This window comes from Podarcis liolepis (assembly GCF_965112155.1).
Source record: "Podarcis liolepis genome assembly, chromosome: 16".
NCBI lineage: Eukaryota > Metazoa > Chordata > Lepidosauria > Squamata > Lacertidae > Podarcis > Podarcis liolepis.
This window is the reverse complement of record NC_139567.1, coordinates 15462031-15698089: the sequence shown is the minus strand read 5'-3', so window position 1 is coordinate 15698089 and position 236059 is coordinate 15462031. Positions and strand designations below refer to the sequence as shown.

The window sequence follows — 236059 nt, the reverse complement described above, 5'->3', positions numbered from 1 at the left end:
GAGCCATAGCTCAGTGATGGAGCACGTGCTTTGCATGCAGAAGGTCCCAAGCCCTCGCTAGTATCTCTAGGTAAGGTTGGGAATGTCTCCTGACCCCTTCCTGAAACCCTGGAGAGTTACTGCCAATGATATTGAGCTAGATGGACCAACGATCTGACTCAGGATAAGGCAGATTCCTGTTTGTGAGTGATGCCCAACTGGATTGTGACTTCTGTGGGCTTATTGGGACTGAACTTTCAGAGCAGCCAAAGCTGTGTTAGTGTATGTGGTAGCACAAGCAGCAGTGGAGAGTCTTGGAGCACCTTAAAACTGCCTTCCCAAACCTGGTGCCAAACTGCCCAACTTGCAGCAGCAGCAGCAGGCATAGCTGATAGTCAGCAATGATAATGGGAGTTGCCGTTCTAAATACCGTATTTTTCGCCCTATAGGACACACTTTTTCCCCTCCAAAAATGAAGGGGAAATGTGTGTGCGTCCTATGGGGCGAATGCAGGCTTTCGCTGAAGCCTGGAGAGTGAGAGGGGTCGGTGCGCACCGACCCCTCTCGCTCTCCAGGCTTCAGGAGAGCCCCAGCACCAGCCCCACAAGGTCGGGGGACAGAGGGAGGCGGAACGCCGCCATCCCGCTGTCTCCTGAAGTGGTTTGGAGGCTGACGGCGGGGAGACCCTGCCACCAGCCCCGCAAGCTCCGGGGACAGCTGGGAGGTGCAGCGCGTCTTCCTGCTGTCTCCGGACCTGATCTGAAGGTGGGCGGCGGGGAGAAGAGCGCTTTCCCCCGCTGCCTGCCCCACAAGCTCCGGGGACAGCTGGGAGGCGCAGCGCACCTCCCCGCTGTTCCCGGACCTGATCTGAAGGCGGGCTGCGGGAAGAAGAGCGCTTCTCTCCGCTGCTGGCCCCACAAGCACCTGGGGGGAAAAATAACCCCCCCCTTTATTTCCCCCCAAAAAACTTGATGTGTCCTATGGGCCAGTGCGTCCTATGGGGCGAAAAATACGGTACCTAAAGAGCAGGCTGGGAAAGAGTTTTTATTATATAGTAAATCAGATAAAGTGGACTCCAGTCCACAAAATCTTATTCATAATAAATGTGGAATAATCTTTATGCTGAGACGAGATACTGTGTTTGCTTATCAGAGTGAATCTACACCATAAATCTAGGATTCACAGAAGGAGTGAAGAGGAAAATTTGTGGGTGAAATTCCTAAAGCAAAACCCACACTGCACGCATACATACTGCCAGCTCCCAGGTGGTTCTCAGACATTATTATTTTTGCTGGATGCCTATAGAACATATAGGCCTGCTGGCCGGGTCAGGGAATATGCTGCTGCCTCCTCTCGACACAGAGAATGAACAGGGACTGCAAAGAAAACTGCCAGTAGCATAGCAGCTATAGAAGCAACCCAAACTAGGTGTTTAGGGGCACAAGTGAAGCAGCCAGGTGTGCTCCAGAGGAATCCCTTAGCAGGATCCCTTGCAATGTCAGACAGGATGCTCATACTGGAATCCTGTACTCTCTGTGCTGAGGGTGTTTGTGTGTTTCCCTGTAATGGCACCTCTCTCCCCTCTGCCACCCCCCTCCACATTTGAAACTCCAAATGACAAACTACCGGTAGTCTGGCCAGGCCTGGCAAAGACGGACTGGTGCTGCCACCTGGTGTCTGCCACTCTCCCAACAGCTGTGTCCTTATGTTTTCAAGCTAACTGACAAAAGCAGGAGCCTGCTTTGTGACATTCTTTCCAAATGGAGCTTGTGCAGAAATTCCAGTGTGTGTGCTGTCCTCCGCGACCAGTCTTTGGCAACGTGTTGCCAACACTCCCCCCTTCCATAAAGTGTGAAATGTACTGCAGTTGGACGAGAGTGATGTCTCTGGGCCACCTTGAGCAAGCGAGATGGATAGCTCAGGGTTCTAGGTTCAAGCCTCATATTGGGCAAAGGTTCCCTGCATTGCAGGGGTTCCTTCCAACTCTACTATTCTATGACTCTAAGCAACCCCCTCAACTACATCTTGGCACCTGAGCTTCAGATGAGCATGAGGTTTGGAACTGCATATTCAGGCCATTGCCAGACACCCACGAGGCTGTTAATGGCTGGGCGCTAAACGTGTGCATGTTGGGGGCAAGATACAGTACTTGGGGTGGGTAGGATAGATCTGGTCCTTACAAAGAAGCATTTCCCCCCAAAGAGTTGGAAGGAGGAGTGAAGGAGACACAGCTGAGATACTCACTGCAAATGTTCCTGCGGATAGAATTCTAACAGAAAACTCCTTGTGATAAACGGAGCTGTTTGTGATGGAAATGCTGATGGGTCAGTTGCCTGGTCACAGCTGCACTTCTCTGCACATGTGGGCCCCTTGGCTGGTCTCCTGCTGCAACTTTTCTGTTGCAGACTGGGGTGGAAAAGAGGACCGAGGCAGACAGCATAGACTGATGGTGAACTGCAGGAGAGCCGCCTCCTCCTCCTGCACCAGGACATTTTGTAGGCTGGACCAAAGGAGAGGAGTGGCCATTGACTCTCACTTCAACATGAGTAATGGGGTGGCACAACACCCTCCAGTGTACATGGGTGGCAGGAGGCCCTTTTAGGAGGTGCCTGTAGCACACATGGCTCATATTTTCAATGGATGGACCCAGTAGTGGGTCAAGGCCTGATCCAAGTTGGTGCTGCCTGAGGCAAATGTCTCTCTCTGCGTAATGCTTGGGCCGATGTCATCTGCACAGCTATTGAAAAGGCAGAAGACTCTCCCTTTTTACATCAGCCTTCTGCTGAGCCAGACGACCAGTCAATCTAGCTCAGCACTGTCTATGCTGGCTGGCAGCATCTCTCCAGGGTTTCAGATGGGATTTTCTCCCAGTTGGAGATGCCAGGGATTGAACATGGGACCTTCTGAATGCAAAGTATGTACTGTACCACTGAGCTACAGCCCTTTCTGAAGACTTCCGACACTTCTGATTGCAATATACTAACTTGGAAATAGGCACATTTACATGAACAACTGGTGCTTCAGCAGTGTGTGCTTTTGTGTGGGGGGGTGAAAACCCAAGCTAGGCCCACTGCACCTTCCTTCTGGTCCTCCTACCTGCTCTATCAACAGATGTCCTTCCTATCAGCCTTGCTAGCCAGATGAAGACTCCACGTTCAGAGTTAGTCTACCTGTGAATGACAGCTTCCAGGGACAAACAACAAGGGATGTCTCTGGTCCTTATGCCCTGTTTGCAAACTTCTCAAGTGATATTTGCCTGGCTACTGCAGGAAACAGTATACAGACAAGGTGGGATCTGAGTACCACAACATCAAAACATTCCTTAACCAAAAAGAAGGTCCTAGGAAATTCATTTCCTTCCCACCTTCCATGCCAAAGAGAGAAGATGCCTCCTTTGTTCTCATGATGCCAGTATCGTCTCCTCTGGCCTTTAACCCTCATAGCCAATGACCCGGCCAGCCAGCCAGCCACTTCTTCTTCAGTTCCCTTCCAGCCACAAACTCCCAGCTCAACCTTCAGCTTAAAGAGGTGCACAATTTAAAACATGCTTTCTCTGACCTCCAGTGCTGGCGTGAGCCCCAGGCCATCCTGCGATTCACAATGGAATGGGGTGTGTCTGTGTAGCATTCAGCAAGGCTCTCTGGTGGCTGGCAGGGAGGAAACCCTTTTACCACACCTTCCAGAGTGGCGCTGGCTCCAATTTAAGAGTAAAGGTAAAGGACCCCTGACGGTTAAGTCCAGTCGTGAACGACTCTGGGGTTGCAGCGCTCATCTTGCTTTACTGGCCGAGGGAGCCAACGTTTGTCCACAGACAATTTTTCCGGGTCATGTGGCCAACATGACTACGTCGCTTCTGGAGAAACCAGAGAAGCACACGAAAATGCCATTTACCTTCCTGCTGGAGTGGTACCTATTTATCTACTTGCACTGGCGTGCTTTCGAACTGCTAGGTTGGCAGGAGCTGGGACCAAACAATGGGAGCTCACTCCGTCGCAGGGATTCGAACAGCGACCTTCTGATCGGCAAGCCCTAGGCTCAGTGGTTTAGACCACAGCGCCACCTGCGTCCCTCCAGGCTCCAACTTAGAGCTCCTAAAAATCCACCCTAAATTTAAAAGATTGCCCTATGTATACACAAACTGAGTGAGGTAACAAACCATGTGCTATGATTAGGGAGGCTGCAGTGGCCCTATGGTTTCCATTGGCAGACTCTCCCACTAAGTTCATACAGAAGCTTTTAGATGGGTTGGTGTTCAGCTGAGGGCCACTAGAGGTCAGCCTGGGTATACATTTTGCCCAGGAGTCCCTAGCCCCGGTGTCGAGACATTCTTCCCTTGTAAGCCAGCCTCTGCTTCCCTGACTCCAGATCTATCCTTCTCCAGGACATTTTCAACAAAACTTATGATGGAAATGCTGGCCTTCTATACATACGCTGGAATGCCTTAAAACTTTACCTTATTTTTCTGCAAAGTTTTGAGCATTCATATAAACGTGTCCTCTTCTGAGCACTAGCCTTTTGTAACAAGGTGTGGGGCAGTAAAATGCAGATGGTAGGCAAAGTTTAAAATCAGCAAGGGCAATCCCTGCTTGCAGAGGAACAACTGGGAATGTACACTCTGAACACACCCAATTGCAGCCATATATTTACCTGTCCAACCACTGATATCAGGTGTGGGGGAGGTAGGGGAAACGGGGACCCTTGGTAGGCCTAATTTGGCCCCATGCCCAATTGTTCAGGTATTTGGGGTGTGGTGCCATCGGCATGACATCTTCTCTCCTTTCTGTATCATTGCAGGGAGTCTCTTGAAGTCACTGCTTGGCTTCCTTGCTGTGCAAAGGAAGGGAGTTTAAATAACATGGAGAATTCACAAACTATGAATTGCAAATTATAAGCTAGGCACATTATGTTATCCAGAGCTTCTTAAAGTTTGGTTTATATATTCAAACAAGAGCATTAACAAAAGGAGATGAATATTCAAATTTTTGTGTACTTGTCACCATCCTGCTTCTAACCAGGAAGGGGAATAGGTGGTTCCCAGAGCAAGCTGCCTTAATGCAAACCTGGTATTTGCAATAGAGAAAGAAGCAATGCATTTGATGGGGATTATTGGTCTAATGTGTACCCTAAGCAAAGAGGGCAGGATGAAGGTGTGATTTGTTTTCTGACCTTGTCATAGTTAAAGCAGGTTCCATGGGGTGCATTTCTCAAGGGGTGGGCAAAGTTTCAGAGATAGATACATCCATTGAGCAAGCAAACTGCTTGCTAAAATATCTCTGAGGTTTCGCTGCAGGGATGGGAAGTGATGTCACTGATCAGAGGTGCCAACTTGAATAAAATATTGGGGGGGGGAGGCAAGCCCCGCCCTGCATAATAGATCACATGATGCAGTGCACACACACTATTTGAATGGCAACGCTAATGAACTTTTGATGGGCCCAGCCTCCTCTAATATTTTTGAAGGGGTGAAGACCCTTTAGCTCCTAGGAGTTGGCTCATATGTCACTTATGGAGTCATTAGTGAATCATTATAAATACAGTATTTGGCAATGGTAACAAGGGTGAAGAAGACGACTCCATCCCCAAAGTGGAAATTGGCTGACCCCCCCCCCCATGCCTATTCTCTAGGAGAGGCAACCCTCCCCCTGAAGCTAATAACAAACCCAATTCTATATACAAGAAACGGGGGATGACTTATTAAAACTGGATTTCCCCCTTTATCTATCAGTTGATCCAAAATAATGTGTGTGCCTTCTGAGAATTCAATGTGCCCTCAAAACTAAACTGTCCTAAGCAAGAGAATGTCACCGTCTCAAAAATAATAAGGGATCGTTTCCCCAGGTGGCTGCAGCCTCAAAACAAAGATTCCTTTCCACGCTCCAAATGTGGCCAGTTCTCTGCATCCTCTTTTGCTCATCTTCCATCCATGCTTGGGCCCCACATCATCCCTCTAATCCACATAGATGGGGCGGCCCACTTGCTGGGTCCTTTGCTGCTTGAAGTGAACAGATTAAGGGGGCTGAAAAGCCTTGGCTGGATTTCCTAAGCGGGGTGGGGGGGTGGGGAGTGCTGTCTGGGCACCAGATGGCACGCAGCACAGCATTTGCGTTACCCTATCCACCTCAACTTGCTTCCTACCCACAAGCTGCTCTAGTGTCAATAGCAGGTGAAGTGAGCAGCCCAGGGAGGGGTGTGTGTGCCCCATTGCAGACCAGCCAGGTGGGGCTCATGTGAGCCACAAACTCTGTGACGTGATACCTCCTGAGACCATCTGTCCAGGATCAGCAACTAAACTCAAAGATGAGCGATCATTAGGGTTCAACTGGAAGAAGCCAAACTAATCTCCTTGTAGAGGGGGCCCTGGGGACCTGAGAGCTGACGGAGAGGGGCAGAGCGCCAGGGGTCAAGCCACAGACACAGCAATGCCTCCTCCCAAATGCCTATCCATTTAAAGTTTACAAAACCAAGCCTCACCCTAGAAGTCAAAGTAGGACAAGATATTTAAAGTGTATAATTGGAAAGATGGTACCGCTTGAGAAAAACTATAATACACAGCTTTTGGCTGGTGAGCCTATGCTAATTCTCAAGAGCCGATTTCTTCCCTGTGCCCACCCCCCAATTGCTGAGGCTCTTTCAGAACCCCTATAAATTCACTCACAAATTGTGCCAACTGAATTTGGGGGAGGGCCATGGCTCATTGAAAGCGTATCTGCTTTCCATTCAGAAGGTCCTGGTTCAATCCTCAAGGAGAGACCCCTGCCTGAACTCCTGGAGAGCCACTGCCTGTCAGTGTAGATATAATTGAGCTAGAGGGACTTGCAGTCTGACTTTGTATATGGCAGCTCCTGATATTCCTTAGAGTTGCATTCAAATTGTGTAGGAAAAGTGACATGCACTCTGGAAGTAATCCAAAGTAGATGTGGGCTTAGTGGAAACACCATTTCTTTCTCCTCCACACACACACAGCTCAACACTAAGGTGCTGGGCTGTACAATGAAGTGGCTAAGTTTGCTGGAGTTTGCTGAATTTGTCAGGGTGGTTAAAACAAAAAGGGATTGTGAGACTATCCAAAAGAGAACACAATAGAACTCGGGGACGTCCAGTGAAGCAGAGTGTTGGCTATCAGTGACTACTAACCACAATGGCTAAGCTGTACCACAAATGGTACCAAATAGTATGGGAAACAGCCTTACTAGAAAAATTAACCAATAAACTGAAACTGACACAGGGACAAACAGAAGAAGACGCCTTTACCCAGGTATGGCTCCCCTTTATCACATACACAGCCCAACAAGACAATGACAATAACCCACCAACAGCATACAAATCAATATGGCTAACCTGATCCAAAACACCCGCCCACCCCACTCACACATGAAAACAAAGATCACCACAGCCAATCACAAACAAACAACCACACAATAGGCCAACCCCAACCTCTCTCACCACCAAGGAAACACAAATGAACAGCAGAGAACCGGCACGAGCAACGCTGACACGAAACCCTACATACATTAAGCAAAATAGAAACATCGCCACCCGACCCACCCCCACCCATCTCCCCCCCCCTCCACCCCTTTCCCGCCCACTAATGTCTCAACAAATGAAACTGATTTGTAAAAATGTTACATGGAAAAAATACGAGAGACATTATACATACTTCTGTAAAACAAGAAAATCTTTAATAAAAATAAATAAATAAACACTGTTTGCTGGAAACTGCAGGAGGGGAGAGTGCTGTTGTGCTCAGATCCTGCTTTCAGGCTTCCCAAGGGCAGGATCCTGGACTAGATGTTGTTATATTCTTAATATTTCCTCCTCTTCCTCCTCCTCCTGGCTTTGAAAGACTACTCTGAAGCTGCTTTGAACTCAGTGGTGGCACTGACCATGACAACACCCCCTTGCCATGCCCCTTCTAAGACGACACAACAAAAAAATAACTTTTGAACAATGCAGAGATTTATGACTTAATCCCAAGCCAGCCTTTTTCTCAATACCCCACCAGCACCAGGACCCCACCAGCACAACTGCTTTGGCTAACAATCAGTCTGATGAACAGTTCTGGGGAATTCAAAGTTTGCTCACTATTTTGTGGCGTTTTTGTTGGTCCTAATAATGCGACTTCAGATTTTTTAAAAAATAATAGTGGCAGTGTAACCCTTAAGGATGCATGCTAATGCAACCTGCCCTCTTCCTCTGCTCAGCTTCTTTGGTAGGTTTTTCTGGCAGGGAAAAAAAGTTTTTCTTTGGCCTACCAAAGACTGACAAATAGCACCAGGAGACAAGGATATTGATGCCTCTGCTCTGAAATATGTGGTACTGCTTTGCCCCAGCCTGTTTCTGCCCCATGGGTTTGGATGGGATTTTGAAAGGAAATACTGAGCTAAATAGTGATGTATGGAAGTGAGAGCTGGACCATAAAGAAGGCTGATCCCCGAAGAATTGATGCTTTTGAATTATGGTGCTGGAGGAGACTCTTGAGAGTCCCATGGACTGCAAGAAGATTAAGGAAATCAGCCCTGAGTGCTCACTGGAAGGACAGATCCTGAAGGTGAGGCTCCAATACTTTGGCCACCTCATGAGAAGAGAAGACTCCCTGAAAAAGACCCTGATGTTGGGAAAGATTGAGGGCACAAGGAGAAGGGGACGGCGGAGGACGAGATGGTTGGACAGTGTTCTCGAAGCTACCAGCATGAGTTTGACCAAACCGTGGGAGGCGGTGGAAGACAGGAGTGCCTGGTATGCTCTGGTCCATGGGGTCACGAAGAGTCGGACACGACTAAACAACTAAACAACAACACTGAGCTAAAAGGGTTAAAAACAACTTGATAGTGCTTTAAGGAGCTAGCTAGCTTAGCACCCCCTGCTACTTACTTAAGGGGAAGTAACCCAAGGCTGGAGAGCCCCAGTTATGTTTTGCATGACCCGCCTCACTCTCCTCTAGGGAACACACATCCTTTGCTAGGCAGCTACATGACATCGTCAACAAAAGGTTGCTTTCGCTGTGCTCCTTCCGTTTCCCCCCTCCAACTGCAGAAAATCCTGCTTTTTGAAAGCGGTACATTCCACGTGGATCGCCTCGGCGCCGAGCTGGTCTTCCGGCTTTTAAAAGCAGTGAGGTCCTTGGGCGTGGAAGTCTCTTTCCGGGCTAAGCAGTTATAGCCAGGTGGTGGTGTTTTAAATCAATATTTCAACATGTGCTTGTGTTTATTATTGTTTTAAAATATTAAATTATTTGCACAAAATGGCTCAAACGAAAAAGCATTTTAGTGCAAAGTTAACAACTGATTTTTACACACACACCCCATTCTGCCTTTTGGTCCTTCTGATTGGACCCACCACTGTGTTAATTCCCCCCCGCGGAGTCTTCTAATTTCTTCTGCTTTCTAACATCGAACTAGTAGCGCTGGAATTATGAAAAAAAAGCATTTCAGTGCAAATTGCCAAAATAATATATAGAAATGGATGAAAAGTGACTTTATAAAACATGGGATGCGGAGGTGAGCTTCCCTTCCTCGCCCACCCAGCAAGGTGACACGCAGTAGGGAGATGGGGTACACCGGGATGAACACGTAGGGTACACGTCGGGATTTTTGTTAGGGGGGGCAGGACTTTTGTTAGGAGGGGGGCAGAACCGATGTGATTGGTACGTTAGTTAATTATTTCTATTGTTTTACTTCGGGGGGGGCAATTGCCCCCTGCTCCCCCTTGGCTACGCCCATGAGTCTATTTCAAATCTGCACGCAGCTTCCAGCGGAAAAGCAACGACCCTGGGGTGAGCCCCGTCTGGAAACCCCCTTCGAAAGCCAACCGGGGAGCGCATTGTCTGCCTGCCCAGCGCTCAGCGCGCGCGGAGCTTTTGTCTAAGGTGCAAGGGGGCAGGGGCGAGAGCTGCTCCGATGCCCTCAGCTGTGAGGCTTTGGCATGGGCACGATTAATTGGTCAATTTCTATCATATTCTTCCTGCTTCTGTAAATTAAATGCAGCTTTTTGTTTTTCTTGGAAGGAAATAATTAATCCCCCACCCTCCTGAGGAGAGGCCATCTGCCCCAGCCTCCTGCCTCTGCCGAGCGTTTGAGCCTCAGCCCTCTGGGGGAGGGGATTAGATCTGGAGACGGAGGCTGCCTCTCGTGGAGCGCCAACACCTTCCGCCCCAGGTCTCAAAAGTGCTTTGCAAACATTCATTTATTCCGCCATGGAAGACCTAGCAGGGTTCTGTGTCGGGCGCAGATGGGGAGTGCGAGCGAGCGAGGGAGGCGCCATCTCCCCTGCCAGCGATCGTGGCCCAGAGATGCCCAGAGCCCCTTGTCATCATGTGTACCTACTCCATTTCATAGGGGGTTAAAGTTACCACAGCTCCCTATAGGAAAGGAGGTATCACTGGAACTGGACACCAGAGAGAAACCAAAGAAGAGAATGGCTTTGAAAGGAGACCCTCTTCTCCTCAGATGACACCTTCTGCCAAAGCCTAGGGAACCTGAGAGACACCAGAGCAGCACACAAAAAGCAGCGTATTAAAGACCTGCAATATGTCACCCACTGTTTCCAGCTCTACCTCTTAATCCAAGCTGGGAATCAGTAACCAGCAAGGGTGGGTCTTAAAGATGGCATCAAACACTCATCCTGTCTCTTTTCAGAGGTGAGGGAGCTCCAGAGAGTTGGTTCCTCCATAGAAAAGGCATTTCCTTGGATTGCTGCTTACACTTGCTGGGACAGCCACCTCTGATGATCTTAGCAATTGGTCAGGTCTATTAGGGGAGAAGGTGTTCCTTCAGATATCCAGCCTCCAAATTGTACAGAGTTTTGCGTCAGCAAGAACACCTTAAATGTGGCTCAGTAAAAAAAATGGTAGCCAATGCAGCTCCTTCAGAACTGGTAAAATATGGTTGTGGTAGGCTACTCTGTACAGCACTCCAGCCACCATGTTCTGTATAACCTGCAGCTTCCCAACAAGAAAAGGTAAAAGGCACTCCTAGCCATTAAGGACAGTTATGCCTTCATTGATAACAATGGTGCTATTGGAGGAGGAAGATGCTAAAGACGACGGTGGTTATTCAGCTGCAGTTGTTCTTGGAGGGACCAGTGCAGGTTTTGGGCTCTTGAACCTTGCTGTACATTGTTTGGACTCCCTGTGGCATTGAGCTTGGACCATTGCCTAATCTTGTCTCTGGACTATGTTCTGGACTGATTTCCTGTGGCCTTTTCTCTCTCTATCCTGATCATTTCTACCTTCTGACAAACTCAAGCTATATAAAGGTTGAACCTGGTGCATAGAGATCATTGATGTATTACAGTTGTTTGATGTATTACAGTATTTTAATATTTTTTTGGAAGCCACCCAGAGTGGCTGGGGAAGCCCAGCCAGATGGGCGGGGTATTGTTTAAGGGCTGTTGCTGGAGTCAAGATGCTTAATTTTGGAAATGTGTGATTTTTACTTTAATCTGGCTTCTTCTTTAACATCAAACAATCCATTGATAATCCATTGATAAGTCTGTTCATTAATATGTGATTTAACAAGCATATTGTTTATATGACTATTTAAATTTTGTTATACCTTGTAATTGTTAGTGAATTATCTTATGAAAACTTATTGATGTGTGAGCTGCTTTGAGCATGGCTTAACATGGAAAAGCAGGTCATAAATAGACAATGGTGATGATGGCGACAGCGTCATGCTTTTCCTTGATAGGCTGGGAAGGCCTTGGTTGTTGCACACGTCAGCATCAATGTAGGGTGCCGAGTCTACAAAAGGCCTGCTTGAATGGAATGGAACCGACTGCTGGCACTCAATAGCAAAAAAAAAGGTAGCAGATGAGCTTTTAAATTTGACTCCAGGGAAAAGCTTGCAAGATCTGGGGAGCATTCAGTTCAGGAGATATTGAGCAAAAATGTTCATGATCGTCCAAATGAAGGTGGGGTGGAACTAGGCAATGAAAGAGCACTGAAGGAAGACATGATAGCCATTCAACATTCTATAAGATATATTGTTCTATTCTCAGCCGCACTAGACGGGCCATGTTCCCATCTGAGCACAAATCCTGGACTCTGCCAGGCCCCTATCTCTTGGACAACCTCAGAGACAGGAGTGGGGTTTCCTATAGTGCTTTAGGGACTGTGGTGCTCTCCTAAAGTAGTATGCAACACATCCTCTTCTGGGAATGCCCTTTGCAGCCCAGTCAAGGCACAAAGTGAGCACCACCTCTCAGTCTTCAACTTGCTCTGCTGCTATTCTTCTGGGATATCTGGCACTGCCTGTCCTGGACTCAGAGACCTTTGGCATGCAGAAGAAGAATGAGAAAAAAGATACCTGCCTCCGGAGAGTCATTAGCCCAGAATTGACCAGCTTATCTCTGTTCTCCTCCTGTTAACCACAGAACACTTTGTGTCCAATTATAGTAAATCAAAGATGAGTTTATTAAGGATAGTGGAGACAGTTGAATAGGCAAAGGGGGAAATGGAGCAGTAGCACTGCAACGAAAGATAGAGGAAAGCAGCTCCTTCCTGACCCTTGAGAGCTGCCTTGCCGTATCAGGTCGAGGATGGTCCATTTTGCTAAGGTTGCTGTTTCCAGCAGAGGCCAGCCACAAGATCACGGGGAGCCCCCAAGCAGGGCATGAAGGCCACAGGCCTCCTCCCACTGATTGTTCCCCAGATGTGGCATTTAGATGCAGACTTCTTCTGAACATGGAGGCTCCATTAGCCATTGATAAGACATTGATTCTCTCAGGAATTTGTCTTTTCCTTTTCAAAAGCCATATGAGGCACAATTCAGACCCTGCCAGAGTCCCGTGGGAGCTGCTTATCTCTGGTCTAATTCTGCACTTTTCCAGGAAGAGGTACAAATGCATTTCGAATACTTTTTGATTTCAAATGGGCTCTTAAAACTATTTTATCCTGATCAATGTTTTTAGTTACAGCTTTTGTGGCTGATAATGGCTTTTACGTTGCTGTTTTTACTGCAGGTGTGCTATTATTGGGATTGTTTTTAGTTTGTCTGACTTACTCTTTTACTTGTAAGCTGCCTTGGGTTTTGTTTCATCATAAAAGGCAGGGGATACCTGTCAAAATAAACACATAAATAAAAATACAAAAAGTGATAATGTTCCGTCTGTTCTGGTGTTGCCCGCTCCCCTCAGGGCCAGAGATGCTGGTGTGGGAAGGAATGGCTTCCTTCTCTTGACAAAGGTATACAGATGCTCTGGCATGGGGCTACAAAAGCATGTCAAGCAGCAACTCCCATGCAGCTAAAAGCTAGTGGTTATCACTATATCTTGTGACAGTGAACCAACCTTGCAAGTTGTGTGATGAAGTCATACTCCCCTGTGCCCCCCCCATTGCAAACCTGCCGCAAATAAATTTTGGTGGTCATCCCACATTTTTTGAAGGAGAAAAACATCTCTGCCATTCTTTACACCAGTACTAGAGAGCTTACACACTTGTCCAACTGCATCCCCACCTGTCATATTTAATCTAGAAAACATAAAAGAGTTCCACATGCTAGTTCGTTGGCCGCTGAGATGAGGACAAAGGTCCTGGACATTATAGCATGGTAAAAGGGACTGCTCTGTCACCCAGAGGCTGCTCCACAAGGGCCGACTAGCTGCTGTTGCTGAAGATATAGGCCGTGGCTGGGGAACTGAATACAGTGGTACCTCGGGTTACATACACTTCAGGTTACATATGCTTCAGGTTACAGACTCCGCTAACCCAGAAATAGTACCTCGGGTTAAGAACTTTGCTTCAGGATGAGAACAGAAATCGTGCTCTGGTGGCGCGGCAGCAGCAGGAGGCCCCATTAGCTAAAGTGGTGCTTCAGGTTAAGAACAGTTTCAGGTTAAGAACGGACCTCTGGAACGAATTAAGTACTTAACCCAAGGTACCACTGTATGGCCCTTCAAGTCTATTCCTCTGGCCCTCAGGTCACATCCCTCACTGGCCCTGCTTCACACCCCAAGTGTTTTGCATGGCTGGAATGTGTCCTTTAATTCTGCAATGCCTCTTGTGCAGAACTGTGTGCAGAAATGAGCCAACTGTACAAAGGTAACATTTGCATTTGTTGCTCTAGCCACTTTTGCCCCGTCATGCCCGCCACTGGTATATGTGTGGTCACTGGTAGGTTACCAGAAAGGAGTGTGGCCTTCAGGCTGAAAGACATTTTCCACAGGAAGCAAGGCAATGGAAGAATCAGATAGGACACATGGTATGCCTAGACAGTCTCTCCAGGAGGACTTACTTCTGCCAGACAAGGGGTGGCTTCCCAGAGGTGGCGGGAGGAAGAGGAGGAGGAATGCAGCTCCCCAGGAGTAACGGCTTGTTGGAAAATAACCTTTTTTACCTGGACACTGCCCCACCCTAAAATGGGCTGCTCAGACTGTTCCATGAAAGAATGAGGCTTCACTACAACCTGCAGCTCCTTCAGGGTAGAGCAGGCAGATTTTGGAGGCTCTTCAGACTGTTGTCCACAAAAAGTTTTTGCCAATAAATCTGCTAGCTTAAATCCTGCTGCTGCTTTCACCTTGAGATGAAATGCAAGTTCTCAGTCTGTGATTTCTTTCAAGTTGCCATGGGCAACTTTAATATTTCACGGCAAATCTTTTCTGCTCCATAAGGGGATTGGGGACAGGGGTGCCAACTTGAATAAAATATTGGGTGCGTGTGTGTCAGATAAGCCCTGCATAATAAATCACAAGACCCACCCACCCCATTTTAATGGCAATGCCTATCAACTTTGGGGGGGGCGGGCCCCTCAAATATTTTGAGGGAGACCGAAGGGAGCTCGACCCCTAGGAGTTCGCTCCTATGACTGGGGAAGTCAAGCCTCTTGGACATACAGAGTCTCCTCTATTGTACTATCTTTGGTACCAGAATTCAACACATTTGATACGCTGGGATTCATTGTTTTTGGCTGCCCCTGTGTCCCCCACCCCCACAATCCCCAGAAGGCCTGGGCTGGGCAGAGTTTTATTCTGAGGTCATCACAGCTCTCTGCTTATAAACCCCCACTCCCAATGAGTGTCTTATAAATGGTCACTACTAAATCTGTACAATTCAGTATTGGATCAAAAGTTAAATTCAAATTTGGAAAATCGATTAGGGACCCCGTCTCCTTTGGTAGGAAAAGCCCTCTGATGAGTTATCAATGTCTGCACTTATTCATTCACTCTTAGATTCTATGAACCAATCCCTCAAGGTGATTTACAACAAAAATAACAACTACCGTCAACCAGGCAACCAGGCAAGTCCTTAAAAAACAGTTAATGAAAATAGTTTATAAACAATTATTAACATTTCAGGAATAGAAAAAGGATTCACACTCCCTCCTACTTTCCAGCAAAGCCTGAAAGACACCCAGGAATGAATCCAGCCTCTAAACTAAGAAAATGAGGATGCCACAACCAAAAAGGCCATGATGATGAGAACATCAGAAGAGAATTCTTGCATCAGACCAAAGGTTTACCTGGTCCTGCATCCTGTTTCCCACAGTGGCATATGGGAAGATCACAAGCAAGACATGAGCATCACAGCGTTTTCTTGATTCTATTCCCAAAGCAACTGCAATGCAGATACATGCACCCTCTGATACTGGAGGTAGTATATAGCCATCCTGGATAGTAGACTTTGATAGCCCTGTCTTTCATAAATTTGTCTAATTCTTTTTTAAAGTGAAGTTGGTGGCCATTACTATATATTGTGACAGTGAATTCCATAGTTTAACAATGTACTGGAAGAAGAACTACTTGCAGTTCATAGTTCTATCAATTTATCCAGTTTCCATTATGTTCTCCTTTGAAAACCAAGCTCTTCAAGTGCCTCATTTTGGCTCAGAAGCTTCTGGCATTAGTATATAAAACACTGTCTATAGCACCTTTGTTTCCCCCTTTGGCTTCTTTGACTGGCTATCATATCTGTTGGAAGTAGGGATGCAACACAGCTTGCAGTAAAGAGTTTGCATAGGGTTAAGACAGATAAGAGTAAACCACCTCCAGATCCCTCAACTGCCTCTTTCCCTTTGATCTCTATGCTGACCTATCATTTGATCTTAAGACTGATATTCTCAAGTTGCATCCTCTCTAACTTCTGCTTCTCCTTCCTCACTTCTCTCGGACCTCAAGCTGCAAGGTCATCTTGGAATTATCTCTTCAGGGAATAAAGGGGAAAACATGGCCATCTTTGTTTTCTTCATCTTAGGTTAGTTTGGAACTAAAAATGTTATATTATCCAAGTTGCGTACTGCTTATAATAAACAATTTATTTTCCATCAACAGATTTCATGTGTTGATTGCAAAAGGAAATCCTACTTTCTAAGCAGATCCACAACTCTGCGCATCATTTTCAAAAATATCCTACTGCACCTTCACAGTCTAGAACTATCCTGCCCCCATTTTCATCCTCACCCCTTATGGATGGTTTCTTCCAAACTGGATACTCCCCAGCTCATTGGCTTTCCCCTAGGAGACAGTTTAAAAGCCTCCCTGTCACATTTTTGGTATTGAACACCAGCAGTCTGGTTCTATTTCAGTTCAAGTGGAGCTTCTATTCAGTATGTCCCTAAACATTCTCCAGTGCCTAACCAATCAAACTCCTCCTCTTGACACTACCATTCTCATCTGCACATTAAGACCCTTCAGCTCCACCTGTTTAGCTGATCCAGAGTGTGGAAGAGGTAGCTTTTCTGAAAAAAACAGCTTGAACATGATGGATTCAAATTTCCTACCTAGCAACCTAAATTTTGTTTCCAAGGCTGCATAACTGCATTTCCCTATGTTGTTGGCACCAAAACTGCCAAGACTCCTCCCCAGCGCTACCCAGATGAAGTGTGAGATCTGCTTTCCTTGCACTAGGCAGGCAACCTGCCACATACATCTTCCATCCTGGATTAGCAGTCTGATATCTGACAATAAAAATAGTTCCTTCCACCTCAGCTTCTGATAAATTCACTTTGGTTAAATAAACTAAAGGGCAATATCTCAAAAATGCATGACCCAACAAAGGTATTATGCTATTATTGATTTTGGGAAATGCATTTGAGTTAAACCACACAGTTGTGTGCAACTCTAAAGTTTTGACGAAAGCCTATTGGACCACTTTCACTGGATAGTTGCTAAACCTGGTTGAAAATTGGTGAGAATTCTATCCAGCCCTGTAATCTTCTTACAGAGCGGACCTCTGATCTGGACAATATAATTCCCTAACACAACTGTGCTGCATGTAGTGAGATGCTCCTGTTCCTGTAGCAAAAGGGAAAAAAAGAAGGAGGGAGGGAGCTGAGAGGGCTGACAGCCCATACGGGCAGCCTAGGCATATAGTGAGGAAGGGCCAAGAAGGGCGCAGCTTCGCTGGAGGCCAGTTTTACTGCATTTCACCAAGTCCCATTTTGAGAAGTCTGAGATGTTTGTGTGAATATAATCAAGGCAATTTGGTGGCCCAAATTCTGTTTTGCTTTTGTTTATTTTCAGGTTTAGGGAAGCTTTTTGATCAAAAGACTTCAACCAGGTTTTGACTTGATTGTGAGGAGATATTTGGTGTGGACCCTCTTTGCAAGCTAGGTGGGTTCTAATCCATGCCCGTGGACCGCAGTGTCCCTGTATCCACTGAGCTCCCAGGAACAATGCTGATGACTTGCCAAATGCCCTACATGTGTGTCAGGGAACTGCCATCAGAGCGAAAGGCAAAGGAGAGGCTCCCCGATTCTGAAGGAAAGGTACCAGCACTAGGGGGAGACGCAGCTTGGTAGAGGAGGAAGGAAATCGGCGTAACACCAGGGATCAAGGAGGGAAAAGGGAGGAAGCGGAGGGAGAGCTCCGGGATTCTTCCCTGGACGTCAGTGAGGAAAGCACTGGTCCTCCACTACCCACGCCCTCCCTGTGCAGAAGACTCCCGCGCAATGAAAGGCGGAGACGACTGGGAGTCAAACAGCTTTTATGCTGGAAAAGGTTTAAGAAATGCCCACAGACAGATTCTGCTAGCGACTGAGGCAGCCACACTGAGATGGGCTGTGCAGTCAGGACGGTTTAACCAAGGCAATTAAGCCCCCTAACGGGGACAATTTACGCACGAGTAACTCAAACCCATTACAATGTGGTATCTGTGGGCTCCATTACACAAATCATCTAATGACAGTGGAGCTCCCTATGTTTCACTTTCACACAGATCCTGAGGTCTTCTGTTCTGAAGAAACTTCCTGATGAAGTGACCCACTCAGGTTTAGGATTGCTGGGGCAGCCACACTAAAGCTGTTTGGTGAAGAGGGTGTGAAGAAGAAACAAGAAAGCAGAACTTGGGATATATTCTGATGACTTACCAATAGCAGGAGCACTGAATGCTAAATGTATCTGAAGAGACTCGCTTGGCAGGGACAACAAGGCTGAGCTGGAATGGAGCCACGCATGTGATTCTCCCTTCCTTTGTTTTGATCCCTGAAAGGTTTATCCATCAATAGCAAAGTGTTCGCCAAAAAGCTGTACTCCTTGGTAATAAATTTTCCTTTCACCCTCCGTAAAAAATAGTGTTTCAGTCCTCCTTGTACCCCAAAATGTTCTTTTTTTATTGCAAACTGACAAGACCTGAGGTGGATGCTCTTCTTTTGGTTGGCTGAGGGGATCCCTGCAGTTCTTGAGCCACAAAGGAGTTTCACACATTGCCTGATAGATGATGGAACCCCTCCATGTTGCCTCCGTTTATAAAAGTTTGTGATTTATCTACATCAATAATATTGGGGTAGTTCCCCCTTGAGCAGAGGCAATGGAGAAGAGAAATCACAGATACTGAACACAGAGATCAACAGAGGGTAAGAATCTACAGTTTTTTTGAGGGAGCAACCTATAGGGGCAACCCAACTAGATGGGCAGGGTATAAATAATAAAATTATTATTATTATTATTATTATTATTATTATTATTATTATTATTATTTGTTAATAAGGTGTTCTGGGCAGTTATCAGGGGAAAGTTGTGCTGTTCATTACTTTGCAAGTTAAAAAGACTTTCATACTCCTTTTACCATCACTTCCCACATGGCAAAGAATACAACAACTTACATAGCACTGGGGAATTCTGATACCCTAAGAACAGAAGTGCAACCCTGAGGAGAATGCACAGGGTTATGCGCAACACAACAGCAAAACAGGCGATTTGTCCTGAGAGTGTTGTCTTGGCTTTATTTTGGACCAGGCTGGGTGTCCCTGGCATTGCAAGGTGTTCTAGGCTTTTCAGTCAAGGCAAGCAGAACTCAGTAGCCAGCAGGTGCGCGGCTGTACAGCTGAGCCTCAACAACCGCTTCCTGTGCGTAGCTATTTGTCCTGGTTACTCTGAAATGCTTGAAGGGGACCATTGAAAAGTATCAGATACATAAAAACGAACATGGTGTGTGCAAAGCAGGCCCTGCCTGGGGCTGAGAGGGAGCCTGCCAGGCCGAACTCTCCCGCCCTCGGAAGAGAGACTATAGACGGCGCCGCGGTGCTCGGAATGAAGCGCGGTCCTTTTCTTCGATGGGGCTTCCTCGCAAGGTAAACGAGCGAGCCGGCGCCCGATGGAGCCCCTTCGCCATGCCCTCAGGACCCCGCTCCGGAAGCGCCACGAGGGAATGTTGCGGCGGCGGGAAACTGGCGGGACGGAGCCCAGGAAGCCGAAGGCAACTGAGCCGTAGGTCGAGGCTGCCGCTCGCCAAGAGGCCTGGCCTTGAGGGACGCTGAGGCGGCGGATAGACATACTTGGAATCTCCCACACCGGTAGGAGGAGCCCCGCCGGGCTGTGAAAGTGGGCACTGGGCCCCGGTGTGTGGGGCGACTCTTAGCCGGCGAGGCCTTCAGAGCCTAAGCCAAAAGCCAGGACAAAGGGGCCTCATCCGGCCCGCTCAGCGCCCTGTTCTCACAGTGGCCCGTCAGGCGCCTCTGAGAAGCCCGTCACTCGTGGGTGGAGTGTAGGCCTCCCCTTAGTCCCAAACCCCACGGACCCCAGCTAGGGAGGAAGGGCAGCAGGAGTCTCGGACCGGCGGCACTCATTCATTCATCCCCCCCCCCTTTAATCACAGGAGAGCGTGTCGCCGCCGCCGCCCATCGGATGGGCACGTGTGTGCACCAGGTAGCGACGAGAAACGGTGGGCAGGGAATTGCGCTGGGGGACTTCAGGTTTCCGGCTAGCGCCTTTCAGGTAAGGCTTTTAAAAAGGTAAGGCGGAGCTCTAAACTCTGGGGAAGGAGGCGCCTTCCTTTCTTGCCTGGGGCGATCGACAGCAACCCTTGAAACCGCGGTGACTTTCGCGGGCCCCCTTGGCTGAACTGGCTAGGGTCGATGGCGTCGGGCGACATACGGAATATAGGAAACTGCCTTGAACTGAGTCAGAATCATTGGGTCAGCTAGCTCAGACTGGCAGCACCTCTGCGAGGTAATGGGGTGGACCAGGGTAATACGGCGCCCTGAGCAAGAACAAAATTTGGCACCTCCCCCTCCAAGTAGTTGTTATTTTCACAATACTGTAATTCGTTTTGATACAGCTGCTTTTTAATAGATCTTCTCAGACGATACCTATTATTATTATTATTATTATTATTATTATTATTATTATTATTATGTGGCCCCTCAACTTAGCACCCTGTGGGGGGGAACCGCCCTAAATCCGGCGCTTCAGGTAATGTCCCCCAGCCCTACCTGGAGATGCTGCTGGGGCTTCCATGTACAAGCCAGATGCTCCACCACTGAGCTACTTCTCTTCCTAAGGGCCACGAGCTCCCCTGCTCTGCCTTAAAAGGAGAGCAAGCATTGAGCAGCAAGGCAGAGTGAAATTGAGGAGGTAGGCAGGAAGGAGCCTTTTGGACTGCCTGGCTCTGTGTCTTTCTTATGGCATGATCTTTGGCATCACTCTGCCTCAGTTTCCTGCTGGGCAAGAGGAATAGTGATTGCTTGTCCTGGAGAATGTAATAGGCAGAAGAGAAAGCACTAGCCAAGGTCAAAGGATACTTTACAGCCCTCTGACCTCTGGGCCTTATTAAAGATCTTATTAAAGATCTAGATGACTTTTTGCTTTTAGAACAGGCTCTCTGCCTAGGCTGAAGTGAGGGCCACTGATGGGGAAATGCTGAATATAGGCAGACTCTGTTGTGGCTTGAAGATGGGGCTCAGCTCAGAGGCTGCTTTGCACACCAGATGCATAGGTTGCAGGGCTGAACCAGGAATTCTGGTGCTGCTGGGTGTTCTTGTGTCCTTGGAGCAAGTGTCTGCCCAGCCCTAAGAAAGAGCAAGCATTTGCAGAATATGTACTTTTTCTCTGGTCTTAGTCAGCGGACAGGCTTGTAAGGCTTGCTTGGACAGTCCCATCCTAGAACATTGTACTGTGGCTAGAAATGTTTGACCTGAAATACATCTCTAGGGCCAAGTGCCCTTGATTCACTAACTGGTAACACCCAATTAGTGAGTTTGAGGCAGCTCCGTGTGCAGCTTGCCAGGATGCAAGGCATGAAGGCTGGATGTGTCTCAAGGGGTTGGTGGGCAGGGAGACAAGAGACTGCCCATCCAAAGGTTAAGTCGATTTAGAGTGGCAAGACACTATTAGAAAAATTGTGATGATTGGTCAGGAAAGGATGCGTGGCCATCATGGTGCTGTGAAGAGTGTACTTAATGGCAGAGCAATTCTCGATGCACCAACACATCTCCAGTGTAAGATAAGCTATATTCTAGCTGTTCCTGGCCGGAGGGTGGGATGGAGACAGTATAAATCTTTATTTTTTGCCACTCCTATAGGGTGAATTTAAGATACATTTGTGTTTTCAGGTGGTGTACACCAAGACTGTGTACACATTACCAGCTTAAAATGCAACTAGGTATTCCCCCCCGCCCCCCAATTTGGGTCGAAGCTGGTTTTGGGGAAAGCACTTCAAAATGCCGCATGTCATAAAAAACTACAGGAAACATGCAGGATGGACAGGGACCATGTCTAATGTGTGGACACCACTTCCAAAAGCAGTGGTTGGAGCACACCAGATGCAGAGTGAACAGGAATATGTACACAACCCTGGTTCTGTGGGTAAGACAAGTGAATGAAGAGAGTTAGGATGCAGGGCAACTTCCTCTCCCTGCCCTCTACATGTCCATTCCCTCTTGACATATCTCCTTTTTTGCCCTCTACATCAGAACAACAACAACCAGCAGGGGTTTCCCCTCAGTTGAGGTAAGCAGATATGGTGGGTTAAGCCATTTATGCTGGCTCATGCCCAACTCACCAAGAGATGGGAATATATGCTACATCCTGACCTCTCCCAACTGGAATATCTGGGGGTTGGGATTGCACTGTTAGCTCTTGGATGAGAGGTTCTGCTTCTGTGGCTGGTGCCAGGATACGCTTTAAGGACGTTAAGCTGCAGCTATGCATGTACAACAGCGCACACAATGGGGGACACTTCAAACATGGGGACCCATTTCTTTAGTTTTTGTAAAAGCATGCAATAGTGGGGCTATTGTGACCATAGCTGTCAACCTTCCCTTTTTTGCGGGAAATTCCCTTATTCCAGCGCCGTTTCCCACTGCTTCCCGCTGCTATCCTGGATTGTTAGATATCCTGTAGACTGTCCCCGGGACAGATGAGGCTGCTGATCCCTTATTTTCAAATCTGAAAGTTGACAGCTATGGTTGTGACCCACCTTAGATCAGGCAACATCCTAGCAGTGGCTCCTGACCCACCAGTTGAAGAAGTAGTGGCCTCCAAGGGCACTTTCAATTCTGTGATTCCAGAATTCATATATTTAAGAACAGGGGTAAGGCAGACTTCACACTTGATTATATGTGTGTGTGTGTGTGCACTGAAACAAAGAAAGCTTGGGGGAGAACCAGTATACTAGTGCATACATACATATACACACACTCTTACTAGTATACTGGTTCTCCCCCAAGCTTTCTTTGTTTCAGCAATATTATTATTGTGCTTTATAAAGCCTTTTTGTTGTTGCTTTTGTTGGCCAGTTGGTAGTCAGAAACCCCTTGGATCTAGATCTACCTTCAGCCCACCCCTGTGTTAGAATGTACACAGCATTGCAACAGATGTCTCTCACAACCATCCAGGCTCTGATCTAGCTCAGGTTTGGCACAGGGAGGTCTGCCTGATGAATCGGAGGTAGCTCCTCAGCGCTGTAGGCTTGTGAGCACTGCAGGAGCTGCAGAGTTGCTGGGGGAATCCTTGGGTGTAACTGAATTGCCCCTGTGGGGTGGGGAAGTGCCCCTCTCCTGGAGCAAAGAGAAGAGAGCTGAGGTGCACCCAGTAGGCAGCTCTTTGCCAGCGATGCAAACCCCTTTCCCCGTGCATATTCGCTTGGAGCAATTCCAAGCCCTAGGTCAGCCTGTCCACAGGATAAGAGCCTTTGAGCCAGTCCGGACAGAGGCTGGGCGCCGGGATGACCTCTTGCCACTGCCCGCTGGAAGCGGAAACTGCCTAGCGTGGTAGCGCCGACTTGGTGGCTTAGGAGCGTCCAGGTGAGAAGGACTGTTGGGTTCGCCTCGGCTCGGGCTGCCCTTCTCCGGGCATTCCTCGGGGTGGTCTCCGGAAGGGCGCGGGAGAGCGGGCGGGCAAGCAGCGCGCGCCCAGCCCCGGGAAGGCACCTGCCCGCGAGCGCACCTGCCCCTGCCTGGCCGGAGGTTAGCGCTCGAGGAGAGCGAGGGAGGCGTCCCCTTCCCTCTCGCCTCCCCCCGCGGCCTGTGTGGGCGGGGATGTGGGAGCCCGCCCCGCTCCTCCCTTCCTGCGCGCTCGCTCCTCGCTGGCTCGCCGGCTGACAGTAGCAGCAGCTGGGCGCAGCGCTAGGCGGGCAGGCGAGCGAGCAGGAGGGCAGGCGAGCGCGGAGCATCCGACGACGGGGGAAGCTGGCGAGGGCCGGCCAGGGACACGGGCAGCGGCAGAGGCAGGGCGCCCGCCCGCCCGCGGCACCGGCCCCCCTGGATGGCATGTGGCTGGTCACTTCTTGCCTCCTGCTGCTCAACTCCTGGACCAGCCCAGGTAGGCGAGGGCGGCGGCGCCCCGTCGGGTCGGGAACTTTTCTAGCCGAGCCGCTCCGGAATGCCCGGCGGCTCCCCAACGCCACTTGCGCCCGGCTCCAGGGAGCTCTTCCTCCCGGTCAGCCCACCGCACTTTCTGACTCTTTCGCGGTGGAAGCGCCCTTCGGCTTCGGGCAAGAGGGTGCTTCCTGACCTGCCAGCGACGGAGGGGGCACCCTACACTGGCGCCCCCCCCTCCCGTCGCCGGTGCTTGGGCTAGTTCAGACTTGCACTTTGGTCTGCTTTTGACCAGTGTGTAGGTCCTCTTTCCCCAAAGGTGGTTGGTGGGCGTTGTGGAAAACGATCCTAATGTGATCCAGAACTCTAGGTTTTTTTTTTGTTTTTGCACGGGGAGTTCTCAGATTTGTCAGGGCTGCTATGCTGCTAGCTGTGTCCCCCCCATCTTGAGGTGGGGATGGCCTATATTTTGCTTTGCTTTGTGTGTCCCCCCCCCACATTCCCCCAAATATATATATGTGTGTGTAGGGCACCCCTTCTGCCAGTCTCTCCCAGAAGAAGCATCAACCCTGGGGAATGTTGGTGTTGTCTGCTTTTGGGTTTCTGTTCTGGTGAATGTGAATTTTGGGTTAGCAGGGGCTGTGCCCGGGAGCCTGGCACAGGCTGGGCAGGCAGAGAGCAAGTCTGGATCCCTGAGCTGGCAATTATTGCCATTAACTCTTTGTAGCCTCTGAAATTCATTCATCAGGGAAATTAAAAATAACGCACCCCCGCCTCTCCTCAGCCCATCTCTGCAGAAATGTATTTAATTACGTGAATGTTGAATAGATACCAAGGCAGCATCTCCCTGTGTGTTCGAGCAAGAATTCCAAGGCTTAAAGCTGCCAGCGATACTTTTAGAGCTTTGTTCTTCTGTCCCCAGTTGTCAAAGTCAACGTTGAGCCATATTCTAATCCCATAAGATAGTTCAAACCCTGATATGCCTTTAAAATAACAGCCTCCCCTCTAGGAGTGCTTTACTAAATCTAGCCCAGCAGTTGGAAAGGAATCAGATTTGGAAAAGGGGGGATATGAGCCAATTCAGTTGTCAGGGCAATGCAATTCTTTAAGAAGCAAGGTTCTGTTTGGAACTGGAAGCTGGGGTTTGGGGGTCTTCTGTACAGAAATTGGGCCCCCACTAATGAAGCCATTGTAACCAGAAGGCAATTGGATGTTGCATCGGATGAAATTACAACCCGGTTTAGTGTAATCGATCTGTGTTGCATAAAAGGATGGGCAATTTGCAGCTTCTGCCATCTGTTTGGTGCACAATCCACAAGAACAATCATGCAAGCGCTGCAATTTGGGGGGTGCCTGCCTGCCTGCCTTCCCTTTCACAGGTTCCACTGTGAGATTTTATCCTGTCATGCCTTGTGAGCAAAGCAAAGTGTCTCTCCTTCTTTTGGCTCCAATCAGACAGACTGTTAAGAGAGCAACATACAGAAATTGGGTGGTTGCTGTAGAATGAATACCTATTTGTTTGTTTTAGCACATTTTAAATGTTTTGTTTGTTTTGGGCAGAATAGTTATGTGAATGCCAGTTATTAATCATAAAGTAACTTTTTAATTAAAGCTAGGGCTAGTCTGTTTTTGGGGGGAGCATCCCCCCAGATCTCTCTGTGTTGAGGTTCTGCTTGTCTCTGTCATCCATGCCAGCATCTGATTTGCCTGCATTTGCATTTTGACTGTGCAAAAGGAAGAGGGGGGAAAACACACACAATGTGTGCTATATTCCCTTTGATTTTTTCACAGGCAAAATAATAATTGTTTGTACTAGATTGATTGATTAGTTTCATTCCCAGTGGTTTGGGAAAGTGTCTTTGGTGGTAGCAGCTGTTCAGTCTTTGAGAAGACCAAATTGAGTCTTCCTCAACAGAATCTCGCACAGCCTCATCCCCTTTTTGGAAGCCATGATTTTTTTTTTAATGGACCCCTAACTGCTTCTTTGTTAGAAAGTGTTAAAATGGAGCAGTTCCAGAAAGTGAATAACAATACAATAGGTTACATTATATTAGGGTGAGAAATGATATTGCTTAATGCATGAAAAGCCTTTTGGATACTTAATATATTTGGGCATCTAAGCACAACAGTTTAATGGGCTTCTGTTGTAGAAAAGGGCTCTGTTATAACAAAAAAGCAAATAAACATTTGATCCAAGGGAACACTAAAGTTTGAGGAAAAAACCGTCAATGGGTTGGAGCCCATTTCCCAGATTTATATACAGGCGGCTAACAAGTGTATGTGGGTATCTCACTGGGCAGAGAGCTCAGTGTCACTGCTTTTACGACTTGGGAGCAGAGGAGAGGGATGTGAGCAACTCTGCTTGCTTTGCAGACATGTCCAGTGTCATGGCTGGGTATCCATGGCTTGGCGCAGGGTGGTGGTGGTGGTGGTGGGGGATGCTTGCAATTCTGTTTCCACCCCACCTCTGCCTGCTGCATCCTATTTATGTGGAGCTTTTCTCATATTAAAATCAGGCAGCTATTTAGTTCCCATTTGCACCACTTCTGTTTCCTCCCTTGTGCCTCCCCCTCATTGTGCTTTGTTTGTCTTAGAAATTAAACATGGGATCCTCATTAAGCTGTAGAGAAAGGGCTGGTTTGACATGTTCCAGGTTCTGCTAAATAGCAGCGGCATTGGAAGCTAACGGATGGGGGCAGGGGAAGTTGCCCACCCCTGCATGACTGCTAAGCCTTGATGACCCATTGCCTGGGGTCCTCCAAACCCCAAGTTGGCTGCCAAGCAGCATACCTTTAAAATCTAGGGGGTGCTGCCCCCATTATCTATCTCGGCTGGAGCTTTTGGCGCTCTTGAGAGCAAGCTGGGCACAACTTGGCTCCAGGCTTGGTGATGGAATTTAGTGACACGTAGCCATCTCTCCCCCCTCCGGTGTTAACTGCACCGGTGAGAGTGGGCAGAATTTCATATTTGTTTCGTAAGCACCCTCCATACCCTTCTCTTGTCATTATTTTCCCCCTGCTAGGCTGGCATTGGAGGGGCTGCCTGAGCCCCCCTGTCTCATTCCCAGCAGCGGAGGAGCTCTGTGAGAGAGGAAGAGCTGAGGCGTCTCTCACATTCTGTGGCTCAGATCCTCCCAACATGGCGGCCCACACGTTCTGCAATGTGCCAGGAGGTGTGATTTCTTCCCTTCTCCAAACAGCATGGACTAACCACCTGCCACTCTATACCAGAGAAGGAGGCAATTGGGAAGCCAGTTTTCCATATTAGGAAAAGCAGTTTGAAAGGCCTCTTCAATTTCAGTTCCTTGAGAAATCGGAAAGGAGCAAAATTATTTATTGTATCTGAATGGAAGTGGAAAAAAAAATCTGCTGGATTTCAGCTTTTTCTTCCATCTGTGTTTGTTGTTTGTATTTCCTCATCCTCAGTAAGCCTTCAATTTGTGGCAAATCATGCAAAGAGGTTTCCCCTTAAAATGTAGCTAAATATTTTTCCTTAAAAAAAATGATATGGTGGCCTTTGCCAATGTGCTAAATAGCATTGCTTGGCTGTAATGTCCCCACCAGCTCACTTTTAGCTTACCCTTGATGGAGGTGTGTGAGTGTGTGCATTTGAACCCTGTGTGCATTATCCTGAAGTGCCTGGTAGACATGGCGGTTGGGTGAGATGAACAGAACTCTGGAGAGAGGCTTCTGAAAGCTCCTGCCTTCTCTAGACTTGCAGAATAATAGAGCTGGGTCAGAGCTTCTCCCAGCAAGGGAAGTTGTGGTGGCAATTAGTAATTTGTGTATTCAAAATGGTGCAAACAGCTTATTGCCCATTGCCTAAAATGGAATGGAGCTGAGAGAAGCTGAAACAAAACTCACACTGGGTGCCAGAAATTGGTGCACTGCCCTCCTATGGCTGATCAGCCCAATTTCAAGCAGTGCATAGCCTCTCCTTGTATGTTTTATATTTTATTTTTTCAACTTGTATTTTAAAAAATTCCAGAGTCATTAACGTAACAAATCTTTAAAACACAAAAACACCCACTCCACAGATTCACCACATTATCCTTGTAAATTTAATGTGGTGGTTGGTGAGTTTTCCAATATATATATATGTGTGTGTGTGTTTAGCAAGGGGTGTGGGATCTTAGCATGAGACATCTGTGGCAGGGAGGGGAGATCTCATTGGGGCGAGGCATGCATTGGATGCATGACTATGCAGATAGTGTTCTGGGTGTGGCAAAGGAGATGCTTGGGCTTCTGCATACTGTAATTGCTTCAATTGCACCACAGTCTCTTCCCTACTGCCGCTTGATTTCCAGTGTTTAGCTGTCTCTGTCCCAGTCAAGACTTCCAGAAGGATGCCAGCTCCTCATTCCCTCATTCTCAGGGAACTGTTAACCTGGATGCTCTTGATCAGGGGTCAGCAAAGTTTTTGTGGCTTGGGCTGGTTCATGGTCCTGCAGACGCTGTGGTGGGCCGGAGTGCAGGCACATGCACAAATGCGCAAACACTATTTCCGGCACTCCTTCCGGTGCGGAGGAGGCATGCACAGCTTCCCATTGGCTGCAGGAGCTTCCTGCAGCCAACGGGATGCCTGCCAGTGTCACGGAAGGCGTTCCCCGCTTTGCTGCACACTGGTTTAGCGTGGCACACGGGAGATGACTGAGCGGGTGACAGGGGCCCATGGGCCGGTTTTAAACAGCCCCCATGGGCCGCTTGTGGCCCATGGGCCTTAGGTTGCCAACCCCTGCTCTTGATGGATGTAGAGTCTTCAGCACAGAGCGCTTTGACGCATGCTGTCCTCTGGAGCAAGAGGCAAGGAAGTACTCTGTCAAAAAGTGGGCCATGAGGCAATGCCCTCCAATATCTTAACCAAAGGGTTGAGGCAGTGGTTGGCTTGCATGATTTTGGGTGAAATCCTTCCCTTCTCCTCACGGTTCAGATTCTGATAATGAGCCATTGGGAGTGATAGCTAAAAGGGGTAAGGTTGAAGGCTCCCAGAGGGAGGTTGATCCCTTAGAATTGGTTGTTTGCCTTGTCATCTCGGCACTGGTGTCCCTGACACACTCACTTATTCTGACAGCTGCTAAGGTTGTTGTTTTTTTAAATTAAGAAGCAAGTTATTTAAATTCTTCCTAAGCTCTACACTTACAGCAGATAGATTGCATCCAAGGAGAGAATAAGTCTCCTAACATAGTCCAAGGGTGGCTGGTGTAATAGCTGGTTGTGTCTGAAGCCATTTAAGGGGGAAAGAAGGTGGTCTTTGCCTTGCAGTGTTCAGAAGTCCAGTTTACCCCCCTTTTTAAAAAAAAAGAGGGCATAAACAAGCTATGAGGAAGCAAAGGTTGCTGGCAGCTTCTTGCACCTCTTGTCAAAAAGCCGTTTGTGGCTCATTGTTAACTTAGCTTCTAGGTGGGAATGGCAAGGCAGGTTTGGGGGTTCTCCTGCTTCTTCTTGCTCCCCTTTTCCCACTGAACATGTTGTCCAAGTCCATCTTGTGCATTAACTCCACCATTCAGTCCCTTCACCATTCAGTGTGCTTTCAGAGAATGATACTTGGGTGTGGGGGAGCAAGGCGCGATGGAGGAGGAATTGCTGCCTGGAAAAGACAGCTTACCCTAGAGATGCTCTGCACATTTTGCTGTTGACTTGTTACCCCCTACCCATGAACAGTACCTGTGCACAGTAAGAGCCTGTGATCAGTAGGGCGGGCAACAAGGATGGAGCAGCTTTCTAAGCTCATGGTGAGGTTGAAATTTCTGTACCCGCAAACCACTGCATCCTTTGAAGTCTGATGGAGTGGACATCTGCCCCACTTTTGCAGCCACCATTGCTGATTCCTACTCAACTCTTGGTGGCATCTGTATCTTTTACCTCTTGTTTTTGAGGATTGCAGCTCCATTTGGCAGAGACCTGTCAGGAGCCTGTGACTTAGGTGAGGCCCTATTGACTGCGGTATTCCCTGCTGAATTCATCTGACTGGTAAAATATAAAATCTCCACTAAAGGCTGCTAACTGGTGGGCTGTAAAAAAATAAAATAAAATAGCCCACTTCCCCTCACATCTCTTCAGTAGGTTTAAGCCATCGTAAATGTCTTTTGACCCTTGAAAAGAAGAGCAATGTTCTTGTCATGCAAGATCATTTTTCCTTGTGGTCTCACCTGTGGACCAAAGGCTGGGCCAGTGTAGCATCTCAGTCTATGATATTTAGAGGGTGTGGTAACATGTGGAAGGGTGAGAAGATGACTTCTTGGAAGGGGGTCAGAAACATCTCTGTGCTTTGCCCCCAAGACGTGTGCTGGATGCAGACGACTGCTTTGACAGAAAGGGACCTTCATCTTTCTTTGCCAGGTTCCTTCTAGCAGTGCAACACTTGAAGAAGTCCAGTGAGGAAGATGAGTAAATATTATGGTAGAATGATGACAAAATGAATCTCTTTCCCCGGACAAAGCCGAAGTATTAATATTTCAATACCTCTAGGTTGCAATTTCCTACAATTTAAGAAGATTGCTCTGTGAGAACTCGAAATGTGTTTTCTTCAGCGCTGGGAACACAGACTGTGCATCTTCGCTTTGGTGCTGCTGTTCTGTTGCCATCCCATCCTCCCTTCTGTACCAGTGCCGAAGGTTGGGTCTAAATTAATGCCTTTGATATGTAGGTTACAGCCAAGGATTGTGACCAGATGCCAGAAGTGATTTCTGTTTTAAAAATATTGCAAGGCTATTTCTATGTTTTTAATCTCTCCTGGTGATTTGGAGGCAGTTTTATGAAACATGGAATTAGGATGGTGCTCACCGTTAAATGGTAAAGGAGATTAGATGGATTTAACTCTATGCGTCTGTCTCATAACTACTACCAATCCCATAACTTCCATTTTCTATTAAAAATCCATTCCGCCCCTTTTGACCTGCAAAAGCTTTACTAGTAATTTGAATTCCTCTCCTTATTTATGAGGATTTCCTCCCCTCTTTTTCCCCACCCCCATATCTGTGCAACTAACCTTAACATGGTGAGTAGGGTGGTGGACTCACTGCAGAGAAAATGGTTATCTCCCAAGGGGTTGCTGCTCATGGGAGCACTGAATGCAGTGGTGAGAGAATGGGGGCCCTCCTACTGGACCTGAGTGGGCTTTGCTAGCAGCTGCATGAACATGGCTGCCTCCTCTAAGGGCCCCATTTTGACCCTTAAAGCCATTCTTGCAGTGAGCCCAGATTTCTGTAAGCCAGGACCAGGGCTGTGTCTGTTCTTCCCAGTTCTGTGACCCGAATACATTATGCAAATATTTGCTTGGCTGGCATAATTCTGTTTCTGGCAGGAGGTACGCAGAGCTTGTGTATTTATTTATTTGTTATGAAGATTTATATCCTGCCTTTCTATAATATATCCATAGTGGCTTATTAACAGGGCTGAAATACAAACACAATAGTAAAACAACAAGATGAAATGCTGTATCAAGTAACAAAGCTTCAGAGCTTTGATTGCTGAAAGTCCAGCTCTTCCCGCCTCCTCTGTTCAAGCTTATCTGCTAGAAATGCCTCTCTACTCTCTTACCAAAAATCTGCAATTCTTCGGATGCTGAATTTTATGTCTTGCACCAAATCCCACTTTTGCACAACTGGGATTCTTTTTAACAAAAGAGAAATGCTGGACTAGGTGGATCGAGAAGAAGGTGCTTATTTTGGTCTTAGGAAAGAGGGCAAACATTGTTAGCCATTGAAAGGATAATGAGTATTCACTCTACCTGTGTAAAACTCACACATGTTGGCGGGCCAAGGAAATTCTTGTAAGGGAAAAAACAAGAGAAAAGGGAAAAAGAAAGCAAACCAGGGATGGAGTTCCCTCACCTCAGGGTTGAAGCAGAGCCGTGGACACCCTGGAGTGGAGAGGGACTGCCAGACAATGTTCACACAATAATGGACTAGATGGTTGTTTTCTGACACTCTTCTAGTTAAATTTGCTGTTATGTAGTTGTGATGACCCTGAGTTGATGGTGAGGAGAGACGCAGGAACTCAATGGGTAGCATGTCTTAGGTATCGTGGTAGCAGTAACTGGAAGCTGGCTTGTGCCTCTTCCCTACTGGCAAGGGCCTATGATGAGTGTGTGTCGTCTGCCTGGAGTTTCAGAGAAGGGGATCCTTGTGTTTGGGTTTTGTCCTGGGGAGGCTTGGGATGAATCTAGCAGAAGCATTGTTTGGTCCATAACAAAGTGCCTCCTGGCAAATAGCAGGAAATGGTGTGGCGCATCTTGTCCCCCCAAAAATCTTCTCTTGCAGCAGAGTGCCTCCCCACCCCAGCAATTTTGTCAGGCAGATGTTTGTATCCAGAGCAAGGAGCTTATTCTGAGAGAGGGGCGGGTGTGTGAAGAGCCTTTCCATCGCCTCCTGTGGCTCCATTCAGACAGTTTTTGCTGTCTTGCAGCTCTGTTAACTGCTTCCTTGTTTCTAAGAGATGCACATTACTGTGCCTGTACTATGAAGTAATTAAAACATTCTAGATATTATTTTCTAATGCCAGCCCAAGAAAGCTGCGTGGTATTTGGACCCATGGTATTAGAAGAGGAGACGGCTTCTGAATATTCACCATCATGATGAAAACAAAAATATTTTTTCCCATCTTGCTTAGCGTTTACGGTCTCATCCCTGCTTTGTGTTGAGATGTGAATTGCTGTGCCCAATAAGGCTTTAATAGCCTTTCCTCAAATGAGCAGTTGGGATGGAGGCATCCTCCCTGGAGGGGCTGGTGGTGGTAAAGTGGTCTGCTAAGAATATTAATAGATGAGCCATTTTTTTGCCATTCGCTGCCATTTGTCTCCCTCCTGCACCCCCCCAAGCAAAAAAAAAAAAAAAAAACTGGGGAAAAATTGAGGTTGTGGAAGGTCCCCTGTGACTTTGTCCAAAGCGATAGTGCTTTTTCCTTCTTTGCATGGTTGTAGGCGCAGCTGGGAAGGTGGCTGGGCTCTGAGCCCGAGGAGGAGCTGCTAATTCCCTGGCACAGATTGCTCCGTCCTCGATCTTTGTCCTTCCACCTACTTAAAAGTAGCACAGCTAAAAAAAGGAGTCAAATCTGAATGGCTTTGGGGACCTCCAGCTGATTCTCAGGAAATATCTGGCCCCATCCAAGCACATTGCAGCCTCCAGCATGTATATAGGTGTTGGTGTGGGTGGGTGTGCTTGTGCCCCTTGCAGAGAAGACAAAAGTGCTTCTTTCCCCCAAGTAGGGTGCTCTTGCCCATATCTGAGATTTAGGCACACTGCCCCGTACCCCGTGAATGGCACAGTAAATGGCAGAAGTGACACCAGAGCAACTGACTAAGCCTTCCTTGTTGGGGTGGTGGTGGTTTCAAGAGGCTTCCTGCTGGACACTGGAGGGCAGCACAGAGGCCTGGCAGATCTTGAAAAAGACACTGGAGGGAGATGTGGGTGTAATTGGCTGAACTGGCTTAACCCAGATCCTTATTCCTGTGCATGATATTCCTGTGCAAGAGTGGGGTGGGGAGGTCCTTGTCCCTCAACTCCTTCCATTATCTCTTCCCAAGCTACCCTCCACCTGAGCAGCTGTAGATGTTTCCCTCCTTTGATAGCTATTGTACCCTTGAGCAGTGATTCTTCTGAAAATCTTCATCAGTCTTCTCTCTCCCCTCCCCCTGGTATATGTGCTAAGTTACACATGTTCTCAACAACATGACAAATTGGATAAATGGGAAGCTCAGTTCTACCACTCATGGTTATGTGAGATTCATTAAATTGTTTGCTGAAATGTTTAGGGGTTTTTGGGGTTTTTTTTAATGGGTTTATTCATTCTGTAAGAGGGTTGATGGAAAACATATAAGCTCACAGGGATCTGGAGTATGTACTTCATGAAGTCCTGGCTGCCCAGTCAGCTCTTGAGTTTTGAACATTTGGCAGATACTTCCTCTGAAGGCATTTCAGAAGCTGCTGTCCTTGTGGTTTGAGGGATGCCTGCTGAAGCTTCTGATTCTGTGGTTCTTGTCAATAATTGGGGCTGTAAATCCTTCCCCCAGAGGGCAGACCTCCTGGCATAGCCAAACAGCCTCATTCTGATGTGGCCTTGAGGGTCTGTTTGGCACTTGTAAGCCAGGACCTTGTGAATTTGCACTGGGCTCTGAAACGGAAGTTTAGCAGGCCTCTGCTGGCCTTGCCTTTGGAGAAGGTGTCTCAGCAAATATTCCTAGAAAAGAGCCACTGTCTCATTTCCTTGGTGCTGTGGGTGAGCTAAGGTAGTGGAAGTATCCAGTGGCAATGACTGGAATGGCTTTTGGGATTTGCATGAGGGCGCTCCTGGCACCACTCCTCATAACGCTTGATCTCCCATTTTCTTTCTTCTCCTCTGCAGCGCAAACAGAAGATGTTGGAACCAGCCTCTACTTTGTGAACGACTCCATTCAGCAGGTGACCTTCTCCAGCACTGTGGGGGTGGTAATCCCCTGTCCAGCAGCAGGGTCCCCCAGTGCCACCCTTCGCTGGTACCTCGCCACTGGGGATGACATCTATGATGTCCCACACATCCGTCACGTCCACGCCAATGGGACGCTGCAGCTCTACCCTTTCTCGCCATCTGCCTTCAATAGCTTTATCCACGACAACGACTATTTCTGTACTGCAGAGAATTCTGCGGGGAAAATCAGGAGCCCAAATATCCGGGTTAAAGCAGGTATTGGCTGACTGGCTGCTCTGGGTCTTGTCTTCAGTATGGTTGACTTCACTTGTAGCGGAGGGAGGATGGTGGCAGTCTTTGGGCCTGTGCCCAGTTACTTTTTTAGCAGAGCATAGACAGCTGTGGCTGTGTTTGGTCCCAGACAATCAGGAATATTTTCTAGGAGAGGTAAATGAGTGTCTGTTGGATGAGTGTCTGAATGCTGACTTTTGAATTTCAGAGAACTCTTTGTTATGCTGGCTTCTTTAGACACTTTGAATGAAACCTTTTGGTGAGGTCTGAGCTGGGCCAAACTCCTGTCACCTGTATAGGAAATGTTCCTTTGCAGCCATCCTACTTGCTTTGTGAGCTGCAGCCTAAACAGGCTGATGGCTAATTAAGCAGAGGAAAATGATGAGCAAAGTAGCAGAGCTCTTCTGGTCAATGATTGTCAGAGACTGGGTGGGCTGAGTACCCCCAGTGGTTCCATTAGGTAACCTATTAAGCATTGGACTAGCAAAGTGCATACTACCCCAGGGACCAAAGGAGCTTTCTTCCTTCATTGCCTTGCAGCAGTGTAGACTGACATTAAATATCCAGAAGTGAATTATTTACCCGAATTACAGCATTGGTTATAATATTGGGGAGGTGCAGGGCGAGAAGAATGTAAGGACAGAACTTAAGGGCACGGGTTGCACTTGGCCAGAGGAGCATTCAGAATTCTCTTTATGCATTGGTTACCTCCCTGCTTGTGGCTCACACCTGTGAGTGCTGAAAGAGCAATGTGGGAGGGAGGATACAAGTTGGACCTTTTTATGGCAGGTGCTTACTTCTTCCCTAAACCAGTAAGGACTCTTTTCTGGTTGACGTTTTACCTTTGTGACTCTGAAGAAATAGGACTGGTAGTTTTTCCTTCCAAATCCACAGCTGGAAATAGGCCCTCCCAGGTGTGGAGGTGGGTGGGCAGGCTGTGGTTTCTGCTATGGGTACTTTCCCCCCAGTGTGCCCTTGTGGGCTGTTGCCGGGCCTGGGCAACACCACCTCTTTCTCCTGCAGTTGTCTGTGGTGCCCTTGGTTTAAACTGCATGTTTAGGACGACAAGCGTTGATCAGCAGTTTTTTTTTGGTGGCTTCAGCATTGTAATGTATGACTTTCTAAAAGACTGATTTGGATTCTGAATATCTTAAAGGGCCTTGTTGGGGAAATCCTCCTGTTTCTGAATGCCAAATATCAATTTGCATTCCGACACATATTTCCCAATGGGAAGGGAAGGGTTGAATCCTTGAACCCTTAACTCCTCTAACATTTGTTACCAGTTACATCTTCTGGCTAACTTGAGGGTCAAATATCCCTCTTTCCCTGTGGCATATTATACAATTACGTGAGGTATGAAGAGAAAAGCTTTTCTCTCTTTCTCATATAGTACTGGAACCTGAGGGGATCCATTGAAGCTGAACAGAGGACAGGCACAAGAGGAACCACTTCTTCACACAATGCGTCGTTAAAACTATGGTTTTTGCTGCCACAAGCTGTAGAGATGGCCACCAACTTTGGAACACATAAGTCTTCAAAAGGAGATTAGATATATTTGTACAGCATAAATCTCTCAAGTAACGGTATCTATATGCTACCTGCAGTATTGGAAGCCGTGTGCCTCTGAATGCCAGTTTCTGGGGCACAGCATCAGCAGGAGGCTGTGACGTTTATGGCCTCCTTGTAGCCTTTATTTCACCTGGGTCAAAGACCCAGTTTGGCACCCCCCCATGCACATTTGTGCAAACACATACACACAGGCCGGGAGCCTCAATGGTGACCCTATGGAGGCTTCACCTGGGGCAAAACCCCCATCTAGCCCCCTCCTCCCAGGTACATCTCTGCTTTGGAGCATTTTCTGGCTGTAGTGAGAAGCAGGATGCTGGACTAGATAGGCCCCCTTTGGTCTGATCCAGCTTCTGCCGGACACTTCTTATGTTTTTCATACATTGTATGTAGGCTGCCTTTGAAGGTTGTCTAGAAACTTCAGAATACAGCTGCAAGATTGCCCACGAGCTGTAGTAGGAACAGGTCTCACACTAGTACTTCACTGGCTCTCAGCCTGTTTCTGGACCCTATTCAGAGTGTTGTTTTCCACCTTTTAAACCTCTTGATAACTTGGGACCAGGATCCCTGAAAGATCAACTGTTTCCCCATGTACCAGTCTGCACACCAAGGACTTTGCAGGAGGCCTTTTTCTGGTCCTCCTGCTGAGTGAGCTGCAGCAGGTGGTTCCTGAGGAAAGGAGACAGCAGCACAGAGAGTCTTGCCTTCACCTTACTTTGTTATCGTTTTGGCTCCTGGTCTTATTTCCCCAGGCCTTTTAATCTCTTCTAGATTCAAATTGTTTTTTTTTATCCCCCCCGTTGTCTTATGCTGATTTAATATGTTTTGTGGCTGATAGTTATTATTTTATGTGTTTTGAATTTTTACTCCTGTTGCAACTTGGCTGTAGGGCATTATATACTTAAAATAAATTTTAACTGCTGGTGTTCGTTCTTCGACCAGCTTTCAGCATATGACAGGATAATTTATTTTCTGCACTGTGATACTTTGTGCCTTTGTTTTACTGAGGTTCTTGTTTGTTTTACTGGGTTTATTGTGTGTTAGGCTAGGTGGAGGTTTGTTGGCTCTGGAAAAACAGCTGGTAATACATCCTGCCCCAATGCACAATGCAGGCCAAAGTCTCTGGGCGCTTCTTGGAGGAGTGCTCCCAATTGAAAGCCACGTGCGAACCTGGTGTCATGTGCGCTGTAGGATGGATGACTGTGCAGGGTTGTGAACAAAGGGGATGAAATTCTGCTTGAAGTGCAGCAATGGCTTCTGGTTTCCACTCTGTCCCAATCACCACCTCCCTGTTTCTTTCTCCCCAGTTTTCAGGGAACCTTACACAGTCCGGGTGGAGGATCAAAGGTCAATGCGTGGAAACGTGGCTGTTTTCAAGTGCCTCATCCCTTCTTCGGTGCAAGAATATGTCAGTGTTGTGTCCTGGGAGAAAGACACGGTTTCTATCATCCCAGGTAAGACAGGAGGCATTGCTGCCCCTCACCCCCTGGTCCTGCTGCTTCCTTTCTTCTATCACATGATATCTGTTGTCATTCTATCTCTAGTGATCCCTGGCCAAGGGGCACAATGGATGCTGGCTGAGGATTGTCAGCCCTTTTGCCAAGTCCCAATGCCAATGGGGCCACAAGAGTGGTCCCCCCATGTTTTTTAGGAACAGGGCCCCAGGGTGGATTCCCTCCTTCCCAGAGCTGGGCTGCCTCTGCATTTAGTCAGCTCTGTAAGGCCCCTTAGAGCTTGGATCTGGGGGCTATGGTGGTGGACTAGCTGGTGCCACGCTCATTCAGAGAGATGAGGGGAATGTGAGGAGGTGATAGTCTTGCTCAGACCACCAAGAAGAGACTGGCTGCTTATCCAGGCCAGCATCCTGTTCTCAGAGTAAACAACCAGATGCCTCTGGGAGGAGGCCTGCAGGCAGGACCCAAATGCAGCAGCTTGAGCTCCTCTCCCTGCCTGAGCTTCCCAGCAACTGGTCTTATTATACTGAGACATGCATTGGCTGATGCCTTCCTCCCTTCAAGATAGTGCCCTTGAGACAAACAGGAGCCACACAGAACCAAAGATTGTGTTTAGCCTGGAAGTGCCTTAGAATGAAATCCATCAAATGGTTGGGGATGTTACTTTGAATTGTTCTTGGAAGTAAACACTCAAATCAAAGAATCTGACTTGTGTCTTGCAAGACTTTAATTGGTCTTTAAAGGCTATCTGGAGAGAACATTTGACCAGCCTGCCTCAAAGCCCTACTTCTGCAGAGACTGCCAGGGTTTGGGCAGACCCAGAAGAAGGGGGGGGGGTGCACCAAGGATTGTGAAGGGAGATCCTCCTCCCCCTCTTTGACCTTTTCAGTGCACACTCTGTATTATTAGAAGGAAAAGAAAACTGATTTTATAAATTGCTCATTGATTTGAGAGCAGTACTTGCCTGAGGCAGCGTCTGCTTTGGTCTGTTGGATAATTCTCCTGCGCAGCTTCTGTGTTGGCTCCCGAAAGCTGGGATGAGCTTTCTGGGGAGCACACACCATGTGGTGATATGCTGTTATTTTGGTTGCATTTCTGGAGTTGAGGTTCCATATTAGAAGACTAACCCAATCAGAGAACAGGCATAGAAACTGTGCCCTGATTTCCAGAGGGCAGAACATGTAATGACTACAAAAACTAACTGGGAGAGAGAGAAACTATTGATTTGTTCTCATGGAAGAACCACCTAGCCATAGTTCAAAGCCTTAGAAATGCAGTGAGATTCACCAGCAAGTTCTCATCTTATACCTTGTGTTGCATCTTCCCTTTGAGAAGGCTGCCATTTGAGTAGAGGGACTTAAGGACAGTGGGTAGGAGAGGGCAGCTGAAATGCCCTTCTCTGATGCTGTGTTTCATGACTGCTTTGTGTCCATTTGTTCCCTTATTATATAAGGACTGTTCTTTCTGGATGATGTAGCTACAGACATTGAGGTGCTATCTGATGCTGCCTCTAAGTTTCTTTAGTGTGAAACCATCTTGTGAAGCTGCTTTCTCGACTCTCCTGCTAGATCTTCCTGAGCTGAAGTGGTTAAGGCTGCTGTTGTGAGCCTTGAGTACTGGTGACTCAGAGGAGCCTGAAGGACCTGGGGGAATGGGCTGCTGCACCCTAGCAGACCTGAGACTATAATAGGGCCATACAGGCTATCCAGAGAGCCCTGCCTTTGTAAGCCAGTAGTGTTTGGCCAACCCTGCAAAGACTTGGCAAGGGCTTTGCCCCAAGGCCTGTTCATTGCTGCTGGATGTTTGTCCTTGCAAGGGTCAAGAAATGCCTCTGGTCTCAAAGCTGTCTTGCAGAAGCCTACGGTGGAAGCTGAGAGTATTGGATGTGATGCCCGAGACCTCAACACTTCTTTGTTGTTGGAGACCTAAACTGTGGGTGTTTCCATGGGCAGGCAGTGTACTCAGGTTTTTCCTGTTCTTGGGGAGTGAACAGGCCTCCTTGCAGAGAGAGAAGCCTGTTTTCTTTCCTCTGCTCAGTAAACTTGAGCAGTTGCTAGCAATCTCCTTATCCCTGGGTGGGCTGTGCTTCTCACAGTTGTTGGGGTCCTCAATGTTCCAAGCAGCAGTGGGATTGCAAGAGGGGCTTGTGGTAGAAGGGGTGACATCATACTGTAGTGTCTGCTATTGGGTTGCTCTGAAACCTCTTTGGAAGCAGAAACATACAGTGGCTGCTCCCCTATGTATGTTTGCATTTTTCTGCATGAGAAACACCTAATTCAGGTTTATTTGAATGCTGTCTTTCCAATCCCTTACTCCTTAAGACTTTTACAAGATGCAGGAGTAGTGGACTTCACCACCACCACCACACACACACACACACACACACACACACACACACTCATCCCCATCCTTGTGTTTACCATCTAACTCGATGTAGAATTATGGAGAATTTGAAAGTTTGCACACAATTTTGTGACATTTTGTTTGGCCAAATAAAGGTATTGCCCTAATGTGTCTATTTGAAGATAAAACCACACATATCCAGTAAGACCTGTAAACAGTTGGAGCAGTTAGTATGAAGTTTCCAGAACATGGAGTGTGAATGTACTCATTCCATGATAATATGCATTCATTGCTAGGTGCAGACACATTTGGGGGAAGCTGTACCCAAGACATTGTCTCCATGCCATCCTTGTTCCACACTATTAGCTGTCTTAAGCGCATTCTGCAGGATTGGTTTTAATCCATTTTGTGTTGAGAGCATTTGATGCACACTACCATGTAAACTCGGCCACACAATACAAATAGTAATTCCTGTTTTTAGCAACATTATTACGTGAATGTATGCACAATTGCAAAGCCCTATGTATAAGACGGCTCTGTGAAAAAAAGAGCCTCGTGCATTCCTACATGTGTACATAGGCATGATCTAGTTTGGTTGTTTGGGATTCGTTTCTGTTCTTGTGGCCAAAAGAAGTAGACTCGGTTGTTGCAGGAGGTTCAAATAAGTGTGCATTTGGTTCTTGCCTAATTACTTGTAGCTGGAGAAGACTATGTGAGTCCAGGAGGTGATTAATGCCTCCTTGTAAATAGCAGTCACTTCAGCCTTGAAGGAGGAAGTTGTTTGGTCTCTCCTTTAAAACCCCTCTCTGGACCCGGAAGACTGCAATGTTTATCACCTGCTCACAAATATCCACTTTTGGGCAAAGTGCTTGAGTGGGTAGTAGAAGGCTTTGTTGTATGCTGCTTGGATCACTTTTCGCTCCTAGGGGTTTACCAAACTTCTAAATGTATACAATGGATTACCTACACATCCATTTCAGTTTCATTTCAGGATTGACGTCAGTGCCAAAACCCGATGGATGATCTTTGTAAGGAGAGAAACAGGGAAAGTGTGACCTTGTGAATTCTCCATGGTGTCTCAGCACCTTTTGATACCATGTGGAAGGCATGGTGATACAGTGTTTCTGCTCCTACCTGCACTGTAGGTTCCATAAATTAGTGATGGAGGATTCCTGCTTGAAACCATGACCCTTGTATCATGAGGGTTCTGCAGGGATCCACCTTATCCTACATACTCCTCAACATCTGTGTGAAGCCTCTGTGCTTCAAGTATTTGGAATGCAGTGCTTTCAGTATGTTGATGGCCTTCAACTCTGTTCCTTCTTGTTGGGTGAAGGCTATGAATATACCAAACCAGTGCCTAGGTACAGTAGTGAGCTGGATGAGGGGTAAGAAACTGAAGCCGGGATCTTTTGATAAAGGGCAGTATATAAATCAATTAAATAATCATCATAAGCTGGATGCTGATATGATAGAGGTACTGTGAATAGTTGGTTCTCAGGCTGGGGAGATCCATGGTAGCCTTCTTTTGAACAAAGTTACTTTGGCCATGAAAAAACAAGTGCACAGTTTGAGGGTACTCATAGAATCAATGTTGTCATCACTAGAGACCTAGGTGGCCTTGGTGACATGGAGTGCTTTGGTTGGTTCACTAACTGTGAACACATCTGATCTATGCTCTGGAAACCTTCTGGAAGGATCACTGCAATTTGTTATATGGGGCTGCCATTGAAGATGACACAGCAGCTTCAACTGTTGCAGAATGTGGCTGAATGCAGAAGGTGGTACTATCTGACTTATATACATTACATTAATTTGAAAGAAGCTCCCTGGCTTCCTTTTAGCTTCCGGGCCTAATTCAAGGTGGTGTGCTTACTATTAAGGTCCTAAATGGCTTTCAATGCAAAGACGCGAAGCAGTGGTTCTTCCCCTATCAGCCTGTCTGTGGTCTTGGGAACTTCCACCAAAGCTCTCTTTTAGGGACCTCCTTGCTCTGAGATCTGGAACTCAGCAACAAAAGAAAAGGCCTTTCATGCAGTGGGTTCCCAGCTGCAAAACATCCTCTCTAGAGAGGCTCACCTGGCACCAACATTGCTACCTTTTCAGTGCCAGTCAAAAATGTTTATTTCTTCCTGGGCATTTTAATCGGCTGTGAATTAATTTTATGGATTGTATTTATTGCTTTACGGTTGTATTGTTATGTTTATTGATTGCACATTGCCCTTGTACATTCAATCAAAAAGAATGAAGGGCAGTATAAATACGTTTAAAACAAATAAATGCTTGGCTCTGTTCCCAGGAACTTGTGTGATGAAACAGTGTTTAGGGCAACCTGGGACTGACAATGAGGGCCTCCAGAGGTTGTTGGACTCCAACTCCCTGGCCAACAGGGCCAATGGTCAGGGGTGGTGGGAGTTGTAGTCCAGCAACATCTGGAGGATCCCCACACCTACTATAGAGACTCCTGGTGGCCCAGACTGTCCCTGGCCACTATGAAGACTGGTTCTTGCCTCTGGGTTTCTTGGTTGCACCTGCTCAAGTTTCCTTGGGTCACCTTTGGGCCTCTGTAAGGTTTTTGTAAGGAACCTATCACGGCATGAATGGAAACCAGAACAAACCTGCCAAATAGTGAATCATGCACCAGGTGTGATGTTCAGGTGTGGGTGGGAAGCATGCTGTCTGTCAGAAGAGGAGCCCTTTGTCTTTCAAGGCAGTACATGGTCTGTTTTAATGAAGTTCAGTGGCCAAGTTCAGCTTTCCATTCCAAGTTCAGCTTTGGAATGTGATTTGCTGTGAGACAATGTGCTTCCCCAGTTGCCTCTGCAGGGAGTGTGGGTGGCTGTTCTTCTTTAGCTCCCCAGAAGTATGTCTATTGTGGAGAACCCACTGAGGACCTGTCTTGAATAGCCCATCATTGCACAGTGGCAGCTGCCTGCTTTGCATTGGTTCCAGGCTGCTGCAGCTGCAACGGTCTCTCCCCCACCGCAGCATTTGTTAAATTGCTGGCTGCATTATTTAGTTAACTTGGTAACATTGAAATTTACCCTGAAATCAAATATAAATTCTCTTATAGAAGGTTATCCTATACATAAATCACCATTAGCCTGCCTCGTTTTTGTTTAATGCCTGCCTAACTGTGCTGCTGTCTAAAAATGTGTGTTTAGTCAAGTCAAGGGTTGCAGAGAAATTATAGGTTTTTCAAAAAGCCATTTGCTTTGTAGGTCCTCACATCAAAATCAATCTTGCCGTTAGTTCTCCCTCCCCCTACAAATATAAGGTCCCACTCCCTCAGTTCTGGCATTTAATGAAGGGTCATGTTAATTCTGAATTAAGCCAGTGGCACTTACAGAATGGTGGGCCTTTGGTGAGGCTGTCCTGCGCTTTAAGGTTATGGTATTGAACTTTGTGGCTGGCTATGGATCTTGATCTGTTGTGGTTTAAAAATCCGTTATTTATATTAGGGTCAGCTCTCCACCTTGAGTGGGATGTATTCAACTGAATTTTTTTTTCCTGTTTCAGAAGCCCCAAGGGAATGAGGTTCCGTTTCTGTGAAATATGCCATCTTCAGCTTGCAAAAAAGGGTGATCTTTTGAGCTGAGGCTCTGTCCCTTTGCCAGGCAGTGCTTTGGCTAAGTGTGGTTGAGTCAGGAGGTTCCTGATCCCCAGTTTTGAAAGGGAAGGCTGTGGATCTTTCATTGTTGTGGGCCTCAATATGCCCAGATGTCAGTGGACAGCTTGAAAAATACACTCTTTGTTCCAACCCCCTGTGAGAATGTCAGAATTGGGCTTGCTTTGGTACTGAAGGTCAGGAGCGTGAAGTTTAGCCGCATGCTGGATTGTGCTCTCTGCCACCATTGATCACCAATTTGAGGACATTGCAGGGCAATGAGTTTGCAAAGGAGAAGAGCCTGCACACTGTTTCCCTCCATCGCTGCCATGAGAATGGTTAGGTAGAAAGCTTAGAATAATGAAATAAGTAAATGGCCCGTCACTGACTTGTTATGAACAGAGAGCAGGTTGTTTGGGCCTGGAACAACAATGCGCTTTGGAGTCAGATATGGATAAAAGGTCAATTGTGTGAATCTGAAAACTTCTTCATGTGAGGAAAGCAGAATAAAAGCCTCAGTGAAAGTGAGGAGCTTTTATTGGAAATTGGTTGAGGTGGGCTTTTCCAGAATCCTTGCTCAGACATGGTTGGAGCATTTGACCTGTCAGAGCTTTTTTCTCCTTCTTGTACCCCAGTGTGGAGTTCCCCCCTCCCTTCCTCTGCTCTTTTAATTATAAACCTCACTATAATAAATAGTATAGGAGTGCCTGTCTGCTCTCCTCCTATGAGGTGAAAGATTGATCCAGTTAATTTGGCTCATCTTCGTGTGTTTGGTGGAGGGGTAAGGTTAACCCATAATTTCACAAAGAAAAATCCTTTTTCTGCATGAGCTCTTCTTGCACTCTCTTTTCTGTCTCTGCCATGTGCTAACATTTAGTCTTTAATAATCTGGAAGCAAATGAAATTGTATATTTTAAAAAATCATTTTATTTTCTCTGCAAATATAATGAGTGCCTGGAGACTCAGCGTGAGGCTACCCAAAATTAAAGCTACCAGGAATATTTATGGTTGTTGCGCTCCCATTCATATTCAGCTGCCTGTGCTGAGCCTTTGCATCGCGGCTTGGCTGCCAGCCCCAGCCAGGTGGTGTCAACAGGCCCCCAAACAATGCCTACGCACAGCCTAGCGGGCAGAGCTGAAAGCTGATCCAAGGCACGGCCTCGCCTGGGCACAGATAATTCCGCTTTGTCCTTCCTCAATGAGCATTCTCTTTAGAGGGCAGTGATCTCCTGCTACCACAAAAGGCTGGGGTGCTGACACCACAATGGGGGTTGAAAGATGATTCTTGTTTGCATGTCTTCAGGGAGGGGGCAGGCAGCAATCTGTGGCAGAACATTTCCAGCTGCTGGCTTTATAACTCTTTGCCTGCCTGCCTGCCTGCCGAACAGGACTAGTTGGGCTTAATGAAATCATTTTCTGTGGTGAGCTGCTGCCTGAGGTTTGCAATGTCAGGATGAGGAGCAGCAAATTTGCATGCCTTCCCAGGTTGCTCCCAAGAGTGCCTGTGATGTTTTGCATTTGCAAGAGAGGAGAGCAAGTGAGAACGGGCACCAGCCTTTTCATGCAGGAGAAGGCCATCAAGGGCTTCTAGCCATGATAATTCTGTTTTACCTCCACTGCCATTGCAGGGAATTGCAAGTATGGAGAATGCCATTTGTGTACTCAGGTCCCCATAGGAATCTCATTGCCCACCCTGAAAACAGGATACTGGACTACATAGGCCTTTAGTCTGATCCAGCTGCATAGCTTGTCCTAAGTTCTTAAGTTCAGTGTGATGCAGGCGTGGAGGTGGGCCGGGGTGAAGGAGGAGGAAACACCAACGAAGGTGTTTCCTCCTCTAGCTGTTGGGGATCCTGAGGTTTCAACTGCAGATTTTTGCTGCCCAGAGAGCTTTAGTTATGGTGTGGACAGAAATGCCATAAATATGTAAATTAACATTCTTAGGCCGTTTACAAAGGCTGTGTTGAAGGCAACTGCAGCTTCCTCTTGGGAGCTGCTAGCTGAAAGCAGGTGCATTGGAAAATGTAAACAGCTGAGAAAGTGAAAAGGGCTTCCAGCCTCACTTGCCAGCAGCAGGTAAACTGCCCACCCATCTCTGGGTGTCTTGCACAAGCAAGGAACCTATATTCATTGCTTGCGAGGTGGGGGAAAGTTTGCACATAAAGGCTTCCTTCTAGAATGTTCTCTTTGGTGACATTGGCACTAGTGGTGTCCCATTTCCACCTGGACAAACAGTGGTTGCCAATTGCAGCTGTCCTAGTGAGCATTTGCTACAGGTTTGCCTGGCTTTTCTCCTCTGCCTCTTCACAAAGCGACTGTTGTGCTCTGGTGTAAAAGGGAGAGACCTCTGCAGGGAACAATACCTGTGACTCTTTCCCAAAAACTTACAATATAACCATATTGCTTTTGAGAAGACATCAGATAGACTCCCTCTTGTGACTCAAGTATCACCATCAAGATCATCACATTATCCTTGACCATTGGCCATTTACATCTGAAGAGCCACAGGTTTCCCAGGCCTGGTCTAGGCCAAAGCTCATTCGCTTGGAGAAGAGGAAGGATCCTACCCAATAATGATTGGAAGCAGTTTTGGGGTGCCAGGACTTAAAGCTTCATGGAGAGCATGTCTATGGAATCAGAGACCTGTAGGATGCAGGACACAGCATGTCCTGCAAGGTGACCCAGACTAGTCTCCCTTCCTAGTTTTTGCTAGGATCTTCTGTGAGCTGGCCCAGGTTACTCTGCAGAAGGGACTTGTTTCAAATGTTTGCCACGAGCATGCAAGCTGCACTTTTTGAATGAGGTCAGTCTTTTGGAAGACAGGAGGCAACCTGCAGCTTTTGATTTAGCTTCCCTTCCCGCCAAACCTTGCAAGTCTTGACATGAATGTTAAAAAAAGCTCTTCTGGTCCTTGGTGTAAGAGCGTGGTGAATGTGATGTGCAATGTGAATGATCTGCTCCCTTTGTTTGAATATATTCAGCACATCTCTTTGGGAATTCCTGCTTGTGTTTGATGCATTAAAGGAATCTCTTTGGGGGTCTTGCATGGGAGCTGTTTCCGTACCAGGTAAATATTCCCTGGTATTGCGCTGATTGGTTGATTCGTCACTCCACCTGCTTCCTACAAAACCCACCCCTCCTGAGGCATCTTGCCTCCTGCCAAGTTCCCTCCCAGCCCCCTGAGAAATTGTGCTCAGGCCAGTTACGGCAGCGGGAAGGAGCTGAAGGTGTTGTCGTCGTTCTCACCAAATGGGGTGAGATTCTGTCTGAAATAATCCCATCCTTCCCCGGAGTCTTGGTGTGAATTTTATCTAATCACCATGGCAACAGATAAAAAAAGGTGTGAGCACCACATCTCCCTCTCTCTCTGCTGTGATAATTCAGATTTAGATATTCAGATCAGATGGAAGATGGAGATTTCAAATGGAAGAGGAACAACAGAATGTTGACTGCTGTTCTGGGCCCTGGTGTGTGATGATCCTGCCCTTTTGGAGGATGGGATGCACACATACTTCCTGCTGGTGTGTTTGAAATATAATTAATTTGTCAAATGTGCCCTGATAATCCAGTTTCATTTTTGATGCAAACATGAAATGTAACCTAAAATAAAATGCATGTTAGCATTCTCGGGGAGGGATTGCTTACTACTTCTAGATGCTAGACAGCAGCCAACCTTTCTTGAAAGGTCTGGAAGGGTTTAAGAGAACCTGTTTGGAGCAGGTGTTATGAAGTAAGAGGTGGTTGTTGCTGGCCAGTATATTCTGCTCCTTCCTGCCGGCTAATCCATCTTGCTGCTTTTCCTTGGTCACCCATTCTTGTCCTTTGTAGAGAGAGCCGTCCCCCATTAGTACTTCCTGCTCCCAGAGTTTTAATTGGCAATTAACTCCTGTTAGCTTTCCTATGGCAGGGCCAGGCAATACAAGTCCACTCCACGTGTAAAGGGCTCCTTTTGCTTCTGGGATTTCTGTATTTATTAGTTTTAATGTTGATTCTCACTCTGGGCTCAACATGGTTCCCTGCAGATGCTACTATGTTGGCTATCACTGGTTTGGTGGTTAGAATGTTGGGCGTTAACCATGGAGGCCTGGCTCCAATCTTTGCTTGTCTACAAACCTTACTGAGATACTCTGCTCTCTGCAAGGTTGTTGTGAGGAGAAAAGGGGAAGCGTGTTTGCTGCCATAAGCTGCTTGGTGGAAGTATGAAATAAGGAATAAAATGAATGTCTGGTAACAGTACATTGTTAGAACAGTGGCTTATTTTCCTGCATTTAAATAAAAGAAGAAGTAATGCAGTACATATTTATATTCACAAAAGAATCATACATATTCATGATTGCAATGAAACAAAAGAAGTATAGGGTTGAATAGTATCCTGATGCTTGTTAACCCAAAACATCACAACTGAAACCCGTCTTTTACAAAGACATTTGAAAGCTGTTTGTTACTCATTCTTCTGTAGTATATTAATTTAGATAGTATTGCTGTATTTCAAGTTATTTTAATACCAGTACAAAACCCGAGGGTCAGTATTATTCTTATAATTTGGGGCTATAAGAAGGTTAGCTATAAGAAGGTTAACTACCAATTCCAAGTCCACATCAATAATTTATTTCTTTAGATAGCCTAATAACAATATATTTGGATCTAATGGTAAAAAGATATCCAGTCATTACTCTGATTAGATTCTGAATTATACTCCAGAAAGTCCAGATCATATTCTCAAAATATATGTTGAAAAATATGTCCGTACTATTGTGTAAATGTGGTTCAGTCTGTATGGTGTTAAATGCCATTGAGGGCTCGTCTATACTTCTGTTTGTGCCACGATTTCTAGGCACAGGTCATTGATTTGTAGCATGGATCCAAGCAGGGTTTTTTTTTGTCCCATCACCTTCCTTGGGAAAACCTGCTGTTTACTGCTGAACTGGAAGAAATGTTAATCGAGTTTTCTGCGGATTGACATGTTTGTTCTGATTCAGTGGTAAGCAAGCGGGTTTTCCTGGGGAACACAGCAGGACAAAACAACAACAACAACAACAACACAACCACTCAGACCCATGGCTACAAATCATGGACCTCTGCCTAGATATTGCCGCACAAACGAAAGTGTGGATGAGCCTTGATACTGAATTTTAAAGACTTTTTTTGAGAAAAGTCTGCTGTTACTAAATTCAATAGAATTTTAGTTCAATTCCATTGCCTTGGTCTGATTCCTGCCTAAATGTTTTGTCATTTCCCCTGTATACCCAACATACAGTACTGTATATATTGTTTCCCTATCAGAGTTTGGCTATCTTTAGACCTAAACAATTCGCTCACATTTATTTCTTCCCTCAGCCCTTCCATAGTTCTTAAACAGTGTCAATATTGTCCCTCTGTCCTGGAAGTATTGGAATAACAGGGGTCTTACCCCTCCCCTAGCTTCTGTTGTTGCTTCCTCAGATGATGCTATATTTTGTCCATTCATTCTGTTAGCATTGGAGCTGTGGTTTCAAACTGCGTCTTGTGTAATCCCTGAAAGGCTACTCAATTTCTGCTGTTTGTTGTATTTATTTGCTAGGAGACTCCAGGCGACCTTCAGTATGATTTAAAACACATAGTTTAAAAGTTCAACAAAACATTATTCAAGAACAATAATGCTTGAAAAGCCAAGAAGCCTATATTTGCCTAAAATGTGAGTGGTTCCACCATAGAAAAGACAATCTGGGGCTCCTGCCATCTCTCTCTCCTGGCATTTTAACCTGAATATCATCTGTTCTTTTGTGCCCAATGCTGCTGAGAGGCCCTGTCAGGTCAATTGGACATATTTCCTGTGGTGAGCTGCAGATGAAGAAGATGATGACAGTCCTCCAGAGGGACCACAGGAGGCCTCCTTCTCCAAGCCAGAAACCAGGCCAGAGTATGTAGAGAGGAGAGGAGATGGACTATCCTGGAATGATGGGAGTTGCCTTGTAGTCCATGTCCAAAAGAGTCCATGCTTACAAGGGTGAGGTGAGGCACTTGCTGGTAACTAGTGTGCAGCTTGGAATAAATGGTGCATGGATTCTCTTTTCATTCACCATTTGCTAGGAGTTTGTCCTCCTGTGGCAGTTACAGGGATCAGTGATTTTCTTGAGAGGCTGAGGTTTTCAGCCAACGGATTATTGGCTGCTGAGAGAGTAGCTCCAAACTGGATCATCTGCTTTACATGCAGAAGGTCCCAGGTTCAATCCCTGGTAAGGCTAGGACTGGCCCCTGTCTAACATCCTGCAGAGCTGTAGACAATATGAGCTAGATGGACCTGAAGGTCTGACATGGGTATAAGGCAGCTTCCTGTGACTGAATGCCTTTGAGCAAACTCCATGCTATATGTCAGCCAGAGAGAGGGGCTGGGTGTGTGCATGTGTGAAGCGTTGCCATTTGCGAGGGACAGCAGCCAACCAGATAAGCTTAGTGCTCTCTCCTGCCCTCACCAATCCGAGCACTTAAAGGCCAATTGCTGGGCTCCCTTAATTCCTGTGTGTGTAAATCTTTCAGGGGCTGGAGAGTGATGGCGAGGGGAGTGACATGCTGAGCCAGGAACAGGTGGCCATAGATTAGTGGAACTGTAGGGAGCTGAAGCAAAAGCCAAGCAGCCGGTAAATCTCCTGTCTGCCACCTTCTGCCTGTCTTGCAGGGGAGACGAAATGTTTCAAGCCCCCTTCAGGAGTAGTTCCTAAATCTGCCTAGCAGGCTTCAGCTGATGGCATCAACTCTCAGCGAAAGCCTGCCAGGTTCCATATGGGGTGGGGGGAAGGTCTGTGCCTTTAAAGGCTGTGCGGAAAGGCGGATTTGAGCATATGTATCCTCTTGGGATGACAGGAGAAACTGCAGCGGCCCAAATGCGCTATGTCTGTGCACTGTGTATAGACACAGAGGAACGTTGCGCTCAGTGGCATTTGGCCACTCTCAGGTAGGAACTTTGGGGGACAACCAATGAGTGAGGTCCCCATTTGTTGGCCCTTCCTTCCTTCCTTCCTTCCTTCCTTTCTTTCTTGCAGGGTAGTATGCAGCATATGTGGGCATGGGAGGTAAACAGGGGCCTTTGCTCTGGAACCTCATGCCAGGCTCTTGCTGGAGGAGCTTTTCTACCTCCAACAGTAGCTGTATGGCTTCTGCTCTCTTCCTAAGTCTGCAATGCTAATTGCAACCATTCCTGACAGCAACCAAATAAACAGCAGCACATGCAGCAGCACATGCATTATACAGGGCGTTTCTGTGTCCAGGGATGCTTTCCCCCTGTGTTAGATGGGCAAAGAAGACTTGGGCTTGTGATGGGACAAGGCAGGTGTTTCGGGACTTTGAGGCAGTTGCTGGATGGATGCTCATTCCTCCCCACCCTGGTTGTTAGTGAGCATGACATGGGTGGCAGCAGAAGCACAGTGATGCCAGCCTCCTTCCCTCCCCCCAGAACAGGCAGTGCTTTATTCCCAAGCCTCTGCTTTCAAATTCTCTTTCATTTTGCATGAGAGACAGATGTGAAAGGCTGCAGGCCTTTTAGTCCCCAAAGAGAGAGGCTGGTTGTTCACATCCTCATCTCTGCACATTTGGGGACAATGGTCGCCCTTTCTCTGTCTGTCTCATGAAATGCACCCTCTTCCTCGAGTAAGAAGGGACTCTCTCCTGGGCAGGAAGCTGACCCAGGATGCCTGTGTAGGTTTCTGTCCTGGTGTGAGGGTGCAGGAATCAGATGATGGGACTAAGGGATGCTTCCCACGGTAAGAGTTCAATGAGCCCTTGTTGCAGACCCATGCTAGGTACCTGCTAAAGCTGCAACATTCAAGGGCAGATGTCCTTTTGGGAATGCTACAGAAACATATTCCTTGCCACCTTGACACATTTGTACAGGGCTTCTGAGGTGGGGTATGCGTGTGGCAGATGTATGCGAAAGCCCCTTCAGTATCATCACACAGTCAGCTGGCCCCAGGTTCCTACTTAAAAATCCAGTTTGTGGCTTTGACACCATAGCCAAAAGAACCTATTGTGCTCGAAGCCTTGATAGTTTAGTTTTCAAGTTTGCCCATCTTGAGAGACTCTCCACTTAATTTTCTTTCCCAGAGGGGATGGCTTCATTCTTGCTTTTCAATTGTAAGCTGAAATCATAGACTCAAAAGACTTGGAGAGAGAGGTGTAGTAAGCCACCTAGTCCAGGCACGTCCAACAGGTAGATCGTGATCTACCGGTAGATCACTGGACGTCTGTGGTAGATCACTGGTAGATCACAGGCTCCCCCCCCCCCAAGAAGCTCAACAACTTTGGCTCCCCTAAAAGAAGCTCAACATTTTTGCCCTGCACCCCTCAAAAACGGGGCTTTCCTCCTCCCTAAAAAAGCTGAACAACTTTTACCTGTACTCCAAAAACGGGGGTAGATCACTGCCAGTTTTTAAACTCTGTGAGTAGATTGCAGTCTCTTGGGAGTTGGCCACCCCTGATAGTCCAATATCCTGTCTCATGCAGGAAATGTAGGACTTCTTCAATTTCCACAGGTAGCTGTGCAGTAGCTTCTGCTTGAAGAACTCTAGGGAAGGAGCGCCTTCCCATCAGGGTGACTTGCTTCATTTCTGAACAACTTTTGACAACAGTGCATTAAGTGTTTGACTGAGAAGGACCCTCTTGTAATTTAAGCCCCTCAAATTTGGTCCTGCTCTCTGGAGCAGCAGAGAGCAGCTGTTTGATCTGGCTTGTAGTGAACTCATTGGAATTCTCAGCCCGTTGATGTTCTGGGGTGCCTGGTAATGTGTGGTGCTTCCACACTAGGCCTTGAGTGTGGAATTGCCATTCTTCGTCCACTCTTTATGGGGCACCCTCATGATACTGTCATTTTGAACTTTCCCATTGTTTTCTTCCATCTTTTCCCAGACTTCAGAAAGTCTGACATTTTTCTGAGAAAAGGACAAGTTGCACAAATCTCTACAGGTGTAGATGCCCTTAGTACTATTCTGCCAATATTTTAAACAGGTCGGGCTTTGATCTGGTCAGAGATGTATCAGGTGATAAACCTATCACAGCTCTGCCCGCTTCGCCAGTAACCTTTACAATGGGTTTTATTTTATCACCCCATTCAATTATTTTTTTTAGTCAATAAGCTGATTAGTGCTCAAATGCTTTTGCAGCTATAATGTGTTTCTGACCCAGTTTAAAGTGCTGGTATTAACCTTTATTGCACTAAATGACTTGGGACCAGGCTACTAGATATATTGCCTTCTCCTGACACTTAAGATTTTACTCTTCCTCACAAGCCCTGTCCTGAGTGCCAAATGAAATGAGGCTGAAGTGGTTCCTAGAAGGCCTTTGGGCTGGTGGCACCCCAGTTTTATTGATTTGTGTATATCTGCCAGAACTAAGTTTTATACTGCTTTTATGGTTTTGTATTGCATTTTTCACCTTTTCATTTTTGTGAACTGTCCAGACTATGTTCTCGGGCGGCCATACAACTATAGAAAATGAGTAAAGCTGAAGTTCTAAACCCACTTACTTGGGAGTGAGGCCCATTGAACTCAGTAGGACTTAATTAAATAACTTTTATTGGGTTTTATAAACTAGGAACTTAGGAATAATAAATGCTATGAAAAAATAGACCAAGCCTTCTCATGTCTTTTGTACATCACAATAATAGCATAAGAAATAGGCAGTGATATCTACAGCATATTGCTAATTGTTAATGGTCAGTGTACAAGTTCTTGGTTCATGGCATGGTTTAAATAAAAACAGTAACAATAACGAAGGGGAAACAGGATAGAAAAGAGTTAGCAGATAACATTCAACATTGCATAGTTAAACGCCTAATCAGCAGCCCTTGTGGTTGTGTTTAGATTGAGTATGAATAATAGTCATTTTCCCTCTTATGTTACCCATGATGAATGTGGGAGGGGGGTTCATAGTGAATATAATAATTTATGTTTAAATTTAAATTTAGATCAACCAGATTGAGCCAAATGATGGGGTTGTGGTTGTGCATTTTCAGGAATCTTGGCAATGTTATAAAATTAAACCACACCAGGGTAAAGCCATATTTCTTGATCTGTCTGCATGTCAACCATATAGTTTATTTGTTAATCTCTCAAGGAGAGCTGTTTCTGAAACTGTTTTGCACCAGTTGTCTATCTTTGTGCCAGAAAGGTATTTCCAGTATCTTAGGTTATGTTGCGTTTCGCTGCTTGTAATAAATGGCTTATTAATTCTTTATTATGTATTTCCAGATTGTTGCCTTGAAATATATTTAATAAAGCTAATTCTGGTTTGACTTCCAATTGTTATTATATTCATTTCTTGAAGTATCAAATTCCGGAAAGGCTGGATTTTTCTACATTCCGACCACATCGAATCGTAGAATTGGAAGGGACTCCATGTGGAAATTTCAACTGAGTATGAGGGGGTTCCTCCAGCAATGTGGTGCCAGGATGGATCATTGTCAACTTTCTGGGGGTTAAGTACCACCTGTATAGTAGAGCTTACTGCTGAGCTGATACGGTTATGTCTGTAAGTCAGTAACTCCCCCCCTGAAAAGTAATTAAAACAGCAGAATTCCACTTAAGTGAAAGAGTGTTAATAGTGCCATAAAACCAGGCCAATCAATTAAAAAAAAAAATCTTTCCAGTCACTGCCATTAGCCACCTTGCTAAAATTATAGGGACCAGAAAGTTGTTTCCCCCAAGATTGTCATTTTAAAATTTATTTATTTATAGCATTTGTTCTCAGCTTTAGGCAACCAGTGTACAATAAATTAAAACAAGACAATTCCTGTCTGCAGGGTTACAATCTAAAAAACGTGGCACGCAAAGGGAAAGGGACAGGAAGGGAAAGAAGGTAGGAGAATCAAACTCTGACATTGATTCTTAAGCAGTTGTTGTCATAATGACCAGTCTGCAGTTTAGTGGCAGGCCTGATGGAGCAGTCACACTGTTTCCTTTAAGTTCCATTTTGCTTTTTTAGTATCAAAGAAATACAGAATTGTTGAGTTAATAAATATATTTTAAAATACAATCAGAAAATGTTTTTCTGCTTTATAAAAAGATTGTTATTTTATTATTTTATTTATTAAATTTATATTCTGCCCCAAAAAAGAATAAACAGGGTGATAAAATGGTGCCCACTGCAAAGGCTATAGCAGGCATAGGCAAACTTGGCCCTCCAGATGTTTTGGGACTATAACTCTCATCATCCCTGACCACTGGTCCTGTTAGCTAGGGATGATGGGAGTTGTAGTCCCAAAACATCTGGAGGGCTGACTTTGCCTATGCCTGGGCTATAGTGGATGTGTGCTTAGGTGGTTGCTCAGGTGAATTGGACAGCAGCTAGAGTGCACGGAGCATATTGAGGCACACCCCTAGGAAGAACTCAGTACTCTCAGTAGTGTGGACAGTCAATCGCAATACAGTAAGCTCTCAGCTTGTGTGTGGGTTGTGTTCTGTGGATTTTACCTATAGCCAAAACGACGTATAGCCAAAACACGTTGGGTTCCATGGCAGGTGGGATTGCCAAAGTCCTTTTCCCCAGACACATGTAAATCTGAATGTGCACAAATTAAATGTGCGTATGTTGCGGGCTTACTGGACTGCTTTGTAGCTTCTAGCTGAAGAGCACTGCTTGGGTAGCAGCCATGGAGAGCATCACTCTTCCTTTGGCAGACATTTTTCTTGAGGAGGGGTGTGAGGAAGGAAACTGAGGTCACAGGCAGGAAGTGCCTACTGTTCCCTGCTGGTCTTCAACTCTTGAGACAACTAGCATTGGGGGCCAATGGTTGGCAAGCTTTTGGAGGCCAATGCTGAATGTTTTCTTTCTCAGCTAGATTGAGGCTGAGAAGGGCTTTGTTTTGGGAGCAGTTCTCTAGAAGTATGTTCTTTGTGCAGTAGACTTTGGTCAATAAAGGCCATGAAATTAAAATAACTGAGCTGTCCTGTGACTTCAGTTCCAAAACACTTGCCTGCTGATCTTGGATTGGGGCCTCTGCCTGTCCTTTGATATCCTTTTGGGGAGCCTCTTCTGCCTGGGAAGCAACTGCTTGTTTGTGGAGCTCTCTCAAAACCTCCTCATTGCCCCTTACATTTCACTTCTGCTTTTGATACTCCCACTTCCAAACATAAAAATTCTCATCTTTTAATTGCAGCCTAAATAATTGCTTGTTTTGTGTGTGTTTTTTGAGCTCCGGCTCTATGAGGCCTGAAGAACAAGGCATCACCAGGCTGCAGGTTTTCTAACTTATAATTATTGCTTCTTTTGTCATTCTGATGAATCTGGGAGAAGGCCCTCCTTTTAGTGTAGGATTTCTTCTCTGCTGCTTTGTTTTGTAGACAACTGAGGACATAGGATGGACTGTTCAGATGCTGTGCTTGTGTGCATTTATGGAGGAGTGCTGTATGAAAGCAAAATCCAGAAAATCTTCCCAAGACCTTTTTACTTTTGGGAGCTGCGTCATTATGTGTTATGGAGGAGTGCTTGTGAAAGGTGTGAATCGCTGCCCATGGCGGTGCTCTACTTCTGCAAGCAGTACCATGCTGGCAAAGCTGAGTCGCAGAAGGCGCAGCAGCTTCCATGCACAGGGCTGACTTGTCCCTATGCTGCATCTTCTGTGAGTATGCCTTGCCGACATGGCACTGCTGGGACAAGTAGGGCACTGCTGTGAGCAGTGATTCTCAGGCTTCAAAGCTGCTTGTTACGTATGAATCAGCTGTGGGATGCAGCAGTTCCACGTAACAAGCTCCCAGTTTGAATGAAAGTCCAGCTCTGCTTTTGAAGAAGTAAATTATGCCCCATTATTAACCTTTCTATTCTTCAATCAAAAGTTTCAGGCAAGAACAAAGTTAGAGATTTGCACTGATATTTATTTTTGGGTAAAGACGTTAAAATCACCATTATTTGCACAAGTGCTGAATTGTCCATAATAGCTCATCTGTGCTCTTCTCCAAAGTGGAAAGGAAATACCTTCCTGTGTAAAGCTCACATTGTAAATCCACAGCAAAAATCAAACATATATGCCCATATATGAAATCTGAAATGTGGGTGTCTTTTGTCTACCTTTAATACTTTTTTCACAACTGCTCCCATCCCTACAACTGTGCTGCACAAGAGGGGCTTTGTGGCTTACAGAGGATTAAATCCTGGATTTGCCCATGGCCTGGCTGCCCGAGGCCCCAGAGTAGAACCTCCAGGGTGTTGGAGGGTGCCTCTCCAAGACCCTATGTAGCACCCAGGTGGCAAGGCTGGGAGGGGAGACGACTGTTCCCTTCTTGTTTTGAAATGGCAGTGGCTCCCTTAAGAGGGAGCTCTTCATTTGAATCTCATCTGCATTTCATTTGAAGCAGCTCCATGCTGGGCTCCAGCCTTGTTATGTTTCCTCTTGAGCAATCCCTTCTCTCTGCAGCTGCCCTTCAGTACTCCGCTCTGGAAATGCAGTAGCTTCCTCGCCACTGAATCGTCTCTCTGTGTGGCAGAGAAACAAACAGCTGCATCCATCATAAACAGTGGAGCAGAACTTTCCTGGCTAAATCACTGTGCTCTTTAGCACTTGGGTTGTGGGCAAATTCAGGCGTCTCCCAGTCAACCTTGCCTCCATTGCCCAGCCCTCAAATGGTCGTTTGGCCTTGCAGATTAAATCTGGCCCCAACTGCTGTCCTTAAGTGAACACAGCTTCAGGCACCATGCCCTTGACACCATTGCCAACAAGGTGCACAGTTCTGCTCATTCTGCCATGGCTGCACTAGCTAAATTTTCAGAACCAGGTATGAGCACCCACTGTGGGGTGAGCAATGCTGTTTGAAAAGCTGATCTGAAGGGGCTGTGCAGCTGCTGCTGCCCCTTGTCATCTCTCGACAAGTATCTCATTGGTTGGCCTTTGGGGCGAAAGAGTTAATCCTGCTACTGCTGCTACTACAGCAGGGCTGTGGACTTCAGAGTTGTTAACACTTGTGCCTCTTATTCCCCTGTCCCTTCCATGAAAATGATCCTGACAACACTTTGAGTGTGTAGGAGGTGCAGCAGCAGTAGTAGCAGCAGCAGCTGGGCTAATCCAAAGTGCTTGTGGCACAGTTCTTTTCTATGGGAGGGGGGAAGTGGATGACTTCGGGAAGTGCCAGCCAGGTCTGGTGGAATTTCCATCCATTCACGTAAGCTCCTGCCATTCTCATGTGTAGGAAGGTGAAATAAATTCAGGGGAAAGTTTGTTCATGGGGCAGCAGCACATTAAAAGGTGCTTAGCCAGCTGCTTGGTGCTTGACTCCTGGTGATCCTTGGTAGCTCTGCTTGTTTCATAATTTTCCTTCTCTCTGTGGGCTTGGCTGGCAGTAGGGCTGGTAGTGCCACCTGCTATTAGATGCTGCTGCTGAAGAAGGAAAGGAGAGAACATGTGGACTGGCCTCATGGCTGAGGCATGGCAGCATCGCACCTAGGCTTCTGGGGTGCTTACGGTTCTGCTGAGAGTCCGTTTGCTGGGAGGCCTTGGCCAAACCTCCCCTTTATGAAATGGACTCTAGTCCCTGCAAGCTTTTATCTTAATTTGTTAACATTTTTAAGGTGCCACAAGACCCTTCGAACACAGTTTAGCCTCCAAACGAAAGTCTTGTTCGCCTGGACCATGAAAACCCTGCTGCCCCCTGAGCATAGGATTTTCACCAGGTGAAAGCCATAGATGGCAGCGCTTTTGTTTTGAGCTTTGGTAATACGCTGCAGAAATTGTGCTCTTGCTTCCTTGTGGAGAACTGCATTTTGTGTGCAAGGCATGAAACCTTTTGCAACACTTCCAAATGGATCGGCACCTTGAAATTCTGGGGTATTTGCTGTATGGCTTTATATAGCTTGTTTCCCTCCCTAGCTCTTTAAAGCTTTTCATGCAAAATCTGGTTGTTGTGAAGGTGTTTATCCTGAAAGCACAATACAGTTTAGGGTTTGGGTTTTGTTGGCTGATAGCCTGCAGGGACGGGGTAACGTGGCGGGGTGACTGTTCTCTTTTTCTCTTACTGGCACCTAACACTTTGTGCTGGTGCTTGCGTTACATCCCAGCAGAGTGACCCTCTTTTCAGACTGGTGCTTATGCAGGGTGGGGGTGGGGAGAGCTTCTCTCTGAAATGTAGATTTCAGTTGCAGTTAGGAGGCATGTTCTGCTGCAGGCTTTGAAAATTGGTGACACCAGCAGAATCGCTGGCTGCGTGTTGTCATTGAATGTCCATTGGATGAGTGTGTTCTGCACTGTGTGTTTAGCCAGGGGTGTGTGCCGGAGCCCAGAGGCATGTGTGACATCTGCCCCTTTCCCTTTTTGGCTCCTTCCGCCAATTGTTCTCTCTCTGCCTTTGTATTGCCAACCTAGTTTCAGCATCACTCCCTTAGCAGCTGTCCATTTTCTCCATGTATGAGAAAACTTTGGCAGCAAAGCCTCACCAAAGCTGATCTCATATTCTCCTGGTTCTTGGTGTGGGCTGGATCATGTGTGTGCATGTGTTTGTGATTTGAATGTGCTTCTAGGTGAAAACCTTAAAAGCGAGAAAGGGTATCTCCTTCTGAATTGGTGGTTCCAATTCAATTCTTATGTCTGAAGAAGAACCGAATGGGGGAATGAGACAGCTGCTCATATAAAATGGAGGGAGGAGCGTGTGATTGTGCTTCTGTGCTGCATCTAGGAGCTATCACTGTAAGTGAAGCAAGTCTTTAGTTCTCGGTGCTTCAGAGTAATATTTCATAAACATCAACTTCTGCCCCTTCCTTCTCTGGATGCAAATCTTCCATTTATCTCCTCTCGCTGCTAACCTAACTCCATGTGCTTTTTGAAGGAGGGGTTGAGTGGTTTGCTCAATCTCCAGATCTGTCCTAGCTCTTTCAGATTCACTGAAAGCTAACAGAACTTGTAGACTTTGGTGCAAGTTGGACCCCACCTTCCTTGGAATATTGATCATTGCCCTCTCCTCCTCCTGATGCTTCCCCTCTCTAGCTCCACACAGGTGGAGCAGCAAGTGCTTTCTAACATCATCTGGGAGAGAATGCAGTACCAACATTCACTGCAGGCTTGTTTGCCTCTCTGTATGCCTAAGGAGGAGCTGTACAAATAAGCAAGGGGGGGGGGTAATGGTGGTATCAGCAACATCCGCACCATATGGGTGGTGCCCTTGGCCCGGCAGATCTGCGTGTCAGAGGCAGGAACCAGGATGTAGGGAGTGGAGATGGAAATACAGCTGCCATAGCTGGGTGTGTGTTAGTTTCTGTGCAGGAGCAGTTGGGTGTGGTTCCTTCCAGGGCACAAAGCTTGCTTTGGATAACTGGGGCTTGTTCTTGTAGTCCTGTTGCTCCTTTGCTATGTTTCAGCCTCCTCAAACCCCATTTTCCCCTATGAGCCATCTTGTGCCTGTTCTTTAATGCAGTTTTTGTTGTCAGGTACCTCCTGCCTGGGTGAAGGGATGGCTCTTCTTCGTTAATTAATATTTTATTATAATAAATGGGTGGGGGAATAGTTCTAATGGGAACCAGCTGGTTTTCTACTGGGATTGCATGGGGAAGTACCCTGATATTTGGCCTGTCTTCAGATTTAGATCATGGTAGATTCTACAGGCCCAGTCCATGCTGGTGGTGGCTGTTGCAGCTAAGGCAGAGAGAGGAAGCTGCATTTCGCAGGGGTTACAGATGCATCCCCTTGGGCCTCCAAGCTTGAGTTGGAAGAAGGGGCTCAGTTCTCCAAGCCACATCCTGTTCACTTAGGAAGCTGGTAGTTCAGTTCCTACTGTGCAGCTCATCTATTCTCTTACAATTTAATGTGGATTACTGTCTTTAGGATAGGGGTGTGTGGAGAAAAGAAGCTGGCTGTTCAGAAGGTTCCCCATCTGACATATTGCAGCCCTTTGCTAAGGAGGAGAGCGTTGATGAGGCAGCTTGAGTGCACTTTGCATATGACAGTCTGGAGTGCGTTTGACCTTTGTTTACCTTGTAAGACAGTTAGCCTCCCTTGGCAGAAATTAACTTCCTTCCTCTGGCCGAGTCTTGCAGTTTTGACTTTGTTCCAGCCTCCTCACAAGGCCTTGCGTGATAATGCGCTGCAACCACAGGTGATGCCAGAGAGAGAGAATGCTCACTGCCCTTGCTTCAGTGCACATTGAGGCCTCTGTGTCCCCCTCCCCTGCCCTGTAATGAGAGCAGTTCTAGTAATGAGCCTCAGAACAATCTCTGGGATCATTTTCTGCAAGGTGCTGGGCCTCTGCCTCTATCCCTTTGTTTGCTGACACTGGTGCCATTCCATAAGAGCAAGGTTTATTGCTGACTTCTCAGGTAGAGCCACCCCCCCCTCTCTAAGGTGCTCAGCTGTTGTCCTCCTAGGTCAAACCAGATGCTTCTTGCATGTTGTGCACCAGCATACCTGGAACTTTCTTGAAAGAATTCCCTGGCTCAGACCCATGATGGCTGCAACATGGCCCACTCAGGAGTCTGGAGTGGCATTGACTGGTCTCCTGTGAAAATGTACAACCAACTCACTTGTGTTGGGCTAGTGGTGGATTTCCTTAAGGCTGCTTTCAGGTGGGGGAGGGAACTCAAGAGGTCTGTTCCAGAGTCTTTGGGCCTTGCACAGAGGCCCTCTCTTCCAGTCCAGGTGACAATGGATCACTTCTGAACCAATGTAAACAAGACACATTGGTTTCCCCATTAGATTCCAGTCTTCACACATTTGAGCTTGTTTTCTGATGCTTGGATCCAAACCGTCAAGCCCATTTTCTCTAGGAAAAGCCCTTTTTTCCTTGGTGTTGATAGAGTCCCACAGAATTTCATCGCAGCACATGAATCTAGCCTAAATCTAGCAAAAACAACAAGCAGTCTTGCAGCAGCTTAAAGACTAGAAAAATTATTATGGCATAAGCTTTCATGAACTAGATTCTGTTTCACCAGATACATTTGATAGAGCAGCCCACAAAAGCTTCAGCTGAAATAAAACCACCAGACTTTAAAGTGCCACAAGACTCCTCCTTGCTTTTGCTGCAAGAGAGTGGGTGAGATGGCTGCCACCCCTTCAGAAATTGTTGTTGATCCTGCAGAGAAGGAAGCATGACACTAATGCACTGATCTGCCCCACTGTGATGCAGGCAGCGAAATCCTCTGGCTGGGCCTTCATTATCCTATAATTAGCCAGCAGCTTCTCCTGAGTGAGGCCCTTGTGAACAGTGTCTGTGAGCAGTTGGGTGGGTGGGGGACTTGACTTGCTCTGGGGTCCTTACTCACAGAGGGTGTAGCGGGAAGCCCATCCATAGCGCTTCTAGTTGGTATATCCCCCCAAACTTGGGGAGCTGCATCATTTGGATGCTACATGGCTGATTTCAGTGATTTGCAGCACTGGCTGGGTTTTTGGGTAGCAGTTGAAACCAAGAACCTGTGAAACCTAGTTTAAAACTTTTAAAAACAGTTTTATTTCTGATTTGCAACAAAATAAAAAATAAAACAAAAGAATCAGGAACTCAAGCAAGTACATCAAGCAGAGTCACTAAGGATAAATTATGACACATTACTGAATATGTTTTTCCTTTGTTGATGGCCACATATTTTAAAATCTAAGACTGTCTTTCTATAACTGACCATGGGTAAATGGTGAGTGACTCATTGCAAGGGATAACAACAGGCCTCTATTGACTGCTTGATTCTCTTAAGAACTGATATGAAAGACTGCTACTAGCAAGACAAGGCATACACCAGAAGAGGAGAGAATTCATAGGAAACCACTCATTTGGAATTGCCGCCATCATGTATGGTGAACTTATCTCTTGCACATGGTTCTGTCCAGGAGTCAATCTCTTCCTCTGCATATGATCCCAGTCTATCCTGACAGGGATCAGGGTTATGGCTTGGCTGTTTCAGCCACCATGCCAGGAGACTTGGGTGGAGCTTGGCCCAATGACAGAAGACACAAACTTTTATTTGTGCTTTGTTAACTGATGTATGAATCCTAGTGAGCTATTGACATCTTTAGTTCCTGCTGTTCTGTTCATAAGGGAAAGGGGCCTTCCTTCTTCCTGTAGGGAAGAGCCCCAGGGCCTATGTAGCTGAACAAATGACAGAGCATTCGTAATACTGAAGTCCAGAAAACTTGGGCTTAAAATGCTGTTGATTTTAATGGAATGCCTTGTTTCTGAACACTCTCACTTGGAAGTATATTCCACAAAAGGAATCCCACTTTCCTAGTACATGTTTTTTATTTTCTCACATTTTACAAGTTTATATGGTGATTTGTTAAACCCTGAGAAACATGAGGATAGTGTGAATTTACGAAGATGCTTCCTTCTCACCAGGATGGTCTCCAACCTGGCACCTCTCTTCAGGATCCCTCCAGTTGCCTAAGATGTCAGAGGTTGACCTGGGGATATTAGGCATGTAAAACAGGTGCCCTCCCACTGAACTCCAGGTGTTGCTGGTGCTCGCCTCTGTGGTGCACCCTGTTACTTCTATACTTTTAGTTTGTGGGCAGGTATAGAAGAAGAGCTGAATATGATGGTGAAGTTGTCATTACCCAGGACCTTTTCATATTTTGAGTGTTCAACTTACACTTGTCACCCGGTGTGAGGAATGACAACAGGTAATGAAACGATCTTTGCAACCTGCTTCTGGTGGCCTGTGACTGGGCTTTCACTCAGGAAAGCAGGTTCCTAAATGCATACTGTAATGCCTGAAGCTCCATGCACCTTGATAACTCTTCTCTTCTTGGCTTAAAGGTAAAGATATTAACAAATATAAGGGAGTAATGAGCGGAGATGCAAAACACAGCTTTTGTTTCAGTTTTCTATGATGCAAATGGATAAAGGAATAAAGGAGGAGAGGAGAAAATAATCGGATTCCCATTAACCTTCATAGCCAACCAGCTGTGAGCTGGCTCAGAAAATAGGGGATAGATTGCAATGTGTTTCCCAGCTCTGCTTGCCTTGTTGTGCTTATGACAAGGCCATAAGGGGATAAGGTGAGCATCCTGAAATGAATGCTTTGCTTCCTGCATGCATGCTAGCAATGGGATAGGGACGTGTCTCTTGTACAAAAAGGGACCTTGTCAGAACCTTCAGTGTAAGGGAAGGTGACTCTTTCTTAAACTGAGACTGAGAAATGCCCAGGCTTCACTCCACATTTGCATGAAGGCAGGGAAAAGGAGTAGAATTGGACAGTCTGGGAGATGTCCCTGATGGACCCCTGCCTAGGAGGAGGGGTTGTTAGTGCCAGCATCTGATTCCACTGAAGTTATTGACTCATTCATTGGGGGAAAGAAGGCAGGTTTGGGAGACCCACCATCCCTACCATCACCCCTTTGAATTGAAGCTCTTCCCTCTCCACCCCTAGATCTAGAGCAGTGATGGCCAAACTTGGCCCTCCAGCTGTCTTGGGACTACAACTCCCATCACCCCTAGCTAACAGGACCAGTGGTCAGGGATGATGGAAATTGTAGTCCCAAAACAGCTGGAGGGCCAAGTGTGGCCATCACTGATCTAGCGGATAAGAGGACAAGAGGCACATGCCAATTAGGTGAGCTCCACAGCTGTGTGCATTGTGCTTTCTCAGAACTTGGTCTGAAATCTCCTTGATTGAGCATTGTCACTGGAGTCTCAAGTGCCTTCAGTGTCCAGGGGTGGTGTTTACTAGCTTTGGAGGGTCCACCAGCCACAGTTGTTCTTGACAGGGATAGTTTGGCGACTGTGGCCCATTGCATAGGTAACCTGTAGACTTGGTTACTGTAATGTGCTTTATGAGGGGCTGTCCTTGAATATGCTCTGTAAGCTGCAGCTAATGCAAAATGCTGCTGCATGGTTACTCTCTGGGGCAACCTACTGACAACATGTGACTCCTTTTTTGAAAGTGTTGTGCTGGGTGTCAATTTGCTACCCAATTAGTTTCAAGGTTTTACTACTACTTGTGTATAAAGTCCTGTACGGTTCTGGACCAGGGTATCTGAGAAGCTGCCTCTCCACCTATATCCACTTATATTTGTTAGTGAAGATCTGTTGATAGTGCAATAAAGTACTTTATGACTCAAGCACATATTTTTAGTTTTCCGGCACCAGTTTTGTGTACTTCAGAGTTTGAGACTCTTGTTGGAATACCTGCAAAACATGTTGCGATTCTGTGACCTCGGGCACGCAATCTTTTTTTCAGTAGGGCTCTCCCTTCTTTGCACCAGCCCAGAGCGTGGAGGGAGGCTTGGCAGGGGCTGAATGTGCTGTCTTGAAGGACATGTTAAGCCATAGTGCACAAATGTTTGTGGCCTTCCTTTCATCCTTTCTTTTGGAAGGTGCGGATATGAGCTAACGCAGCTACCTTTGGAAATTTATAGCTTTTAATTAATTCAAAATTGCAACATAGCTTTTTATGATAAGTGGAGGCATTTCAGCAAGTCAGGGAATGAGCCTTCACAGTGATCCAAGCCAAATCTTGCAGGACTTAAGTATCAGTGCAATAAACAAATAAAGCTGAAAGGTATAAGAAGGAAGCAGCCCAAGACACCTAAGTATTGTCTAGAACTGAGGCAGAACTGATTTTTCCAGGACCCATTTCCCACTTCCAAAATCTGTAACTGTAAGACCCATTACTTCTGCACAAGCCCCACACATAAGCTTCCATGGCTTTTTAGAAAATTAATTTCTGCTGTGCATATTGACAATAATTTCTTTTCTCTGCTTTAACTACCACAAGCACTAGTAAATTTCAGTGCTAGACTGTCTTGCTTCATTAAGGTCTTTCATTGCACTTCTGGCGTCCTCATACTTGTAAGCCTGGTGCTCTAAACTTGGCTTTTGATGACTTCTGAGCCCTGCTTGTTTTTGAACCATTCAAAGGGCTCAGATGCTCATAGTGTGTGCCACTCCACAAGCTAAATACAATGAGATCTCTTGGGCCAAAATCTTGCTCAGTGTAGTGCAACCAGATCCTCACTGACCAGGGGCAGCCCATCCTATTTTGCTGCCTGAGGAGAAATGGGAAAGTGTTACCCCATGCCTTCCTGCCCCACCTTGCTGCCCCTGCAGAGGCCTCGCTTACTGGGGGCATGGCTGTGGCTTTCAGGTTCCAGAGATATGTTGCGAGAGCCCCACTATATCTTGTGGTGCTCCCTCACCATCTTGTGAAATGGTTCGAGGAAGAGAGGCTGCACATTGACAAATGAGAAAGGAGCTGCCATGGAATGTGCTGTTGGTTTCCAGCTGCCACTCAACTCTCCCTGGCTGGCTATGAGATGTACTGAACGTGTGGCAGAGGTGAACTTTGTGGCTCGCTTCCGGATCTGTAATACATGTTTATCTGTGTTCCGCCACAAGGGTATTTCCTGGGTGATTTTAACCCACTGACCTGCTGCTCCCCCAAGGGGACAGCATAAACTAAGAGAAAGCAAGTGGATTATTTGATGTCTGCCATAAAGCAGCTGTAAATTGCTGTCAAGGGAGGGGAAATGAATATGGGGATTTATCGCTGATGGTTTTGAGGAGCAAAGAGCAAGTGCACCTTGTGGATTCCTTGCAGTCCTTAGAGTGCAGGCCTCTAGCCTCTATCCCTATAGATGTTGCTGAACTACAACTTTAATCAGTCCCAGCTAGCATGGCCAATGGTCAGGGATGGGTAGTTGTAGTACTGCAACATGAGAAAGTGTAATGTGAGCCTTCCCACTTCTCTATGGCTCCCTCTGTGTGAGTCTTGTAGGGTGAGCTTAGGGCCACGCCAAATTTTCTGTTAAATGCATTTTCACATGTTCGTGTTTTAGTAGTACTGTAGCTGTGAAACCCTGATCTGGATTACACCATGGAGGAGGGGTAAAGACGTTTCCGTGCACTGAAATTCTGACAAGGGCAACTTTCTTCAACCTGCAGTTTTCTGCAGCAGACATTTTCAGGGAATTCTTGGGATTGTAGTGCAAGAGGAAAACATCCCCTCTACTTATGCAGTGATTTGGATCAGTGGCTAACCCTCCAGGGGCTGCATGCTGATTGGCTGGATGTTGCTGTTTTCGGAGGCATGTGCCATTTGTACTTTGTGTGTCCTTCATGAACAGCTTTGCATGTCCTCCTTCTGTTTCCTTCTGTTTGGAGAGACGGAACTCTTGGAACCCCTGAGTGTTAAAGGGCGGCCATACCTGCCCATCCAGCATGTTCCTTCTGATAGGCTTCCTTTATTCCTAAATAGTTTTCTGCTGGTGGTGGGTGAAACATGCTTTTGAAGATTCTTCTGCCATTGGAGGGAGGTGCCGGAGTCAGTGGGTGTTTCCTCTGGCCTATTAGCAGTGCTCTAGCGGTTGCTGTCTTTGTCTAGGGGCCCCCAGTTAGCCTTGGGTGAGCAGCACTGGAGAGCAGGGGAAAGGCACTGGAGGTGCTGGGCACACTGGCTGCTTAAGTTACCTGAATGTAAAAATGGGTCAGTGGGGGAATGCTAGACTGTGTGTGTACCCAGGATGAAAATATTGGAATCAGCCTGCCAGTGCTGTAAAGTGAAGTTTCTTAGCTTGCAACACGCTGTGCATTGGGTCTCTCCGGCTTGGACTGATTAAGCTTGCTTGAGCTTTTAAGTGATTTGGGGAGGAGGGGGCAAAGGGGGCCGTTTCTTGTGCGTAATGGCTCCGTCCTGGCAAGAGCTTTGGACCCACATAGCTCCTCTGGAAAGGGGCTCCTTATGGCGTGAAAAGCCCATCTGAAGAGAAGCCGAGTGTGGGGTCGGTCTTGGAATGTGCTTTTAGCATCAATATTTAGAAACTGAATATGTAAATAATGGATCACCTGCGTTTGTTGGAGCTGCCACCCAGTCACCAGTGGTGACACAGAGACCTTCTTTGGTTGGGATTTTGCCATCCTACTACTGTAAGGAGGGAACGTGATGCTCTCCTGCTGCTCAAAGTCCTAGGTTTGCTGCCTTGCTTTCGAAATGGGGTAGGGATGCGGGAGATGTTTTGTGCAGCCCAGCATGAGCAGATGGAAAAAGGCTGAAGTCTCTTCAGCACAGACTTCAGCTGTGGTGCCAGTGGAGTGGAGGTCTATCTGCAAAGGCATAGCCAGGCTGGAATTGGCTAGCTGTTTATTCTCATAAACAAGTTCCTGCATTAACACTGAATATCCTTGTAGTGGCTGGGAGCACTGTGGTTTGTGGGAACTGACCTTTTCCCTTTCTTGGCCAGAAACAAATAATGCCCCCAGCCGATGTAAGGACTTGGTTTGGCCATGGAGTCCCTCTGGACCTTTTCCTAACATCCATGTGCAGGGAAAGACAAGATGGGGAAACCAACAAACCTTTCTGCAGAGCTGTACCTTTTATTATTAATTATTATTTTACGTGTCCTTCACCCTAAGGTCCCAGGGCAGGTCACAACAATTTAAAAAGAATGTTTAAAACAGTTTAAAACAAATTAAAGTAACAAGAACGGGGGTGGGGGGTCCTAAATATTCATCTTAGGTGTAAAAGGTCAGGGAAAAGAGCCATGTTCTGCATTTTAGCCAAAATATAAAATGTATAGGATAGGGGATGCCTGGCTTAGCGGTAGGACGTGTGGAGAAGACTTTGGATTTGTAGTTGATCACAAACAAAATATTAGTCAGCAGGGATGTGGCTGCAAGATGCAATTTTAGGCTGCGTTAATAGAACCATAATTTCCAAGTCATGGGAATAGTTCTGCTTTATTATGCATTAGTCGGACCTCACCTGGAGTCCTGTGTCCAGTTCTGGGTATTGTACTTTAAGAAGAATGTATTGCAGACAAATTAGAAATGAGTTCAGAGGAGAGCAATGAAGATGATAGGGAAAAGGAGTCCTGCAAAAGGAACTTGCTTTATTCATTTATTTATAGCCCCGCCCTTTACCAGATGGTTCCAGGGCAGGTTACTAAAACCTAAAAAATACATTAAGTACAATGTACATTTAAAATCATAAAAAATAAAAACCACAAAAACAGCCAATGCCAGAATGAGGAAGGTTGAAGGAACTGAGCATATTTAGCCTGGAGGAAAAAGACGGGGTGGGAAATGAGAAAATCCTTCATATCTCTGAAGGACAAAGACTAGATCAGAGGACTTAAATCTTAGGAGAATAGATTTCAGTTAAGAATGAAGCAGGAAATCTCTCTGGTAAGAGCAATTGGACAAAAGGACCAAATTAATGGTGATATTTATGATTGTCCCTCACTGGAGGCCTTCAGCCATCTATTGAGGATGCTCTTGCTATGGAGTTGGATGAGGTGGCTTATTGTATGATTCAGTGAATTTTGCTCTGCTTAACATCTTAGAATGGAAGTGACCCCCCCAAGGGTCATCTAGTCCAACCCCCTGCAATTCAGGAATCTCAACTAAAGCATCCATGGCATGTAGCCAGCCAACTTCTGCTTAAAAACCTTCAATGAAGGAGAGTCCATAATCTCCCGAGGGAGCCTGTTCCACTGTTGAACAGCTCTTAATCTTGACCTCTTCTGGTTTCAAAGGGATGGTGGTTTGTGGGATGGAGTGGATGGGAGGTAAAATGTCATGTAACCAGTGGGGTTTCTATGCCTATTTTGGAACATGGTAGGAAACGTTGCATGCCCACCACACTTTTGTGTGTGTGTGTGTGTGTGTGTGTGTGTGAGAGAGAGAGAGAGAGAGAGAAGATGTGCCTAGCTTCTGTTTGCACTGTTTACAATCCCTGCTGTGCCTGGCAATCTCTTCTTGTTGCTGCTCCTGCTCCTGCATTTTCTTGGGCTATCTGGGATAGCAGGCAGGTTATTCAGAGGGATGATGGGTCTGCTGCAGGGTTTGCTTATCAGCACCATCTTTTTTGCATCTCTCCCCGCCATCCCCTAGAATTGAGCAATTGTGTGATCATGCATGGTAAGCAGCATCTGCTTTCCAGTGAGCGTTGTCTGCATTTTCTGTGGTTCACACGACAGAGGCTCCAGTCCATTGAATTTGCAGGCTTGTGTGACTGTAAACAAGACATGCTATCCCCAAAACCCACATGCTCAACCCCACATAATAGCAAATGGCAGAAGAGGCTCTACCCCAGTTGCAAGCAGAAGTTCAGGAAACTGCACCCTTTTAAATGGCACATTCTTTACCCTGCTGGCATTGGGCAAGTCAGGGTAGAGGATGGAAACTGAGTGGGCTGAAGCTTGTGTGGGCTTTAAATTGTCACAGGTTTAAAGTAAAACTTTGCCTGTCTTATGGGTTCTCACAGCTGTTTGTGTGTGTCCCTTTAACCACACAGGACTAATTCTAATCCTGTGGTGGCAATGTAGCCTTCAAAACATTAGCTGCAAGCTTTTGGGTAACACTGACCTCTTCTGCAGGCTCTGGACTTCAGAGTAACAAGGATCATGAAATACCAAAGATGTTTCAGCTTCAGGCTGTGAGACCAACAGCTTCAGGCTGTGAGACCAATAGTGACCAGCGGTCCTGACAACTCTTTGTTGTGCAGCGCAAAGAGGAAAGGTTCTTGAGTTGCCAGTTATTTGGTCTTAGAATGCCTGACAGTAGGGCATTGCGGGGCTTCATCTTCATCATCTTCTAATGACCTGAAATCAGGCTGGAGGGTTGGATGAGTGCCATTGGCTTGGATCCCTGCTGCTGGCCAGTTGGCTGGATATCCTCTTGCTGGATCTTTTGCACTCATTTCACTTCTAAAATTTCTCTCTAGGCTTGGCTGGCTGTCACAGGCAGGGATGAAGTCTAAGCCAGTCTCTGATCTGCAAGGCTCTCCCAGCCCTCTCTTGGTTCTCTGTGGCTCAGCTGCCCCTTTGCCAGCTCAGTCTGGCCTCCGCTTTCCCCCCTAAGCGAGAGGTTTCCTCTGCAGCTGCATCTTCAAAGCTTTGCACTTGTACTACATAAAGAACTTTCATGCTTTTTGCTGAGAAAAAAAGACGGAGAGACTGAGTGTGCATGTGTGGTGGGGAGCGCAAGCTGAAATCCTGAACGGAAAGGAGGGGGACACGAGCAGCTCCCGCAGTTTCATCTGAGTGGCTGTATAAAGCAGCCTCCCAGCTTGGCAAGTAAGATACAGTCAGAAGGTTTAAAGCGGTGACCTTAGCAAATGTATTAGACGGGAGGAGAGAGCCTTTTTGTTCCTCTCTGTTAGGGTGTCAGGGCAGTCGTGGCTTTTAAACCGCATTACATGGGCTTGTCAGCCAAGATGAAATGTTATTAAGATTAAATGCTACATGGAGAACAGTTGGGGACTTCCCGCTGTTGTATTTCAGCCTGGCGGAGGATTGCAGTCTGCTGCATGCTCCTGGGCAGAGCCTGTCAGTGCTGGAAAGATGGATGTCCATCACCTGGAGCAGCAGCAGCAGTACCACCACCACCAGAGGCTTCCAGCTCCTCTGTGCATACATGGGCTGCGTCGGGGGCTGGCTTGTTCCCCATAGCCTGATGATGTGCTGCTTCTTGACCCTTTTCTGGCTCTGAAAATTCACAGTTTCTTTTGTTCTTTCTGAAATGCCCTTTGTACATGTACCTGTTAGGGAATGAATCTGCTCCTCACAAGCTGCAGCAAATACGTCTGTTGGTTTATGGGTTCTTTATCTGAATTTGAATTCTTGGGTCTTTACTGACTGACTTGTGGCCCCCAACATTCTTGGAGGGTTTCATCAGCTCAGACTCTGGAGTTCAAGTGTCAAGGGACTAACGGTCTGCCCCTGGATGGCACAGGTGAGAAAGCAGAATTTTGCAGGTATTTGGCAGCAAGGAGTTCTTTGTCACTGTCAGCCGCCTGTCAGGCTTTCTGTGAGTTGTCATCCTCCCCCATGCGGTATGTTCTGAGGGGGTCTTTTCCTCTGTTGTTGTTGCTTCATCAAAACACTTTTGTGCAAGTGTATGTGTGCGCGCATGCACATTCACATTGTAACCTGATGGGGCCTCTGGCCCACCTGTAGAAGATTCACTGTTGGTATGGAAATAGCACACGGGCAACCCAGGGGCCCTGTGTCCCTCATCATGGTCACAATTAGCCGTCACATTCTTAACTTTGTGAGTCTTGCTTGTGCTGCAGGTGTTACTTCTATCCACCCCACCCATCTCCTCCTCCCTTTGACTTGTCCCAGATTTTGGTTACCTATTCCTCCCTGTCTTGTCTTTGGACCAGAATGTTTTCAACAGAGCTGGACTAGCCAATAATGCCTCGGTCACTTGTTGTTGTTTTGCCCAGTATTGTGTTGGATTTCTCTGCAGGGAATCCAGTTCTTGGCTCTTTTACCTATTGTCACAAGCTCCCTGTGTGTTTGAGAAGGGTGGGGGACCAAGACTAAGCTTCCCTTCGCCCCACCTGTAGTGATGGGGGAGCTCTTCTTTTCCACAGATCATCTTGAGCATCAGTCCTTGGCTGTGAGACGGCACAGGAAGCATGTTACAGGAAGGCCCACAGACATGCTGGGAAGGGTAATTGAAAATGAGTAAATTGGCTGCACAGAACATTGAAGGAGCCTGCCGAGCGCCTGGCCCCCTGTTATTAGCAAGACGAAGCCCACATTTAGGGCCGCCAGCCACTCCTTAGCTTAACAGGCAGCACATCAATAAATATTAATAGGCTCCAGGCTGTGCCAAAGGCCCCCTTTCTAAATGGGGCTGGGGCTTCATTTGTTTTAGGTGTGTTTGGTTTCTCTGCTTTTCTGCCCAACTGTAGGGTTAGCTAACTGGGATCCTGCTGGCTGCATAGTGGCCAAAAGAGCCCTGAGCAGCTTGCATTCATGGAAGGAACATCAGCAAATGAATATCACTCCTGACAGTGACCTAGTTGCTCCACGGGATGCAAAGATGATCCACAAAAGGGACACCATCACATGCTAGAACCCTCTCCTGCAATGCAGAGCTTATTCAGCCCCTTAGTTTCTAGTGGAACTCTTGACAATGAAGCAGGTAGGGAGGCTGTTAGAACACAGGTGTTGGAAAACTCAGTGTGAATCTGAACAGGTACACATACAAGCTCATTACCAAGCCTACAGGGTGGAGGAGACAGCTACAAAAAAGGAAGAAATTTTATCTGCTACCATTGCTTGCATGGAGTGCTGTCTAGTAGACCCCAAGTAGTTCAGGGCCTGATAGCAGCTTGGCTAACAGTATAATGTGGAGGTACCTGTGGAGGCAGCCTTGGAATCGCACAATGACATATTTGCTAAGCACTTCAAGGCTAGAGCTGTTTGTATCCACCTCGACTTGGACATTATGCTTTTTGCAGATCATTAACGTGTCCAGAGCAACATCTAGTCACATTTTCTGGGAAGATTTTCAGTTGCTGTGGTCTGAGTACATGGGCAAGGTGCTTAGGGGAGTGTGGCTTACAGTGTGGCTGCTCAAAGTTTGCCCATACCAGGTAGTCCACAAAATGTAGGGATGGCCATCAACTTGAATGACTTTTAAATTGAGTTAGACAAATTAATGGAGGAAAATGCTATCAAAGGTTACTAGCTATGATAGTGGTTTATTGCCTTCACAGTTGGAGGCAGTAAGGCTCTGAATACAATTTGTTGGGAATCACAAGCAGAGAGATCACTGTTGTGCTCTCAGATCCTGGTTTCCTGGGAACATCTTGGTGGCCACTGTGAGAACAGGATGCTGGAGTAGATGGGCCTTTGGTCTGATTCAGCATCCAGGTTCTTCTTATGTTCTTAGCCATGGCCTACATAACATGTAGCAAGATTGGGTTGACTGATTATCTCCAGAGGTAGTACCTCATTACGAGAGATAGAAGAGGCCCTAGCCACTTTGGAGGAAGTGGTTGTGAAGCTACTCCCAAAGAAGACTTTCCTGTGCCTCAAGGATTTCAATAACTATTTGGCAGGAGGACAAGGTGCTTGACTGGGTGGTTGCTGCGCAGCGCCAGGCTCTCTGCTGAACCTGGTTATCTGGTTCTGACATAAAAATGGCTTTGACCACCCTTATGGAGAGGAGCTGGAGAAGTGGATAATTAATGAGCCCGTGACTGGCTAGATGGGTTTTGCAATAGATGGAAGTTTGTTATTTTTAACGATTTGCTGTGTTTTAGCTGCTCTTCTAATTGTCTTGGAATATTGTTGTGTTTGCTTTAATTGTATTGTGGGATTGCCTCACCCGATATATGCCCACCCAACTGCTTCGATCTGTGGAACTGTCATTGTTACAGAAGTCCATAATACTTATTCTGCACTTGTAAAAAACGATAATTTAGTTTGGCAGTACCTGCACTTTGAAACTCCTTGCCTATTGACATCAGGCATGTACCTTCACTGTACACTTTCTGGTGCCTGCTTAAAACATTTTTGTTTAGGCCAGAGCAATCCAATATACTGCCTGGGCATGCAGCCCTCCAGGCCTTTTCTGGCACCCCTTGGCAACATTTGACACCTCCACACTTGCACAGCTCTTTTCAAAGCCTGGCACCTCACTTATCTGGATTTGGGAAGACAGAGCAAAGGGCATCAAATTTTGGCCTTGTGTTCTCCTCCCATTCAGGCGACAAGATGGTATGAAGCCCAAAAGTTCTGTGTCGAAGTACCACCAGCCATGCTATCCTTCTGGGATGGACTGCTTGGTGGTTGGGGCACAGAGTTTCAGTAGTTTCTGGTCCTCCTTGAGATACTACTTGGAGGTTTAGGAGAGGGGTGGTGTCATCAATATCCAGGGCCAGGGAAATTATAGCAATAGGCCCTCCATATAGGCTTGGGTAAGTGAATGAAGTGATAATGAGGCTTTTATATTTACTATTGTTTGTAATAAATAGCTCAATTTCAAAAAAGTACAGAGAGCAAGTCACTCTCTTAGGAGAGTACCTGTTTGCTTATCTTATCTAATCAGCTGAATCATGCCGGAATTCCAGCTTTATAATAAGGCTGGGCAAAATGGAGGGTGGAACTTGATCCTCTCTTTTGATCTGTAACCTTTTTTCAGTTACTGAGGGTTCATCCTCACTCAGCTTTGCTCCACATTTCTAGGCACACGTCCCAGCCTTCCAGGTCAGTGTGAGTGTCGTTCCCGGTCCTCCCCCCCTTTCCCAGTGAAAATCCACTCTTTACTGCTGTCTGGACAATCTGTAGAAAACTTGGGTTGCCATTTGTTCCGATTCAGCAGATCAGGTTTTCCTGGGGAAAGTGGCGGTGGTGGGGAAAAAGCACTCAGATACGGCATGGGAGAGTGAGGACCTGTGCCTACAAAGCATGGGGCAAAAAGTAAGTGTGGGTAAGCTCTCGGTTTTAATATTTCAAACTGCTGCCTTGAATTGCAAGGGACTAAATATCCAAAATCAATGCACACAGAGAGAGTGAGGAAAATAACCAAGTGCAAGCTGGATACACTTCTCTTTTCCTTTGGTGGATTTTCTTACTTCAGACTAGAAGTTTAAATCAGCATAGGCAAACTCGGCCCTCCAGATGTTTTTTGCCTACAACTCCCATGATCCCTAGCTAGCAGGACCAGTAGTCAGGGATGATGGGAATTGTAGTCCCAAAACATCTGGAGGGCCGAGTTTGCCTGTGCCTGGTTTAAATGCATCTCAGGGATCGAGCTACCTGAAGGAAGAATCTTCTTCCATATCAACCTGCTGCAGATGCCCTTCTGATCCTCTTCCAAGGGTCTCCTTTGGATGCTGCTCCCTGTCTAAATGGAGGTCTGTGGTGATGGGAGAGACAAAGGGTAGTCTTTTCTGTTTTGGCCTGTCTTTCATTCTTTCCCCAAAGAGGTCTACCTGACAGGTTATTTAATTTTGCAGCCAAAAGAAGAGCTTTCTATTTCCCCAGACTTTTACTATCTGAGTAGTTTTACTATCAGATCTCTTTTTACAGCTGACTTTAGTTCACTGTGCTTTGTTGGTTTGTGGTTTTGTAAACTACATTGACAATTCTAAATTGAAGAGCATTGTGCACAGTTGATTGATTGATAAATAGACAGAAACTGGCCCCTTCCTGCTCTATTCCTGTGGCATTATGGCCAGCAGAAGGGATTCCAAGGAGCCCCCTGCCAATCCAGTGGCCACAGAGCAAAGCAATTGCTATACCATTGCATACATGGCCCATTTCTTCTTTTTGGAGAGTTGACTCTGCTAATGGCCCTTGAGGTGTGCCTGGTAAGACCATTTGAAGCTCCCGGCCAGGTGATCTGCACCTTCTGCTTAAATGCAGAATTGCTGAGGTTGGCAAATTCTTGCTTTTGAATTCTTTGCAAAGGACCAGTGATGTGTGTGTGCGAAAGAGAGAGGGGAGGGGGCTGGATGCTGATGTGAGCCCTGAGAAGTCATGTTACTTTGATCTCCATGGCAAAACGCAAGAGAAAAGAGGGGGCAGAGCCAGGCTGACCTTGCACCAAGCAAGTGCCGTTCCCTGTAGTTACAAGGCCTGCTAATCCCCCCTGTTGAACTGGTGAGCTTGTAGCTGTAGCTTCAGCTTGTAAGGATGAATATAAAGGCATGGCTGTTAGCTGCCTTATTAAAGGCATGGCGGGCCTGAGTCAATAGGCATGCTTCCCCGGGGCTTAGTGCTGGGATTGTGAAAGCTTCTTCCGACACACTTCCTGCCTGGATTGAATGTAAATCCTCCTGCCCCTTCCTCTCCCCCCCCCCATGAAAAAAAGCCAGAGAATAGTACACTCTGCTTTGATGTGGAGACCCACCTAGTCTGGAGTTCTGGAAGGTTTGCCCCACCATAAAGGAGCCTATAGAATGGCTTTGCAAGGGGGGACATGAGCAGAGGCTACATGATGTGCCCCATTTTGTCCTGGTCCTCCGCATCACACAAAGAACTCAAACTTACAGATCCAGTATCGCCAAAGTTTTTAATGTGTAGATGATAGGGAAGGTTACAGGTTACAGAGCTGAGCATGTATATATGAGAGGTAAAATGCATGGCTAAGCACGAGCTAAGACCTGGATCCAACAAGTAATGCCCCCCTCCCCCACTTTTGAAGTGATGGTTGGGCACTGAAATCCCAGGACTGGACAAGTACCTGTAAATGAAGAAGAAGAAGAGTTTGGATTTGATATCCCGCCTTTCACTCCCTTTTTAAAGGAGTCTCAAAGCGGCTAACATTCTCCTTTCCCTTCCTCCCCCACAACAAACACTCTGTGAGGTGAGTGGGGCTGAGAGACTTCAAAGAAGTGTGACTGGCCCAAGGTCACCCAGCAGCTGCATGTGGAGGAGCGGAGATGCGAACCCGGTTACCCAGATTACGTGACTACCGCTCTTAACCACTACACCACACTGGGCACTCTTCCTAGTGGGTTGGCTAGATAAAGTTTGTTTGCACCTGCCCTGGCATCTCTGTGTCTGTGGTGTCAGAGGATGAATCCACGCCAGATCAGCATCAAATTTACACTCAGCAGGGGGAAGCCTCTTGCATGACAAGATAAGGCAGCGGATGCAGCTCTCCTTGGAATGCAGTGAACTGGGTGTCTTGGAGGGGAGAAGGATGACGTGCTCTCTGGCTAGCCCACTTGAGCTTTCTCTGCAATCTAACTCCTCCCTGGGATAAGGCACCTCCTGTGACTCAGAGGACCCTTAACCCTCTGGTGGCCTCCCCAGGATCTTCAAGCACCAGCTCCCCAAGATCTCCCAACACCTCCAGATCCAACCATGCCCTCCATGACATCTTCATGGGACTCATGACACACTCTGGTCTACTTTATAGTAGCCAGGACTTCCGTGGGTGCCCTGGTCTTGTAGATGCCACTCTGTTTGTGGGACTTGGCATGTCATTGTGGTCTCTAGTGTCCAGACTGGCTATAAACCAAACAACACAGTTCTGGAAGCCTGCCTTTTTTGACGAATTAGGGCCCAAATAAGAGTATAAATGCTGTCCTTGGAAGGAATCTGGGCTTTCTTTTTGGCCTTCAGGACCTTTCTTGGGACTTTTTGCTTTTACTGGGAAGTCCACAGTGACTTTTACTTTAGGAGAACTTCTCTTCCCAATCCTCAAATGATAGTGAGTCATCCATGGCAGGCTTATCTCCAGATTGGTCACGTGATGGCCAAAAGATAATAATTTGTCATGTGATTGCTTGCAGTGACCCTGGAAGTTGCAGATGCTTTTCTGCCTCCCCCAAACATTGACAAGAACTTAATTCATCTCCAAGCCAAAGAGGGGGATTGGCTTACAGTAGTCGTTGTCAGGCAGATCCAGGTGAGGTTTGACAGCTTGTCCCTGTGCCTGTTCCCTTCCCCACTCTACCCCAACAAGGTCAAAGCTTGTCATGATGTGGGGTGGGGAGGCAGAAAGGCAGTGCCTGACTAGCTGCATGAATGAATGAATGAATGAATGGCAGATGCCACCATTTTAGCACATGTTCACTACATTGCTTGTAACCAAACTGACATCTGGAATTATGTTTGTGCTTCCTTGAAATTAAATTACTGGCAGCAAGTGATTGATCAGTGTATTGATTGATTGGAATGGATTAGCTCGACGTGATGTGAAGATGGCTAGGAAGAATCTTGAGCATAATCTCTCTGTAATCACTTTGCGTTGCCACAAGAGCCGTCTCCACCAAGCGGTTTCCCTCCATCTGTGGAACTAGGAAGAGGAGACCTCATTGATTTTGTCCCTGCCAAAGACCTTGCAGGTTTTATGCACTTCCCTTCTCTTCTCCCTGCATGCCCCATGCCACTTGGAAATTGAAACAGAGGTGTCTCTGTTTCATTGCTCACTTCCCATGTCAGAATCCGTTGGCTAGGATCTGTGTTTCTTTAAACCTCTCTTTGCTTCCTACAAGCATAGATGCTATTGCCGCTTGGCACTAGAGATAAGGTTCACTCATTAGGCATGGAGGAGTAGGGTAAGACCACAGCTATAGCAGCAACAGCAGCTGTTGGGGAGACCATGTTCCTGGACCCTGTTTTTACTTGATTCGAGTGACCTTCAACAAAGGGAAATGAATTCCCAGAGGCACCTTTGCAGGCTTCTGTACATTGGTTCATTCAGCCAGCACTGTTGTCACAGCTGTTCTAATTGGCTGTATATGCATGTGTGTGCATGCTCCAACACAATGGTTGCGGGGCTGGGTGCTTCTGAACAGAGTCATCATGGAGGGCTGTGTGTGCTTCACACATGTTCTGCACTTGCCTCCATGGCTCTCTGGGCAAAAGGAACACCACAGTAGCCCTTTCCTAATGCTTGCAGCTTTGCAGACTTTGTGAAATAGAGAAGTAGGTAGCTGAGATGCAGGCAACCTATTATTTGCTAAATTGGCTTTGTATGAGCTAACCCAGGGGTCAGCAAATTCACCGTTCCTCGGGCCGGTATCTCCAGCGCCGATCACATGGCGGGCCGGAGGGCGGGGAGCACGTTCCCATATGGGTACGCATATGCTATTTCTGGTGCACTTCTGGGTCGGAGGAGCACCGGAAATAGCTTGTGCACATGTGCACGGGCCTCCTCTGACTTGGATGTGCACTGGAAATAATGCGTGCGCATGTGCACAAGCTATTTCCGGTGCTCCTCCAGCCTGGAAGTGTGCAGCTGCGCAGTGCAGCACTGGTAAGAGCGGGAGGTGGTGGTCGCCGTGGGCCAGATAAACGAGTTCCTTGGGCCTTATCCGGCCCGCGGGCCTTAGTTTGGCGGCCCCTGGGCTAATCCTTCGTCAAGGCTACACTTGCTGTCATTTCATAAAGAGGTTTGTTTTTAGAGTGGTGATTCTAGAGAAGGTGTGCATGTGTGTTGTAGGGGAGTAGGGAAGAACCTAAGAATAGTTCTGCTGGATCAGGCCAGTGGCTCATCTAGTCCAGCTTCCTGTTCTCATGGTGGCCAACCAGATCCCCTTAAGAAACCTGCAAGCAGGAACTGAGTGCAACAGTGTTCTCCACTCCTGTGGTGTCCAGCAACTGGTGTTCAGAAGCATACTGCCTCCAACACTGGAGGAAGAATGTAGCCATCATGGTTTGTAGCTGTTGATAGTCTTATCCTCCATAAATTTGTCTTTTTTCAAACCATTCATTGGGGGCCACTGCTATCTGTTGTGTGAAGAAGGTCTTCTTTTATCTGCCCTGAATCTTCCAACATTTGCCTTCATTAGATACCCCCAGGTTCTAGTGTTGTGATAGAGGGAGGAAAACTGCAGCGTCAGACTAAAGGCCTACTAGTCCAGCAACCTCACTGGGCAACCATACATTTATGGGAAGTCCACAAGCAGGACCTAGTGCAGCAGCAGACTTCCCACTTGTGATTCCCAGCGATGCATAGTTAAACTTTGCGATTGGTATTCAGTAGGGTTTTCCTTTATAGTAGGCCCACTGACTCGAGAATAAAATTGCCTGTGCTGGTGCTGAGGGCACCGGAGGAGAAATGCCTCCCCACCCAACTCCAGAGTAGGAAAGATCACTGCTGTGTGTGCAGGGAAATGCTGCTTCCCCCACCGCAGCATAAGTCACCCTTGTAAAAAGGACAAAATGGCACCTAGACGTTCTGTTTTTGGGCCCATAACCTAGGTTCCAGGAGCTATGCGACAAATAGCTTTTAAGTCCTAATTTCTAACACTGCTTGAATGCCACCCTGTATTTCCCTCCCACAATACATAGTGGTGGCTACTAATTTGGATGGCTTTAAAAGAGGATTTGGCAAATTCATGATGGACCCTGCAGTAGTGAATTCCTCAGTTCAGCTATGCACTGTATGAAGTAGCTCTTTCTTTTGCCTAAGCTGCGGGTGTCTTCCTGAAGCCTGGAGAGCGAGAGGGGTCGGTGCGCACCGACCCCTCTCGCTCTCCAAGCTTCAGCGAAAGCCTGCATTCGCCCCATAGGACGCACCCAGATTTCCCCTTCATTTTTGGAGGGGAAAAAGTGCGTCCTATAGGGCGAAAAATACGGTATATCTTTAAAAATGGGTTTCAGCAGTTTTCCTTAACAAACATTAAGCTAACCAGTCTGTAAATTCCTGGATCTCCCCTGGATAACTTTTTTAAAAAATTGGTGTCACATTGGCAACTTTCTAGTCCTCAGGTATGGAAAGCTGATCCTTGGGGACTTGCTGCAATACAAATCTTCCTATGGGAGAGCTGAAAAATAAGTTTCTACAGGCTTATCACCTCTAAGAGTTTAGCTCCCGCCACACAATGCCTTTGCTATGCCCTTGTCACAGTTTAAGTGGATGCCTTAATTAATTAAATTCCCACAGATGGGAGGAGACCTAGGAAGTGAGTGACCTGTCAGCTGCTTTCCTGTCAGCCTGTAAAATTTCTTCATAACAGTGGTCAGCATTTTATTTAATAAGAAGATTTCTCTGCCACTTTTCAGCCCTAAAAAGGTGTATTACAGAATAATTTCTACACAATAAAAACCCTCTGGAGCAGAATAATATAAGAACAAGATAAGCAAGAGACACATGCACAATTAAAAAACAAATAAGCCCCAAACAAAAAGCTAGATAAAGTTAAAAGGTCAGAACAGCTCACTGAAAGCTGGAAGGGCAAAGGCCAGCCAAACCTTCCTGGGGTGGAAGTACCACAACATGGGTGCCTCAGTAGAAAAGGCCATGTTTTATGCCTCACCTGAATGAGACTGTGGGGCACACAGCAAGGTCTTGGGTGCTGAGCACAGTGGGTGGGCAGGATCATATGGGAGGAAGCAGTCCTTCAGATATCATAGCCCCAGATGGCTTACGGCTTTATAGGTAAGAACAAGCACTCGTACCTTGAAATGAACTGGTGGAGATGAAACAGAGCTGGAGTAATTGCTGAAAAGTCAGCTGAATTTTGCTCCAGCTGAAGGTTCAAAGCACCCAGTGAAGCATGTTGCAGTAAAAAGCAAAACAAAACACCTTAAAATGCCCTCCCAAGTTTTCACTAAAAGGTGGCTTCACCAGTGTTGTATGCTGAGGCGCTGGAAAGGCTGACTTGTTTGGATTCTGTTAACATTTCAGACATTTATCCACTCTTCTTGAGTGCTTTTCACATTCATTCTTCTGCCCATACCATGTAGTCCACAAGATGTAAGGATGGCCACCAACTTCATTCTTCTGCCTGTCCATAGTCCCTGGTTCCTGTATGATGATTTTTTGAGTTCCCAATAACCCTCAAAGCAGCAACCCTACAAAGTTGCCTCCAAGGCTCTGGAAATGTTATTTCTGTACTTTTATTCCATTATTCAGTTAGCAAACAACAATAGATCTCTGAACTATGTACAAAAATGTTAGCTTGAGGAGGGTGAGTTCTTCCTGGCGGTTCTTCTGCTTAGGCCTTCCTGCAAAGGTCTGTGGGAGGCTTGTACTTGGCATCAAGTCCGCATAGCGATTCCCTTGCATGGAATTAGTCTTATAATGTTTAGTACCTGTAGCTCAGCCTTGTCTGCATCAGCAGGTATGACCTTCCAGATTTTGTTGGGACTGAAACTTCCATCATCCCTGACCACTGGCCATGCTGGTGGGAGCTGAAATCAAGCAACATTTGGAGGGCCACAGATGTGAAAAATGAAGGCAGGCCATTAGGCTTTGTACCCACCCTGTTGTGCTGTGGCAGTTGTGTGTGCCACCAGATTGCCCCTCTCCTTGCAGCTCCCCACAACCTCCCAGTGCTTCCACCATCATTTGTGTGGTGTTTTGGGTTAGGACATCTACTATTTTAGCAGCTCTCCAGAGTACTTGTTCTGCCTCAACAGGAAAGCCGGGTGCTCAGTAGTTGCAGCAGAGAAATAAATGTTTCAGTTGTGCTATAAATAATGGAGTGGGTAAAGATGTTGTATAAGTGGTGCTCTGGGTTTTGCCAGAAGGTATGTTTTCTTGTGTTTTACCTTTTTCTCCCACCCGCCAGTCCAATACACTGGGGACTGATGGGAAAGCAACACCTCGGTTGGGAGGCAGCAAGCTACTGCAGCAGTGCTGAAGTCAGTGGCCTGGCCTCTAAGGTCAGGGCTATCCATTTTAGAGGCCATGGAAGCAGCTTTTCGTCCCTTCCTCTGCCCCTCCCTGCCTGATAGGAAAGAGGACAATTCTCAGGGTTGCTGTTGCTTTCTTAGCTGAGCAAGTAAGGGCATGGTGGGGACAGGCGAGGCTATAAGTCCAGCCATTCCCTTGAGGCCAGGAGGCCTGTTTGTTGGTAAAAGCAGTGCCTGCCTGTGGAGATCTTGAGGACCAGAGTTGTGTGACTCATGGACTGTTTTTCCTCAGCGGGTTCATATTATAGGAATCTGCAGTTTGCTGAGTATCTTCACATTTCCAAAAGTAGTAATAATAATGAAAGAATGGACTAGCCCCTTAAAGGTTACAATTTCCAGTGATCTGTGACATGGAGCTAACAGTTGAAGCAGATCTATATGATCCACAACAGTCATGAAGAACTCCCCTGGCACCAGAGGTTATATCCATTTTGTGCATCAATCTGACAGAAAAGTGTCAAAGGTGTACAAGAGACCCAGTGTGGCTCTGTAGCTCCAGGGCTGGCTGAGAGCAAGGAGTTTTGACTTCTGCCTGGTGTGGTCCCCTCTCTTCTGGGGGGTAGCGACTGTTGTACTTAGAGGATCCCCAAATTTAGTTTGTGGCTGGGAGTTTCATCAAGAGCTGGGATGGGGAAATGTCCTTCTCTCCAGCCCTTCTGCCCTGTGAAAGCTCCTCACCTATCGGCTGTCCTGAGTCACTTGCGTCAGCTTGTGAGTGAGAGGGATTACCCAGCCTCATTGCATCCTATGCATAGATTTTCTCCAGCTTTCTTGTGCTTGTACATAATGGTTGCCATTTTCCCCAGCATTCTCTCCTGACCAGCATCCTCAGGTACATATTCAGACAGCAGGTGAGCCCAAGCCCAACACAGAAGGGTGGGGGGGGGAGGAGGAGGTTCTTCTGGAGAGGTGGTCTCACAAAGAGCTTTTAATAGGACCTGTCTGTCAAAAAGACCTGGTTGCAGCTGCTGTGTGGTAGGGAAGAGAGCAGAACATCTGCCTAGTTTGGCAGCCGAGCAGATGCTGGGAAAGACCTGTAATTTGGTGTTAGAAGATATGGTTTCCAGAGAAGAAGTCCGAGGTTCAGTCTCTGGCATCTGCAGGTAGGTTAAGAAAGGCCTGAAACCATAGAGAGCCACTGCCAGTCAGGGCAATAGTAATTCCCATAATCTCTGACTCTGCAGTGCTGGCTGCTCTGGCTGATGGGAGAATAAGGCTGTTTTCTATGCTCTCTTTTATGCTGCCACCAATATAGCCTTTCAGTTCCAGAGGAGGAGGACCCTGACGATCTGAAGGCATAGGGGTGTTTAAAGGCTGGCCTTCTACCAGCACCCAAAAAGTAGGCTGGTGCAGTCTTTGAAATGGGGACACTGATCCTGTTTAGCCAAGCTCACAGGAAGCGAGACAGAAGCCTTTCATCAGGTAGTGTCTTGGTGAAACAAAGGGTCTCATCCTAGACAGGCAAAGTCACATCCAGAGAGATGACAGTGAATCGAGTTGTACCTGTTCAGGGAACCATAGCACAGAACTCCAGGCGGGTCTCAGTGAACTTAGGCTGGCTGGAAAATAATGGGTCTCTGCTGCATTAGGCCCGGCTCTTGGAAGGAGCTAGCTGGGTGCCTTAAAGTGCCCTGTGCTAGTTTTGGATCCTTTGGCTTCTATAAGGGGAGGAGGGGAGCTGCTGCCGGGGATGGCTGGGAGGGCAGGGGATAGAGTACAAAAGGTTCTCTAGGGAAAGTTGCCTGAATCTTGTCCTTATCTAAATATTCCTCTGCCCGGTGTAGGACCCTGGGTTCAAGGGGCTGTGTTGGTGCTGCGCCAAGCATCTCTGCAGATTCATAGCGGATGGGGGAATGACACCCACTTTCTGCCATCTCCTGGTACAAAAATGCCAATTTGTGTGCCCCTTATCTGATTGCCTCCAAAGTGCCATATTGGAAGGGTTTGTCACTCATTTGTTTATTTTCTTTTGCTTGCACAAAGACTGGATGTTAGTTTGTTTTGTTTTGTTTTGTGGTGGTGAGGGGTGTGTGTGTGTAATTCATACTATTCTAAAAAAGAGGAAAGGATCCAAATGATCCTTTTGCTGGATATGAAACAGCTCAGAGGGTGTGGGTTAAGCTAGTTGGTGCTTCCTCCTTCCCACTGTGCAGACTGCCACTGAATCCTGGGGTGACCTCGCTATCTGGGCAATGGGCTTTATGCTTCAAAAGGAGCTTGCTAGAATATGGTGCCCCCAAAGTGTGATACCCAGGCCCTTGCTGTGACAGGACGCCAAGCGTCTGCGGACTCTTGAGCAGGCTGGGACTGGGTTCCTTCCCCACAGCTGCTGCCTCCCTCTTGCTGCTGAGATGGGACGGGGGATGAGTGTGTAGCCCTGCTTGTTCTACCTCTTGTTGGCTGATGGGCTGAAGTGTACCCTTGTCCCAGAGGACCTGCCTCCCTCCCACCGTTTTACACTTCGTTCCTTTACTAATCACCAGAATCCATTTCTGCCCACTGTCCTGACCTGAAACTGCAAAGCCACTGCCTAACCTTGGAGCCCTGAATGTGCAAGGAGGTGCCACAGACAACCAGGCAGCCCTCATTCAGCGGCCTTGCCTGAGGACTTGGCTTCATACTGAGACAGCAGGGAGGGGGTTGTGTGTGTTCTTTCTATTGCACCCATTGTTCTTTTTCTTTCTTTCTTGGGGTCTGCTCAGAGTCAGGATCAAACCTGCTCTGTTTGCTTCTCCTGGAAGCTCCTTTTGCTGGTTTGGTTTGAGGAGTGAATGTTCAGAGCAGGACTAGAAGTGAGAGGCTGTGATGGAACCTTTTAATGTGAAAGGCAGAGCACATTAATATTTAACCTCTGCCTCTGGGCTGTGGTGCAGATGGACGTGGCTGCAATTTTGCTTGACAGGTGCCACCCTTTCAGAGTCCTCCCCCCACCGCCTCATTTCCTAAGCCCAGATCTTTCTCAAGTTGTGTGGGTGTGTGCACGTGCGCACCCACACATGCATATGCATAAGGGTGGGGTAGCTCAGCCTTTCCCATTCGGGCATAGCTTCCTCTGTGGGAGAACTGTACAAGGCTACCTATATCAGAATGCAGAACAGCAGTGGGAAGATTTTATAGGGAGACAGCCTTGGGAAAGGTCCACAGCTGAGTCGGAGGAAGCCGTCTGCAAGATCTCTGGACACAGAGTAGTATCTTTTGGCCTTGTGCTGCTGAGATGTACAAAGAGCAGGTGTCTGCATTCAGTCCGAATGGTTTTCACTGGTTGGTTTTCCTCTCTCCTTCCTCCTGGCACGAGGTGGCTTACCCCTGGCTTGAACCTCCCTCCACTGGCCTGCTAGTGACCCAGTGAGAGCCCTCCTGCCTTTGAGACTGGGGCCCTTCCCACCTACTCAGCTGGTCTCCGGTGGTTGGAGGCTGCTGGGACTGGTGAGGCAATGCTTTAAAGGGAAGTGTCATCTTTTAGAGGTGTATTGAGGATGGGGCGCAAACCCCATGTGCCTGTTAGACACCTCTGTGCTCTGGCAAAGGCTTCTAGACCCTTTTGGGCTGGATTAGTTAGGCCTGCAAGTGGAGGATTATGCTTATTCCAGTGGGATCGGCTAAGCTTGTCTGTTAAATGCATGTGACCTGAATGGGGTCGTTAGATTGACTGGCCCATAATTATCTTTCTGCCTTTGGTACTGCCCTGGCCTGGTATCATTGCTGTATGCTTGACAATTTTCTCTCTTCCTAGCCTTGCTGTAGAGGGTTCTGTGGGGACATATTACTGATATTTGTAAGCTGCTCTGGGAGTCTTCTCCAGCTTGAAATAAATATAATAAATAAGAGATATAATAAATAAGTTGTCTGGTAGAAATCCATAGTAGTTGGTCCCTTTTGAGGGGAAGGGTTGGGGTTAAAAGAAACTGAGATTTCCCTTTGCTAGACTCTGTGCTCCTGGAGAGCTTGGTCAGCTTTCCATGGATAGATCTTCTGCTCCTATTTAATGCCAGCTCAGTTAAAATGCGGCCATTGTTTATAGACTCTGGTGTGTATCACAGAGGTGTAATAGTGCTGACCTGGTGTGTATTACAGGCTTGGAACCTGCAATAGTGGGCAGGAGTGGGTTGGGGGGGGGTTGGATAACATTTTCTAGGAGGGGAGATGGAGTTCCAGGTGTTTGATTCAAGATACAAGCTCTTTTGACTGCAGCTGTTCTGTGATAAGAGGGAAGGACAGTTCCTGTAGCCTGACGGGTTCCTTGACTAAGCTGACTGAGGTGGCGTTCAAGACTCCTCCTCCAGCCCCATTACTATCAGCATGCCCATGGAGTCCTCCCTTTAATTTTTTATGGATTTATTTGTTATTAAAAATGTGAAAACACGATGGAATAACTAACATGTTAGAAGCAGCAAGTCTATAAAAGCAGCATCAAAATAAAACAGATCGACAAATCTAAACCACTAAAGTGGTCAAGAAGCCTGGGAAATAAAAATGGGGGTACTTGTCTGGAGCTGGAAAGGCATTGGAGTAGGTGTCAAGGTGGCAAATCTCTCTTGAGAGAGCATCCCAAAACTGTGATGCCACCACAGGAAAGCCTCTCCCTTCCCTTTCACCCCAAAAGCTGCCTCCCGCACCACAAAATATGGGGGAACTTAGCAAAGGACTCCTAACAGGTACGGCTCAGGTTTTTATATGGCTGTCATGGCAATTTTAGACTTGTCCCAGTGTTTGCTGCAGCTCATGAACTTGTTCTGGCTTCCTGCATTGGACAAAGTGGGAGTGGTCCATGGGTGAGTCTTTTCTTACTCCTTTTATCTCGAAGGGATTTCCAGCTGGTGAAGGTGGTGGTGCTGTGGGGTGTCAGTTCATTTTAAGCTCCATGTGGATGGCGGATGAGTTAGCATGGCCTGCTCTTGAAGTGCTGGGCTGACGCTGCCAGCTAGGACTCACTTAAGAAGTTGACAGAAAAGCTTCTCTTAGTCAAGCATCTCCCTGGCTCACTGAAGAGTTGTGGTTAATAAGTCTGCCGGAATAGCATCTTGAGTACAAATAGAGCCCATTTTGAAGGGCTGCTCTGTCTGTGGTGGCAACAAGGATCTTTCCCCCTCTGCCACCCTGGAGCTCCATGCAGTCTCATCTAGTCCATGCTTTTCTGTGGTGAAAGCAGCTGTTTCAGCCCAACTCATAGAGACACTTTAGCAGAGATCTGTGTAGATAATGTTGCTCCAAAGGGCAGAGACACCTCTTATGGTTTTATGTGGCGATGTTTAATTCTGAATGCATGAGGATGTTTTTTATTTTGATTGTAGGGGGGGGGAACATCAAAGTGGTTTACAAAAGGAATAAAACAATGAAATTATTGGTAAAAACAGGTGTTTGAAACTTTTTTTTAAAAAATCCCAAAGATTAGGTAAAAGTGGGAAAGTCAGAGGTGATCACTACTCTTGCCAACTCTGAGCTCAGCAGGAGGGTGGGCTGGAACTTGTCCAAGGTGCTCTGAGCACCACCTAGGTGCTCCCTAGCTCTCTTCCATGCTCTGAGCTGGGGAGGGGTACTGTGGTTGCTGTCACGCAAAGTACAGCACTGCTGCAAGGAAGATTCTCCCCTCCTCTCCCCCTTCCCCAGCTCAGAGCTGGGGAGGAGGGCTGGGGCTTGGCATGCATACTAGAGGGGGAGGGATGCTCAGTGTGGCAAGCTAATGTGTGGACCTCTGCCCTAAAGGGAGAGGCAGCTGTTGCTCTCCACGGAGCTGAATATGGCAGCCCTTCTTCACTCCTCAAAGCTGATGAGTGATGTTCTTCTCCCAGGTGTTGAGATGGACTTCTGTTTGCTTTCTGGGACTCCATATGAACCCTTTTTGGGTAGTAAAGGAAGAATTCCATCCCTTGATGGAGCCAACTGCAACACATTTACCTGACTTATTTTAAGACTAGAGCTGAGGGCCATCTAGCAAAACTGAAGATTTAAGGCAGACAAAGTTGTGTGGAGGCACATTGGAATTTCTCTCTCACAAAATGTAGAGATGGCCAACTTGGATGGCTTAAAAAGAGGATTAGAACATTAGTGGAGGATAAGGGAATTGATGACTACTAACCAGGACTGCTGGGATGTGGGTGGCGTTGTGGGTTAAACCACAGAGCCTAGGACTTGCCGATCAGAAGGTTGGCGATTCGAATCCCTGTGACGGGGTGAGCTCCCGTTGCTCATTCCCTGCTCCTGCCAACCTAGCAATTCGAAAGCACGTCAAAGTGCAAGTAGATAAATAGGTACCGCTCCGGCGGGAAGATAAACGGTGTTTCCGTTCGCTGCTCTGGTTCGCCAGAAGCGGGTTAGTCATGCTGGCCACATGACCCGGAAGCTGTACACCGGCTCCCTCGGCCAGTAAAGCAAGATGAGCACCGCAACCCTAGAGTCGGCCATGACTGGACCTAATGGTCAGTGGTCCCTTTACCTTTACCAACCAGGATTGCTATGCCCTGTTGTCAATGCTGGAGGAAGTATGCTTCTGAATACCAGGTTCTGGCAATCACAAGTGGGGAGAATGCTGTTGGACTCAGGTCCTACTTGTGTACCTTCCAGAAGAGGCATCTGGTTGGCCACTGTTAGAGTAGGACACTGGGCTTGATGGGCCCCCTTTGGTCTGATCCAGCAGCCAGGCTCCTCTTATGGCTTGGCATGCCTTGTCTTAGGCTTTGCAGCTTGGTGTTTGCCTACACCCAGTGGGTGTGTCTCAGCATCTGCTGATTTGCCAATTTGGGCTCAGTGAACAGAATCCCGAGAGCTCGTTTCTGACTGTCAGGTCGGATCCTTGTTGAGGCAGCTGGCGGACAAAGGAAACAAGGCTGAGGGGTTCGTCAGCTAGAGACGGCAGTGGAGGAGGCATCGGTCTGTTGGCCATCACTTCGTGTAGCCGATCACTTCACTTAGCCAGATCCAAGCGTACAGACAGGCCGCCTTCGGGCTGCCCTCCGCTCTCCCTGGGAAGACAGAGTCTCTGACGCAAATAGCTTTTCACGCTCCCTTAATTGAAACTGTCAGATGGGCTTTACCTATTCCTCCCCCCCACTCCTTGGAGATGCCAACATATTAATCCCAGCACAGATATCCCAGCCGCTGTGCAGGATCGATACAGCCAGGTTATAGCTGTGACATTTATATTATTGCAACGGCACCAGCAAAGTGTGGCTGAAGACGGCTGCAATGTGGCACAACTATTTCTTCTCTGGACTGTGTCTTTTGCGGACAATAAAGGTAGATGTGCTGCCACCACTTCTTGTATTTAGTGATGAGATTTATTGGGCATTTCCCCAAGGATCAAGGCGGCATACAACAATCTTAAGAAAACATAGCTGCAATTAACCTACCACTTTTAAAATCAAAATTTCCAGCACCATGTCAGTATTGTGCAGTGCGCTGCTTATTTGGCTATGCGGCATCACTTCTTGTATCGGATCAGGACTATTGGTGTGTAGCACTAACTATGAAATTGCAATTATCTTTAAATTAGCATTCAAGTATCAGAAAGTTTCAGGAACTAGCAAGGAGGTTGTGTGTCTGTGTCTATGCAAACCTCAGATTTGCTGGATCAGCTTGTGTGGATCCTGTGAGATGCCTATATAAAAAGCACAGGCACAGCTGGAAAAAGAGAATGTCATCTTCCAGAACTCCCAATGTAATAGTAAATAAATAATAATAATAATAATAATAATAATAATAATAATAATAATAATAATTTATACCCCGCCCTCCCCAGCCTGAGATGAGCTGAGGGCGGCTAACACCAGTAAAAATTACAGTAAAAACATAATTGGGGGCGGGGGACGGGGACAAAAAACCCAATTTAAAATACAGATTAAAATGCAATTTAAAATGCAGCCTCATTTTAAAAGTAGCCCATAGATCACATAAAGGGAGGGAAACATAAGGCTCAGGCTGAGTCCAAACCAAAGGTCAGGCGAAACAGCTTTGTCTTGCAGGCCCTGCAGAAAGAAATCAGAAATCAGAGTGTTCCACCAGGCTGGAGCCAGTATTGAAGAGGCCCTGGCCCTGGTTGAGGCTAATCTGACTTCCTTAGGGCCCGAGACCTCTAGAGTGTTGCTATTGATGGACCTTAAGGTCCTCCATGTGGCATACCAGGAGAGATGGTTCTGTAGGTACGTGGGTCCTAGGCTGCATAGGGCTTTAAAGGTCAAAACCAATGTTGTCTTAAAGATGGTGGTGGAGGGAAAATGGAGCCAGGTAGTTTCTCCAGGATGAAGTTACTTTAGAGATTGGCTTACCCCTTGTAGACCTGCCTATTCACTTCAGTTAGCTATGCTGCCACTTCCAGGGGGTTCACTGTGGCTCAGGCTGTGTCCACTGCTAATCTGATAAGCTTCCTCTCCATGACCTCATCCATGTCCTTTCCGAAGAAGTTGAACATGGCATCTTATTGGCTTCCTGTTTTTGTTGACTCCTTTATGGGGGTCTTCACTGAGTGATGACAAACTGAATTACAGGAGCAAGGCTTGGGACAAGGATTGATGTTGGCGTGACAGACTTGCGTGCTGCAAAGTGCTCTACTGCAACTAATTCATGCTTATTCGTTAGCAGTAGAGGGAGTGATTCAGGGTGGATTTTCACATTTCTTTCTCTGCTCTGTGCATCTGAATAATATTTGTGATGGTGTTGCTGCTTCAAACTAGCCAGATGTACTCAGCTTGGTGGCTTCCAGAGAGTTTGCTGGGGCATCATCAAGCCAGTCAATTCACTATTATCTGTTTTTTTGCACCTGTTTCTCTGCATGCGTCTTTAGAATGCCTGTAAGGAATTGGGTTTTTGGAAAAGTGGGAGGCCTTCAGAACAGTAAATCTCCCTCCACCCTGCCTCAGAGATGATAGTGTTGAAGTGCAAAAGTAGCTGGTTGAGGGACACATAATGAGATTTCCTTGCCAAGTGTTATGGGGACTGGACTACTTCTCTGCTGCAAGGAGGTGATGAGAGCAGAGCCCCTCTAAGGGCTCCAGTTCTCCCTCTCTCCATAGGTGCCAACTCCCTGGGGCCCTGGGTGCCTGAGCACTCACAAAATTCCCTATGAAGGGGCTGGGAACCCACAAATTTCAGTGCCAGGGGCATGCACACTGCATGGCACCCATGGCCCCAGGCACCCACAGTCATAGGGCCAGGCTGGCACTTTCGCCTCTCTCTCTTAAGGGACTTCACTCTCTTTAGCTCTTTTCCATAGGTTTGCCCTACCCTTCTTTCTTGCTTTGCTGCCCTGGCATATGTGCAAAACCTGGATTTGACACTGTCTAGCTGAGCCTTAGGGCTCATATACACTATTTTTCCTCCTTGCTTTCTAGGCACAGGTCTGCACTTTTCCCATTCATGTTCAAGTGTTTTTTTTACCTTCCTGGGGAAAGTGGCAGGGCAAGAAAGAAGTGCTTGGACACGGTCTGGGAAAGCCTGTGCCTAGAAAGCATGGGGCAAAAGGTAAGTGTGGATGAGGCCAAAGAGGCATTTCCCATCCCGTTATCTCAAGAATAACATCCCAAATAGTGCTGTAGTGACCTTGGAAAGTGGTGAAGAGTTGGTTTTACTTTTCCCTGTCTGCTTGGTCTCTCCAGCTGCTTTGGACCCCCACCTGCTGCAAAGCCCTTGGCCCAGAGTCTGTCCTTAGTCTGCCTCTGCTGATTGTGATGGATCCGGGTTACAGCTGGGTTCCATAGCTGTTGCATGAACATATGTTGGCAAGGTGCATGTGTGTGTACTTGGAAACTGAGTGACTGCGTGCCCAGCCTTGCTTACTCTCTGAGATAAGCACAGGGGCATTACTCAAGTGTCCCACTCTGGGCATGGTGTGTGTCTGAGCAGAATTGGGGTCAGGGGCTGTTTGGAGCTTGGCTTTGCCAGCGTTGATGGTGAGTCTCTGCTCCGCTGACTCCTTTCTTTTCACTCTAGGGCTGTGGAGTGGTGCTTTGATTGTTTTTAAATATCGCTTTCTGTAAAATTTGATTTGAGGAAATGTTTCTCTCTCTCATGCTGTAGGATTGAGGCCGCGTAATCCCTCTTAAATCACATGGAAAAGGTTTGTAGTGCAGTGCGGGTATCAGACCTCACACAAGGGGATTAGCCACGGAAAGTCTCTGGGAAAACCTGCCACACTCAAGGGCTTTTAGCGCAAAGCAGATAAGAGGTAGGACAGAGCCATTTTAACCCAGTTTCTAAGGCTGACAACTGAGCCGAGGGGCCGACTTTAACCCCATGAAGGCTGCCTTCTGCTTGCTGCCCTTCTGCATCTCCATTGCTTTGGCACCAAACTGTTTGCTGCTTCATTGTTGGGGCTCACCCAACCAAGGCTCTTAGCTGGCGAGAGTCACTGTCTTTTGGGGGTGATGACAAAAGTAAGGAATATACTAATTTATATGAATAGATAAAAATTCAAGGCAACTTTAAGAGGGGGGAAAGCTCTGGCTCTTGCTGTCAGGATTTACTGTAAAGTATGGGGTGACAACTGGATTGTCTAGGCCCAGTATCCTGTGGATTGGACCCTCTGCATTTCCCTATGGTAATCTATTGTCGAGAACTGCTGCTTAAGTACATATTTAACCAAAAAATGTGTACATACTTGCACGCATAAAATCTTCTTCCCCATCCAGCTATTGCGTGTATTTAAGAATGGCAGTGTGCCTCTGGGCAAATTAAGATGGTGGCTGGCTGATGGGGTGTCTCAGGTGTTGCAGTCAGCAATTCTATGAGCACAATAAAAACGAATTAGAATGAAAAAGAATGGGAAATGGCTGTAGGTCTGAGTCCTGAGACTCAGTCGCCCTGGCCTATTGCTGTCCATGGGAGGAGGGTGCCCACCAATGCATCGTGCTTTTGTCCTGAACACTGGTCTCACCTGGGCCCTGTGAAAGGGCTGTGGTCTCTTTGAGGTGCCGCGAGTGCCTGCTGATCTGGGAACAGGCTGCAAGCTTGTTTTGTTCCTTGTGTGTCTGGGCTTGGAACTGCTCCATAGTAGAGCAGAGATCTAGCACAAGTGGTGCTGTAGTGGTGGAAATTATCCTGTAAAACCTCCCACACTCTGTGGGCTTGGTACTTGAATGAAGGCTGACTCTCTACTTGGAGCCTTCTCAGTGAGCGTTTGAGACAAGACAGGTCAAGGATGCCAGCATCTGCTTTCTCTCGGCCTGGCTGTTCTGTCTACTGGGAAAGAGTCTCTCTAATATTCTTCCATTATCTGCCCCTCCCCCCATTGCTTGCCTCCTGTGGTGGGGGCAATAGAGTGGGGGCAGGAGTGTATCTAAGCTGTAGCATTAACTATTTGCTGACGCATGTCACTATGACGCCAGAACTTCCAGGGATGCATTAAGGACCCCTTTTCCATCTGCTGTTCCTTAAAAGATCACCCATCCTTGTATGCTGTTAAGATCAATTACTGCTAAAACCTGTCTGATACTGAGATTTGCCAGATTGCTCCATTGTCAGCCAGCCTCCTCTCTCTTTATCAGTGGGGTGGGTACCAGCTTGCACAGGGATCAACCTTCATATCCCATGAGTTTGATGTTGCTGCTGGAGGTGTTGAAGGGTTCAGAGGTGAAGCAAGCAGTACGGTGTAGGTAGCAGGTGGGCTTGAACCAGGACTTGGCATGGAGATTTTCTTGCCTTCTCTCATTTTGTTAGCTGGTTTCAACTTTCCTGAAAGAAAGAAAAGGGGGTATATAAATACATAAATAAAAATAGAACGTGAATATAAAATAAAGGAAGACTTGTGAGATGGGTGTCTTTTTGGAGAAGATAAATACAACAGCAAAATACAAAGCACAGTTATCCAGGTATCCTGGATTGTAAGTCTCTCCTTTGGTCTTGTTACTTGCCAGGGATGCCCTCTGGGTGGTGTGGGTTGTCCTTTCCTAACCAGGATGGGCATGCAGGGCAGCCGGAAGCAGCCGGTGCTGGATTTGGGATGGAAACACTCTTCTGCCTGTTCTTCCTTCCTTCTGCTTTGACAGAAACAAAGCCTGGCTGCCTGGCTTATTTGTTTGTGTCAAGAATATTTTGTCCTGCCTTTCTCAAGGCGACTTACAACAAATAGATCACAATTTCACAGTGAGACTCCAATAACAAGATAAAATAAAGTCAAATACAATAAAACAGAGCCAGGCAGCACTGGTTTGTGTTATTTAAAAAAATATATGCCAATAAAACATCAACTACTCAGCAAGGCAAAAAACCTGCTGAAATAAAAATGCACTCACTAATCATTGGAAGAGAACAAGCGAAGGGGCAAGCCAGGGTTGCTAAGGCAAGGTGATTTACAGTGTTGGTGTGGCAACCTAGGGGGCTTTCACTCTCCTGCCAGTCAAAGGAGCCTCTTCCCTAGATGGTACACAGGGAAGGACATCTCTCCCAGATCCTAGACAGCAGGCATGTATGGGAAAAGGTGGTCCCTGAGATATGCTGGACCCAAGCCCTGTAGGGCTTCAAAACTGACAATCAATCCATTGAATTGAACCAGGAAACAAACTGTTAACTACTGTGTCTGTTGCACGATCCCAGGAGTGAGCACCCACTAGCCACTTTGTTGGTGAACTCTGGAACCATTGATCTTTCCAAAGGCTCTTTAAAGGTAGAGCCTGCGTGTAGAGTGTGTTACATTAATCCATGGGCTCATCCAGACTTCCTTTTGCACCATGCTTTCCAGGCACAGATCCGCCCTGTAAAGCTCTGCTGAGCATGGTGGGCTGGTGGGGATCCAGCTACGGCTGCTTGGCCAGACTGCATAAAGCATGAAGTCAGTGGGAGATGCTAACAGCGGTAAGTTCCACTGATGATATACAGAAGAATCAAGGGGAGAGAAAAGATGCTGGCGCGGAAGATGTGGAGGAAGATGGACCTTGAAATTGAAGGCACCTTTTAAAGATCACACTAGGACGTAGATTGTGGGATACATTGCCCTGTGACTTTCTGCATAAAGCAATTAATAAGGAAATTAATAGTGATTAATAATAATAATACAGGGGAGAGGGAGAAGATAAGTCTTTTTAGTGTATGATGCTTGGGAAGGCCCCCTTGGGAGTTAGGTCAAGAATGCGCAAGGATGTTCCAGAATGAGTTATAAATGTCTTAGGCTTTTAGTCATGCTGGGAAGTTTTTCTCCTGCCCCTGTGCAGGGTATCCTGACCCCACTGTAGCACAACAACTCCTTAGGTACTAAGTGGCAAGGCAAAGTGCTCAAAAACAAATTTGTTCTGTGAGAGGGGATGCCCAGCATTGCAAATAAGTACTGGGGCTAAGCCCCGGAGGCATACCTGAGAGCTCTCCAGAGCAGTTGAATCAGAAAGGTGGGTCTGGAATATGGGAAAGCAGGTGAAAGTTGCCCAGAAACATAATGAATTGTGTACTCCAAATGATATGTAGTGGGCTAACAAGAATTAGGAAATCAATTATCTCCTGTAATTAGTGTAATGACCTATGCTATTAGAGGTTATTTACACTGGGAATAAAACTCTTGACTATAAATGTCGGCGTGCCCTATCAGGCAGGAAAGGCTGGTGGCTGGCAGGCTTGGGCAAGATTTGGGGGATGGGCTTTGAGCCCCCATAATGCACCAGACACAAAACTCTGGGGACTAATTTGTGGCTCTAGTGTCTGTCTGGTCACTTCCTGGAGGAGGGGGAAGGGGGAGTAGCAACCCCTTTTCAGATTCCTTTTTTGACTGGAAAAGCCGGAAACTTTGTCTCATGGTGGACTGAGTAGTTTTAGAAGTGGTGAAGACATATGTGTGTGTTGCCAGGCTTGTGGTGGCAGTGCTTGCAGCATTTGGTATTTTCTTTTTTTTTAATGATATTTATTAAGTTTTCAAAGGAAAAAAGTTACATAAGTAAAAAAATTAGACGAAAAGACAACAATAAAAAAAATAAAAAAGGGGGAAAAAGAAAAATACAAAATACAGAAAAAAGATAAAAAACATTTAAAAAAGAAAAAAACACACATCAATCTTTCCATATCATATGTTCATATCCTTGCTTCCCTGACCTCCTCGCACCTCCCTTTTTTGTATTCCAGTTCAGTTAGTTAATTCAGCAGGTTCTTTCCCTCTTTATTTTTATCTTAATCCTTTAACTTAGTATAATATAGCTTTGAGTTCTCACCTGTTATTAATCCATTTTTCATACACCTTTAAAACATTGCTGCTTAAACCACTTAACTTCATTCTGACATCATTCTAACATTCATTAATTTTGCAATATTTCTGTAAATAGTCTTTAAATTTCTTCCAATCTTCTTCCACTGACTCTTCTCCCTCGGTCTCGGATTCTGCCAGTCATTTCCGCCAGTTCCATGTAGTCCATCACCTTCATCTGCCATTCTTCCAGGGTGGGTAGATCTTGCGTCTTCCAATACTTTGCAATAAGTATTCTTGCTGCTGTTGTGGCATACATAAAAAAAGTTCTGTCCTTCTTTGGCACCATTTGGCTGACCATGCCCAGGAGAAAGGCCTCTGGTTTCTTCAGAAAGGTATATTTAAATACCCTTTTCAGTTCATTATAAATCATCTCCCAGAAAGCCTTAATCCTTGGGCACGTCCACCAAAGGTGAAAGAATGTACCTTCAGTTTCCTTACATTTCCAACATTTATTATCGGGCAAATGGTAGATTTTTGCAAGCTTGACTGGTGTCATGTACCACCTGTATATCATTTTCATAATATTCTCTCTTAAGGCATTGCATGCCGTAAACTTCATACCTGTGGTCCATAACTGTTCCCAGTCGGCCATCATTATGTTATGTCCAACATCTTGTGCCCATTTAATCATAGCAGATTTCACCGTTTCATCCAGCATTTGGTATTTTCAGAACAGGATCTGGAGCTGGCCTTGTACAGTTTGGCATAGATCACACCCTTGCAATTAGATATTGAAGCAGCCAGGAGTGGAAGGTCTGCCATTGCCCAGAGGGCAGTTCTATCACCACGGCGCAAACATCACTTTGCATGGCACCTTGCAGGGTTATGTAGACAAAATGGATGGATCCCTTTCTGCTCCTAAGGCAGTTACTATGGAAGCAATGGAGGGAGGTACAGAAGGACAAAATGCCCTGCTCCAGGCAAACTTTGCCCTCAGAGCCTTCATACTCTGGTTCTTTCTGAAGATAGGCAAGGGAGGGACGACAGAAAGGTATGAGCCTCCACCTGTCAACCAAAAGGGCCCCCAGGAGCCATTGAAGGCATACATAGTGCAGCTGGAGTGGTTTCATCTGATGGGAGAAGAAGTAGGAGGCTGTTCCAAAATATGTCAACAAACATTGCCTGATCCTGTTCTGGTTCATGTGAATCAGGGATGTCTGCTTGAGCATCCACCACCATCACTATTTCCCTTTGCGCAAAGGCCTCTGGATAATAAAGTCCTAGGTAGGGCTGCGTGACGTAAGGTATCGGTACATCGTCCAAAATCATTTTGAAGTCCCCATCGTGATAAAAGTTTCATAATATTTGACATGGCGATATAACAGAGGCTTGACAACCATATGTCAGGAGTGCTCTGATGGTGTTTCCTGCTTGGCAGGGGGTTGGACTCGATGGCCCTTGTGGTCTCTTCCAACTCTGATTCTCTGATTCTCTGATTCTCTGTGAATATGGGGAAAACCGTGAAGCGAGTAATCACTTCTCTCATGATCACTGCTGTCCCTGTGCTCTGAACTATAAAATAACAGTTGTAACAATATGTTAAAGGTAAGTAAAAATGTATCAGTTTTTAGACCCCCTAAGTAGTAGCAGTTGCTAGGACAATACCCTGTTCGCCCCTACGTAGTTACATCCTTATTTCAGACATTGTGATATATCAGTATATTGCGATGTTTAGCTGGTGATACATCACGTCGTTGAAAGCCAGACATCACTCAGTCCTTTTGGGGACTGAACCTGGGACATTGTTCATGCAAAATATGTGCTGTTCCACTCAGCTCTGGCCCCTCTCTGGAACATAGGAAACTGCCCTTTTAGTCCAATATTACCTGCACTGACTGGCAAAATCTGCCCATGGTCTTGAACAGACAAGGGTTTTCCTAATGCTGTTAACTTGAGATGCCTGGGATTGAACCCAGCACCATGTAAAGCATGTACTCTGCCATTGAATCATGACTCTTTCCCCAGTGTTACAAGCCACTTAAGGACAGCCTAAGAACGATTTTCAGTGCAGCGGTACTGCTGCCTGAGTCTGGTGGATACTTTCCAGCTGGAAGTGCATGCTGTGACCTCCAGTGGGGTTACAAGGAGGAATGTTTGGCTGAGGCACTGGGATGTGTAGCCAGGCTTCAGCCATATTGGGAGACCGCCTCCCAGTCTTGGTTAGAGTAGGATAGGCTTTAGAATTCGCCAGACTTTCAAGGACACTTGAGAAATAGCATTTATTTCCTCTTCACACGGTCTACTCATTTATTTTTATAGCGGCAACAAAGAATGGGGATGTGGGCATGAAAGAGTTAGCAGGTGTCTTAAGTAATGACACTCTTATATGACATTTCATGGCAACCATTCGGCAGGAAGATTCTTTAGCTCCCATGGATCATTGTTCTCTTGTGATCACAGTGAGCCACAAAAACATTTTCCATTTCAAGCTGTTCCTCCAGTCGCCTCTCGTCTGCTTCTAGGGGTATGACAATAGGATTCATAACATAAACACCCTTTATTTGGGAAAGATCTGGATATTTGGTCCCATCTTTGTATAAAGCCAGAATATGTCCTGGCACCATCCGTTGCCTGAAGAAGCCTGCCTAATTTTTGTTCCTAAATCCATCCCACTAGAAGCTGATTGGTATAAGTCAGATGAGCAAAAGGGCCTTGGCAGTTTGATTGGTGCAGCTGCTAGATGCTGAGAAGGTGGGAACCATGTAGGTCTACTTTAAATAGGAAAGAGTTGTACAGAGGACTCTCATTTTCTGAAGGGTCCCACCATGAGTGTGTTCCAGGTGTAAAAATTGCCTTCTGGGCGAGAGAATATAATTTTTATCAGCCGACAATTCTGTCCTTTTAGATGTGTTGTTCTTGACTCCAGAGGTTATATGTTTCTCTTTAAGTTGGTTAGTATGTTTTTTCTTTTAATGACACATTCTGGTTGGTAAGGCTGAACAAATCCCTTTTCTAGTTCTGTTGAGGGAAGATGAAAGCCTCCCCCAACAACCTCCAGACATATTGTCAGGTGATAGTCCATGACTTCTGACCAGGAGGTGGCGCCATTCGAGATGCTTGGGCACCTAGCATCATTAAATAGCAAGACCCTGTTTTGCTTTCCATGCCCGCCCCATCCATACCACTGGCCATCTTCACAATGCTATATTTGATGTGGCCTGCGAGAGTTATGAGCTTCTGTATGCTTTTGCTAGCTTGTAAAAAAAAGAAATTTGTTTTTTTGCTGATTTTCAACATATTATAAGCACGACAAATTCCTCTTTTACTCCCCCCCGCTTCCTTCCTCTCGGAACAGACGGTCAATTTATCAAATCCTGTCACATCCTTGTTTGTAAGCTCAGTGGATGCCAATCATTAGAATGTTCATTACAGAATCTTAGAAAAGGACACCACATTTCAATGTGCTTTTGGTATTTGAAGTGCCAATCCATTCTAAAGTCCTGCTTAGAAATCTTTGTGGGAGTTATGAGAAAGTTGATGTTTTTGCTTATGTCCCTCTTTCCCTTGTGAAATAATGGAGTAGCCTTGCACTACAATGGGCAAATATTTTTTTAGAAGTGATATAAGAAAAAATTGGGGTTGGCTTTTGCAGCCCAGCTCCCTATCGAGGGACCCAGTATCCCCATTTTTCTTATATCAGAAGGAATAGTGTATTTCAGAAAAGTAAATAGTGATGAGGTTCTCCCATTAATTGATCTATTCAAAGTAACTGTATAATGAGACTTGGATCTCATAGCCAACTGTCCCCATTCTCCTGGATTGGTGAAAATAAATGAGCTTAGTATTTGGCTGTTCTTGCGAGCTAAACTTAACAGGTGCTAAAAATGTACAAGGCAGCAGCTGCCTAAACTTGCAGAGTCGTCGCTGACACAGCTAACATTTGTGTGAATGACTTTTTTTAAAAAGCCAATAGCAGACTTGGAAACCCTGAGCTTGACCGGGACCCTAGGGTGAGTGGGCAGGGTGGCTTTGACACTTGCTGCAGTCCTGATTTGGATCAGGTCCTCAGATGCACTATTTGCATTGTAAGAATCCTTCCCTTGGCACGAATGTGAGCTTTTCCTACAAGCAAACAACAGACTTGGAGCTCCCAATCAAGATTGGAGCACAAGGGCTGAAAAAGTCGTTGACGCAATTGCTAACTGTGAGAACAGCATCTTGTCTAGTCTGGCCTCATGTGTTTGGGGATGGCAGTGGGGGAGGCGGAGGTGATAAATTGTGCACTGGTTGCATTGAAGTTTTTGGAACAATCCACCAAGGGACGGCTTGAGGGTATTCCTTCCTGGCAGAGCAGAAGAGCAGCTGCATTCTTGAGCAGCGTCAGCGTCCACTTCTGCTAACTAAGCACACTTGGATGGGTTGTAGGCATTGATGCTTACACAAAAAGAAGCAGGTTCCCTCCTCCAGTGTCTGCAAGCTGAAGGTTTACAGCAGCCTGAGTTTCATGGAGCATCCCAGGGCTGACAGTGGACAGCTCTGAACTTCTCTCTGCTGGTACATAAGCTGTGTTTATGTCTGTATGAATGAACCTCTGCAAATTAAGCACCCCTCTTTCTTTCCTTTGGTTTTGGATGTTACATATTTTTCTTGTAAGACCAGCATTTTCACAACTGAATTCTTTAAGATGCCACCTGAACCTACAGATTTGTTCATTGTTAATCTGTCAGTAAGGCCTAGAACTCCATCTCTTGTCACTATTATTTTCCTCAGTTCTAAATACTCCCTTCCTAAGAAAGTTAGTTCAGGCACAGGGATCTGCCATATATTTTCTGCTGTAAGACAGATGCAGATAATTCCTTCAGCTTCTCTGCAATCTTCTTATCTTCATTTAGCATACCTTTGACTCTCTTGCCATCCAAAGGTCCACCTCCCCAGGCGGTCTTTTGCTGCTAATGCATTTTTGTTGTCGTTGGCCTTTATGTTTTTAGCAATTCACTCATATTCTTTTTTTGTGTCCCTGATTGTCTGCATGCATTCCTTTTACTAAAGTAGACGCTCCTTTTTCTTCTCATTTGGACAAGATTTGTGTTTTCTGAAGGAAGCTACATTGTCTCTAACAGCTTCTTTGACTATGCTCATTAAGCATATTGGCATCTTCTTGGCCCTGGTGGTACTTTTCCTGATCTTCAATACTTTGCCTTACCTCATCCTCTTTTGGATGCCTCCTTGACCATATGGGCTTCTTCCACTTGTCCCATGCATAGAAAGCTCCAATGTGCCTTTCCCTGTGCCCTGTAGAGCTCCTGCCCATGACCGAGGCTGCCTGGGTTGCACTGCATTTTTAGCTGGGGGCCTTCTTCCAGATATTTTGGACTACAGCTGATGTCAGCCTCAGTCTGCATGGCCAATGATCTTCTTCTTCTTCGAATCATGTGTGTTGCTCCAGGTTGGGGAAGACTGAGCAAGGGCAACAAAGGTGGGAGTGGAAGTGGCTGGGTTTGGTGGTAAATGAAGATTGCTATGAGTTTGAGCACAAGGTAGCAAAACCTTCTGATCTTGGAGTTGGCACCCGTGCCTCAAACTGGTGTCTGGGTGGCCTTTGGGCATGGCAGCCCAAGGATTTGTTATCCTTGGCATTTTGGCTGAAGGGATGAACTGGAGCACCCATTGCAGAATCTCAGCTTGGCACAGGGCTGGCTCTAGCAGTGGGGAGTTGCTCCATTTTAGAGTTCTGAATTTTTTCCATAGCCATCCTGGTGTGAGGCTACAAACTCTGTGTCAGTTTTCACCTTTGAAAGAGGGAGAGAACTGAGTTTGTAGCTGATAGTTCTGTCTACTTGAGTTCATCCTGTATATGTTTCATGCGATGTGTTTGTAAGCAAGTTTGCTTTGATTAGAAAATCACCATTTGTTTCAGCTGAACAGACCATGGGCTAGAAGACTGGCTGGCAAGTGGGGGGAATGTATCATGTGCATTTGGAGTCTGCATTGTGAAGTTTGCATCCAAGTCTGTCCCTAAGTTGCAGCTGACCTACCAGGACTTGACATGATTGTGCCCCTCTGAGCATATGCATAGTGCCATTCTTTACCTCTGAACATCCACAGCTGTCCCCAAGCAAATATTCCAGGTAGATTTGACTCTGTTTGGAAGATTATTGTTTCCTGCAAGGCAGAGAGGAAAGCCACTCATGTTTTATTTAATCAATTTATAGACTGCTTAATATATACTGTATAAAAAATATCCCAGTGGTTTGCGAAGCAAAAATAATAAAACCACAAGGCTAGAATACAAATACAATAAAAAATACACACTGTCCATAAATATACAGAATCAAAATACTAAATCAAAATACTGATCAGTGCAATCTAAATATTAACAGTCAGGAATGCTTGAGCAAATAACGTTTTTAATAGGTGTGTAAATTATGTCCTGGGGTTGCAAGGCGGGGTGGGGGTGTTCCACTGCGGAAAGGAGTTCTGATGCTACGTTGCCATTCAGCAGCAATCCACTAGCTGTGGTATGAGCAGCAGGGTACCTCCTCCAATTAACATAATGGTCAGCTGGGTCTGTACAGGGAAAGCTGGTCTGCCGCCCGGTATCCTGTTCTTAAGTTGTTCAGAACTGTGCACCTCAAGGTGTCCTCATCATTGGAGATGGAATGGGGCTAGTTACTGAAAGACTTGTACCCTTGGGAGGGGACATCCCTTTGCAAGCAGAAACCCTCTGGCAGCCTCCGAAACCCCGCATTCCCTGTTCCCCATAGAGCAGGGCTTGGCCTCTTCAGATTGGCATTTCTCAAAGATTTTAAGGACTTCTGCTTTACTGCAGAAATTCTGCATTTAGGTAGGAAGAATCAGATGCAGATTCTGATACACAAATACAGGATGGAGGGTACCTGGCTTGACAGTTGCACATGTGAGAAGGACCTAGGGGTTTAAGTAAAGCACAAGCAAGATTTGAGCCACCATACTTAGGGACTGTGATGTGAAGAAGACTGTCATGTCCCAAACAGTAGCTTCAACTTGGGGACAAGCTTCTGGCTTAAGTCTAATGCAGTTTTGCATCTCATCTGCTGAAGTATAATGTCCTGATTTTACAAAGTAATGGTGTCACTCTGTTCTGCTCTGGTCTCTCTTCACTTGGAGTCCTTGTCCAATTTTGGGCAGCTAAAGAAGAATACTGAGGGTGGCAAAGGGGTGATATGGCTGCAGACCGATTTCTATGAGGTAAGGCAGAAGCAGATCAATATATTTAGCCTGGAGAAAAGATGGTTCATACGATGGCCATCTTCAAATATTTGAAGAGCTGACGATGAAGCAGATTGAACCAGTGGGTTCAAATTACAAGATAAAGAATTGATAAAACATTAGGACGAACCCCCTAATGTAAATATGAACTGTTTGGCATTGGGATGTTCAGACAGCTGTGGGGAGGTGGGGGTAGACTCTCCTTTGGACAAAGCTAGGGTGGATTTCATGCATCAGCAGAGGGTTGGACTTGACTTTTGAGGTCTGTTGCAACTGTGACTCTATGACATTTTCCAGCCTACGCAGCAGAAAGGATTCTGCTAGGTAATTGAGCAATTGTCTGCATTTTGGTCAGCTGATTGCAATGCTTCAAGGATGCAGAAGCTGCATGCCCATGCTCAGGGAAGAAAGATGTACTTTTGACCCCGAGGCCCAGAGCTCTTCCTGCCACGTTCCACTTCCAAATGGCATCAGATTTGGGTATCAGGTGGACCAGATGTCTATCAATCCGCAGCCTTTTTCTGTGTGTCTGTGATAAAGGAAGATGAGAATTATGCTCTGGGAACCACAGTATTGTGTGCCATTTCCGCCATTACACTAGATTTGATTTTTTTTCTTCCTCCAGGAGACAATAGAAGGCAGCTGAAAAGGCAGGGCCTAGCCACTAATCAGCTAATTTCCCTGTGCCCAGGTTTGATACTTGCCTGCTTGACGAACACCCCCACCCCCCGCTATGCTTCCTCTTCAGCCCCTGACAAGCCAAAGCTTTGGATCATGGAGTCCATTGCTACAGCATCCTGCTCATTAGGCAACCTTGAGTCGGCCTCAGATGTGGTAGTTTGTTGTCATTTTAGCAGAGATGAAAGCAAATAGGGTGGTGGCAGCATGGTGTGCGCCTGCGCCAACTGTTCTCACCTCCTGGTGCGCCGCCGCTGATGCCAAATGATAATGACAGGTTCAAGCTTCTCAGCATCACAGATGAATAACATGCAAATGACTCATCTCGGTTGGCAAATAATTGTCACCATTCAGCCCCCTGTCATCGTAGAGGTCTGGAAGAGCCCTGAAATGGTTAATGGGAAGCACAGCCCCTGGACAGCAGGGAGCTGCCTTTCCGCTCTGCTAGAGAGAGAGCCTGGCCGGTTAGTGCAGCGCTGGGTGAAGAATGTCAGGGATTTGTTCCAAGCACTATCGAGATGTGGCTTTACATCTGTAAATCCTTTTACGCATCAGAGCCCAGCCGCGAGGCTCGGCCCACGTGACAGGCAGATCGTGGGGCTCGGGCTGCCTGGCCAGCTGCGGCCGTTGCCCAGCCTGGGTGCCGTGGGGGCAGGAGGGGGAAGGAGCAGGCAGCGCTAATGAGTCGTATTCACTTCTCAGGGTGCGTCTGCCTTGTTTGAGAGGAGAGTGAGTCGTGGGGAAAAGCTGACACTCAGCTCCGGTATAGGGCTTCTGCCACCACTGGCTGTCATTGCTTTGCCCATCTTCTGCCCTCCTATGACAAAGAGGCTGGGCTGTGATCCACAGAAGCCACAACATGTTCTCATCGGAGGTGGGGGAGGCGGGTTTAGGTGAAGAGATGGGCTGGGCTGAGCTTTCGCTGTAGGAACTGATTGCCCCCTGAGAGCCAGTGTGGTGTAGTGGTTAAGAGCAGTGGACTCATAATCTGGGGAACTGGGTTCGTGTCTCCGCTCCTCCACATGCAGCTGCTGGGTGACCTTGGGCTAGTCACACTTCTCTGAAGTCTCTCAGCCCCACTCACCTCACAGAGTGTTTGTTGTGGGGGAGGAAGGGAAAGGAGATTGTGAGCCGCTTTGAGACTCCTTAGGGTAGTGATAAAGCGGGATATCAAATCCACAATGGCAGGTGATAGATTTATTTCTCAAACTTGAAGAAAGACTTTCTGCACTTTTATCAAGGCCAGCCTGCCTTTGATCCTAGAGCTAGAATGAGGTACAGTGGTACCCCTGGTTACGAACTTAATTCGTTCAAGAGGTCTGTTCTTAACCTGAAACCATTCTTAATCTGAGGTACCACTTTAGCTAATGGGGCCTCCCGCTGCCACCGCACGATTTCTGTTCTCATCCTGGGGCAAAGTTCTTAACCTGAGGTACTACTTCTGGGTTAGCGGAGTCTGTAACCCAAAGTGTTTATAATCTGAGGTGTTTGTAACCTGAGGTACCACTGTACACTGCCTAGCGGCAGTGATGTGGCAGTAATACATTTGGGTGGTGGTGTTGGCTGGAGGGTTTTGCTCCACTGTAGGAGCTGGTTTGTGTTGCTACTTCAGGTTCACTGGCACCATCAGAGAGCCAATAACTTCCCTTCTGAAGGCCAGTAAGCTTCTAGATGTTGGATTGTCATGAAGGCCTTGTCAAGAGTGGATGGGTTTCATTCACAAATGGATTCCAGTTTTAAAAACTAAATTGGGGGAAATGTGAAAACAGTGGGAGCGAGTGCCCAAAATTATGTGCTGTATGAAGAAGTACTTTCATTTATCTGTCCTGAATCGTCCAACGTTCAGCTTCATGGTTGTCCATGGGTTCTAGTGTCCTCAGAATCTTCAGTTGGCATAAGACATGGTAGCCACAGGAAACCTCTCAGCTCGATTGGCTCCTGCTCTGGTTCCACACTCTCCACACCTAGTTCCAGGTGTAGCAGATTTGTTGAGTTTCCCAGGGAGTCCAAAGGATGGGGAAATTCCTTCCCCCCTCTAGTCCCATCTCTTTCTTCACCCTCTGTCTCCTCCTCCTCCAACATCTTAGTGCCACTCTTGTGCTAAAATTTGCAGGATTATTGCTTTGATGTGTATTGCCACACATTCACACATGTGAACATCTCTTCACACTAGTCAGTGGCCCTTAGCCACCATGTGAGACATCTGCATCTGCTTGGGACCAGTGAAGGTGGCTCAAGTCAGCATCTCTGTTAGTGATCCTAGCAGATGACAGAATGAACATATAAAAATGTATTATACTTAAATGTATTATACATTGGCTCATCTAGCCATAGTGCATCTGCTGTGATTGGCAGCAAAGAAAAGCCTTTCCTGAGCTTTTGATATTCAGTGCCTTTACTTAGCCATTGAACTTGGGTCCCTCTTGAACTGTAGCAGCAGCAGCAGCAGCAGCAGCAGCAGCAGCAGCAGCAGAGATTTCCATGCTACCCCTGCAGAGGAAGGAGGGAGGGACAGATGGCTGCAGGGATAATGCCTGCACCCCACCGTTGGCTTGTGTGCTCTGACCTGGCTTTAACTGTGCCCAAGCCCTGGCAGGTAGACAGTGACAATTAAGGGGCGAGAATATGGCTTGAGTGTGAAGCCGCTGTTTTGTGTTAGGGTGCTCCCCCTTTCCATCAAATCCTTGTTCTCCCTTCAAAATGGCCTTCTGTCCCTTGCCAAGGGGTTAGGCCATGTGCCCCCCCCCCCATTTTAGGGCTTATCCAGACTTGCCCTTGTTATGCTGTTTTTCCCTGAGGAAACCTGATCTCTACCACTGAATCAGGGCAAATCTCAATTGGTTTTTTTCTGGATTGACGTTTGCTCTGATTTATCACTAAAGACAGTGTTTTGTGGGGCAAAACCACTCAGACCATTTTTTTCTAGGTATGGGATAAGTGCAAGTCTGGATGAGCCCTTAGTGCTGTCCATCGTCCTCAGTAGCATCTGGTTGCTGCCCATATGATTAAATTCATTCTTTAGCTATACTTTCCAGACTGCCATTTGTGCAGAGACTAATTTCCATATAATAACATTTTGTTATTTGCAATAAATCATCCCTACAGTAAGGTGACTGGGTTATGTCATTATTTGCAAACCTACCGAATGTAATTACCCTCCGCCTGAAAAACCTCCATGCAGAACTGTTGGCAATGCCAACTAGTATTGATGATGATGATGATGAAAATCTATATTGAGCTTGATGTAGTGGCCCCTCCCAGGTGCAATTAAACAGCAAGAAGTGGGTGAGTGTGGGCAGGGAAAGATCAAAATGTGTCTTTCCTCATCCCCGCTCCCCCCAAGAAACCATCCCTAAGAACATATGCCTGCACACACCCACCCTTTCAAGTCTTGACAGGGGTCGTTATTTGTTCTCACTGGGCCCCTTTCCAGCCTTGACCAGCTTCCCCAAGTTGCAGTGCTACTTCTTAGAAGGAAGCAAGAGGCCTCCTCTGTCTATAGGCAGCATCTTGGGAAGCCAGAGTTGCAGAGAGAACTATCAGTGCACTGTGCTTTTCCCTTACCTGTCCCCCAACCCCGAATGAAGGATGGAGCGTTGAATAGCTCTTGGGTCTACTGATCTGTGAGAAGAGCTTCTCTTGGGAGTTTGCCAGTAGTAGCCTGAGTGGGCTGTTGCTGCTGTTCTTCCAGCTCCGTACAACTCGCCTGAGTGCCATAACTGCCAATTTATCAAGTTCAGGGCAGTAGCAGGCCCTCTCAGGTGATTTTCTTTAATGTGTTAAAAATGACATTGAACCAGTCTGTCCCTTTTCTGTTGCAAGATAGGCCCAAATGGGCGCATCTTTTCAAAAGGTGCTTGCTACTGCTGCTGAGTACACGTGTATATCACAAATCGTATGGCGTAGGAAGCTATTCATTAATAAGTCATAGGAACATAGGAAGGTGCTTTCTTTCGAATCAGACCTTTGGTCCATCTAGCTCAGTATTGTTTATATGGACTGGCAGTGATTCTCCAGGTTTCCAGGCTGGAGATGCCAGGGAACGAACCTGGAAACTTTTGCATGTAAAGCTTATGCCCTTTCGCTGAGCAGATTTCTTTAGTTGCCTAAAATGTGGCCGTTTCTTCCTAGCCTATATTTGTGCTGTGTGGTTTTGGAATTTTTAGGTTGGCTTGGCTGTGTACAGGCTAAAAATAACCCATAAAGAACACCTGTTGAACAGGTGCAGCTTCAGCATTCAGCACAGATGTCTGCTGTTGGGAAAATGCATCTGAAGGGCATCTCAGTTGCCCCATGTAGGTGAGCAGCCCCAGAGGCAAATGGTATCTGTTTCTCATTGCACTCGCATTGGAAGTGGGGTAGCTGCAGGCAAAGATTCTGGTGCATCAGACTCATTTTTCCTCTCCCTCTTTGGATGGCCTCTTTGTGGGGCCTGTATTTCGCCATTGGCTTGGATGGCTTCACAAATGCAACAGTTTTGAGAGTTTGCTTTGTCCTGTCCTAATCTGTTACCAGTTCTGGGATCCTTGCAGGGAAGCCTCTCACACATGGTCATCATCATCATCATCATCATCATCATCATCATCAATTCATTGTTCATTTCAAAGTAGTAGTACTATTCCCCTGCCCAATGCTTTTCACTCCCTCCCCCCCCCCCCAAGATGGAAGCCAGAAAAAACAAACAAAGGCTTTTGACCCAAATGAAATCATAGCAATGGTTTCATGCTGGCTGACATTTTCTGGCATTTCAATTAAAAAAACACCCAGTCAACCCAGTGGTGATGAGACCAGACTTGATTCAGAGGATTGCACTTTCTCCATAAACTCTCAGACCCAAGAGGTGTGGATGGTTGCATGCTACAGGTTTTTGCTTTGTTTTTAAAGAAAGGACTGGGAAAAAGGTAACTTGATCCTCTACTCACTGCCACCATGAGGAGACCTGGAGTTGCAAGCTGGACCATGTCACTGGTAAGAGAATTCCCTGCTTGTCTTTAGGGAAAGGGTCATGGCTCAGCAGTTGATCAGCTGCTTTATTTGCGAAAGGTCCTGGGTTCAAACCCTGTTAGCATCTTCCAGCAGGGCTAGAGACATCCCTTGGCCCCAGTTCTTGAGCCTTAAGCCTCCTTTCTTTACAACCACTCCCACCACCATCTTTTTCTTTGTTTGATGCTTTTAGCGCTGCATTCTGCTGCCATTCAGATTTGCCATGGTGCCCCAGAGCAATGCTAGGTCACAGTATGCTGCTGCCACCACAGTCGCCCACTAGAGGGAAGGGAAGAATGCACTAGACTAGAGGCATGGCGCTCAGGGCCCCATCAAACCTGGAAGCCAGTCCAACCTCTGGGTAGGTCTGGCAAAAACTCCTGCCTGAGTCCTGGGGAGCTGCTGCCAGTCAGTGAAGATGAACCTTGCACCCTTCAGATGCTTTGGACTACAACTCTAATCAGATCCAGCCTCCATGCTAGTGCAGATACAGTACTAGGTTTGATGAACCAATGCCCAGCTTGGGTGTAAAGTACCTACCTATCTTTTGCTTCTTGTGCATTGAGCTCATCCACTGTTTTTCAGCTACTCCCTGCAGTGTACAGTGGTACCTCAGGTTAAGAACTTAATTCGCTCTGGAGGTCCATTCTTAACCTGAGGTACCACTTTAGCTAATGGGGCCTCCCGCTGCACTGCCACCGCATGATTTCTGTTCTCATCCTGAAGCAAAGTTCTTAACCCGAGGTACTATTTCTGGGTTAGTGGAGTCTGTAGCCTGAAGTGTTTGTAACCCGAGGTACCACTGTATTTTAAAGCATTATCTCACCAGAGGGTGTGTTGTGGTGCTATCACTGGCTTTTGTTGATTTCCAAGTAGATTTAGGCGGCCTAAAGGAAGCATCTGTCTGGAGCAGCAGATATTCACCTCCTCTCTTGTGTTTATCATTTTAAAGCTGGACGGGAGGGGGGTGTCTTTCATGCCCACCCAGCACTGCCTCATCTCTGCTGAAAGAGTCATTTGCTCTGCATGGAAACCATTCCCAGAATTAATTTACCAACTGCAAACAATTTATATTAATGAAAATGCATTTTTCATGGGCGGTGTTCTCGCGAAGGGAGGTGGCTGCTGTTGCTGTTCATCATACAAAGGAGATGGTTGCAAATTAATAAACAAGCGCCTCCCCCTCTAATGCTGCTTGGCCAATCTGCAGTCTCTGCAGCAGTGAGCCCCGTCCATCCACATCGTTTTTAATATGCAAGCTTGTCTCTCTCTTTTAATATCACCCCTTCCTCGGGCTCAGTTGCGTTTTTCTGCTTGAAATTAACTGAAGCTGAGATGGATTCCACTCCTGCACCCCTTCCCCCACATTAGCATATATATCCCAGAATAATTGATACTGAATTCATTTTGCAACCTCCTGGCTTTTTTAAAAAGTTTTTTTTTTTATATTAAGGATCTTGTCATCTGTCCAGATAGCAGCTGGGGCTCTTGACTGCATCACTGTCACCAAAGCTCTCTTAGGCTGTCTGCTTTCTGGCAGGGAAGAGAGGTTGGTGCCACTGTGGGCTGCAGAGCTAGAACCAGCCTCAGCTTTTAGCAGCAGCTCCTCCATAGCGCTGCCCTAGCTTTGAAGAAACCGGGTTCCTATCTTGCGGGGCTCTCTTTGTGGGCTCTACCAACTGAGCACCATCCCAAGCCCCACAGTGACACAATGGCATCTTGTGAACCAACTGCCATATATGAAATGAGGAGGAATCACCCCCAAGGCCTGTGGATGCTAAGTAATAAATAATAATAACAAGTCACCCTCTACTTTACCTCCATTCAGCAGCTCTTTAAACCTACAATGCACAGTGGTGTAGGAAGGGGGGTGCAGTGGCCCTGGGTGTCATCACTGAGGGGGGTGACAAAATGGCAAAAATATGTTTTTGAAAAAATAACTCCCGCACCCACCACACGCCCCTTTCTACGCCACTACAGGAGCACTCTCCTCTCGAGTGATTTTCAGAAGCCTGAAGCATCGCTTCCTCCAACTTTGCAGACAGAGCACAGCCTTTATGGCTAGTAGCCTTCGACAGCCCTCTCCTCCATGAATCTGCCTGATCCAGAGGTGTAGCTAGGTGAGGCGGAGGGCACTGGGTGTCACACCGCGGGGTCTGCAGTGTGTCTGAGCCACGCCTCTCTTTTGAGCAGCACAGGGCTTGCTTCTGCCCACCGCCTCAGCCGTCCTACAGCTGAGGGGGAGGCGGAAGAGAGGCTCCACATGGCGTGCCCTGCCTTGGCTCGCCCCACCCCCATGAGCAGCTTGCCCCGCCCCCATGGGCGACTTGCTCCGCCCTCTGCTGCAGGGTGCGCACGCTGCCCCGGGCACCCAAACAGGTAGGTACGCCACTGACAACACAGGCACTGTATTCTAGGAAGCAGGATAGTTTGTTAGGGGATGGTACAATGGTTTGGCTCTTAGGATAAACAGAGGCAAGCAAGAAATGCCATTACACAACGCAAGAACCTAGGCGTGACACCTCCTAGCTCCAGATTCAGATCTATCTAGTGGCTGCCTGCTTGCTGGATCTCCAAATTCTGATATCTTTGCTCTTTCCCTTCTTTTATTTAGTCACCCCTGGCAACATCCCATCTCTCAGCTCTTTTAGTCCACTTGCCCTCATCTTATAACTAGGGTTGTTGTTGTTGTTGTTGTTGTTGTTGTTGTTGTTGTTGTTTTGCTTTCTGTTTTTACTTCTCTGAATTTGACTAATTTCGGATGACTATGCCTATTTCCAAAAACTCCACAAAGGTGCTTGAACATGTGAGGAAACTTGCAGCTTAATTTAAAGGACCCTAGGTTTTGTGAATTTATTTAAACAAACACACCCTTGGGCCTTAATTATGTATCTGTTCATGTTAGATCCTTTAATATCTGTGAGGTACAGCCCTATCCTAATTTCGGATTATTCCTAATAAATCACTAGTCATTTTTAGAAGGAAAGCCCCCCCCTGATTACTCAACCAAGTTAAATTGGTTATAGGTTTTAGCCTTACATGAAATCAAGGCATTTTCTGGGGCGCAGAAACAAGGGTTTCCCCCCCTCTTAGAAAGGGTCTGAATACTGTAGCTTGCATTGTGTTTCTGTGCAAATTTGGGACAGGTAGCAGTGTGTGTATAGAGGGGCACTTCACCTTGTATCCTTGAGTGAGGGGTAGAGAAGACTTTTTATTACCAGCTACTGTTGTGCTTGCCTGCTAAAAGCTGGGGAGTTGTATTGAAAGAGTTGCCTTTAATAAAAGGAAACTTTTCTAGTTGAGGTTATTGGGCTGTACTGGTGGCTGCTCTGCGTCCAGAGCCTTTGAGCGCTTCCAGCAGCCGCCTTTTTCTCTAAGAAACAGGTCAAAATGACAAGAGCCTCTTTCTGGTCTCTCAATGCTCTTTGTGGCTTTGTGGGAAGCCCTTTGTGGCTTGTTGCCAGCCGGAGCTTTACTATACTGTTCGGATTAGCTCTTGAGAATGATTGAAAATGTGGAATTACTCGCACACGCTCATACATCCCCTCCCCGGTCTTAGCTTTGTGCTCTTTTTCCCCGGAGGGAAGTGCAGGCGCCTTCATGATTCCTACCTTTTAGACATGCTGGGAAAATTCAGCCTTACTTTCTGTGGAAGCATGTGCTGGTCTGATGTAAAATTCATTCACTCTGAGTAGGAAAATGCCTGTTGCATCTACCCTTGCTGTTTACGTCCCCACGCCTCTGGGCAGGTGTAACAGAGCAGGAGAGAGAGAGAGAGAGAAAGTTGTTGTAGGTGGGTGGGTGTTTTTGCAAAAACCTGCGTGAATACATTTTTGCAGCAAAATTTTTCAGAGACTGCCTCATGCAGCTTTTTTGCTTAGGTGGAGTGTTGCTGAAGAAATTCTTTTGTGTTCTGGGGCAACTGCCCTGGGAGCTGGGAGCCCATAGGGACATCCTGCACTCTGCTGCTCCACTTTGCCAGCCAGCCGGCCAACTTGCCTAGGCATCACCACCCATCTCCCACTCCCAACCTCTGTCCCCTCTACTCTACACTCCCCTGCAAGCTTATAGTGGTGTCACGAAGGGGTTCCTCTTTCCTTTTCTGGTCGTTTTGGAAAACAGCTGCATGACAGCAGGCATGCTGCTGAGCCAAGCAATAGGTGTGCATGGCTGGTGGAGCTGGCTTGACAGGTGCTTTGCTGAGCAGGATGCCTGCTGCTGCTGCGGCACTCTTCTTAAAAAAGGAAAACAGAACAAGGAACCCTTTCCTGGTGTGGTGGGGATAGATGCTGGGGTTGTTCTTCTCTCCCACCCGATTGAAAAGGGCTTCCTTTCCCTTCTAAGTTCTTCAGCATCAGACACGCTGCTCAGTGAAGCACCTGTGAGCCAGTCCCAGCCACGTGTGGCCACCTTCATCTTCATTTCTGTAGAGAGCCTTTGGGCTCCACATGGAGCTCCAAGGTCCGCTTGGAAACAAAGCCAGAGATCAGGTGTGGTGGTGGCAGCTGGTTCTGCAGGAACTTTGCTGAGCAGCTCACCTGTTGCACATGGGTCACAGTGTGAGCACCAATAACAGCTGATTGCACTTGTTTAATAATAATAATAATAATAATAATAATAATAATAATAATGCTTTGGTCATGAAAATGTCTCACAGTAACTTACAACCACAATAGAAATACTAAAGCCAGCTACAATAAGCACAATAAAAACCAACCCCCCCACAAATAAAGCACAGGTATAGCAGCTCCTGTCCCACCAAAAGAAGCCACAAAAACTACCACCCCCCTCCCAAAAACCCCATCAGCCCATCAAATTAAGGGCCAAATACCCAGGTAAAAAGAAAAGTCTTTGCCTGGTGCCTAAAACTAGACAAAGATGGCACCAGGTGAGCCTCCCTATAGAGAGCATTCCACATGCTGGGAGCTACCACTGAAAAGGCCTATTTTTGTGTTGCCACCTTTTGGACCTCCCATGGAGGGAGCACATGGAGAAGAGCCTGTGATTATGATTGTGGGATCTGGGTCAGTTCATGGGGCACCTTCAGATATTGGGGTGCTGATCTGTATAACACTTTATATGTCAAAACCAGAACTTTGACTTGAGCCTGGACACGTAATTGGCAGCCAGTGCAATTGGGCCAGGATTGGTGTTTTGTGTTCAGTCTTGCCCCAGTGAGCAACCTGGCTGCAGAAACCTGAACTTCCTTCAGTTTCTGGACCATCTTCAAAGGCAGGCCTACATATAGTTCATTGCAGTAATCTAACCCAGAGGTTACCAGAGCCTAGGCAACAGAAGTGAAGACCTTGAGCTTCTTCAGATCCTGGAGCAAAATGCCAGGAACAATGTTTGTCAGACATCTCTTACCTCTAAAGAGAATTTGTGTTCCATGAAAGGAAGGAAGCATTTGATTTGCACAGAACTCTTGATCACAATGAGAAGGTAGATTTTGTTCAGTTGGCTCCCAAGAAGGTGCATCATGCAGACCCATCAAGCTCTACATGAAGACTTCTTGGCATGGACGATAGCTGAATCTGTCCAAAGATCTGTTGCAAAGGAAGTGTTTGCTGGCGTGTGTCTGTGTTATTTCTATCAAGTAAAGCATTCTTGGTGTCTCTGCAAAAATGGATAAGTATATCCAACTAGTCCTTTCCTCTTGAGGTGGGGAGGGTCATTCCCCCCCACATTTGAGAGCCTGGCCAGGGAGATGAACTGCTTCAGTGCTTGGAAGCATGTGTTGGTCTCTACACAATGATCCAGAGTTTACTGCTGTAGCAGCAGCAACAGAGAAATGACACTTCTCCTGCAGACAAGGTTGGACCAGGAAATTTTGGCATGGTCTCAGGGGCTGTTGCTTTGGGGAGCTGACTAACCTGGAAGGATAGGTGATTGCTGAATGGCGCCAGCCCAGCTATGTATCAGGGTGAAACTGACCTGCTTTGGGCAGCAACAATAAATTGGGGTGAGGGAGACTGGAGGAAAGAATGTATTCTGGAATTGGTGTCTGAATACTGTAGAAAGACTGGGGCAGAGCAAGACTGCTATTTGGGTTCCACTTCAGGCAGCAAAATGTCTTGTGGGCCTACAAGGTAGCAAGGTTGAAGTAGAAAAAACACCCCAGGGAGGGGCAAGGGAAAAATTGTGCTTTCTTAATCTTCACCTAGGGACGCGGGTGGCGCTGTGGGTTAAACCACATAGCCTAGGACTTGCCGATCAGAAGGTCGGCGGTTTGAATCCCCGCGACAGGGTGAGCTCCCGTTGTTTGGTCCCTGCTCCTGCCAACCTAGCAGTTCCAAAGCACATCAAAGTGCAAGTAGATAAATAGGTACTGCTCCAGCGGGAAGGTAAACGGCGTTTCCATGTGCTGCTCTGGTTCGCCAGAAGCGGCTTAGTCATGCTGGCCACATGACCCGGAAGCTGTACGCCGGCTCGCTTGGCCAATAAAGCGAGATGAGCGCCGCAACCCCAGAGTCGGTCATGACTGGACCTAATGGTCAGGGGTCCCTTTACCTTTAATCTTCACCTATGGCCTATTTCATACTGTGGGTGCCCTCCATCGGCCAAGTACCGGCAAGCCTTTGAGAACCCTCCTGAGAGAGGGAAGTTAGGCTCCTGCCCATCTATTTAGTTTCTCTGTAGGACCTCCCATTCTTTGGTTGGACTTCTTCTGGGCTTTGGATGACGACCTGACTGCTCCAGAGTTTTCATTTCCCTGTGATTTCCTGACCATAAAGGGATAATTTAATGAGTATCTGGCTTTCCAGCTAGCTAATTCAAAAGAACTCCCCCCTCCCCAATATCCCAGTTAAGCCATGGCTTCTGATGCCAGGGTCTAGGGGAGGTAGGGGTCTTGCTACTGTTGGCAAAGCTCTTGGCTAAATTTAGAACTAAGCGAGAAGGCGCGTTTGTGACTGGGCACCCTTTCTGCCTTGTTAGATGGATTTCCTGGCGTGAAATAATGAGCAGACGTGCACCCCAGTGCTTGCACAAAACCCCCGGGTAGGAAGTTAACCCTGGCATGGAGTGGAGATTTACATAGCAAGCAGCAAAAATCATTAGCCATGCTGCTAGTGTCCTGCTTAATTAAGACATACATCCCTTCATGTGCAAGGGGGGTGGGAGGGAGGGTGGGGAACACAACCTATATTTATTGTAGGTAGGAAGGCATCTGTCACTGAGAGGGAGGAGGAAAGGGGCTTGTTAGCGCCAGAGCAGCTTTGTCCTGGATTTCAGCAAGCTCATATTGCAGTCCATTTCCCCCAAGCATGCAGAGTGGATTTAAAGAAGACAATTTTTTATTTTAAAGCTATTTTAGACTCTTGATATCTTCATTCTTGAGGACGGAACAATCCTGGAATGCTTCTAATAATTCCCTTTCCTGTGCCCCAACATTTCACAGCAACAAGGAATCCTGCTTATTTTCTGTAGGAGAATATGTTCCAGGGCTGTTGTGAAGTAGATTATTTTTAAATCTGCAGATGGTTTTCACATATTCTGTCCTCAGCTCTTGCTGCAGCTTTCCACCTCAGTAAACTGCTTTATAATTTAGCCAGGGGCTCTGGAGCAACTGTGCTGTCATATTGGGTTGTTCTTTCTAATTTCCTTTGCGTGTTCTTCTTTTCCTTTTCCTTTTCCTTTTCCTTTTCCTTTTCCTTTCCTTTCTTTCACTCTTTCTCTTTCTCTAATAATGAGCTGCCATAGTTAAAATCTGTTCCAAGCTGCCACTTAGGTTGCTCACTTTGTAATTCTCCTGCTTGCTGGACTTAAGAGCCTAAAATCAGCCTCGCACGACACACGTTGACAATCTCTGATGGAGCTGCAGCTTTTGGCTCCTCCCAGGCTTCCTGAAAATATTATGATGAGGACAATGGCAACACTACAGACTGTTGGGGACATTAACTGTCAGCTCTGGGGTGCACGCTCTCTCTCTCTCTGTGTAGAGGACTCATCATGTGTCCTTTGTCTTTTCACAAACTTGGCCAGTCTGAGTTGAGTTTATTGATTTGTCTTACTAACAATACTTAAATGCCACCGAAAAACAAAATCTCTCTTTTTTTTTTTTCAAATTCTTTTTATTTTTATTCCACAAAGACAACATACACACAAATAATCAACAAAGCACAAACATACAAAGAAAAATACAAAAATTCTCAGTCACAACAAACAAAAAGAGCACTCAAAATTCTTGTTTCCATAGTTTTTTCATAACTTATTTCTTTGTTTTGGGACTTCCTTCAGCCTGACCGCGAATCATACGAAGTCAGTAAATAAGGTCGCACGTTTCATCCTTTATATTGTCATTATGTCGATTGTTGATCTCTATTTTCCTTATACAATAACCTTGGTCTATCACAGTACTTCTCTAAACCCCCTCAGCGTTATTTGCCCATCACTGATGTTTTCCAGATAATTTACATATTTTCCCCAGTCTCTGATAAACACTTGATCTTTTATATATCTGATCTTTCCCGTTAACTTATCTAGCTCTGCATATTCTATTAATTTGCTTCTCCACTCCTCTATTGTTGGGGTTTCTTCCTGTTTCCATCTTTGAGCTATTAAGATCCTTGCTGCCGTAGTCGCGTAGTATATCATTTTACAATCCTCCTTCCTTATTTCTTGTTGTAATATTCCTAATAGGAAAGTTTCTGGTTTTTTCTTAAACGTGTACTTTAATATTTTTTTCAGTTCTGTATATATCTTTTCCCAGAACTGTTTTATCTTCCCGCACTCCCACCACATGTGGTAGAACGTGCCATCTGCGTCTTTACATCTCCAACACTTTTTGCTAACCTTGTACATTTTTGAAAGTTTTACAGGTGTCAAATGCCACCTATAAAACATTTTCATAACGTTTTCTTTTATCGCCGTACACGCTGTGAAATTCAAACCGTCTTTCCATAGTCTTTCCCAGTCCTCGTATTGTATACTGTGGCCTACGTCCTTTGCCCAACAAATCATCACTGATTTCACCTCCTCGTTTCCCAAATTCCAGTCTAACAGCATCCTATATGCTTTAGATATATTTTTCACCTTACTGTTTATTATTTCCGTCTGGAATTTTGAGTCTTTGTCTACATACCCTCTTTCTTTGATGTCTCTACTAAACATCTGATTAATCTGTTGGTGACTAAACCAATCGTATACATATTCTCTAATCGTCTCGTAGGGTTTAATTCTCCATTTCCCATCCACTTTAGTTACTAGTTGGTTATATGTTACCCGGTTACCTCCCATATTGATGGTTTTCCTATTTATTATTTCGAGTGGTGCTAACCAATGGGGTGTTTTCGGTTCTAGTATGTTTTTATATCTCTCCCACACTTCTATTATCGGTCCTCTAAAAATATGATTTCTGAATCCCCTGTGTTTTTTCGTTTCACTTTTCCACATGTAGGCATGCCAGCCAAGGTGGTTATCGAAACCCTCCAGATCAAGTAGTTCCGTATTCTCTAAATTGACCCAGTCTTTTAGCCAACTTAAACATGTCGCCTCATAGTATAGCATAAGATCTGGCAGCGCAAACCCCCCCCTTTCTTTTACATCTGTAAGCAATTTGAATTGGATTCTGGGCTTTTTGCCCTGCCATATGAACCTCGAAACTACTCTCTGCCATTCTTTTATAGTCTTACTTCCTTTTATTATAGGTATGGACTGAAACAGAAACATCAGTCTTGGTAAAACATTCATCTTTATCATATTTATTCTTCCCCATAAAGATAATTTTAGACGTCCCCATTTCTCTAAGTCTTTCCTTATTTCCCTCCATACCGGCTCGTAGTTATTTTTATAAAGATCCATATTTTTAGAAAAACAAAATCTCTAGGTGGCTCACCAGTTTTGCAACAGCAGGAACAGCAGTTGTTCCTGGGTTTCTTGTCTGAACCCCACAACACCGAAGGCTGCATTCCAATGCCCTGCCCGCACATACATCCCCCTCCAAGTCCTGCATGCTTCCTTCCTTGAGCGCTGCTTGCGCCCTCAATACCTGGCTGTGAAGGGGGGGGGGTGTCTCCTGCCAGCCACACCTTACCTCAGTGGTAGGGACTGGAGCTGCCAACTTTTTGGCAGGCAACAGCACCGTGTGTTTCTGCGCGCACTTGGCTTTTCTGGAAAGGAGTTCCTTAACCGTTTTTCATTCATTTTTAATTCTCTTCCTTTCCAGTGACTGACTTTCACTTTTTTGACGGGGAGAGAGGGGGAAGATTTGCTTTTGGTGGTGCGTTTGCAAGAAGGGCTGCTGCCTAAGCGGGAAGTCAGGCAGGGCTAGTTTGAACATTTTTCCGGCCTTGCTTAAGTGAGCGATCGAAGAGCCCGAAGCGACCGCCGAGGGAGACCCCCCTGCCCAGCAGTTCCTCGAGCAGAGACCGCTTCGGGGAGGGAATAGCCTGGAGGTTCGGCCTGTGGCTTGACTGCCTCTTGGTGGAGGTCCCGGGGACCCTCCTTGGAGCAGATTCCGCTGCAAATCGGCTCTCTTAATGGCCGAAGGGGATGGGTCGCCCAGTGCAACTGGGTCCTCGAAACGGGTCGGCCTGCCGTCTCTAGGATCAGCCTGCGCCCAGTGTGAACAGAGTAGGGCCTTCAGCCTGACGCCCTGGCTCCATAGTGCGAAGGGTGGGGAGGCCGCCGCGTCTTGCTGCGTCGCTCTGCCCCCTTCCTGTCCCAGCGAGTGCCGGAGAGGCCAGCCGTGCATCGCGGTCCCGGCAGCCCGTGGCTGGACTGGGATCGCCATGCCCCCATGCCCCCTGCTGCCCCGGGCGTCCGTGGCGCACCGAGGAGCCCGAAGCCCAGGCGCGTCGAAGTAGGAGAAGGAGCGCGGTCGGAGGAGCGCTGGCCCGTTCTCCTCCCCCGTCGCGGCCGCTGCTGACCGAGCTGACCGGCGTCCCGGAGACCCCGAGAGCTGCTCGCCGGCTCAGCAGCAGCAGCAGCAGCCGCCGCCGGCGCGGGAGGTGCCTTCTTCCTTCGGTAGCTGGCGCCCTGTTTTCTGCTTTGAGATGCAAATTTCTGCACAAGCCCGATCAGATTTTCGCTTCATTAGCATGAAATCTGACTCGTTCCACATTTCAGCTTAAAAAGGGGTGAGTGGGGAGGAGCGCCGCGGGGGGAGCGTTTGCTGAAAACAGCAGGCTCAGCCGTGGTGAGGGGAGAAGGGGGGTTACCCCAGTGCCTCCGTGTACTACACCCCCCTATGTATAGCTGAACAACGAGCTGAGGGGTGGGGGCGGTCTCTTAACCAAGGACTTTTGAGGATGGGAGGCAGACAGGCATTTAGTTGCGCTGCTATCCTGGTGGACGGACGGTTCACCCCCTTTCCTCCTTAGTGAAAAACACACCCCATATATAAAGTGGGCAAGCTTCCCCCCCCGCGCCCGACGGCTTCCTTTAGGGCTTTCCTCTGTGTTTCTGCGTGGACTTTTGGCAGCGGCCAGCCGCGGAGGGGCTGCTCTAGTGAGGAAAACCCCAGCCTGAAATTTGTATCCTCCCAGGCAATTGAAATAGGTGGCTTTAGGAAAGAAAGAAAGAAAGAAAGAAAGAAAGAAAGAAAGAAAGAAAGAAAGACAAATTTGCAGGTGACTTGAGGTATTTTCACTTGTGCAAGAATAGTGGAGGACAATGGATTCAGATTTTGAGCCACCTCTCTGATCTTTGCACTGACTTATCCCTCTTACATAGCAGGGAGGCATCTCAACACCCCCTTCCTCATCAAGGCAGTGCCCCCCCCCCCCCCATAAGACACTGACTGTCCTTTTCTTCTGCGTGGCTCCTTTGGCTTCTCTTGGAAACATAAGAAGACCCTTGAAGCTGCTTCTGATCCTGAAGGTCAGACGTGGCTATCAGGATGAATAGACATTTGTGCAAAGATGCAAACCATTAGAATTTTGGACTTCCATTGAAAAGAATCTGTTGGGTTTTGTAGGAGAAACGCTTAAGTCTCTCCCCCAACCCCCAGCGTCTCCTCTGCTCCCAAGGTGCTCAGGACCTGGGCTCCATAAGCAGAATGCATATTTATGCACCCATAAGTAGGTGCATAATTATGGCAAGCAGCTGACAGGAAACTCTTGTCACCACTGGCCTAAGCTGCTTAGCAATCCAGGAGGGCAAAGGGCATCTCCTTTCATAAGGGCATCTGGGTGAAGCTGTGATACAACAGTGTCAACGGGGAGGATGTGCATGACCAAGAGCAGCTCAAATTTGTGGAACCCGCCCTTGACGTTGACTCCCCATTGGTTTTCCTCTAGCCTCCCTTAGCAAACAGGCATTCCAGAGTCTTTTCATGTCCATCAATTGTATTTAGGATTTGGGGACTCCATAGGGCTTTAGTTAGTTCATCTCAGTTCAGACCTGACCATGGTCATCCATTCCTTAGCTACAGCCACACTTGATTATCATAGTAGGTGGGTCTGAAAACTTCAGCTGGGATATTAACTGGAGTGCTCTCCATTTGGAGCATAGCACTCCAGTTTCTATTGTTGTCTGTCTGTTTCTGGACCCAACATCTGAGGCCCTACTCTGCCCCCTACCCTCCAGCAGCACAAAGGGCGTGCTATGCCTTACTGGCTCCCTCACGTTTTATAATTTGGTGAGTAGTGCAGTCTTTCTTGCTCCAGTAGGTGTTTGGCTCTGCATAAGCTGGAATTATGTCTTCTTGTTCTGCATTTTAATTGTTATTTTAAACTCTCATTTTTTGGGGTCTGTTTTAGTTTTGTTGTAAACCACCTTGAATGATTCTTCACCAAAAAGCAATGGGGTTCAAAGAGCTTATAAAAGAGAAATAATACTTGAATGCATAAATAACTCACCATCAGTGTATACTTTCCAGACAGGTCTCTGTCCCCAAGGGTCTTACAATCTGGATGTTGCAGCTGAAAACAAATGAGAAGACAGAGAGAGAGTAGAAAGATTCTGGGGCTCTTTGACACAACCTCATTCAATCCATGGCCACACTATGGATCCCCCCCCCCCCCGTAGCAGGGAACCTCCATCCATGCTCAAGGCACAATTACCCCACTTTACAAAGACATTGGCAATCCCCCCCATCCGCCTGCCTCACCCCCTCTCATCATCCCCTCTCACTCTCTGACACATAATGAGTTTGATAAGAAATTGTCTCGCTAACAAGATTAGCCATGGGAATCTCGAGTCCCCTCCTCTTCATTTCGTAACATTCCTCATCCTGTTCTGTAATTTTCTGCTGGTATTTGGCGCCTCTGGACCACCTCTGGGAGCTTAAGTTCTCCTTGTGTTTTGACAGTGTGCAGGCTAGGACTTGGCTGCAGGTGCTGAATGAGAGCGGGGAGCCAGTGTGCATCGCTGTTCTGCATGCCCACCTGGGTCCTTGCTGCTGTGAGCCTCATCCCCTCTGAGGAGCAGGACTACCTGCGTATGTGCCTGCTTCCCTGGAGTTCCTGGGAGTTGGCAGCCATTAGCTGCTCCCTCTCTCCCTCCCTCTCTCTGGCTTTTCAAAGCAAGAGGCAGCCTTTATTCTGACACAGGTGTCACCTCAGGCAGGCAAAGCAGCAGAAACATTCAACAATCTGCTTGCTAAATAACATTAACTCAAAGAGGGAGGGAGGGTCTGGTGGAAACCTGCAGAATTTCCTTTGTTTCTCATCTCCCTTGCCTGGGAACTCTGTCTGCTGTGGACTCCTGCCTGTATTTGGGGTTTCTTCCTGTATAAGGTAAAGGGACCCCTGACCATTAGGTCCAGTCGTGGCCGATTCTGGGGTTGCGGCGCTCATCTCGCTTTATTGGCCGAGCGAGCTGGTGTACAGCTTCCGGGTCATGTGGCCAGCATGACTAAGCCGCTTCTGGCGAAACCAGAGTAGCGCACGGAAACACCGTTTACCTTCCCGCCGGAGCAGTACCTATTTATCTACTTGCACTGGTGTGCTTTCGAACTGCTAGGTTGGCAGGAGCTGGGACCGAGCAACGGGAGCTTACCCCGTCGCGGGGATTCGAACCGCCGACCTTCTGATCGGCAAGTCCTAGGCTCTGTGGTTTAACCCACAGTGCCACCCGCGTTCCTTCTTCCTGTATAGGGCCTGCCTTATTGGTTTCCACAGCCAGTTCTGCGGCATTTTGGAAGATCTCTAGGCTCAGCTTGGCCCGGGTGGTGGGCTTCGGACACTCACATGCCTCTTCCTCTTGGCGAGATTTTGTTTTATTTGTTCGAGTTATTTCCTTGGTTGAATGAAAAGTCCTAGGTGTTTTGAGACTCCAGATGTGTTGGAGGTGTCCACTCTTGCATCCTGTTGGCTTCTCAGTCATTTTTTGGATGGGCTCAGTGGCAGGGATGGCACTGAGGGCACCCGGAGGCCTGTCAGGATTGTGAAGGGGGAAGGTGCAGGAGAGGAGCAGGGAGCAGCAGCAAAGCACTTCAGAGCCCCAGAGTGTGTGCTTGAGGACCCTGTAGCACCCTTGAGACTAACCCGTGTCATTCTAATGGAAGATTTTGTGGGCAAGAGTCCATTTCATCATCAAATGCACGGCGTGTCATCCTAAGTTGGCAGGAGGTGTCTGTACACACACACATATGATTGCAGAGGAAAACAGGAAGTAAACAATGCAGTTGGGGGCCGTGGATGCAGAAAGCACAGCCTGTGACGATTCAGTCTAAATTTAAATGCATGCAAAATAAACAGTGTCCATTTGCAACAGCAGTATTTGGAAATAATACAGCCATCTTCATGTTCTAGGGAACATCAGCCCCCCACCCCCTTCCCTTCACCATCAGGGGCTGACTGCCAGTTTTGTCTGCGGAGCGCCTCCCCCTCTCCCCTCCCCCCTCCTCCCCAGGGATCCCAAGCAGCACCCAAGAGGCAGCAGCGCCTTCATGGTTTGCTGTCCCTGCACATGCTTGGTTGTGGGGTGGGGGTGGGAGGGACCAGGCTTTATTTCAATTCCCTCTGATTATTACATCCTGTGTTCAGCCCTTTCCTCCTCCTCCTTTCCCCTTTTTTCTTCATGCCCGTTTTCATCTCCCTCTCTCAGAAAATCCATTTAAATGCAATTCCATTCTTCAAACCTCTCCTTCATGCATGTCTAATGAATGTCAGGGAAATGCTATTACAATGCAGCCGAGTAGGATCCAATCTTGCAGAGTGTCTACAAGTCATTTGGAGAAAACCCTGGGAGCGCTCCCAGTTTTATTACGGCGTAATTAGAAATAAAATCTCATTGCAATAGTTGAATGAGAGATGGGTGTTAATCCTTTAACGGGGGAAGATAGAGCTGTACTTAGAGAAGAGATTAAGGGCAGGAGGAAAGAGAGCCGGCCAGGCGAGGAGGCACCACCACGGAGAAGGGAAAGCCCAGGGGTGGGGGTGGCGCAGTGGAGGAGGGGAATACATCTTTTCCTTCTGAATTGTGGCTCCGTGTTTCACCTCACCTCGCTGGGGGTGGGGAGCTGATGCTGCGCTTCGGCTGGATGGAGGAAGCGACGCTTGCTTTGCCCCTCCACACAGCCATCTTACGGGGCAGACCCTTTCTCCTCAGGTGGATCGCTCCTTTGCGGTTTCATTTTATGTGCATTTTAAAATAATCGCCTCTTGGAGACAAAACTGAGGATGTGAAGCGCAGAACCAAAATGATGCGTGCTATTTACTTTCATGTGTTTATTTATTATTTTAAAAAACATAATCATGCTTACTGCTGTTCCTATTTTTCTTGGGGGTGGGGTTATTGCTTTATTGCTTCACTTGATGGCTTTTTTAAAAAAAAATGTACGTAAGTGGACGGGAGACATTCTGTTTTATGGAGCAAATAAATCAAATAAATAAATACTAGGTTTTAAAAAGATTCCTGCAGCTGGATCAGACCAAAGGTTCGCTTAATCCCGCATCCTGTTTCCTTGCACAGGGCAACCAGTGAAGGCAATAGGCCTTTCCTGCTTAGTGACTTTTGGAGCCTGGAGGCAAAATAGAGCAGAGGTTCTTAACCTTTTTTGGGTCTCAGACCCCTTTGAGAATATGACGAAAGACCCCTTCCCCAACACAAGGCACATAAACACACACAAGGTTTTGCATACAATTTTGCATGGGGGGGGGGAAGAATTGTGCCTAGATTATGGACCCTGCCCTGAAGCCCATCCATGACCCACAGGTTAAGAACCCTGGTATAGAGCCACCATGAGTAGTTGCCATCAAGAGCCCTACCACAGATTTGTCAAATCCTCTTCTAAAGCCGTCTGAGTTGGGTGGTTAGCATTGGGGGCCCTTGTAACCTTCTGCTCTCCCTTCGTTCTCTCTTCCTCCCTCCACCCCCCAATCAGTTTATCTCAACAAGACCTGGAGGCTCTATAAACAGTGCCGTGTTTATCCTCGGTGACGGGATATGCAGAAGCTCCTCTGGCGGCTAATTCATAAACGGCGGCGGCTTTGTATCGATCCCCCCCACCCCGCAAGCCATTGAAGCCGTGCTGCGTGTAAGGAAACCTGGCCCTGGAGGATGAGGGGGAACTTACCTCATTAGTCTTACGAACTATAAAACATGCTTCCTCTGGCTGCCACGGAGGCTGCGACTCGGATGCCATTGTTTTTATAAATCTATATCGGAGAGCGCAGTAACTGGCAACCCTCATCGATCCTCGTTTCCCCTCCTCTGTATTAGAAGTGGTTGTTGTATCCAGGAAGGGCTCAGCCCTTTCGGGGTTTGCAATTCCTCCTCTTTGAAGGGGTGGCTGTGTGCTGCGCCTCTCTGGCTCCAGCACATGTCCACACTGGATCTGGGGTCACAACCTAGGGTGGTTGCCCAGCGTGGGAGGCTGAAGGCCGGTCAGTGGTGGAGCACGTTTTATTTTAGTTACTTGTTTGAGAAATCGCGCTCCTGCTCTTCTCCTGTAAGAGCATGCTAGCTGGATCACAGATATAATTAAAAACAAAACCACAGGTCTCCAACCGCAATCAGATTATAGAATACATAAGGCAAAGATGCTGAGAGTAATGATGATAAACGCTACTGGTTTTCTAAAAGCAGCTGCTTTATGCTGAGTCAGACTATTGCCCCATCTAGCTCAGTATTGTCTGCACTGACTGGCAGTGGCTCTCCAGGCAGGGGACATTCCCAGCAGTACCTTGAGATGTCACTGGGGCTTGAACCTGGAACTTACTGCATGCCAAACTGATGCTCAGAGAGAGAGAGATCTCCACCATACTACCTGCCTACATGGGTGTAGCCAGGATTTATTTTTTTGGGGGGCAGGGGGCTTTATGTTGGCGGCGGCGGGGGGGGGGGACCGAGTTATCTGCAACCAGTTGGTCAGTTACTTAAGTATTTTTATTGGGGGGGAGCAGCTGCACCCCACTGCACCCCACCAGCTACATCCATGCCTGCCTAAGCTCTGAAGGAAGGCATCCAGAAAATGACAGGCAGGTTTCTATGAGGGAAAGTGGTCCTTTCCATTACATCTGAGGCCCTGCAGGTCATGAGGTAGAAGCACCAGAGGGGCAGGGAGAGCCACACAGCAGGGAAACTGATTCCTACACCCATTTTACAAATGGGGAAACTGAGGCACAGTGTACATCCGTTGGAAAGGAATAACAGCAGGTGAACTAGATCCTTGTCAGATTTATTTATTATTTATGATTTTATTCAACAAAATGCATGTATTTCTTACTAGAACAAAATAATATGATTGCATTTTATCTCTTGAGGGTAGCTCAGAGTCAGTCAGCCAGCCAGCCAGCCTTTAATGCAGTCTTCTAGGGGCGGTAGGCTAAGGTGGGGTTATGAGACAACCTTGTTTCCCCAGATTCAAGGGTGACTGATTAGCAAAAGCTTTTCATTTTCCCTCTCTCCTCCCCCCCATCCCTTTTGGTAGAGGGAGTTTGGGCTGATGTTCCTTTTGTAGCAGTGATACTCGGCTGCCAATCCTTTCAGTTCCTTCTCCCATCACTCTAGAGTAGGTCTCTGCTTGATTCCTGTTGAGCGTGGAGCATTGAGCTAGCTGGTGCTGCCAAAGATCTCTCTTGGGTCTTCTCCCTTGAGCTGCTTTTGCTTGCAAAACCCTTCGTGCCTAGAAGAGAGACCTGATGCTGCTGAAAAAGCACCATCAATTAAATGTGCACAAAAATGGGAAAGGGGGGGGGGGAGAAGCAGCAATTTGCAAAGCAGCAGTTGCTCATTGCCATAGCAACTACATCCCTCACCTCCACCCTTTCCTTAAAATTCCAGGGCAGCCAAGCTCCCGTGCCCATTGGTTGATAAGAGGTTCTGGGCCGGCTTGTCTCCTGTGTGTGCTGCTGGATGTCCCTCCCAACCACAATATTTGCCTTCCCTTTGCAATAAAAAGACAGAACGAGGCATGCAGACCCACTCTGCCCCTCTCCTCTTTTGGTTTCCTGCTACTCCCTCCTGGCATGATTTGCACCTCTGGCTTAAACTCTTGAGGCTGCCTAAGTATTTGGGGAGTTCCAAATGTGTTGCTTGCAGGCTAGACCAAGATGCAGCAGGGCATGTGTGAGTGAGAGGAGATCTCCCTTCCTGGTCTCATTTCTCTCCGCACTCTTCTCTACAGGCTGTTTCCAGCACTTCCTTTCCTCCTTGTATGCCAGAGCTGGGTCCTGTACCAGTTTTGTGTTTGCGACCAGTCTCAATCTCTGAGTGACAGATGGGCTCAAAGCAGATGAGGACCACTGGGGTGGCTGCATCTCTTGCCTGCACATGATTACGCGAGAGCCCTGCCTTCTGGCGGTGCTGGGGACTAGATAGTATCTGGCCGGGTCAGCCATGGAGCTGCTGCTGCCGCCTGCAAGCCACAGATGATCCTGCCTTTGTTTGCCTCCTTTAGGCTCCCTCAGGGTCTATTTGTTTTCACAGGCTCCTCAGTAATTTGAGCAAATTATTAACGCAGCAGGATGGATTTCCTTTTAATTGTAATGTGGTTGTTTCAGCGGAGGGCTGGGGTAGTGTGCAGGAGATGTCAGCAAACTTTAGGTTGCTGCTTCCTCTGTTCAGGCTCGTTCTTTGTGCATGATCTGTGGCTCCTAGACCAGAAGTGGCTCTTCTGAATGGTCTCCGGTTGCCATTCATAGAAGGAGGGTGGAAACCAAAATGACTCTGAGGCTGCTGTCATAAGAGGAGAGGGTGGGTGGATGGATGGTGAAGCAAGCCCTACAGCTGGTATCTCACCAATGGCAAAACAGTCCATTGGATGGGAGAGAAGGAGTGAGGGGTGTATATGTGAATTTATGTGTGTGCGCGCACACAGTAGTTCTTGCTGTCCTCTTTGTGTATATATCAAGGGAGGATCCTGCCACCATAAATTTGTTAATCATTTATTAGTATAGAAGTGGTTGGTAAAAAATTCCAGCCTGGCAAGGATGTGCTGTTGCAATATAAGCAGACATCTAGCCAGCAAGAAAGGAAAATGTGGGTGCCTCCTCCTGGCAGCTGCCTGCCCTCCAAGCAAGAGCTCTGCTTTCTTGCCTTCAGACCACTCTGTGGAAGTTCCAGACCTGCCTAGCTTAGCAGTACTGTGCCGTCTCCCTGTTTTTCTTCCCTACCCATAGCCAGGCAGAGGGGGGTTTGGTTTCTCAGCACATGAGCAAGAACACTAATGTATTTTCATTCATTTTCTGTATTTATCTCTTTCAGAAAATAGGTTTTTCATTACTTTCTATGGTGGGTTGTACATATCAGACGTCCAGAAGGAAGATGCCTTGTCCACCTATAGGTGTATCACCAAGCACAAGTACAGTGGCGAGACGCGGCAGAGCAATGGAGCCCGACTGTCCGTCTCAGGTATGTTTTGCTGGGCTGTTTCCCAGGTCACTTAAGCTGGATCTGAACCTTTGTGTCCCTCCCAAGAGAAGAGGGGCATGTGTGATTGTGGCATGTTGGATGGCTTAGGAGTGCTCTTGGGATTCGATGGACCTTATCTTGTTTGTTGAAACAGCTGGTTGTCTGTGGTTGGGCTTTCCACAAGGATGCACTGTAAGGCTCACAGCTTCTCCTGTGAAGGCTGCTCCGCTTCTTAATTCCCTTACTCAGGTAAAGATGAGAGTCCATGATGTAATAAAGAGGAGGCATTGGATTTGTGGAATGTGTAGCACAGCACCGGCTTCCCCAGTGTCTACTCTGGACTACCAATGCCCTCATGGCTCTCAGAACCACTCTGGGCTGAACATGAGCAGCAGTAAGCAAGTCTGATTGTAGGACAGCCCCTGACCAAACTCTGGTGCTTCCTGACCATTCCACTGTGTTTGGCATTGAACTCCTTCCCCCTGCCCAACTAGGCAAGAATTGCTTCTGGAAGCCTTAATCTAATCTTGAGTTTCCTTAGTCTAAAATAAAATCCAGGGATGTAAATTCAGGCACCTAAAAGAAAATGCCACAACCATGGGCATAGACAGGATTTTTTTGGGGGGGAGGCTTTTGTTAGGGGGGCAGAACCTCGTATTTGTATTGATTTAGGGGGAGCAGCTGCCCCTCTGCCCCGCCCCCCCCCGCTACACCCATGACCATAACAACATGCCTGGGTAAAATTCCCTTAGTATTCCTTAGATTCTGAAAAAAACCCTAAAGGGCTCTCCTTCAGCTGAGCAGACAGACAGCCTTTGCCCAAATGAAGGCTAGAGGAAGCCTGGGAGAAAAGAAGCCTTGAGTGTTTTTTGTGTATATGTGGTTGCATTTTCCTAGGGTTGTGGAAGAGCTTGGCATTTGGCAGTGGGCATCCAGGCCTTTGGATGGGTCTCCTACCTTGCCCCAGGCAAGGAGCAGTGCCCTCCCCAGAGTTTGACCTCTTCCTAAGCAGCTCCTCCCCTGTGTGTGGCCCTTAGTTACCTTCTTCTCCTCCCTTCTCCATACCTGGAGCAACTTGAGAGGTTTCTTACTGCCCACTCCAAACCCCACCAAGCTGTATTTCATGTGTGAGTTTTGATCATTCATCTTCCGCTCTCGATGGTAGCCTGATTAGTAGCTTGTGGATTACAGAATGTATTGAGAAAGTTGTGAATGTCACACCAGTTGGGATGCTCTTGAGGGACTCTTAATAAGTTGTGTGTCCATTTGTCACCAGCTCCTACTGAAGGTGGCCTTTTAGGTAAGAGAGGGTGCAGACATCCTGTCCCTCTTATTTGGAACAATTTCCCAGTATTGGGCTTCCTTCCCCTTTGTTCTCCCAGTGAGAAAACTCAAAAGATCATGTTTGGAGTTCTGTCTGGAGCACCACAGTTCAGAAAGGATACGAACTTGCAAATGGATGCAAATCCATTGAGGAGAGAGGAAAAGACGATTAAGGGGAGGGGAGACTAAGTACTTAAAAGGATTTGAGATTTCCAAGCTTGTATAATGTGCTCCATTCACAGAATTTCAGGGCTTGAGTGCTTGATGGTGAAAGTTCTCCCCCCACATTTTCCCTTTTTTCCCTTTTTTGCTCTCAGACCCTGCAGAATCCATCCCAACCATCCTAGATGGCTTCCAGTCCCGGGAAGCAAAGGCAGGTCAGCTGGTGGAACTTCCATGCATAGCCTCTGGCTACCCTAACCCAGCCATCCGATGGATCAAGGGTGGTCGGCCACTGCCTGCTGACAGTCGATGGACCAAACGTGTCACTGGGCTGACGATCAGTGACCTGCGAGTAGAGGACAGCGGGACGTACATCTGTGAAGTCACAAATACCTTTGGGTCTGCTGAGGTCACTGGGACCCTCACAGTGATAGGTAGGTGGAGGAAGAGCCGGATCTGCAGGCTTCCCATTGAGGCATCAGGTTGTTGGCCCCTGTGAGAACAGAGCACTGGATGAGATGTGCCCTCCTCTGGTCTGATCTACCTTAAAAGATATTCTTATGTACTCCTGTCTGAACAATGACACACCTTATATTTCATAAGATGGGAAGCATGTGGGAGCTGTGTTCATGTAGTTCAGTTTCACTCTACTCCAGGGTACAAGGCCAGTGGTGTGGTGCCTCCTTCTCTTGCAGGCATTGCCAAGCTGGCAGGAGGCAGCCCTGGCCTAGGAAAGAAGGTTGCAGGCATCATCCATGGGATCTCAGTGCATGGAAGGTCCTTGCATGGATAAGAGTGACACAGCCCAGCACTGGGTTCTGGAGCCCAGTGCCTCGTTCCTTCCTACTCAAAGCCTGGGTGGTGGGAAGTTGTTCCCAGCAATCATTTGCTGCCACCCTCAGATTTCCCACTTTACTTATCTTGGGGGTGAGGGAAGGACTGGTCCTGCTTTGTGCTGGGCTGCTTTTCTTTGTGCTTCCCCTTTCTTCCTCCTGCAATACGCTTCTCTGAGCTGGGGCAGCCAGCGTTTTGCCCAGAAGAAGGGTTCTTTTCACTCTCTCTTTTTTTGCAAGAGAGGTTGCCATGTTCTTGAGCCCTCAACAGTTGCAAATGGAGCGGAGACAGGCAATCCTCTGAAGACCCACTCCCTCCCCTAGATTGGCTCCATGCCTGAGGAGATGAAGGGTCAGAGTTGAGGTGCAGCATGGTGATGTGCCGTGCAAGGAAGTGGTGTTTGCTCCAAGCAGGTCTGTCACACCTTGTATGTCAGCCCTGGTGTGACAGCTCCTTCGTTCTCTAAGTTGACAACTCCTTCATAGCCTGGGAGGGAAACTGATACACCGAGAAGAAACTGCTGGCAGGAGGCGGAGCAGGGGGAGCACTGTGTGCACCTGCCTTATTACTCAGTGACATTTCTCTGCAGATGGGTGTGTGTGAGAGAGAGGAGCCTCTGTTTCTCAAGGGCACCCTCAACTTGCCATCTCCTTACCTGCACTCCCCAATGGAAGGCCTTGGTTGCTCGGGGGCGAAAAATGAAGGCCACTCTGCCTTTCCATTGCTCAGGCAAATGGATGACAGGAAGAAGAGACTGTGGCTGGATGTGGGTCAGAGACAGGCATTGGGATTTCAAGGGGGCATTGCAATGAATCTCTCTCTTTCTTATGGGCTCTGAGCAGCATCTGCTCCTCTCCCCCTGGCCCTGCACCAAGGCAGCCCAGCGCCTTGCACCGCGCCCAGTGATCCCTAGCACCAAGCAATAAACGGCTGGTACTTGCCTTGATGACTGCTGTCTTTTCAATCCTACCCTGTGTTGGTGTCTCTGTGAGCCTTTCACTGTGGTAAATGTTGGAGGGGTGGTGCTGTGGGCCCTTAGTGGGATGGCCGCTTACTCTGCATGGTGTCGGCTAGCTGCTCTGAGCATGGACCCTGCTTTTCCCGCAGACCCTCTGCACGTCACCCTCACACCAAAGAAGCTGAAGACCGGCATCGGGAGCACCGTCATCCTCTCGTGCACGCTCTTGGGCTCACCAGAATATACTCTCCGCTGGTATCGCAACACAGAGCTGGTGGCACCAGATGACTTCATCTCCATCCGGGGAATCAACAATGAAACGCTGCTCATCACAGCTGCCCAGAAGAGCCATTCAGGAGCCTATCAATGCTTTGCCAGCAGGAAGGCTCAAACTGCTCAGGACTTTGCCATCATTGTGCTGGAGGGTGAGTTTGGCTCCTTGGTGGTTTCAGTATCCTTGACATACTGGGGTGTGGGTGTGTGTGTGTGAGAGAGAATGAAAGCGGGCAAGCGGGCAAGGAGATTCTCTCCTGGCAGGTTGGCTGCCTGATTCCATGTTTTGCTGTGGATGAACATAGCAAAGTAGCTCCTAGGTAGGAAATAAGAAGTGTTCTCGAAGCTACCAGCATGAGTTTGACCAAACTGCGGGAGGCAGTGGAAGACAGGAGTGCCTGGCGTGCTCTGATCCATGGGGTCATGAAGAGTCGGACACGACTAAACGACTAAACAACAACAAGGAAGTTAAACTCCAACATATTCAAGTTAGCTTTCTTAGAAGTATTTAAGTCTCTTTCCTCTTCAGATTTCTATTTAGATATATTGATTTAACCATCCTGATTTTATGTCTCTTACTGAAATTCTCTAAGGGTTTATAAGTATTTGGGGGGCATCATAGGGGTGCGCAACAAATACAGAAGGTGTGTAGAGAGTGGGCAGAGAGGAAGTTTTCTGCAGCTGCCACAACTAGGTCCAGCCAGTGAAGTGGAATGTCCAGAGATTTTGGGAAGAATCAAAAGGGAGGACTTATTCGCACAGCAGGAGCATATAGCTAAACTTTGGCATTCATTGTCATGAGATGTGTTGGGGGCCACAGGTTTAGATGGTTATAAAGGGGCTGTTAGGCATAGAAGAAACTTGGAGGTCTGTCACTTGCTACTACAGTCATACCTCGGGATGAATACGCTTCAGGTTAAGCGCTTTCAGGTTGCGCTCCGCAGCGACCTGGAAGTAATGGAGCACGTTACTTCCGGGTTTTGCCGCTCGCGCATGCACAGTCAAAATGACATCACGCGCATGCGCGGAAGCGGTGAAATGCGACCTGGGCACGTGCAGACACGCTGTCACGTCTTACGTTCTGTTCGGGATGCGAACGGGGCTGTGGAACGGATCCCGTTCACATCCCAGGGTACCACTGTAGTCCTCAAGTTGATAGGCACCCTCTTTCAGAGGTTGTGTTTGATGGTGGTCGACCTGGAGCAACAGTTAGAGAGGTCTATTGCATTCAAACTTTGCTTGCAAGCTTCCTGATGGCCACTGGACTAGGTGGTCCCCCTTAGGTCCAATCCATCAGTACAGCTGCTTGTATGTTCTTATAGCTATGGAGTGCTAGAAGAAGGCAGCCATTCGGCAAGCAGGGCCTGTGCATTTCTGCAGCTGGCCGGTGATGTATAGGACATCGCTCCAGGAACTCCATAGCACGCTTAGGAACATAGGAAGATGTCCCATCTAACTCAGTATTGTCTACACTGCACTGACTTGTCAGTGTTTCTCCAGGGTTCCAGGCATGGGTCCTCCCCAGCCCTACCTCGAGATGCTGCCAGGGCTTAAATGTGGCCGCTTCCACATGCAAAGCAGTAGCTCTAGCACTGAACTGCAATGCTTCCCCACTTCTCCTACTTGAGGCTCAAATTTAGGGAGAGGAAGAGAGGAAGAATACCCTGAGAAGGTATATCCACTGCAAAATGTGGTGGCTGGAGCTCCCCCACAGGCCTTGGACAAGGTTGCAGGAGTTGACCTACTCAACTTGGCTAGAAGGTTCAGAATTCTCCAGCTTTTCTGTCGCTGAAGATATGTGGGTGGGAGGGGAAATGGGTGCTCAGACTTGCCCTCACCCCTTCATCTAAACTCCCTCCCCCTGTTGTGGGCCTCTCTTAGATGGGACCCCCCGGATCATCTCATCCTTCAGTGAAAAGGTGGTGAACCCAGGCGAACAGTTCTCCTTGATGTGCGCTGCCAAGGGGGCCCCTCCGCCCACGGTCACTTGGGCACTGGATGACGAGCCCATTCAGAGGGACAGCAGCCACCGCACCAACCAGTACACCATGTCAGATGGCACCACCGTCAGCCACATGAACGTGACAAGCCCGCAGATCAAGGATGGAGGGGTGTACCGTTGTGCCGCGCGGAACTCGGTGGGCAGCGCCGAATACCAAGCGCGAATAAACGTAAGAGGTGCCTGTCTACTTTTAAATATCAGAATAGGTTCTTCTTGCATTGGGTTTTGGTTCTGGTTTGGTAGAATGTCCCCTTTGTTCTTTGTGGCTCCCCACCCCCACCCCCACCCCCTTTTATTTTCTCTGCAGTGTTGTTTGGCAACAAGACAATCCAGCAGTTTACAGAGGAAAGTGTTGCTAGAGGATGGTGGAACTCCTGGCCACCAGGACAGTTTTGCAGGGATCCCAGCATATATATTGGTGATTTTATATTTTGACATGTTACAAGTTATGAAAGCTCCAGGAAGGCAAAGTGATTTAGAGAGATGGCAGGGAAAGCCCTAGATAGCTTAGGACAGGCTTCCTCAACCTTGGCCTCCAGATGTTTTGAGACTACAGTTTCCATCATCCCTGACCACTGGTCCTGCTAGCTAGGGATCATGGGAGTTGTAGGCCAAAAACATCTGGAGTACTGAGGTTGAGGAAGCCTGGCTTAGGACCAGACTACACAAAATGTTTCTGCCTCTGGCAAACACTTACCCAAACCTTAACAGCCTCTTTGGAGGCCCTGATCCTGACCAGATGAAATGGAGCAGGTGACCAAGGTAAAGGCCTTTTTCACTTCTGATATGGATTAGCCTCCCCAGAGAGGCTTGCCTGGCACCTTCTCCATGGTCTTTTCAGTGTCAAGTGAAGACCTTTTTATTCATCAAGTATGTTTTAAATCCAAGCTTTAAGTTGCTTTCTGCTACCTCTGCTGTAAGGAAGCTTTTTTGCTGACTTTTATTATTGATTTTAACTATTATTCAAAGTTTATTTAATATTACTTTGAAGGCAGCTAGAGAATATTTATTGATTGGCAGCTATATAAATTAAACAAAGTATCCTAAAAACATATTTAAAGGGCTCTGTAAGCACAGTGGCAGATTTCTTGGTCATTAAAGAACTCAACAGACACTGGTAATAAAAAAAAGAACTAATCAAAACCCCACTTTTCCTAACCAAGGCATTGCCTTGAGGGCATATCCTGGCATCCTCCACTGTGAGTTTTCCATATTCTACATAGAACTCAAGGTCACTTTGGGCAGATACGGTGGGTGGTAAGGGCAGATTATCCCCTTTCCAGCAACAAGTAAGTTTCTATATGCTGGGAAAATAGGAGATCACTGTAAGAGAACATGTCCATATCATGCTGTGCATCCTGTTCTGTGGGCACTTGAGTCTCACACGGGAAGCTGGCAGCAACTGATGAAGTCAAGTAATAATATGCCAGGAGGAACCAAGTCAATAAAGTCTAGTCACGATAGGGAGTCCAGGCATGGGATACAAGGGCAGATCAAGGCAGGAAAAGTCCACTTAGAAGCTTTCCTGTGCAGAGGGCAGAGGAAAACAAGACCTCTATTAGCTTCAGTTGAACCCTGCTGGTTGAAGGTCTCTCCTACTGAAATAGCAGTAGGAAGATATCCCACCAGGGAACCAAACCCTTGTGCTTGCTGAGAAGACGTGTAGTGTGGGTAGCTCCACCTCCCGAAAGTTGTTCCCCTATGAAGAAAGGTTGCAGCTTTCAGGACTTATTAGTTTAGAGAAAAGGTGAGTGAGAAGTAACATGATAGAAACTTATGCAATTATGCATGCCATGGACAAAGTGGATAAAGTTTGTACCCCTCTCTCTTAATGCTAGCACTCGTGATTCATCAAGAGAATCTGAATGTTGGAAGATTCAGTTCCTAGTTAAACTATAGAACTTGCTTCCTCAACAGGCTGTGATGGCCACCAATTTGGATGGCTTTGAAAGAGGATTAGACAAATTCATGGAAGAAAGCTCTATCTCCACGATCTGCCTCCACAGTCAAATACAATATGCTTCTAAATACCAGTTGCCAGACACTGCAGGAAGCGAGAGTTCTCTTGGGCTCAGGTTCTGCTTGCAGGTTTCCTACAGGCATCTGGCTGACCACTTTGAGGACAGGATGCTGGTCCAGATGGGCCCTTGGCCTGATCCAGCGGCAGGCTCTTCTTATGCCCTTATGCAGTCTTGACTTCTGTAAGCCTGGAGGTATTGCTGTGGACTCATCCTCTGAGTCTGAGGATGGTGAAAGGGCCGAGTCCTTTGGCTGAAGGGGCCCTCAAGACGGAACTGAACGTTGCAAGGTATTAGGGTTGGGACTGTGGCACTGTGTGGGTCTTTTTGCCCCATGGATAGCAGGGCCCTCAGAAGATGTGTACAGGTTTAATGGAAAGCCATTTTGTGATGGTCTCCACTCAGCCACCCAGGCTCCACCTTCTGCCAATTACTGAGCAACCTTGCCTCCAGTTCTGTCTTCTACGTGCAAAAGCCTTTTGCCTTTGGAATTCACCTAGCTTGCTCCTTTCCTCTCCCTCCTCCCTCTCTTTAGGCCCCCCCAGCATCCGCGCAATGAAGAACATTACAGCCGTGGCAGGAAGGGACACTTTCATCAACTGCAGGGTGATTGGCTACCCATATTATTCCATCAAATGGTACAAGGACTCACTGCTCCTGCCTGACAACCACCGGCAAGTGGTCTTTGAAAATGGCACTCTCAAGCTAATGGATGTCCAGAAGGGGATGGATGAAGGGGAGTACCTATGCAGTGTCCTCATTCAGCCACAGCTTTCAATCAGCCAGAGTGTCCATGTCACTGTGAAAGGTGAGTGGCTGGAGGCAGGAGCCACAGCAGGGCTGGTGGATCTCCAGTCCCCTCCCAGTGCTGTCCACATCCCTCTAGTCCAAGCAATGGCTCAGCCAGCTCCTGGAGAGTTGGACATGCTGCGGCTATGGTTGTGCCTTCTCTGATGGTAGGCAGTCACAGCTGAAAGGATGGGATTCAAAACTAGGATCAGGTGTTGCTGTGCAGTTGCCTGGTCTAAGGGGAGCCTGAAGACAGCAGGACCTTGGCCAAGCCAAGTAGGATCTCAGGCTCAGATGTTGGCTGTGGGATGTTGGTCTTTTGAACCAGCTACCAAACCCTTCTCTGGCACTGGCGGGCTTTGATAGGGAAATGCCTCCTCTCAGATGTAAGCAAGTGAAGACAGAGGCTTCTTCCAGGCTTTGCTGTTGGGTGTGTTCCAGGAGCTCAGCTGAATGGGAAACCGCAAACTATACAGCCCTGTTGAAAGGGCCTCACTCTTTAAGAGGGTTGGACTAGCACCTGGGAGAGCCAGATTCGGTTCCCCCGCAGCTGTGAAGCTTCCTGGGTGACTGTGATGGACCAGCCCATGTGTCTCAGGCCAGCGTAGTGATGGAAGAGATCCATGTTTGCCCACTGAGCTCCTTGGAAGGAGGGGTCAAAATCTGATAATAGATAAATAACAATGCCCAGGGCAATTTGACTGGGCAACCTGGGCACACTTGGCTACACTGTTGATTCTGTTGCCCTCCTTTGCAACCCAGCCTGCTGAAGAGTCATCCCATCAGTCTCTACTCCAGTAGTCTTTGTGTTTGGCATGCCAGAGGCGTCTGTGTTGACCCATCCTCCCTGTGTGCAGTGTGACCTTGTGGTTCACTTCCTGCCACCAATATCTCCTCTGAGCTGCCCCAGGTTGGTGGAATGGGGATGGGAATGCAAGGAGCATCTTTGTCTCCCAGGGAAGAGGGACCCCCCCTCTCTGATAAAGGCAAGTGAGCTGGGCAGAGAGGACCATGTGGGGTTTGTGTTCCTGCCCTGCCCACACATTAGTTCGGTTACTGGCCTAGGTGTGCCTCCCCCCCAGGCTGTCGCCAGCCCTGGAGTATCCATTTCCCCTGACAAGCAGCGGAGCAGAATGTACAGTGTAAACATACCAGATTAAAACATCTAACCTTTGCTCAGAGCACCTTTGTTGGTGGTTTTCAGTGTGTAGCTCTTAAAAAAATAATCCTCTCTGTCTTCCAAGCACGCAGAACATCTTAAAAGCTTCTCCAGCCCATCAATTATTCAGCCCCATTCAGGGAGCCATCAGCCCTAATGAATTGCAGTAGTGGAGAATCCCGTCCTTTCCATCCCAGTGACTTGCTGAGATTGAGCTCCATCTCAGGCGCTGCCCTCTTTAAAGGTTCGCAAACAGGGTAGCTTGAGCGAGGTGGTCTGCTCTGTGTGGATGTTGCCTCCCTTTCCCACGGTGCTGCTGCCCTGCTCAGTTTATGAAGGGTGCAAAGTATCCTGGAGACAGGCAGGAGGCTGCATGGGCTGGGGGGGTCACTGGTTGTTGTGAGAACTTGCTGCTGCTGCAGCAGCATGGTTTATCTCTTACAAGCCCTCTCTTGCTTAGGATGGTGCTTCCGCTGGACTCAGAGATGGCTCTGACAGCTCCTTCAGCTTGTCTGGATGTGTGTGTGTGTCTTGATGCCAGCAGACCTCGATGCCTGTGCTTACACACTGGAAAACCAGCCAAGATGTTCTTGGGGTTTTTTTATTAAAAAAATAAATAAAATCCCCCCAGCGCTCCCCCTCTAGTTTTCCTCCAAGGAGCTTAGATTAGCTTACAAATGATTCTTCAGAGCCCGCCTCCCTTCACTACAGCAACTGAAGCCTCTTTTTTTCAGGGCGAGCTTTGTTGTCAGCAGGGTGGCACTCGGCAGTTTTGTTCTCAGAATCTTTGGGGTTTCTTCCCTGGTTGCAGAAGGCAGTTGAGGCGTTGTCTTCTCTCTCTTTTTTTTAAAAAAATAATATTTATTAATTTTAAAGAGTTACAAAAAGAAAAAAAACCAGCATATTAAAAAGATACAAAACATCACATCGCAATAATAAAAAAGAAAAAAGAGAAAGAAGAAAAAACAAATAAATAAATACAAAGAATCTTCCCATAACTTATCTTTCATTTGCTTAATTCCTTGACCTCCTCACACCTCCCTTTTTTATATTCTAGTTCAGTTAACTATTTCAGCAAGTCCTTTCCCTCTTTTCCAATTTTTGTCCTCTATTTTATCTTAATATAATGTAAATTTACTTTCCCTCCTTCACCATTTAGCAATCTATTTTTTCTTAATCCTTTATAGCATTTCTGCTAAAACCACATTATTTCATTCCAACATCCTTCTAACATTCCTTAATTTTACAATGTTTCTGTAAATAAGCTTTAAATTTCTTCCAATCTTCTTCCACCAACTCTTCTCGCTGGTCTCGGATTCTGCCAGTCATTTCCGCCAGTTCCATGTAGTCCATCACCTTCATCTGCCATTCTTCCCGGGTGGGTAGATCTTGTGTCTTCCGAGGCGTTGTCTTTTCTCGGACACTTGCTCCTGCCCTTCTTTCCCCATTGTAGGAACCTTTTCGGGCTGATCTTTACATAAGTGAGGATGGTGCTGAGCAGAGGCTTTGCTTGGAAGCCCAGGAGCCCCTTGCTCTGTGCGAACTGCTGCAAGGGTGCAAGGCTGTTCTGCAGGGAAGAGGGTTTTGTGGGAGGGGCAAAAGGACAAAGCACCCGGCTGCCTTCCTCTCTCCCAGATGGGAGAGCAGTGGAGGAAGTCCCTGCCTTTGGAACTAGCAGAGGCAAGGGAGCGACCAGTATTCATTACTGGAGTAGCATAGGGATAAAAGAACCTCAGTTGGCAGGGGAGGCAGGACTGGTGAGAACGCCCACGCCCAAAGCTGGGAGGCTAACACAGCAGACATCTCTGTTTGTTTGGGCCCCTTAAAGATCAAGGGTGATTTACTGGCTGGCAGGGCTGAGTTGTAAATGTGGCATCTGCTGCCGACGCTGCACTCAGGTCAGTAGCTGATCCTCAGCTCCTTCAATTCGCTTGCTTTGCTGCTTGTTCAGGATGTCCCCGCCCCCCTGCACTTAAGAGCAGCGAGAACTGTCCTTTGCTACTTTAGGAGATGGCTCACTTCACACCCCCTTTTGCCGCCCCAGTCAGTGGCATGGGGATTCTGCCTATTTTTCTGAGGTAGGGCTTCAAATCTTTCTTGGTCCAATGGCCATGAGGGCAGTGTCCCCAGCTTACTTTGAAGCTTTGGGCAGAACCACCAGTGGTCTCTGCTTGTCAGGAGTTGCCTTCCTACTTTGCTTGAGTGCCTGCCATTAATGTTTCTTTGAGGGAATCTAGTGCATCTAGTATTCCTAGGGGGCTCCTGGGGCTCCCAACTGAGAGCCATTCTGGTCACTGGAGGAACCAGTTCCAAGTCCTTTTGCAATGGCATTAGTGGGAGTATTAAGGCTGCTGCAGAAGAGAATGAATTCTTTTCCTGATGGGGTGTGAGGAAAGCCGACTGTTGCTTCACAGATCTGATCTCTTTGCATGCCTGCTGCTCACCTGGCAAGAGTGTTCAAAGTGCTCCACATTCTTTTATCTTGTTGAACCCCTTTCAAGTGGGTGAGTACTGTAGGCTGAAAGAGAAAAAAGAGTTTGAGAGGAGTGATGAAGTTAGTGGAGTGCAAGAAACTAAGAGGACACTCTGTGAACCAGGAGACACCTTCACCCAGCCGTCCAAATATCTGTCCTGAGCTCACTGGGATGGTGGCCAAAAAGAGGCACTACTCACCACTACAGCCTTGTCACACTCCTCACACCCCCCACCTTTTTTAAAAAAACACACACAGAAAGGAAATACGGCCAGTTGACTTATAAATTCATCCTTTCTTCACATGGGGAGCTGAGGGTAAGGAATTCCTCAGGGCTTTGCAGAGTCTCCTGGGCCTAAGTTCTGTTCTCCTCGGAGGCTGAGCTGGATGAAATCTCCTTTTTCTTGGCTTCCCAGTCGTTTGGTAACAGGTGTGATCAATGCACTCCTCTCATTGGCAGTCCCGCCTCTCATCCAGCCCTTCGAATTCCCTCCGGCCTCCATCGGCCAGCTCCTGTACATCCCATGCGTGGTCTCCTCGGGTGACATGCCCATCCGCATCACGTGGAGGAAAGACGGGCAGGTGATCCTTTCCGGCTCCGGCGTCACCATCGAGAGCAAGGAGTTCATGAGCTCCCTGCAGATCTCCAGCGTCTCCCTCAAGCACAACGGCAACTACACTTGCATTGCCACCAACGATGCTGCCACCGTCAGCCGTGAGCGGCAGCTCATTGTTCGAGGTGAGTAGCCGGCCCCTGGGCTTTGATGTGCTGAGGTTCAGGAGCCACTGGCAGAATTGCCCAGTGCGGGATGATCGTCACTCTTTGGCTGTGCTCCCCATCTGATCTCAAAAGTGAGTGGAGAAAATGTCCTGTGGAAAGCTGTGAGGGCCATACAAAGTGCCGGTTGGGGTGGGAAAACTGGCTTCGTGAACTGAGTGGAAGGTGGTGGTTTAAGTCCCCTAGTGAAGGAAAGAAAAGTCCAGTTCTGTGGTGCAGGAGAGGAGCAAAGGTGCGTCATGAGGCTTCTCTGCCCACAAAGGCAGATAGAACTATCAGGCAGCTGGAGCACCTGCCCTGTATGGAAGAGCTTCAGCATTTGGGGCTTTGAAGTTTAGGAAAAGGTGACCCAATGGAGCTTTATGGAAAGTGGGAGAAGTTTCCCTTTCTTCAGTCTGGCCCATCCAGTGAAATCAATTGGAGTAGAGGGGGCAGGAGTGGGGGATGAGCCCTTGCCTTATTCCAGGCCAGGCTCTTTGTCCATGTAGCTCAGCTTGTTCCGCTCTGGCTGGCAGCAGTGGCTCTCCAGGATGGTCTCAGGCAGTGAGAGCAGTCTTCCTCAGAACCTGCTGCTAATGTGACCCTTTTAATTGGGAATAAGTACTTCCTCACAATTGATCTATGCAGCTCGCTGCCCCAGAGGTGATGGCCACTAGCCACTCGTTTAGACAGTTTTAAAAGGGGATTAGACAACTCATGGAGGAGAAGGAAGGAAGGCGGGCGGGTGGGTCTGTCAGCAGCTGTTAGTCATGATGGCTGCATGGAACCTGCTGGGCCAGAGGCAGCAGGCCCCTGAATGCCACTTGCTGGGGGCTGAACTGTGCTTGTGTGCGCACATGTGAGCCTCTGCTTCCTCCAAGTCCTGCTTGAGGGTTTTCTGTCAGTGTCTGGTTGGCCACTGTGGGGAACAGGATATGCTCTCTTTACATTCTTCTGAGGGCAAACGACTCCCAAAGGGCACAGAAGCACAACCCTTGGTGCCCCAGACATGCACTGCCTTCATAAGCCAGGCCATTCCCTGCCACTGCCTGAAGAGCTGGGAGTGTCGATTTCTCAAGGGGGAACCATCATAGTCATATTTTGGTAGCTCCTTAGTGAATAACAGATGTCCGAAGCAGAAAGAGAGGGGGCATTTAACGGGGGGGGGGAGCTAGGAGAGCCATCTTGCACCCTTGCTTGCACAACTGCTGCACAAGAGCCCTGCAGTGTTGACCAGTGGCATCTTAAATACCTGGTAATTGCTGCCATCACTCCCTGTCAAGTTTACAGCACCCAAACGGGAAGGAAACCTGCTCAAGGGTGTGTGGGATCCTGAGACAACAGACTCGATGTTTCCCAGCCAGATCCTGTCAGTTTATTCAGGGAGCAAAGCTAGCAGTCAGAGCATGTTCTCTGTCTGTCTGTCTCTCTCTCCACCTTCACCTCCCCACCCTGCAAGAGACCAGAGCAGCCTGTTGTTCTTTAAAAACTCCAACGTTACACTCCCGTAGCATTAATCAAATGACACAGGCACATGAGGGATAACCAGAATCCTAGAGGCTGGGAAAACACACTTCAGACCCCAACAGCCCACCTATATGAGATTTACTGAGAACAGAAGGAAAGGAAGAAAACAAGTGGACAAAGCAGAATGAAAATAAAATGTGCTCTTTTAGTTTGAATCTAGTTACTTGCAAAAAGGCTTCTTGTCTCCTCATGCATCACACAGCATAGTTGGTCAGTTTCAGGTTTTCTGATGGTCAGTGATGGAGGATGGAACGTGAGGGACAAAAAGCTACATAACACAGCTCGTTTTTAAGGTTTGAGTGGCACCTGACTCTTTTCAATCAATCAGAGTGCATATCATATTCATCAGATAAAGGGGATTAACACATTTGGGGATAGGGGACATGGCTGACACCCCCACAACTAGCAAGTATGGCTATTGCTGGTGTAAATCATCATCAGGATTTCTCAAACTTTCTGCCAGATGAACTTTTTCTGGGCTTGTAAATTCAGGATCTGGGTTGGGATGCCTGCTTGCTTTGCTCAGCATTAATGGAGGGCAGGAGAACAGATCCTTTTCTCCACAGGGGGCATTTCAAATGGAAGCCTGGTGACCCAGAGAGAAGCATTCCCCCATTACTGTGCAGGGTCAAATGTCAACCAAGTTCAGGGAAAGGGGTAAAATATCCATTCAGAGTGCAGGTGATGCACTCCCAACTAGCAAGCAAGGTGATTGGTGTATGTGTACTCTGAATGGGGGAATTTATGCCAGACCCAAGATAGAACCCCAAATCTCCAGTAGTATTAAGCTCACATTTAACCAGTTTGCTAGCCAGAATATTGTAAGAATATTGTTTGGCTGAAATCAAGATAAATTATGTCCACGACGTTCCTACCATCCACTAAGCTAGTAACCCAGTCAAAAACAGGTTAGAGTAGCTTGGCAAACCATGCTGGCTTTTCTGTACTTCATTTTTAAAGGCAAGCCACCTACAGCTTGCTAGAGAAATAAATATGCCAAATTATCAGAACTCTGGTATGTTAGAAGGCAACAACAGCAGTAGCCCCAATTCATCCAGCAATATTGTTATTCTCTAGTAACCTTCTGAGTCAAGAAGAAGCTTCAGGTTGGCCACTGTGAGAGCAGAGCATTGGACTAGACTGGCTCCTCTTGGACCAGTCGAGCTACAGCCAGGCTCTTCTGATGTTCTTACCTATCGTGCTTCAGAAACTCTGGTTCTACCCTCCCATATCCAAGCACATGACAACAGTTTTGTGGCGACTCTGTGGCTTATTCCTCCACACTTCTGTAGAGGTGCCTCTTGCTGTACATGCACACATATATGTGCCAACTAAAGAGGAGAGTGGAGTATTGCGTGATGTCTTCTTCACAATAACTTTCTAACCTCTTAGATGCTTTTGGATTCTTCTGGTGTTTTTCAAAAATGAAAGCTTTAGGTCACCCAGGTGTTGAGTTCTGCAAAAGCAGAAAAGGCATTGCCCAAGAGGTGGTTACATCTTGTCTTTCAGACCAGTTAGGAGCTTTGAGGGCATGGGACTAGGGTGTGTGCGCATGTGGAAAGGAAAAGAAAAGAAAGACATGTCAGCAGTGGGTGGTGAGCTTGCTGTTCCTGGTGGTACTTATCTTTGGTACTCCTTCTCCACAGTCCCTCCTCGCTTTGTTGTCCAACCCAACAATCAGGATGGAATCTATGGCAAAGCAGGGGTGTTGAACTGCTCTGTGGATGGATACCCCCCTCCCAAAGTCATGTGGAAACATGCTAAAGGTACGTTGCTGGATATTTTCTTTTGATATTGCCCCCATGCATTCTCCCTTCAGGTTTGCTAATGGGAAGCCTGTACTGGTGGGGATTGAAACCATCTAACACATCTTCTCTAGGGGGCATGCTCAGGTATAGCAGCTGCTATGTGCAAGGGACAGACAGGTGTTCAACTCTGCCCAGTGTTGGACGTGTTTAAGGGCCAGTGAGAGAGATTGTGCAGGCTCTGCTAGGCACAGCACAGAGGATCTCCAGAGGACCCCATGGCATCTCTGGGTCAACCAAAAGCACTTACAGCATCTCTCACCCTTCTCTTTCCTCCCAGGCAGTGGGAACCCCCAGCAATACCACCCAGTCCCCCTCACTGGCCGCATCCAGATCCTGCCCAACAGCTCACTGCTCATTCGGCATGTTTTAGAAGAGGACATCGGCTATTACCTGTGCCAGGCCAGCAATGGAGTCGGTACAGACATCAGCAAGTCCATGTTCCTTACGGTGAAAAGTGAGTATGCCGGCTGGGCCTGTTCACCTGTCAGGGGTCTCAGTCCAATTAGATGCAGGTCTTCCGCAGGCCTTCTGCCTGGCCTTGGGCAGGACAGCCTGAGATCGCCTTCTCCCTCCATTGAAAATGGGTGCCAGTACTCTACCTTGGTGCCCATCAAGGGGCGAGGGCTGCTCCTGCCCCTGAGGTGCTGCGGAGGCATCTGATTAACGTAGGGCTCTGAAACTCCATCCCTGGTCTCCTGAGGGTCAGGCTGGCATTGGGCACTTCCTGCACTGTCTGGCAGTCCTGACTTCTCGAACCCAGGAAGCTCCTGGTACCCAGCCCTGTCCCTCCCACTGGCTCTTTGCTAAGTTTACCTGCTTCCCTCCACGTGAACCCTGCACTGCTGCCTCTGCCAATGTGCTCCGTCTGCTGGCAGCTGCCTCTGCCTCTCTGGCTGCGAGCCAAGGGCTTGTCGCGGTGGGCCCCGCGTGTCTTGGCAGATTGGCGGCCTCTATATCCTCTGATTGCCGCCTGTGTTTGCACTGTGAGCTCCTTTATCATCACTTGCGGAGCTTGAGCTCTCCTCTGTGGGCTCCCGGCAGTCGATGTGCAAGGAATGGAGTGCTGGATTGATTCCTGTTCCCTTGGGGACCTGATTCCCTCACACGATCAAAAAACACTTTGTCCTTAATAAAAGCAGGCAATCAATCTACATCGTGGTGGCGCAGAGAGGAGGCAGGGCAGCCGCCTTGCTAATTCCCCACACGGTGGCCTGGAAGTGTTGTTAAGCAACCTCGTTCGTGATCGGATTCTGCCTGGGCCACCCTCGGCAGAGTCAGCAGTTTCCAGCTTCTCTCAGAGCTGCTGTAGTGAAGATAGGAGGACCCAAAGGCTGGGGGAGGCCTCTTAGGTGCAGAAAGGGGTGTTGGGTTCAGGAATTGGCCCTTCAGCAGCAGTGGGGGAAATGCCATCCTGTGACAACAAGCTTCAGCTGCTTAATGGGGCTCTCTGGATAGCGGGCAGAGGGAGGTGAAGGCTGGTGTGCATGAAAAGCAGGGGCCACAGCTCAGACAGGTCCCTCTTTTACCTTTACTTGGTAAAAGATCCAGGTAGGAAGTCAAGGAAGGGGAAGGAGTGGCCCTTGGCTTCTTAACCCCTTTCAGGGTCACTTACCAGGCAGAGGGGAAACATGGATGGGATTGCTGTAAATGAGAGGGCCAGGCCTTTGAGTGACCCTGTTGCTGGATTTCATTTGTTACATGTTCTCTGTCCTTTTTGCTGTTGCTTTTATCATTTAGGCACTGTGTGGTTTTATTGTACTGTTTTATTTTTTTCTCTGGACACTGCCTTGGGAGGGCTTTCCCTGAGAGCCATTGGATCTGCAGGCATCCAGGGCCATTTTGACTGGCCTTCCAGGTCTCTGGTCCGTAGGGCTGCTGCCGCCCAGTTCACACTTCCCTTGTGAGCAGTGCCCTGCAGACTCTTCTCTCTTGGGCAAAGGCCCAGGCCCACCACTCCCTTGCTCAGGAGCTCCCCCTAGTCAGCAGGTGCACAAGGCAGGGTGTGCCTGGAGAGGTGCCCTCACTACTCTGTAAGCATAACTGATTGCTTCCATGCAATTTGAATTAATCTCATGCTTCAGGTGAAATGCAGCTAATCAGTGTAGACAAGAAGCTGAAATGGGTGCAATCAAATTAACATCACAGAGCTGGCACTTCAGAAAGCCCACCCTCTTCCCCTCCTTCCCCTTCCTCTGTTGCTGTTTCCATTTTCTTGCCGTTCCAGCCTGGGCTCAGGATGGAAGAACACCCAGAGCTGTGACAATTCCCTTTGTAGCCGCCTTATCTCAGCCCACCAAATGGGATCAGCCTCTTGTCTGCATCATGTTAACAAGGCACAGAAAGGAAGAGCTTGAAAGGAGAACAACGTTTTGCTTGGCGGGTGTGAAGGGAAGTGCTCTGGCGAGTGCCCTTTGCGGAGAGAGCTTTTACGGTGGGAATGGCCTGGTCCATTTCAGCCCGTGTTGCCTCATAATTGTTGGCATGGTTTCAAAATGGAAACCTCGCTGAGTGTGCTGCAAAACCCAACTCTCCTGGAAAGCAGACAAGTGAAGGGCTCCTTTCTGGGTGTTCATCCCTCTGTCCATTAACATGCGCAGCTCCCTACTGTAATAGTTGACCATAGTCTAGGGAATAATAATAATAATAATAATAATAATAATAATAATAATAATAATAATTTATTTATACCCCACCCATCTGACTGGGTTTCCTCAGCCACTCTGGGCCGCTTCCAACAGAATATTAAAATACAATAGTCTATTAAACATTAAAAGCTTCCCTAAACAGGGCTGCCTTCAGATGTCTTCTAAAAGTCTGATACAGTGGTACCTCGGGTTACATACGCTTCAGGTTACATACGCTTCAGATTACAGACTCCACTAACCCAGAAATAGTACCTCGGGTTAAGAACTTTGCTTCAGAATGAGAACAGAAATTGTGCTCCGGCAGCGCAGTGGCAGCAGGAGGCCCCATTAGCTAAAGTGGTACCTCAGGTTAAGAACAGTTTCAGGTTAAGAACGGACCTCCAGAACGAATTAAGTACTTAACCCGAGGTACCACTGTAGTTGTTTTTTCCTTTGACATCTGGTGGGAGGGTGTTCCACAGGGCAGGTGCCACTACTGAGAAGGCACCCTGCCTGGTTCCCTGTAACTTCGCTTCTTGCAGTGAGGGAACCACCAGAAGGTCCTTAGTGCTGGACCTCAGTGTCCGGTCAGAACCGTTTAGGGCTTTAAAGGTCAGCACCAACACTTTGAATTGTGCTCGGAAACGTACTGGGAGCCAATGTAGGTCTTTCAAGACCGGTGTTACGTGGGATGTTCAGCAGCACCAAGGCCAGCCTTCTCAATTTCCTTGGTGCCCAAAGGCATTCCTGCTTTGTTGTCTGGGCAGTGCCTTGCTTGCCCTCCTCGTGCAAGTCACTAACTCAGAGACAGCTGTCTGTCACACAGTCTCTCTCTCTCTCTCTGGCGGCAGCTGCTGCTGCTGGTAGAACTACTGGAGATCTTACAAATTCAAAGTGTAACGTGAGTGGTAGACCTTAAGGCGTCCTATAGGGAAGGAAAGGAGCTATAGCTGTGCCATTTGGAACTTGATGTTTGGGCAGCATGTCTGGCAAGGGAAGAAGAGACGGCTGTGGTGGATGTACTCTATACAGTGGTGCCCCGCAAGACGAATGCCTCGCAAGACGGAAAACCCGCTAGACGAAAGGGTTTTCTGTTTTGGAGGTGCTTCGCAAAACAAATTTCTTATGGGCTTGCTTCGCAAGACGAAAATGTCTTGCGAGTTCCTGCTTGTTTTTTCCTCCCCCCCCCCTTTTCTAAGCCGCTAAGCCGCTTATCAGCTGATCCGATCAGCAGATAAGCCACTAATAGCGCTAATCCGCTAATCCGTCAATGGGCTTGCTTCGTAGGACGAAAAAACCGCTAGACGAAGAGAATCACAGAACGGATTCTTTTCGTCTTGCGAGGCACCACTGTAGTGAGCTCCTCTGCACCAGTCAGGCTGAAAGCAGTTATGTGTGTGGATTGCAGATGAGTCAGTTATTTGGGAGCATCGTAAGCACCCCACCCAAAGTAGTGGCTGATATGTGGTCCCCTTTGCTGCTCCACTGTTAAAAGACCGGAGCCAACCCATCATGCTACCGTCTGCTTACCAAGCCAATTGGGTTTGGGAGGTGGGACATCCACCGAAGAGACAAGGTCAGGCGTCTTTCCCAAGGGAGGCTGCTGCTTTGGACCACTTGAAGTGTTGAACTGTTGTGAGGCCTAGCTCCAAGGGGGAGTGGCTGTGGCCCTCAGGCAGATCCAGGCGGGGAGAGAGGTTTCTGCAAAAGGCTGGCCTGCCCCCTCCAGGTATGTCTGCCCACACAGGAGGGCAGCTGGCTGGCTGCTTGCCATGCTCCTCTCTCCTCCTCTGGCAGTGCTGAGGTGGCACTGTGGGCATTGACCTGGAGCCTCAGAGCTTCTCAAGACCAGGAGGGATGAAGGGTGGCTTTGTCCTCTTAATGCCTCCATCCATCCAAATCAAGATGTGGGGGGGGGGGGCAAGTAGAATTGGTTTCCAGCCCCAACTTCCTGGACCCTGCCCAATCCATGCCAGATCTCGCCTGCGCCTTAAATCATATCTCATTCTTCTCAGCGGGCAGTGCCTCTCTTGCCGTTACAAGCCTGGCGGGGGGCAGGAATGCCAGAGCTGTTCATGCCCCTGGTGGTTCCATGTGCTGTGGATTAAGTTGCTTCTGTTGACCTTTTCCCTTTCTGCCTTTTTTCTTAACAAAATTTAGAATATTTACATCTTGCCATTTTCTAAAGCTCTACCTGGATGCTACCCAGAGAAAGGGCAAAATGCAGACATTGTACAATGGGCAGCTAGCTTCTTTCAGGCTGAGGGCAACATTGATCCATGATCAACCTTTCTGGGGCCACTTGCCCAGAATGGCAAGGCCAAAGTATAAAAGTTAGTGTGGCTACTTATTTATAAAAGGGGTAAAAACACATTTTGATATAACAGAATCAGAGCAGAGGGCCAGCAGGAATGGCGACTTTTAAAAGGGAGAGGCAGGTTTGGGAGGGTTCTGGGGGACAAGAAAAAAGTAGTATTGCGGTATTTCAGTGAAAGTGCCTCTTGCACTAGTGAGTAATATATATTTAAATAAATAAAATGTGATTTGGAGGTGCTGGTGTGGGTGGGCACAAAATCCTGTTGGCATCACAATATTGCAGTGGAGACCTATGAGATCAGTCAGAGATGATAGATAGATAGATAGATAGATAGATAGATAGATAGATAGATGATAGATAGATAGATAGATAGATAGATAGATAGATAGATAGATAGATAGATATTTTTGATAAATAAAAAACCAAAATGGCAGACACTAAACTCGTTTTGTCTTCATGGCCACAAAACTCATTTTGTCTTCATGGCATCACTGCAGGCAACCCATAGAAGCAGTCAAGATTTAAAGAACCACAAAGAACCTGCTAGGGGACCACACGCACCCTGCAGTTAGCTACTCCAGCTGTGGAAGCCAGCTAACCAAAAATTGTTTGTTAACATTTTGATTTTAAAATCCCCAGCAAACATCATCAAAGCAGGAGCAAAGGAGTAATTACTCATCAGTAAAAGAACCAGGAGTCAGAGTAAAAGTGAAATGAATCATCCTATTAAAAGTGTGGGAAAACTGAAACCATTTGGTGCCTCCAAGTCACCCAGGTCTGTGGTCCAGGGTGGCGGTGGCCCCAAAGCAATAGCTGTATGGAGGCTGCCCACCGTCCAGAGGACATTCTCCAGGCACCTGCCAGGAGCATTCTCCTCTGCCCATCAGTCCCAAAGGAATCCCTCCATTTCCCACCTTGTGACTTTCGCAGAGCCATTTTTATTTCCCCTTGTGTTCCTTGTGACCCCCAGAGGCTGCTGCTTGTTTCTGTTCTCATAAACCAGTTGGTGGCTTTTCCCCCATTGCGAGAGGCTTCCTCCCCACCCCACCCTTTCTGGCTCCTCTGCACAGTCTGCGGCTGCATGCAGCATCTCCCTCTGCAGGCCCAGTTTTGTGTGGGGGAGTTTCTGAGGCTGGGAGTCCATGCAGCTCCCCGATACGCCCTCCGCGGTGTCCACACGTCACAAACGGGAGTCGCCTGCAAGCCAAGCTTTCCCCGGCTGCTAATTGAATTCCATTGCTAGGGAAAGCAGAGGAGCCGTAGCTCATTAAACCCTCTTGTGCCCCATTAGAACAGTGTGTGTTGCCTTTGCGGATTGTCATTACCATATATTATGGCACTGTTTGTGTATGCCGTGCATTTTTAAATCTCTGCTCCCTGAGCCTGCTTGGCTGTGTGCTCGGCTCCCCACCCCAGTGCTCTTCGGCAAAGCAAGAGCCAGGAGCAAAAGCCACAATGGGGGCATTCGTGCGTGGCTGTGGTGCCTAGTGGGTAACTGCAAGTACATGGAGGAGCATCAGGGCAGCTCCAGCTGTGATGCTCCAGGCACTGGAAGGGCTGAAGCGGCCTTGTGGCAGAGGAAGCCCCCCTGATGCTGATGTTGCACAAGCCGAGGGGGTGGGCAGCAGGGAGCCGATGGATGCAGCCCTCCCCAAAGCAGGCAGGAAAGAAGTGGGGCTGTGGGCCAGGAGGAGGAGGAGGTGCTGCCTCACCCCCCACACCCCTCACAGCAGCAGACTTTGGCCTGGCTTTCCATCCTCCTTGGATCTCCACTTTGCCTCTTTGCAGGTCAGGCCACTGAGAAGGAGGGCAGGAGGCTAGCCTGGGACGTATTCATTGCTTTCGTGATCACTTGCCGCCTTTTGGGGGGCATAGCCCACCCAGCTCACAACATTAGCTATACAGTGGTACCTCGGGTTAAGTACCTAATTTGTTCCGGAGGTCTGTTCTTAACCTGAAACTGTTCTTAACCTGAAGCACCACTTTAACTAATGGGGCCTCCTGCTGCTGCCGCGTCGCCGGAGCACAGTTTCTGTTCTCATCCTGAAGCAAAGTTCTTAACCTGAAGCACTATTTCTGGGTTAGTGGAGTCTGTAACCTGAAGTGTATGTAATCTGAAGCGTATGTAACCCGGGGTACCACTGTGCAGTCATACCTCGGGTTGAAGTAGCTTCAGGGTGAGCATTTTCGGGTTGCGCTCCACGGCGACCCGGAAGTAACGGAGTGCGTTACTTCCGGGTTTCGCCGCTCGCGCATGCGCAGATGGTCAAAATGACGTCATGCGCGGAAGTGGCAAATCACGACCCACGGACACGGGTTGTGTTCGCTTCAGGATGCGAATGGGGCTCCAGAATGGATCCTGTTCGTATCCAGAGGTACCACTGTACTAACACCCATGGAAATTAAATGTCAAGAGCAGCAATACTTGGTTTATTTGTCAGTTTATACCCCACCTTTCTTCAGAGCAGCTCAAGGCGGAGTACACTGTTCTCCATCTATTCATTTCACTATCACAATCCCTTTGAGGAAGGATTTCTTAGGGGACAAATTCGCCCCCAAGTCTAGCACTCTGAACTACTACACTGCGCTGTCTATCTGACACCATGCCGTTACAGCAATCCATTGCAACTCTTTTAAAATGAAGCAAATGAAAAGCTGCACTTGCGGAGGCTCTCTCTGCTCTTGGGCTGCAGCCACCTCTCTTTGAACTCTCCTTTCCTCTTGGGCAGAAAGTTTCTGTAGCTGGCAGGCAGCATCCAGGTGGGTGCGCCTGGGAACCCCGGCATCGATTGGGTTGCCCGCCAGAGTGTGGCGTCCAGCCGAGCTCCGTCTTGATTAACTGGAGCAGGAGGGTCATTAAAGGCTCGTTACTCCAGGAGGCCTGCCAGGAACGCTGCTCCTCAGCAGAACCTTTCCAAGAGCGGGTGTGCTTGTTGACGTGCCGGCTGCAAGGAGCAGCTCCTTGGCAGCAGGGAAAGGATTCTGGAGGGAGGAAGGGAGGCAAGCTGGGCTAGAGAGGACCACCTCTCCTTTTTTCTCCTGCACAGGTGGTGGTGACCCCTGTGGAAGAAGAAGAGCATAAGGTGCTTCCTTCTGCTGAGTCAGACCATAGTGCCACCTAGCTCAGAAATGTCTGCACCAGGGGTGGGGAGCCACCTGTGGCCAGTCTTGGTCTGGGTAACGTCAGCTGGTGGGCAAAAGAGGGCGGGGGGATTTGGTCCTGCTGGGTCCATCTCCTACAGCAGCGGTTTTCAACCTGCGGGTCCCCAGATGTTGTTGGACTACAACTCCCATCATCCCTGAGCTCTGGCCTTAAACACTCCTTTAAGTGGCTTTGCAATGTTTCCATGGTGGGGCACGGGCGAGTGGAGCCTGCTGCCCCAGGCTAGTCCTCACCACTAAAGCAATATCAGCCCCGGGCGGTGTCATGCTTGTGGCTGGTGGTGCTTGGGTAGCCAGGGCTAGCCTGGTGCAGTGGGCTCTGTTCGCCTCTGCACTCCACCCCCAGTGAGGGTACGCACCCCAGGCACTGGTGGGACCTGCTCTGTCCTGTAGCCCTGCTTGATCAGAATGACAGAGGAGGGGGCCCAGCAGATGCCAGAGTTAGCATTGCCAAGGTTGCAGGTTCGACCCCTGTAAGGGACAGCTGCCTATTCCTGCACTGGACTAGATGATCCTCAGGCTCCCTTCCAACTCTTCAGTTCTATGATTCTTTAGGGGCTGCTTGGTTCCTGCTCCTTTCCTCCCCTCCCCAACACCCCAGCATCTTCGTCATCCTCCTCCTTGCTTATCAGGTGTTGGAGGGGGTGGAACAGATTTGGAAGCGTCCCTCCTTTGGCTTTTATTTAAATCATGGCCCTGCACATTAAATCTCCAGCATCTGCAATGCAAAGTCAGGCTGGCTTGTTGCTGTGAAAATCTCCCTCTGTATTCTGGCCAGGTTCCTCTGAGTGAATTATGCAAATCTCTGATGGAAAAATATTCCAGGGCACTTCCTTGAGAGTGTAAAACCTTAGTCAATAATTCATACTCGCCTGTCTCTGGCTGCGGCTTTTTCTTCATTATAACTTGCGCCTGGTTATTTGTCTTTCACATTTTATTGTATATCTGGGTGTAATACTATGCATTATAAAATTTATCTGCTTCATTATTTTATGATCCCTAGTTGTATAATGCCAGGCAACGTCTCCACTTCTGGCTGCAGTGTTCAGCACTGAAAGTCTCTGGTTGTTGGGGAGGCGCTTGGCCGCCTTGACAAAGCTGGTGATATTGTATCATGGAGACCGAGGAGGAGCAGGAACCCCCTACGTGTAGCCCCCCCCCAAACTGGGAATTAGAATGAAGTCTTAGTTGTTTACTAGTGCATATCCAAAGGCATCTGCAGAGACTCCCAGGTCCCTGTGCTCAGCCAAATGGATGCAGTTCATGCTTTTTCTTTTTAAATATTTTTATTAGGAATTTAAACAAAACATATTAGCTTACAACATATCATCCTTGATTTCCCCCCCATTTCCCCCCTCCCCCCAACCCACCCTCCCTTCCTCTCCCCCGACTTCCCTCAGTTCCAATCTCTGGTTTCTCTATAGATGCTATTCTCTGCATGTTACAAAATTGTATAAATCCTTAATTTATCTGACTGGTTATTATCAGTAAAAAGTTTGTGGATGTTTATTCAAAGCCTGCCAAGGAGTCCAGTTCGCTCTATTTCTTCTTTAAATACTTTGTAAAAGGTTCCCATTCGTCTTTAAAGTCAGAGTTATCCTTGTCCCGTAGTTTATGTGTCAATTTTGCCAGTTCTGCATAGTCCATCAGTTTCTCTTGCCATAGTTCTTTAGGTCTTTTCCTACAATCCCTAACAGAAATGCTTCAGGTTTCTTAACAAATGTTATATGGAACATTTTCTTCAATTCATTGTATATCATTTCCCAAATTTTTAAAATTTCATTGCAATCCCACCACATATGGTAAAATCTCCCCTCCTTCCAACACATAGGATGCAGTCAATGCTTGTGCTGGGAGTGGGGGTGGAGGGAGAGTCCACAGCTGGACTCCGGCCCCTCCCCATTTGTTTGCTGGGCTCTTGCCCCAGGACTCCACCCCCCAACACACCTTGGGCCATGCTAGGGCCTGAGTGTCTCGCCAGTCTTGCCTTGGCTAGCCTGTGGAAGCAGAATGGTGACATAGCAGAGGCTAAAGCTTGGATGTGGGTAGCGCTGTGGTCTAAGCCACTGAGCCTCTTGGGCAGGGGTCAGCAACCTAAGGCCCATGGGCCACAAGCAGCCCATGGGGGTCATTTAACCGGTCCATGGACCCCTGCCACCCGCTCGGTCGGCTCCTGTGCGCCGTGGTAACCCGGCACGGATCAGAGCGGGGACTGCTTTCCGCGACACTGGCCAGCTTCCCATTGGCTGCAGGAAATGGCGTTTGCGCATGTATGCGCACACACACACTGGGGCCCACCACGGCTTCTGCGGGACCATGAACCGGCCCAAGCCACAAAAACTTTGCCAACCCCTGCTCTTGGGCTTGCCGATCAGAAGGTTGGTGGTTCGAATCCATGCGATGGGGTGAGCTCCCATTGCTCTGTCCCAGCTCCTGCCAACCTAGCAGATCGAAAACACACCAGTGTAAGTAGATAAATAGGTCCCGCTGTGGTGGGAAGGTAATTGGTGTTTCTGTGCATTCTGGTTTCCGTCACGGTGTTCTGCTGCACCAGAAGCGGTTTAGTCATGCTAGCCACATAACCCGGGAAGCTGTCTGTGGATAAACACCGGCTCCCTCGGCCTGAAAGCAAGATGAGCGCCGCAACCCCATAGTCACCTTTGACTGGACTTAACCTTTTCTTTTTTAAAAAAGCTTGGAGCATGCTGGGAGTGTGGTGGTGATGCTAGAGGTTGAGCCAGACTATGGGTTGTGGGTGTGGAGCAGCTGAGTATAGTCAATGGGTTTCTGGTCTGCCTAAAACCCTGGAGAGCAGTTCTGGACAAAGCTAGTCTTGCTGGTTAGCAGGCCAATCTGGGATCAATCCTTCTTTCCTGGTTTGTTGGAACTGGATTTTGCCTTCCTCCCCTGGCTTCCCCCTCCCCCCACCTTGACAGAGCACCCCTTTGCTCCACCTTCCTCAAGCCCCTCTCTAGTTGTACAACACACACCAGTGCCCTGCTCTTCTGTTTCTTCCTCTTCTCACAGTCCCTGCCATGATCACCTCTCACCCCAACACCACCATCGCCATCAAGGGGCAGGCCAAAGAGCTGAACTGCACGGCCCGCGGAGAGCGGCCCATCATCATCCGCTGGGAGAAAGGGGACACCGTCATCGACCCAGATCGCAACGTCCGATATGCCATCGCCACCAAGGACAATGGCGACGAGGTCATCTCCACACTTAAAGTGAGCAATGGGTTGTGGGGTGGGTCGTGTTGGGTATCTTGTCATTGCCTGTAGGGCCTGATGATCCTGGCTGATTCCCATGGCAAACTGGGAGTGGCTGCTGTGAGCATCCCGCCACCTCCGATCCTATGCAAGGTGCTGCCATTGCCTGGCCAATGTGAAAGAGTTCCTTTCTGATCCAGTTGGAAGGATAAGGGAGGACAAGTGTACCTATGAGTTGGGGCATGGGAAGGAGATTGCAGCCTTTTCAGGCCTGCCCTGGACAGACAGGGGCTCGTTCTGAGAGAGGGTGTCTTGTCCGCAGCTCAAACCAGCTGACCGCGGGGACTCCGTTTTCTTCTCCTGCCATGCAATCAACTCGTATGGTGAAGACAGAGGTCTCATTCAGCTCACCGTCCAAGGTATTGTGTTTCCAGTGGAGCTACTCTAGTGGGTATTTGTGTGAGAGGGAGGAGGGAGGGATGAATCTGTCGCCTCCAGTTTTGCATGTTTCCAGTCCTGACTTGACTTTCTGCATCTCTTTATGATTCATTTTTTAATGTCCTCATGAAAATTCATCAGCATTTTGATGCAAGTCATTTACCCTAATACACTGCATTTTTGTACGTTATTTTCACTAATTATGCATGTTTATGCATGCTGTCCATTAATATACAATATTTTTTTTGGTTTGAGAACTGTTCTGCAAAACATATATTGTTTTGGGAAGTGTGAATTTATTCTATGTATGTCTGCGTTCGCGTGAGAGGGAGAGAGAGAGAGTACATAAAAAAATAAGACTTTCAGAAGAGTGCCAGTGAGAAAATGGCACGTTCTTCTTTGCGCAGGCCATCAAGATTGCAACCACCCATTGCAGTCCTTTACTGATAGTAGTTTTGTAGCGCTACTGTTGCCTATTCAACAGAATGAGAAACATCAAGGAATACCAATTTCTAATTTCCTGCTCACGTTCTTTTTCCTCTGTGACCTGTGGAAAGAAGAACTTGAGCACAGCTTCTGTGTGTATGTGTTTGTTTGCCCAGCCTTTTACGTAGACCCAGAGCCAGCCCAAAGCAAGATGTGAATGAGTAGTTTACAAGTCAAGGGGCGGAGAGAACCTCTTAATTAACGTGGTGGACGTGGTGCTATTCTATGGAGGCTAATATTGCTTGATCAGCCCCTGCTTCTTTTCAGGAGGCGGATGGGCAGGCAAGCCTAGCAAGCAGGCAGAACTGTTCTGGGATTGGGTGACCAAATGGGTTGTATTTCTCTTTCTGACCCCATGTTTCCCCCCTCGCAGAGCCACCAGACCCTCCCGAGTTGGAGATCCGGGAGGTGAAGGCTCGGAGCATGAATTTGCGCTGGACGCAGAGGTTTGACGGCAACAGTATAATCACCGGCTTTGATATTGAGTACAAGAACAAGTCTGGTAAGCTGCTCTGCTTCTTGGAGAGCCATGAATGTGCTTGGGTGCAAAGCGCTGAATGATGAGCTTTGTTTTTGCTTTGAAGAAGTAGTCTAGCACACAACTTGTGTGCGCGTCAGGAAAAGCTTCGCAAACCTCATCTCAGTCCTATTTGCAAGAAATGCTGTTGTTACATTTATTAGCAGCAGCGGCTTGGTAATGTGCTGCGGAGGGAGGGGTGAAGTTCGGAGAGAGAGGCTTGCCTTGAGACCAAAGTTCAATTCGAACTGGGGCCTTCTTGCCTTGCATTGGTGTTGTAGGATTCTGCGTTAAGATGAGGACAACTAAATAATGTTGACAATAAAAAAGTGTTGTTGGAAAACTGCATAGCAAGTTCCACCACCCTCTCATCCCATAGAACAGTGGTTCTCAACCTGTGGGTCCCCAGATGTTGTTGGACTACAACTCCCATCATCCCTGAGCTCTGGCCTTGCTAGCTAGGGGTGATGGGAGTTGTAGTTCAACAACATCCACAGGTTGAGAAAGTCTGCCATAGGACATAAATTGGATCAAATCAAATGGTGCCATTTGGTCCAGCATCCTGTTCTTACCTCTTCTGGGAAACCCCCTAGCAGGACCTGAATGCAATAGCAGCGCTCTCCTCCCTTGCGATCCCCAGCAAAGTGTACTGACAAAACTGTTGTGACATGTTGGGAAAAGTAGCTTCTGTTTTCCAAATAATACCTTCAGCTGAGGCAGCCACTTGGCCTTGCAACCCAAGCCCTTGCTGCCCAGGAACCATCAGAAACAGGCTCCTGTGTCTTAAAAGCAGCACCTCTGTTTTACCAAAGCTGCTGGTTCCTGTATAAGCAGCGGTGAAAATCTGCTCTGGCACCACACCCTCCTTAACAACAATAACCAGCGTCTACCTCCCCCATTCCCCAATGCCATTGCCAACAGCTGCATTGGGGCAGGTGGAGAAATCGGGGGCAAATAATGAGTGGGTGGCAAGGCCACGGAGGGTGTTGAAAGTAAGGATGAGTAGCTGTGTTGGATCTAGGACAATCAGGGTTTAAAATCACATGGCTGTGAGTGGATCAGACACCCCACTTCACACCTTTGCCCTCAAATAAGCAGAATTAATAACATCAGCAACAAAAAGAATGTGTACAGTACTTTCAAATGTTCAAAGAAACCCCTACAACGTCCTTGTTCTAACCTTTGCAACAAACCTGTAAGGCATTTGTCCATCACCATATCATAGTTTTGGATCTCCTCGTATGCAAACACAAGGAGAAGGAGGGGCCACTGCCAAGTCTCACCCTCTCCCCCCCCCCCAAGTGCATCACCTCAAACTGCCAGTTCTGGTCATAGGAGAAGGCAAGGAGCTCAGCACATACAACTCTGCTATACATCTGGGTGTGAATGGTGGGCTGCACGTCCCTCACTAGCTCCCTCTTCCTTCCAGATTCTTGGGATTTTAAGCAATCGACTCGCAACATTTCCCCAACTATTAACCAAGCCAACATTGTGGACCTCCACCCGGCTTCCGTTTACAGCATCCGCATGTACTCCTTCAACAAGATTGGCCGCAGCGAACCCAGCAAGGAGCTGACCATTAGCACCGAGGAAGCAGGTACTTTTCCTCATGCCTCCTTGGCAGGCCTCAACCTGCTTCTCTTCAGCTTGCAGCTCTCTAGCCCCCCACCCCACCCTGCACAGCTTGATGTAAACTCAAACAGGTAATAAATACGGTGACCCTGGTGATGGGGGAAAGGTGGGAAAGAGGGAGGATGAACCCAAGATTAACAACAACAACAACAACAACAACAACAACAACAACAACAATTTATTATTTATACCCCGCCCATTTGGCTGGGTTTCCCTAGCCATGCTGGGCGGCTCCCAACAGAATATTAAAAACACAATACAACATCAAACGTTAAAAACTTCCCTAAACAGGGCTGACTTCAGATGTCTTCTAAAAGTCAGATAGTTGTTTATTTCCTTGACATCTGATGGGAGGGCGTTCCACAGGGCAGGCGGCACTACCGAGAAGGCCCTCTGCCTGGTTCCCTGTAACCTCACTTCTCACAGTGAGGGAGCCGCCAGAAGACCCTCAGAGCTGGACCTCAGCAGGATTCTTGCTTTAGCCAGAGAACTCTTCTTCCTGCTCTGTAGAAGGATCAGCATTTGGAGAGCACATTTCCTGTCCCTGTGGGACGCTGACCGTGGTCCTGGCTATGCTGAAAGGAGGCATTCTCCTTTTGAACAGAGTTAGCCCCATTGCTTTTCTGATTAAGAATCCTGGGACACGATGTCACCCTGAGAAGTCTTAGCTGCATCACAAGACTACAGCAGTAGGGTTCTATGTAGGAATGTTCAATCTACTTTTTGGGTTTTTTGGGTGTGTACACACCACCCGCCACTTTCTGGTGCTCATTGGTCATGCTTGCAAATTATGAGGCAAAAACACCAATGCCTAAATGTCCAGTGGCAGTTGTTGCCTGTGCAAATAATATTTAGGAGGACATTCTGCTTCTCAGCCATACAGAGTAAAGCCTGCAGAAAAACAATAACAGAGACTCTTGTGGCGCCTTGTTATGGCAGAGGCTTTTGTGGATGAAGCAGATTCTAGTTCACTGAAGTTCATTGTGCCTCAATAAAAGTACTTCTCAGCTGCTTAGTGTTTTTTCTTCTTCCAAATTTCTCAGTGGTGTACCAACAATACAAAGCACCATAAAAAGTAAAGCCATGTTGATGTTAAAAACAAGGCTTCTTTGTGACCCCACCTCTACTTTCACAGCTCCAGATGGTCCCCCCATGGATGTCACCTTGCAGCCCATGACATCCCAGAGCATCCAGGTCACTTGGAAGGTATGTGCATGTTCAGATGCTAGTTACTTATTCGAATCATTTACCATGTGGATGTCAGGGCTGGTTCAGCTGCATGTCAGCACGGAAACTCAGAGACGAGCAGTAAAGTTGACTCTTTATTCAAGGAAACAGAGAAACCTAAAGTGAGACTGGCCCCCGGAAAAGAAGTTGCCAGAGCTGGGGATCTGGGCCTCCCACTTTGCCCTCCCCATCCGGCTGTTCCCCTGCAGTCTTAAACTCCTTTGGGGAGGCCCCCCCCCCCGCACCCTCTGTGTTCATTCTTCTGCTACATGCAAAAGTCTCCGAGACCTTGGAGTCAAGGGGAGAGGCGAGCAGAATACAGTAGGACCGGCAGGCTCCGGTCAATCTGTTACAGCCTCAACCCCCACCTCCTCCTCAGCTGTCTGTCCTGTACCTGCTGTGCTTTCTGCCTCTTCTTCCTCTCTCTCACTCAAGCCTGTTGCTTGTTCAGTATCCAACCATTTCTCATGGTATAGCCACTCCCTGACAAAGTCTGGCTGCTATAGTGGTGGTGGTGGAGTTGTTTGTGTGTTTGTGTGAATTGTATGTGCTCATATGAGAATGATCATGATTTCTATGAAATGTTAATGATATAATGCATTTATGTTTGTGTTTTTAAATGTAAGGGAGACCTTGGTAACAAGCAACTAGCAAATATGTAGGATGCTCCCTTTATTTGAACTCCCATTGCCTGTTGCAGAGCAGAAAGGGAGGCTCTCTGCTGTGCCATCTTCCTAGGCTTATGCTGACGAAAAGGAAGCCAGGCTAGGGGTTTATGTGAAGGTTTCATAAAGAGCCTCCAGCCCCATTTCTGTCTGCATTGTGGCCAGGACTGGGGCAAACGTCCCCCCCCCCCCAAGCACTAAGGCTTACGCGAGGGTGACCCGCTGAGCTCATGGCTGAGTGGAGATTTGGACTCAGGGCCTCTTTGGACCATAGCCCTGCACTCTGCCTTCATGGCAGGCTTGGCCTGGATAACCTCGCTGTGGAGGTAAGCCACCAGGCAGGTATCTCACCTTTGCCAGATACTCATTCTTCCACAGATTTTATTCCCCCCCCCCATGTGGAATCAGGGCAAGGTTGGAGCAGAAGGCGAGGACAGAAATGTTAAGCTTTGAGTTGCCTGCCTACAACATGCTCAGGCAAAGGTCGATAAAATTTAGGCTCTGATTTATTTTCCAGAAGCTTTATAATGAAAAATAAAATTGATTAGCGAGTTAGGAATCAAAATGAAGCGGCCAGTCGGTAAATTTAGGGTCCCAGCATCTCTTGCTTGCTTCCGCCTCTCCAGTGATGAAAAACAGATTAATGAAAAATAAGATTCACTTGAAGCATAAGTCACTCTGCTTTAAGGTTGTTTCAACAAGATGGATCACTCCAGCTTTGTAACATAAATTTGCAATCAGCCCTATTGATTTGTTAATGCTTCAAAGAAATATTGTTAAGATCGATTTAGACCTGGTCTTCTGCATTTTTAAGGCCGGCAGACTTGGTTGTGTTTGGGATTTTGTGTGGGGTTTTCCCACCTCCAATCCAAATCATCCAGTTTTGGAACAACTTCTGACGAAATGGAGCCTTTAGTTTCATCAGCCTGGTCTTATAAAATATTCTGCCAATAGGGATTCTGTTTCAATTTTTAAACACCTTCTGAAAACTCATCTATTTCTTCAACTTTCCATGATAGTTAGCCAATGATACCTGACTTTAATTTTTTAAGTGTTTTTATTTTATCTCGATACTATTGTAAAAGGGACGCAGGTGGCGCTGTAGTCTAAACCACAGAGCCTAGGGCTTGCAGATCGGAAGGTTGGCAGTTGGAATCCCAGCGCACGGGGTGAGCTCCTGTTGCTCAGTCCCAGCTCCTGCCCACCTTGCAGTTCAAAAGCATGTCAAGTGCAAGTAGATAGGTACCACTCTGGCAGGAAGGTAAATGGTGTTTCTGTGTGCTGCTCTGGTTCGCCAGAAGCAGCTTAGTCATGCTGGCCACATGACCGGGAAGCTGTCTGCGGACAAACGCTGGCTCCCTCAGCCTATAAAGAGAGATGAGCGTGCAACCTCAGAGTTGTCGCGACTGGACCTTACGGTCAGAGGTACCTTTACCTTAATATTGTAAACCACTTAGGATATAGAAGTATATAAATATTTTAATAAATAACATAAATGAAATTTCCTATGAAGTGCACCCTCTTTACAAGCTAATTAAAGACAGTTTTCATCCTGTATGTCTTTAACATTAGTATTATTAAGACTGTTTATGATTACTGTGTGAGTGTAGCTCACTGAGAATCTAAAGCATAAACAGTTGTTGTTTTTCTAAAATACGAAGCTGACTAAGGGTAACCCTAGCAAACGATTCAGGAAAAGCCAGATGCTGGAGAGTTGTGGCTCAACTAAAGACTCTGGCCATTATTCAGAGTGGGCCACTTCAGAGGGCTGAATGCCCCACAAAGGCAGCCTGGCACTTAGGGCCTTTCTGCCTCAGTCACCAATGGGACCGTATTTGCAGGATGTAGCCACTGCTAATGAAAAACAATTCTAAATTCGCAGAATACATTTATTATGGGTGCTTCATACCAGTGGCTGGGTTATTTTCCAACTTTTTAAGTCCAGACTGGGTTCTGGAAAGAGAAGCTCCTACCCACCCAAAACCTGCAGGCTTGCAGGTTGTCCTGGAACACTCTTCTGCCCTCTGCCCTCCCACCCCACCCACTACTGCCCCACAGTATCTCTATGCCAGGGGTCAGCAAACTTTTTCAACAGGGGGCCAGTTCACTGTCCCTCAGACCTTGTGGGGGGCCGGACTATATTTTGGAGAAAAAGAAGAAGAACGAATTCCTATGCCCCACAAATAACCCAGAGATGCATTTTAAATAAAAGGACACATTCTACTCATGTAAAAACACACTGATTCCTGGACCATCCGTGGGCCGGATTTAGAAGGTGATTGGGCCGGATCCGGCCCACAGGCCTTAGGTTGCCTACCCATGCTCTATGCCCTCTCTGCCTCTGCAGGCCCCTAAGAAGGAACTCCAGAACGGGGTGATCCGTGGCTACCAAATTGGCTACCGGGAGAACAGCCCTGGAAGCAACGGGCAGTACAGCATTGTTGAGATGAAGGCCACAGGGGACAGCGAGGTCTACACCCTTGACAACCTGAAGAAGTTTGCCCAGTATGGTGTGGTGGTGCAGGCCTTCAACCGTGCAGGCACTGGCCCCTCGTCCAGTGAGATCAACGCCACGACGCTGGAGGATGGTGAGTGCCCAGAAGTCCCCGGGCTGTTCTGAGGACCTTTTTCTCCTTGTCTTGGGAAAGGCCAAGGTTTGTATGAGGTGCCACAGCACTTTCCCACTTGCACCAGAGGTTGCAGTATCCCCAAAGGTTTCCGCAGTCTGTTGCGCACTTTCATCCAAGCCGCGTGATACATCAAAGCGCTGACTCTCGGATTTCAGTTCAACTCCAGTCTCCCAGCTCCAGCATGTGCAAGCCTCCTCATTGTTCCATTTTTTGAAGAAGGTGGGACTTGGGGGAGCACTGCACCTGGTCTTCTCAACCCACTCTTGATTGGCAGGGGGCTTCCAGATGCTTGCAAATGTATGGCACCCCTTCTACCTTGTGGGGGTGAAAAATGAACCAGGAGGGCAAGCCAAGCCACACAGTTGGTCTCACTAGCTGCAAAAGCCATCTAGTCATGCGGCTCTTTGCTCTGCCAATGCTGATCTAAATCCACGGGCAGTGAGGTTAATAATAATAATAATAATAATAATAATTTATTATTTATACCCCGCCCATCTGGCTGGGCTTCCAACAAAATATTAAAATACCGTAATACATCAAACATTAAAAGCTTCCCTTTTGCTGGGGATGGCTGAGGGTGCAGGGAGGCACTTAATAGCAGGTAGTAGCTCTCCTGCCTGTTTCCATCACATTATAAACTATCCTGTGTCTTCACTGTGGTCAGATAACTCCTTTCTCATATCGTTGTCAGTTTTGAGCATAGAAGGGATGGTGTGCGCAGAGGCAGGTGTGTTCCAGCACTGTGGCTGGTTTTCTGTGGCCCCTGGTCCCCAGAAGGCAGCTCTGGCTGTCATGTGTGTGTACTTCTTTCTGATTGGCTGGCGGCTGGGCTTCCTGAGCCAAATGGCTCCTCCTTTCTCTTGGGCATGCTGATCAGTGGCGCAGCCTTTGGGAAAGGCGGCTCTTGCAGCTGGTCGACGTCATGGCAGCTGCTGCCTCTGCTGCTGCTCCTCCTCCTCTTCTTCTTCCCAGGATTCTTCCATGAAGCACCTCCTCCGGGGTTTCACCAGGGAGAGATCGGCACTGGCCTTGGAGTCATTTTAAAAGCAACATAAAAGTTTCTTCCTCCATTTGCTCAGCAGTTTTTCATACTTAATTAAGGCCCTCATTAGCCTGTCAGAGCACGATCATTTCCTGGCTAGATTAGCACTCCTCCTGGGGTATTCAAGGGTCCCTGTTTTAGCAATAGTGTCTTTCCATAATTATATTACCTTCATTTTGTTCAAACGGACTCTCTATTAGTTTATAGCACCCGGCCCCTAATTACACGGTGCTTACAGTTTTACACCTAAGTAATATGAAACAATAATCATTTTCAAAGCAGATCATTAGGATGATGTATCATCATTTAAATGCTCATAAAAATTAGAGTTCTGTCTTTGGGGGCAGTGGGATCTCATTACCTTCATCCCGCTTGCTTGCCTTCCTTGCTCCGTCTTTCGTTCTTTTCTTCCTTCTCAAGGTTTCTCTCAAAATTTGGGGTGGGGTGGGGTTTGTAAATATATATATGCCAGTGGATGAGCTGTGACATTGGCACAAGCACCCAGCGGACTTCTGGAACTCTTGGGGGGCTGTTGTTGCAAATGAATGAGTTGCTGAGGAGTGAGAAGGAGGAGCCCCGCAGGCGCAACCCTCTCCTCTGTATGGCGGGTGCCAAGGAGGAGGAGCTGCCTGAGCAGTGTTGGCAGCAGCAATGGGGACCTAGGGTTGCACTCCCTTTCCTGACCCACCTTTCTCTTCTCAGTGCCCAGCCAACCGCCTGAAAACGTGAGGGCCTTGTCCATCACCTCCGACGTGGCTGTGATCTCCTGGTCGGAGCCGCCAAGGAGCACCCTCAACGGTGTCCTAAAGGGATACCGTGTCATCTTCTGGTCTCTCTACATGGATGGAGGTGAGTTGGCAATGCCACCCTCTCAGAGCTTTTCAGAGGTCTCTGTCTGCAGAACAATAGTGATGGTGCACGACTCTCACCTCTAGTATGATTCTTACAGACAAAGGCCCTCATTCCTTCTAGGCTCTGCAGTCTTTGTGCCGGTAGAACTGGCTGCAAGGGGAGGTGGGGAGGGAATAGGGGACCTACCTGCCTTCTTCTTCCTCTGTACCTCCAGCACCTGAACCTCATGCGCACACCTCCAGGCACAGCAAGCGCAGGGTAGCTTGGAACTCACTGCACAAAAGGCTCAGAGGCTGTGCTTGAGTTGGAGCTTTTCAGGTGGCAACATGGCATGGCCTGGCATTGTGGGTTAAACCACAGAGCCTTGGGCTTGCCGATCAGAAGGTTGGCGGTTCGAATCCCTGTGATGGGGTGAGCTCCCGTTGCTCTGTCCCTGCTCCTTCCAACCTAGCCGTTCGAAAGCACGTCAAAGTGCAAGTGGATAAATAGGTACTGCTCCGGCAGGAAGGTAAACGGCATTTCCATGCGCTGCTCTGGTTTGCCAGAAGTGGCTTAGTCATGCTGGCCACATGACCCGGAAGCTGTACGCTGGCTCCCTCCGCCAGTAAAGCGAGATGAGCACCGCAACCTCAGAGTCGTCTGCGACTGGACCTAATGGTCAGGGGTCCCTTTACCTTTACCTTTAGGAGTGCTCTCATTTCCCTTGAAAGTGTGGCTGTCTGTTGGCTACCTGCCCCCTGCAAGGCCTGCCAGCCTTGAACTTAATCTACACACCTATAAACTTCCCAGTCAAAGTGATCAGAGGCACCTTTCACAGAAGATAAAAGAAAGAACAATCCAAAAGATGCTCACTGTTTTCATTATTATATATCCAATTGGAAGAAGGGGTGCGCTTCATTCTGTGCCTGCTGTGGCAAGGCTGTGCAGGAGTTCATGTTGGCATGCTCTGCCAGAGGATCACTGTTCTTCTCTGCGGTGCCCATCCGCCCGGCTGTGTGGTGCTGGACTTCAAGCTGGACACTCGTGTGCTCCCAGCCCCTGAAACGTCTGTATGCCTGACTTCTTTCTACTTCCCATACAGAGTGGGGGGAGATGCAGAATATCACCACCGTCCGGGAGCGAGCAGAGCTGCGCGGCATGGAGAAGTTCACCAACTACAGCGTGCAGGTCCTGGCTTACACCCAGGCTGGTGACGGTGTCCGCAGCAACGTGCTCCACATCCAGACCAAGGAAGACAGTGAGTGCTGGACTCTGAGCATGTGTGTGAGAGAGAGTGAGTGAGTGAGAGCGAGAGATTGAGAGATTGGAGAGATTCCTGGATGTGGCCATAGCTTCTCTTCATTGGCCTCCATAGAAAAGTTGTGGCAGCCTGCTGCCCTCTGCTGGCTGCTGCCTGTCCATGCAGCTTCTTGTTTATCAGAAGGGGCAATGGTGCCTTGCTCTGTATGTGTCTTGTGTCATACCCTCCAACATTCCTCCAGTGAAAATAGGGACATCCCATTCCATAATGATAATTTCACTATTTACACCCCACACATCTTACTGAGTTGCCCCAGCCTCTCTGGGCGGCTTGCAACATATATAAAAACAATGTCCCAATAAAAATAGGGACATTCTATTCAATACCCTCCAACATTTCTCTGCTGAAAATATGAATGTCCTAAGGAACAGCAGGACATTTCGGGATCAAATCAAAAACTGGGACGGCTTCTTTAAATCAGGAACATCCCTAGAAAATAGGGACTCTTAGAGGGCATGGTGTGTGTGAAATTGACTTGTTGCTCAGTTCTGCCTCCCTCCTGCCCCAACATGTCCTGTGCTGAAGAGATGCTGCTTCTTATTATTGCTACTACTACGATTATTATTAATTTTCTGCAGGCCAGGAAAGAATGGGAAATTTCAGGTAGCTTTCAGAGTCCACTTCTTTGAGAAAACCTCAAAACAGGTGGACAAAGCTTTTTGCCATCCTTGGCTAGTATGTGCTCTCCACCCCCCCACTTCCCTCCTCCCCAGCAACTTTATGCTAATAGTGTGTGTTAATTAGAAGTAAGAGGGTTGAGCCTGGAGTGTGAATGGAAGTGCCAGAAGCCTGGTGCAGGTTGAATCCAGGAAAGGAGGAAAGTGTGGTTGCCATTTCCCTCACCTTTGCTGCCAGGCATGGAGGAGGGATCTCCTTCTGGCGAGAGAGAGCAAGGGGCCTCACTGGGACTCTCCAAGCACTGCCAGGTCAGTTGCCTCTGCTGGCTGCAGGTGACACCCTGCGGGGAAGCAGAGGGCACACACCTTTGCTTTCTTCAGGACAGCTGAGACTCTGGCCTGCAGGGCAGCATGAAGAAGGCCTTGAGGGGAGGGTGGGATAACCAAGGGAAAAAAGTGGTCAGAATTCATCGTTGGCAAGATGGATGGGGATGGGGCACCATGGTTTTCATGATTTCGGATTTTGCAAGATCAACCCATTGTGTGTCGCAGAGGGATTGGCTGTATCTGAGAAGGGCTAAAGCAGAGTTTTTCTTCACCCTGGCATGGCTCAGGGTTTTTGCTCTTTTCCTGTTCAAGTGGGGATGATCCACCTTGTGGACAAGTCACAGGGACCTTCCTTGGGGCTTCAGCCAAAGGGCAGGAGCCTGGGAGCCCTTGCCTGGGAGCAGCAGCCTGAAATGAGCCGGGTTCCTGGTCTGAGCCACTATAGTGGAGAAGATGCTAAACGGAGGAGGGCTTTTTTCTGCTTCTGCCAGGTGCTTCCTTTTGTCCTGCTTGGCGTCTCTTGTCAAGTGGGCTTCAACGAGTGCCCTGCCCTGAAGTCTTGGCTTCCTTCTGCTGCTCTCTGGCCCCTTGCTCCACCCAAATGGCAGGCAAGACTGGAGTTGTAGGTTTTGTCTTGGGCCTGCGCCAGCCTCACTCCCTTCCACCGTCACCCCCTCCCCGCCGCCCGCATCTCCATATCATGGAGTGGTTGAGTGGCTTAAGTACCACCCCTTCCTCCCCAGCTGGATCATCCCAGTCAGCTCGGGTCTCAGTGCCCTCATTTAAAATTAAAATCTGTCTCATTCAGCCTCAGCCATGAGACTGAAGCGCCTGCTTCTGCCAGAACAAATTGTGTCACTGTTTTCTCTCTGCACCCCCTCTTCTGCCCTTGGTCCTCCTGGGCTTCTGCTTCTGCCTGAGCTTAGGTGCGTGAGCTGAGCTGGAAGTCGGACTTGGTGGCGGGGCTACATGAACCAGATGCTTTGCATCTTCACAGTCTCTTCCCCCATCCAAAGAGGGACCGTGAGGCAGCAGTGGGGAGAGAACAGCAGCAGAGGAGGGCAGGGGATGCACCATTGAGAGCAATTCCTAGTCCATGGGTAGGCAAACTAAGGCCCAGGGGCTGTATGCGGCCCAATCACCTTCTAAATCCGGCCCACGGACGTTCTGGGAATCAGCGTGTTTTTACATGAGTAGAATATGTCCTTTTATTTAAAATCCATCTCTGGGTTATTTGTGGGGCATAGGAATTCGTTCTCCCCCCAAAAAATATATATAGGATGGCCCCCCACAAGGTCTGAGGGACAGTGGACCAGCCCCCTGCTGAAGAAGTTTGTTGACCCCTGTCAACAAATAGGGATGCTAGGACTGTCTGGGTTCACAGGAACACATTACCCAAATTAGACAATACAGGCATGTCTGCTATATGTACCTCTGGGGTTGCCTGCAATGTCTCCCCCCCCCCCAAAAAAGAAAACAAAGTTCATGGGTAGTAGAGCTCTTGCATGTTGCAGGGACCATTGCAGGTATATCTGCAGGAGCAACCAGGTGTGGCCCTCCTTTACCTGCCAGGCATCCCTTTGTAGTCCTCCTGCCGGAGCTCAGACAGAGGGTTTTGTCCTTGCTGCAATCTTCTCTTGGTCCTTTCTTTAGTGGAGCTGCTGGGGAGTCAAAGCAGGCCCCGTCCCGGGCATGTGGTGCTTCCCAGGCCTTCCCCCGGTTGGCTGCTTTAAACACCTGGCATCCTCCTTAACAACCAAGAACCTCAGCAGGAAAAACTAGCAGGATCCACCATTTGAGGTCCAAGCAAATGGTCAGGGGTTTGTTGTAGACCAAAGGAGATAACCACCAACTTCAGCTAAGGACATCTCTAAAGAGGGGTGGGATGTTGGCACCAGGGCCAAATTCCTAGAACACATTAAGGGTGTGCCTTGCAAGAAGCCTGGGCATGTGGCATGTGGCATGGGGTGGGAGCCAGGAATAAAATCTTTATGGAACGGCCTGGGAATGAGTCCTGCAGCCCTTGTGGATGACTCTGGGGGTGCAGCCACTATTATCTTGTGCCCTTGAGGTGAGGATGAATTCCTGTCCTGTCATTTGTTTCGGCTGGATGCTGCCAAGGGTCCTTCTGCTAGAGAAGCAGCTAGGAAGGGCATTTGTTGACCATTCTGTCCTCCCACTTGGAAAGGCACTGCTGTTTTCCCATTCCCAGTCCCCCGTTTGCTTAGCCAGTCCCAACAGAGACTCAGGAATGTCCCGCCAGAGTTCCAGCCTTCCTGCATCCTTTGCCAGAGCAACCACATCTGTACCGTTTCCCCACAAATGGGTCTCTGCTGGGCTGCTGGGGCAAAGGCTGTTTGGACAAGCAGATGGTCTGTGGCTGATTGGCACGAAGAGATCCAAGAGGACGGCTGTTCACTCGCTTGACCATTCCCTGCCTCCTCTCCTTGCCCAGGTCAGCTGGTGCCCAGATGCATTTTTTGAAGTGGGGAGCTCTGGTGTGCTCGTACTCTGCACATCCGTGACGCATCATGTGGGAGCGGATTGTGCAGTCAGAATTCAGCATCCTGAGCATCTTGTGGCACTGCTGAAAAAAAGGCATCTGCTTGGTGGAGCTCCACATTCCGGCACTTGAATCTGTCCTTTTAAATGTGTTCGTAGGAGGGAGTGGTGGTTTTGAGTTCGTTTTGCTTTTGTTCTTGCTTTTATTATGCATTTTTGGGTTTTTTGTGTGCTGAGATCCGCCCTGAGATCTTTGGATGAAGGGTGGTATAATAATTAAATAATATAAATACTTCCCCTCCATGCCTCCCCATTTTTAATAATTATGCAGCATAAAATAGTTAGATATAAGCTGAAAATTCTGAATATCCAGTACATAAATCACTTCCCCAACCTGCTTATTGACCTATTGTTCATTTATTACATCTTTAAAGCTGCACCATTTCCCCCATCTGCCCTGCTCCATGCATTTTTCCTGGGGCTGTGGGCTTAGGAGCCCTTCCTTCACCCTGCCTGGCCATGCCAGGCTTCCTCAGCTGCCTCTGCCACCATCAGCGAGGAGCAGCACAAGAAGCCCTTGTTGGAGCCCCTCGTTGCTTAAATATTTACACCGCCTGCCTGGCCTACTTTGGAGTCCATTAAGCTGCTCCCAGGTGCCCCTCAGCCTGCCTAGTCCTGTGGCAGGGAACAGCCTTGTGGCTTTGAAGTCCCAGACCTGCCATCCTCATGGAGGCACCAGGTGCAAGGAAGAGCCTTCCGGCTGCCTGCAAGGGTGGTGTGGGGGGTGTGGGGAGCAAGGATCCAAGGCACAGGGATTAAAAGCTCACAATGCTAGGGTGTGTGTCTGTGTGTGTTAGTCCTTGGCTTCCAGTGCAGAACTACCTGTGGAGTGTGAAAACCCAAACAGGCGCACCTCCTAGAGCAGCCTTGTTCATTGGGGTGCCCCCTAGATGTTACAGCTCTGATCAGCCTCAGCTATCAAGACTGCACGATGATGGGACTGATGGGAGTTGTAGCACCAGGTTGGCAATGGCTGTCCTAGAGGAACCGGTAAGCTCTCCTGCCCTCTACCTGCCCAGGTACTGCAGGTGTGCTACCCCCCACAGGGCCACCTTTCCAGGATTTTTCCGAAGATGCAGACTTCTCTGGGAGTGACCTGTTCAGAACCTCCCTTTTCCACCTGTCGGCTCTTGCGCCGCTTGGTTGGGAAGGAAGGACCTGCTGTGCTCCATCTCTGCTCCTCAAGAGTCACTCTCCCCTCTCTCGTTCTTTCTCACCCAGTTCCCGGTCCTCCTGCTGGGATCAAAGCGGTCCCTTCTTCCTCCAGCAGTGTGGTGGTCTCTTGGCTTCCCCCCACCAAACCCAATGGAATCATCCGGAAATACACCATCTTCTGCTCCAGCCCAGGCTCTGGGCAGCCGGTGAGTTGGGCACAATGAGCTTTTGGGAGGGAGGTGTGACTAGGACCATGCGATGCCATGTTCCTCTGAGTGAGAGATGGAAAGATAGCACACCTACTGAAGAGGATGTTCTCAGTCAGTCCTGGGATGAGGAAGAGGCACAATGTTGTGATGTACGACATCCCTCCTCCCTAGGCTTGCTTGGCGGGAGGGGAAAACCACTGCTGACCCTTGCAGGTTGCACCCTCCCCAGCTCTGACAAACAGTGGCAGCATCTTCAGGGCCACCTCCCATCAGGCCGAGGGCTGCAATGGGCTGGGGTTGCCTTGGGTAACCAGGCCCATACATGCCACAGTTATGTGGTGGTGCAATCCTGGCAGCGAGCAAAGCCCTGGGCTCCTTTGCTAGAACCTTGCACAGATTTAGAGGCAGCAGCTGCAACAGGAACTGCTTGGGGGGGGCATGAGGGCACTGGCTAACCTGTTTCGGATGGGAATGAGAGGGAGAGGCCAGTTGCCCGTCCTGGCCTCTGACCTGGCACCATTTCTGCCTTGCGGGGTGTCACTGCACTGCTGCCCCCATGCAGTGGGGAAGAATGGCAGGGGGCAGCAAGGAGAAATGCTGCGCCCACACACCAGGGGGATAAATCTTAATTCCCCCCCCCCCGGCTTGCAGGGGGCAGGGGCATCCATGTGTGGCGCTCGCAGCCTCCTTTGCTGTCCCCACCCATTGTGCTCCGGAGTCCCCCAAGGGAAGTCCTGCAAGGGAGGCAGGCTGGGCAGAAGGGTCTGCTTATCAAAACCTCCAACTCAGGTTCATTTCAATATCTGAACTGCTGGTTTCCAGGGCAACATAATCTTTTCATCAAAGCAACTGGTAAAACCGCTGGGACCCAATATTGTTTCCTTGGCATCTTGTCAAGACTGTCATTTGGCTTAAAAATTATGTATGCAATGTAATATTTATGTTTGCATATTTAAATATTGGTTAGGTTTTAAATATACTCACAATGTACATGCGTGTGTGTGAAGTGCAAGTCTCCTGATGAGCGCATGAATAAAATGCATGCACGCCAGTCAGGGATGATGTCTGGAGTAACTGCAGAGAGTCAGCTCTGTCTTCTGAAGCCCAGAAAACAAGCTGCTCCTCGCAGCCTTGCAGTGTCTGGTTGGAAGGCCAGCAGCAGCCTTAGACTAAGCCCGCCTGACTGGCCTCTCCCTTCACCTGCTTTGCTGAAGGTGCTGGCATTGAAGCTGGGTCTGCCTGCTTCTTACCTGCAGTGGGCTTCATAAAGCAGGGTGGGGTTTTTGCTCATAATCTCCCTTCTTACTGATGCATGGCCTGGCTGCAGATGAAGCACACAAACACACATACGTAGAACCTTTATCCAAAACACTCAGTAAAGCAGGTTAGATATGAACTGGGTTGCATTAATTGATGTGCACTTGGGCTCGAAATGCCACATGTAAAAGCTCAGAAGAGCGTTTTTCAAATTATATCCACCTGCGATTCCTCGCACATGAAGAACCGTTTCCCTTAAAATGCAATGCAAGGTTGCTGCCTGGCTGGGCAGGACACCAATGAGAGGTTGCTCTTTGGTCTTCTTTCCCAGGCTCCCAGCGAGTACGAAACCAGCCCCGAGCAGTTGTTCTATCGCATCGCGCACCTGAACCGTGGGCAGCAGTACATGCTTTGGGTGGCAGCCGTAACCTCGGCGGGACGTGGCAACATGAGCGAAAAGGTCACCATTGAGCCTGCTGGAAAAGGTTTGGCCCAGGAGGTGGGGGACACCCCGGGGTGGGGCTGGGGGAAGTCCGTTTCAAGGGGAACGGCACCTTCCTCACCTCCCGCTCCTCCCGCTTGCAGCCCCAGCCAAGATAATTTCGTTTGGTGGCACTGTCACCACCCCGTGGATGAAGGATGTGCGCCTGCCCTGCCATTCAGTCGGGGAGCCTGCCCCAGCAGTGAAATGGACCAAGGACAGGTAAGGGGAAGAGGGAGTCCCTGGCCCCTGGCAGCTGATCCCTCTCTGTGCTGGAACTGTTTCCCACACGACTCTCCTCCTTTGCAGTGACGACTCTGCTATTCCGGTGGCCGTGGATGGGCACCGCCAGATCCAGACCAACGGCACGCTGATTCTGCGCTCTGTGAAAGCAGAGGACTCTGGATACTACACCTGCACAGCTACCAACACATGGGGGTTTGACACCATCATTGTCAACTTGCTGGTGCAAGGTGAGCCAGAGGGAGGAAGGGTGATGTCGCTAGATCAGCAAGGGGCTACTGGCCCATCCAGCAGAGATCATGCAAAGAATGGGCCCTCCTCCTTCTCAGAGACCCTGGGCTGCCTCTACACGTCTGTGTGCATGTGTTTGGGCCAGAGTGGCAAGCCTGTTTTCAGCCCTGTCACCATCTCCTGCAGGGGAAGTCTCTCCTTGAAACAACCCCATTAGGGCTTTCCACAGAGGTGCCATCTGCCCACACCACCATTTCCCACGCTGTCCTGCCAGTTTTTTGTGGGTCCACCTTCACAGCCCTCCTCGCAAGCTCCACAGAGCACGTGCTGAACAGAGTACTAGAACTGGATTTGGCCAACATGCTGCTTGTCTTTTTTTCCAGTCCCCCCTGACCAGCCCCGGCTGACGGTATCAAAGACCTCGGCCTCCTCCATCACCTTGGCCTGGATCCCTGGTGATAATGGTGGCAGCTCCATCCGAGGTAAGCACAGGGGCTGTGTAGGGTGCCTCTGTCGGTCTGTGAGGCAGTTCTTTCCCCCCAAGCATCAGGAGGGTTTGAGTGGTGAAGGAAATAACTTGGGCTCCTCAGCTGCAGGAGAAGCTGTTCTGTCAGGCTTGCCAGACCCTCTCAAAAAGCTTTTAGGGGTGTGGGAGAGAATATTTTTATACCTAAACTCCTAACTGAGAGTCCCATAGAGCATTCACTTGGAGAAGAGTTGTGTGAGCAGGAGAGAGATGGGTAAATAGAAGTTTTGAATTATATTTGATTTTTGGAGGGCAAGAGGGGCTTAGCAAGGGGCCCAAGGACCTCAGAAGAGCTCCGTTCCCACCACTGTCCTTGTTTGTGCAGATGTGCTGGAGCAGAAGGGCTTCCGTGTTGAGTCTGGTTTGTTTTATTTTATTGATACAAGTATTTACCGTATTTTTCGCTCTATAACACGCACCCGACCATAACACGCACGTAGTTTTTAGAGGAGGAAAATCCGTAGGCATGCCACCCGTAGGCATTTCCTCCATAACACGCACAGACATTTCCCCTTACTTTCTAGGAGGAAAAAAGTGAGTGTTATGGTGCAAAAAATACGGTATATACTGCCCTCTCATAAATACCAGGGTGGTTTACAGCCGCGTAAAGCAGAAAACCATTAAAAGCAGCGCAGAACACTCAGTGACTACTCAGGAAAATGTTAAAACAACTGCATAGCTTGTCAGGCTAAAAAAGAGGCGGCAGAAAGGAAAAAGTGAGGCTGCCTCTGCTGGAATAGTGTTCCACTGCAGGAGACCAGCGACACTAAATACCAAGCTTCTGACTGAGGTCAGATGGGCCTCCATAATACAGGGGGTGACTAACATTTTCCTCTGGTTGATCTGAGTGATCAGGCTCAGATATAAGGTCACAGGCTGTCCTGAAGGCATCCTGGACCCAAGTTGTTCAGGGCTTTTCTGTATCAGGACAAGACCCTGGAAGCTGGCCAGGAGCATATGGTGGGCAGCCAGACCCGATATCTTAGCAGGAGATGTCACATGCTGTCGGCCATCTGACCCCATTAGCAGTCTAGTTGGTGCATTCTGCACTGCAAGGCAGCCCCACCAAGAGTGCATTGAAGTAGTCCAGTCTCAAGGTTCCGAATGCGTGGACTACAGCAGCCATGTTTCCCCCGATCTAGATATAGCCGTAGCCAAGACCGATCCAGGGCAACTAAGCCTGATTCAGTCCTGACACCAGGCCTGAAGCCAGACCAAAGTGGGTACAAAATAATTAATGCCACCCAGGAACTTGAAGTTGCTCTGCAACCACCCTCTCTGCCGCCTTCCCCCAAACTGGGTATTGGTGACTGACCGTTGTCTGTGTTTATGATGATTACTAATTTGCTTCCAATCCTCCTTCCACCCGCCTCCAACCCATTTTAGGCTCCCAGGCTGAGAGAGCCTGGCCCAACGAGCCTTTTGGCTAGGTGGGGATTTGAAGCTGGGCCTCCCTGCTCTGTGCCCAATGCCCTGCTTAGGAGATCAACCTTCCTCTTAACCATTTCCAGCAGACTCCTTCATGGAGGAGGATACTTCATGCCTTCATGCAAAACAGCAGCCTCTGTTCTTTTCTAAGCTGGTGCCAGTCTGTGTCCCCTGCCCCCTCCCTCAGCTCTGGAGTGCTCCCAGGGCAACAGCTGCAACCCCAGAAAGGGGGTGGGGAGGGTAGAGGATGGAGCCTTCCTGCTGCAATTAATTAAAAGCATGGAAGTAATTACAAGCCCGCCTCCCTAGCCAGCAGTTCTCACTCCAGTGGCTTGATACATTTCCTTTAATTGGATTGGAACTACTGAAAACAGCCAGGTTGTGCAACGGAAACCAGCAATGCACTAGGAAAGAGGCTGGTTGTGGTCGCAGGCAGGCTGTGTGGGGCAGGCGAAGGGAGGAGCCTTTCAGGGCCAAGCAGGAGATGACCAAGTGATGCCACCTGCTGGAGTGGCGAGAGGCTTGCTCATTGCTTTTTTGCCCACTTTTGCTTCTGGCCTTGCCCACCAACAGCATGTGTCCCTCAGAAGGGAGTGTGGCCCTCGGGCAGGAAGCGGTTCCCTGCATGAGAAAACTAGCAGCAGATCCAGCTCTGCTGTGTCTCTTGGCATATTTTTTACTGATCCTGGACCTTCTACCCATCTGCTGCCTCCTCCCGTGTCACATGATATAAAGTGGGGGCGGGGGCTTTTTCAGGTGGCCCCCTTCTCTCTCCTGCTGCTCTTAGTTGGGACTCTTGGGTTGGGGTTGTCCTGAGACAGCCCTGACACATTCTGGCTTGCTTGGGTGGCTGAGCCCGGCCTTTTCACAAGGCAGCAATGGCAGAGTATTTGAGGGGCCTTTACCCTGAAATGAAGAAATACCTGCAAGCACCAACCTTTTCCCTTCCTGGACAAGTTGGTGGGATCATCAGGGGTAGCCTGAAACTCAGTGCCTTGGAGGTGTGGAGCAGAGGGAATGGCAGTTTAGGGCCTGCTCTGGGTTTCATGATGGAAGAAAAAGCACAATATAAACGTTAAGATAATAAATAATAAACCTAGTGTTCTGGGGGTTTCCATTTAGTAGGGTTTTCTGGCTAGTGCTACCTCCAACTCTTCCTTTGAACACGGCCCCCGCCATGCCCATTAACCCTTCTCTGCCGTCCCTGCAGGGTTTGTGCTGCAGTACTCTGTTGACAACAGCGAGGAGTGGAAAGACGTCTTCATCACTTCCACGGAGCGTTCCTTCAAGCTGGAGAGCCTGAAATGCGGGACTTGGTACAAGGTGAAGCTGGCGGCCAAGAACAGCGTTGGTGCTGGGCGCATCAGTGAGATCATCGAGGCCAAGACCCATGGCAGAGGTGATGAGGGAGGTGACAGGGAGGTTGGGGGGTGGGCATCTAGCGCACCAGAAGCCAGGCTAGGCAGGGAGGTCAGCCCTGAAGTCGAGATGAAGCAAAGCTTCCATGAAAGCCCTGGAAGTGCCCAATAAGACACTTGGATGTGAAGATTTTAAGAAATTGGGTTTATTTATTTTTAAGGAAGGTTGGAGGGTTTGAGCCTAGGTGGGGATTGTTGGTTTGGGCCAGCGGGTGGATGGGAGGAGAGAAAGAAATGTTTGCTCCTGGATGTGGCTCCCTCCTTCATTCCTTAATGTGGCTGCAGTCAAGGCTGGGGTGTTTGTACTGAAAAAGAGAAACAGCTAAGAGAATGTGCCTGATGAGCCCTTCCCATCTGGCTAGCGTTGGTGGAAGCCCACTCCCCTAAATGAGCAAGTGCCCACAACCCTCCTCCAAGACTTGGTGCTGCCCCACCCACACCTGCATCAGCAACGTGTTGAATTATTTTAGACATCTTCAGAGGCAGATAACAGTATTCAAAAAACAGGAAAAAACCCTCAATGCAATGCCCTACCTGTAGTAACCTAACAGTGCACATCGACAAATTCCAGCAGCACAAAAATGACACACAGCTGAGCCAGCAATTAACCAAAGGTGTGTTTTTAAAAGTGGTATAGTGACAGGGGCCAACAGACATTGCTCAGCACAGAATAAGTGCTGCTGCTGCTGCTGCTACTGCAGCAGCAGCAGCAGCAGCAACAACAACGTGAAAACGACACCAGCCGCCTCTCCCAAGGGTAACAGATTTGGGACCGGGCCTCAGATGATGATCTAAGTGTGCAGGGAGGAACATGTGGGGGAAAGGTGGTTCCTAAAGTACCCATAGGGACGCGGGTGGCGCTGTGGGTAAAACCTCAGCGCCTAGGACTTGCCGATCGCATGGTCGGCGGTTCGAATCCCCGCGGCGGGGTGCGCTCCCATCTTTCTGTCCCAGCGCCTGCCAACCTAGCAGTTCGAAAGCACCTCCGGGTGCAAGTAGATAAATAGGGACCGCTTACCAGCGGGAAGGTAAACGCCGTTCCGTGTGCTGCGCTGGTTTGCCAGATGCAGCTTGTCACGCTGGCCACGTGACCCGGAAGTGTCTGCGGACAGCGCTGGCTCCCGGCCTCTAGAGTGAGATGAGCGCACAACCCTAGAGTCTGGCAAGACTGGCCCGTACGGGCAGGGGTACCTTTACCTTTACCTTAAAGTACCCATATCCCAATCTGTTAAGGGCTATAAAGGTTGTGGCCAGCGCTTTGATCAATGTGAGTGAATGAAAAGAGATGACTGAAAACTGTGATTGCAAAGCTGCCAGAGGTTCAAGAGCAAGAAAAGTAAAGGGGAGTCCCATTATGGGTTGTGTGTTTCACTTCTAATTGGTTCCAAGTCAGCTGCATAGTTTTCAGGGCCATTTTAAGAATACCGTAAAACGAATGCTGGGTGTGAAGTGTGAATGAAAATGTGACCTGTGTTAAGTTTCGTTGCAACTGATGCTTGCTCGGCTTGGCTCTTGGATTCTGTCTCCTTTGACTCTGAAAACCCTCATCATTTCCCTTCCAGAGCCCTCCTTTAACAAGGACCAGCACCTGTTCACCCACATTAACTCCACACATGCCAGGCTGAACCTGCAAGGCTGGAACAGTGGCGGCTGCCCCATCCTGGCCGTCGTCCTAGAATACCGGCCCAAGGGCACCTGGGTCTGGCAGAGCCTGCGGGCCAATTACTCCAACGAGGTCTTTCTGACGGAGCTGCGCGAAGCCACGTGGTACGAGCTGCGCATGAAGGCATGCAACAGCGCCGGCTGCGGCAATGAGACCATGCAGTTTGCCACCTTGGACTACGATGGCAGTGAGTGGGGGCAGGGCGGGGGGAATTGGGAGGGGCTGGGGGCAGGGCGGGGGAGGCTTCCCTCTGAGCCAGGGCTTGAATGCCTGTCCTGCCCTAACAGGTACCATCCCACCCATCAAGTCTGCCCAGGGGGAGGGTGACGACGTGAAGAAGCTTTTCACCATTGCGTGCCCCGTCATCTTGGCCACGCTCGGCGTGGCGTTGCTCTTTGTCGTCCGCAAGAAGCGGAAGGAGAAGCGCCTGAAACGCTTGCGAGGTGAGGCCTGGCCTCTCGTGGGGTCCCCACAGAGACACTCCAGAGAGAGGGACTGAGTAGCAGCAGCAGAGAGACCCTGGGAGGGAGATGGGTGCACACACGGTATCCAGAAGTGTCTGCGGCTTGTCTGCTTAGTTGCTGCAGGTGGCGGCACATGGAATGGAGCCCAAGCCCCTGGGGAGGTTCTGTGGACTGTTAGCAGCCCTGGGCAGGAAGCTACAGGGGTTTGCGCTGGGCTTTCCATCAGACAACTCCATGCAAGGCTAAGCCAAACGAGGCTGAGCAGGGCTGGAACTTGGCTGCCCAGCTGGGGGAAGTGTGATACCACTTGCCCCCACAGGACTGGAAAGCACTAAGGGATCTCAGCTCTCCTCCCACAAATGAATGTAAAGTGTTTTTAGGATATTTTAGGCAGAATATGGCCACTATTGCCTTTGGAATCCTTGGGGGGGGGCTTAGTTTTGCCAAGTTGCAAAGGATTCAAGCCCTAGAGGAGCAGCTGGGGTTTGGGGTGGAGTGGGTTTGGGGTGGGAGAAGAGACATGACTCTGCCTTTTTACCAGTGTCTCGACTCATAAACTCTTTCCCCCTTCTTGCAGATGCCAAAAGTTTGGCTGAAATGCTTATCAGGTAGGTATTGCCAGGAATCTGTTTAGCACAACACTCTTGTAAGACACATATATTGATAGCATCTGGACTTGATACTCTCTCAAACTTTTCTGCATGGGGCGAGGGTGCAGTCCCACTTCACTTAGGTCCTCTTGCCTGCATGGGCCCAAGTTTTCCCCACCGTTGAATCAGGCCTTCTTCCTGGTCTGAAGAACACCATATGAGCAGCATATCAGGGACTGTTGCAGCCTCTTGCCTCAGTCAGGAAGCTGGCCACCTCCTGTTCACATGAGATGTTTCAAGGCAAGGCTGCAGGAAAGGTTCACCCAGCCCCACCTCATGGTTGCTCTTTGCCTTTCTTCTTTGCAGTAAGAATAACCGGAGTTTTGACACGCCAGTGAAGGGGCCCCCGCAGGGCCCTCGGCTGCACATTGACATTCCCCGTGTTCAACTCCTCATTGAGGACAAGGAAGGAATCAAGCAGATAGGTGAGCTCCCAGACCTCAGCAGCCATTTGTGGCAGGTTTTCCCTGGTGAGGTCTTGAAAGGTTACATGCTGGACTGTGAGCCCCTTTTTTGCATCTTGCTCTGGTCAGTGTCTGTCCCTGGTCCAGAGTGTGGCTTCCTCTGGCCAAGCCCCTGTCTGAGGCTGATTGCCTTTGACCCGTGTGCAGGCTCCGCCCCAACAAAGCAAGGGCTGTTTGAAACTAGCACTGTAGTTTCTTCTCCAGCCAAACCTATAGGATGGGACTAGATTCAGGTAGGTAGCCATGTTGGTCTGATGCAGTAGAAATTTATTAAAAAAATTTAAAAACTTGTCCAGTAGCACCTCAGAGACCAACTAAGTTTGTTCTTGGTATGAGCTTTTGTGTGCATAAAGCTCATACCAAGAACAAACTTGTTGTTGTTTAGTCGTTTAGTTGTGTCCGACTCTTCGTGACCCCATGGACCAGAGCACGCCAGGCCCTCCTGTCTTCCACTGCCTCCCGCAGTTTGGTCAAACTCATGTTTGCAGCTTCGAGAACACTGTCCAACCATCTCGTCCTCTGTCGTCCCCTTCTCCTTGTGCCCTCAATCTTTCCCAACATCAGGGTCTTTTCCAGCGAGTCTTCTCTTCTCATGAGGTGGCCAAAGTATTGGAGCCTCAGCTTCACGATCTGTCCTTCCAGTGAGCACTCAGGGCTGATTTCCTTAAAGTTTTTTTATATATTTCTATAGGATGGGAGTGGGCAAAGCCTCACACTGCACCCTGGGCAATGGGAAGAGACAAGGCTCAGCAATTTGCAGTGGATCTTTGCATGTGGCTGAGGCATACACAGGATAAGGCCAACTAAGTCTCAAAAAGTGGGCTTTCTAACACTGATTTTAAGATGCAAGCTCAGTTTCCGAACTCCTTTTCCATAGGAGATGACAAGGCAACCATCCCAGTGACGGACACAGAATTCAACCAGGCTGTGAACCCACAGAGCTTCTGCACTGGCGTTTCCCTGCACCATCCAGCACTCATCCAGAACACGGGGCCTCTGATAGACATGTCTGATATTCGCCCTGGCACCAGTAAGTACTGGAGGACAGCTTCAAAGGCCAACTACTTCTGCCGCTGCTGGCCCAAACATGAGAAAGGCTCACGATGACCTATCAAGTAGCAAATGTGTGCCACAGTTCAGATCAAGTGTTTCCAAGATCAGGCACCACTAAGGCCTTGTTGGGACTTGTGGCAATGTCAGCAGCAGGGAAGCAAGTGCCTCTGACCTATGTTAAGTCTGTATATTGCACCTTGGGTTTCTAACATGGTTCCTCTAGGGTGGAATCACTGGAGTGGCACTTCACTAATGCTGCTGCAGGAAGGCAGCCAGGTAGGTGGAAGTTTCAGGTAGCAAACAGGCTAAGGAACGTTGCCAATCCCTAACACAACTTCTGCACAAATGGCTTTTTACAAGACGGGAGCAGGCATGTCAGATGTCAATGACAAACTAGTCCAAAAAACATATTAACCAGAACTCTAGGCTGAAGGGGCTATCCAGAAGGTAGGCATGCATGCATTAGCCACACTCCTCGTGATCCACCCTGGGACTTTGCATTTGATTTCTTACCACAGTCAACTTGGTGCAAAAAAAGCTTTTAAGCTGTCTGCCTTACCAGGCTCTGGAAGGCTTTTGTGAGATCTCAGATGGCTCCAGTTCTTTGCCTTGCATAGGGCGCAAGGCAGGGACGGTTGCACAGCGGCAGCTCCAGGTTTGCTCTATCCATGATTGTGGCTTTGCACACAACCTCCTGGAACGTAAACCACCCCCCAAGTTGTAAGTCTGCTGTACATGAAACCTTAAGAGTACAGGAAAAATGGGATGGCTGTGGTATTGCTGTAGTTAAGTCTTTTGAAAATGATGCCAAGATCAGGATTGGGGGATCTGTGGGGAGCCTCCAGCTCTTGCTAGGCTACAACTCCCACCATCCCTAACCATTGGCCATGCTGGCTGCCAGGGCTGATGGGAGTATGTGGCATCTGGAGGGCTGCAGGCTTCCCACCCCAGTGTAGGAAATACCTTTAAAATATATTGTTTAGTCGTTTAGTCGTGTCTGACTCTTTGTGACCCCATGGACCAGAGCACGCCAGGCACTCCTGTCTTCCACTGCCTCCCGCAGTTTGGTCAAACTCATGCTGGTAGCTTCGAGAACACTGTCCAACCATCTCATCCTCTGTCATCCCCTTCTCCTTGTGCCCTCGATCTTTCCCAACATCAGGGTCTTTTCCAGGGAGTCTTCTCTTCTCATGAGGTGGCCAAAGTAGTGGAGCCTCAGCTTCACGATCTGTCCTTCCAGTGAGCACTCAGGGCTGATTTCCTTAAAGATAGTGCAGCACAAATTATTGGGCCTGATGAAAAGCTAGTTAAATTGAACATCACCTACCGCAGACTTGCATAAATACGATCTCACTGCAGTGGCAGACTATGGAAGCAAAGCAGCGCGGTGGCAGAATCAAGTTAGACATTGGGAGTACCTGTCTGTGTTTGCAGAGCCTAAGTGGTGCTCATTCTCTCCTCTTCCAGATCCGGTTTCCAGGAAAAGTGTGAAGTCCGCACATAGTACCAGGAACAGATACTCCAGTCAATGGACCCTCACCAAGTGTCAGGCCTCCACCCCAGCACGGACCCTCACCTCTGACTGGAGGACAGTTGGCTCCCAGCATGGTATCACGGTGACAGAAAGCGACAGTTACAGTGCCAGCTTATCCCAGGATACAGGTGAGTCAAGACAAGCACATGGACTACACGGCATGCTTCTTCTGGGGAATAAATACAGGCCCTCCTCTCTTGCTCTGGAGCCAAGCCCCACTATCTCAGCACCTTCACAGGGAGTGGGGCTGAGTGATAAGTGGTTTTCAACATTGTGATATATCATCATATCTGAAATAAGGATGGAGCTAGGTAGAGGCATTGGCTGGCTTCACGGTTTTTCCCTCATTGTGATTTTTGCACAGACAAAATCATGTTTTGCAGTATATTGTCAGGTGAATATATTGGTTTTGGATATAATAATAATAATAAATTTTATTTATATCCCGCCCTCCCCAGCCGAAGCCGGGCTCAGGGCGGCTAACAACAATAAAACAGTATAAAAGTATAACATAAACAACACTCTAAAATCATTCATTGTAAAATTAATATACCACCCAGCCCTGAAGAAACACAGGCTTTTTTGCCCCAACTTCTGAGGGATGCATTCCTCAGTTTCCAAATAATCTTACCACACCCAGGAAGAGGTGACTAGAGTGCCACGGAACTTCTCCCATGGGTGCACCGAAAGGGCCTCCCCATTTTCACACTGGTTCTTTAACTCCCAGTTTCTCCTTGCTTCCTTAGACAAAGGGCGGAACAGCATGGTGTCCACAGAGAGCGCCTCGTCCACTTACGAGGAGCTGGCACGCGCCTACGAACATGCCAAGCTGGAGGAGCAGCTGCAGCACGCCAAGTTTGAGATCACCGAGTGCTTCATCTCCGACAGCTCCTCTGACCAGATGACCACGGGCACCAACGAGAACGCCGACAGCATGACCTCCATGAGCACCCCATCGGAGCCCGGCATCTGCCGCTTCACGGCCTCCCCGCCCAAGCCGCAGGACAGCGACCGCGGCAAGGGGGTAGCTGTGCCCATCCCTCACCGAGCAAATAAAAGTAAGTACTAGGCAATAGCAGTCTTGGGTGCTGCCCGTCCTGAAATGGAGAGCATTATAGAGACGGCTGCACTGAATGAGAGAAAGCTGTGGGCAGCTGCGCAACCCTGCCTGCGCCCCTCCAGATGTTTTGGCCTACAACTCCCATGATCCCTAGCTAACAGGACCAGTGGTCAGGGATGATGGGAACTGCAGTCCAAAACATCTGGAGGGCCAGAGGTTGGGGATGCCTGGTGTAGCCCATAATCCTCAGAGCTGTAGGCAGAGAATGCCTTTCTCACATAGACTGTTTTCTGGCCTAACATTTCTTTTGGGTAGCATTTCCTGTTTCAGCAACATCCCTGCCCCCAGTTGCTACCATGGCCCTTGCACTAAAGCGAGGGGCTTCCTTCACTCACAGCCGGTCTTGACGGACTGGGCTGCTTGTCACCCTTCTCCCCTGAATGTGGTCTGGCTTTGCAGGCTTCCAAGCGCTTGACAGAGCACGTTCCGGCTGAAAGCTGCCTTTCCTTTCACCCTCTTCTTTCTGCAGGCGACTACTGCAACCTGCCTTTGTACATGAAATCCGAAACTTTCTTCCGCAAGCCAGACCTTCATGACCCATGCCCAGTAGTGCCGCCCCGCGAGGCCTCCATCCGGAACCTGGCCCGGGCCTACCACACGCAGGCCAGGCACCTAACGTTAGACCCCAGCAGCAAAGCCTTGGCTGTGCCCCACGTGAGTGCAACCACGACTACCTTACCTCAGCGGACTCTGGCCATGCCTGGCTCAGCAAGTGCTGCTCCTCCTCCTCCTGCCGCCGCTGCTGCTGCCGCCACCACCACGGCTAGTGCGCCCGTAGCTGCCCCTGCCTCAAGCACTGAACCTGCTGCTGCTCCCAGTGCTGAGCCACGTTTGCCTCCCCACACCAAAATGGGGGGGTCTAGAGACTCGCTACTAGAAATGAGCACCTCTGGTATAGGGAGGTCCCAGAAACAGGGAGCTGGCGCCTACTCAAAATCCTATACACTGGTGTAGCAATGGACACAAGACAACACAGACTTTTACTCTTTTCCTGAGTTATTTATATTGAAATAAAAGAAGCTCTTGTACAGAATGGACTTTTTTTTGTATAAATGAAACTATTTTCTTCTTCTCCAAACCTGAGGGGGGAAATCAGCCAAGGGTGCAAAGCATTTGGTAATCTTTTTCACTGAAGGTTTTGCTGTTTCACATTGTCTTTGAAGAGAGCACAGAAGTAGACTGTGTGGCTCTCTTCTCTCCCCCTATCAAGCAACCCTGTTGGTTTTGAAGAGACTCCTTTGAGACACTGCATGTTGTTTTACTGTTTGGAAAACCATAGGATTTGCTTCAAGTTGCATCTGCCTCTGTGTTAATACATTTTTATATAAAAACAAAAAGCCAGCAGTGTGCAATAAAAGTTATGTTTCTATAACATCAGAGCCCTTTGTTTGCGGTGGGGCCAGATCCATAATGGCATGTAATGAAGGGCAGTCAAGAACTCTCCTGAATGTGGGAAAAGATCACACAAAGTGGGGTATCCACAGAGTTACACGGAAAAAATAACGTCCCTTTTATGACAGCAGTAACGTCTGCAGAAGAGAAGGAAACTGTCAGAAGGGACACTATAGCATAAGAGCTCTTGCTGTTCTAGAGTTTACTTGACCCAGAGGTACGCCCTGTAGTTCTTTACCTGCACAGTTATTAAAAGGCAGTGCATGTCACTGCGTGAAGCTAGCATGTGAACTCGCACACATGAAGCGGTTCGTAGTTTTATACAAACACCTCTTAAACATTACCAGCTATTCAAAAGCTCAGATTAAATTCCACCTGCCTTAGAAATGCCGTTTCCCTTTCAAAGCAAGTAAAACACAGCTTGTCTAAAGGGGCTAGCTATACAGCACAAAGAGGCAACATGCCGCCACTTGCTTCCTGGAAATAGAGCCAGCTCTTCTGACGGGCAGGTGCCAATAAAGGGCAAATGACCATCAGTCTTGGTTTTTTGTTTCTACAGGTGGGGGAAATAGCTGGGCATTTATACATCAGGCACCTAAACTGTATTCCGCTAGCCCTGCTTACTAGCAACCAAGTTTCATAGGGCATGAAGGTTTGCACACAAGAAGATGGCAGTGGTGCAAGACAGTGTCAAATTGAACAGGGCTATGTTCCAAAAACCAATTTTAGAAGTGTTTCCCTTAGTTCCATAGCAGAGAGCCAACCTCCTGCCCCAGATATGGCACTCTGCCACCCTCCACTCAAGGAGGGTAAACATTTAGCCTCTTCTATCACTGTGCTGTAGCTCATCCTTAACCAAAGCTCTGCACCTAAGCACCAATTTGCAATAAAACCTCACCTAGAAAGCCATCAGCAAATGTGGCACAAGGCCATCCCCATCCAGCAGTTGTCTTACTCACAAAGTGGTCAGGGCCCCTCATGTGTGATTTAGAGACTGCAACGCATTTTTAGAGGATGGCAGAAAACTTCAAGACACTCGGCTATACAGAAAAGCTGTCCAAAAGTTGAGTAAAGACAGGCTTTACTAGCACACAAGGGTCTTTCCCCCTTTCGTCCCACCCACCCCTTTCTCCAAAACCCATGCTTCTCTTGCTCCCAAATATGGCGGAAGCTGGCTTCTACTTTCCATGCTTGTGTTGGTGATATTTACGATAGTGAGTCTGGATGGTCACAGCTGCCCTCTCGGTTGGATCACTCACTTCCTCGCTCCTGCTGCTGCTGGATACAGGGCTGGAGTCACCTAGGGATACAAGGGAAGGACAGCTCACTAGGAGAAAGGGCATTGCCGGCAAAATCAGAGCAGCCAAACCACCTGGGCCAGGATGGAGAAGGCAGAAAACAAGCCAGAACTGAAGAGGTGAAGTGCAGCTGGGAGTAGAGATGCAGTGTGGGTCCCTTGCCGTATTTGGATGTTCATGGTGATGATTACTTGAGCTTCCCACCCACAGGATCCATGCGCTTGGGAGCATGTCTGCAGTGAGAGCTTGCCAAGGAACATGGACCGCCCTTGCTCCTGCGAGACAACACCTGGAGCATTTAGGCTGTCCTTGTAAACTGAAATGCTGAGGGCATGCAGTGGGTTGCCCCTGCTGCTGAGATGTCCCTCAAAGTCCAAGGCACTACTCTTGCCTCACACAATGACCAGTGTGCATCATCTCCCAGCCAGCTGCCCTACAGGAAAGCTGCTCTCTGCCTAAAACTGTCTGGCTCGGGAGATGTTGGCTGAACACCCTCACCCTGCAAGCGACACAATGGAGGTAGCAAAGCAACGAGATGGCAGACAGAGCAGAGCATTTTAGTGTAACGCTTACGTCGGTCGCTGTCCTTGCAAAGAATGGGTGCTTATCCAAGTCCCCCTTCAACGTCATGGTTGAAGGTGTTTTTCTAGGCTATAGCTAGGCCCCAGAGACAGCTCTAGAAAAGGTGGTGTGCTCATGTGTGATCTGTGGGGCTGGGAGGCCTCCAACTTTAGCACCTGAGGTGAGGAGGGCTCTAATACCAGCAGGCGACTGGGGACAACCCCCGCCAGACTGCAGATCTGCAGCATGAACTGCACAGCCACGCGTATTAGGAGCAGATGGTGCTGCCGAGAAAAGCAAAAACACAAAGCAGGTGCTCTTTGTGCTTTCCCCCCAAAAGGGGGGAGGGGAAGCCTGGAATGCAATACCTTAAGCGTCTTCCCACCTCCAGCTGTACAGAATATATTACTGTTGTTGTTATTATTATTATTATTAAGCATCTGTTTGTCGCTTTTCACAAAAGAATCTCAAAGCAACTTAATAACCAGACAAAATACAAACAGGTCAAATCAATTAAAAGACAACACTCTGCAAAAAATTAGTAAACTCCCGGTGTCTGAAGGTAGGGCTTGTTTTGGGAAGGAGACATTCTGGCAAAGCCCTTCAGTAGTATAGCTGCTTCCACCTAGTGCAGAGACTACGCTGCAATTGGCCAAGCAAAGAAGCTCCTCTCGCCTTTTCCTATTCCGAGCTCAAGTCTACTATGGTGCAGGCAGCCTAGTTCATGGCATAGGGCTGCCTCCTTGGCTTTTTGTACAAGGTAGCTGTGCGATGCGGGATGCCAAAGTAGAATAGACTCCTCTATAGACCACACTACAATTTGGAGTGATCACTCAAAGCCAGGTCTGTATCATTCTTCTGGGGACAAAGGTTGTTTCCTGCAAAGTGTTTGACTCCAGGCCCTGCCTTGTTGCACCCATGTTGCACTCAGTCTCCCTGCGCCCATGCAGTTATCAGTGTAGCAAGGCCAAGCTCTCCCCTTCCCTTAAAAAAATATGCAACTTCACAAAAAGCCCATCATGCCAAAGCATGGCAGGAAGTAATCACCCACTATCAAGGGGTAAGGGGGAGTAAAAATATGGAATTTAGTGACATCAACTCAAGAGACCTGACTAGCTTGTTCACCAGCGTTTGTTAAAACAACAACAACAACCCTACTCTTTAATTTTCTCTGTGGACATTACAAATTTAATCTCATTTGGTCACTTGCAGAAAAAGAGTGCATTCTCTGCACCCGCCATTCCAGCTCACCACCTCTAATCCGATTATCATGCAAGAGGCACTGAGAATAGCAACATGAAAAGCCTATTTGCTCAGGACATGACTTTGAACCATGGCTGCAAATTGTCCAGCTATACCAAAGTGGGTGTGAGGTGTGGCCACGGGCATTGGAGGGCAGGCAGGGAGATGTCTCATGGAGGAGGGAAGCATCTGAATGCACAAAGTGTGTGTGTGTGTTTGGGGGCGGGGGAAGAATCCAGCACGGTCTGAATAGATCCACTGATTGAGATAAATGCTGGAGGAAAGCAGTTTGTGTGTGTGTGTGTGTGTGTGTGTGTGTGTGTGCTGCCTGCTTTTTTATTTTTTATTTAAAGAGAGGCTCCTTCATACACCAAAAACAGTGGCAGGCTAGTTAGAAATCCCTGTCCTCCCCCACTCAGTGCCTGTTGACCTTGAGTTTGCGGTACTCTCACCTCTTCGTCCTGCGACCCCGTAGATATTGTTCTGCCGAGAACACCCACCTTTCTGGAAAGAAGAAGCAAAGTCTAAACAGACAGACAAGGGGGACTGTGGTGCTCAGCCAAAGGGGCCAGCATGATCACTGCTGGCCAGTCATGCTCCAGAGAAGTTCACAAGCAGAGCAAGATGAAAAGAGCCACCCCATTGTATGACCCCACAGCATTTAGAAACCGGAAAGCTGCATGTCACCAAGCTGGGTAGTAGCTACTGATAACAGATGTTCCTGAGCATGAATTAGTTTGACCCCGTTACAAAGGGACCCCGGGGAGAGGCCTCTGGTGGCACTTCCCTTTATTAAGTCTGGTTATTGAAGCAATTCCAGCATCAACTGCTGAGTACAAGTTTCAAGCAAGCTGGAAACAAGACCCAAGTGGGTTTGGTCTGGTTTTCGCTCAGGGTTAAAAATCACTGTTGCTGCAGCAACATGGGCCAAGAGAGTCTTCATGCATATTCATGCATGAACAGTTCCATATTCTGCCTTAAGAACTGCCTTAAGGGGGGAGGGAGCCACAATAACTACTGTGCTGCAGCTAGCAGCATCCTCTTCTGTACTTCTTCCTCTTCTGTAGCCCCCTCCCCCTCAAGAGGGCCTATTCCTCCTCCTCCTCTTGGCTTACATTTGCAGCATTTCCCTCCAAATATCCCGACACCTTTCCAGGAACTGAGCCTTTGTCTCCCTTGCCCTTCTCTTTGCATCCATCTTCATCAGACAGAGGAGCCAACCCAAGTTTGAAAGGGAACAGCCATGCTCATTTCCAAAGCCTCCAGTGGCCGTTACTATTAGGAAAAGAGACATACCCCACTGTCTCTGCTGGCACGGCGACCCGGAGTCACACACTGGACCTGCCATGGCAAGGGCTGGTGGACAAGGTAGGGCAGCGGCTCCTCCTGGAACAGGCTGTTGCCAAGCTGGGCAGAAAGCAGAAGAGTACAGGTTCATATTAAGCAAAACCAGGGCTCCACCTTGTCCCTTCCCCTCCAACATACCCCCTACTTTTACCCATTTACAGGTGTCACTATCATGAGGGACCCCCATGTTTCAGAAGACAAAGCAACCACAATGCCCACTCCAGAATCTCTTGGTGCAGCAGAAAATAGAAGCAGCCCTATCATCTATGGGACTGCAATTTCAGCATCGATTCCTGACAACAAAGGGTCCCTGAGTGGCTTGCCCAGCACCTCGAGGCCTCTCTGGCAGAGCCTCCTCTTGGGCCACAGAGGCAAGCCCACCTGCACGGGATTTAGGAAGAGCCAGACAAGAGCCAAGGCAGCGCCAGGACCCTCAAGCGAGTCATCCAGATGGGAAACAGCAAACTCTGCTTCCTGCAACTTGGAAGGTGCTGCTTGGGCCAGCCAGAGGCTTGCAGTTTGTGCAAAAGCTCCAGTATGGAGGTGGCGTGGCCCTGCAGCTGCTGGAACCCCCCACCTCAGCAGCCCAAATCAAGCTGCCCCACTTGCTCCTCTACTGGTATCACACATGATACTGCTTGCAATAGGTAAAATTCCTAGAATGAAGCCTCAAGCTCCAGCTTTCGAGAATGCCATGTTGGGTGGAACCGGCACCCTCCTTTCTAGTAACACCACAGCAAAACTACACCCCCCTCCCATGCCCAAATAAACCACAGGGAAGGGAGCCATCTTCTGCTTTGCTTTCTGTCATTACTTCCTAAGGCTCTAGAATGAAAGAAGTACTGACCTGACCCAATGCTTTCACCATGAAATAGAGTGCCGTCATCAGTGTCCCCAGCATGGTGAGAGAAGTCAAGAAGCCCCCCACAGAAGGCCAGCGTGCCTCAGGTCAGTCCGTGACGAGCCACACTCCTGGTGCGTCAACAGGGCCAGCCGCTGCCAAATGTCCTAATGAGCTTAGAGAGAAGGCCTGTCCTATTTGAAAAACCTGCTGCCCTTGGGAGCCTCTAATCTCCAAACACTTAGGCCCAAAGAGCATCACGTTTCCATTCACTCTCTGTCTCACACACACATGGAGAGCACTGGGCAGGAGTAGATGCGCAGATCAGGGATTAGGAGTCAAGAGGGAGGCTTGTGGTTTTATTTGCTTTCCCGGGGATTGCACTCCGAGCAAGGGGCTGCATTGCCACTGAAAACAGAGGAAGCGTACAAAAAATCTGCCAATAAAGGGATTCTCTATTTATGGCTTATCAGAAGGCAGAATTCCGCAGCCAGCAAAAGGGCAGTGTGGTTTGTCTATTGAGTGCATTTCACATTTTTCAGACGTTTGTGGATGTAGCTATCGGTAACAGCAACTTTCTCCTCCATCACTATCCTCCTCCATGAGGGCTTCTGCATTGACTGCAGAACAGAAATCTGGCAGCTGGAAAAGTGGAAGGCTCAAGAAACAGTGAGTGGATGGGGGATACCAGGTGAAAGGGCAGAAGGGGGAGCAAGTACCCACTAGATCTAATGCAGTGGAGAAAAAAAGGGGCAAAACCAACACAGATGTACAAGCGTCCATTTAATTGGAATACAAAATACAGCCAGTAGCTGACGGCCTACACCAGTTCTCTTGCCATAACACACACTTTGACACAAGACAAGGATGTAAGACCTTACTATTGCCTGGGTACACTCCAGAAGGGGACCCTCATAAAGCTATAAGGTGCTGTGAAGGAACCATAGGAGAGCAGCAGGACAACTCGCAGCAGAGATCTGCATGGAGAAATGTCAGGAACGGAGGGAAGAGAATGGAGAGAAGCCCCTGGGCATGCTGAGTGTGGGTGTTGCTGAAGCACCCGCTCTAGGGGCATGCTGCCCTCTTTGTGCCTTAAAAGCCAGAGCCAGCTGGAACCTCAAAAGTAAGACAGCAGCCAGACATCTGGCCTAAAAAAAATGAGGGACACACACAAGATTAAATTTTCCGGAGGAAGCTTCGGCAAAGAGCTTCCACTACTTTCAGTAGGTACACTGGTGGCCGCTGCCCACCTGATTTTGTGGCTCCAGCACAAGCACATGTGGTTCTGGCACCAGCTGGGAATACAGGAAAGCCCCTGCTGTAGCCCTCAGGAGCATTTGCCCAGCTAGCTCTGCTGCTTGGAAAGCTAGATAACCTGAGCAGGGAAGGGAGCCTGCGAGACCCAATGAAAACTGGAAGATTCGGCAAACTAGGAAATTCAAGTGCAACCAGCTCTTCTTGCCTGCTTCAGCATCCGCTGCTCTCCACCCTCATAAGAGTTGCAAACTGCTCACCCAAGCCCGAAGTAGGATATCTGGGCTGGCTGGCTGGCTGTGTGTGTGTGTGTGTGTGTTGCAGCTTTGGAAGACAAGACTTGCTTCAGATAAAAATCTTTTGGAATAGAAGCCAATAGCCAGAAGACACTGTTGCATTCAGGACTGGGAGAGGCGGCAGCAGCAGCAGCACAGGCAAAGCAGCTCAAGGCTTCAAGGTTTTGCCATTTTGCTGTTCATGCTCTCAGGCACTGTCCTCTGAGAAATTATCACCTCCTTCCCTCAAGGAAAGTGATTTCACCTCCCGGCCACTTCCTTGGGTTAACAGAAGACCAACCAGAAAGCTACTGGTTAATAATGCTTTGATTGTTTCCCCCACTGAATTCATGGCCTGCCTTGTGCATTTGGACCAGGCAAATCTCCTGCAGCTGCCCTTCTCTTCAAAGAGCCAGGCTCGATGGCCCGGACACGGCTCAAGAAAGCAGGCAAGGAGGCTGCCAGGTACAGGGGAAATGCCATGTATTGTCAAGCAGGGAGAACTCCCAAGTCTTTGCTGCTGGGAACTGCCTTTCAGTTGGACTTCGCCCAGTGGTTCAGAAGTTGTAGACCTCGAGTCGGTTGCTCTTGTCCAGTCTGAGCTGAAGCAAACCAGTGCTGCTGGTCAAGGGCTTTGCGGGACTCGGCAGGAGAGGGCTGACGGTCTGGGTGAAGGAAAAGCCCAAGAACATAGCAGAGGGGATCAGAGGCTGAGGATGCCTTCCACTCATGACAAAGGTGATGTAGCTCAACAATCCTTACAGCAGTGGTCGACTGCACAGGAGCCAGAAACTGCTGCAGGAAGCCACTATGAGAGAAGCCAGAAACTGCTGCAGGAAGCCACCACGAGAGGCAGCTCAGACTGCGCCCTCTGCTGTCAAGCAATTAAATCCCTGCTTACCCCCCCCCCCACTATACTGCTTTAGAAGGCACAAGGTGATGTGCACAATGCAATAAAAATGCTTTTTAAAACAGTACCAAGTAGGCACCCAGCTGGGAAAGACAATAATGTCTACATTTGCTTTTCAGAAAGTGCAGATCATTCCACAGAACAGGGCCACACTAAAAGACCTCCTGAAAGTTACTGTGGAGCAGGCTGCTGATCTCTTGGGAACCTTTAAGAAAAACTCTCCTGCAGTGACAGCAGTGACCTACTGGGTATTGTAAGAGATAAGGCAGCTTCTCAGGTAGCCTAGTCCTGAGTTGTATAGGGCCTTACATGCTAGCACCAACACGTTGAATTTGGCCCAGTAGCAGGCTGGGAGCCAATGCAAGTCCCGCAAGCAAGGCGCTATATGCTGGAGGTAGCTTGTTCTGCAGCAATTGCAGCTTCCAAACCAAGCTCAAGGGTAGCCTCACAGAGTTCACTGTAGTAATCCAACCTTGAGGTTACCAACACAGGGAAAACTGTGGTCAAGTACAGACTGAACGTATTGCTGGGTTGTTAAACACCCACCCATATAGACGGGTTCAAACATCATTTCTGCAGGCTATCTGTTTCTTTGGGGAGGTTGCTAAAGTTTGAGCAGGCAACTAAGTGCTTTGAGGTTCTGGTCCTAAGAGAGAGGCCAGGCAAGAACAAAAGGATACACTCTGGAATCCTGCTTGAAGCTTTCTAGCCATTTCTTGTTGGCTTCAATCATGCTCTGGATGTTCGGCTTCTCTGCCCCACGGCGCTGGAGCAGGCGGACTTGCTCGCTGTCAAGAAGCAGAAGGGTAGAGGGGATGAATAATGCACAGAAGAATGGCCCTTCTGGATCAGGCCAGTGGCCCACCTAGTCTAACATCCTGTTCTCAAAGTAGCCAACAAGAATCAATCAAGTGCCCTAAAAGTGTAGGTATCAAGGAGCACGCTAATAATGAGGTTGTGCAGCAGTCAAGCAAGGTGGTGTTGGAGGTGTTTAGGGAGAATGAGACATCCTAGTGGACTATTCAGGCCACTGCCCTCTCCAAAAAATGTGCTGCTGGCCCTTTCAGATACAAGGTGTTCCCACTTCCCCTAATGTGAAGGCAAGGGGGAAGAAGGGTATTTCACAAGACAAAATGATTCTTCTAGAACAGGGTGTAGTGCCTTAGAACAATCAACTGGTAGAACCCCGCGAGGTTTTGGTAGATCACGGTCGATCTCTGGCTCCCTTTCCTTAGCGCCGCTAAAACTGACTCCTGCCACGCCCCCTCGGCCCGCCCTCCATTGTTGTATGATTTCTGGAAGGGAAGACGGAGCTTCCTCTGTGCTGTTTTGATCCATAGCGATCTTTTTGTGAGTGACTTTACTCCTTTTGTCCCTTGCCTTTAACCTCCCAAAAACAGAAATCCCCCCAAAAAAATCTTTTTTAAAAACCTCTAAAAAGGGGAGGTTTTCTCCTCCCTAAAAAAAGCTCAACAACCTCAAGCTGAACCCCCCCCCCCAAAAAAAACGGGGATAGATCACTGCTAGTTTTAATTCTGAAAGTAGATCCTAGTCTCTTGAGAGTTGGCCACCCCTGCTTAGAATATCCAACTATTTAGCCTGACTGGCCAGTTGTCAGCAGTATAAAGATGCCTTACCCAGGTGACACGTAGCCCAGCGTACCATCCAGAGGTCCAGGACTTCCAGAGGACAGAGGGAACCTGCCTGGAACAGAAGAGAGTATCAGTTTTTAGCCCAGCATGGGACTGCCAGGCTACCACTGCCCTGCCACTTGCCGTGCATGCGCATGGGTCAGAGGCAACTCCTGCTTTCCCTCTTAAGGAGAGATGAAGCAGGGCATTCAAGGACCTCCAAAGGTCCCTGCAGGGTGCAGGGCTGGCTTGTCCAGTGACTCTTCTGTTTGGGAGGGGCTCTCAAACTCCCAGGCTGAACAGAAAAGAGCAAAAACTTCTCTTGTAAACAAGTTGGTCACCCAATGAAACAAAAACCATAAAAAATGGCGAATGCAGTTCAGTGTAAGCTAATGTAAAGTGATGGATACCGGGTCAAAAATTCCTAATTTCACATATATGTTTCTGGAATCTGAACTGGCAGTAACTAACCAGGAACGGGGGCGCGGGTGGCGCTGTGGGTTAAACCACAGGGCCTAGGACTTGCCGATCAGAAGGTCAGTGGTTCGAATCCCCGCGACGGGGTGAGCTCCCGTTGCTCGGTCCCTGCTCCTGCCAACCTAGCAGTTCAAAAGCACCTCAAAGTGCAAATAGATAAATAGGTACCACTCCGTCGGGAAGGTAAACGGCGTTTCCGTGCGCTGCTCTGGTTCGCCAGAAGTGGCTTAGTCATGCTGGCCACATGACCCGGAAGCTGTACGCCGGCTCCCTCGGTCAATAAAGCGAGATGAGTGCCGCAACCCCAGAGTCGGCCACGACTGGACCTAATGGTCAGGGGTCCCTTTACCTTTAACCAGGAATGAGACCTTGGGGCCATAGAGGATAGCTCAATGAAGATGTCAATCTGGTGTGCAGGAGCCGTGTAAAAGGCAAATTCTATGTTAGGCCCCATTAGCAAAGGGACTGAAAAATGAAACAGCCAGTATCACACTTCCCCTTTGGAAACTAAGATCTCAGGCCGTTAGGTGTTGTTGCTGCATTCAAAAACCAAAGAAAGAGACCTCTCTCTCCCTGCACCTCTGCCCTAAGCCCTCTCCACTCCATGTATATTTGCAATTTCCCATTGGCTCATAACTGCCATTAGGACCCTCTGAATACTCCAAAAGAACAAAACGCTGACACATTCTCACCTGGGAAATACTTGCGCCACTTTTCCATCAACATGGCGTCCACTGACTGGCCTGCCGGAGCAGAGGGGCTGGGACCTGAGCCAGCCCAGACCCACTGGGGGATAGTGTTGGGTACAGGCGGCGTGGCAGAATGGGAATCTGCCAGAGGGTTACAGGTAGCTATGGGAACTCTATCTCTAGGCAATGTGGAGGTGGGAGCCTGGGTGGAAGTGAAGAGGGGAAGCGGCTGGTTGCAGAAGGAACTCAGGTGCTGGAGGACAACCATCAGGTCACTGGTGAGGCGCTGCAGCGAGTTGGCCAGGTACTGGATCTCATCAAAGGGAAGGAACTGGTGGTCCGGTTTCATGTCAGCGACTATGGGGAGAGAGGAAGAGAGAGAGAGACGTAGCCAGAGACTATGCAGTAGAGAACATTTTCACCTGCAAGTCTGAAACCAACCCACAGCTCACACACGACAGGCAGAGTCCAAGTAGTTCACCCCATCCCTGGACAAAAGAGGCAAGGTTAGACTTTATCGTGGCTTCCTAGGATAGGAAGTGTGCAAAGCTCAGCAGCCAAGGGAGAATGTGCTTAGTGATGTTAAATTCTCAAGAATATTCTCGAGAATATTCTTGATTAAAGAGAATATTACAGAATTTTCATTTAAAATAGAATACAATGCCCAGCAATGTAACTGGATCAAAAAAATCATTACTCATTGCTTACACTGGCAATATCACAACTTGACTTATTATTTACTAGATTTTTAAAATGTGGGTTGTAAAACTGGTTCTTACGTTAGAATTTACAGTTTGTGGAGAATATTCTCCGGAGAATTTTCTAGCAGAGAATATTCTTATTCTCGATTCTCTGGAGAATATTCTCACCTCACATCACGAAATGTGCTGACCCCAAAATGCCACACAGCATTTCTGGTCACCCCAGGAGGGCAGAAGGGAGGGAGTGCTGACAAAATGGAAGGCAACATCTCCCAGTTGAGAGGCCAAGAACTGGGGCAGGGCAAGAGAAAGGGAAAGCGCCAGACCCATTTCACCGCCAAAGGAACTTCTAACATAAAAGGTAAAGGTACCCCTGCCCGTACGGGCCAGTCGTGTCCGACTCTAGGGTTGTGCGCCCATCTCACTTAAGAGGCCGGGGCCCAGCGCTGTCTGGAGACACTTCCGGGTCATGTGGCCAGCGTGACGAAGCTGCTCTGGCGAGGCAGCACACGGAAACGCCGTTTACCTTCCCGCTAGAAAGCGGTCCCTATTTATCTACTTGCACTTTGACGTGCTTTCGAACTGCTAGGTGGGCAGGAGCTGGGACCGAAAGACGGGATTCGAACCGCCGACCATGCGATCGGCAAGCCCTAGGCACTGAGGTTTTACCCACAGCACCCCTAACTTCTAACATGTTTCCCTCTAAAACACAGCTAGCTAGGGGGCACCTTACAGATGGCAGGTTGGTGTAAAATGGGCAAAAAGGCACTGAATGCTGGTACTGTGATGCCGCTCAGAGCATTTAAAAAAAGCGAACTCTTACCTTTGCGGAGAGGTTCATCCGTGTTCATCACACCGCTGGTGTCTTCTGAGTCAGTGACATCAAAGGTCACCACCTTCTTGCAGGCCATTCCCTTCAGTGTATCTTCATCAGAGAGCTGGGAGAAGGAAAGAGGACTTCCTTACTACTCTAGTGAGCACTTCCTGCCAGCTAGAAGGCAAAGCAGAGGCTCCAGGGCCAACTTTTCCAGGCAGTCAGGAAAAAGGATGCCAACCCAGGTTCTCACAACTAACGTGTCTCTTCCCCTGCTCCTTATTATTTACATATTCGCTTTATATTTCCATTTTATTTTGCTCCATTGAAATGTTTTCCATAAAAACCGTTGTAAAATAACCAGCTTAACTTGTCCCTTACTCACAAAGTCTACTTTTCCTTATGAGAAGTTATGGGGTCCCCGTTCCAGGTGACTGGCAGAAGTAGGGATGGAAGCTCCCTCCCTACCCCCAGAGGATAGATCCTAAAAGCTGCTCCCCATTTTGGCCTTTTCCAGGACACACTCACAAAGCAGGAGTGCTCTGGAGCTCCTGTCCTGCTTCTGGGTTTCCCAGAGGCATCTGGTCATACACTGTTAGAACAGGATGTTGGACTAGATGGGCCACTGGCCTCTTCCAGTTCCTGTACAAGCTGAACTCCATGCTATTCCAGGCAGGTTGGAAGACAAAGATGGCCACTCCGGTTGGTCCAAAGATAGCAGGCACCCCTATTAGGTAAAGGTAAAGGACCCCTGACAATGAAGTCCAGTCGCGAATGACTCTGGGGTTGCAGCGCTCATCTCGCTTTACTGGCCGAGGGAGCCGACGTTTGTTTGTCCGCAGAAAGTTTTTCTGGGCCATGTGGCCAGCATGACTAAGTTTCTTCTGGCAAAACCAGAGCAGCGCACGGAAACGCCGTTTACCTTCCTGCCGGAGCGGTACCTGCTACTTGCACTGACGTGCTTTCGAACTGCTAGGTTGGCATGAGCTGGGACCGAACAACGGGAGCTCACCCAGGATCCGAACCGCCAACCTTCCGATCGGCAAGCCATAGGCTCAGTGGTTTAGACCACAGGGCCACCCACGTTGGAAGGTACAAATGGAAGCAGAGTGGCTCAAGCACCCCCAGGGGATTTACACCCTGGAAAGCAGCTAAGGCAGTATACAGTTCCTTCCCAAGACAATCCTGGCAAGATCTTGGACCAGTTGCTTCAGTGGGCTCTACTCCTGACGCCTCTTCTCCACTCTGGCTTGCAAAAACAGGCATGGCTCAAGCAATGTGGAGATACCTCTTCCAGCGAGGACATCAGCTGGCTCAGCACTTCCTCAGTCTGCTTCACCAGCCCTTTCCCCTTCTGCATGGTGGTGTTCATCTCATCCAGCGTCTTCTCTTCCTGGGGAGGAGGAAGCATCTCGTTATTTTTCAGCATCATTCTGACTACTGCTGACAATGGCAGTGAAAGAACCAACAAATGCTGTTTGATTTTCCCCAGGACTTTAAAAGTGTGTTTTGAGCTAGTTTTAACTCTGTTGCGATTTTAATTTTTTGCTGCTTTTTTATTTCACTTAGTATTGTTTGCACTGTGCCTTGGGAGTGGACAAACAAACAAGAATGGTGAAATACTAAGGCCAAAATGAAACACAGTGTTTTCTCAGGATGGGGATAAAATGGAGAGAGAAGCCAGGTTTCTGCAACACACAGTGAGGATTTGTGAATGTTATACAACAGTATTTTAATTGTCAGATTTTTCTGGGTGATTTTATTGTACTGAACCTTTCAGATTTTTGACTATATGCCAATAAATGAAACACACAAGGTTTATGGGAACCCTATGGGTGCAAAGACCCACACAGCCCCTGCTCTACAGATTGCTTCCACCTGCTGCTGTTGTTCCATTCCTCCCTGACTTGCAGCAGAATGGCCATTGCCAAAGAGCTGCTTTAATTCCTCCAAGAGGCAAATGCCAAAATGGGCACAGGTGTGCACATCCACCATACTGTAAGACAGTCTTCCCTTCCAACCAATTCTCATTGGAGAATAGCACAAAACCAGCTTGTCTACCATGCTGGAGGTCCAGGAGGGAGGGTCAGTCTGTGTCTCCCCACCCACCCTGTAAGGTAGACCACCACTACCCAGCAGGCTTAATCAGAATCAGGCCAATTTTTTTCAGGGCTGCAACTCACTGTTTCCAGGCTCTTGCGTACGCCATCCAGCCGCTGGAAGTGTCCAAAGTCTTGAGCGGTCCCTGGTGCCTTCTGCGGGTCGAAAGGCAAATGTTGCTTTGCTGCCCTCAAGGCAGTTTGCCTTCTGTGCATGGAGCGAGTATTGCGCACCAAGAACTCCTTGGCTGTCTTCAAGGTAGCTCCTTCGGCAAAAACGGTGCGCTGCACCCTGCAGGGAGGGAAGATTTGAGCAAGGCTTCTTGATGGGTCCCAAAAAACACCAAGCCACGTTCCTTCAACTCTGAAGTAGCCCATGCTATGTGGGGCTCTCAGAGAACAGCACCATCAGCCTCCCATGGGGAGGCCAACTAGCCAAACCCCACTGCTTTGCCCTCAACAACTGTCCATGCAGCACATTCGGCTCCACATGGAGCATCACAGGTTTCCTTCACTTACTGTTCCAGAAGGACACTCTTTTCTTCATTGCCCTTTGAAGTCGACATCTCTCCAGGGGAGGGCTGGAGGGTTTAATGATTATTAAAGTCTGTTAATTAACAGGCAAATAAATGCTGAACCCCATTCTGCCCACAGAAAATGATGGCACCTGGGACTAAAATTATGCAATCATCAACAACAAGGTGGACCTAGATTTCAAATTGGGCCAACAATTATTTGAGAACACAGCCCATTCCCAAAGTTCATCCTCTTCTATCCATCATTGCAGTTGTAAATCACCTTTGAGCCCCAACTCTCTGGAGCCTGCGAAGCATTGGATGAAATTGCCTCCATTCAGGGATGGAGAAAAGACCCTCTCTTCCTTAGTGTTACTTTACACATTTACATGGAATCTTCCTTGGGGACTTCTAAAATCCATGCAATAACGATGGCACATAAATAATGATCTCACTACTAAAACCCTTGGATAGGACATTCTGCCACTATAAATTTCATTTTCATAGAGTTCACAAGTCTGCTGTCACTGATAAGTGAAACCGACACATTTTAAGAATACTGGCATTAGTGGGCAATTATTGCTATTTATTTATTAAAATCTGCATTTGTTTAGATCTCTTTACAACAACTATGTAACATTATGCCACTCGCTCAGTGTATTAGCTACAACCATTTCATCAGTTCTATACTGATACCAAATCAAAATAGTATCGAGTTCTGCTGAAAACTCTGAACTGGCCTCCCATAACTGCTCATTCTAATGAATAAAATAACTATTTAAAATATCTCAAATCTTCCTCCGCTAATGATGAACTGTTGAAACAGTACCACTTCCCTAAAGCCTGGCAATTGTGATCCGCATATGTGATACCAAAACAACCAACTTTTCTTATCCAGTACTTTATGTTTTTAAAGTCCGATCCTGTTATTTATCTGATGGTACCATTACTTTCCTCCCAAAATTCCTTTATCAAACTGCTGTCCCACCCAAATGTGGGCAGAACTACGTTTATTGATTCAGACATTTGAGGAAACATTACTGAGAATCTTACTGGCATATAATATACCACCTATGTATGGTTTTATAAAAAGCTAACTTTAATGTTGCACTTATCGAATGCTCTGGCCCATATTCACACATCCAATTCCACTTTCCCTCTGGTATGGTATGATTAAACAATCCCCCCCCCCCCATTTGTGTGTGATTGAAGATGCAACAATATTGTCTATTATATAACCTGACAATGATATCTCAATCCCAGATTGCTCTGCTATCCAAGAGCAAATGTCCCTAAGTACCTGAAACCTCTGTGTTAATGCAATTAATATTACTGCCTAATAACAGTTCAATATTAGAAACCAAAATTCAACTTCTCCTACTACCTAAATACATTAAATTGAAATTTGAGTCTTGGCACCATAAAATCCCAAAACTATTTATTTCAGATTAGATATTGGGATTGGGTCCCTAACCAACTATGTTAAAAAATGAAACATTAGATATATATATTTGGGATAGTTATTTCATCTTCACAACTCCCATCCTCCCAACCCAATAACTGGTGATTATTTATACACTGGTTTGCATCATATGGACAAAAATTATGTCACTTTCTGAAGAGGATGGATCTGCACATCATTCATTCCCACTACAAATCCAAGTCCAAGTTTTGGACCTGAAAATTGGGTCAATGGTAAGGACTGGCTCCACTTCCCCACCCAACACACCAGCAATACTCCACTGACCGCTTGGGTACTCTCTTTCAGGTCCTCAACCCGGAGGGCTTCCTCCTTTTTCTCTGGAGATGTCTTGTTGCTTTCCACCTCCACCTTATTCAGCAGCTCTTGCCTGCTCTCGATGGCTGTCTCCAGCTCACTATAAACAGCACAGGGAGAGAGATAAAGCACAAGCACACAGCAGCTAGAACTGCCTGCGGTTCCACCTGGCATCGAGCTCTGGTAGATCCTCATTCAAAACCTGTGGGCTAAAGGTTGGGGACATGACACTAACACAAAGGAGATGCCTTGGAGTAGCTCTATCCAGGAAGGCAGGAAGGGGAATGAATACCTTTTGGATAGCGCCTTCTATGAGTGTGCATGATGCAACTGCATTATGGACACTCTTAGCACTTTTGCAAGGAATAATAATAATAATAATAATTTTATTGTTTATACCCCATCCATCTGGCTGGGTTTCCTCAGCCACTCTGGGCGGCTTCCAACAAAATATTAAAAATACAATAAAACATCACTTTTACCTTTCTCCAGAGACATTTCTCCCTCTGATCTGCCTGCCACAGATCTTGCAGAGGAAGGAGTTAGAAAGGCACACTGTGAATATTAAGACCATCTTCTCCCTCAGCTGATTCCCTCCTGTCTCAACAGCAGATGGGCATGAGAGGATTCAGAGGGTCAGATGAAATCCAGCTATAGGCTGCAGCTGGCCTATGGGTTCCCCAATCAGTCAATATTACTGCATTTATTTATCACCAATAAACTGTCTAATCTACTTCAGTTAGTCTTGAGTCTTGTCATTGTAACTAGCCAGGTTTATCAATGGCTGGTTGCCAAAGTGTAAACTCAAACTCCAGATTAAGTTTCTCCAAGAAAGTTTTTTCCACTTACTTTATCTGTACCTTTGTAGTTTTTTTTTTAAAAAAAATATTTATTTACACTAGCTTTCTAGATCTTATTGTACTATTAAAAACTTTAATAAAAATCTTACTTTTTTTTTTTACAAAAAGAAAGGTCTTTTGGGGGGGAAGAGGAGCTCATCACCACTCCCAGATATTTCCCAAGACCTGGTAGTAACTGTGGCTCATAAGGTAGTCTCTCAAAACCAGTTTGGTCTCACCAAGAACAAACTCATTTGGTGCCAGCACACACACCTGACCCTCTTCTGCAGCTGCTGACTCTGTAGCTGTAGCATCTCCACCTGGGATTCCAGCTCCGATTTCTGGTCCTGAAGCTCCGCCAGATCCCTACGCAGCTGCCGTGTTGTCTCCGCAAGATCCTCCTGCTCTTTTTGGGATTCCTCGAGGCGGCGCTGAGCTGCCAAAGCTGCTTCCTGAGAAAGTTCCAAGCATTTGTTGTTTTTCCTCTCACGTGTATGAAGGCTATTATAAACCTGAAGTGCCACTATATAATCCTCAAAGGTGGTGAAATGCAGCTCTTACTGCACATGTCACAGCAAAGGAAAGACCACTGGGGAGGTGAAAACCCAGCAGAGGCCATTCTCTGCTTCTACAATGGCCACGACTGTTTTATCAAGGAAGGAAACAAACCCAACCCTCCCTCCCTCTACCTCTAAATCAATGATGAGAGGAAGGGTAGACGAGGAAGAGTGGCCTTGGTGGTTTGGCCAACACAGCAGCTAACTCCAAGTGTCTGGCTAGCCCAGGTTTCTAGCTCAGGGCTCGCTTGCCCCTGCCAGGAACTGAAGTCTTGGTCTTATCTATGGAAGAGGCGATCCACCATGTTGATGAACAAGGGAAACTCTGTGTATACACAGCTCGGCTAGAAGGATCCATGGCCTTACTTAAAACAGGCAGCATCTCACCACTGTACACGCCAGGCCAGTCAGGGAACCTTGCCTACCTCTGCCCTATGTGAAGTGGCTTAGAACAGGAAACCAAACTCCAGCTTCAGTCTTGGATTGACAGAAGCAGGCATTCGGAACCTTGGTCTCCTCCCTGATGTCTCTCTTACTCTGACTAATGGTGAGAAAACGACAAGCACACCCCTGGCACAGGAGAAAAGGGGCTCTCAGTCCTTGTCAGAGCTGGCAACACCTACATTTCTTTCTTGCTCCAGCTCCTTTTCTTGCTCCAGCACCTGCTGCCTTTTCTTCCTCAGGATCTCCTCCTGCATGGGAACAAAGAACAAGAAAATGAAGAAGGCAAATTGGTCACTTGAGGAAGGCCCAGCAGCTGGCACAATTGACAAGTCCTTTCTGGAGTCGAACACACATACTTGCAAAATTGGTGGCAGCCTGCCACAATGACAATGGAGCAGACAGACCCACCCAGGAATTCTCTGGGCTCCTGGTGGTGTGCACATTGTGTGTTCCATGTGTTTGTGTGGTGCCCCCCAAACTCAACTACTTAGGGACAACACTGAACTCCTAGTGGGTCTGTCTGTTCCGGTCCAAGCTAACCAGAGCACGGTAAATTCAGTTTCCCATTCTCAGTTAGCAGGGAGTGGAGTGGACAGAAGAGAGACGTCCAAATGCAGTAACTCCAGATGTTGGCAGATGTAAGTCCTTACAGCACCTTTGGCAGAAGCCTCCTTCCAAACAAGGCATTGTCTGTAGCTGCCCAAGTTACCCCCTGGCTGTATGCCTCCAAAATGAACCCCTTCTCCTTCTTAAAACAATTCAGAAATTTGAGGCCCCAAATTTTCCTCCAGGCCCTTTTTGTGGAACACGGAGATGGAGAAGACCCAGAGAATCTTTCCAAGCATGACACCTATGTTCAGAAGGTATTAAACAGCTGTGATAAATCTTTGGTGTTGGATTCTTGGGAGATTTGAGAAGCAACGAATCTGTCCAGAGGAATGGAACTCAAACACATACTCATGCAGTTTAATCTACAGCAGTGGTTTTCAACCAGTGTGCCGTGGCACCCTGGGGTGCCTTGAATGATGGTCATGGGTGCCATGGGCAACACTGGCTTCTGTCCCTCTTTCCTTCCCTCCATCCTCTGATGCCCTCTCGCGTCTCTGCCTCCCAAAGGCTTGCACAGCTGTTTGTTGCAGCAGCCCTGGCTACAAGCTCCCCAGGTGAATGGTGCCCCTGGGGCTGGCCAGGGGGTGCTTCTCAGCCCCCTCTGGGGCAGTGTGAACAGACACCTCTCTTTGGGTTGGGGGGGCAGCTCAGAGACCAGGGATGGCAGCTGCAGCTCCCCAGTGACTCCCAAGGAGAGGGGAGAGGAGAGGAGGCTAAGGGAATACTCCAAAAGGGAGGGTGTTTGAAAAAGGGTAAGAGGCTGCCAGCTCTGCAGGCAAGGGGTGACATAACTGGGCTTCTGAGCCCCACATGGGTGCCGCCAAAAGAAATGTAGTTTGTCAAGGGAACTGTGGACTAAAAAAGGTTGAAAACCTCTGGTCTACAGGATCCACCTGCCTGAAGACAGATGCTGAAGCTTCCCTCCATGGGAGAAAGCCTTGGGTCATGTTGAGGATGACTTGACCTTTTTTGTTGGCTTCCTCAACTGGAGTGCTAGATAGTCAGCTGGTTCTGAAAACTGTTGGGTGAAGACCAGATTGAGGAGGGCCAAGTACTTCAAAAAGGTCTAGAATGTATAGAAATGTTGGCTGAAACCTCTTCTGGCACGAGAGGGTTGGTGGTCTTTCATCTAGTTCTGGAGAAGCCCAGGAGCAAACAATTAGATCTCCTGTAGAAGGATGTGTCAAGAATGGGATGTGGCTCCTCTACCAGGAATGTGTTACAGACTTTCCTGTATTCTCTCATCCTCTGCTGAGAACAAAAGGACAAATGTACATAGATGCAGGAGCTGGCAAGGCTAGAATCCAGAGTAGGGAGCTTTCCCACAAAATCCATGACCTTTCCTGTTCCAATCTTCAAGGACGTCAGTCTCACAACTATCAATGCTGCAATTAGCAGCACATCTGTGCTCACCTGGGCATGGAGCTGAGAGAGTCTTGCCTCCATATCCTTGGCTTGGAGCTCCAGTTCTGATTTCATGCTCTGGAACTTTTGCTCCTGGTAAAAAGAGAGTGATCAGACATGCAGGAAGGTACTGAAGTCTTACACAATATTAAGCAACAGTCAGTCAATAATGTCACACAGAACATGGCAATCACATGTCAAATGGGATGGAATGAAGAGGAAGACTTCTAGCAGTATGACAAAACAACACACAATATCTAAGAGGGGGAAGCAGTACCCACAACCCTTCCTGCACCATTATGGGCTAGCAGATTGAGGTTGAATCCTGACAAGACAGAAGCACTGTTTTTGGGGGACAGGAGGCGGGCAGGTGTGGAAGACTCCCTGGTCCTGAATGGGGTAACAGTGCCCCTGAAGGACCAGGTGCGCAGCCTGAGAGTCATTCTGGACTCACAGCTGTCCATGGAGGCACAGGTCAATTCTGCGTCCAGGGCAGCTGTTTATCAGCTCCATCTGGTACGCAGGCTGAGACCCTACCTGCCCGCAGACTGTCTCGCCAGAGTGGTGCATGCTCTAGTTATCTCTCGCTTGGACTACTGCAATGCGCTCTATGTGGGGCTACCTTTGAAGGTGACCTGGAAACTACAACTAATCCAGAATGTGGCAGCTAGACTGGTGACTGGGAGCGGCCGCCGAGACCACATAATGTTTTAAAGCTTTTAATTTTTAATAGACTATTGTCTTTTAATATTCTGTTGGAAGCCGCCCAGAGTGACTGGGGAAACCCAGCCAGATGGGCAGGGTATAAATAAATTTATTATTATTATTATTATTATTATTATTATTATTATTATTATTATTATTATTATTATGTTTCCACTTCAGAGATACAACTTGGGAACTGCTCTCTAATGAGCAGCTTCCACACAGTTGGTGCAATTTTTAAAGACCTAATTCCAGGAGTGCTTTCCATGGAGTTAGTAGTCTTGTGTCCCAGCAGGGTGCAGATTCTGTGGCTGGGGCCTGTGGGCATGCAAGTCATTTAAACTACTGGCGGGGAAGCGCCTCCAATGGGTCTAGTTATGTTTCTGCCACAACACTACAGTGGGGGAATAAGATCCACGTGCCCCTCTGAAGGGACTCTCATGCTGTCCATTCTCCCCCGCCCATTTCCACCAGCACCTCCCTTCCCTACCTGGTCCGAATGACTCTTCTGCAAGTCCTTCAACTGTTCAGCCTGCTTTTTCTGCAAGGCATCGAGCTCTGCTTTATGGTGCAGCTCCAAACGCTCCTGCTCACTTTGCAGGATTGCCAGCAGCTCAGTCCTCTGCTTCCTCTCCTGCCACACATCAAGCACAAGAGTTAGCTCTAGCCATACAGTGGTACCTTGGGTTACAGAGGAAGGGAGGCCACACTCACAAGCGGAGCTCTTTCCCCAATCCTCAAATGCCTTCACCCACACATCTAGGTTACCGGTGTGCAAAAAGGACATAGCCACACGCAGCGCTCACTTTCCCCACCAAATGGTTTTGCTGCAGGCTTACCTCATCCTCGTTTTGTGCCTGGATCTCGGCTATGGTTTCCCTGTGTGCCTCTTGCATCTTTTCCAGCTGCCTCGCATGGTTGCGCTCAACTTCCTGGCGCTTCTCCTTCAGGAGGTCACTAAGCTGTAGGGATGTCAAAGGAACCCTGGCTAAGCCAACATTCCCAGTGGTTAAGCTGCCATTCCAGCAGTGGTTCACTTTTCAGCGGACATGGGCTGCTGGGAGTCCCTTGCCTGTGGTGCTTCTGAGCTTGAGTGGGTAAGCCAGAGTGCTGCTTCTAGACACAATCTAAGATCCTACTTGCTACCTATAAAGTTCTGAATGGCTGGCTCTGTGCATGTGGACAAGCCACCACCATCCAACTGCCTCAACTGGATATTGTGAAGCACAGAGATCTCCAAGTTGCCTTGCCTCATCCATGAGGATCTGGGGGTACCATCACAGAGACTGATTCCTGCCTTTCTGGTCTTTGTTGAGGTCAGTAAAGGGCAAGGCCCAGTAGCTGGAGAAAGGAAGCTTGTGGGTCTAAAACCTCAATTGCCTCTCCTGATTCAAATGGAACAGAGCTGGGATGGCATCTGCATACTTCACTGAAAATCTGCTAATGACAGCTCCCAGAGGCTTCATATAGCATGGGGAGTACAGTACAATTCTCATGGCACCAAACAGTAGCCTCCTATAACTTTCTGTAAATGGGCCTCAAGGTAGGTGTGGAAGCACAGTGCCCCCTACCACCAGAGATGCTCTAGAAGGACACAATGTTCAACAGTATTCAAAAGTGGCTGAGAGATTGAGGAGAATGGGCAGAGTCACACTCCCCACCATTGCCTCTCTTATAAACCAGGATAGCCAAGGCAGTTTCAATGCCCAGCGTTCCTGGCTGCTTTTCTTCACTGGATGAGAAGCACAAGGGAAACCCTCCTGAAGGTACTCTCTGCACCCCAAGGTAAAAGTGAGGATAGGCAAAGAACTATTCCTAGTGCTTGGCAACTTCTAGGCTAGGAATGCCCAGCTTTTCCTCTTGGATGCCTAATTGAGCATTCATGGCAGGACTCTGTGCTGCTGCTCTTAATCATGAACTGGATTTTGGTTTTTTGGGAGTTACTTCATGCAATGGCTCCTCCACACCATTCAGCATGCCCCACCCTTGCAAACAGATAGCACAGACTGGCTCAGAGTAATTTGGACTCTGCATACATGTGGGATGCTCAGCAAATCCAAGCTCTGTTTCTCCCTCATTACCTCTCGCTCATACTCGGCCACCTGATTCCTCTTCTGCTGAACATTTTGCTCTGCACTCTCCAATTGCTTCTGTAATTCTGCCTCCTCCCTTTTATGGGCTTCTGCTATCTGCACCTGGAGAGCTGAGACAACCTGCCAGAAAAGGATGGAAATCTTTATTGAACTGTCACCAAATGTGTAAAGCAGGCAGCTTGCTGTTTCCTACCAACGTGCTCTAAGCCGGTAAAGCTAGAAGTTTCCGTCAAGTGAGAGACCGGAATGTTGGTTGCTGACTATGTTGGCTGTTGTAATTCTTACAACAATTAATCTTCTTTTACTGGAAAATGACTGAGTGCCAGTTTGTTCTGCAATCAAGTTGTCTGAAATGCTGCTTTGAAATCCAGATGTGGTGAAAAACAGGATATAATTTTTAAAAATAAAATAAAACTGAAATAATAAATATAATAAATATTTGGCCCACATCATCTGAATGAGTGCAGGCCCCGTCATGGTAGAAAGGGGAGCAAAGTGGGATAGAAAAACAGAAAAGTGTCAGGGTTTTATAAAATAGAGAGCTAAAAGGAAGAAAGAGGTTTCTTGTCTGGGTTACTAGACTGACTTGAACTCAGCAGCGGTTGTGCGGCTTGTCGGTCATGAAAATGTTGCAGGTACAGAAAAAGGCATGCAGGCAGCACCTTCCATCCCGATAATTTACCTTTTCGTGTTCTTCTTTTGCTGCAGATTTCTGCAGTTGAATCTCTTCTGCAAACTGTTCCTTTAGTTCCTGCATAGCCTGGAAAAGCATAAGGTAGTCAGTCAGTGTCTATGGGCAGTATCCAAGGCACGCATTCAGTCAGTGTCTATGGGGAGTATTTCACCTTGCACATTCAACCCCCACCCCTAACCTGGAACCCTCTCCTAATCTGCTCCAGAGGGTTGGGAGCAAAACCCAGAACATCTTTAGGGGATGTGTGTGTTGGCTATTTGCAGTATAGTAACGCTGCAGAGAGCTTGCTGGGGAGACCATGCATTAAAAAGGGACTCAAAAAGTACTTAAAGAAGGTTTTAATAAGAAAAACAAAAACTCCATTTACACTAAATACATCAATAAACCAGACCCAACCACCAACCCATCCCCCAGGATAATGGGAGAGCTAGGTGCTGCTCCTTATATACTACACCCAATTGCTGACACAGCTTAATCAATACAACTCAGCAGCACCTGCTATGTTTCACAGCTGTAAAGCTGGGTCTCGCTACTTTGCTCTGGCCCTTGCTCTGGCCCCTTAAAGACATACACATCGAGTGGAACAATGATGAACCTTTACATTTAAAGAAACCATTCAACAGTGTGGGGAGAAGAGAGGTAGGAAAGTTCCACTGCGCAGCCAGTGTGGTTCTGGTCCCCATTTTATCTTCTCAAAAACCGTGAAACAGGTCAGACTGAAAAACCATGACTGGCCCACAGCCCTGACTGGCTTCAGGGCTGAGTGGGAATCTGGATCCGTATCTCCCCATCTTTGTCAAACTTTAGCCACTATGACACACTGCTTTTTTGCCACTGCCCGAGGGGGCTTGAACCTCATTAATTTCAGTACTCTCAGCTAATCATTTACCCCTTACTTTGGTCCCATTCACAATAAACTACAGCTTGTTTCAGACTATGGCTTGACAATGTGTAAACCAGGCGTTTGTGGGTGTGACAGCTACTCCCAAGCAGGTCAACAACATCTGCACCAGATACAGTCAATGCTGACTACCCAAGATCTCATGCTGACCAACACTTACCCTGCAAGCCACCCTTTTGAGAGAGAGAGAACAGACAACCCCTGATACCCGTCTCCATATACTGTAGACACGGGCTGACAACAGCACAAAGCCGGAATTAAAAGCTAATACAAGCGCTTGCAGCTACAGGATCCTACTGCCACCCTCGCCCTCCTCTCCTTAGTTTGCCAACCTGGGTTCTTCCAGAGGCAAATGCCGTGGCTTCTCCACAGCCTCAACGCAGAAGCTCACCATTTCATTTTCTTTGACCAGCCTCTTCTTCAGCTCGTTGAAGGTTCTTTTGATCTCCTGCTCCAGTTCCATTTGTTCTGCCTGCTCAACAGCTTCTGCTTCCTTCTTCACCCTTTCCAGAGAAAGCTGCTTCTGCGCCTTCAGTTCATCCTCTTCAGACTGCTGAAAGGATTCCAGCTCCTCTCTGAGCTTCTGCAGAGCAGCCTCCTGGGCCAGCCTGAAAAGCAGCCAGTGAGACTAAGAGAGAAGCAGACCCTTTCTCCCTTCCCCTCTTGCCAAACCATGAACCAAACCAACGAGAGGTGGCAAACCTCAGGCCCTTGAGTTTGCCAATTTCCTGACTGGGGAAACGCAGCCGGGATGCCAGATGGAATGTGGCACCCCCTCATAATTTACGTGACCCAACAACAGGGTCAAATTCTTCCACCTGCTGCTAAAGAAAAATCTACGGAGCTGGATATGATCCCCAAGCATTACTGCTCAATTGCTTGAAAACTATAGACTAAAACAAACAGACCACAGAAGTTTTCCATCATAAAAGCACTCATGGAACCTACTGTGGCCTCTAATTGCAGTGGCAGCCAAATAACCCCTAATGCTTGCAAATACATAGATAGGATCGGGGCCAGCTGGACTCATGAGGAAGGCAATTCCACAAATGGGACACCACCACAGAGAAGGCCTTATCCAATGTCGCCACTGAAAGTACACCCCTTTCTGCACATTATTGTATTTTAAGAGCATAAACATAGCACCAAGGTGGAAGGGTGCTAAAGGATGCCCACCCCCCCCACAACAGCTGGAGAGATGGCAAAGGCCTGCACCCGGGCCCTGGATTTCTCAGTTTTAAAAACCTCCCAGGCATTGACTGCTAGAAGGTTATGGTGTCACATGGGATAGGAAGCCCACAACTATAATGGCAGGGAGACACTGGAGTGCTCAGCAGCACACGGTATCACTGTCCTTCATTCAACCACTACCATTTTCACTCGAGACTTTTCTGGAGTCTCGGGAAATGTTGAAGCTGCAGAATCAGCACTATCTTGGCATAACACCAAAGTCACTGGTCTGGAATGAAGGCTACCTTGGTAGTGACTTTTCCTCCAGTGATTTTTACAATGAATTGTAAACAGTGTACATTCTCAATGGTCTCCTAGGCTGGAAAGGGTGCACTCATTGCACAAAGCTGGTTTAAATACAAGGCTAATCACTGCACTGTCAAGGCCACCAGCTTCTACCTTCACAGCAAAGGATGATATTTGCAGAAAACCCTGCCTATTCAAACCAGCACCTGATCTTCGCCTTCTCTGCCTCTGCTTCAGAATGGATCTGGGTTTGGAGTTTCAGAAGTTCGTCTTGCAGCTCCTTCCTCAAGCGCTCCTCCTCTTTCTGCCTAGCAGCCTCCAACTCAGCTTTTAATGATCTAAGAAACAAGCAGAAAGTGATTTTTTTGGAGGGCGGGGGTACATCTCCTTACAGCAATGGGAGCACTGCTTAAGTCCAGTAGACAACCTCAGTAGTGTGCAGCAAAAGCGAAGACAACTTGCTCGCAATTTCTCAAGCAATCCAAGTGTGAGATTGTTTCAAGCAACTGGGATTTGTAGAAGATTCTACAAAAGAAACCTTCCAGAAGTTTAGGATTCAGACTTCTCCACATTCTCACTTCCAACTCTGGCCCTGCCCTTCAGATGTCAGCCAGGTGCTCAAGCTTCACCTGTAACAATATGCTGCTTTAAGACTGCTACAAATGAAGATGTTGCTCCATGCAGGCTTGGGACAGATGAGGAGAATGCAGGAAGCCCTTTCACTAGAACCTAAGCCATGAAAACTGAACCACCAGCTGTATTCAGGCCTCACTCAGTGGCTCAGATTAGGATTAGGATCTCCCTCTACACCTTTGCCACAGAGGATCCTGTTCAAAATTACACACACACACACACACACACCACCATTTTCTGTATTTTTGTCTTACTACTCCCAGCTTTTTTCTCTTCCTGACTAAAGTCATTGTTTAAGTGGACTGCCCTTGATTATTCAAGAATGTTTTATCCAGTAGCCTTCTGCTGTATGTGGCAGAAAATGTTTTTATGCCTAGCTTAACTGCTGACCCTGACCCCAAAGGCCAAGCAATGCAAGAGGGGCCATTATAGGTGTGTCACAGTCCTATACAGAGCACAAGTGAGTAGAGAATCAAATGAGATTATCCTGTCGTGACTCGCTCCAAAGTAGCAGCTGTTGATGAACAGGCATAGCAAGACTAGCTGCATAGAATAGCACCAAGAAAGCAATATGCAACTTTCTCTAGTGAGGAGCAAATGAACTTCCTAATGAACTCCAAATAGGAAGCTTCTGTTGAACTTTTTTGTTGGGAATCTGGAGTCCAACACTGAATGTGGCAGAGACTTCTTTCTACCCTTGCAAGGTGGGGGTGGGGGTGCCTAAAAAGAACTGAATGCTTGCAAGCTGTAAGACACACCACTCCCATGGACTAGCATCTCTTCAAAAGGCCTTCCACCCTCTATTAGCTGCAGGGGATTCACTGCAGGGAGGAAAAGAAGCAAAACTTCTGTATGTGGATGGAACTCACTGGAGGGCATCCTTTTTCTGCTGATGGAGCATCTGGATCTCCTGCTCCTCTTCTTGCTGTAGTTCTTCCTGCAGCTGCTGCATTCGCGCCTCTTTTTCTTGCAGCAAATGTATTTTTGCTTGTTCCAGCAAAGTGTGATGCGCTTTGGTTATTTCCTCAAGGGAATCCCCAGCATGCTTTTCCCAGGACATTTGCTTACCCTCAGCCTCAAAATTCCTGCCATTAAGAGAAAATTTCCACATTAAACACTCAGATTAGCAGGGAACAATATAGCAACAAGAACACTTCACAAAGCTGTCTTCTTCTTCCACAAGAGAAGTCAGCCTTCCCAATACACTACTATCTCCACCTACTGTCCCAGCTTCATGTGTGGCATGAAGAACTTACAGCTGTACCATATGCTGCCTGCCTGCCACAGGTAGAATAAATCTCATCTACCATGCACAGCAAGGCACAGATTTCAAGATCATATTTTCTCAGAATCTCAGGAGGCTACTAGGCACCACAGCCACAGAAGAGCATTCAAGAGAATCTAGAATTCCAAATTCATGGCAGCTGCTTACAGTTCAGAACTTACTCTGAAAACGTAATGGTGCCATACAGCTACATTTCCTAGTCCAGAGCTTTGATAATTCTGCTGCCTTAAGGTATATCCATGAAAGCTGCTTTGATGGTACTGGACTGTCAGGCACTAGATGGAGCAGGTACCAGGCTCAGAAAGGGCAGGCAACTGTCCACATGGTACACAGCCTGGATCCCTGCCATGTTCCCAGGCTTTTAGAGGACTGCTACATTTTCAAAACAAAACTCAAGGCCATGACTAGTTACGTTTATTTTACTAGTGACACTGCATTCACTTGGCTTTCTGAGCTAGGAACCAAGAGGAGAGACTATGTTGCACAAGGCCACTGTGTGCAGCTGTAAAACTTTCCTCTCTTCCTAAAATCCATGGAAAGCCAAAAAGAGATGCTTTTAGACAAAACACACTTAACTTGCTTTACATCAAATGCATGTTGTTTTATGAAACAAAACCTGTGATAACCGTCATAAATTGCTTTGGTGGGACCTTGAAGAGGAGAGCAAAGAAGGGGCTCTGCTGAGCCATCCGGGTTGAAGAGCACACTGCCCAGTTATCCCAGTGAACCATTTCATAGTGAAGAAATACAGGTTGGCCTGAGCTCTAGAAACATAACACAGCACACCTCCATCTTGCCACCATTAAGTATCAATTAGGAAATGGATTAGGACACAAGTTTGTAAAATACACATTCTCTTCTAGAAACCCTGCCCCCCCCTCCCTGTATTTATAAGTAGCTATTTTTGGAGAAGGGCCACAGGGCAGTGACTGAGCATCTGCTTTGCCATGTTCAATCCCCGGCATCATTATGAGCAGCTTCCTATGAATCCAGTACAGACACTTTACTGGGAGGATGACAGAACCCAAAGGAGGTGTGCACCTCAATGTCCCTCCCTCCTCTTGCAGAAAAGGGCCCCCTAGACAGAAGCATATGCCATTGCATCCCCTTACTCTTTGCAGGATGGGTCTCGCTCATTCAGGTTCACCAGCCGGTGCTCAATTCTCATCTTCATTTCCAAGGTGCCAGAACCTACCGAGACTGCCTTCTTTTCAGACCCTTCAGAACCACTCGGGCAGCTTTTGCTCCTCTCCCTTGGTGGCAATAAAAATGCAAAAGAACAAAGATTTACAGCTTGCCTAATTACGGAGGGCAGAGCCTCTAGAAACAGGGTGCAGGTCCTACTGGGTGCCTGGAAACCACGGGGAGGGAGCCCCAAGAGGGAAGCCATTGCCATGCAGCACTAATTATGCATATCACCATTTTTTTTAACTTAGTTGGAGACAACCCAATGTATGTTATCCAGATGCTGGGATTTAATGTATTTCTTTTGAGTATCTGGGTATCATGTGGAATTTATCATCTTTTAATAATTTAGAATAGTTTGTTTTCCTCCAATAATTGTTGTAGCTGGCAATTTATAATGTACTGTAAATGTATATTCTTCAAAAGAAAATTCTGAACATTTACTCAGTTCCTTCTAAGAAGTTTACAGCTTGCAGGCAGGCAATTAAGAATTGTACCTCAACTCTGCATCAATACTTTAAATCTGTAATGCCTTTTGTATTTTGCTACGTTCCTTTTTTGGAATATTTTATTAGTTGAACATAAGAACAACGTATAACCATATACAAGTAATCAAATTTGCTATGTTCTTATGCTACTGACAAACCTCATTTATCCTCTTCTGTAATGTTCAACTAATTTTATTAAGTAAAGGAATCATGGGGTTGCACTCAAGAGTAGAACCACTGAAATTAAAGGCCATTACTAACAGATCCAACTAAATTTATGCATGGGGCTGATCCCTGGATCCTAAATGTTTGTGTGCAGATATGGAGGGGAGGTTATTTCTCTGCCTCCTTAATGTGGCATCTGTAACAGAGGGAAGGAGGGTGCTGCTTAACTGACAAACCTAGGGCCTTGCTATATAAAAAGAACATCCCACCCTGAACAGAGCAAAACCTGCTGTCAAGACACAAAAGGGATTCTGAAGAGGGAGAGGATGAATGAGGAAATAAAGCAAGAATGTGCCCCTGAGAACCAGGGATTTTGACAGCTGGCTGCTTTGTGACAATACTGTGTGGAATGGATGAAAAGCGTTGCAAAAGAACTGTACCTCTTAACTGATCCTTGGCTTTTCTCCTCTGCTAGGCTGCCTTTGCTTTGGTCCTTCTCCTGTCCTGACCAGTCATTAGTCTACCAGAAAGATAAAAACAGAAAGAAGGGTTTGCCACAATACTGCCATTTCAATGGAAGGTGGAGACAGCCAGAGTCATGAATAGAATTGATCCTTCTGAGCTATGCCTACAATAAGTGCTGCTGAAAGACAGTTCCAGAGTACAGACAAGATGGTGAAGCCTACAGCTCTGTCTTCCATGGGACAGGATTACTTCACTGGATCAGGCTATCTGTGTCTAGAGAGAATGACTGACTGTGTGTGAGAAAGAATAAATAAATGAACTACCCCACAAGAGACCTAACACACCACTTGGCTGGCTGATTCAATAGTGGGTGCTTTCACACACACAAACAATTGCTGTGATGCAACAGATTCCATTAAATGTGCAATAAGACCATGCAGAGACTGCAGGAGCAAGGATGAGAAGCCAGAAACACAAGGCTAAGGGTCTGCAGATGCACCCCCAGCTTATGTATGGATATCCCATGCAATCTCTTTTCCCAGCCATAACACACTGCCTGCACTTCAAATAGCCCCCAACCTACATGGTCCTCTCTACTCCAAATCACCAGGGAAAAGGATACAGCAACATTAAGATGCAGAAAGGAAGGATACTAGTTTTTATTTTTCGGATACAGCGATGGGGAACCTCCAGCCCACTGGTAAAAATCAAGCTTAATGGGGTTCTAATCTGGCCTACAAGGCCATTTCCCCCAAAGTCACACCCACCTGCTGCCATATATGGGGAGCTAAAAATGTGGCTGCAAAGACAACAGCAGAAGTACTCTTCTGGTGACTCTTGGCAAGCAAGGTTTGCGGCAAGCCACCGCTAGTATTGGTTGTGCATGATCAGCAACTCCACGGCACAGCCAATCCCTGTGGGGCATGCTCTAAATGCTGAGCAGCTGAGTGGCATGTATAGGACACCTCAATCCTTCACTCCTGTTCTATCCTAGAACCATGAGCTTCTGCAATCCAAGTTTCAACCACCAGCTTATGGGAATAGGCACATCTTATGTCTGTGTGGCCTCCTCACCAGCAGTTCTCTGCATACCTGGAAATGACCTGCTGGATGAGCAGAGGTATATAGCAGGACTTCTGAGACAGGCTCACAACTTTGGGGTGGCTGGGAGCACTGCCAGTTAAAAGTGGACATTTGTTCCAGCTTAAACCTCTATGAGACCTGCCCCTTTGCTTCATACATTACTTTGCACTCTCCTAGCAAGTCAGCTGTAGGAGCAAACTCCAAGACAACATGTTCGAAGAGGAGCCCATGCAGCTCCACAATGCCACTTACCTGTTCCTTCCAAGTGCTTTCAACCATGGCTCTGCTCACTGCAAACTTCGGAGTTCCCAGGACTGGAGGCAACACATCCATGATGTTTTCAAAGCTTGGGCTCTGGGAACCAAAGCCCCCAAGAAACAAAGGGGTAAGGAGAGATTAGCATTCCAAGAGGATTCTTTGGTTCAGCTCTCAAAGGTACTTTTGAATATGGTGCTGAGGACCCTCAGGCTGATAGCCTTGGGGGTCCCGAGCACTCAGGCTGAGGCTACCTTCTCTGGGGCAGCTCACGACCAAGGCCTCTGTGACAACCATGACACCTTGTCTCAAATGAACACTGGACCAATACACAGCGCAGGACTTGAGACCTGATCCTCTGAATTGAACAGGGTGGTGCGCAAGGGGGCTGATCTGTGACTGGGGGAGCAGATAGTGACTCATCTTAATCTACTTAAATATGTCAGAACAGAGCTGGGCATAGGGACCTTGGAGGTTACCAATGTCTCCTTGAGGAATGGGGTGGTTCTGACTGCTCTGAAGATGGCAGCAGTGAGGCTTCTGTTGAAGAAATCTGGTTTAGATATCTTAGCCTGAGATGCGCTATCAGACAGTCTTGAATGTGCCATTCTTGGGGGGAAATGGCGTGAAGCAGTGCTGTTGATATTCACTGTCTGGATCAGACCTAGTTTGGGGGTGGAGATGGTAGAAGTCATTTACCCAGACAACCAAGGCTAACGAACTTGGGGTGTGGGTGGGGTGGGAGAGTGTGCGGCCCCATTAGTTATTCTAGACCCTCTTCTAGGCCAAGAGACCGGGGCTTTGGACCTGAAGCCAGCAATGATACTGATACTGGGTACAAAGCAAGGTGCAATGGTACTTGGAACTTCATCCACACAAAAACAGACCAGGAGAGTTGGTAAGAAAGTCCTTAAAAGGGCCAGCCCAAGAGTTATGCGCTCACCAAGAACTCCTTATTTTTTCAAAGAAGTTTCTATTTCTTCTTCCTACTCTCTTACTACCCATGTTACTGGCAGATTAGATTAGATTAGATTTATTGCGGCCATTGGCCCATATCGAAACAATACATCAGAATTTATCCATAAACAATACAGTTTAAACAGTTCCAAGTTAAAACACCCATATAGAACCAATTTTACTTCAGTTAAGTAAACACTATACACAATAAGCTCCCTCTATGTAAACCGCCATTCAGATCCATCAGATTTTGGGGGGTATGCGTCTTAGTTCTGGCACTTATTGATGGTTCTTAAGTTTAGCTAAGCTGTCAGAGACATACAGTGATCCATTTCTCCTCTTTTGAAATAAAACATTAATCAGGTATCTAGCGACTGCAAGGGATCTACTTGTATCTTCGTCGTTTAATAAGTATATTATTTGGGCTTCCTGAGGACCATCAGCAATTCTCGATAAATATGGGGCCAGAAACTTGGACCGTGCAGCCGAATGTAATGGACAACAGAAGATTATATGATATAATGATTCTATAGATCCACTTTTACAGTCACAGAGGAGTGAGATCTGACCGTTGGAGAGTCTGTTACCCAACACGTTTGATGGGAAAACATTGAATCTAGCCTTTATAAAGGCATACCTGTGCGTCACCACAGAAAAGGTAGTTAAGTAAGATGGAAGTTTCGTTGGTGGTGTTAACCCAAGGTTTATCGGCGAACAGGTGCCACCACCTGTCGCAATATTAAATTGTAAATCCATCTCCTCTAATTTGTGAGTTATAATTCTTTTGGCAGAAATTAAATCCAATTTTAATAGTACAGATGGAGATAGTCCTAGGGACACAAGTTTCCCATGTATTATTTTTGCCCAGGGGCTAGGGAAGTCATCTCTCCAGAGACACTGTATCAAGTGGAGATTTGGAAGTTTATGCCATAATGCCAACCAGTAACAGAGGATGCATTTCCATAATGTGGTTTCTAGAGATGTAACATTTAGTTCCAGTCGTATAGCAGTATTGCTTACACACCTGGGTAATTTTAGCAACCTTCTTAAAAGCTGGTTTTGGATTACCTCCAAATGGGTTAGGTTAACAAAGGACCCCCATAATGGGATTGCATATGCTATTGTTGCAATCACCTTTGCCTTGAAAACTTTTAACACTGATGGAATATGGAAAGCCCCATCTGAAAAGAAAAAACGCAATAACGCATAGGAAAGGGCTTTAGCTCTGTTTAATACATATGCGATATGGACCTTCCAGCCCATGTTGTGTTGGAGAAAGACTCCCAAGTACTGAAATTTAAAGACTTGGTCAATAGCTTTTCCGTCTATTCTCCAATTATAGGTTTTTCGACTCTTGGTGAAAATTAGAACTTTGGACTTAACATGGTTAATTGTAAGAAAATTTGATTTGCAGTAAACATCGAAGATTTTTAATGCCCTCCTGAGGCCGACTCTTGAGAAGGATAGGATCACTGCGTCGTCGGCGTAGAGTAGAAGGGGGCAACGATATTGGGCAAGACGGGGGGCGTGGATCGTTTCTTGAGACTCTATCAGAGACGCCCTCATATCACTTATAAATAGATTAAAAAGGGTCGGAGCAAGGATACATCCTTGACGAACACCTCTATTGATAGTTACTGGATTTGAGAGGTCTCCAGCCGGAGTGATTCTCACCCTAGCGGCCGATCCGTCATGCAATTTAGTTATTAGCCACAAAAGTCTTTTGTTTATTCCCCATCGGGCTAATTTTCCCCAAAGTCATCCTCTGGGGATGCTGTCAAAAGCGGCCTTTAAATCAATAAAGGCCGCACAAAGTTGGCCTCTATTTGGGGAGGAATATTTCCGGGCAAGGTGGTATAAAACTAAGACCTGATCAACCGCTGACTGATTCGGTCTAAAACCAGCCTGTTCAGGCCCAAACAGGTTGTTCTCTTCGACCCACTTAGTAAGCTTAGTTAACAAGAACCGTGCATATATTTTCCCAATTAATGACAATAAACTAATATTCCTGTAATTTCCCGGATCATCTGTCGAGCCTTTTTTATGAATTGGAACAATAATTGCATCCTTCCATATTCTTGGTACCTTCCCACTGTTATTTACGGCATCACAAGTAGCAGTCAGGATTTTCGCCCACCAGTCTGCATGAAGTTTTATAGCTTCCGCCGGGACAAGGTCGGGACCGGGGGCTTTTCCAATTTTAAGATTAGAAATGAGTCTGTGGATTTCTTCCGGGTCAGTGGGTGGCCAAAGAGGGAGCTGCTCATAGACTCCATCGATTGTATTAATATTAAGGTCTGGTAAGGCAAAATAGCTCCTTAGAAAGGATTCCCAAATTGGGGCAGGAATAACTGTTAAGGGGTATCTTTTAGATTTTCTGTTAACCAACAGCCAGAATTTTCGGGAATTACGGGTGCTTGAGGCAGCTATAAGTGCTTGCCAGCGGTTCAGTTGCCATTCCTGTTTGGCCTTTTTTTGCACATATTTATAAGTTGATTTTGCCTGATAGTACTCCTTGGGAAGCATACTCGCCCCTGAGGATTTGTAATCATTTTAAATAGCACTATGTTACTGGCAGACTCACAACGCTATGCGGCTCAGGGTCCAAGTGGTCAGAAACCTGCCATTCCTTCATTGGATTGCTGCCTTCAGAAACCTTCAAAAGCAAAGGGGGACACACCCATCATCAGCTTTGCACACTCTGACTGACTGGAAAGCAAACTAAAAAAAGTGAAGAGTGACTGACCCACAGCATTCTAAGGTGAATGCCTTGAATATTTTAACCCACAAAAATACACAAACCACCAATGCAGCAGCGAAAGTATCTGAGATATCAAATTGCTCCTCAAACCCTGCCAGATTTCTCCTAGGGGAATTTCTCTCTTGGTCACCCAACATCACATCCATGGCATTTGGGGCTGATGTGTTTACTATACCCCAAATGCTGCTCCTCTTTTAAAGATGATCTGAGGATTGGCTTTTATTGGGAAGCAGGCACTTTAAGCTCCCAATACCAGGAAACTATCCAAAAAGCAGGGTGGATAAAAATCAATGATTTTTAAAGAATAAATAAATAAATAATTGGATTTTAAAAATTTAAATCAGATTTATAAAATAAAATGCTTTTGGAGGAAAAATCTTTCTACAGATAGTTTTCCATTTAAGTTACATTATAGTCCAAAGGCTATTCATCAAGAAATAAGGATTTGTTTTAAGTTTTTCATGTGTGCTAAAACTCAGTCTAAGGTTTTTTTTTTTTTAAAAAAAATCATTTAATCACATCAGTTAACAAACATGGATGAGTATGCTATAATGTTATTGATTTAGTTAAATAAATTGTTTAAATTGTTATTAAGGAAATGCTTATTTTTCTCCTTTCAATAAAGTACAGCAGAAAAGTTGTCCAAATATAAACAGTTAACTTATTAAACCTCACAATAATTTCATAATTATCTGTCAAAGCATTTCTAATAGTATAACCAAATCAGTAAGTTTTGATATAACTGTAAAAACTACTCTGAAAATTTATTATTCCAACATGAAATCTTCAGCTGGTTGTAAATATTAATATTATACCAGCAAAAATGAGTCTTTCTGTACAAAAAATGATTTAAATCAAGTCTTAATGACTAGTGATTTAAATCAAATTGATTTAAATCAAATTGATCCACCCTGCCAAACAGTAAGTACATACCTCATTGTCAAAGCTGGCACCAAGGGCACTAACATCCATGTGCAGGTTCTTGAGAAGCCCACCTGTCCCACGAGGACTCTGGACATGCAACAAGGAGCAGAGAAATGTTCAGCTGTGCATCCCAAGCCATACTTGAAGAACTGACACTGGGGACAAAGAAGGCAACAAGAGAGGGTCCCAATCTGCTCCCTCACCCTAACCACAAGCAATGTAGTGTAGGGATCTTTGGGGGAACCAGGGCTAGAGGAACTAGAGTGTGGATTTGGATTTATATGAGCAAATTGGCCCCTTCTCAAGGCTGGTGAGCCTAAAGGTACATGGGCATAATGAAGCCAGAGTCTGATTACTGCATCAAGAATTGGGCTCTTCTGGGAAGGAAAGAATTTAAAACTGCAAGAATCGCCACTTATACAAAGATCTGTCTGTCCTGCTGCATGTTCCACTTAGAAGCATGCAGTAAAATAGGCATTGCACCAACTCTTGTTTCTTTCTGTGCAGGAAAGCCAAGAGACTTGAAATGGACAAGCATCATAGTTGAGTGGCAGATAATCTTCTTTGCATGAGGACTCGGGTTCAATCCCCAATGGCATTTCCAGTGGGGTACAGAACAATCCCCATTTGAAACCCTGGAGAGCTGCAAGTGATCAGTGCAGGCAGTACTGAGATAGATGATCTGACTTGGTATAAAGGCAGCTTTCTATGTTCAAGTGTGTCCACCATTTATCAGATCAGAAAGGAATACGCACAGCCCTCCATCCCCATCTCATACAGCAACTCTATTTATCAAGCACTACTACCTCATTGCTGCAATCTTCCTTTTCTGCCCCATTAGGAGTCAGCTGGTTTAAGGATGCTTCCTCTTCTTCATCCACAGATTGAAACAGACTTTTCTTGCAACTGCCAAGCTTTAAGAGACGAAAACATGCATACATCAGAAGGACATTAAGTAGATAATGCAAAGCAAAAGAGGCAAAAAAGCCACACAAACAACTTTGCATGTTCATAAGCACACCAACACAAGCCAGATTTTAGTTGTTTACCATTGTGATAGTATGTGCTGGTGCCTTCGGTTCCACGGCACTTCTCCCATTTGTATTGTGTAAGTTGCAGGGTGCACTGACTGGAGCATCCACAAACCCACGTAATGGAGCAAGGCTCCCCAGGGGAGACTGGACAGGAGCTAGTATAGGTCCTGGAGACTGGAAGATTTCAGGGAGGGGGAAGACACAGTGACAAGGTAAGCAGAAGCTGTCTATGACTATGCTAGAAGTTCAACAGCAGTCTGACATGGCTTCTTACATGCTCTTTCTCTACCTCACACCTCAATAACAGAACTGCTTTCCTGGATCACAACAGACTGAAGTTTGAAGTGTCAGCGTGAGCTGATCTCATTTTGGAGAGGGGACAACAACGCAAGCACACAAGTGTGTGGCTTGCATTAGCAGTGTTTCTCAAACCTGGGTCTCCAGCTGTTGTTGGACTACAATTCCCATCATCCCTGGCTAGCAGGACCAGTGACCATGGATGATGGGAGCTGCAGTCCGACAACAACTGGAGACCTAGGTTCTGTGTTAAGGTTTAAAAAACAAAACAAAAACCCACACCTGTCTGAAAAAACTGCAGTAAAGTTGTCCCTTGAAATAAGCTGATAGTGAAACCTAACGGTCAAATCAGGTTGATTCACTCCAATGTCAAAAGCTCTTTCAGGAACTAATAAGCAATGCAACAGGGAGGCATCTATCTTCATTTCCACATTAAAATGACTTATGCCCACGCAACACAGCCAGACTGTGCAGCATCTATTTATTTGCAGCATGTAAAGGGTTTGTCTACAAGCTTAGAGGAACCAGCAGTTGGCAAATGCTACAGATACCTTAAAAGGCTACATCTACCACCAGAGCCACTGGTTACGCCACCTGCAGAAGATGGCACCCTTGGCCACCACAAGATATTCAGTTCACTTCTGAAAGAACTGAAACAAAACGGCTAACCCTTCCACTTATTTATTCTGTAAGTTTATACCAGGCAGACAACTAAAAACACAGGAACATTTTTTTATTGAGATTTATAATTCATCCTGTATTATGGTCAATCCCAGAGTAGAGTGCAACGTTAAAATACACGACACAAAACAAAGCAGAACAATCTGAAAAAATCAAACCACAACAACAGTAAATCAAATTTACATCACAGCACTGTGAGAGTGACAAAAAACCAAACAAACTTCTGAGCAAGATGCATAAAGTCCACCAATAAACTGTGAGGGGAGAAAGCTGCAGACCAGCCTGGGCTGCCTACCAATGCCATGCATGTGATGGGAAACTATAGGCACATGACTTCTTTCTGCCTATATGGCCAATGGGACTTGACTGGAGGAAGTCCCACTACAAAAAGGGCCTGTCTTTATCAGTACAGGTTGGCTCCCCCAGAGGTGTTCAAATAAACACACTAGATAACACACTGGCCTTGTGGTGCATGAATGCAACTGGGTAGCCACAAGATTATTTTCAGGTGCTCCTCAGACACAATGACTAGGAATTATGTGGGAAACCCAAGGATGGGAAAAGGTGCAACCTTAAGACACCAGAGGAGATCTGGGTAAGCAGATTCCTTGCAATTCTACTCAACAACTGTCACACAAAAGCCATTAACCATTCCTTTCCCCATCCTAAACTTCCCATCAGATTTTATGAGGGACTATTATTGAGGATTGTACTCAATGAAGTAGCACTAATGAGAATGTTCTGGCAGCAAAATGATTTCTCCTTGAGCAACAAAACCTTTGCAGGCTCTCTCCCTTCTGCTGTTCCCCAAAGCTGTTTTGGGGGTTCCCCACAACACTTCACAGCAGATTTGGGGATGGTGCAGAGGGAGGAGAGGAATGACCCCCCTCCCTGACAATTAAGTGAATTTATGTTGTTGAAAACTGCCCTAAATAAACTGGGCTCCTTTGAGAGGAACAGCAGGATAATATAAATGAATATTAATTTACTCAACTATTTCAGTTATTCTTCTTTTATAAATGGGATAGGTTTATCTCTTTATCCACAGTCTCCCACCGACTGGCAAGATGAGCAACAATTGAGTGTCAGTATTGGATCAATACCAGGGAATGATGTCTGATAATCTTTCCTTTCACCTTGCAGCGGCCTTAGAGAGACCAGGATCCAGATCTCCACACAGCCACAAAACCTAATGGATTACTTCCTATCACTCTGTCTCAGCCTAACAACCTTGCAGCGTTGATGGAAAGACTAAAGGGAGTGGGGGCTCCATATGCAGCATCCTCATCTCCGCAGAAGAGCAGAGATACTATAAAATAAACATGTATAATCTAAACTGCCTACCTCTTCACCTCCATTTCCTCCTGGTGAAAGCTCAGGCCAGCTGTCTTTCTTTGCCAGTGTTCTGCTCTGCACTTGCTCTCCTTCTGCCTGCCTATTTTGAATGAAGAACACCTGACCCTCGACTGGACTCTGGAGTACCCCTGCCTTAAAGACTGCAGCTCCTGGCCTAGGCCTCGTCTCTGCTTCCGCAGCTCCTTCCTGAGGGATGTAAAGCTCCATGTTCAGGCCAGTGACAAACTCTTCAGAGCCACTTTGCTGTTGCTTGAGCGGTTCAGGTACAGCCAGCTCTGCTCCTCTGGACCTCTTCACCATATGGACCATATGCCGATAAAACTTCTGATCCTCTGTGTAGCACTCGCTTTCCGAATGGTCATTAGGGATGCTCTGTGGTTGGGTATGGGAAGCTTCCAGGAAAGTTCTTTTGGCAACAGCCAGAAGGCCCATGGGGCGGTCAGATCCATGAGTGCTCTGTAGGTCCCAGGAGAAGTTGTCAACTTCTCCCAAGATCTCAGAATCAAGATGGTCAGCCAAGCTGCTTGTCACGCTGCCGCCAGCGCTGCCGCCACCACCACCAGAGTGCAGCCGCTCACCATGTCTCCTTTCACCCCTGAGCTGAACTGACAAACCTGCAGCAGCCAGCAGAGGACTAGCTTCCCCACCTGTTCCAGTCCCTACTCCCAGCCCAAAGGCAGAAGTCTGCTGCTGGGTGCCCCCTCTTCCACTCATGCTGAGCTCTGTGGCATGGCACTGCTCTTGGAATTTCCTTCCCTTTCTGCTCTCCTTCACTTTAGAGAAAGGCCTCGGGTCGTTCTGCAAAGAATGGATGTCACCTTCTTCCATGATGTTGGGCTCGTATGTCTCACCAGCCAACACAAGGGAAACAGCAGGAGGAGGAAACCGCTGAATTTCCCTTTCAATTGTATGCAATAATCCTCTATCCCGTCCTATGCAGCTGAAAGGCCCCATCACCCGCTCTCCGGGTGAAGAATCAGGTGACTGGCAGAGGCAACCTTCCTCCATGTAACTATTCTCTTGGTCCTTGCCTAGCTCTTCACCGTCAAAGAACAGGGTTCTCACCTTCGGTGTCTCCAGGGCCAGCACAGCCCCATCATCAGTGGGTTCCTTCAGTGCTTGGAAAAGTGGCACAGCAATCTTGGAGCCATCTAAATCAGGTTCTGAATCTGAAAAAACACAAGCAGCTGTACTTCTGATTTCTGCTGTCACATCTTGGCATGACTGATCTGGTTTGCTAGAAGATGAAGCTCTTCCAAGAATCTTCTCCACGTCTGCCAGGATCTGGCGAGTCCGTGGGGTTGACTTGGCTGGCAGAATAGGTTGCAGCTTACTAGGGACAGGACCCGAGTGCAGCCGGGGTGGGTCACTTGGATCAGGAGACATCCCTGAAGCCTTTCCTTTGCGGTTCTTCAGGAAGAGTTCATTCCTTGTCATGAAGCTGCCCTGCTGCTCCAGCTCAGGACTTGCGTGGCCTGATGACAGGACAGGGGATGACACTCTATAAAAGGATGTTGAAGGAAGAATCCCCGGCTCTGACTGCGTCTCCTAAGCAGATAAAGGCCATTAAGCAGACTTACAGATTGGTATAATTTGTACAGGTGCCGGTCTTTCTCCCTAGGACAGAGTCTCCCAAGGAAGACAAGTTACAAGTTACCCATGGCAGAATTCCCAATAATATGACTCTTCCTGCATATCCTCCCCCTGCACTTCTGCTGCCCCAAATGTGGTTGGTCTTCAGAGATCTTCACAGAAACCAGCTGTTCTTACTGACAGCCTAGCTGTTTCCAACCTGGGCTCCCCAATCAGCTGCAATGGCAAACCAGGATGGGGTGGAGATCACCACATGCAACTGCTACAGTGTGGATTATGGGAGAAAACATGCTGTAGTCAAATGTGACTTAACCCCTGAATGTTTGGCAGAAAACACAAAAAAATATGGATAGGATCCTAAGTAAGTCTTGGCTAGCAGCTTTCTGATAGCCATATTCACTGAGCTGCACAAGGACAGAAACTTAAGAAAAAAGGGCCCTGTTGAGCCCTGAGCTCAAAAACAATTTATTTGCTCAGCTATGTTTGAAAAGATGCAGACAAAACAAGCCATATTTTGATTAGGGTGGGTGGCAGTGCTACCTTAGCAGCTGCCTTACAGCTGGCCTTGACTACTGACCCACACCTCCTGTGCTGAACTAGTGCCAGAAGTCTAGATGAAACTCAGCTTGCAGAGAGGGGGTTGCATAGGGCTAAAACAGATAGATTAAAAGACCTCCAGATTCCCAAACTATCCCTGTACCTTTGATCTCTATGCTGACCTCTCTATCAGTTAAGACTGCATCCTCCTCCCAACTTCCATCTCTTTCTCACAACCTCAAGATGAGAGGGTCATCTTGGAAATGTCTTCTGAAAACAAAGGAGCAAGCATAGCTACCTTTGCCTTCTCTAGATTAGATAGTTAGCTTAGAACAAGAAGCATTTTGATCTAAGTTATGTACCTCCTATAAGACACAGCTTTGTTATTTTCTTACTTTAGAAGTAACTCGCTGTGTGTGATTGCAACAGGTAAAGTCTACTCTCTAGCCAAATTCACAAGCCACACTCTGCACAGCAATAGTCCAAGCAACTAGTACCCGGGTTCAAATCCTCATTCAGCCAAGAAGCTCACTGTGTGACCTTGGGACAGTTAATTTATCTCAGCCTAATCTAACATGTGGGGCTGCAGCGAGGGTAAAGGGGAGGCAGAGGTTGTGTCTACACCATCTTGAGCTCCTTTAAGGAAGAGTGGAAAAAAAATTAATAATAATGACACCTAAAGACTAAATCCCTCTTCTTGTGCTGAAATAAGGTGGCCCTCTTTTAACTTGGACAGGCACCAATTACAGAGAAAAGATACAGGGGTGGGAGAGAAGCAGGAACAGCAGGAAACATGCAAGAAGTCTGCATTTCCTCTAACACCCAGTTCCATCCGGCCCTGTATCCAACTAAGGTACTCACAACTGGATGTTTCAGCAGGTCTTTCTCTTTTTTCTCTTTCTTCTCTTTCTTCTCCTTTTTCTTTTTCTTCTCTTTCTTCTTGAGACCTCCCTGATCCAGGAGCTTCTCCCTCTCCTGGATCACAAGCTGTCGGTAGCGCTCATCACATGGATGTTCCCACGTTGACTGACCATTGGCAAAGTTGAAGTAATAGATGTCCCCTGTGATATCTTGGCTGAAGATGGACATGGAATCTAAGCAGCCGCATATACATGCATACATGTGTGTGCACGCATACATATACACAGGCTCAAGAATATCCTTGCCTTCCTAATCTGAAGGGACTTCCAAGGTCCCCCAAACCCACTAATAGTTTGGAAGCATCCCTTCCTATGTGAGAGGCAAGTGAAATGGTAAGAAAAGCTAGATGTGAACAGTTGCCTTTGAGCCTCCCAGTGTAATGGTTATTCTTCCCAAGGAAGAATATGTGATGTGATTACACTTTCCCCCACAGTTATCAGGAAGGTATAAAGCAGCTAGTACAGTGTTTGGAAGGATTATGCTCTAGAAATGTAGCCAGAAAACAGCTCGTGGCTTAGGGTAATCAGTACAGGCCATATTGGAGAAATTTGAGCATCATCCCTTCCCAACACCTACCTGAGCCACCACCCAGATGCACATTATATAAACATATCACAACTGTAGAAACTCAGCTTTGATTCCCCGTTAGCCTGTGTGTGGTCTGAGTGAAATCGGGTCTACACAAAGCAGAACAACTAAACAGAATGGTACTCTGTACTTCAAACAGCAGGGAGGAGTGACTGTTGTTGTTGTTTTTTTATTAAAAAAGACATACCAAAGGAAGGAAACAAGCTAAGTTTTAACCTTGCGCTGTGGTGCACACACACTATCTGCACATACACTATTTTTTTACACTCACAGATTGTGGGCTTTGGGGGGTCTTTATGCCACAGAGATACAGATGAACATGAACAAAAATGACAACCTCCTCCCATGTTCTGCCACCTCATTCTGCAACATATACAGGCTGGGCCTTAATTCCACTGCTGAAATAAATATTGCTCCTCACCATTCCAAGCCTAACATTAGCTTGGATCAAGTCACAACTGCTTTAGCAGGCTCTGTGGAGTGTGAGATGAGCCAGCCAAGAAGCAGCAGCTGGGGGGTGGGTGGGGGAGAGAGCAGCATAGGGATGGATGGCCCAACGGGCAGCTCTGCCTTACCAAGGTTTCCATTCAGCGGGCAAAGGGGCCACAATGCCTTCTCGGGCCAGCCACATCAGCTCTGGCTCGACCTCCGGGTCGATCCCAATCACTCGAGCAAACTCATTGATTTCTGCGGAAGAGAAAAGAAGCATCAGGCCGGCCAGGCTGACAGCCGTCCTCAGGAGCTACCTAGGGCCACCCTCCTCCATCACCACCTGGAGAGGCGTCATCCTGCTCCTGTCTGGAGCCACAGGCCCCTCTCCAGGTGCTCTGCTCTCCTTCATGGGCCCCCCTGAGGGTAAAACTGCTGGTGCTCTCGCTCACCTTGCTCGCTGGGGATGTAGGTTTCATCGTAGTCCTCTTCCAGAATGAGCTGGTCGCCGATCCGTATTGCAGGCCCAGCCATGGCCATCCCCGGAGCGGAGTCTGCTTACACCTGCAAAGCACCACCCGGGAAGGAAGGAAGACACCGTCTGCCAGCGCAAGGAACGCGGGCAAGCGGGCCACCCTCCCACCGAGCCCACTAGTCAGGGAGCGGCCCTGCTTCCCGCCATAGCGAGGCACCGGGCCGCCCCCTCCTGCCCACCCTCAGCCTCATCCTCGCTGCCTGCTTGGGGGCCCTCATGGCCGGGCTGCCCAGGAACGAAAAGCGGGCAGAGGCGAGCTCCTTCGCTCGCGCCGCGGACGGAGAAGAGCCGCCCACGGGAGCGGCCCTGCAGCGCCTTCCCCGCCCCACGAAGCGCCCTCCGCCCGCCCGCCTGCCGGCCGACCCCCGCCGCGTCCCCCCTCCTCACCCCGCTCCGGTGCGGGGCCTCAGCGCGAACGCCGGGCCCAGGCAACCAGGCGCGCGGCTCTGCAGTTGCCATGGCTACCCAAGGCAGTTGCACCGCGCCGGCCCGGCCGGATTCACTTCCGGCATCCAACCTTGGCAACAAGGCCGCCCGGCGCTCCATTGGCCGAAAAGGAGCATGGGAAGGGCCGCCGATCCCTGCAGGGCCTTGTGGGAGTTATAGTCTTTGGGACCAGCAAAGCAACGCCGCGAGACGTCAGAGAGAGAGAGGGAGTAAAGCTGTTCCTCCACCACGGAGGGAAATCTGATTCAGGGCTAATTAGGTGCCTCCGTTCTTCCGAGCTGATTCAAGGTTTGTAGTAATTGCAGCTGCGGCCTACCCGGCTAATTAGCGTCAGCCGAGAGATCACAAGAGGCACCTATTACTTCGGCTTGGTACAGAGACTTGTGGCACAGCAGCAGCGCCGGGTCGTAATTAAAAACAAACCCGAAGGCTAATTAGGCTCATTAGCCCGCCCCCTCATTAGAGTGCCTAATGAGACCCGCCCCATTTCTATTTTAAGCACCTGCAGTCTGGTTCCATCCAGATTCAAAGTGGTACATGCCCGGTTTGTCGCAAAATATTCCACGCTCCTGAAACTAATAATAATAATAATAATAATAATAATAATAATAATAATAATAATAATAATATATTTATACCCTGACCATCCGGCTGGGGTTTTCCCAGCCACTCTGGGCGGCTTCCAACTAAAGATTAAAAATACATTAAAACATCAGTCATTAGAAACTTCCCTAAACAGTGGCTCTCAAAGGGTGTGGCAGGAGAAAACGGCCCTCTCTTTCTTCTCTTATTCCTTGTTTCTCTCCTCACCCCTGCCTACTCTCTACTTCCCAGAGGTGCCAACTGGAATAAAATATTGCGGGGACCCAGGTAAGCCCCTGCATAATTGATCACATGGCACTGTGCACACACTCCACTTGAATGGCAGTGCCCATCAACTTGGAGGCGGTGGTCCAGCTCCTTTAAATATTTTATTGGGGAGCCGAAGCCCCCTTGGCCCCTAGGAATTGGCTCCTATGCTACTTCCCTTCTGTTCCCCCTGGATCTTCTCTTCCCTCACCCTCCGAGCCCCTATAACTTAGGTCCAGGGCTGGGCAGTCAGTAGCCCTCAAGATGTGATGGGTCTCTGACTTCCAGCATGGGTGATGGTGATGGCAGCTGTGGTTCAACGGCACTTGGACAAGGGTCACAGGCTACCCCCATCACCATAGTGAAGGCAAAGCCTGTGCAGTTGGGTTGACTGCAAATTCTTCCCCTGCCTACCACATGCTGCTTTCATTTCTCCCTTCCTCTGCTGTCTCACTGTATGTTGCTGGCCTCTCATAACTTCTCTTTGCAAAATGCCCTACACAGAGATGGTGCTACATAAATAAAAAGAGGAGGGTTGGATGGAGTTAGGCTAAGGTGAACATTCAGAGAGAGTCACTCTGCATACACCTTGGGGTTTAAGTGTTGGGTGCCTTGGGCTCTGCCGTACACTCTGGCAGTGGAACCGCTGATGAACAAATGCTCTGCCTGAGTGCAGAAGGCAGGTGCTACTCTCTTCTCCACAGATGGCTTCTTTTTACCTCCTTCTCTCATTCCTTCAATCTTTCTGAGGGCCTTCTGGCGGTTCCCTCATTGCGAGAAGCAAAGCTACAGAGAACCAGGCAGAAGGCCTTCTCGGTAGTGGCGTCCGCCCTGTGGAACGCCCTCCCATCAGATGTCAAAGAGATAAACAACTACCTATCATTTAGAAGACATCTGAAGGCAGCCCTGTTTAGGGAAGCTTTTAATGTGTGACATTTTAATGTATTTTTAATCTTTGTTGCAAGCCGCCCAGAGTGCCTAGGGAAACCCAGACAGATGGGTGGGGTACAAATAAATTATTATTATTATTATTATTATTATTATTATTATTTCTCTCTGACCTTCAACCCTCAGAATCCTCTCCATTGCTCTCAGACTTACAACAGTCCCTGAGGGCCAAAGAGAGCATCCCACAAAGAGATACAGTGCACAAGGTTGCAGAAGCTTATATATTATGAGTCACAAACATGCAGGCTATGGATTTGGCAAAGGGGGGCACGGTTTCAATATAAGAGGACAATGAACACCTTAGAATCACTTATTTCTTATTATTTAGTTATTTAAAAATTGGATACCGTCCTATACCAACAGGTCTCAGGGCAGTTCACAGGATAAAATCACAATATAAAACCACACAATACATAATCAAAACGAAAACAAGAACGTCTGGCATCTGTCACGTGGCTTGTACTTATCAAATGCACCTGTGCAAAAGAAGCTTTCAGCTGAAATACAGGCAATTTGTGGAACCAGGTGTTTCCCTGTGCTATTTTGGGTTGTAACATCTCATCGGTTGCTCTAAACCTGTTGGTAAGAGGCTGCAGTTATACTATTGTGCCACCAAATGGCAGCAGTGAGTAAACAGAAGCTGTAGTTATACTTGATTTCTCACTCTTATTTTCCCAGTCTTAAGTTTTCGCCACCTATCCCCAACAATTTGCATTTCATTAAAGAGTCCTCATGAATTCTCACCAGCATTTTAGTGCATATATATTCTAATATACACATTTTATATGCAGTTTTCCCAGGGCTGTTTTGTAAGAACCTTCACCCTAATATAATGCAATTTAGTATGTTATTTTCACTGATGAATACATTTTAATGCATACTTCCCCTTAATATACACACTTTCGTCTGTCTGTTTTGGTTAGAGAGAACTGCAGATTTCAGAGGGTGGCTGGGTTTCAGTTCCCATATAGTTTCTGCAGTGCTTCTTTTCTAGAAAAATAGGTGCCAGTACTCACCGTGAAGTTGTTACAGTAAATGCCACACTTTTTAACAACAAAAAGAGGTGCTGGTACTGTGTACCCTTGAGTACCCCCTGAAAAAAGCACTGAGTTTCCAGAAGTGCAAATGAGATAGGTTCAGATTAAAATGGGAACTAAACCAAATTTCTCCCCCATCCTTACCACTGAGAAGTCATGTGCTGCAGAGTCATGGCTTCTTGACATCTGTTGAAATACTCATGCCAGAAGAATTCCATCTGGAGGATATAGTTTTGCTGGTACCAAGGAGAATTTGAGAAAGGGATGCAATCACCTATATATGTGTTTGAATTTCTGGTGAGTGGAATGGTGATGGCCACATCAAGCTGATTGCTCCCATCTTCACCCAGCATAACCTCTGCCATTTCCCCATGCTTGCCCCCCCCCCAACCAGCAGCAGAGCAAGCCGATCAGGTTCCTGGGGTGGCGCGTGTGCCCTGCGCCCAGGGGCAGGGCAAACCACCTGTGGGGCGGGGCCAGGCGGGGCAGGACGCTCTGTGAGGCCTCTGAAGAATCTGCCTGTCTCCTTCCGGCTGCCCTACAGCTGAGGGGGAGGCGGTGGGCGGACCGTTTAGGGCAGTGCGGAGCCTGCGGGCACCCAAGCCACCATGTCACTCCCAGGAGAGACATGTCCCTCGGGCACGCTGCATGCCCCCCGGTGAGTGCCACCCGGCATTTTGTCACACCCCAGTGGTGACACCTGGGGCTGCCCGTCCCCACCACACACCCCTTCTTCTGCCCCTGCCCCCAACCACTTTAATTGTGCTTGCACCCCTCATCTACCATCTCTCTCTGCTCCAAAAAACATAACTTGGCATTGATGGCAGAGGCAACGAAGGCAGCAGCAGGGTGGAAACTATATGGGAACGCGGAAACAATATGGGAACTGAAACCCAGCCACCATTTGAAATCAGTACTCTCTAACCAAAACAGACAGACGAAAGTGTGTATATTAGGGCAAAATGTGCATTAAAAAGCATTCATCAGTGAAAATAACATACTGAATTACAGGTGGGCATTCCCAGTCCCCAGCAGAATCCCTAATGTGAATCTGACACTCCCAGCACCCTCTATGGCCTCTTTCCTCTCAATGAATCAGGAATGATGCAGTTGGAAGCAGCAAAAGGCAGGGACAAGGTAGTGAGGAAGCAGTGATGATGGATGCACCTGGTCAGAGGAGGCGGCTATGGTAACAGGTGCATGAATATTCAACAGGAGAGTATTCAACAGAGAAGCATTCGAGTGGTTGACAGTTGAGGCTGCTCCATTAGGGCAAACGGGGCATTGGCCCAACAAGCTCAGGCAGCTCCCACTTTCCTGGTTTTGTTCTTACAACCAACCCAGGGGCTGGCACTGCCTATCAGCTTCCCCGTTCTTATTGTGAGTGTTGCCCTTGTAGACTTCAGCAGAAAGGAGGATGGGGATAAAACTAGAATTAGTTGTCTTTGCCTCTCACCATGCACAAACAATGGGCACCAGCTGGCACTGGTGTTTGATGAAACACCAGTGTTTGATTGCTCAAATGAGCACCCATTCCCCGCTGTCATTTATGCATTGCTCATCACCACCCTAGGCTGCCAAGGGCTTCTTCCTAGAGTGCATGTGCTTTAAAGCTATACACCTAATCGTTTTTTATTTGAAGTTTACACCTACAAGTGTGAATGTGACAAAAGAGCATAGGCGCCGACTCCATGGGGCTTGAGGGGGCTCGAGCCCCCTCAAAAATTTTTTTTGGGGGGCTTAGCCCCCCCAATAATCTCGGGCGGGCGCCCTTCCACCAGAGCGCCGCCGCCGTCCCCCACCTCCTCCCCACCTGCTCCTTCGCCAGCCAGCCAGCCGCGCGCCCTAATCGGAGAGCCCCGGCCAAGGGAATCCCAGCCAAGGCACTGCCGGAAATCCCGCGAGAACAGGGGAATCCCGACTGGCCACACCTCCCCAGCCAGCCAATCGGCTGGCTGGGGGGCGTGGCTTGCCCTATTTAGGGCCGGAGCCACTTTATTTGCATATTCATGAGCTTATTTATTATTCATGAGCTTTCCCGGGCCCCCCCAATATTTTTTCTAAGTCCGCGTCCCTGCAAAAGAGGTGTTTGAAAACATGTTTCTCAAAATAAAATGCGATGCCATTCATGCAATCAACACTTAAAAAAAAAAGTTAATTGCAGGCAAAGTGGTGGGAGATAGGCAGGCTTGTGGTTCTGATCCAGATTCCCCACCCCTTCACTTTTGAAAGCAATTCACACAGTGCAGTGGTGGCATCACACCTAATTTGGCCCATGCTCTCCACAAGCTCTCCAGAGGGATATTCATATGGTTTCTTGACTCTCATTCAACATAACAACTTCCAAAGTGCAATGAGTGCTGAGTAGTCATTAAAATATTT

General features: G+C 47.8%; 3 protein-coding genes across 7 annotated transcripts; 1 reads left to right on the top strand and 2 right to left on the bottom strand.

Annotated features, from left to right (window-relative positions):
- The first annotated feature begins 19207 nt into the window (after positions 1 to 19207).
- DSCAML1 (DS cell adhesion molecule like 1) lies at positions 19208 to 185716 on the top strand. 5 transcript variants are annotated; one of them, XM_083480326.1, is made up of 34 exons: positions 19208 to 19703; positions 20006 to 20124; positions 34286 to 34603; positions 37492 to 37638; positions 128947 to 129093; positions 130734 to 131012; positions 132520 to 132795; positions 134525 to 134821; positions 137199 to 137471; positions 141545 to 141823; positions 145015 to 145134; positions 145454 to 145630; positions 156307 to 156506; positions 156811 to 156907; positions 157786 to 157914; positions 159359 to 159526; positions 160697 to 160767; positions 163801 to 164041; positions 165828 to 165974; positions 167059 to 167214; positions 172005 to 172144; positions 173736 to 173889; positions 173990 to 174107; positions 174195 to 174358; positions 174743 to 174841; positions 177524 to 177712; positions 179294 to 179581; positions 179682 to 179837; positions 180436 to 180466; positions 180815 to 180933; positions 181850 to 182002; positions 183493 to 183687; positions 184306 to 184617; positions 185149 to 185716. In XM_083480326.1, the coding sequence occupies exons 4-34, from the start codon at positions 37536 to 37538 to the stop codon at positions 185631 to 185633; spliced, it is 5763 nt and encodes a 1920-aa protein (XP_083336452.1). In that variant the 5' UTR covers positions 19208 to 19703; positions 20006 to 20124; positions 34286 to 34603; positions 37492 to 37535; the 3' UTR covers positions 185634 to 185716. The 5 variants fall into 5 exon arrangements, with proteins under 5 accessions (XP_083336452.1, XP_083336453.1, XP_083336454.1 ...); XM_083480327.1 differs by lacking the exon at positions 20006 to 20124; XM_083480328.1 differs by lacking the exons at positions 19208 to 19703; positions 20006 to 20124 and adding an exon at positions 23418 to 23432.
- On the bottom strand, positions 185672 to 191999 carry LOC310695823 (uncharacterized protein). Its single transcript, XM_083480818.1, has 4 exons — positions 191367 to 191999; positions 190469 to 190579; positions 189625 to 189676; positions 185672 to 187371 (listed from the first exon to the last, which is right to left on the bottom strand). The coding sequence occupies exons 1-4, from the start codon at positions 191418 to 191420 to the stop codon at positions 187250 to 187252; spliced, it is 339 nt and encodes a 112-aa protein (XP_083336944.1). The 5' UTR covers positions 191421 to 191999; the 3' UTR covers positions 185672 to 187249.
- A 131-nt stretch (positions 192000 to 192130) lies between these two features.
- Positions 192131 to 230917, bottom strand: CEP164 (centrosomal protein 164). Its single transcript, XM_083480820.1, has 31 exons — positions 230784 to 230917; positions 230314 to 230425; positions 230008 to 230119; positions 228785 to 228998; positions 225782 to 227341; positions 223475 to 223633; positions 223232 to 223339; positions 222435 to 222512; positions 221322 to 221396; positions 217781 to 217882; positions 216421 to 216500; positions 215255 to 215395; positions 213727 to 213942; positions 212431 to 212562; positions 211140 to 211356; positions 209836 to 209913; positions 209142 to 209273; positions 207900 to 208022; positions 207551 to 207694; positions 206365 to 206448; positions 204522 to 204590; positions 203615 to 203793; positions 202473 to 202602; positions 200730 to 200791; positions 200295 to 200502; positions 199400 to 199504; positions 198121 to 198235; positions 196600 to 196953; positions 195437 to 195503; positions 194480 to 194587; positions 192131 to 193546 (listed from the first exon to the last, which is right to left on the bottom strand). The coding sequence occupies exons 2-31, from the start codon at positions 230399 to 230401 to the stop codon at positions 193447 to 193449; spliced, it is 5340 nt and encodes a 1779-aa protein (XP_083336946.1). The 5' UTR covers positions 230402 to 230425; positions 230784 to 230917; the 3' UTR covers positions 192131 to 193446.
- Positions 230918 to 236059: the final 5142 nt, after the last annotated feature.

Excerpts from the sequence above, each read along its gene's own strand:
- LOC310695823 (XM_083480818.1), bottom strand. The coding sequence starts at position 191,420 with ATGCTGGGGACACTGATGACGGCACTCTATTTCATGGTGAAAGCATTG. Across the intron at positions 190,580-191,366 it reads TGGTGAAAGCATTGGGTCAG|CTTGGCAACAGCCTGTTCCA; the intron begins GTCAGTACTTCT and ends CTTTCTGCCCAG. Across the intron at positions 189,677-190,468 it reads GTGCCAGCAGAGACAGTGGG|AAAGGTGGGTGTTCTCGGCA; the intron begins GTATGTCTCTTT and ends TCTTCTTTCCAG.
- CEP164 (XM_083480820.1), bottom strand. The coding sequence starts at position 230,401 with ATGGCCATGGCTGGGCCTGCAATACGGATCGGCGACCAGCTCATTCTG. Across the intron at positions 194,588-195,436 it reads CTGGGCTACGTGTCACCTGG|CGAGCAAGTCCGCCTGCTCC; the intron begins GTAAGGCATCTT and ends GCTTCTTGACAG. Across the intron at positions 193,547-194,479 it reads TTCAAGCAGGATTCCAGAGT|CCCTCTCCTGCCGAGTCCCG; the intron begins GTATCCTTTTGT and ends CCAGACCGTCAG.
- DSCAML1 (XM_083480325.1), top strand. The coding sequence starts at position 23,898 with ATGTGGCTGGTCACTTCTTGCCTCCTGCTGCTCAACTCCTGGACCAGC. Across the intron at positions 160,768-163,800 it reads GCATCCAGGTCACTTGGAAG|GCCCCTAAGAAGGAACTCCA; the intron begins GTATGTGCATGT and ends CTGCCTCTGCAG. Across the intron at positions 173,890-173,989 it reads CATTGAGCCTGCTGGAAAAG|CCCCAGCCAAGATAATTTCG; the intron begins GTTTGGCCCAGG and ends TCCCGCTTGCAG.